This window comes from Bos taurus, chromosome 2, assembly GCF_002263795.3.
Source record: "Bos taurus isolate L1 Dominette 01449 registration number 42190680 breed Hereford chromosome 2, ARS-UCD2.0, whole genome shotgun sequence".
Classification (NCBI taxonomy): domain Eukaryota; kingdom Metazoa; phylum Chordata; class Mammalia; order Artiodactyla; family Bovidae; genus Bos; species Bos taurus.
This window is the reverse complement of record NC_037329.1, coordinates 29,903,950-30,162,917: the sequence shown is the minus strand read 5'-3', so window position 1 is coordinate 30,162,917 and position 258,968 is coordinate 29,903,950. Positions and strand designations below refer to the sequence as shown.

General features: G+C 37.6%; 3 protein-coding genes and 1 long non-coding RNA gene across 8 annotated transcripts; 2 read left to right on the top strand and 2 right to left on the bottom strand.

Moving 5' to 3' along the window:
• The first annotated feature begins 26,435 nt into the window (after positions 1-26,435).
• LOC112442560 (uncharacterized) lies at positions 26,436-150,007 on the top strand. Its single transcript, XR_003030693.2, has 4 exons — positions 26,436-26,818; positions 76,008-76,187; positions 149,158-149,244; positions 149,697-150,007. It is a non-coding gene; the product is annotated as an uncharacterized lncRNA (long non-coding RNA).
• SCN9A (sodium voltage-gated channel alpha subunit 9) lies at positions 73,248-238,287 on the bottom strand. 4 transcript variants are annotated; one of them, XM_024975630.2, is made up of 27 exons: positions 238,200-238,287; positions 165,985-166,292; positions 159,727-159,845; positions 159,026-159,115; positions 158,337-158,465; positions 156,622-156,713; positions 155,658-155,867; positions 149,731-149,794; positions 148,348-148,489; positions 143,961-144,167; positions 142,085-142,372; positions 139,504-139,875; positions 136,577-136,706; positions 134,861-135,099; positions 132,163-132,336; positions 131,043-131,399; positions 127,958-128,434; positions 109,596-109,716; positions 101,095-101,249; positions 98,614-98,787; positions 95,846-95,968; positions 91,446-91,727; positions 90,473-90,526; positions 89,464-89,601; positions 80,808-80,912; positions 79,116-79,386; positions 73,248-76,233 (listed from the first exon to the last, which is right to left on the bottom strand). In XM_024975630.2, the coding sequence occupies exons 2-27, from the start codon at positions 166,240-166,242 to the stop codon at positions 75,041-75,043; spliced, it is 5,964 nt and encodes a 1,987-aa protein (XP_024831398.1). In that variant the 5' UTR covers positions 166,243-166,292; positions 238,200-238,287; the 3' UTR covers positions 73,248-75,040. The 4 variants fall into 4 exon arrangements, with proteins under 4 accessions (XP_024831398.1, XP_005202510.3, XP_024831395.2 ...); NM_001110787.3 differs by lacking the exons at positions 156,622-156,713; positions 238,200-238,287 and adding an exon at positions 156,841-156,932 and having other exon boundaries at positions 74,751-76,233; positions 89,464-89,597; positions 90,469-90,526; positions 165,985-166,242; XM_005202453.5 differs by lacking the exons at positions 156,622-156,713; positions 159,727-159,845; positions 165,985-166,292; positions 238,200-238,287 and adding an exon at positions 156,841-156,932 and having other exon boundaries at positions 159,026-159,222.
• Positions 167,153-171,799, bottom strand: LOC780963 (regulator of microtubule dynamics protein 1). The gene is made up of 2 exons (XM_010802034.3): positions 171,724-171,799; positions 167,153-167,949 (listed from the first exon to the last, which is right to left on the bottom strand). The coding sequence occupies exons 1-2, from the start codon at positions 171,797-171,799 to the stop codon at positions 167,243-167,245; spliced, it is 783 nt and encodes a 260-aa protein (XP_010800336.2). The 3' UTR covers positions 167,153-167,242.
• LOC104971177 (uncharacterized) lies at positions 237,690-239,298 on the top strand. Of its 2 annotated transcripts, none has more exons than XM_059878177.1 (2): positions 237,690-238,893; positions 239,067-239,298. In XM_059878177.1, the coding sequence occupies exon 1, from the start codon at positions 237,823-237,825 to the stop codon at positions 238,720-238,722; it is 900 nt and encodes a 299-aa protein (XP_059734160.1). In that variant the 5' UTR covers positions 237,690-237,822; the 3' UTR covers positions 238,723-238,893; positions 239,067-239,298. The 2 variants fall into 2 exon arrangements, with proteins under 2 accessions (XP_059734160.1, XP_059734162.1); XM_059878179.1 differs by having other exon boundaries at positions 237,690-238,945.
• The last annotated feature ends 19,670 nt before the right edge of the window (positions 239,299-258,968 follow it).

The following is a 258,968-nucleotide window of genomic DNA, read 5'->3' as shown; positions in this document are numbered from 1 at the left end:
GATTAGTCGTCTGGCTAATTTGCAGTAAATATTTCATCCTGGTTATCTGTTATCTAATCCACTTATTATCGATAACTATCTTGCCTTATTATTGATAATTATCTTGCAAAGAGTCAGACATGACTTAGAGAATGAACAACAACAATCTTGCCTGTGCTTTATCATTTATTAAATGACATCACCTTCAATATTTAATTATTCTATTCCTTACTATAAGACAATGTGGTAGATACTATTACTATTATTAAAATTATTCCCATTATACATTTGGGAATACTGAGGGCTTTCTGAGCCTCACTAAGATTTATTCAAGGCTGCATCTAGCTTGCAAAGTAATAAAACTAAAGCTTTTGGTCCCAAAGTCCATTTGTTCTATACAACATACTCAAAAGTCCTCTCTTCTTTCCCTATTCTAGAATCACAGGAATGTAATCTGCATTTCTGTGTTCACAAGACATCTACTAACCCTTATGTATAAATTACTCAAGGGCCTATCTTCTCATCTATAAAAGAAAGAAATCAAGATTATTTCCTGCTCAGCTCAAAAATCCTAAACTTCCATGAAGGCCAGTCAAGGTCGGATGAACACTGCAAATGTATTCAGGCAATTCCTTGGTGATCCAGTGGTTAGGAGGCAGTGCTTCCACTGCTGGGGCCTGGTTCCACCCCTGGTCAGAGAACTAGGATTCCGCAAGCTATATGGTGTAGGTAGATAATGTTCTTCAGTCTCTGGTAGAGTCTGGGCAATCTTGAAAGGAGCTGGAGAGACAGGTGACTGAATGGACCAAGGTTTGGTAAATAATTACTGGGATGTTAAGAGATGAAGAGAAAATGGGAAACGTGTGAACTAACAGGCAGACTTTTAAAATCTTTAGATTAACTTGTTACATGAGAATGGTCCTTATGATTTAGACAAAATAAGGACACCCCTGACCACATGCATTCATGTTTTATAATTGCTTATTATAGCGGTCAATATTTTGAGTGTCTGCTCATCACAGTCTTCTCAACAGCTCTCCCTACCTGATCCCTAGAGATGAACCTGTGCTCCTAGAGGCCCAGGAAAGGGGAAGTTGCAACATGTGATTCTGATAGCTGTGGGGGCCAGTCCTCGCTCACAATGCAGACTCAGGAAAAGTAGACCAGGGCACTGAGAGAGAGGAGTTACGTAGGCATGGAAGGGGAAATAGTGAAAAAGGACAGTCGGAATCATCAGAAAGTCTACAAATAAATGTTGGCAAGGATGCAGAGAAAAGGGAGCCCTTGTACTCTATTGGTGACAATGTAAATTGGTACAGCCATATGGCAAACAGTATGAAGGTTTTTTTTAAAACAAAACAAAACAAAAACAGAACTACCACATGACCCAGTAATACCGCTCCTGGGTATATATTAAACTAAAACTCAAAACACTAATCTGAAAAGATTCATGCAAAGAAGATGTGATCATATAAACATGCATACACAATGGTATAGATACACATACATACTCAGCCATAAAAAGAACAAAATTTTTCCATTTACAGTGACAAAGATGGAATTGGAGAGCGTTATGTGAAGTGAATGGAGAAGGGAATGGCAACTCACTCCAGTATTCTTGCCTGGAGAATCTCATGGACAGAGGAGCCTGGTGGGCTACATTCCATGGGGTTGCAAAGAGTCAGACACGACTGAACAACTAACACGTTAAGTGAAATAAGTCAGACGGAGAAAGATAAATGTGTATGATATCACTTACATGTGGAATCTAAAAACTACTACAAACTAGTGAATATAACATAAAAGAAGCAGATTCACAGATACAGAAATCAAACTAGTGGTTACCAGTGGGAAGTGGGAGGTACAATCTGTTGAATGTAAGACAGGCTCAAGGACATATTGCAACCCCATAGACGATAGCCTGCCAGGCTTCTTTGTCCATAGGATTCTCCAGGCAAGAATACTGGAGCGGTGCGCCATTCCCTTCTTCAGGGGATCTTCCTGATCCAGAGATTGAACCTAGGTCTCCCACATGACAGGCAGATTTTTATTGTCTGAGACACCATGGAAGCCCAGCACTAACAGGGTCAAGGATATTTTGTACAACATGGGAAATAAGCCAGTATTTTGTAACAACCATAAATGGAAAGTAACCTTTAAAAATTGTATAAATTTTTTAAAAAATAAACAAATTTTTAAAAGACAGCCAGAAAACACCTGATGACTTTCTGTTTCTGACTCTAGTTTTTTCCCAAATTGAGATACTTTCCTGATTTGGGGTTCCATGATAGTCACAAATAAACTCCACTGTTGCTTAGTTGAGCTTGGTTTCTGTTCCTCTGTGGAGTTCTAGCCAGTTTCCTCACTGCAGGAATCCAAATGCCCAAGCCCTTGAGAGCTCTCAAGTACCGCTCATAGCCTGGACATCTGACACGCCACTTATTCACTTCAAGCACCAGCTAGAAGTCAGGCACTTTTTCAGACACAGGAGTTACATCAGTGAACAAACTAGATCAAAATCCCTCTACCAGTGGAGTTCATTAGATAAATGGAAAGGTGTACCGTTTTCAATGCACACATCACCCTTCCACCTCCGTATCTTTGTTCATAATCTTCACTTGACAGAGCCTCCTTCCATCTGTCCGTGGAAAATTCTACCAAGGTTCTAGGTCACATATTCTTTTTACTCTAATGTCTTTCTTGTTTTCTCAATAGGGAAGATCTCTTTTCTTTTGTTAATTACAGAACAACTTTGTATTTTACATTGCAGAATATGGTTATTTGTTAAGCTGAACACACTGGGCATATGAAGTTAAATACATTTTCTGACAGACTCTGGAAAAATAAGGCCAACATCCTATCCACTGAACAATGAGTACATTTAATGAATAGCTTGTCATTCTGTACACAAGATTTATAGTTCATCAGAGATGAACCAGTTGAACAACATTGGTAACTTTAAATATTCCTTATTTTAGGCCTGCCATAAAGACAAGATGTGAGATGGTTATTAAATCATCTTAGTATACACTTAAATGCACATATTCCTAAAAGTTGGCTAAAGATAAATTAAAATGTATATATATACCTATGGCTGATTCATTTTGAGGTTTAAACAACAAAATTCTGTAAGGCAATTATCCTTCAATTAAAAAATAAATAATTTTTTTAAAAAGATGAATTAAAATGAATCTTTATCTGTATTCTTTTATAACACTTCAGCTCTTTTTCCCTTTGGCTTTCTGCTGACAGTTTTATGTACATATCTTATTTGTCTTCCAGACTCTAAACTCCTTGTACAACCAGTTTTACATTGCTTTTACATTGGTTTACATTATCTGTGATTGGAAGTTAGTTTATTGAGAGATAATTTTCTTTCCCACTGTTACATTTCCAGTTTCAAAGAATGACAGGGTCATTTCCCTCCTTCCCACCCTGAAAGCTAGCCATTACAAGAGGTCCTCTGTAATCTCATCTTAGAAGGTGGAAAGAACATACAGGCCATCTCCCATGTGACAACACTTCTTCAACCTGTGAATACATGGACTTACTAAACCAGTTAAGAGGTCTGGGCTGTGTGCCTTTCCTATGAGAGAGTTCCTAGCAAGGTAAAGAGAATGAAACCATGAGATGCCCTTTACTCCTTGAAGCATTAGCTCTGCCATGAGAATTGGATTGTTCCTTTGGAAGAGCTTTGTTGGGGGCCAGTGGCAGCAATTCACTGCTCAGTGCCCAATACAGAAAGGGAATATTGTAATGGGACATCACCACTGTCAATAAATCTTAGATGTGAAAGAAAAAGAGGAGTCACTGAGGTAGAAAAAGTCATGCTGTTTCTTTTTGCCTGTCAGTACTGAGACAACCTGGAAAATCTTCTGCTGTGATGAGAACTCTGCAAGAGTTCAAGGAGAGAACTTAAATTGGAAGGCTGAAGAGTAACTAATATCTCAATGTAACTAATTGTAACTAATAACTCAGTGTAACTAATATCTCAATATTATTTGATGTTTTCTTGCATAAAAAATAAAGGGAGACGTTCCCTGGTGCCTCAGTGGTAAAGAATCCTCCTGCCAACGCAGGAGACATGGATTCAATCCTGGAAGATCCCACATGCCATGGAGCAGCCAAGCCCAGGCCCCACAGCTGTCGAGCCACTGCTCTAGAGTCCAGCTACTGAGGCCACACTCCGCAGCTACTGAAGCTTGTGTGCCCTGGAGCCCATGTTCCGTGACAAGAGAAGCCACGCAATGAGAAGCCCGCACACTGCACCCAGAGACCAGCCCCCTCTTCCTGCAACGAGAGAAAAAAGCCCTCGCAGCAATGAAGAACAAGCACAGCCCAAAGTAAATAAATATATACAATTATTTTTTTAAAAAAAGAAAATAAAGGGAATTTGTTGCCAAAACATGCTGCCTGACGCCCAGCTCTTGGAATTCTGAACCTTTTTCGTTAGCTGCCTTACAAAGAGAATAAATTCACTCAATTAACTTGGGGCCTCACAGGAAGAAGGGGATAACTCTGAATCACTGGCCGAAAATTTCCCTAAATAATGGTCAAATCATTATGTTTTGAATATTGGATTCCATTGCTCAGAGTTATAAATGGCATTCGGGTTTTAAGGCAGAAGTGTTTCTAGATTCTCCTATAATTTGTATGGGAATCTAGGCTCAAGGAGCTGGGTTCCTTTTTGAAAGAAAGGAATCCGGATGCTGGTGTCTGGAGTTGAACCTGGGCAGTGGTCTGACCTTGGGATGGTATCCCCAAAGATACAGTGGTAATGCCATACAGACTGTGGGTGGTAACAGGACTTCTGATGAAGTGAGTGAGTGATTCCAGCATGGATAGAAAATAGCAGAGTCAGAATATGAACCCAGACTTTATGATTCTAAATCCAAAGGACCACTGTGTTATTACCTGGCTTCAAATCCTGGCTTTGCCCTTGAGAATGAAACATGGAACTCAGCTAAGCTCAGTACTGATGTGATCCCGTGGTTAACATCATTTTCCACTCCAGGGCTTTGCTTCTATAGATAGGAGTTTCCCAGTCCTTTTTTTGAACATGCAGCATTCTGCAAAGATTTACTACCCATTCCTTGCTCTCTCTCCCAAATGTTCACTAACACAGTGCCTTTAGCAGCCACTCTTTTAGAAATAGAAATCACTTCCTAGCAGAAAATAATTAACTCTTATCTTTACTTTTCAGGTTAAATTATCCCTTTGAAAATGAGCCAGAAATAAATGCAGGGTTTACTGACTGTTAGATAAATGAAGAAGGAAACTGCAATTAGGAACCCTCTTTTAGGAGGACTAGAGTTAGTTTTTCAGCAAGTTTCAAGTTACAATTTCTTAATAGCACAAAATTGGTCTTTTGGTTTCAGAGCATTTTGTAGGTACCAGAAGGTAAGCATTTAAAACCATAGTAAAGTCCATACATCCCACTGAAACAAAAAACAGCTGTTTTTAAAATATGATACCAAACTATTTGTGGGCCCCCACTTGAATTTACTTAATCAAAGTTGTAGGGGCTTGTGTTTTCCCACTTATAGATGTCGTTTTAAAAAATCACCTACAATATATTGAGCTTATGTAATTAGAATTACTTTTCTTACTAATTTCTAAGATGTTTCTTAAACACCTATAGAATCAATGCATTTGTGGGTACACGGAATTTTGTTAAAAATTTCTAAAACATCATTAAAATTACTCCTGACTCTCCCTCTGGTAGTGGAGAAGAATGACCAGTTAGGGGTTTTCTTACCTCACCACAGTTCTGTGTTTCACAGTGAGAAAGAAGGGGAGAGAATCACCATGGAGATCATCAGATTTCCCCTAGATTCCCCCAAATCGCTACACCTCTCCCCACCCCACCCCACCACCAGATTCTCCACGCCTTCCCTGCTCTTCCATCCAAAGCAACGAAAGCCAGAATTTAATCACAAATCCACAGAGGATCATTCCCAGGGTTGCAGTTACTTCTTCTTGGAATATTCACTGCAATTTCCTTTCAGTTACATAGGAGGCCATTGGTGTTGGAGAAGGAAATAGTGGTATTTCCTTGCCAAATAAACAGGTTTTGTGGACGAGACATGGTAATGCAGAAACCTGACTTCTCAAAGGAGAATTACAAACATAAATGTAAAACATCTGAAGAAATCAACATTGCAATATTGCTTCAAGGTGGGTATTAAATTACAAAACTATTTTTTATCATTTTACATAATATTATCCTTCCTGTTATATAACCACCCAAGCAACACTTTTAAAAAATAACTCTATCATTACACAGTATATACATTAATCAAATAATCATATTATTAAAACAAATACATTGGTATATGTCAATTATACCTCAGTTTTTAAAAATTACTCTATTGTTCCATATAAATTTCAATTTAGAATCCATTATTACCTTGAGGCCTGGTTTATTTTTGTTCTTATTTTCCTTCAGTTAAAGTGTAAGAGCATGCTAACAATATTTACTGAGGACAACCTCAATGTCATTTTTTTCCTAACAAGCTTTCCCTAAATAAACCAGGAGCCATCACATTTGGATATTCTGCTTCCTCCCTTTTCTGCTTGGATTCCTCCTCCTCTTTGCCCACATCCCCATCTTCTGTTATCTGCGCACTTCTCCATTGTCCAGTCCAACATAATCTCTTTGACAGCAAGACCTATGTCTCATGCATTATTTCGTCCCCCCAACATACCACAGTGTCTGTGGTTGAATGAAAGTACTTTCTGAAGATGAACTGACAGCATCTGCTGACTACTGATGAATCAAAATTCCAGAATGAAACTCCACTACCATTTACAGGTAGGATAAAATAACATTTTCAAACCTCATAAAGCAGAATGTCAACTGGCATAAATGTTCACCACTGCTCTAAAGAGTCTATAATTTTGAGGAAGTGTGGAGCTGGAAAGTCCTTAGAGATTACTCAGACAAGGGATTTTACTTCAGATATGAGGGATGATGTCAAGAGAAATGATGTGACTTGACCAAGATCACCAAGCTAGTTTTATCCCCCCAAAGTCCATTCAATTTTTTCCACAGCCTAACTATGAAGGAAATTAATATTGAGCAGGTGCATCAGCACATAAGAAGCAAAATGGAAGTGAGTGGAGTATTTCTAGGTAGGCCACAATTGATTTTCACTCATGTTTTGACAGAGATGGATATGATGGAGTATATCATCGCAGTTACTGTTTAAGAAGGTGATGGACTAACCAACATTGGTTTTAGTAAAGGGTAAAGAAAGTGACTGCCCTTCAGTCTAGCTCTGTGTACTGATCTTAAATATTAACGTAAGTATTCAAGGACGTGAGAATCAGGTACTCAGAGTAAAACACTAACAGTTTTCAAAAATGCGGACCCAAAAAGAGCCCCAGGAAATATCCATGAAGCAAATGGCCATGAAGCTGTATAATTTCCTCAAAAAGCTAAAATATAATCTAACAATACATTGTCTGTTTTTTTAGGCTGATAAACCATTTATGTACAGCACTTCTCTTTCACATATGAAAACACAATTTAATGTTTCACATGCCTAAGCTTTATGCCTCTTTCTCTAAATATACAAAGGCTTCATAAAGCTTTGGCTTTTGAAATTAGATCAAAGATCACAATATTTAAAGCATTATGTCTAGATCTACTGCCATAAGAGATTAAAGAGAAAAAAGTAATATCAGTATAAATTAAGAAAATGTATGAAGTTATGAAAAGTTAAATTACTGTGCTGGGTTCTCTTCTGTGCTTACATGTGCTCTTTCCCATTTTCTTAAGTAAATTAAATGTTATGCTTGTTTTTTTGCCTGATCAGTTTCTTGCAGCAGTTTCCCCCTCTGCAAAGATGAGTCAAGTTAAAGCTAGTGTTATGAAAAATATACTTAATTACTTATTGGAACCAAGCACCAGCTTGCTATTTTAATATATTTTTGAGTCAACCACATCACTTGTCTATTTACTGAAGAAGTTTAATCATATTTGTTTTATAAAGAGGACTTTCTTTAAATTGAAGGAAATAGCTGATATCTATGAAGACAGCTCTATTTAGAGAATAAAATTGAATTTTGCCATGACAGCATAAGCAAGCATGTAGTTTCTGTTCCCCTAAAGGATTCCTACTAACATCTTCTTCCTCTCATGTTTAAGGCAAAAAGCCACTGACTTTGCTAAGAGCACAGCAAAGCTATCCATATGCACAAAGTCATTTGGATTAGGTGCTGCCATGTTTCTCTGTGAGACTGGTATCTTTCACACATCCCTAAGCAGTTCTCACCTTTAGAAATCCATGAACAAACTCACACCATCACCTACAATTATGGCTCTTTTTTCTCTTGAAAGCGGGAGTAATGCTTCCCAGGATTTCCCATTGCTAGGCCAAGTAATGGATAGAGTGAGTGAGTGAAGTCTCTCAGTCGTGTCCGACTCTTTGCGATCCCATGGACTGTAGTCTACCAAGCTTCTCTGTCCATGGGATTTTCCAGGCAAGAGTACTGGAGTGGGTTGCCATGGACAAATCAGCATATTTATCCAGCAAATTCCAGATCATGAGGCATGTTACTAATGATGCATTGTAGGATAAATGATTCAAACAGCAATATTGAGTCCACTTATTTTTCTTTAATTATCAATGGGTATATGAAACGGGTCTATTAAATCTAATCATCTTGGATTTGGCTGATATTTATATGACCATATTCTAGAGTTCAACTCATGTATACAAAATATCAGAATTAGAAAAAAACAATCAGAAAAAGATCAGCCTAAATTACGTCATTTAGGCTCTCAGTTGTCAAAGAAATTAACTTGGTAGAAATTTATTTGGCTTCATCTTTGGTCCCAACTGCTTCTCAAAATAAATTAATCAGTATACTTTTAAATTTCTTTCCCAGTCAGAGGTATTTTCTGCCAATAGTTAGTTATTCTGTCTACCCTGGAAAAAAATTTCTATAGTTGCTAAGCCTTTCAAATCTCTCAAAGGATTATAATCCTGATAACATAATTATACAAATTATATAGTTATTATAATTAAATCACATGCAATTACATGTAAATTAATGATATTATGTTATTATATATGATTATATGTAATATAATAATTATTACCCTGATATAATTTTTAAAGAACAGGGGCTGACATATTAGGGGAAAAAAAAGTGAAAATATTATACTAGTTATTTTGGAATACTGCATTTTTAAAACTATCTCTAGGGGCAGGGTGAGAGCTCAGATAACCAACCATCCTTATTTAGCTTTCAGTTCAGTTCAGTCACTCAGTCGTGTCCGACTCTGCGACCCCATGAATCGCAGCACGCCAGGCCTCCCTGTCCATCACCAACTCCCGGAGTTCACCCAGATTCATGTCCATTGAGTCAGTGATGCCATCCAGCCATCTCATCCTCTGTCGTCCCCTTCTCCTCTTGCCCACAATCCCTCCCAGCATCAGAGTCTTTTCCAATGAGTCAACTCTTCGCACGAGGTGGCCAAAGTACTGGAGTTTCAGCTTTAGCATCATTCCTTCCTAATTTCCAGTTCCTGATAACCCTGGTTCTTTGAATATTGGTCCTTGAATCTAGAATCTTGAGTCTCAGATCCTGATATTGATACAAATGTCCTCACTGGTCAGAGGATATTAGGAGGACTCCCTGAGATATGTTTGAGAGTGTCTGATGCCAAATATTATCATAAATAATTATTTTCTAAACACATTTAATATGTGAAACACACTGAAATAAACAACTTGACATACATTATCTCTTTTGAATTCTGTCAAGGGGATAGTATCATTCTCACCTGGCACCTAAAGGGGTTTTCACAAAGGTTAAATAAATTGGCTGTGGTCACAGAGCTAACTGGAGATGAGGAAGGGGATTGTCTGACAAGACATTTACACCCCTAACTCTATCAGGGTTAGGTGTAGGTTGAGAACTTTCACTCTCAATAGAGGACTAGTTCAGTTCCATTCAGTCACTCAGTCGTGTCTGACTTTTTGTGATCCCATGGACTGCAGCAGGCCAGGTTTCCCTGTCCATCACCAACTCCTGGAGCCTGCTCAAACTCATGTCCATTGACCCAGTGATGCCATCCAACCATCTCATCCTCTGTCGTCCCCTTCTCCTCCTGCCTCCAATCTTTCCCAGCATCGGGGTCTTTTCCAAGGAGTCAGTCCTTCACATCAGGTGGCCAAAGTATTGGAGTTTCAGCTTCAGCATCAGTCCTTCCAATGAATATTCAGGACTGATTTCCTTTAGGATGGACTGGTTTGATCTATCCAAGGGACTCTATTAGTCTCTACTAGTCCTCTAATAGAGGACTAATATTGAGCTAATTCACCACTTCAGAAAAAATAGACATACTACCAGTTCATTTGAAATGTATTGTATTTCAGTTCAGTTCAGTTGCTCAGTCATGTCTGACTCTTTGCTATCCCATGAATCACAGCATGCCAGGCCTCCCTGTCTATCACCAAGTCCCGGAGTTCACTCAGACTCATGTCCATCGAGTCAGTGATGCCATCCACCCATCTCAACCTCTGTTGTCCCCTTCTCCTCCTGCCCCCAATCCCTCCCAGCATCAGAGTCTTTTCCAATGAGTCAACCCTTCACATGAGGTGGCCAAAGTACTGGAGTTTCAGCTTTAGTATCATTCCTTCCAAAGAAATCCCAGGGCTGATCTCCTTCAGAATGGACTGGTTGGATCTCCTTGCAGTCCAAGGGACTCTCAAGAGTCTTCTCCAACACCACAGTTCAAAAGCATCAATTCTTTGGCACTCAGCTTTCTTCACAGTCCAACTCTCACATCCATACATGACCACAGGAAAAACCATAGCCTTGACTAAACAGATCTTTGTTGGCAAAGTAATGTCATATTGTATTTAGTATGTGTTTAAATTATTTTTATTATTGAATACTTTTCTCCTGAATTAATATTCTATAATTGAATAAAAGATCTTTTAAGTTATTCTTGGGTATTTACTTTAAGATCAAATGAAGCTGGATGTGACTGTGTGATCCTGGTGTTTAGAAACTCATCATTTAAAAGAAGAATTTATATTTGATGTTGGGAGTAACTTTTTATGTTGTAAGTCTGAGAAACTCTGTGTATCAAACTGAAAAGATTCTTTCTCAAGGTAAATTAAGAAAGTAGCATGAATGATTGAGAGCTGCAAAGAGTTCCAAATGTATTACAGCGATAAGTGAACCACTTCTTCCTTGTGGAATTTGATTTTTCCTCCTAGTTCTCATTTGTTAGTTGCTATTTAATGGACCTGAGTGAACAGAGTTATGTAAAATCCAAAATATAAATGAACTAGGTAGCAGTGATAATTATTCAGCATTCATTCAACAAATATTTACTGAGACTCAGTATAAACTCTGTGCCATGCCCTGGGACATAAGAGTGAATAGAGGTGATCTGTTGGTAGGGCTCCACTTTATTTTGTGAAAACAGAGCAGATAATAGGATTCACAAGGTAACTCTGTTAAAGCTCAAGTTTAGGTTAAGTTGTTTGTGCCCTCCAATAGTCTGTTTCCCCAGTCCTGTGGAAGTTCCGTAGTCAGATCTCATTAACCTTCAAAGTCACATTCCCTCTGGGTTCTCAGTCGCTTTGCTGGATCCCCAGGTTGGGAAATCTGTTGTGGGCCGTAGAACTTTTGCAACAGTGTGAGAACTACTTTTATAATTGTTCTCCAGTTTGTGGGTTGTCTCCTCGGTGGCTCTATGGTGGGACTAAGGTGGCCAGTGGCTCTATGGTGGGGCATAAACAAAACCTTGTGCACACCAGGACCCAGGAGAAAGGAGCAGACAGACTGTGCCAGACTTGCCTGTGAGTGCCAGGAGTCTCCAGCGGAGGCACAGGTTGACAGTGGCCTGCTGAATGTAGGGGAACTGAACATAACAGTCCTGGAGACCCAGCATGCTGGCATAAGTCTTTTGGAAGGAGGTTGCCATTACAGCCATTACCCCTACCATAGTTTGGCCTCAAGCTAAACTACAGGGAGGGAATGCAGCCCCACCCATTAATAGAAAATTGGTATAAAGATTTATTGAGTATGGCCCTACCCATCAGAGCAAGATCCAGATTGCCCCATAGCTGGTCTCTCCCAACAGGAAGATTCAACAAACCTCTTACCTGTATCCATCAAAGAGCAGACAGAATGCAAACCACAATCACAGAAAATTAACCAAACTGATTACATGGATCACAGCCTTGTCTCCCTCAATGAAGCTATGAGCCATGCCAGGTAGGACAACCCAAGACAGATGGGTTATGGTGGAGAGTTCTGACAAAACATGGTCCATGGGAGAATGGAATGGCAAACCACTTCAGTATTCTTGCTGTGAGAACCCCATGAACAGTATCAAAAGGCAAAAAGATATAACACTGAATGAGGAACTCCCCAAGTTGGTAGATGCCCAATATGCTCCTGGAGAAGAGTGGAAAAATAGATCCAGAAAGAATGAAGAGGCTGAGTCAAAGTGAAAACATCACCCAGTTGTGGATGTGACTAGTGATGGAAGTAAAACCCAGTGCTGTAAACAATACTGCATAGGAACCTGGAATGTCTGGTCCCTGAATCAAGGTAAATTGGAAGTGGTCAAACAGGAGACGGCAAGAGAGAAAACTGACATTTTAGGAATCAGTGAACTACAATGGACTAGAATGGGTGAACTTAATTCAGCTGACCATTATATCTACTACTGTGGGCAAGGATCCCTTAGAAGAAATGGAGTAGCCCTCATAGTTAACAAAAGAGTCTGAAATGCAGTACTCGGGTGCAATCTATAAAACAACAGAATGATTTCTGTCCATTTCCAAGGCAAACCATTCAATATCACAGTAATCCAAGTCTATGCCCCAACCACTATGCCAAAGAAGCTGAAGCTGAATGGTTCTATGAAGACCTACCAGACCTTCTAGAACTAATACCCAAAAAAGATGTCCTTTTCATCATAGGGGACTGGAGGGCAAAAGTAGGAAGTAAAGAGATACGTAAAATAACAGGCAAGTTTGGCCTTAGAGTACAGAATGAAGCAGGACAAAGGCCAACAGAATTTTGCCAAGAGAAGGCACTGATCATAGCAGACACCCTCTTCCAACAACACAAGAGACGACTCTACATATGGACATCACCAGATGGCCAACACTGAAATCAGATTGATTATATTCTTTGCAGACAAAGGTGGAGAATATCTATACAGTCAGCAAAAATAAGACTGGGAGGACTGGCTCAGATCACGAACTCCTTATTGCCAAATTCAGACTTAAATTGAAGAAAGTAGGGGACACCACTAAACCATTCAGATACGACCTAAATCAAATCCCTTATGATTATACAGTGGAAGTGACAAATAGATTCAAGGGATTAGATCTCTTAGACAGAGTGTCTGAAGAACTATGGATGGAGGTTTGTGACATTGTACAGGAGGCAGGGATCAAGACCATTCCCATGAAAGAGAAATGCAAAAAGCCAAAATACTTGTCAGAGGAGGCCTTACAAATAGCTGTGAAAAGAAGGGATGTGAAAGGCAAAGGAGAAAAGGAAAGATGTACCCATTTGAATGCAGTGTTCCAAAGAATAGCAAGGAGAGATAAGAAAGCCTTCCTCAGCAATCAATGCAAAGAAATAGAGGAAAACAATAGAATGGGAAAGATTAGAGGTCTCTTCAAGAAAATTAGAGATACCAAGGGAAAATTTCATGCAAAGATGAGTACAATAAAGGACAGAAATGGCATGGACCTAACAGAAGTAGAAGATATTGAGAAGAAGTGGCAAGAATACACAGAACTATACAAAAAAGATCCTCATGACCCAGATAACCAAGATGGTGTGATCACTCACATAGAGCCAGACACCCTGGAATGCGAAGTCTGGTGGGTCTTAGGAAGCATCACTACGAACAAAGCTAGTGGAACTAATGAAATTCTAGTTGAACTATTTCAAATCCTAAAAGACGAAGCTGTGAAAGTGCTGCATTCAATATGCCAGAAAATTTGGAAAACTCAGCAGCAGCCACAGGACTGGAAAAGGTCAGTTTTCATTCCAATCCCAAAGAAAGGCAATGCCAAAGAATGCTCAAACTACCACACAGTTGCACTCATCTCACACACAAGTAAAGTAATGCTCAAAATTCTCCAAACCAGGCTCCAACAGTACATGAACTGTGAACTTCCAGATATTCAAACTGGATTTAGAAAAGGCAGAGGAACCAGCAATCAAATGGCCAACATCTGTTGGATCATTGAAAAAACAAGAGAGTTCCAGAAAAACATCTACTTCTGCTTTATTGACCATGCCAAAGCCTTTGACTATGTGGATCACAACAAAGTGTGGAAAATTCTTAAAGAGATGGGAATACCAGACCAGTTACCTGCCTCTTGAGAAATCTGTATGCAGGTCAGGAAGCAAGTTAGAACTGGACATGGAGCAATAGACTGGTTCCTAATTGGGAAAGCAGTATGTCAAGGCAGTATATTGTTACCCTGCTTATTTAACTTATATGCAAAGTACATCATGAGAAACGCTGGGCACAATCTGGAATCAAGATTGCCCAGAGAAATATCAATAACCTCAGATATGCAGATGACACTACCCTTATGGCAGAAAGTGAAGAAGAACTAAAGAGCCTCTTGATGAAAATGAAAGAGGAGAGTGAAAAAGTTGGCTTAAAGCTCAACATTCAGAAAACTAAGATCATGTCATCTGTTCCCATCACTTCATGGCAAATAGACAGGGAAACAATGGAAACAGTGACAGACTTTATCTCTTGGGGCTCCAAAATCACTGCAGATAGTGACTGCAGTCATGAAATTCAGAGACTCCTTGGAAGAAAAGTTATAAGCAACCTAGATATAAGCAGTTATGAGTATATTAAAAGTTATGAACATATTAAAAAGCAGAGACATTACTTTGCCAACAAAGGTCCATCTAGTGAAAGCTAGGGTTTTTCCAGTGGTCATATATGGATATGAGAGTTGGACTATAAAGAAAGCTGAGTGCAGAAGAATTGGTACTTTTGAACTGTGGTGTTGGAGAAGACTCTTGAGAGTCCCTTGGACTGCAAGGAGATCCGACCAGTTCATCCTAAAGAAAATTAGTCCTGACTATCCATTGGACGGACTGATGCTGAAGCTCCAATACTTTGGCCACCTGATGTGAAGAACTGACTCGTTAGAGAAGACCCTGATGCTGGGAAGGATTGAAGGGAGGAGCACAAGTGTATGACAGAGGATGAGATGGTTGGATGGCATCACCGAGTCAATGGACATGAGTTTGAGCAAGCTCCAGGAGTTGGTGATGAACAGGAAAGCCTGGAGTGCTGCATTCCATGGGGTCACAAATAGTTGGACATGCATGAGCAACTGAACTGAACTGATTGAGGTTAAGTTGAATTCAATCTCATCTATTAAAAAAGGGAGAAATCCCATCTTAGAGATTTTGAGAGCATAAATGAAGTGTTGAAATCCTTTCCTAAGCACTTTAGTAATATGCATGAAGAGCAATTAACTAAGTATTTCATACAAATATATGTATGATAAGTTGGAGAAATGTATTAATCCTAGAATTCGAAGCAAAGAATTAGCAACACGTCTCAGTCCTTATGCATTTATGGAACAACTTATTGGTTCATTATTGAGAAAGGGGTACAACATGGCTGTCAGTTGTCACCCTATTTGTTTAATCTGTACTCTGAGCACATCATGAGAAATGCTGGGCAGGATGAGTTACAAGATGGAATCAAGATAGGCAGGAGAAACATCAACAACCTCAGACTGTGGATGATCACATTCTAATGACAATAAGTGGATAGGAACCAAAGAGCCTCTTGATGAGTGTGAAGGAGGAGAGTGAAAGAGCTGGCTTAAAATTAAGTATTAGGGGAGAACAAGATGACAGAGGAGTAGGTAGACCAGGAGTACATCTCTCTCTATGTGTACATCAGGAATACACTTTCAGATACAGAAGTGCATGCAGAACACCAGCTGAGAATAGACAGGAGTACCTGACCAATGGCAAAGAATATATAGAACCAGGCAAAACTCAGTAGGGTGAAGGAACAAGGGGAAAAAACAGGAGTGTTAGTAGGACTGGACCTGCTCTCAGCGAGTGGGAAAACTGAAGTAGGAGTCTGATCCCCACATCAGTGCAATTGTCTGAGTCAGAGGAGAAACATTTAAGGCTGAGAGTGAAACAGCTGACCTGTGGTAGCCTAAGTGGAATGAGAATCAGTCTTTGCAGCAGCCATACATACCCTGGACAGGAACACAGGTCCCCCGGAAGGTACAGCCGCTGGGAGCTGGAGTTTAGGAACTGTGGAGCAATCCCAGGGTAAGCGCTGCTGTTGACTGTGGAGAGAGGATTGAGGGGAATGTGAGGGAGGAGACTGTGGTGGGAAATGCCTGTGGAGGAAAGCCGGGCAGCCATGGAAACAAGGCAATACTGCTGAGTCATGCGTAAGGGGTGGAGACATCACCATAGCCTCTCTCTCCCCACACGCCAGCATCGGCAGCTGAACAATAGAGAGGCTGGCCCATCAAATGCCTGACACACTGAACTACAGAGTAGGACCCCACCCAGGGTGCTCCTTTAAGTGCCTGATGCGCCAAACTACAGAGTAGGACCCCAGCCAGGGGGACCCTCTATGTGCCTGGATGGGTGGAGCTATGGAGAAAGAGTGGCCAAAGAGACCTTCTGATCACCAGCTACAAAAGGCATGAAGAACGACTCTGATAGGGCCATAACTCCTGGGGCAGAGGCAGTCCGTGTTCCTACACACTTTGTGGTGCCAGGGTCCCCACAAGCCAAGCAGCTGTGCCACCTTCACACTCAACTCTCACTGGGACAGAACTGCCACAGGCAAAAAAAGTCTTGCATCTATATGCGTAGGGTCGCTTCGTTCATGTCCAACCCTTTGCGACCCTGAAGACTGTGGCCTGCCAGGCTTCTCTGTCAGGGGGATTCTCCAGGCAAGAATACTGGAGCGTATTGGCCGATTCTGGTTGCCATACCCTTTTAGAGCACTATATTTCCTTCTGCCCCAGCCACCAACTCCCCTGAGTACTTGGTGCTGCCAGAATCCCTGTGACCCAAGCAGCTATACCACCTCAACACCTGGCCCTCACAGGGGCAAACCCAAGTCCTCCAGGGCAGCCTCAGGAGCAAACTCCAGTGGACGAATCACATGTAGAGGTGGAAATACAACCACAATTGAAACCCAGGGGCAGTGTAGGTAGGAAAGAAGAGCGAAAACTTTCCCACCAGCTGTACAAGCTGCAGATTAAATCTACATGATCAACTAGGCAGACTCTGTGTCTATGGAATATATAAAAGGACATTGAGAGCTCCCACAATAGAAGACACACTAGCTCTGATGGCTGTGGACATTGGAGGCAAGAACACACAGGAGCAGGACCAGATTAGAATCTGAGCTGCCCCTACAATAGGTCCAGAGATCAACACAGTGTTGGAGGGCATCCTAGGGAGGTGAGGTAGACTGTGACTCCCACCAAGGGAAAGGACTCTGACAGCAGTGACTCAAGAAAAACATTTATTATTCTTATGTTTTGACTTACTCTGTAGATTCTTTTGGATTTTCTTTCTTTTAATTTCCTCCCCTCCCCCCTCCCCCATTGTAGTTGTCAATTTTATTGGCACTATGAAATCTAATAAAGTTTTTGAGCTTTTTTTTTTTCCCCTCAGTCACATTTTTTACTGTTGTTCTGAACCTCTGTCTCTACATTGAGCTTTTGCAGTTCTGTGTAGTTTGCCTTTTTTGTTTTTTTTTTTTAATTTTTCTAAGCCTATTATTATTTTATCTCCATTTATTCCTTTGTTTGCTTTTCCTACTATTCTTTTCCCCTTGCAGTTAATCTTTAATGTATATAAATCTTCTTTATCTACGTCTATGTAACTTTGCACATCTGTTCTTTCCTTTCCTTTCAACATATTTGTTAGTTTTGTTTTCATTGCTTTACTCTAGAATTGGCACCTTGCTTTAGCTTTGTTTTCCAGTTTGTGTTTTACTTAGTTTTCTTCTTAACTGGTAGATATAATTTTTGGTTTCCTTTGTTCATCAGGTCAATCTACTGTACTTTATTTTTGTTGGACTGTTTTGATTTTGCTTATGGGTGTATATGTATATGTGTATAATCAGTCACACTTTTTATTTTTGTTATAAACCTCTGCCTATATGTTGGGCTTCTGCAGTTCTGTGGGGTTTACTTTTTTTTTCTTTTCTCTTTTTTTAATTTTAATTTTGTAAACCTATTATAATTTTTCTACATTTATTCTTTTGTTTGCTTTTCCTACTGTACTTTTTCCCTTGCAGTTAACCTTTAATGTATATAAATCTTCTTTATCTACCTCTATTTAACTTTGCACATCTATTCTTTCTTTCTTTTCTTTTTTTCCTTTCCTCTCAACATATGTATTAGTTTTATTGCTTTATTACCCAATTAGCACCTTGCTTTAGTTTTGTTTTGCAGTTTGTTCTTTAGTTTTGTTCTTAACTGGTAGATATAATTTTTGGTTTCCTTTGTTCACCAGGTCAATCTACTGTACTTTGTTTTTGTTGGACTGTTTTGACTTTGCTCATGGGTGTATATGCATATGCATTATTTTAATTATTATTTGTCTGCCATTTGTAACTGCCATTTGTCAGAGGTTCATCTTTGTTTTCTCATTTTTGTGTATTTGTTTTAATCTCACTTAATGCCATAACAAACCACTTGTGGAATCTTTGTTCCTGACCAGAGATCAAGCCCTGAGCCTTTGGAGTGGGAGTACTAACTCCAAGACCCTAGATTACCAGAGAACTAGCCTTAGGAAGTATCAAATAGTGAGAACTCACACAAAGAAAACCACTTGAATACAAGACCTGGCACCATCCAACCACAAGTAGCACCCTGTGCAGGATGCCTTATCTAAACAACAAACAAAGCAAAAATACAAACCCAACCATCAGCAAACAGGATTACCACCTCATTCAGCCTTGTCCATCAGGGGAAAAACAAACAAAAACTCAGCACAAATTTCACCCTATTCTAAGCTTACACAAACCACTGAACCAACCCTAGGAGGTCAGAAACCAAAAGGAAGAAATAATTCAACCTTGAAACCTTGGAAAAGGAGACCTCAAACACAATAAGTTAAAAAAAAAATAATGAAAAGGCAGAGAAATACTACACAAATGAAGGAGCAAGCTAGAAACACAGAAGTCCAAATAAAAGAAGAGGAAATAGGCAAACTACCTGAAAAAGTATTCAGAATAATGATAGTAAAGATGATCAAAAACCTTGAAAACAAAATGGAGAAAATGCAAAAATCAATTAACAAAGACCTAGAAAAATTAAAGAATAAACACACAGAGACAAACAACACAATTACTGAAATTAAAAATACTCTGGAAGGAATCAATAGCAGAATATCTGAGGCAGAAGAACGAATCAGTGAGCTGAAAGATAAAATGGTGGAAATAACTTCTGAAGAGAAGAATAAAGTAAAAAGAATGAAAAGAACTGAGGATAATCTCAGAGACCTCTTGGACAATATCAAATGCACCAACATTCTAATTATAGGGGTCCCAGAACCATTGCAACCCACTTCAGTCCTCTTGCCTGGAAAATCCCATGGATGGAGGAGCCTGGTAGGCTGCAGTCCATGGGGTCGTGAAGAGTCGGACACAACTGAGCAAATTCACTTTCACTTTTCACTTTCATGCATTGGAGAAGGAAATGGCAACCCACTCTAGTACTCTTGCCTGGAGAATCCCAGGGACAGAGGAGCCTAGTGGATTGCCATCTATGGGGTCGCACAGAGTCAGACACAACTGAAGTGACTTAGCAGCAGCAGCAGAAAAAGAAGAGAAAAAGAAAGGGTATGAGAAAATTTTTGAAGAGATTATAGTTGAAAATTTCCCCAAGACAGAAAAGGAAATAGTCAATCAAGTCTGAGAGGCACAAAGAGTCCCATACAGGATAAACCAAAGAAGAAACACACCAAGACACATGTTAATCAAACTACCAAAGACTAAAGACAAAGAATAGTAAAAGCAGCAAGGGAAAAACAACAAGTAACATTCAAGGGAAACCCCATACGTTTAACAGCTGATCTTTCAGCAGAAACTCTGCAGGCCAGAAGGGATTGGCAGGATATAAAGTACTGAAAGAGAATAATCTACAACCAAGATTACTTTACTAAGCAAGGATCTCATTCAAAATTGATGGAGAAATCAAAAGCTTTTCAGACAAGCAAAAGTTAAGAGAATTCAGTACCACCAAATCAGCTTTAACAACAAATGTTAAAGGGACATATATAGTCAAGAAATACAAGAGAAGAAAAAGATCTACAAAATCAATCCCAAACAATTAAGAAAATGGCAATAGGAATGTATATATCAATAATTACTTTAAATGTAAATGGATTAAATGCTCCAACCAAAAACAGAGACTGGCTGAATGGATAGAAAACAAGACCCATATGTATGCTGTCTACAAGAAACCCAATTCAGACCTAAAGACACATATAGACAGAAAGTGAGAGGATGGAAAAATATATTCCATGCAAATGGGATGCAAAATAAAACTGGAGTAGCAATCCTCATATCAGACAAAACAGACCTTAAAATAAAGATTACAAGAGATAAGGAAGGACACTACATAATGATCAAGGGATCAATCCAAGAGGAAGACATAACAATTGTAAATATCTATGCACCCAACATAGGAGCACCTCAATAAATAAGACAAACACTAACAAACATAAAAGGAGAAACTGACACTAACACAATAATAGCAGGAGACTTTAACACCCCACTCACACCAACGGACAGATCATCAAAACAGAAAATTAATAAGGAAACAAGTCTTAAATGATACATTAGATGAGATGGATCTCATTGACATCTTCAGGACATTCCATCCAAATGCAGGATACACCTTCTTCTCAAGTGCACATGGAACATTCTCCAGGATAGACTATATCTTGGGTCACAAATCAAACCTCAGTAAATTTAAGAAAATTGAAATTGTATCAAGCATCTTCTCCAACCACAATGCTATGAGACTAGATATCAATTACAAGAAAAAAATTGTAAGAAACACAAACACATGGGTATTAAGCAATGCATTTCTAAATAACCCACAGGTTACTGAAGAAATCAAAAGGGAAAAAAATTTCTAGAAACTAATGACCATGAAAACACAACAACTCAAAACCTATGGGATGCAGCAAAAGCAGTTCTAAGAGGGAAGTTTATAGCCATACAATCCTATCTCAAGAAACAAGAAAAACATCAAATAGACAACCTCGTTTTACACCTAAAACAACTGGAAAAAGAACAGAAAAACCCTCAAAATTAGTGGAAGGAAAGAAATCTTAAAGATCCAAGCAGAAATAAATTTAAAAGAAATGAACAAAACAATAGGAAAGATTAATAAAGCTAAAAGCTGTTTCTTTGAGAAGATAAACAAAATTGATAAACCTTTGGCCAGACTCATCAAGAAAAAAAGAGAGAAGAATCAAATCAACAAAATTAGAAATAAAAAAGGAGAGGTTACAATAGACAATGCAGAAATACAAAGGATTATAAGAGACTTAAGAACAACTATATGGCAATTAAATGGATAACCTGGAAGAAATGGACAGATTCTTAGAAAAGTTCAATCTCCCAAGACTGAACCAGGAAGAAATAGAAATTATGAATAGACCAATTATAAGCACTGAACTTGAAGCTGTGATCAAAAATCTCCCAAAAAACAAAAGCCCAGGACCAGATGGTTTCACAGGAGAATTCTATCAGACATTTAGAGAAGAGCTAATGCCTATCCTTCTAAAACTCTTTCAAAAAATTGCAAAGGAACACTACGAAACTCATTCTACAAGGCCACCATCAATCAAACCAAATAAAGACAACACAAAAAAAGAAAACTCCAGGTCAATATCACTGATGAACATAGATGAAAAAATTCTCAACAAAATTTTAGCAAACAGAATTCAGCAACACATCAAAAAGCTCATACAACATGATCAGTTTAGTTTAGTTCAGTCGCTCAGTCATGTCTGACTCTTTGCGACCCCACGAATTGCAGCATGCCAGGCCTCCCTGTCCATCACCAACTCCCTGAGTTCACCCAAACTCATGTCCATCAAGTCAGTGATGCCATCCAGCCACCTCATCCTCTGTTGTTCCCTTCTCCTCCTGCCCCGGATCCCTCCCAGCATCAGAGTCTTTTCCAATGAGTCAACTCTTCACATGAGGTGGCCAAAGTATTGGAGTTCCAGCTTTAGCCATGATCAAGTTGGGTTTATTCCAGGGATGCAAGAATTCTTCAATATATGCCAATCAATCAATGTGATACATCATATTAACAATTAAAATATAAAAACCGTATGATAATGTCAATAGATGCAGAAAAAGCCTTTGACAAATTCAGCATGGTTAAATGGTAGAATTTGGCATCTGGAGATAAGAATTTTATTTTATTTCAATTATAAAATGATGGGACCTATATATAGGGTTGCTGTGGGTCTTAGAAAAGGATCATGTCTATAGAATTACTTGGAAATGATATAATTATTACAATTACTTTTGTATTATAATTACTCTGGAAATAATAATCCAAATAAAATTACTTGGATATAATTATTCTATCATAATCTATTATTATGATGATTAATCAAAATATAGCTATCTGGTATATTATTTATATTTATATCAAATTAAATCCATTAATTCACAGTTATCTTAAAATACCACAATTTTAATTTTTGTATGTTTTACTGAAAAGAATTCTTTACTCTTAGGGAAAAGCATGTGTATGTGGAGGGGTGACGCTTATCTATTTCCACCATGCATATCAACCCTAGAAAATGTCTAGACTAAATTGCTGAACTGTTTGCAGTAACTCCTCATGGGCAGATACAATTTAATATTCTGAAACGCTGGCATGCAAATGTATAGTTTTATGGGCCAAGAACTATCATTCAGTATGAATTCTAAAGACATACAAATTAAATTAAGTTCAATATCTGTTCCAGCCCCATGACTTTATGATTTTGCGATTATAGTACATGAACTCAACTATCTTCCATGAAAGGGAGATAGTCCTAAACTGAAGATCCTTGATCTTCTAAACTCTTTGATAAGTTTGGGCATTTACATTTGGATGTAAGAGCTGTGGAAAACTGGATTATCATGCACGATAGAAAAAGAAGAATTTGAAGGTCTCAGAGCATCTTGCACAGATAGAGTAAGGAGCAGAGATGGTCAAGGAAGGAAAGAGAATGAGGGGAAGAACCAAAATCCTTAGTGAAATCTATTAAACTCCAAAGATGATTTGTATGCATAAATCCCTGGTAGAAACTAGTGATGAATGGAGTCTGGGTCACTTTTTTAGAGTGATGAGTATATATGGAGTTAGGACTCTGGAACATGGGAGAGGATATAAGATTTTAAGTCCCTAAAAAGTTGCAGAAGGGCTGTGGTCTTCCACAGACTCTGGAATTGGTAGATATTTGAGCAAATTATGCCTAGATCTTAAAAAGGACAAAGAACCTATGTAAGTAAGACATATACCTATTTATTCATTTGGGAATTTTAACCTACCTACTTCCAAAAGAAGAAATTATGCATTGTTTTATCATTTTAATAGAACTTTATGCAGAGGCGTCAACAAAAGTTATCAAACATAGGGATGGGATGACTAGGACATGAGAAGATGGGAGGGGTGATTTTGCCCCCAGGAGATAAACTGTTCATGTCTGAAAATAGTTTTGATTGTCATAACTGGGGGTTTTTACCAGTACCTTTTGGGTTGAGGCCAGGGTCGCTGCTCCACATTAAATGATGTGCAGGACACACCCCACAACAAGAATATCCAACTCAAAATGTCAGCTGTACTGAGCTGAGAAGCCCTTAGACCAGCCTATTATTTTACAAAGAAAAAACTGAGCAGAGAGGGTCAGTGACAGAGGCCAAGTCACACAGCGCACCAACAGAAGAGATAGGCCCCTCAGCGCTGTTCCCATCACACTATGTAACTTCTGAAAGCTCAAAATGAAGCTGTTGGGAAATAAAACTTCTTAGGAACAAATTTAGGCTTAATATGTACTAAATAAGTGCATAAATCTTTAAATCTGGGTACTGCTTACACTGGAAAAATGGGCCACCAGAAAACAGAAAACTTACTTATGTAACATACCTTTGAAATATACTTGATAATATAAAAAGGATCTATTTGAAATACAATATAGTAATAATAATTTTTTAAATTATATTTAACCAAAGACCTGCCCAGCACAGCTGTTCTCAACCTTTAGCAGCTTCACAGGCACCTGGAGCGCTTGTTAAAAGACAAATGACCCCGCCCCCATCCCAGAGGTTCTGACTCAGGAAGTCTGGAACAGGCCTGAGAATCTGCATTCCTAACACATTCCCAGGTGATGCTGCCCTTGCTATCGCTCAAGAGGTAACATGTTGAAATAACACTGGCCTAGCACTTGGTCAATAAACGTTGACTTAATATTGTCGGTATTTAGAAAACAATTTCACCAGAAGATGTTGTCTCACTTTAGCATAGATTAATTAATACGGCTAATTCACACTTAATAGAATATATTCTACAGACGACAGAACCAAAACTAACTTTGGACCTTGCTTAACTCAAATGTTTCACTTTAGAAATGAAAAAAAGTAATGTAACTTTAAAGCTATATTACAAGAATTCCTTTGAACAATAGCCAAAAGAAACAGTATTAAATGAAAATCATTTATAGACAATTTGAGTACTGATAGTGTTATCCTAAGATACATAAACTCAAAGATTATAAGTACAACTAAATATGTATGCATTATTTTTAGCATTATGTTTATGAGGGATATTCGAAATGTCAAAGTGAGTAAAACCTAGTCTGATGGGGCTCTTACTCCAAACAAAGTCTATGGGGAATGTGACTATTGAACATCAATAATATACAATCAGGCCCTGAGGGACCATAACTGTCTCTTTAAATTATTTGGGAAAAATTGTACATGTTTAATCACTTAAACATAGAATAAGATGATAAGCAGTATATTCTCATCATAAATAATCAATGTGCCACTGTGAATCTTGATTAATAAAAAGTACTCTCAAAGAAATTCATTCCAGTAGCACTCATTTTCATTCTGATCATTTAATGCAAAAGAATTTCAGATACTTGAAAACTACCTGTGTACCTAGTGTGCTCCGATTAACCTGCCTCATGCTGGTCCTCCCAGTGACTGAATAGTCAACCTTTATCTCTTTAACGTCACAGAGACAGTGTACACAGCCTTTATTTTCCTAATCATGACATTCTGCTGCAAGGCACTGAACTTCTCTTGCCAGGGGCATGCAGGAAGCCAGCTCCTCTCAACTGTGCTGCATCTATCTTCAACTTTTAAAATACCCACCTGTCCTTTAACTTAGGTGCCATTTGTTGTCTCATCATCTTGGTTAAATCTTATCAATTTATTTTTTTTTCCTTAACATCACACTGCTGCCGCAGTCTTAGCAGGCTTTTCTGCAGCATTTCAGTAAGAGCCTCCTGTTTCAGCTAATCCCTGTACTAGGACACAATGTGAGAATCTGAAACAGAATAAGCACTATATTGTTTCTACTTTTGCTCATAGAGCGAATAAGTGTTGATGCTAAACCTGGGATGATGTCTCCAAGCCCCCCAAGCATAGTACACTGTGAGCCAATGCAGTTAACCCAACACCATTCAGGCTTGTACCGAATGGCGCTCCCACTGCAGCATTCACCTTGGAATAAATAGACAGGATTTATGATTCGTTGAAGTCACCTAACTGCCAGGTTATGCAGGCTCCATTCTCATATTATAACAAACTATCACAACAAAAGACAAATATAGGAAAACATACAGCTCATTTACAAGTGAAACAAATTTGCAATCAGACAAGGGCAAAATAATAGCCAAGAACTGCAGTAAATCTCTTTCAGCTAATAGCCCCATCCAATAATGCTCTCCTACAACACCTCTGAGCAAATGGATTGCAGTCAGTTTAAACAGTCAAATCAACATGCATTCCTCGATGGTTAGAGATGATGCTTGACAAGCAAACTCTGATTTATGATTCATTTACTCTTTAAAGGTTTTAAAGCTAGGATGGCTAGAAGACTTCCTATGTTTATTCAAGCATGCTGACAGAACTGAAATCTCTTAATAATTTCTCTCTGCACCTCTCAGCATGGCTGACAGGCATCTGCCAAGACTATAGCACATAAACCACTGATTCATGCAAAAAAAAAAAACAAAAAAAAAAACAATATTTACCCCCAAAAGATGTAGTGAAAGCTCAGCTTCCTTCAGCTTCCATAGTCCCTGAAGTGTTAATCTGAAGGAACAGTTCCATGAGTTTTCACAGGCCAGCAGTGTGTCTCCTACACTTGACCTAGACAGCCTTACATAACGAAGCATCGGGGCTGGGGAGCTTGCTGAGTGTCATCACCAGCAAGAGTGAGAAGTATTGGCAGCAGCAGGCAGGCGGGCAGGCTGGGAGTTTGCATGGAAATCAAGAAGTCTTGTCTTTCTCTTTTCAAATGTTTTGGAAGGAGAGTTAAGAATAGCTCAGAAACTGGTCTTGTTCTTTTTGTGGGGAGAGTGACCAGAAGCAGAAAAGCCAAATCTTCCAGCAAGTACCAGACACCTCTTTCAGTGTTTGCAGTAAACCTAGCAGAATGAATGGTTCTCTGTAAAGGACTGTGCTATGACACCTTAAAATGAAAGGAATGGTAGAGCAAAGTAATGACTCAAAGGCTGCCACGGAGCTTTTGTCTACCTTTAACTCATTGTGGTGAGTAGAAGGGAACGCATGTATTTGTGAGAGAGGAATACTTGCAGGTGTGAGTTGCTTTGCAGGGTGATAACTAAAGGCTTTATAAAGAGTGTTCATGTCCCTTGAACATCTTGTTGCAAGCAAGATGATAGCATTTATAATCTTGTGTATCAAATTCAGAATGTGGGGGGTTAAACTGGTTGCACTTAATATATTTCAGTTTCAGATATTTTCATGAAAGTAGGAAGAGAAGCAGGTACCTCTCTGTGGTGATTTGCAGATAACTTTCAGATGTGTTAATTACTTCTGTTTTCTATACAAAAAAGATCTGAATTTCAGCATCCAGATTTTGCATATAATGAATCTTTTTTTTAGACTTTGAAAGCAATTTATCTGAATGAGGCAAGAAGATCACTGCGCTTTTAAATAAGCTTTGTTAGACTCACTCCTGAATATCTCGGATATACTTTTGAACAATAAATTTAAAACAATGTACTCTCCATCTAATTTTCATTGAATTATCTCAAACGGGTGCAATATAAGTTAAGTCCTTAAAAGCTGGAAATAATAAAACCAGTCCTATATTCTGAGCCTGAGTAGAGTGATATGGTATTATTAATTCAAGAAGACATATTGTTTAATTATATATAAAATTGTGGTTTTACATGGGATATGGCCTAAGATATATAATTCCCGAGGCAACGGAAACAGAGAAGCCACCATGCATCATTTAAAAATAATCTTAATGTGCTGCTCTTAGCTGGGAAACTTGTCTACTAATGCATCATGCAGAGAATAGAGCAGGGAAATAAGAGAATTTTAGTTCAATGAAACACATTAATTTAATTCCTCACCATTATTTAACCCCTAAGTAAACAGAGGTGGAAAGAAGTTAAGTGATGTGCTGATGGTGACACAGAGGAAGAGGTGACCGGCAAGTGGTTTTCCTGATACTCACTGGTGTTAATACTTTGCTGACTATACCACTGTGGATAATTGTCCTTTGGTACTGGTGTAAAGGTCTGAGGTACAATAATTGTTTACTCATAGAAATAACAAAACAAAGTGGAATAGCACTCAATATCTGCTTTTAGCAGTTCTCTAATTTTGGAAAAAGTAAGTTTTGTCATGGACAGAATGAGACATTTTCTCCAATTATTTCTCACGGCTGTAATGAACACACTGGTATGACATTTAATTAAAATTTCAAATTATGAGACAGTGCTCTGAACATTTAGCACCGGATACCATGTTGGTGGTTCAGATTCTTTTATTTTGTTAATGTTGATTGTGGTGCTTATCCATCTCTTGGAGAGCTAATGTACCTGCAATAACCCATAGGAAGCAGAGAACTGGAAAACAGAATGTTTCAAAAAAAGACTTCGTCTTATTGCTTTTATTATTTCATCCATTACTTTCAAGCAAATGCAGGTTCTTGCAGTCAGGCACTTGTTTTTCATTTTTGCATCCCTGTCCACAGCACAATGATTACTGTGCCCTCAGTAGATGTTCACTGAATTAATGAATGGAGGGATAAAATGTGTTCATACTGACCCTTCTGTTGTTGCCAAGTAGAGTTCCTTGGAGGACTCATTTTAAAGAACATATAAAAATGATTTATACATGTTAATAATTGCCAAAATAAATGAATGCCTCTGAAATACTTGCTTAGAAACTGTTGTTATAAATTTATTTTAGTGTTTTCCTTGCAACCTAATTCGATCAACACGGTTTAGGTTTGACAGCCCATAAGATATAATCTAACTTTCCCTGGGTTAACCAAATAGAGGTTTTGTTTTACCCATGTGACATTAAGTTGAGACAAATGACATAAGTTAGGATTTCACAATCCTGGCAGACCCACAGTCCTCAGGAATCTAAGCCCATTTTTCCTACCTCTTGGCAGTCCTTAATATGTGGCTTTTATCCTGACTTGTTGCCTTGTGATCTCAAAATGACTGCCCTGCCTCTTTTATTCTGACTACATTCCAGGCAGGAGGACAGAGAGTGCAAAAGCCAAGTGCCAGCTGAGTGAGCTTTCTCTAAGAGCTTTCCCAGAAGATCATCAAGAGACTTTGATTCGTGTCTTATGTGCTATAACTGAAAAATGCCACCCCTTGCTGGGAACACATGTGGAATAACTTTTTAGCTGAACCCATTGCCACTCTCAATGAAGCTAGGGTTCTGTTTTTAAGGTAAAGTGGGCTGCTTCTCCAACATACATTATCCCTTAGCATATTGTTTTGGGTTTATGGTAAAATCCTAAAGAATGATCACTTATTCTAAGTGGATTTATCTTCCCACAAAATGAGAACTTTTCTCATTTTATGTCTGGCTTTTCTATGGGAAAAATTATCCTATTTTTGCGGCAGAATGTTACCTGGGAAACAATGGGTTTATAACTACACTGTTGTCAAATAGATGCAAAGAGAAAGCTGTAGATAACCTTTTCAGAATGAAGAAGGAAAAATAATCCCATCTGCCATTTCACCTCATACTCAGCCTATACTCACAATCCAAGGTTGTCTAAAGCTGTATCTTTCTAGAAAGATTCTACAAAAGAATAAATGGACATTGAATTAAAGCTCTAACCCTTGAAACATATGCAACTCCTAAGTAAAATGGTGTCTCACTAATTTAGAAAAGAGGTTTTTCTTTTTTTTTTTTTCTTCCCAGTTTGGTCTGTTATCTTGCTGAAATCAACTAAACTGAAGAGCTCATGGTGCCTCCCACTGGGCATGGAAGAACTTCATCAGATATTTCAACTAGGTCACAAGAACACCTCTCTAAACCAGAAGCTGTTCTTTATATTGTCAGGAATAATAATACTGACATCTTTTTAAAAACCTGGAACAAGATTACCCTGCAAATCAAAAGTTTTGCTCTAAGTTTGTAGAGGGTTCCTGGGTACAGTGGAATAGAAGCTCTCTAATTTTAGAGGAAAAAATGATAGCATTCATAGTTTTTACCAAACTTAACTTTTAAAGAAACATAGTTGACTTTTGGGAGAAGGCAATGGCAACCCACTCCAGTACTCTTGCTTGGAAAATCCCATGGATGGAGGAGCCTGGTAGGCTGCAGTCCATGGGGTCGCTAAGAATCAGACACGACTGAGCGACTTCACTTTCACTTTTCACTTTCATATATTGGAGAAGGAAATGGCAACCCACTCCAGTGTTCTTGCCTGGAGAGTCCCAGGGATGGCGGAGCCTGGTGGGCTGCCATCTATGGGGTCACACAGTGTCAGACATGACTGAAGCGACTTTGCAGCAGTTGACTTTTGAACCCAAATCACAATCACCTTGAAATAATCTAGTCAGAAAAAAATGAAATATTGCAGTAGCGTCTACTTCCCTAAATAGCAATGAAGTGAAGTGAAGTGAAATTGCTCAGTCGTGTCTGACTCTTTGCTACCCCATGGACTGTAGCCTACTGGGCTCCTCCATCTATAGCAATGAGGAGCATATTATTTATTTCACTTCCTTACAGAAATCAGTGAGGAAATTCTTTGCAGAACAGCAAGACTATACCCAAACCAAATAGACACATCAAAATTAAAATATGTTTACTACCTGGCAGGTATAGGTTTTATAGATTGTAAACTCAATGGAGAACAAAATTGCAATTTTCTTCATTTCCCTATAAATTAATTTAATTTCTATTTTAATGTCCCATTTTTGCCTAATGGCAGAAAATGTAATTATTTCTATGTTAGCTCAATCACTTTAATGCTTTCTCGGTTATCTCAGGCTTAGCTCAGTAAAGTTTGAGATTTCAATTTTTTGCCCTTAATATTAATCAGAGTAACACTAGTTTCAGCATCAAATACTCCCAAAAGTCTTGGTAGCTTAGTACAATGAAATTGTCTTACTCATGCAAAGATCTCTGTGGTTGTTCCTAATTGGCAAGTGACCTTCCACATGATCATTCATGAGTCCTTCTGTGGCTCCTCTTGCCTCGAGGTACCCAAAATCAGCTAACAGACCAAAAAAAAAAAAAACCAGACATAATGAAGAGTTACACCTACCTCTTCAGCCCAGAAGCACACATGACTGGTTTATTTTTATATTTATTTATATTTAGATGGTGAGGAAGAGTCACATAACTCCACCTAGATGCAATGAAAGGCTGAGAAATGTTGTTCCTGGCTCAGCGGCCATTTCTCAGATGGGAGCATAAGTTATTGTGGTCATGACGCTCTCTCGGCCTCCTTTTCATCTTTGCAGTTTAAGCGTCTTTTGAAAATATATCATCTTCTGCCAGTTATTATTTATTGAGATTAGAGAATGGAGAGGATTTAATGGCGGGGTGGGGGACCTCTCCTGGTGTTGGTGGCATGATTGATGATCTTTTGCACTTGCAGATGTGATAGTGTCCTTTCTCTTCTACCTTCAGAGATCAGAGGTATTTTGGTATAAATTTTCGAATGTTTGCATGGTAGTACCTGGAATTCAGGCCTATAATTTTACATTTTAAGTAAAAGTTCCCCAAACTGGAATAGTTCCCCATGCTCTAAGAAACATTGCTTGTATATATGAATTTTGAAAGAACAGTTTCTAATCCATTCTGATCATAGCATTTAGTTAAGCATATCACTTTGGCATTTCAGGCAGGATGTAAGAAAATACAAGGAGGAAGGTTTAGAGCCCATGTCAGGAAAGCGAATTTCTCAGAAATCCTCAGCTGACTTCTTCACGGGCCAGAATTGTTATATGGCCACTTATGGGTTGTGAGAGAGGAAGCTGGGAAAGATAGCTTTCAAGTTGTATTATTAGATGTTTCAAACTAAATTAGGATTCTCTTAATAACAAAGGAGGAGGAAAAGAATAACTGTCTTATAGCATACTAATAGCACAGATAATCAGCCTGAGGTGATTATAAACTTCTTTTATACTTCCCAGGGAGCTAAGTATCAGTGGTCCTAAGTGGGTGGGCATGGTAGGGGGAGGGGGATGGGGGAGAGCAACAGGGGTGAGGAGAGAGAAAAGAGAAAGGGACACAGAGACAGAGAAACATGTAACTGAATGAAAGCAACCTAATTTCTATTATAAGAAAATTGGGCTAATGAAGACAAAAATTCAGCTCTAGAAAAAAAATTCTAGAGAGCTCTGAGATGACCCCTAAATAGTTAAAATATGAAGGCTATTCTATAAAAATGAAGAAGTAGATTAATATCAGTAGAAACAGAGAAGTGGCCTGAAAAATATATTACCTACCTGGTGCAGGTATGATTAAATTTAGTGCCCTTGAGCCTGTGCTGGACTCGACTAGGATGAGGCTCACGCAATTCACGTGATAAGGGCCTGAGGAATCTGGTTATTTCAAGTGATCTCTTTCCTTAAGGAGCTGGGGAAAAGCAACTGTACTTAAGTGATGCTGCAATCCAAAGTTCATGGACAATAAGTAAAATGATCAAAGCAGATGTTTTATTAGATTGGCCAGTTACTGTGTTGCCTAATGTGAATGGTGGCCAGCGCTGACAAGGTTTTCTTAGGCTCACTGTTGGGGTTTTGTGTCTATTGCTATTCTGCAGTGCACCTCTTGCTCTGAATCAGACTTCCAGCAGGAGAAAAGGAGAGGAAGGAGACAGAGACAAAGAAAGGTTGGAAGAGAGAGAGAGAGGAAGGAAATGATTGTTGCTAACGATGAATCCCTAGGCAGTCCAGAGACTTCTTTCACTTAAATCTGTTCTGTAATCTGTGGCTAATGAACCAGGTTGTTTGTGGATTTGTAATTTTGCCTTTCCATATTTTTCAGTATTGGATTCTCCTCTTAACATGCTAGAATATATTCAAAGCAAGTGTCCTACTTCAACTAGAAAGAGGCATTCTTCAAAAAAAAAAAAAAAGCTTTCTTGCCTCCTTCAGAGCTGCCATTCTTCATTAAACACACACAGATACACACATCAGAATATCTAAGCTTTTAGACAAAAAGGAGAATCATCCAGATTGGAGTATATGTGGGTGGGAGGATGTTGAGATGGGTCCCTGGGAAGAAGAAAGAGATGTGTTCAATTTTTTAAGAAAAACAAACATACACAAATACAGATTTTATTAAATATAAAAACTTGGGAATAATGATATATCCTTTAAAAAGATGTTTTACTTTGTAAAAGGACACCAAATTTTCATTGAAAATGTCATTTAATAGCTGCTGTTACATTTATTTTTTCCAGAACAGGCAGTGGCTTGATTAAAAAACATTTTTTTAAACCTAGTTTTAAGAGGAGCTTTACTTTGTTCTCTACATGCTTATTAAATTCAAATGTAAAGATTAAGAGAAGCTGGACATTGGTAGTCTATTTGAAAATACTCTAGAAGTTATAAAAATGATATATGTTATTAATAGAGTTTAATATTTTGACCTGGTATTATATGTTTTAGTTTCCCCAGACTCTCACATTTGATTTACTACTTTATTCTTATAATAACCCTATGATAGGTGTTAAACAGATTTCAGGACTCTACCCTACCTCTCCTTGTATTAAAGAAAAAAGATGGAGAAAGTGCACACGGCTCTTCCAAGATTCCCTTAGTATTAATTTACTTTCAGAATTTATGTTTTCTCAGGATGGGCCTCTGGAGAAGGAAATGGGAAAACTCTGCAGTATTCTGCCTAGAGAATCCCATGGACAGAAGAGTCTGGCGGGCCACAGTCCGTGGGGTCGCAAAGAGTCAGACACGACTGAATGACCTAACACAGCACACAGGATGGACCTCAGTTCAATAAAAAAATTTTAGTGTATCAGCAAATCAAACAGTCAACATACATTTTTTGTGTGCCATCCTTTATTACTTCTACAAAGTCCTCAAAGTCACTTTTAGACAGAATTCCAAATTAAGCTATTGTATTTGGAACACAGTTGTAGAAGTGCTGTCTTCAAATTGCCAGTCTTGACTCTCTCATTTTGATGCGAACATCTGTGAGTACATAGAACTCTAAATTGGCAGAGCTCCCTTTGTTTAAGGCCAGTGTTCCTTTGGGGGTAGAAAATTAAGGCTGTAAATGTCGACCTGGGTAACCCAGACCCATTTGTTCCTTTTGTCCCGTTTCTTTCCTACTTTGCAACTTTTCAGTTAGAAAAAGATGTGAAAAAAGTAGATAACTTGCCTGAGGCCACATAGATATTTGTCCCTAATGAATGAAAGTTGCTCAGCTATGTCTGACTCTTTGGGATCCCATGGACTGTAGATCACCAAGCTCTGCTGTCCATGGAATTCTCCAGGCAAGAATACTGGAATGGGTTGCCATGCCCTCCAGGGGATCTTCTCAACCCAGGGATCAAAGCAGGATTTCTGGCGTTGTGGGCAGATTCTTTACTGTCTGAATCACCTAGGGCTTGGCCAACACACAGGATTTCTTGACTAGGGTAAATAAATGAAAAAATAAATTATTGAAATGAAAAATAAACAACCTAGAATTTTTTGGTAGATATAGCTGGATTATAAAAAGTTTGCAATGTATTCCATTCCATTTAGTAAAACCTCTAAACATGTTCTTCATAGTGACCTCATATACATTGAGTCACCCTCCTCTTGCCACCCACCCCCCCGCCACACTTTTTTGGTAACTGAAGAAGTTGATGAGAATGTTGTGCTCAGTTCAGTTCAGTTCAGTCACTCAGTCATGTCTGACTCTTTGCGACCCCATGAATTGCAGCACGCCAGGCCTCCCTGTCCATCACCAACTCCCGGGGTTCACTCAAACTCACGTCCATGGAGTCGGTGATGCCATCCAGCCCATCTCATCCTCTGTCGTCCCCTTTTCCTCCTGCCCCCAATCCCTCCCAGCATGAGAGTCTTTTCTGATGAGTCAACTCTTTGCATGAAGTGGCCAAAGTACTGGAGTTTCAACTTTAGCATCATTCCTTCCAAAGAAACACCCAGGGCTGATCTCCTTTAGAATGGACTGGTTGGATCTCCTTGCAGTGGTTAGTGTAAACATGACTGACACTTTACAAGGCATGTACATAACTTTATTCCCTAGAGACCTAGATGCTTACCAGATCTGCATGAGGTCTTTAAGGCAGTCACTTATCTGATTCTTTGCTTCTATTAAAATGGAGCCCAGATGCATCAAGACAGTAGAACTCTGCATGTAGGGCTCTTTGCATCTTATTACACCGCAGGATACTACTAAGCAAGTATGGGGCCTCCTTGATGTAAGGTGGAAAGTACGAACAAGGAATGTTCAATCCTAACCCCACACCTGCCACGGAGAATCTCTGTTATTCAGGTCTCTACTTGGATTTTGGAAGAGAAGCTCAGGATTTCAGAGGTTGGCTCAGAACACTTGTAAAATCCAGTGATGAACAGATGTTCAGAAATGCCAAGCTCTTATTATTCTGAGTAACAAATAGTCCCCAGATGATTTTTATTTTGGGGAAAAAAAACCTCAAAATTGATTAGTCAACTAGTCCAACAGCTGCAAATGTCTTCAGATTAGAAAACATTTCCCTCTTAGCAGGGGATAGGCAAGAGGGCTCCAAATGCAGGCAAATTCCACATATATATAGAACTACTCTGTCAGCAAGCTTAATTGGGTGGAAAAATTTACTCTAATTCCAGTATTAAAGAACATTATAAATCAACCAGTCATAGGATTTGGAGGTTAGAGGAAACCCCAATTTTGCAATTGCTCCACATGGCTAGCTTGATAAATTCATAATCAGATGAAACTTGACTTTGATTTGTGCTATTTAAAGAAAAGATATTTCTAGAGCACATTCCAACTCACAATCTTTCTTCACTAATGTAAGATAATTTTTAAATGTAATATGTCAATAGTTTGATATTTAATTGTTAAGCCCTCATTGTTAACCTTTAATAAGCAATAACATTTGATATATACTAATGAGTGTTAAAAACACACTATTTCATTTAACATAAATTTATTTTATAAAACAGAGCAGAGGAAATATTACATACATGAAATGCCACATCTTGACCATATTCTTTCCGAATTCCTGGTTCCAGAGCAGCTAGGGCAAATATTGTAGGGTAGAAAATGGGAATAATAATGCCTCTCTCATAGGACTGTCATAAATTATAGTAGGAAACTTTGTCACTGGGCATGTGACGACCTGTCAATAGTTTTCACTTCTACCCCTCTTGCTTCCATTGGGTAAAGATGGGCATTTTGGTCCCTGGTCAGCCAGAGGAAGACTGTTTTTAGTCAACTAAACCTTCGGATTACATTAAATTGAAAATCTTCTATTTGACCTTTTTTTTTAACTAATTCCTTTTTCTTCTCACTTTCCTCTAATAGGAAAGGTGATCAGACTAGAAGTATCCATGTTTCCTAGGGAAAGCTTACTTTTAGCTTGTGTGGTAACCAATGACCCACTGATTGAATGTTTAAAGTACCTTAGTTTCTGATGTGTTTAGTCATTTGTTGTGTACTCACTATATTGGCAAGGAATATCTATTGACTCCTTACCCACACACCTATCTTCTGGAACATAAAACTCAATCCTTTTGGAATGTTTAAGGTCTAGAGAATACATGCTGATATTATACTGTATGATCAGTGTTGGGTGCTGGAAGTCTGAAGTACATTGGGATTCAAAGGAGAACAAGATCCTTTCCTCCTCTGGTTATCTGAGATATCTTCTTGGGGAAAGTGGGATTTGGAAGGAGGAGTGGAGGTAGGGCTATCACAGGGAAGACTATGGAGAGGGTGGAGCACTTAATCATCTTTGAAGAAAAAAGAGAAGAATATTCCAGAAAGAAGGAATAGGCTGTTTATGTGGAGCCGAGCTTTGGTGTATTGTCATGATTAATCACAGGAACATATGCCAAGCTTTCATCATAAAAATATTCTCCAGGAGAATTCATCAAGTTCCATTGCCTATTAATTCCTGTCCATGCATTTTGTTTCACATCTTCAATGACAGGGGAAACTTTTTTTTTTTTTTAAAGAAATGAAGGCAATAAAATGAAATTCATTAAAGGACTGATTTATGTGTGATATTTTAAAACTGAGCAATGCCATTACCCCAGGCAAATTGAGTCTTTAGTTTTAGCACATTTTTAGTGTCCTTGAAATTTCTAAATGTATGACTTGACATTTTTACCTAGTGCATATCAATTGATAGTATTTTATCATCCTATACTTATCAAGAAATTATGAAGCAAAGCACTACAGTGCTGTGACATATATTTTCAATTGGAATAAAATACTTGGAGTCTGACTTTTACCATTAAATATTCTTTTCTTGTATGACCTTGAATATATTTCCCATCTGTGAATCTGTATAACTTGTATAACAATGTACAAAATAAATGAGACTAAATGTAAGTGCATCTTAATCTCTTCAAGTTTTAAAATTATGTATTTTTTTTAAAAAAATCACAATACTCTTCTATTTTCATCCTTTAAAAAAAAGCCACATTCATGATGAATGGGACCTGTACATTTCAAATGTTTTTCTTCTTAGGTAGCAAGATAATTTTTCATGGGCTACATGGCAGCTTTTAGCCCAGTTAAATCTTAATGTCAAAACCAGCATCCCAAAGAAATTTAAAAAGATAAAGGATGATTTTAAAACAATGTCTTTCTGCTCCTGGTTGGGGCTTGCAGGGAATTCTGAAATATGTATAACTTAACATTAATTTCAAGACTTTATGAGGTTTTCCAGTTTTAAACGGCATCCACTCATATAATTGCACTTGACCTAAGTGACCTTTCATTAAAGGTAATGTATTCAAGCCTCACCACTGGGGTGGTGATAAGTGGATGCTAATTCTATGTGGAGGGTGTATCCACAGGAAGCCTAGAGCTGATGGATGGTGTCCCACTTATGACTACAGCACCCAATTCCTGGTGGTACCATTACTCTCTCTCTCAGTCCCCCATCTTGAAGATTAAGCTCCCATTCTCTGTGTTAGAGAAGATGTTTGCAGGTTATCAACCAAGACAGAGCATTGATTAAGCATTGCGGATGCATCTCTATCAACAGAAACCATGGGGTGGCTGGCAGTTTTCAGAACCTTTGCAAGAAAGCTTAGAATTGGCCTCTGCATAGTCATAGTTTCTCCAGCCCTGAGAAACTCTTTCATTTTCATAAGCCTGGGTCCTAGATGTGCATGTAATTCTAGCTTACACATAAATAAATAACATCAGTGCTAACAATACATACACTTTTGTTGTGAGGTAAATTTGTCCTAAATGCTTATAGTTATACATTTTTAATTCCCTTTAGAATAAATAGAAGCAGTTCTTTACAAAGTGGTTAATGAAAGGTAAAGCCCTTTTCTTTTATTCTTCTATTTGATGAGAATAAATGTCTACATCTTCTTTAAGATTTAAGAATGTAGGAGACCCTATCTTTATTCCCTGAAGCAGATTTGAATTCTCTAGTTTTACTTTTTAATGTTTAAATGTTACTATATCAACCAAAGTAAGATCATGACTGTAAAAACTATAATTCACAATAAACCTGAAGTATATGATCATTTGAAGTTAGCTTCAGTATAGTGTAAAAACCATAGTACAACACAGTTAGGCAGACTGAAATTGAGCTTCTGGCTTCACTAATTGATATCATTATGCCTTCTGGAAGTTGCTTAAGTTTTTTGAGGCTTTGTTCTTGTCTGTTTAATGGTGATGATAATCCAAAATCATAGGGTTGTAAAATAAGATACTGAGATACGTTTGCTATAACAAAGATGTCCAAAAAAATACTATTCTTTTCCCCCCTCTCCTCCTTATGTTGAAAGTACAGGGTAGGAACTTAATGAAAGCTTCACTGAAAAAGAAAATCAAATCTTCATGATTCCTTCCTAGGTCTCCTGTTTTCCTTACTTTATACACTATCTTGAGCCATCTCGATCTCTTTTTGGGCCACAATTACCACCTCTATACTGATAGTGTTAGTTGCTCATTCATGTCCAACTCTTTGCCACCCCATGGACTATAGCCTGCAAGGGTCCTCTTCCCATGGAATTCTCCAGGCAAGAATGCTGGAAAGGGTAGCCACTCCCTTCTCCAGGGGATCTTCCTTGACCCAGGGATTGAACCCAGGTCTCCTGCATTGCAGCCGGGATTTTTATAGTCTGAGCCACCAGGGAAGCCCTATACCGATGGCCCCCATATGTTTGTTTCTGGTCCATAGCACCTTCCTATATTCCAGACTCTTTTATTTATATACTTTTTAGTAATCTCACATGCATGCTCCTGTTAAACTTTGTGTTTTCAAAACTGAATTTATCATCATCCTATCATTAAAAAATGTAATTAACAATTTTAAAGATTGCATTCTCTTACTTTGTTTCCTTTCACAGTTACCCAAGCTAAAAATTTGGGTCATAGACTGATTCCTCTCTCTTTTTCACAACAAATTGCCAAATCTTGCCCTTCTACTTCTAAAGTATCTTTGAGACCTATCAATAACTTTTCATTCTTACTGCCACTACCCTGCTTCAAGCCACCATCTGTTCCCAGATGGTGCCAGTGGTAAAGAACCCTGCCAGTGCAGGAGACATAAGAGACATGAGTTCAATCCCTGGGTTGGGAAGATCCCCAGGAGGGCATGGCAACCCACTCCAGTATTCTTGCCTGGAGAATCCCATGGACAGAGGAGCCTGGCAAGTTACAGTCCATAGGGTCACAAAAGGTCAGACATAGGGCCACAAAGGGTCAGCACATCATATTGTGTCTCTTCTTTTATTGTGCTTAAACCCCCATTTCCCATTCTAATGGTTTATACAGTGCATCTTTAATATACTTTATTACAATGGGATGCACTTCCTAGATCTCTTTGAAAATTCAAGTGTTCATTGTAGTGCTGCAGCTAACAGCTCTAAATTCTGTCCTTCCCTGGGACTTTCCCTCAGCTGAAGAGAACCTACATGCACAAGTTTATACCCTCCCCAGGACAGCCGTCATCCAATGACACCTCCATTCAGAAGCATAAAATTCTAGTTTCCTGAATACAATCATAGACTACTCTGAAGGTCCATCCCTATTTCAGAGCTTCTTGTGGGATTGGCTGAAGACTTTGTTGTGGTCATATTACAGCCCAACTTCCCAGCCCAGGGAGAGAGAGGTTGGGTAGTAGAATGACTTCATTGCCTCACAGGTGTTGATATTGAAAGCTCTCCCCAATAAACCTCCTATATCAAGACCTCAGCCTCTGAGCCTATTTTCAAGATGTTGGGGGAGTGTGTGATTTCCTTGGCTCTGTCTCGTCTCAAGAAAAATTTGAAGCGATGGACCAGCATTACAGCTCTCAGATGGGCCACCGTTACAGCTCTCTGACAGACCAGTGTCACAGCTCCGTGTTACAGCTCATTTTTATTTAGAAAATAAAGGAAAATACATCCTCGAGGCATGAGGGCATGATAACCCAAAAGACTCAAAGAGGAGAGAGACCGAGCAAGAGAGCGAAAGGGAGTGAGGGAGACACCGGGTCCTTTGGCTCCTCTTTTTACATATTTTTCTTTTCCCCCTGGGCCTGCCCTATGTAAATTGGGATTAGCCAGGAGTGCTGTTTGTTCTACCTGAAGTCCTCACTCCAGTCTTCAGACCTTCCTTTGTTCTATTTTCACAGGCTTTCCCCTTCCTTGTCTTTTAGCCACCAGCATTCTGGGTTCCTTTTTCCTATGCTAACTACATAACAAAGAGAACACAATATTTGAATGAGACTCTCCGATGATGGACTGTTTAGCATTTCAGCCTCATACTGTATGACCTCTTCCCTTTGTACTCTCTCTCTCTCTCTATATATATATATATTTCAATCTGGCCTGACCTAACTTCAGTTCTTCAAATATACAGTGCTCTACCTTTGAGCCTTGGCACTTGTCCTTTCCTCTGAGCTCTCTCCTCCCTCATTCTTTTGGTCTTTGCTAAAGTGTCACTCCTTTCAGGAAGCTATTCTGATCCTTATTCTAATTAAGTGCATTTCCATTGTGTTCTGCTGTGCTTCCTTCCTTACAGCATTCACCACTTTCGTGTTGTATTGTTATAGCCCATGGCCATGTCTAGTCTGTATTGTTGACTGGCTGTAGGCTTTGTGCGGAAAGGGAATTATCCACTGTTGTATCTCAGCTCATTTTAAGGTGTTTGGTTTATGTTAGTCTCTCAAAAAATACTTGCTAAGTGACTGAAGGAATTAATCAATGAATAAACTGTTATTTAAGACTGGATTTAGAGTGGTTAGAATTATGACATTCATGGAAGAGGAATTATCTTAAGAATGATCATATGCATTTTGAATGCTTTAGTTTTTACTGTACATACTCATATGTGTATGTTAATTCTCACACAAATAATCATGACCTCATCTATCATTCAAATGCAAGAATTTAAAAAATTCTGTAAGGCATAGCTCTCCATGAGAGTTATTCAAAAAATGTCAGTTCAGTACCTGCTAAGAATTTATGTCTAACTATATTAAAATCTTTCGTGAAAACCTGATTTGACAAACTATCAGAACTTATATTAGGTTTCTCCTCCCCACAACCTACTTCTGTTCTGCTCTTTCCAACAGTCTGGGAAATGAAGAATCAAAATCGATCAAATACTTATGGTTTTATTAAGTGACCTAAGAAATCAAATGGCCTGACAAAGGTGTTTGAATTAGTAAATTCTCAGCCTTATGCCATAAAATGGAAAATTAGGAGGAAACTTGATGTGACTGTCAACCATTCCCCAGATTGACCACCACAAGTTGGGTTCCCTTGAAGCAGGGTGCATTGTCATTCTACTCAGCAGATAGATTTTGAGGCATCAGATCCTCCCCTCTGGAAAAGGGTGGAATTTTCTATGTGTTTCCTAGTGACGGGGTCACTCTTACTGGTCTAGGGGAATTCTTCAGAAAAGAGGGAAGCTCTGGGTATGAAAACTGACAACAACTGAGGGACCTGCATGCTATCCTAGTAAAGGGAATTTGAGTGAGGACCACGCCTATTACTCAACATTCAAAAAGCTAAGATCATGGCATCAAGTCCCATCACTTCATGGCAAATATACGGGGCAAAAATGGAAACAGTGACAGACTTTATTTTCTTGGGCTTCAAAATCACTGCAGATGGTGACTGCAGCCATGAAATTCAAAGACTCTTGCTCCTTGGAAGAAAAGTTATGACCAAGCTAGACAGCATATTAAAAAGCAAAGACATTACTTTGCTAACAAAGGTCCATCTAGTCAAAGTTACGGTTTCTTCAGTCGTCATGTATGGATGTGAGAGTTGGACCATAAAGAAAACTGAGCACTGAAGAATTGATGCTTTTGAACTGTGATGTTGGAGAAGACTCTTGAGAGTCCCTTGGACTGCAAGGAGATCCAACCAGTCAATCCTAAAGGAAATTAGTCCTAAATATTCATTGGAAGGACTGATGTTGAAGCTGAAATTCCAATACTTTGGCCACCTGATGCAAAGAACTGACTCATTGGAAAAGACGCTGATGCTGACAAAGATTGAAAGCACGAGGAGAAAGGGACAACAGAGGATGAGGTTGGATGGCATCACCGACTAGATGGACATGAATTTGAGCAAACTCCAGGAGTTGGTGATGGACAGGGAAGCCAAGGGGTCAAAAAGAGTCAGACACAACTGAGTGACTAAACTGACTGACACCTATTACACTGTTCCCACACTTCTATGGCTATGTCTTTAGATAGCTACAAGCCCATTCCATGCTGCTTGCTGTCTTTATCTAGACCTCAAGCCCTTCTTTCAGAATGGAGGCAAACCTGTGCCAGAATCCCCTCCATTGTCAGTGGTGATCACTAATTTTTTCTTAGAATTTACAAGTTGTCTATTGCTGACAGTCTCTTATATCTAAATTAAAAATAATTCTAGCTTAGAATTTAGCAATAATATCCAATTTACTATAAAGTCTCTCAGATATGAGGAAAGAATATGGAAGTCTAACCATTTCTTACAAAGTGTGTTAGTAAAAACAGAAATTATTTTCTAAAGCCACAATATTATCCTTGCTTTTTAAATACTTGGGGACATTTTTGATGTTGGTGGGAAATCTGCACCTAATTACATATTCATTCCCCAAAAAACAAGCCAGAAAAGAGAATTAGTAGGAAGACTATTAGGAGGCTCCAGCATGAGGGAAGCCATAGCATAGGTCCCCGCCTCATGTAAGAGCTTTGCTTAAGACATTGTATGCTTGTTCACAAAAAGATGACAGCCTGCCATCTACACATCTTACACTGAAAGCATAGGATGACTTGTGGACATGGCAGGGGAAGCTAAGGGTGGGATGAATTGAGAAAGTAGCACTGGCATATATACACTATCATGTGTAAAACTGATAGTGAGAAGTAGCTGTATAACATAGGGAGTCCAGCCTGGAGCTCTGTGAGGACTCAGAGGAGTGGGATGAGAGGAGGAGAGGGAGGCTCAAGAGGGAAAGGAGCTAAGTGTAGATATGCGTGTGTGCGTACCTGTGTGTGTGTGTGTGTGGTGTGTGTGTGTGTGTGACTGATTCGCACTGTTGGCATAAACCAACACAACATTATAAAGCAATTTTCCATCAATTAAAAAAAAATTTTTTTTAATTACAGTTTAAAAAAAGAATTTGCCCTTATCAATATCCCAGGAATACTAGTACTTAAGGCCCTTGTCAGAAACTATAACATCAAACTGTTTTTGACTCATCAAAAGTCAGAGAAGTAGAGTTGGCAAAGGATACTTTGCAGTTCAGTCTTTTTTGTAGTTTTTACACACTCCATTATTGGATAAGCAGAGAGCCTTATTTGGGACCACATGGAAACTCAATAGAAACACACAATGGTCAAATTCTAGAGAGACCCACTGCAGGTTTGATTTGATCATAATCATGTTGTCTTCAACAATGTTCTATAGAATCATAAGATGCTGCAGCTTAAAAAACTACCAGTGTTTGTTAACAGGCTGACTGAACAGTTGTAGTTTAAAACCAAACATCATCTAAATATGTATCTTTGGGACAGTAAAGAAGGAAAAATACCTTAAGTGAAAATTGGCTTTAAATAAATTGAGAAAGGGTTTTAAATGAGATCATGTTTTTCAGATGAAAAATACATGGGAATTGCTACCTAAATACTGACTATGAAACTTGGCACATATTATAAATTGCTAAACTAGAAAGTAGTTGGACAAATACTGTATGCTATCACTTATGTGTGTAATCCTAAAAATACAACAAACTAGTGAATATAACACAAAAGAAGTAAACTTACAGATATAGAAAACTGGTGGTTACCACTGGGGAGAGGGAAGAGGTACACTATGGGTGTAGGAGTAAAATGTACAGACTTATGACAACAATAATATATTGAACGACACGGAAGATAAAGCCAGTATTTTATATTAACTATAAATGGAGCATAACCTTTAAAAATTGGGAATCACTATACTGTATACCTGTAACTTATATAACATTATACAGCATCTATATTAGTTTAAAAATAATTAAAATAATATAACAGGGTTATTAAGTGGCAGATAATTAAATTATACCTAGACTTTGCTTCCAGAGTCCATGGTCAATAAATAAATATTTGTTGAACTGAGGAATAAATAAAAGAATCACAAATTTTTAAAAAAGTTCTTTCATCTTAGAAATGTCTGAAACCTCAGGCAGCTTTAACTTGCACCCCGTGAAGGAAGAACAAGCAAATGAGCTCTGTCTTTGATCAAAGTGCTCCACAACAAACTCAGTATTCAGCTACTAATTTTGAAAAATTGAGTAAAGGGTAGCAAAGTCCTTAGAAAGAACTAACTGTTCACTGTTTACAACTCTCAAATTATGTTACCACCTGCTGTCCCTTTTAAAACGTGTATTATAATCTTTCTGGAATTTTTGAATGTATTAGTGTTTCCACATTTTTGTAGTTGATATTTTCTATGTCTAACAGAAGTACCTAAGTCTTCAAGTTGAGATGATTCTACTTTTGCTTTCATTGCAGGCAAATACTTGAGGCATTTCCCTGTAGAATTTAAGACCGAGCTTCCCCAAAGCAACCTCTAGTTAACTGCTCCACTGTGATCTAAAAGATCTTTCTCTCCCACTGCTGTTACCAGGATTTTGACATCAGTTAGTGAAGCAAGAGGTACTAACTACTGAGGCTGAGTGACGGTCTCAGTCTCATCTTGGCACCTTTGTATGAAACAGGCTCTAACCACCAGCTGACAAAGAAGTCAGAGAGGCTGCTGCTACCAGAAAGCCCTTCCTGGAGTTAAAATCTCAGGTCAGTAATTCCCAAGAGCTTTGGAAGCTATGTGGAGATATCAATTTCTTCTACACTTACTTGCTCATCCCTCAAAGACACACTTTTATGCACTTTTTTCAAAATAAGTAATGTGAAAAAGTATGTGTGTGTATATATATTATGTGTGTCGTTTAGTCATGTACAACTCGGCAACTCCATGGATTGTAATCTGCCAGGCTCCTCTGTTCATGGAATTCTCCAGGCAAGAATACTGGAATGGATTGCCATCCCCTTCTCCAGGGGGTCTTCCCAACCCAGGGATTGAACTCAGGTCTCCTTCATTACAGGCAGATTCTTTTAACATTTGAGCCTCCAGTCAAGTATGTGTGTATACACACACACACAATATGTATGTTATAGAACATACAACCGCATACATCCTAGTTCATTGTCCTGGGGATATGGTATAAGAACGTTTTTCTTAGAAAAAAGGACTATATATTGTTAAGGACATCCCCACAGAACTTTATTTTTATAACATGCTTTCTTTATTTTCCTGTGGTAGAAAGGGCTCTATAGAGAGCCAATAAAATTGCTAGCTTCCACATTGGTTTAATGTCTGCAGATGGAATTAAAAACATTTTAGTGTGCCCTTCAGTACAATATTACCACTTCCTGGCCATTTTAAAATTGGGTTTAAGTGCTTCGATGTCTGCCAGTAGCAATATTCATGTTAAACAGTGATTGTGAGGCACGTAAAATATTTCACCAGGGCTTTTGTCTGAAGTCTCCCACACTGTCTTTACAGATGGGAACTAAACACGAGATACTGGATATTTTCTATGCACACTGGATGAAATACTTAAATATAATTGTTGGGAAGGTGTAACACTGGGATGTCTTCATTGCTCTGTATTTTTCTCTTTTAGTTGTATACAACTGTGGGGAGCTTCACTTTGCCATAAAACACATCTCTTAATTTTCTTTTATTCCAGGACTAATTGATAGAAAGGAAAGGGTGGATATGAATCCATCTCCCTACCTAATCCTTAAGCGCCATAAAAATGAAAACTTTTTACTTTGTAGTTCCTTTGATCCAACAAGTAAAATATTGTATACATTTAATCACAGATTAGTTAGTGATTAAAAGATGAGTATCATTTTTTAGAAATCAAGCTCTAAATATTTAATGACAGATTCAAAGTTATCTCATCAGTTTAGTAATGTCTATTCGCTAAGTGATGTTCCATGTTTGCTATGAAAATGCAATTTATTTATTGTCTTCTTGCTTCCTGTGCTTTTTATAAAAAATATCAAGCAACTATTCACTGGTTCATCTCTGTTACAGAAATGAAATGTTGATTTTTTGTCATCTTTACTTGTTTATGTTCTAATCGCCCTTTTTTTTTATGTCTAAACTCACTAATAAAATATCTTGCTCAGTTTTGATGAGAATGTGCAACCAGAATCATTCTGTAAAGCATTTTCATACTAACATTAGCCCTTTTCATTCTAAATGAATCTTATTTTCTCATGAACATTTTTCTGTTTCCAAGAAGATACAAGAGCTTTGGGACCCTCTGCTTAGAGTAGAATAACTAGAATCTTCTTACATAGTAAGCTTTGTGCTCACTATTCTTTAACTGAAGCAGTTAAAACTAATACAAGTATGAGAAACACAGACAGTAGAAAAACTGTCCTTTTGAAAAAATTCATAATTTGTGATTTATTCTCAGGTTTAAGGTATTATTTTTTTTCAAGATAAAATTACTTGATAAATGTTTTGAAAATTTATGAGTATATCCAAACACTAAATGAAAAAGAAAATAGCAGTTTTAATATCTTTGTATTTGGAGATGCTTGATGAGTAACTGGAGGGCTTATCTCACTCACTGCCTGTGTCCTTAAATACAATTCTGTGCAACCTAAATACCAGTTGGACAATAGAAATCCATCTCAGGTACAGCATTGCTATATTTTTGTTAATTTTTCTCTTTTCCCCTTTAATGTAAAACAGTTACCTTTTACACATAAAGTTCCAATTAAATACAAAACAGAATGATTGCCAACATGACCTTAAAGGAATATACAAGCAAACAGTGAGGCCCAAATCCTGAAAGCATCCTCACATGGCAACTTGCCCACTCTCTGCCCTCTCTGCATTGACCTGATTGTGCTTCCTGTCCAAAAGCCTGGACTCATACTATGGTTCCAAGTCTACCTCAAGGTTAAAGCCTCAGTCTAGTATTCCAATTTTAAATAACCTCTTTGCCCTATGCTCATTAAGCTTGCTTTATGTCTAAATGGATTATAAAATTCATGCAACAGAAGAACCTTGTTCTATAAAACCTCACCATTATATTCACCGGACTATAATGTACATCAATTCCACCAGCTATTCTTTTTTTTAATTTTATTTTATTTTTAAACTTTACAATATTGTATTAGTTTTGCCAAATATTGAAATGAATCTGCTACAGGTATACATGTGTTCCCCATCCTGAACCCTCCTCCCTCCTCCCTCCCCATACCATCCCTCTGGGTCATCCCAGTGCACCAGCCCCAAGCATCCAGTATCGTGCATCGAACCTGGACTGGCGACTCATTTCATACATGATATTATACATGTTTCAATGCCATTCTCCCAAATCTTCCCACCCTCTCCCTCTCCAACAGAGTCCATAAGACTGTTCTATACATCATTGTCTCTTTTGCTGTCTCGTACACAGGGTTATTGTTACCATCTTTCTAAATTCCATATATATGCATTAGTATACTGTATTGGTGTTTTCCTTTCTGGCTTACTTCACTCTGTATAATAGGCTCCAGTTTCATCCACCTCATTAGAACTGATTCAAATGTATTCTTTTTAATGGCTGAGTAATACTCCATTGTGTATATGTACCACAGCTTTCTTATCCATTCATCTGCTGATGGACATCTAGGTTGCTTCCATGTCCTGGCTATTATAAACAGTGCTGTGATGAACATTGGGGTACACGTGTCTCTTTCCCTTCTGGTTTCCTCAGTGTGTATGCCCAGCAGTGGGATTGCTGGATCATAAGGCAGTTCTATTTCCAGTCTTTTAAGGAATCTCCACACTGTTCTCCATAGTGGCTGTACTAGTTTGCATTCCCACCAACAGTTTAAGAGGGTTCCCTTTTCTCCACACCCTCTCCAGCATTTATTGCTTGTAGACTTTTGGATCGCAGCCATTCTGACTGGCATGAAATGGTACCTCATAGTGGTTTTGATTTGCATTTCTCTGATAATGAGTGATGTTGAGCATCTTTTCGTGTGTTTGTTAGCCTTCTGTATGTCTTCTTTGGAGAAATGTCTATTTAGTTCTTTGGCCCATTTTTTGATTGGGTCATTTATTTTTCTGGAGTTGAGCTGCAGGAGTTGCTTGTATATTTTTGAGATTAGTTGTTTGTCAGTTGCTTCATTTGCTATTATTTTCTCCCATTCTGAAGGCTGCCTTTTCACCTTGCTAATAGTTTCCTTTGATGTGCAGAAGCTTTTAAGTTTAACTAGGTCCCATTTGTTTATTTTTGCTTTTATTTCCAATATTCTGGGAGGTGGGTCATAGAGGATCCTGCTGTGATGTATGTCAGAGAGTGTTTTGCCTATGTTCTCCTCTAGGAGTTTTATAGTTTCTGGTCTTACATTTAGATCTTTAATCCATTGTGAGTTTATTTTTGTGTATGGTGTTAGAAAGTGTTCTAGTTTCATTCTTTTGCAAGTGGTTGACCAGATTTCCCAGCACCACTTGTTAAAGAGATTGTCTTTAATCCATTGTATATTCTTGCCTCCTTTGTCAAAGATAAGGTGTCCATATGTGCGTGGATTTATCTCTGGGCTTTCTATTTTGTTCCATTGATCTATATTTCTGTCTTTGTGCCAGTACCATACTGTCTTGATAACTGTGGCTTTGTAGTAGAGCCTGAAGTCAGGCAGGTTGATTCCTCCAGTTCCATTCTTCTTTCTCAAGATAGCTTTGGCTATTCGAGGTTTTTTGTATTTCCATACAAATTGTGAAATTATTTGTTCTAGCTCTGTGAAGAATACCGTTGGTAGCTTGATAGGGATTGCGTTGAATCTGTAAATTGCTTTGGGTAGTATACTCATTTTCACTATATTGATTCTTCCAGCTAACACCTATCCTGCTCAAACTCTTCCAGAAAATTGCAGAGGAAGGTAAACTTCCAAACTCATTCTATGAGGCCACCATCACCCTAATACCAAAACCTGACAAAGATCCCACAAAAAAAGAAAACTACAGGCCAATATCACTGATGAACATAGATGCAAAAATCCTTAACAAAATTCTAGCAATCAGAATCCAACAACACATTAAAAAGATCATACACCATGACCAAGTGGGCTTTATCCCAGGGATGCAAGGATTCTTCAATATCTGCAAATCAATCAATGTAATACACCACATTAACAAATTGAAAAATAAAAACCATATGATTATCTCAATAGATGCAGAGAAAGCCTTTTACAAAATTCAACATCCATTTATGATAAGAACTCTCCAGAAAGCAGGAATAGAAGGAACATACCTCAACATAATAAAAGCTATATATGATAAACCCACAGCAAACATTATCCTCAATGGTGAAAAATTGAAAGCATTCCCTCTAAAGTCAGGAACAAGACAAGGATGCCCACTTTCACCATTACTATTCAACATAGTTTTGGGAGTTTTGGCCACAGCAATCAGAGCAGAAAAAGAAATAAAAGGAATCCAAATTGGAAAAGAAGAAGTAAAACTCTCACTATTTGCAGATGACATGATCCTCTACACAGAAAACCCTAAAGACTCCACCAGAAAATTACTAGAACTAATCAATGACTATAGTAAAGTTGCAGGATATAAAATCAACACACAGAAATCCCTTGCATTCCTATACACTAATAATGAGAAAACAGAAAGAGAAATTAAGGAAACAATTCCATTCACCATTGCAACAGAAAGAATAAAATACTTAGGAATATATCTATCTAAAGAAACTAAAGACCTATATATAGAAAACTATAAAACACTGGTGAAAGAAATCAAAGAGGACACTAATAGATGGAGAAATATACCAGCTATTCTTTATTTGGATGGCTAGTTTCCATTCTTCTTCTTTTGGTAAGAATACCAGGATTCACTTTGGGCAAATAACCTCTCCTCATATTTTTGTGCAGTCAAGATGTTTGCTCTCTGTCAGTCAAGAGGACAGGTTGGGTCAACTGGGTTCTTTCTGTAGACTCGGAAACATTTTCAAACTGAACACAAGGATAAAAAAAGTGGTCAGAGTTTGTTCTTTTTGGAAGGGATACTCTGATGGGTTTGTTACATTGGGCCTTAGAGTCTTGGTCACAGTTTTTCCCCTGAGTCCCCTTCTTTAGCCTTCTTGTAAACTTTGAACTACAAAGTATCTTCATAATACATTATTTTCTCCTTAAGTTACCCAGAGTTGATTTTGTTGCTTGTAACAAAAAAATTTTAGCTGAAATATGTTTCTCTCTTGAGCATAGGTCTGAACTGCATCTATATTCCTTACAGAATAATCAACATAATTATTTCTGAATGTATACTTTTGGGAAAATTTTGAGTTTTAGAAATGGTTTCAGGGAGGGTTAGGATATCAGCTTGCATTTTAGGCCAGGTTAAAGAGAAGAGTGCTTTAAAATATAAGATTCCTGGTCATGTAATAAGTATTTGTTTAGGTGCCTATAAAGAGCATATTTCTATGTTAGATTAAGAGGAAGATATAAAATAAAAGATTCACATCTCCATACTGAAGGAAGATTTAACAATCTAATGAGATTATGTTAGACATAACCACAGAAAGTTTTTTCTAACAGGTAAAATGTTTTAAATAAAAATTAAATCATAATACAAAAAGTGTCATAAGGCAAGCACAGGCTTACTGCCAAGTGAGAGACAGAGTAACAAGTGCTATGATGTCAGAGGAAGGTGAGACACCTATGCTTGAATGATCTAAGAAGGCTTCATAGAGATCTGGAGGAGACTGGGTTGAACTGGGCCAAAAAGCATGGGGTGTACAGTTGAGCAGTGTTTTTAATTTAAGCATTTCCCTCAACTCTGCAAAGCATACCAAACCAAAACAGAGGACAGCAGTAGAAGATACACAGTAATTCCCAAACTGGCCTCTGGCACACTGATACCTCACTCCTTTTACATCCTTCAACTCAACTCTCACGTTCACTTTCTTTCGGTTTGTTCAGATCATCTGACTCGGTAACTCCTTTGATCAAATCTCAGGGCTATTGGTCCCCCCATTTACTCACAGGTTGAAAACTGCCTCCTTTCTCCAATATTGATTGTAAAGTGTCTTCTTGGTAATGGCCTTATAACTGGTTCCTCCCCTGATAGAAGACTGGCCTTTTGAGTAGCACCTCCTGGGTATGTGCCAAGCTTCTCTCCTTCACAGTCCCCGTAAGCTGTACTCAAAAACTGAGAGGAGTTGGAGAGATTTAAGGAAAGAGACTCAAGAGTGATAAAGTACAGGGAAAATAGCATGAAGCCAAGGGCAGAAGTAGAAAGTACATGATGGATTCAGGACAGCAGCTTTGATTGAGTTGACAGGAGTGAAAGGAGGAATTGTGAAAAATTAAAATAATATAACAGGTTGGAGTTGATAAGAGTGTTGGCACCAGAATAATCAGTATAGATTTTATCTCTAGGTAATGGAATAAAATCCAATGGTTTTTAAGCAGCACTATCTGTATAAACCTTGACTGGATTTTAGAAAGATTAATTTGGGAAGGTTCTAACCAATAGATTGAAAACAAGAAACTCTTGCAGTAACCTAGATACGAAGGTTGGCTAGATGGTAACAGCAAATAAGTGACTGAGATGACAGGCATAATAATGCTCCTAAGACCCCAGGTGGTTTTTATTGTGCTAAGCTTATGCAGAATAAATTACCAGTGATTATATATTTCAGAGTAAGCCATGATAATAAGAAAAATTATTCTTAATATTTTATCCAGGTTGGTTTTCAAAAATAGACTGATTCTTCAAAATTCTTCTGTTTGAGACACACAGGCATAGAGTTACAAGTACTGTTACCAAAATGGTGACACCAACCTCCATCCTCCCACGAAGATCAACCACGAGGCAATTATGAACAAAAACAGCTTTGGGAGAGCTCAGGAGCCCATTTAAGAAACTTCAGCAAAACAGTGGAAGAAAAAACCTGAGAATACAAAATTGGAATGAAGAACCACTTTATTTTGCCTGCATCACCCCAGCATCTAGGTTGGCACTGCTCATCACCAAAAGGGAACTCCCCAGCTGGAAAGATTTTCCTTTCCTGGGAAAGGGAAAATGGGTGAGTGACCAGCTTACCCAGAGTTTGGGGGCACTCCAATTGGGCCTGAACAACCCAATTCAGTTTCACAGAAGAGAGTGGTAAAGCTAAGACAGATGGAAAAGGCTGGACACAAAGGAGGAGAGCAGACTGGACTAACATCAGCCCTGAAATGGGAACAACTGTGGATCCCAGTGATCTGCCCTGGACAGAACCCTTGGAACTTTTGCCACCGAAGAAACCAGTGGGTACCATGGACACTGAGGACCTCCTGCAGATTTCACTAGTTTTTGTCTCCCAGGTAGTAGCATCTGCAGGCACCTATCCTGAGTCCTTTTCTGTTTCCTCTTCCCTGCCCCTGCCAGGTCCCAGGATTCTCACACACAGCAGCTATCCCAGCCTTCTATCTGTGTGAGAGGCCAGCCTAGACCCCCACAGCTGACCCCCACCACCATGACCACACTTGACGCCAGCCTCTCCAGCAGGGCTCCTGCACACTCCTGGCCTGATGCTTGTCACAGCCCCCACTGCTGTATTTTCCTCTGTGGTGAGACCCTGTAGCCATGGAAGTGCACACCAATAGCCAAGGCCACCAGAGCTGTGCATTGGCCCAGTTTCCATCTTATCTCCTATTCTTAGTGGTCTCCTGTTCTCCTATCTCCTGCATCACTGGGCTCAGCTCCAGCTGCCTGTTTACCCATGCACCTGCATGACCCCTGCTCAACTCCTGCTGTTGGACTCTACGACTGTACATGTGCCTGTGGTGAAATCCTGTGGTCATAGGAGTGCACACAGATAGTCAGGACTCCCACAGCTGCCAGTAATTATATAGTTGACCCTGGCTCTTGCAGCTGGCCCTGGCATTAAGTGGGAGTCTTCCACTGGCCCTACTCTAGCCAGGACTTGCAGCTAGGGCCCACGGCTGAGTGTGTACACACTGCCTACTCCAGCCACCACCACCGTTTGTCCTAGTCCCCAGCTTTTGGGGACTATTAGTGCTTCTGAGAATCCAAACAGTCCTAGAAAACACTGTGGACTCCCCTCAGGGTTTGTCAAGGATTACACAATGAACCCAGCAGCTCAAGATGAGACATCACATTCCCCTATACTTGAAGCAGACACATGCTCCAGCTCTCAATGCCCTGTACCTCTAGTCCTGGGGTCACAGCATGTTCCAGAATGCCTCTACTTGCAGGCAGAGATCTTTTCTTACTGAAGTTAAATCCATAAAATCTGGAAGAACTGTACTTCTTCAAATACAGACACCTACACAAAGCTACAGGGATTACAAAGAATCAAGCGAATAAGACAGCAACCAAAGAAGTAAGCTTCCAGGATTTGACACAGAAGAAGTGGAGATATATGAAATGCCTGACAAAAACTTCAAAATAAAAACTTAAAAGTTAGCAGAAGGAGGGATATAGCAAAGATCAGAGTAGAAGTAAATGAAATCTAGAACAAACAATAGAAAAGATCAACAAAACTAAGTTGTTTTTTGGAAAGAAACAAAAATGGACAAAGCTTCAGCTGAAAAAAGGAGAGAAGAACTCAATTATGAGTTAAAGGATAGACATTACAACTCATACTACACACATATATGAAAAGCACAAAGAATATTATATGCCAACAAACTGAACAACTTGTAAAACATGGATAAATACGTAGAAACAGACAACCAACTCTGAATTATGAAGAAATAGAAAATCTGAACAGACCAATATCAAATAAGAAATTGAATCAATCAGTGCTCTGTGATGACCTAGGTAGGTGAGGGTTGGGAGCAGATATATGTATACACATAGCTGATTCACTTTGCTGTACAACAAAAACTAACACAACATTGTAAAGCAATTATACACCAATAAAAAAAGAAATTGAATCAGTAATCAAATGAACAAATGGCCATGTTCATGGATCAAAAGAGTTTTTATTGAAATGTCCTTACTTCCCAAAGCCATCTATAGATTCAATGCATTCCCATCAAAATTCCAATGGCATTTTTCAGAAATAGGAAAAAAATCCTAAAATTCATATGGAACCACAGAAAATCCCAAATAGACAAAACAACTACAAAAGATCCCAGACAGACAAAACAATCTTGAGAAATAGCAAAGCTGGAAGCCTCACTATATTATGAAATTATGGTAATGAAAAGAGAATTATATTGGCATAAAAAAGATACATAGATCCATGGAACAGAATCAAAAGCCCAGAGATAAACCCATGCACATATGATCAACTAATATTTGACAGTGGAGCCAAGGATACTGAAAGGAGAAAGGATATTTTATTCAATGAATGGTACTGAGAAAACTGGATATTCACTAGCAAAAGAATGAAACTGAGCCCCCAGCTTACATGACTTACATAATTATCTTGAAATGGATTAAGAACTTAAATGTAAGGTCTATAAGCATAAAACTCCTAGAAGAAATTGTAGAAGGTAAGCCCCTTGACATTGGTTTTGGCAATGATTTTCTGGATGTGACACCCAAAGCACAAGCAACAAAAGCATAAATCAGAAAGTAGGAGTCATCAAACTAAAAAACCTTCTGCACAGCAAAAGAAACAATCAACAAAATGCAAAGCCAAGCTACAGAATGAGAGAACATATTTGCAAATCATGTATCTGATATAGTTAGTATCTAAAATATGTAAGGAACTCATAATTCAATTCCCAAAAAACTCCAAAACAGTCCAATTTTAAAATGGGCAGAAATCTTAAACATTTTTCAAAAATAAATACAGGAAAGCTAAGCAAGTATGCGAAAAGTTTCTTAACATCACTAGCAATTAGGAAAATGCAAATATAAACCACAATAAGACATCATTCCCTAACAGTTAGAATGGGTATTTTCAAAAAGAAAAGGTAAATAAATTATGATGATAATGTGATGTAAAGGGAATATTGTTACCCTGCCGGTGAGAATGCAAATTGGTGCGTTCCCTCTTGAAAATCGTATTGAGGTTCCTCAAAAAATTAAAAATAAAACTCTCATGTGACCCAGCAAATCCACCCATGGATATATCTCCAAAGAAAATAAAGTCCCTATCTCACAAAGAGATATTTGTACTCCCATGTTAATTGCAGTACCATCTACAATGGCCAAGACATAGAAACAACCTGAGTGTCCACTGATGGATGCATGCGTAAAGAAAACATGGCAAATATACCTAAAATGGACTATTAGGCAGTCAGAAAAGGACAAAATCCTGGCATTTGCAACAACATGGGTGAACTTTGAAAATGCAAGAGAGAGAAAGACTAATACTGTATGATTTCATATGTGAAAGCTGAAAACAATACATAGAAATACAAATTAGAATGGTGATTGCCAACGGCTAAGGGGTGGGGGAAATAAAATGTTGGTCAAATGTTAAAACTTTTAGTTAAAAGATGAGTAAATTCTGGGATCTAATGTTCAGTATGGCAACTATAGCTAATGATACTGTATTCTATACTTAAAAGTTGCTATGAGAGTGGAGTTTTAATGTTCTCACCATAAAAACAACTACAAAATGTAATTATGTGAGGTATAGGATGTGTTTATTTATCTGGTAAGCATTTCTTTCTCTTGCTCTGTGTGTGTGTGTGTGTGTGTGTGTGTGTATCAAATCATCACATTGAATACCTAAATTTTTACATTGTTATATGTCAACTATATTTTAATATACTTTAAAAAAGGAGTAATCAGTACTGTAATTTTACAGTAACTCACATTCTAAAGCCTATTTGAAGGTTTCTTCTAGACAGAAATATCTTCTCCAATTTTAATATAGTTTTAAGCATTACCTATATGCCTTGGCCTCTGTAGAGGGCAGATTAGTATATTTTTTTAATGATTAAGAATAATAGTCTTCAAGTATCTTCAGTAATGTGATATAAATTGCATAGGATGATATTTACTTGTCACATTATAGATTTGATTAAAGGTTTTCAAAATCCATCGATGGAGGCAAGGAAAGCATATAAAATTCTGAAGTAATCCTTGAAAATTAACATTCATGCTGCTGCCATATTCAGAAAGACAAATGCTATATCATTTTTCTAGGAATCATTTCAACCATTTCTGAGCAGGGGACACACAGCAAATAAGCCTTGCTCCATAAGGGAGGCCTGCATTTGCTCCTTTCTGTGATGGTTTCACCATCCTGAACTTCCCCCTTACATAAACACAGATACAACCAGGGCAAGTGCTGAATTAATCACTTAAAACTTTTTTATTTTTTAAACAAACTAGAAGATATCTCATTTCTGTTAGTAAAATTCATACTTCATTTTCAAAAAATTCAGGCTAGAGATGAAATTCATAAAACAACAACAATTCTTAAAACACATCCAAATATCACCACCAAGATATTTAGTGCTTAATGTATAGGCCTCTACACATTTTCACAAACTTAGGTTTGTAAGAATTTTAAAGAGTTGGAAAATGTTAAAATAAGTAGAAATATTTCAAACACACTCCCCTCTTTGACAAGTATTTTCAAATGCATATACATATACCCATTCTAGTTGTGACTATAGGAGCAATACATGAACACATTTCTGAGGCTGCTTATGATGAAACCTTGAATCTCATGGGAGCCTGCCCCAGAACCAGAGGCTAAGTTAGTAAGCCTTTGCAGCTAAGGGTTTCTATACACATTTTATTTAAAAGTGTTCCCCTAGGAGGATTAATACTTGGAAGCAAGGCTGGTTGATGATTTCGTCTTTGCTATCACAAAGAAACAGCACACAAAACCCAGCTTCATTTCCCTGTTCACTGGAGTCAATTCAGTTAAATAGTATATCCTCCAGATGTGAGAGTTGGAACCTTTTACCAGCAACAGTGCCTTCACTGCTGAGAGAGAGGGGGGCACGCAGAGAGAGAAAGAGAGCTCTGTAAGATGAACCAAATATAGCACTCAGCTGCCAGCTGACAGTTTTAAGAAACAGATGACCTTAGGTTACTCTAACCATGACTCTATCTAAAATACATCAAAAACATAAAAATCAATTTTACTAACATAGAAATAATGGGAAGAAATGCATCAAAATTCAATAATTGTTTATCTCAAGACTGTGACCTTATTTTTTTCTTCTTCCTGTATTTTTCCAGTTCCTACAAAGAACATGTTACTTTTGCAATCCAAGGAATAAGTACTAGATTTTAAGAAAATAAATATTCTATAGTGCAATGTGTTCCCCCAATACATCAGGAGACACAGACCCCTTTGAATTGTACAGCCTGATGAAATGTGGTTAAGCAGCTTACCTTCATCTGCCGACTGCACAGAGCTGGTCTGTGATTATTGACTAGTGAGTGTGTACTGAGATCTGGTTCATGGTTGCTATTTCTTTATACCAAACCAGCAATGACTGGTGCAAAGATTTAAAAACCAGATACAGACACAAATGGGTAAAGTGGATGCAGCTCCCTAGAGCCCTCCTCCCCTTTGGAGGGACACCCAAAGAGAGCTAGCCACAAGCAGAGTGAGCAAGCTGTGAGCTCTAGATCTTTGGAGCTTCCATATCTTTGGAGGCCACGTCACAATATCAGACTTACTTACTACCAAATAGGGCAAACTTTGCGGTCTACAAGTTCACTTTCTAGGTCCATTTCTTACCATTAATCCCACAGGGGCACCTTTTACAGTAATAGCAACCTGTAGTGGTCTGAGGTATTCCTGACCCGTTATTCCTCACTGTTCTAGCTTGCTTAGTCCATGCCTTACTTTGCTTAGTTCTCTTGACTCTTTAGGCCATTTAAGTGAGATTGTGATTAAGAGGCCTGTTTTAAGTATAGATCCCAGTACTGTGTAAGTACTGCATAAAGTCCCCAGAAAACCGAGTATTGCTCAGGACTGTCCAAACAACTTGCAGTGAGGAGGAGCATCCAGGCACATGAAATTTACAACAGAATCACACTAATCCTTAGCACCCCTCCCTACCCACAAAGTTCCTTTTCTGCCACACTGCACAGAATGAAGTCAGCTTGTTGTGTTTTTTTTTTTTAAACTACAAATGAAGGAAGTGAAGGATAATGAAGAAAAGAAGGGTGCTAGAAGAAATTTGTCACAAATATGATTGATGGATTGATTAGATGAAGAGATCCTGCAGGATCTGATGTAATCACACCCAACTACAATTAGCTATTGTTACTATTAGGTGATTAGCTATTGTTAATCATTAGCCAATGATTAGCTATTGTTACTTCTAAAGACAAACTGTTGTCTGCTTTGTTCCTTCCCTTTCCCCCCTAGTTCCTATAATACTATGTTACAAAGAAGGCATCAACTGAGTTGATTATTCTACCAAAACATCATTGGTTATTTTTTTCCTTGTACATTTCATATTAGAGAATATAAGACCTTGTTAGTGAGTTAGTGAAAATATTGTGTCCATTGAAAGTTCGCTAGAGACTTGATTAATTTGATATTAGAACACAACAACAATATTTTATTCTTTAGTTTTTTTACTTTTGAGGTACTTTTCATGTACCTTCATTTTAATAAAACCATTTAAAATATCTCAACACTGAAGTATTAGAAGATAATAATAATTAATGATATAATTCTTATAGAGCACTTATAGTACAAAAATTATGGTATTTCTCCCTAAAATTTCTTTTATTATTCAATTATTATTATTATTGTACTTGTTTTATTCTGAGACATACTAATAGATCCAATATGCATTAGTATAAATAATATATTAGACTCAACCTGTCTTGATATAATATTTCAATGCATATAATAATAAATCACAATTTCCATAAATATAAAATGTAAAAATACAATTTAAATTTAAGTACGTCACTATCTCCCTAGTATAAGAAAAGATTGTGTTCTTCTTAATAAGAAGTAAATCAACAGCTATAACCTGTGTATATTAATACTCAGCTACATTGAACCAGTAAGTCATATTTGCTAAGCCCCAGATAGACACTGATACAGTTTAAAATGGTCTGCCATTTTACTATGTTGTATGAACTAAAAAATATATGGGTAACTTGTATTGTATCTGCTACTGGATATACTAATAAAGAATAAAACGTTTCCATGAGATTTATATCCAGGCAGTACGTGGGCTCATAGCTGTTTTTTTTTTTCCATTCAACTACACATTTTTTCTTTGCATTGATCTCTGAGGAAGGCTTTCTTATGTCTCCTTGCTATTCTTTAGAACTCTGCATTCAAATGGATATATCTTTCCTTTTCTCCTTTGCATTTAGCATCTCTTCTCTTCTCAACTATTTGTAAGGCCTCCTCAGATAACCATTTGCCTTTTTGCATATATTTTTCTTGGGGATAGTCTTGATCACTGCCTCCTGTGCAATGTCACGAACCTCTGTCCATAGTTCTTTAGGCACTCTGTCAGATCTAATCTGAGAGATCTAATATAATAGAATGGGAAAGACTAGAGATCTCCTCAAGAAAATTACAGATATCAGGGGAACATTTCATGAGAAGATGGGCAAAATAAAGGACAGAAATGGTATGGACCTAACAGAAGCAGAAGATATTAAGAAGGGGTGGTAAGAACTACACAAAAAAGATCTTCATGACCCAGATAACCATGATGGTATGATCACTCACCTAGAGCCAGACATCCTGGAGTGTGAAGTCAATTGGGCCTTAGAAAGCATCACTATGAACAAAGCTAGTGGAGGTGATGGAATTCCAGTTAAGCTATTTCAAATCCTAAAAGACGATGCTGTTAAAGAGCTTCACTCAATATGCCAGCAAACTTGGAAAACTCAGCAGTGGCCACAGGACTGGAAAAGGTCAGTTTTCATTCCAATCCTGAAGAAAGGCAACACCAAAGAATGTTCAAAACTACTGCACAATTGCACTCATCTCATATGCTAGCAAAGTAAAGCTGAAAATTCTCCAAGCGAGGCTTCAACAGTATATCAACAGAGAACTTCCAGATGTTCAAGCTGGATTTAGAATAGGCAGAGGAACCAGAGGTCAAATTGCCAACATCCGTTGGATCATCAAAAAAGCAAGGGAATTCCAGAAAATCATCTACTTCTGCTTTATTAACTACACCAAAGCCTTTGACTGTGTGGATCACAACAAAAACTGTGGAAAAATTTGAAGAGATGGGAAAACCAGACCACTTACTTGCCTCCTGAGAAATCTGTATGCAAGTCAAGAAGCAACAGTTAGAACAAGACATGGAACAGCAGACTAGTTTCAAACTGAGAAAGGAGTATGTCAAGGCTATATGTTGTCACCCTGCTTATTTAACTTATATGCAGAGTACATCATGAGAAGTGTCAGGCTAGATGAAGTACAAGGGGAATCAAGATCACCGGGAGAAATATCAATAACCTCAGATATGCAGATGATGCCACCAGTATGGCAGAAAGTGAAGAGGAACTAAAGAGCCTCTTGATGCAAGTGAAAGAGGAGAGTGAAAAATCTGGCTTAAAACTCAACATTCAAAAAACTAAAATTATGGCATCCAGTCCCATCACTTCATGGTGAATAGATGGGGAAACAATGGAGACAGTGACAGACTTTATTTTCTTGGACTCTAAAATCACTGCAGATGGTGACTGCAACCATGAAATTAAAAGATGCTTGGTGCTTGGAAGAAAAGTTGTGACCAACATAGATAGCATATTAAAAAGCAGAGACATTACTTTGCAACAAAAGTCTGTCTAGTCAAAGCTATGGTTTTTCCAGTAGTCACGTACAGATGTGAGAGTTGGACCATAAAGATAGCTGAGCACTGAAGAATTGATGCTTTTGAACTGTGGTGTTGGAGAAGACTTGAGAGTCCCTTGGACTGCAAGGAGATCAAACTAGTCAATCCTAAAGGAAATCTGTCCTGAATATTCATTGGAAGGACTGATGCTGAAGCTGAGGTTCCAATACTTTGGCTACTGATGTGAAGGACTAACTTAATAGAAAAGACCCTGATTCTGGGAAAGATTGAAGGCAGGAGGAGAAGGGGAGGACAGAGGACGAGATGATTGGATGGCATCACTGACTCAGTGGGCATGAATTTGAGCAAGCTACAGGAGTTGGTGATGGACAGTGAAGCCTGGCATGCAGCAGTCCATGGGGTTGCAAAAAGTCAGACAGACTGAGTGACTGAACTAACTGAACACATCTTTTCTACTTATTGATACTTATAATTAACTTCCGTTTTCAACAGGTCTTCATTCCTACTAAGCTAAACCCATTAGCCCCCAAAGATCTCATATACTTACTGGGTTCAGATCTACTATTGAGAGTCTTTGTTCCTGTTAGAGCGTTCCATCTCTAGGAAGCAAAGCTTGTTTGTGAGTTAGTATCCATACTTCCTCATTGTTATTTTAGCATAAGTATCATAAAATTTCTTCCAAATCAGAATGAAAAATTCAATGAAGAGGGTGAAGTATCAGCATTCTTGAAATCTCAGGGTAGCAGCAGAAGGGGAAGAAACAGAAGAAGGGGAAGAAACAGCAAGAAGGAGGATAGGGAATAATGAAGAAGGAAATCAGAGAGAACAAAGCAAATATGGCACCGTTTGCTTTCACATGACAATGCTACAGAGATTGAGCTTGATTCAAACAATAAAGTAAGATTCTCAAGGAAGAAATTCAGTCAAATTCATGGAATCTTTCTGAATTCACCTTATTCTAAGAAGTCACCTTATTCTTTTCCTGACTCAGACTGGTTAACTTGTGGAGCATGACACATAACTGCATTTTCAAGCTTGAAAACGCTTTTATTTCATTCACCAGAAGATGGAGCCATTATATAAAGAATTTTTAAAATTTGCAGGCCAAAATTGATCTGCAGTTTCTCTCTTTAATATTTTCAACCATTTTATGCAATTTGAGTAAACTGAATGCCATTTTTCTTTAACAATGGACAGGAGGTAACATGTTTTAACCTCACATATACAGAGAAATAATATATTATTTTCCAAGTTTTTTTTTTTAAATACTACTCACTAATATGTATACAAAAGAAAAAGACAAAACAGAAATTAAATGTCATATTTAACTAAGTAAGGCAAACACTCAGTAAGCAGCAGAGACTGAGACCCTAAGGAGAACTTCCTAACTCATAGCTGAGGCAGTCTGCTGGGTCCTAAATCAGCACTGCAGCTAATGTCATTCAATACACACTTGAAACAAACCAGGACACTGTGGGAATGAGTGCTTTTCTCATGGGTCAGTTATAGGGGGAACACTGAGAGCTGTTTGCAAAGAATATGGCCTCTATGGATTAAAGCCAGAGCAACTTCTCTTGATTTTCAAACTTAGCCGCACATTAGAATCACCTGTGGAGTTCTTCCTATTTCTACAACACTCAGGCTGCACAGCAGACTAATTAAATCAGAATCTCTGAGTTTCAATCCAGGCATTGGTTTTAAAGTCCCCTTGTAATTCAATGTTGAAAGGTTGTTGTTGAATCACGCAAATACACCAGGATTCTTGGCCCCCGGAGGAGAAGAATTCAATCCGGGGCCAGAGACGAGGCTTGATCGCTCAGAGCTTTTGTGTAATAAAGTTTTATTAAAGTATAAAGGAGATAGAGAAAGCTTCTGACATAGGCATCAGAAGGGGGCAGAAAGAGTACCCCCTGCTAGTCTTTAGCTGGATGTTATATAGTCACTAGCAGTCTGTTAATGAAAGAAAGGAATGTCTTAAAATTCAGAATGGCACCAGGCCCCTCACCCATAAGATGCATTTTGGGATAATCTTGGCACCAAATGGTTTATCCTGGGCCATAAAATGATTAACTTGAATCTTGAAGAAGGGCAGACCACCATACAAATAGTTTCATTTACATAGATTAGGGGAACAATATCCATACTGGTTTGTCAAGTAGGTTCTGGCCCAAGAGGCGGAACCGACTTGGAGACAGAGTTTGGGGTAAAGGCATAATACATTAGCATAGCTTAAGACGAACATTTCCATAAGAAAAAGGCATTGGTTATCTCTAGGCTCGAGAATAGCTAACTTCAGGCAAAACCAGGTGTCATTATGGCAACACAATATTTTAAGAGAAACCTCCCTTTAAATTTGTATAGAGAAGGAAAAAATATCGCTAGTTTGTTTAAGAGAGATAAAAATGTCTGACACTTGCAGGCTATTTCCTCTATTTGGAGACCCCTGGCCTTCCTGCCTGTTACCCTCTCAATGTGAAGTTTGAGAAACATGGTCTTGACCAGTGCTTTCCAATCTGTAATATGTATGCAAATTATTGGGTTATTGTGTGGTTACTATATGCAGGTCAGGAAGCAACAGTTCGAACTGGATATGGAACAACAGACTGGTTTCAAATAGGAAAAGGAATACGTCAAGGCTGTATATTGTCACCCTGCTTATTTAACTTCTATGCAGAGTACATCATGAGAAACCCTGGGCTGGAGGAAGCACAAGGTGGAATCAAGATTGCTGGGAGAAATATCAATAACTTCAGATATGCAGATGACACTACCCTTATGGCAGAAAGTGAAGAAGAACTAAAGAGCCTCTTGATGAAAGCAAAAGGAGAGAGTGAAAAAGTTGGCTTCAAGCTCAACATTCAGAAAACTAAGATCATGGCATGCAGTCCCATCACTTCATGGCAAATAGATGGGGAAACAGTGGCTGACTTTATTTTTCTGGGCTCCAAAATCACTGCAGATGGCGACTGCAGCCATGAAATTAAAAGACGCTTGCTCCTTGGAAGAAAAGCTATGTCCAACCTGGATAGCATATTCAAAAGCAGAGACATTACTTTGCCAACAAAGGTCCATCTAGTCAATGGTTTTTCCAGTGGTCATGTATGGATGTGAGAGTTGGACTATAAAGAAGACTGAGCACCGAAGAATTGATGCTTTTGAACTGTGGTGTTGGAAAAGACTCTTGAGAGTCCCTTGGACTGCAGGAGATCCAACCAGTCCATCCTAAAGGAAATCAGTCTTGGGTGTTCATTGGAAGGGCTGATGTTGAAGCTGAAACTCCAATTCTTTGACCACCTGATGAGAAGAGCTGACTCATTTGGAAAGATTTAGGGCAGGAGGAGAAGGGAACGACAGAGGATGAGATGGTTGGATGGCATCACCACCTCCATGGACATGGGTTTGGGTGGACTCCAGGAGTTGGTGATGGACAGGGAGGCCTGGTGTGCTGTGGTTCATGGGGTCTCAAAGAGTCGGACACGACTGAGCGACTGAACTGAACTGAATAAAAAGCCTCAGCATCACCTGAGAACTTGTTAGAAATGCAAATTAGGGCCACACCCTGCATCTGCTTCCCCTCCACTCCTCCGTGGCTCAACTCAGCAATAAAAAATCTGCCTGGAAATGTAGGAGACAGCTCGATACAAGAGTCAGGAAGAACCCCTGAAGGAGGCAATGGCAACCCACTCCAGTATTCTTGCCTGGAGAATCCCACCGACAGAAAAGCCTGGGCTACAGTCCATGGAGTCACGAAGAGTTGGGCAGACTGATCGACTAACACTGACTGACTGACACGATCTTAAGCAGCAGCTTGACATTAAACCAAAATCCTGTTTGTTGTTGAGGTTAGGATTGCCTTCTTTGACTGCCTCTCTGTGAAACAAATGAGAAATGTGGTTTCTGAAGTTAAGCCTGGAATTGAGCTCTGGTTTTACCCCTTTCCAGATGTGTATTCATGAGCAAGTTACTTAAGTTTAAGTCCTTATCTCTGACATATGCCTATCCATTCACAGGCTGCTTTAAGAAAGGAGAGACTGAATTTGAAATCTCCACCCTGCTCTTGGCACATGCTAGCCAGCAGTGGTCTGCCAGAGCCAGCTTGGACCGGCTGGGGGGGCCTGTGGCGCCCATCTCCTCCAACGCTACATCCTGAGACTTCAGGTTGTTTGCTTGAACTTTGTTGTTGTAGGAGTATTTATACTATAGGAATTGACAACAGGTACATACAAATAAGAGCTTTTTAGTCCTGAAGAAGAGCCAGTTAGTAAACATTTACCAGGACACTACTGGTAGGCATTCATTTTGTGGTTATTTACTCCTGAGGAGAGGTGATTTGCTTTTCTTTTGTGAAACAGAGTAACCAAACATAACCCAAATACGAGACAGGTGTGGGAGGATTTCAGGAAAGCCCTTCCCTGCTAGGCATTCCCCACCATATATTCCCAGGATTTCTGTGTTAAATTCACAGACTTGTGGAAAAGGTAACACTATAAGTGGACACTGACCTTTGCGTAATAGGAGTCCATTGGAGCTTTTCCTTTTCAAGCCAAACTGATGGAGTTCAGGCCTCAGAATAACCCATTGAACTAATCCTCACTGAGCCTCTGTTGGAGGTCAGACCTTCTAGGGTTAGAGAAGGCAAAAATAAAGAGTGTGTCTACCTCACATAGGTCTGTTTATCAGCTGAGAGGAGACAAGTCAACCAATGGATAAAAATCATAAGAATTTTAGGTAATAGTAAATGGTGAGATGAAGACGGAACTTCAACTTGGTAAAGAGTGGCTGGGGCAGTGGGGTTACCTTATATAGAGTGTAAGGCAAGGCCTCTCTAAAGAGGAAACACCTGAGCTGAAATCTAAGTGGCTGCAGCTGGGTTCTGAATCAGAGGCACAAAGAAAAGGGGAGAAGAGCAAACACAAAGGAGCTGAGGCAAGAGTAGATTTAATGAGTCAAAGAACAGAAGGAAAGTCAGTGGAGCTAAGGCTCTGTGAGTTTCAGAAGTGGATAGTATGGCAGGGGGACGTGCAGTTAAGCAGGGCCCAGGTCATATCAGGCCCGTTATGCTAAGAAGTCTGCCCCTCATGTTAAGTGGAAGAGGAAGCTCTGAAGAACCTTAAGAGGAAGTAGGGCAATGGGGGGAGAATTTGTGTGTGTGTGTTCGTAACCCAGTAATGTTTTGCTCGTTGCAACTCCCAGGTACTATAGCCAGGCTCCTCTGTCCATGGAATTCTCCAGGCAAGAATACTGGAGTGGGTTGCCATTCCCTTCCCGACCCAGGGTTCAAACTCAGGTCTCTTGCATTGCAGGAAGATTCTTTGCTGTCTGAGACACCAAGGAAGAATGGTTTGTTTAAATGAGGGTTTCAAAGGATCATTCTGTTTGTTCTATGGAGAAAAGATTGTAGGGAATCAAAAGTGGAGCCAAAAGACCAGTAAAGTGGCTATCAGAACAGATCAAGCCAAAAACAATAGTGGTTTAGACCTATGGGTAAAGGTGATAGAGATAAGGAGAAATGAACAGCTTTGGGGTATATTTTATAGCTTGAACCAACAGTACTTGTTGATGAGTTGGATGCCTATATAAGGGAAGCATAAAAGTATGCTCTGAGGTTTGTTTTTTTAATTTGAAGAACAGGGTAGATATTATTATCTATCAGCTAATTTCTAGTCTGAGGTCAATTTAAAAGAATGACCAGTCTAAATAATGAAGAAAAGAAAAACTTTAAGACACTGCAAGCTGGAGAAAAAAGGCTGTTCATATTGCATTCTTTATTTCAAGCCATTCCTCAAAAGATAAATAATGAATGTGTTTATCGTACATCCAAGTTCTCAGATAGCTTTGTGTTGTTAGTGAAATGCAATTACAATGCAGTAGGAAAATGATGTTTCAGTGAGACCACCAAATAATTACTCTCCTCTAAAATAATTAAGACATTATCTAAATTTACAAACTTAAATCTCAGGCTTAATGAGTCTCTTTGAATAAATTATTTTCCCCCATTTTCCTACTGCTTTATAAAAGCTATTTCTAGGTTTGCTCTGGGAGGCTTTAGAAATGGAGAAAAAAATTCTCTTGGGAGCCAAAGTTTCATTAGGATGACCTTAGCTTTTATGACTTTCAGACAACATCACAAGAGATTCTTAAGTAGGATATCATTTCATGTCCATTTGAAAGTGAAAGTGAATGTCACTCAGTCGTGTCGGACTCTTTGGGACCCCAGGGACTATAAAGTCCATGGAATTTTCCAGGCCAGAATACTGGAGTGGGTAGCCTTTCAGGAAAGATCTCCAGGTGATCTTCCTGACCTAGGAATGGAACCCAGGTCTCCTCCATTGCAGGCAGATTCTTTACCAACTGAACTATCAGGGATGCCCATAAGCTTTATATAAGAGCATAAATATGTATTCAGTATTACTATCAGAAAGGATAGGAACTGAGCTATCATGGAAGCCCATGTCCATTTAATGCTCAACAATGAGATGAACAGATATCCTGAAAAAATTCTAATATAAGATGCGTGTTGAGTAGAATTTAATAGGTATATTTTTGAATGCAAGACGAAGCTTGCAAGAAATTAAAGGAAATTTCTAAGAACCAAAAGAAAAGAAGCAGCGGGACACAGAGGAGAAAACACTGCAGCTGAGCTGCCTTGGAGGTTTGGTGGCTGATCTCTAACTCAGAATACTTTCTAATTGTTGATTATTACTTTATTGAGGTATAATAAATATGCAGTAAGCGAAAAATCATGCAGTTCTAATATACATATTTATGCTCTTATGTAAATGCCACCCAGATTAAGATATAAAACATATCCTGTATTCTACAATTCTCCCTAATGCCCAAGTCAGTAAGCCTCCAAAAGGTTATTACTCTTTTGACTTCTATTATCAGAAATGAGTTTTGCCTGTTATTAAACTTTATAAATTAATTTATACAATGTATAATATTTTGTCTAGCTTCTTTAGCTCGTTATTTTGTTGGTGAGATTCTCTATGATACTGCATGTATCAGCTAGCTGTCCTTTCCTGCAGTGGATAGCATTTTGTTGTATACTCTACCACAGTATCCTTTCTGATAGAAATACTGAATCTGCATTTCTGAATTTTCATAAAAATTTCTTTTGATGATTATAAACACTCATTTTTGTGCATCACAAAATTTCCAGTAATAGAATACATATATGTTTAAACAGATATTGACAAACATATTTTCAAAGTAATTGTTCAAATTTATATGTTTACTAGCAACGTATGCGGAGAAGGCAATGGCACCCCACTCCAGTACTCTTGCCTGGAAAATCCCATGGACGGAGGAGCCTGGTAGGCTGCAGTCCGTGAGGTCGCTAAGAGTCAGACACGACTGAGCTACTTCACTTTCACTTTTCACTTTAATGCATTGGAGAAGAAAATGGCAACCGACTCCAGTGTTCTTGCCTGGAGAATCCCAGGGACAGAGGAGCCTGATAGGAGGCCGTCTATGGGGTCACACAGAGTCAGACACGACTGAAGTGACTTAGCAGCAGCAATGTATGAGAATTTCTTTTGCTTCACATTTTAAAAAATTTATTGGGATACGGTTGATTTACTGTGTTGTGTTAGCTTCTGCTGTACAGCAAAGCAAATCAGTTATACATATACATATACCCACTCTTTTCTCTCCTTTATTTTTTTTTAATTTTGCTTTAAATGCCTTACCTGCTTCAAATTTTTAACAAGACTTGTTATTGTCTGTCTTTTATAAGTAGTCATTTTGGTGATAGTCTAATAATATCTCATGGCTGTTTTAATTTTCATTTGTCTAGTGAATAACAAAACAAAAATTAAAAAAAGAAAAATACTGATATTTCAATGCATTAATAAGGTAATATTTATGTTTGACATTTTGAAGTTTATTTTTTATACCTCTTACATGTTTTTTTCCTCCTTATATCCTTTTCTTATTGACTTCTTCTGTCTGAATAGGTATTTTCTGGTGTTTTCATCGAACTACAGGCCTTTATATATTCAGTATATTCAGTTACCTTCAGTACATTTTTTACTTTGACCCATCGTAACTCAAATTCAACACACTCAAAACTAACTCTTATTCACTTTTCAATATTTGACTCTAGTCCACCCTTACTAGATTTAACTCATCTTCCTCGTGCTCCCATGGTACATTAGCACTGAACAACCATCACTGACTGATTCTTCTACGATACAGCAGATGCTGAATATTATCTGATAGAATTTATTACTGAATCCTAAGAGTGAGCAGTACTTCAGAAAATGCATAATAAAGTGTTTGCCTTTAAAACTCCTACCACGTATGTATGTATTTTGGATCTAATAAGTGCTGGTCTCTTATAGATGAAGAAACAGGCTTAGAGAATAGAGTACATTGTTTAAGCTTATAGTCACATTGTTAGTAAGTGCAAGAAAGATTTAAACTCATGATACTATGTAATATGCTGCTGTTGTGTATATGGGTGGATATTTGTATTTTTTGGCAAATCTTAAAGGCATAAGATGGCATCAGACTCTGAAAAGCAGAGCTTAGATTTCTTTAAGTGCTTTCAATGATCTTGTAAAGAGGGAGAGGTTTGTTTTGTTAGTTTTAGCTCTGAAGATGACAGATACTGGGGGGTAAACACGAGTTCTCTTACTCTTGGAGGAGATAACTGAACAGGAGGAAATGCTGATAGGGAAAAATGCTAATGGCATTTTCAGTCATTTTAAGCTGCCAGAATGATTCATTTTCCTGGATGTTCTTCTCAATCCTGGAAATTAAGAATTAATTTTATAGTAAAATGCTATGAATAAGAATTAGGTATCAAAATTCCACAGAAAACATTGGTTTTCTTAAACATCCTGTGAAACCCACAACTATCATACTTCTAAATATCTTCTTTTGACTCGCTTGAAGAGATTAGTAAAGACGTAAGTTTCTTGTAATCTCCCTAACAACTCAGCCTGTCCTGATATAGTGGTTCTAGTTGATGAATTTAATAAAATCAACTGTGTTAAAAGAATAGAGGAAACAGAGGTGGGAAACGAATTCCTTCATGCTTCATTTTCCTGCCTAATTTATTTTATTTTATATATTCATCTTACTCTAACCACTGGTTTGGAGTCACCTAATTTGGTTCTGATACTTGTAAGTAAAGGAAAAGATGTTTCTCTCTAAGGAATCACACATTGTCCATTTATTTGAGAGGTAATGGGTCTGCCTCCTACAAACCACAGCCAGAGTACCACTTAAGAGCCAGGTTATAGGCAGAAAGGGATCTGGGAGGTAGCCAGGGAGAAGAAAAGAAATAAACGATCTACTTTAGCTTCATGATACTAAACCACAGCCTACATGAGAAATCTGAAGAATAACTGCAGGTAAGAAGTGAATGTGAGCAAGCATAATTTAATCGTTTTCATTGAAATAAAGTTAAAACTTCACTTAACTCTCATGCCAAGAGCTACAAGAGACATGATGAGCTTGGTCTAAGGAGGTCAGTGCTTCCATAGGAAAACAAAGCCCTTTGACTTGAACTAAGCTAGAAAACAGGGACTGGCAGACGTGCAGTAAAAGAATCTGTACAACCTCCAGTCACTATTTTTAAGTTATGCCCAGAATTATGAAGCTTTTGAGAGTGGAGCATCCAGATACTGTCTTTCAAAGTATCATGAAAGAAAATAGTCTATAACATAGGTTATAGAAGAAATAGTAAAATAGAATTTAACAAATAGATGATTTATAATGAATGATAAATCAATATAATATTACACTCTGATATTTACATTCAGATGTCATCATCATGTTTGTCTTTCACGAAAGTGAGTGTTGGCAGTTCTAAAACTCTGCAGAAAGACCAAAAGTAGATGGGGTTTGGGTGGCTTTGCCAGAAGGTTGGAAAATGTCTCTTTTCTGTAGTCTCAATTTATTAACAGTCTTTCTCAGACTTTGAGTTGCATTCTTTCCCTTCAATAAATTATAGAAAATTTCTCCAGTAGTTCTCTTTTCAATTTTCCCTGGGGTTTATGCAGTGAAAATCAATTCTATTTAAATTTCTCTAAGGTCTCTAAGGTTCTCTAAGTACATTCTGCCTGGGTTGAAATATTCCCATTGGTGCCACCTGCTAGTTTGTACAATACATAGCTTTTTCAGAATGGTTTCTTTCACTTAGCAACATGGTTTGTTTTTGCTTTTCTTATTCTTGTAGGCCCATAGAGATATCCCAAGGTGTTTCTAGTCACTGAGTGGAAATTGACAAAATACAAGTCATATTGTCTTGCACAAAATACAATGGAAACTAGCACATGCTAGCAAATATCACATCTGGAAGAGGAATAATTTTTCCTCAATGCTACTAGGTTTTCAAAACTGTTAATAAGCTCTGAATCTTTTCTATATACTTACTACCTATAGTTTCATCCATGGCTTTTTTGCATTTAAATTGCTTATGAAAAATAAATTTGAGGGTCAAGCTAAAGCACGTGATACAGACATGACACAAGCTTCCTAAATCTCTTAAAATTGGCTTTTTCTTCTGGGACAGATTGTCAATATGGGTATCCAATTACACAACTTTCAGAATAATAGACAGAAAGTACAGCATGTTTCCCCTGTTGCTTGTTTACAGCTCTCAACTAGTCATGTGTTTCACCCCACGTGCAGCAAATCCTGTTGCAGCAAAGGCCCCCTCCACTCTAATCAGTACACAACCTTTCCCTCCCTTGAAAGAGATTTTAACTATGTACTCTGCAGCTCCTTTTGCCTGGGTCATGGTGTAATGTTAAAGGTTATTCTCACAAAAACAGAAAATACATGCAAACATGATTTTATTTTTTGATGACTTTTATTTTTAGATTCTATTACAATGTGCAGGTCTCAAGTATAACTACAATATAATTTATGACAAACTCAAACATTTTGAGCATTCATATATGTATGAAATTTATAAAGAATTCTATGTAAACAGCATTATTATATTCATGGCTATTCCTTTATTTTTATGAAGCAACTCAATTATTTTCCTCAAGAATATAACATAACAAACCACAGTTATTAAAAGAAATTGGTGGCCTCTATACATAGGTCCTAAACCCAAGCCAGTTACTTGGCCATTCTAATTTAGCTGGCCCACTTTCATCATTCCCATTAACATTTCTCTGAAATTGCTATTTAGAACTGCTTTATTTACATATGCATTTCCTCTTAACTTTTGAATAAAGCTATCAAAATTCTATAAAATCATGCTGAACAAATATTTAGAGTTGAAGTTTTCATCAGTTAGCATTTAGAAACAGCCAACAAGTTACTTACATCTTTTGCAAACTACGTAACAGTCAAAAAGATAAAATGAGATTCTCCCATGTTTATCTCCATTGGATGAATGGATTTGTGTTCAAATCTGTTCCCTGCCACTTTATTCCAATTTAAATTGTACAGTGTAACTATCATTTTATATCATTAGATTAAATGTGTTCAATGATAGTGCGACTTAAATATTAGCATGACAGTGCTGAGAATGGTATCTTATTATTAGTACCAAACAGTAATCTGTATGAAAAGAGAAGTCTAACTTCCCTTCAAGCTTGTAATATATTAAATGAGCACTTGGTTCCAAAATATTGTTATTAATTGATAAAAAGTTACAATTAGACATTCCTGGGAAAACATATATATAAAAAAAACTTAACCATGTTACATTAAAAAATTATAGTTCAGCATGAAATGGAAGTGCAACTTTGTAATTCTTTTTTTGAAATGTTTAGAATAAATTGTGTTGAGGAACAAGTTGCTAATATTTTTTTTCACATAAAAATCAGGCAATGTAAAAACATGAATAGTAAATCACACATAAACCTTCCCACATCTTTTCCCACTATATTTTATAAATATGCAAAGTACAGTTATATGGATTTAAAATGATGAGGATAAACTTCACATTTAAGGTAATATTAATTTCTTAATTTTGTGTATTAAAAAATCTTACAAAGGTAATATATTTTGCATGGTTCTCTAAATTGGTCAAAACCTATTTTCAACAGACTTAGCAGGGAGGTGATACAATGCTCTATATAGTCTAGGAAAACACTGCATGGTATCTTATATAGTAAATAAAAAAGAGGCCCAAATAATGTAAGATGAATGATTGGTAAAGAATCTTTGGCCCTAGGTTTAATTTCATTCATGCTTTAGGACAAATGTCTAGATGTGATAATCTCCTTCACTAATGCTGTAAAACACATCATACTTTAGAAATATTCTAGGTAGGAAGTTCTGTGGAGATGTCGCTTTTTTTGTTTTTGTCTGTCTTTCTCATTTCTGTGGTTTTTTTTTTTTTGCCCTTTGCCTTTCATCCTCTATCTGTACTTCTTCATCTCTATGGGTATGCTTAAATCTCCTTTATTTTTAACTAGCCAAAAGAACAACAACAAAAATGTTTTAAGCACTTAATATAGAAATACAGTTTATGTTCTTTTTTCATTGAGGAAAGCAAATGAATGAAATATTGTTGTATATATTTGTTTTGAAACCTCCCACAAAATCTTCTAAATAAAATTACTTTCCACTTTTGTAACTCAGTTTTTGCCTGTGCATGAATAACTTGATAGAAGAATGATCTCACGTTCCTGGAATAAACTCATAAAAAATGCTTTATGGCTATTTCTTTTCAAGCCAGTATTAACAAGTTTTTTTTCTAAACTAGAGATATAATCCTTGATAGAAGAACAACAGCAGAAGCAAAATGAATGTGTGCTTGGTAAACTTTAAGCTCAGGGTACATTATTGATGGATACATAATATATCTCATAGTCATAGAATTTTAAGGAGAAAGTGACATCCTCCTCATTTTGTAGATGAAAGAACAAAGGTTCAAGTGGATTACTAGAACCAATCAGGCAAGCAAGTTGGCAAGAATCTTGGTTGAATGCTATTTCATTCTTACTACACACAAGTTGGTGTTGAAAGCCTGCCATGTAGTACGACTTGAAAGCTTGCCATACACATTCAGGATATTATGCAGGTGAAATACTAAATACTGTGCCCAAGTCATTATCTGCTCAAACATGTATCATGATATCAAATATCTTTCTGCATATCTGGAAGCACTCCACTGAAGACAGTATCAGCTTTGCTCAGTGCTGAAGAATGATTCAACAATACTGCATGAGAAAGCAGAAAACTGTGACAGAAATGACACGAATTGGGTCATTGTTGGTATTTTTGGAGCAGCACAGTCCGGCATTACAGTATATAAATTAAAATGGATAAAGCTTTCTTTAGTTGCTTATTTTCTCAATCATGTTCATTTTTTTCTTTCAAGGAATGTGATATGTACTTAAAATAATTTTTCATGTTTCACGATTACTGAATGAACAAACAAAGATATAGAAAAAGGCAGCCCATGAAGCACAATATTCTAAAGGTAACTCTTATCCTAATCGGTATATGCATCATGATAAACAAAAAGCATTGGTAGAACTGACCAGCCTACATGTCACATGGCATTTAGTGGGCACATATAAATTGGTTTTCATGTAACATGGATAAATTTAAGCACCTCAAAATATAGAATGACCTTTGGACATGGATAAAAGAGTCTTGACCCCTAATAACAAGATAACAAGATGTTTTAACTGAACATTCATTACTGGTGCCTTCTATCAGAGCACTACATTGAAAAGTCAAGGCAAAATACTTTTGTAGATATCCAAATGTTAGGTATTGGTGTGTGTGTGCACGCACACATGCCTACATGCATGGGAAACATGAATGTTTACAATCCTGTGAAAAGATGACAAGGCAGATGTGAATATTTTCTACAAGTTTTTCTGATTTATTAAAAGTAAATAAAATTAAATCACCTCTGTTTGCTGTAATCAATAATTCCTGTACACTCACTCTTAACAATTCTTAGAGATACATTTACCAATGTAAAAATAGCCATCTGCTAATGCTGCCCACCTATGTCAGAGAATCAGAGCTAGCAAATGCACTGACTTTGAGAATAAATTGATAAAAAGAGATTTGGCATAGACCTCCTCAAAAGAGTCTTATTAACACAAATATATCACCTTCACAGGCTGTAAACAATATATCAAAAATGAGCTCTATTTTTTGCCTTCCTTGCCATCTTTCCCTTTGTCTTCCTTTTCTGTTTTGTCTTTTTCATATTTCTCTCTGTCTGGTTTTGTTACACTATCATAAGAAGGTGGAGAGACAGTGGATGGAGTTGCACCTGTTTTTTCTGGACTTGAGTTCTCATTAACATTATCAAAAACCATATCTTCTTTATTGGGCAAATCATCATCTCTGTCACCATCTTTGATGTATATACTTGATATATTTTTGACATTTTGCCGTAGGCGGTAACGTCTGTAAGCACGCTGAATGACTGTAGCAGACACATCCTCTTGCTTTCTTTTTAGTGTAGTTGTGATGGGCTCATAAGACACCTTAGAGGGATTTGCAGACATGAACCTTTCTTCCATCTGTGAACGAAGAGAGTCCATCTCTCCACCTTCCCCCAAAACACGCTTTGTAAAAGCAAATAAGATGTCGAGGCAGTGGATCCTGTCCCCACTGACCATGGGCAGGTCCATGGCAATGAGCTGGACTTTGTTCGGTTTTGCTATGAGAAGAGGAGGATCCAGGGCAGCTGCAAAATCAGAGAGTTTGCTATATTCTATAAATTGGGTCGCGTCTGGATCAAACTTCTCCCAAACCTCATAGAACATCTCAAAATCGTCCTCACTCAGGGGCTCAGTACTTTCTTCAGTAGCAACACTGAAGTTCTCCAGGATGACAGCAATGTACATGTTCACCACGACCAGAAATGATATGATGATGTAACTGACAAAATAGAATATCCCGACAGATGGGTTCCCACAGTCTCCTTCAACTGAGCTTCCAGGATGAACTTTTTTGGGGTCACAGTCCGGTGGTTTACTATTGAGGATAGGTGCCAGCAATCCATCCCAGCCAGCAGAGGTGGTAATCTGGAACAGGCAGATCATGCTGTTGGCGAAGGTCTCAAAGTTGAACATGTCATTAATTCCAGCTTCCTTTTTAACATAGGCAAAATTGGACATTCCAAAGATGGCATAGATGAACATGACCAGGAAGAGCAGGAGGCCGATGTTAAACAGCGCAGGAAGGGACATCATCAAAGCAAAGAGCAGCGTGCGGATCCCCTTGGCCCCTTTGATCAGACGCAGGATTCGGCCAATCCTGGCAAGACGGATCACTCGGAATAGGGTAGGGGACACAAAATACCTTTCTATCAAATCTGCCAGAAACATACCTGGTGAAGAGTGGAGGAGTAAATGGTAAATATTTAAATATCTATGCTACAGAAAATTATGACTCTAAATAGTTTTATGTGCCATTTTATCTCTTGTGATTTCAGGATTTTCATTTTATATTGAAGACAATATTATAACAATCCAAGGACTGAGCAATCCCACAGTAAAATGGCTAGCCTTAACCACTATGACTTTTTTTTCTACTTTAGTAGGTTTGTGAACCTTATATTTTTTCATGCACAGTTTTTTAATTTGTAAGGGTAGAAAAATTAAAGTCACATAGTAAAATGCTAAAAAGAAAATATAAATCACCTGAAATATCAACCAACCATTAACTGCTGTTAGTATTTTGTTTAGGATCACTCCATTTTTCTATGCAAGCACACAAACATATACAAATGTAAGCGTGATAATAGAAGGGTTTTTTGGTCATCTGTTTTAGTTATTTCATCATATGTTATGGAGGTATTTCCATATAAATGACAACAGAACAATTCCCTATAGTTGTATAATGTTCTGTCAAAGTCACCATATATTGAAGAATTTTATGCTGTTTCCAATTGTTTTGACTGAAATGAATATCTAAGCAGGTGTATTTTTTGCATGAGCATTTTTTGATAATAATAGAAGGTAGGTGAAACAGTGATTTAAATCTTTGTTATATATTGCAAATCTACCTCCAAAAAGTTTGTGGAAACTAACTTTCCTAATGATAGTCTATGAAAGTGCTCCCACTTCACATGCTCACCGGTGCTGTTTTCTTCTTCATAATTTTACCAAAAATATCCCTGTGATGTTTGAAACATCTCAGTATTGTGGCATTTTTGGGGGGAAAAATAATCCACATTTTCTTAATTTATTGGACATTTTGTATGCTTGTTGACTATTTTCAACTTTCTCCTTTTGGCCTAGTCTAGTTCTTTGAATATTTTTCTGTTGGGAGATTTACTTCTTATTGATTTATGAGGAGTATTTTTTGTGTGTGTGGTTTTTTTTTTTTTTAATTTAAATTTATTTATTTTAAATGGAGGCTAATTACTTTACAATATTGTATTGGTTTTGCCATACATCAACATGAATCTGCCACGGGTATACACGTGTTCACAAGTACTAATCCTTTGTTAGCCATAAATGTTACATTAACAATTTCCTTGTTTTTAACATGTTTTTCAACTATTTTTTCTTTTAATTTGGTGGCGGTAGTGATTTTTCCTCCATAGAATAAATATTTTGATTTTTATGTGGTCATATCTATTATTTTGTCTCAAGGGAGTTGTTTGTCATGAATAGAAAGGGCTATTTAAGCTCATGGTTATAAATCTATTTCTACTAGAATACAATTTTACACATCCATTAATCTTGATCCATGAGATCTTTTAACTGAGTAACTTAGTAATTCTCCATATATTGAAGCTTAAATTAGGATTATTTATTTGAATCTATTACTTCATCAACGTAAAATATCTTTAATATCTGGCAATGTAAGTCACCCCTCATTACTCTAATTTTTCTTCCAGATGAATTTTAGAATCATTTAGATTTATGTTGCCAATTTATTATCCCACTCATATTCTCATTGGGGTAACACTGGATTTAGTATTTAAACTTTCTTTTGTTTCTGTTAGTTTTCCTCATAGAAGTCTTATACATTTCTTATTACAGTTATTTCTAGGTATTTTCCTTTATTTTTATTGGAATCATGAATCAGATTTCCTTAGATATATTTTCTAATCTTTTGGTCCACATAAACAATTATTAACATTGGTTCATGGTTCATGCAATTTAAAATCTGTACCTTCTGAACTTTAATTGAATCCATTTTATTGGTTGATTCTCTTGCATTTTTAGAGTACCACAGTAAGATGTGAAACTGATCATTTGCTCCATTGTTTAAATATATGTACCTCTCCGTTTTCTGATCTAATTGGATCAGCCAACACTGTTACAAAGCGAAGTGATAGAGGGATATTCCTTTCTTCTTCCTAAGTTAAGTGGAATGCTTCCTCTCTTCTGCTTGCTGTTAATGTGTGATTCCTACCTAAATTTTAATTTTTCTTTTATTTTTTTCAAAAATTGATTTTGAATGCCTATTCTAAGTTGCAGTACTCAATATGGCAGTTTTAGATTATAGTACTTTCAACCTTTCTGAGTCTCCTTGTTTCAGCATCTCTAAGTGAGTTTGTATTAAATAATCTCCACAATCTCTTCTGTCTAAAATTTATAATTATACAAATAAATTCAAACCTAAACTACTGGGAAAGGCATGTACAAATAATGAAAAACAAGATGACAGGAAAACAGCTATGGGAATGAAACAAGAGGAAGTATAAAATCAAATATTGTGATTCACAGACATGACTGTGGTTGGCTGAAAATGATTACAGACTTGACAAGTATGAAGCTGTAAGAAATGAAGCTGGCATTTCTTCATACCTTAACTTCACTTTGATTTCAGGGAGAATTTTCAATCACCAATATTCTGGCTAGTTATATTATCACTAATCAAGGGATAGTTCTCATATATGCAAAAACTAGAAATGATTTCAGATTCTACATTTAGATTTACATTGCCAGTTTACATTGGTCTAAGACACATCTATCTACTGGCACACTTGCTACGTTTGTGAAGGGTATCCTGGAAGTCAAACATCAAGGGGTATTATGTGCTTCCAACAAATAGAAAATGTATCCTTCAGGTTCATAACGTGAACCTAGGAATTCTGACGCAGATGTTTTTGTTTAGTTTTGCTTTAAAGGTTACTTCATTTTTTTTCAGTGTTACTCAAAAGTAGGTTTATAGTCATGAATTCAGAAACTTCTCTGAATACGTGTGATGTTTAGTTTGACTCAGAATTAAAATCTGATTAATAAATGGTCTTACCTACAATGGAGAGAATTACAACCACAAAATCAAAGATGTTCCAGCCTACAGTGAAGTAGTAGCATCTGAGGGAGATCAGTTTCAGCACGCATTCTCCAGAGAACAGGATAATAAAAACCACATTGATCCAATTTAAAACTTCAGTCACGTAGTCACTTTGTCCCTCTTTTTCCACCATCATGGTTACCATGTTGAGGCAGATCAGAACCATGATGGCTATATCAAAAGCTTGGTTTGTTACTAGGTCAAAGATACATCCTTGGAATTTGTTCTGCAAAGAAACAAAAATGATAGGAAATTGTACAGTAAATTTTCCAAGTAGTATCCATAAATGATTACATTAACAAAACAAATTTTAAAGGTACCTGTCTTCAAAACTTGCATAAATTATCCTTGGTTATAAGCTCTTGCTTTGTTTAAGGAATATGATTAATGGGCTAGATCTAAGTCAGAGTACATGACAACTTGCTGTTGACTTTCAGTGTACCAATTCTTCAATTAACCTTGTAAACTAACATTTGCTTTTAAGTATATCCACCCTAGTATGTCATACAGGAATTGCCAGGATCACAAGGTAATTTTTTTACTAAGAAACTCTCAGAGAAAAAAAAAGAAAAGAAAATCTCAGTTCCATTACCTAGAGTGTTTCAAGGTAATAAAATGACATCTCTAAATTTCTACTTTGTCACCTTATTTTGACTAATGTGTTGGCATCATTGTCTTACACTGGTATTACTGCTATAATATCAGAGATCTATACTTTCCTGTCTCTTCCATGTATAGAATATATACTTCCAAACATATCCATATTTAACATATCACTTTTCTTATCAAGCTCACTGAACAGTACTGTGCTTTTCATGAAACTCAATTTCAAAATCACTTTATTGGTTACATAAGCAAGTTTTAAGACACTCTATCAAGATCAAGTAGGGTACTGAGAAAATTAAATACTAGAGCTTTAAATTCATAGATTATGGTTCTGTAGGTCTGGATGAAACCTGGCCATGTGTCCATTTAAAAAGTGCTGGATAATCCTCATGTAGGCAGCTGGTACTAAACATATTCCGATTTTTAGGATGCTCTGTCTTCAGCCACAACTTTGGTCTACAGTGTTATACAAAACAGAAATTGAGATACATAAAATGCATTTAAATTTATTTTAACTATTAGAGGAATACAAACTATTTAACTGCTAAGACTCACTATTTACACCTGAGCCTATTCTGGTCTTTGATCTTATGGCAGGATAAAGTTTAGATTCATGACCAGTCTGACTGCTTCCCTGGTGTTCTGTCTGTTGTAATATCAAAGGTCTACAAGGTTGGTTTCACCTGACTGAAGACACCTATCACTACATGCTGTGACTACATCATACAGTCATCAAGATAATCAAATTTCAGTCAAAAGTACATTTTATTTTGATTCTCTATAGAACATTTGTACTAATAGTAAGATGTACAGCTAATGTAGAGTAAAAGCATATATAATTATTTTTTCATTTTTATAGAAAAGGAAAATATATGAAAGACTATTAAGAGCTGTGATAGTGTTCAAAATACATATATTCAGTTTTATAAGGACTTTTCTTTAAAATGTTAAAATTATACATTCATGTTTAAGAAATAATTATACATTAAAGATGAATTAAAATAATTTTAAAATTTACATGCTAAATATAATATTTTTTACCCCTGGCCGAGGTATTGGCTTTTGTGGTTTCTTGGATCCCAGCTTTTTCATTGCATTATAATATTTCTTCTGTTCTTCTGTCATAAAGATATCTTGACCTCCAAGGTAAAGAAATAAAAATAAATCTAGTTAAAACCAGAATCATTTTCCAGATATTCCTTCAGGTGATTATTCAGGTTAAAAATGTATTCATACAGAAATGAAATGTGTTTTCACTTCAGTAGCACATATATTGGAGAAGGCAATGGCACCCCACTCCAGCACTCTTGCCTGGAAAATCCCATGGACGGAGGAGCCTGGTGGGCCGCAGTCCATGGGGTCGCTAAGAGTCAGACACGACTGAGCGACTTCACTTTCACTTTTCACTTTCATGCATTGGAGAAGGAAATGGCAACCCACTCCAGTGTTCTTGCCTGGAGAATCCCAGGGACAGGGGAGCCTTGTGGGCTGCTGTCCATGGGGTTGCACAGAGTCGGACATGACTGAAGCGACTTAGCAGCACATATATTAAAATTGGAACCATATAGAGATTAGTATGGCTCTTGAAAAGTATTGCATACTTCTGGTGACAGATGGTGACAGATGTAACTAAAGTCTTATGGTAATAATTTCACAATGTATGCAAGTACTGAATGATTCTATTGTACGTGCTGTGTGCTGAGTCATTTAGTTGTGTCTGACTCTGTGCAACCCTATGGACTGCAGCCTGCCAGGCTTCTCTGTCTGTGGGATTTTCCATGCAAGAAAACTGGAGTTGGTTGCCATTTCCTCTTTCAGGGAACCTTCCCAACCCAGGCTCTAACCAGCATCTGTTGTCTCCTGCATTAACAGGCAGGTCCTTTACCACTAGTACCACCTGGGAAGCTAATATATTGTTATATGTTAATTACACTTCAATAAAATGAAATGTATCTTATTATGTGCAAGGTAGCTATAAATCAAATCTATCTTAAAGGATTACCTACACATAGGGACATGACTCTCTGTATGTAATGTAATATGCATAATATATAACATATATGGATTACGTGAAATAATAATTGGCTCACTTATTTTTTAGTAGCCTAACTTGTTTTGTTTTAAATGATATGCTGGTATCTCATTTTATCTGCTACTTGTCTCATCAGGCATTTCATTGTTAAATAACAAATATATCAGGAAGAGTGATAAGAAACAAAAGTAAGTAATAATAAGTTGGCTAATGTTTACTTATTAGCCATACTGACTCATAAATAGTAGGGGCAAAAAGTAATAATATTTTTGTATTCACTTGTATTCATTTTATCATACCATATTCCTTTAGCATACAAATGAATATACTATATATGTTATGATAACACATTGATAAATAGTGTACACACACAAATATATTTGGTATACACATAGTACATTTATTTACTTATTTACTAAAAAAAACTTTCATTACCTCTTTAATTCCAAATAAAGGAATTTCAACATAAACACTTTATTGGGTATAAACAATATACATAATAGAGTTTTAGATGTTGAGAAAATTATCAATACTCTAGGGTTTCTGACTTGAAGGACTTTCTAATTGAATATACAACATTTAAGATTCAACAGTAAATAAAGTAACATCTAAATAAAGTTTTTGATCCTTTCTTCACTGTAGAAGTCTAAATCTCACACAGGAGACCTAGAAGCTTTACCTATTCTTTTAAACTCTGTTGATTTCTTAAAATTATCTACAATTTATACAGATTCATGCACATTCCTCATTGACCTGAAATATAAACTTTAAGTTATGGCATAAATTAGCACAATCCATGTAATTAGGAATTGGGGGGGAAATTTATAGTTCTGACATCTTTCCTTTACTTGTAGGGTCCTGGAGTTAAAGGTGATTTGGATATGGTTTCCCTTTGGTTTTCCTGGATTGCATTTTCTTATCTATCAAATACCTAATGAAAACCAGTCTTCCCTTTCTGTCTTATGTGTTTTAATTTACATGTCCTCTAATTGATACGCAGTCTTTGTGTAACTTTGGTATTCATTTGATCTACTGATGTACAAGAAAGAATTTTCAAGATAATGTCAAGAGAAATCTAAACCCTTCACTGTCTGGTGACGAGGGTTGAAAGTGAGTACATGCTAAGTCACTTCAGTCATGTCGAACTCTTTGTGACCCTGTGTGCTGTAGCCCACCAGGCTCCTCTCTTCATGGGATTCTCCAGGCAAGAATACTGGAGTGGATTGCCATGCCCTCTTCTCCAGGGGATCTTCCTGACCAAGGGATCAAACCCATGCATCTTATGTCTCCTACACTGGCAGGCGAGCTCTTTACCATTAGTGCCACCTGGGAAGCCCAAGGGTTGAATGTCGTAGCCTATTAATAACTTATAATTACATGTCTTGTCTTCCGTTGACGATACCCTGGTTGTCAGTATAATGAAGAGCGGGATGAAGCTAAGAGATTACAAAACACTCCAGTAGAGAAACTCGTGTTGTAATTTTAATTAACCATAGCTTATAAAGACCCTGTGAAATGCATCCCTTTAAAACCTAGGTGGCAGACATTCTGTAAGTCAGGCTGGTCTTTACATCTTATGTCAAAGATGTATTACATAGCAGTTAAAATCAAATCCCTTATGATTATACAGTGGAAGTGACAAATAGATTTAAGGGACTAGATCTGATAGAGTGCCTGATGAACTATGGACAGAGGTTTGTGACATTGTACAGGAGAGAGGGATCAAGACCATCCCCAGGAAAAAGAAATGCAAAAAAGCAAAATGGCTGTCTGAAGAGGCCTTACAAATAGCTGAGAAAAGAAGAGAAGCAAAAAGCAAAGGAGAAAAGGAAAGATATACCCATTTGAACGAAGAGTTACAAAGAATGGCAAGGAGAGATAAGAAAGCCGTTCTCAGCAATCAATGCAAAGAAACAGAGGAAAACAATACAATGGGAAAGACTAGAGATCTCTTCAAGAAAATTAGAGATACCAAGAGAACATTTCATGCACAGATGGGCTTGATAAAGGACAGAAATGGTATGGACCTAACAGAAACAGAAGATATTAAGAAGAAGTGGCAAGAGTACACAGAAGAACTGTACAAAAAAGATCTTCACAACCAAGATAATCACGATGGTGTGATCACTCACCTAGAGTCAGACATCCTGGAATGTGAAGTCAAGTGGGCCTTAGGAAGCATCACTACGAACAAAGCTAGTGGAGGTGATGGAATTCCAGTTGAGCTATTTCAAATCCTAAAAGATGATGCTGTGAAAGTACTGCACTCAATATGTCTTCAAATTTGGAAAACTCAGCAGTGGCCACAGGACTGGAAAAGGTCAGTTTTCATTCCAATCCCAAAGAAAGGCAATGCCAAAGAATGCTCAAACTACCGCACAATTGCACTCATCTCACATGCTAGTAAAGTAATGCTCAAAATTCTCCAAGCCAGGCTTCAGCAATACATGAACTGTGAAATTCCAGATGTTCAAGCTGGTTTTAGAAAAGGCAGAGGAACCAGAGATCAAATTGCCAACATCTGCTGGATCATCGAAAAAGCAAGAGAGTTCCAGAAAAACATCTATTTCTGCTTTGACTATGCCAAAGCCTTTGACTGTGTGGATCACAATAAACTGTGGAAAATTCTGAAAGAGATGGGAATACCAGACCACCTGACCTGCCTCTTGAGAAACCTGTATGCAGGTCAGGAAGCAACAGTTAGAATTGGACATGGAACAACAGACTGGTTCCAAATAGGGAAAGGAGTGTGTCAAGGCTGTATATTGTCACCCTGCTTATTTAACTTATATGCAGAGTACATCATGAGAAACGCTGGGCTGGAAGAAGCACAAGCTGGAATCAAGATTGCCGGGAGAAATATCAATAACCTCAGATATGCAAATGATACCACCACCACTTTCGCAGAAAGTGAAGGAGAACTAAAAAGCCTCTTGATGAAAGTGAAAGTGGAGAGTGAAAAAGTTGGCTTAAAGCTCAACATTCAGAAAACGAAGATCATGGCATCTGGTCCCATCACTTCATGGGAAATAGATGGGGAAACAGTGGAAACAGTGGCAGACTTTATTTTTGGGGGCTCCAAAAACACTGCAGATGGTGACTGCAGCCATGAAATTAAGACGCTTACTCCTTGGAAGGAAAGTTGTGACCAACCTAGATCACATATTAAGAAGCAGAGACATTACTTTGCCAACAAAGGTCTGTCTAGTCAAGGCTATGGTTTTTCCAGTAGTCATATACGGATGTGAGAGTTAGAATATAAAGAAAGCTGAGCACAGAATTGATGCTTTTGAACTGTGGTGTTGGAAAAGACTCTTGAGAGTCCCTTGGACTGCAAAGAGATCCAACCAGTCCATCCTAAAGGAGACCAGCCCTGGGTGTTCATTGGAAGGACTGATATTGAAGCTGAAACTTCAGTACTTTGGCCACCTGATGTGAAGAGCTGACTCATTTGAAAAGACCCTAATGCTGGGACAGATTGAGGGCAGGAGGAGAAGGGGACGACAGAGGCTGAGATGGTGAATGGCATCAGTGACTCAATGGACATGAGTTTGGGTGGGCTCCGTGGGTTGGTGTTGGACAGGCAGGCCTGGCATGCTGTGTTTCATGGGGTCGCAAAGAGTCGGACACAACTGAGTGATTGAACTGAACTGAACTGAACTGAAGGTTGAATAATCTCACACTGCAAGAGTAATTACCTCATTGGTTTGTTGTGAGGATCAATTAAGATACTGCATTCCAAACATTCAATAATTATTTATAATTCCCATGGTTGTTATTAACGTTCCAAATAAGGTTACTGTTACTGAAAAGGGTTGATGTTACTTAGAATTTACTTACATGTACCAAGGTCTGTACTAGTCATTTGTGTAAATACATTGCATACATTTCCCTTTTATAACCTGAACTCATTAATAACGTTAAGTTCAAATTTTAGAAGTATATTTTCTGATGAACTATTAAAACCCAATTATCACATAGATTTGTTAAAGATAAAAACAGTATTTATAAGACTTAAGGACTAGTTTCAAAGACTAGTTTGAAAAACTAGTAAAGTGGGGTTGGCTATTAGAAAGAGGTATGGGTAATGGTGGGCGTCCCAGGTGGCTCAGCAGTAAAGAATCTGCCTGCCAAGTGGGAGAAGCAGGTTCGATCCCTGAGTTGGGAAGATCCCCTGGAGAAGGAAATAGCAACGCACTCCAGTATTCTTGCCTGGAAAATTCCATAGACAGAAGAACCTGGTGGGCTACAGTCCATGGGGTTGCAAAGAGTTGGACATGACTGATCAACTAACACTTTCATACCAAACCGAGATCAAAGTGTTGAAGTTAAAAAGCACTAAGAGGCCACATTTCATTTTGGATGGGCTTTACACTCAAACAGAACTTTGGACCCTGACTGCCAATGACCTAGTTCTTGATTTGAAACAAGCTGTTTACTCTTTATAGGCCTCGGTTTATACGCACGTATAAAGGTACCACTTTCATTTGCTTGTTCTATGGATTAGATGAATTCATACACACTTTGTATAGCACAGGAGGCCTCCTACGTAGTAGGTTATTAACTGAAGACAGGTTGTTCCTGTCTTCTTTCATTCTCCAAGTAGGTTGGAAAGAAACTGTAAACTTACTCAGAAAGGGGCAGAAGATAAAAAGCATGTTTCAAATGCAAATGAAACACAGGAAGAATGGTAGGGGATAACAGGAGCTGACAGGGTTTTGAAATTAGTAATTTTGCCTGATGCTACTGGGAATGGTGTCTATTCATCCCATCTTCCTGCAGTGGCAATTCTTGTTGTAAGAATAATATTTAAAAGCAAGGGGACTAAAGCAGTGAGGGCTGTAGCTGTCCTGTCATGGTCATACTGCTCTTTCTAGATACATGTATAATTCATCCTCTATAGCAAATGCTGCAGAACTATATATGTGTGCTTATATATCACAGGTACACATATATAATGACCAAAGTAGGAAAAATAACTACATTGGAAATGAAGGTATAATTTATATTTTTTTCAAGATTATTATTTATTTAAGATTCTCTGCCTAAAGGCATGAATATATGATGATACTAACTTTGACCGTCAGATATAAAATGTTAGAATGGAACAAGGAATTTGAAAAATTCTTTGAAAAATAAACACCTGTATTCAGAATGTAAGCATAAACAACACAATATTTACTACATTTTCTTTCACCCATGAACAGTCAATCATATCATGAATGACATTTCATTGCAAGTACATCTGTCTTTTCTTAGATACTAAGCCAGTATCTGAAATCACTTCCTCTTGTTATTCTATACCTCATCCTTCTAAAGTCTCTTTTCCTGTGGGTGGTGCTACAGCCACAGTAACCCAGTTTACTTTGAGAAAACTGAGACTTCATAGACAATTTTTTCTCCTGCAAACCACAAACAATACTGTAGATCCTACCCTCTAAAATCTCTTAATTGAATGTATCCCCTATTCTCTAGTGGGTTTCCCAAGGTGGCGCTAGTGGTAAAGAACCCTTCTGTCAATGCAGGAGACATGACATGGGATTCCACCCCTGGGTTGGGAAGATACCCTGGAGAAGGGTACGGCGACTCACTCCAGTACTCTTGCCTGGAGAATCACATGGACAGCGCAGCCTGGTGGCTATGGTCCACAGGGATGCAAAGAGTCGGACATGACTGAAGCGACTTAGCACTCACACACAAACATTCTCTAGTGCTGCAAATGACTAATTTGGAGAATGAAGTGTGGTCTGCTGCTGCTGCTGCTAAGTCACTTCAGTCGTGTCCGACTCTGAGGCTCTCCCATCCCTGGGATTCTCCAGGCAAGAACACTGGAGTGGGTTGCCATTTCCTTCTCCAATGCATGAAAGTGAAAAGTGAAAGTGAAGTCGCTCAGTCTTGTCCGACTCTGTGCGACCCCATGGACTGTAGCCCACCAGGCTCCTCCATCCATAGGGTTTTCCAGGCAAGAGTACTGGAGTGGGGTGCCATTGCCTTCTCCGAAGTGTGGTCTAGGCAGCAGGTAAAGGAGAGCCTAACCTAGTCTTTGGGCTCCTACAGTCATTCTCTGCATCACTGATGGATTAATTTTTTAAATTAAAGCTGGATTTCCATAAATTCTGGGAAAAAAGACCTCAGAGTTGGATCTACGATGCAGCTACTTCTGAGCTATCCAATCATGTGCAAGGCACATAACCCCTCTGAGAGGTGAAATGCGGATACTATGCCCTCTACACTTACAGAATGTGATGAAGATTACTGTGTAAAGTACTTTACACAGGATCAGACATGTCATCAAATCTTAATAAATGTGTATGTCCTGCTTGTATGTTCTTCCTTAATACTTCAATGACATCAGCTCCTATTGAAAAATATCTAATATGGCTTTTCAGATCTGTGCTCAAGCAAATCAAGACCTCTTGCTATTTCTTTTCTCAAAACTACATCCCAACTGAATGGACTGGTATTTTGCCTGGATTGCTGCCTCCTTTATCATCACTGTGCGTGTTCTCAGACATATCTCTGACCCGCTGTGGACTACTTATCCTTTTGCCTCCCCGTTGCTATGTGTTTCTTCATCCATCTTCCAAGGCCTGCTCAATTGTCACATACATCATAAAAATGTTTTAGCTGTATCTAGCTTTCTTCTAACTGCCTATTTACATTTCTTGTTAACTTCTTATTGCATTTATAACTATATCATGTTAAAGTATTTGGGGGGGTAGAAAGGGGCCTAAATAATATACAAAGTATATAAGATCAACTGCTGCTGCTGCTGCTGCTAAGTCACTTCAGTTGTGTCCGACTCTGTGTGACCCCATAGACAGCAGCCCACCAGGCCCCCGTCCCTGGGATTCCCAGGCAAGAACACTGGAGTGGGTTGCCATTTCCTTCTCCAATGCATGAAAGTGAAAAGTGAAGGTGAAGTCGCTCAGTCGGGTCCGACCCTCAGCGACCTCATGGACTGCAGCCTACCAGGCTCCTCTGTCCATGAGATTTTCCAGGCAGAAGTACTGGAGTAGGGTGCCATTGCCTTCTCTGATAAGATCAACTACTGACTATTAAAACCCTATCACTTACCAGGTGCATAATTTTGGTAAATTACACAAAATCTCTGTGCCTTTTCTCGTTTATAAGACAAAGTCTATAACAATAATCCCTCTTACGGCTCAGAACAGAATATAGGAACTATTTATGAAAAGCATTTTGAATAAATAATTAGTGCACTGAGTTTTCTTAATCAAGTCTCTACAGGGAACACTGGGGGGAAAAAACCTGAATAGTTGATGTATTGCTTAAAAATAATTAGGACTTTGTGGTCATTTAGTTACTAAGTTGTGTCTAGCTCTTGTGACCCCATGGAGTATAGCCTGTCAGGGTCCTCTGTCCATGGGATTCTCCAGGCAAGAATATTGGAGTCGGTTGCCATTTCCATCTCCAGGGGATCTTCTTGACTTAGGAATTGAACCCAGGTCTCATGTATCGCAGGGTGATTATTTTCTGTGCAGAGATGAATGAGATTAAACATATCCATCACTGGATACTAAAAACTACTTGGAAAATTAATGAAATTCTAATGAAGTAATTGACATTAAATTTCACATTATATTTTTTGGAAAAATAATGTTCATGTCTTTCAGGGCAATGACAAAAACTTGAAATACTTATCTTCTTTTTCTGTTGGTTGAAATTATCTATGATGACACCAATGAACAAGTTCAAAGTGAAGAATGACCCAAAGATGATGAAGATGACAAAATAAATATACATGTAGAGGCTGTATTCATAAATGGGCTGCTTGTCTACCTACGGAATTAACAAAAGTTAACGTATGTTGACAATAAATTCATCATTTTCTTTCTCACATGCTCTGACAAGGAAATTCAAATAGTGCAATCCTAGGTAAATGTGGTTTTACAGAAGCCATAGTGTTGTCAAAGTTCAACATAATCATTCTTAAACATTTACTCAATACTAAATATAATTTTCAAATAACTACAAAGGGCTTATCCACTTTCTTGGATTATAGGACAATGTAGTAAGTAAATTACAATCCATGTTATTTATTTCCAGAAAAAACAGTAAAAGAGATGACATCATATTTATATAAATTTTTCCTTTTTAAATTTGATTATAGAAATATCTTCACTAATATTATCACTTTTGTGATAATATAATCTAGTCAGTAGTTTTCAAAATTCCTTAGTGTGAGACTTATTTCACATTAACTCTTCCAAGGCACTTTAAAATATAAAAGCAGTAAGACTGATAAATAAAACATGTTATTTCATTTTTATTTTGATAAATATTTACTGAACACATTACTGCCAGGATGAACTAAGTTCTCTATTTACATTTTCTAGCTGGATCCAGAGAATAGCCCCATGAGGTAGTGGTGAATTATTTTCTTTTTATCGATCAATAAACAGGCTCAGAGAGATAAAGTGGCTCGCTGCAAGTCAGATGCAAGCTTGTCTGATACAGTAGAGTCACAGAATTTAAGTCAAGCTCTGTTTCCAAATGCCACACAGGTAACCGAGGCAACTACCAGGTGGATTTTCTTCAGTGAGCATGCCCGTAGCAAGAGCTTCTTGGAGCTGCTGTTTGGAAACAGCCTAACTCAACAAAGAAGCTTTTCAAAACTGCAGAGTTCGGTGTTATGTTTACCAATACTTACGTTAACAGAATCAACTGCTGCATACATAATATCCATCCATCCCTTAAATGTTGCCTGTAAATATAACATTGATAGACTCTGAATGTAAAGCTCATAGTCTAAAATAGCCATAAATGAGTAAGTGTATTTAATATTACAACTTTTAAGTAATATTAAGTGAGTGAACTATACAGTCATCCCTTGGTACATGCAGGGGGGACTGGTTCCAGGGCAGTCCCTGAAAATACCAAAATCTGCCCATGCTCAAGCCCTTGCATCATGCAGATGCAAAGCCATGGATAAAGAGAGCCCATTATATTTCAAGATATCAACTTAACATAAAGATGCTGTGTCAAGAAGAAAAAGAGGGGGGGCACATTGCCAAGTCACGTTCTAAATCTCAGTCCTAGTGGAGGAGGAAACGGCAACCCACTCCAGTGTTCTTGCCTGGAGAATCCCAGGGATGGGGGAGCCTAGTAGGCTGCTGTCTATGGGGTTGCACAGAGTTGGACATGACTGAAGCAACTTAGCAGCAGCAGTGAATTTCCAGGTTGTTAGAACTGCTTGTGAGTTTTGTACCTGAACTTTTATTTTTCCAGAGGGGGTAGAGAGTTTTACAACTAAGGAAAGAAGCAATTTTTCTCCATATCTTAAGGACTTTCTGTACCAGTGGCAAGTCCTTCTGATTTCCTTGTAGTGTGAAAGCAGTAGTCCAAAAAATGACTATTCATTTTTGGAGCAATTCAGAAGGCACAATGGCAGGGGGTCAGGTGACTCTGAAAAGGTGATTATGGATTAATCACCTGTACAGCAGTGCAATAGAGCCCATGCTTCTTAACTCATGTTTATAGGCACATGTTCTACGAAAGACCACTTCTGTTTTTTGTCACACAGTACTTTATCTTTAATTTTTAGTTAATAGCTACATGATAACGACAGCTCCTCCATCCAACGTGCACTAAAATATCAAGCATTCATAAAACGAGTCACTTACCACTTGAAGTAGAGACAGGTAACCAAGTCCAACATTATCAAAGTTCACTTTTAGGTTTTTCCATCGCACATTTTGACTGACATTCATAAGCGCAAGACAGGCAGAACGGTTTTCCACTTCACTTGTAGGAAAACGTAATCCATTTGTGGTGTTAATACACTCATAAAACTTGCCAGCAAACAAATTTACTCCCATGATGCTAAATATCAGCCAGAATATGAGACACACAAGTAGCACATTCATGATAGAAGGAATTGCACCGATGAGTGCATTCACAACCACCTAGCATTCAAAAGAAAGAAAAGAAGGGTTAGGACCAGTAAGAATGTTAAGTAGGCAACATTAATGAAACATTATGCAGAATTTAAAAAGTTAGAAGAGCTACCCTTACATGTTTAAGACATAAGACTTACTGAATGCCTACTATACGCTCAGCAGTGTGCTAAGCAGGACAAAATGAGACAGGAGCCCCGTGCTCAATGAGTTTACAAAAATACATGAGGATCACACAGTGAAACTATTAGCAACAATACGAAACAATTTACTAAGATTAAATGACAGTTCAAATAAATTAAATAAATAAAAGAATAAACCAAAAACCTGATGTATGTAAGGTGAAGTCATAAAATCTGCATGCTCTAGAAAAGAAAGAAATTTATAAATATAAATGATTAAATAAACAAAATGTACATTTAAAGGTTCATAGTCCTAGAATTACCAGTGCTAAAATTCTTCCATGTAAACCATTACTATGTATAAACTGGAATTAAGACTAGGAATCTTTTTGTGGTTTGAACTCCTTAGATTTAATTGGTTCTGCTAGTTATGTGATGGGGCTTCCCAGGTGGTACTAGTGGTAAAGAACCTGTCTGCCAATGCAGGAGACATAAGAAACTCAGGTTCGATCCCTGAGTTGGGAAGATCCCCTGGAGGAGGGCATGGCACCCCACTCCTGTATTCTTGCCTGGAGAATTCCATGGATAGAGGAACCTGGTGGGCTACAGTCCATAGGGTCGCAGAGAGTTGGACACGACTGAAATGACTTAGCATGCATGGACACTAGTTATGTGATGCATAAATATCTTTAAGACTTTAGGATCCCTGTTTCCTCTTCTGCAGAATGAGAGCAATCTTTTCAAATTTATTATTCTAACTTTGAAAAGAACTTTACACATAAGCCTTGGCTAAATAGATAGAGCTAGTCTCAGCTAACACAAAAATGCAATACAGTTTATCTTTCATGCTCCCTTTATTTCTGCTTTTCAGCCATTTCTACTACTACCTTTCACCAATGCCTCTTCCTACTGCATGGCAACTACTGTAACATTTATCACTCTCCAGATTTTCTTAATTACCTCATCTTTCCAAACTTACTATCTTCTTAAACTTTACCCTGAATTTGGGGATAAATGCATTAAAGACTAACTTGATAAGTAAAAAGCATATGTTCCCTCTTTTTTTATAATATGTTGAGCAGGCTCTCAAGACATTTCCAAAAGGGAAGACATTAAGGATCCCTGATTACTTTTGAGATTGTCTAGAGCAGGAGTTGGCAAATATTGTCTTCAATGTTTTTAGGCTTTGCAGGTTATATGATCTCTGTTGTCACTATTCCATTCTGCCATTGTAGCAACAGACCATACATAAACCAATGGGTGTGGCTATGATCCAGTGGGGCTTCCCAGGTGGCTCAGTGGTAACGAATCTGCCTGCCAATGCAGGAGTCACAGTGTTGATCCCTGGGTTCAGAAGATCCCTTGGGGAAGGAAATGGCAACCCACTCCAATATTGTTGCCTGGAAAAACCCCATAGACAGAGGAGCCTGGTGGGCTACAGTCCATGGGGTCATACAAAGAGTCAGACACAACTTAGTGACTGAAGAACGCAATGTGATCCAAAGAAACTTCCTTTATAAAACAGGCATCCAGCTTGTGGGCTTTGGTTGTTGACTCTTGACCCAGAACTACAGTTACTACCCTGCGATTTCTGGACCTGTAGAGGTTCCATGGGGGCATGAGATTATATGAAAATATTATGGGCATGCTTTGTTTATGGAGATGATTTATACTTTCACAAGAGTTTTATAGTGTACATCACCCTCAAAAGGGTTAGGAAGAACAGGATTAGAGAGTTCAAAGTGGTCAGCTATGATTCAAACCTGCATTTTCACCCTCATTTCCTTTATCCTCCCACTATGCTTATCACCTAGGCGTGCTGATCCTTCTAGTCGCTGCTCAAACACACCTTGCCTATGCAACTCTGTCCTTCTCTACCGAGTTGCACCTCTGCCTGAAATGCCCACCTGCCTGTGAGCTAGGGTCCATTCTTTCAGTCATGGCTCCAAGGTCACCTCCTTATGAAGCCCCTCCAAGGTCCCCCCAGGCAGCCACTTTCATCTTCACTCCCGTAGCACTGGGTGCCTACTGTTTACAGCAGAAGCCACAGAATAACTAATATTCCCTTGTCTAGCTCTCCATGGACACTGTCCTGACTCACTCCTGGAGGGCTGGGGTCTATTTACCATTGTACTTCTTTTATAGAACAAAATTTGACTCATAGTTGGTGTTGAAAATGTTTGCTGAAAGAATGCGCGTTACGATGGGTCTCTGAGGGAGATGGATATATGTTGTTCTGATGAGAAGCCATTTGGAGAAGTCAGTAAGTTCAAGAACCTCAAGTCTTTTCAAAGGAAGCTAACTATAAAATGTCTCCAATCATATTCTTAAAAATGACCCTGCATTGTGAAGAAAAGTCCCTTTTTTTGCCTGGCTAATAAACATAACTAAATAGATACATTTGTCACTCCAAATGCATTAAAACATTCTCCTTCATCCTATTCAGCTGTATTACAGATAAAGAACAAAGAACAGGGTAAAATAATGGAGTGACTTAATCACTGAGGGAAGTAGTCTTGTTGGTCAAAGTATATTCCTTGATCATGAAAATGTCATAAGTGCTCCGCTTGAGTCCAAGGATCAGTGAGAAGTTCTGATGGCAACATTCTATATACTAATGTTCAAAGAGCAAAATTAATGTCAATTCCAATATTACCTTTGTGTATAAAATGAAACGTAATTTTTCAGTTCTTACATGACAAACAGGAATTGACTTTTACTTATGAAATTTTTTTTGTATAATCATGATCTCTCATATACATTGGAACAATATGCAGTGGATACACTAACTGGTTGAGGTAATAGTCTTAATTAGGTTAGTAAGAATAACAATGAAGATCTGCTGGACTAAAAGACGTCTACCATTCCCCAGACGCTTCAGATTTCTGAGCCCCACTCCAGAGTTTATCATTCAGCAGATCTAGGGTGCAATCAGGAATTTGCATTTCTACTAAGTTTTCAAATGATGCTGACTACATTTAGAGAAGCAGCAAGCTAGATTAATCTGCATGTTAAATTGTTCAGAGACTACAGAGAGGCAGTCAGATAAATATGTATGATGCAATATAATAAGGATTTTATGTGTTTGAACACATAGGAAGGATGCCCAGTTATACCTGGACAGATAAGGTACATTTAAATTTAGGTCTAAAGGATAAGTAGGAATTTGCTATATTGATGAGTTAGAGTTGAGACAGGGGAGGGAGAAGCATTCCCAGCCAAGAGAATGGAGGCATGAGAAAGCAGGAACCTATCTGGAAAAGAAGAAATTTGAGGGGAGTAGCAACAAATGAGGACATGGACTCATTAGAGAAAATAAAGTCACTGTCCTCTTATCCTCTATGTATTTTATGAAGAAGTTGCTGGTTTAATATAGCCCTAAAGCTAGGTTTCTGGTAGTCATTATTTATCTCACCTGGTTTGTTTCTGAAAAATGAATCAGTTGTCAGGCACTATACAGACTAGTGCAAATTAACTCAGAGCTTCCATTTTCTCAAATATAATTTGGAGATATTTCCATTTTTATTGAACCATATATTTCAAGAATGAAATTTAAAGTGATGCCTGATGCTATTTCTCTGTCTTTTCTTATGCTTCCTACCCAGAGTGACTCCTTAAAAAAATATTATTTAAGCACTTGATACAGGCAAGTTCTTCATGACTTGTATTTGAGAGATGCTGTCAGGACTAATAGTGTCCCCTTCATTTGCATTTCCTACCATAGGAAAGATTTTCATTTAGGAAGGGAAAAGTAACTTATTTGAATCACTGCCTAACAATATAATATGAAGGAGGCATTACTATATTTCACGTACTTTTTGTTAAACAATATGCACTGAAATGTGTGTATATGCACATGTATACACACTTATTTACATAAACAGATCATACATATGTATATATATGCACGTGTATAAACAGTCCATAATTCCTAATTACCCATTTTTCATATTTCATACTCTATTAAGAAATATGAATATATTAGAAAGTTTAGTATTTTCTTACCCTCATTCCTTCAAATCTAGATAAAGCTCGCAGAGGTCTTAAAGCTCTAAGTGTCCGAAGGGATTTAATGGGACCAAGATCTGAGTAGCCAAGAGTGTTTGCAACTAATGTAACCAAAGAAACCTACAAAAAAGAAAATTTTCATTAATCAAAAATTTCATCTAATCATTTCAATTAAATAATAAAGCATGATGAGAACAAGTCAATTTTAAAGATCACTAAGAGCAACCAACAAAGGTCCATCTAGTCAAGGCTATGGTTTTTCCAGTGGTCATGTATGGATGTGAGAGCTGGACTCTAAAGAAAGCTGAGTGCCAAAGAATTGATGCTTTTGAACTGTGGTGTTGAAGAAGACTCTTGGGAGTCCCTTGGACTGCAAGGAGATCCAAAGAGTCCATCCTAAAGGAGATCAGTCCTGAATGTTCATTGGAAGGACTGATGCTGAAGCTGAAACTCCCATACTTTGGCCACCTGATACGAAGCACTAACTCATCGGAAAAGACCCTGATGCTTGGAAAGATTGAGGGCAGGAGGAGAAGGGGACAACAGAGGATGAGATGGTTGGATGGCATCACCAACTCAATGGACATGAGTTTGAGTAAATTCCGGGAGTTGGTGATGGATAGGGAGGCCTGGCATGCTGCAGTCCATGGGGTCTCAAAGAATCAGACATGACTGAGCAATTGAACTGAACTGAAGAGCAACTCGACAAGAACAACATGATTTATATATAAAGTTATCTACTAATTGTCTAAAAATTGGTTAAAATAGATGCCTTTTTAAGGAAATAGATTTAAAGGAAAGTTAACCAGAAAAAAAGAAATAGTAGAAGGAAAGTAAGTTATTTCTTATATCTGAATAATAAAATCACATATGCTTTTCATACTTTTGTAGGTTTTTTACTTGCTTATTAATTCTGAACATTTAATTAAAGCAACTATCAAAATTTCAATTGGAATAAAGTCCAGGGTATTTTCTTGGGCTCTAAAATCACTGCAGACGATGACTGCAGCCATGAAATTAAAAGATGCTTGCTCCTTGGAAGAAAAGCTATGACCAACCTAGACAGCATATTAAAAAGCAGAGACATCACTTTGCAGACAAAGGTCTGTATAGTCAAAGCTATGGTTTTTCCAGTAGTTTTGTACGGTTGTAAGAGTTGGACCATAAAGAGGACTGAGTGCAGAAGAACTAATGCTTTCAAATTGTGGTGCTTAAGAATACTCTTGAGAGTCACTTGGACAGCAAGGAGATGAAACTAGTCAATCCTAAAGAAAATCAACCCTGAATATTCATTGAAAGTGCTGTTGCTGAAACTGAAGCTCCAATACTTTGGTCACCTGATGTGAAGAGCCAACTAACTGGAAAAGACCCTAATGCTGGGAAAGACTGACGGCAAAAGCAGAAGGGGGTGACAGAGGATGAGATGCTTAGATAGCATCACCAACTCAAGGGACATGAGTTTGAGCAAACTCTGGGAAATAATGGAGGACAGAGGAGCTTGACATGCTACAGTCTATGGGGTCACAAAGAGACACGACTTAGTGACTGAACAACAATAATGAACTGTGTGATTCTAAAGCTAAGTCCAAAGAGTGTGGCATTCACTCAGCCAAATTTATGTCCTAGTATAGACCTTGTTCAGAGAAGGCAATGGCAACCCGCTCTAGTACTCTTGCCTGAAAAATCCCACGGATCGAGGAGCCTGGTAGGCTTCAGTCCATGGGGTCAATAAGAGTAGGACATGACTGAGCGACTTCACTTTCACTTTTCCCTTTCATGCATTGGAGAAGGAAATGGCAACCCACTCCAGTGTTCTTGCCTGGAGAATCCCAGGGATGGGGGAGCCTGGTGGACTGCCGTCTATGGGGTCGCACAGAGTCGGACATGACTGAAGAGACTTAGCAGTAGCAGTAGTAGTGCTAGATAGACAAATTTCTGTTTTTGAGATAATAAAAAAAAAAATCTCAACTCCTCCCCTAAATCCACATGCCTAGATGTGTATGAATATTGTGAATATTGGGTAAAGTTTTGCTCTGTTGCATTATTAAGACATTTTGTAAACATACACATATATATTATATATATGTGTATATAATTTATTTAGCTTTTTGCAAAATATTTTAAAAATTCAAATTGAAGCTATATAACTTTTCTGAATTCTGCATATTACATACTCCAAAATATTGAGAATCACACTTCATATTTTCAAAATACAAACAAATTCCATTATTAAATAGCCATATCCCTTTATTAACTAAAAATAAATTCAACTCTGCTTGTAAACTTTTTTTCTTAAACTGAGAGATGAAAAGAGTAAAGTTTGGGATAATATTTTAAGAAGTTTGTGAAGATTTTAAATATTTTATAATAATTTTTAGAAGACTCAATCATAATTACAGGTTAAGAGAAAAGATCTAAATTCTTTCTGTTCTTATTTTGGCTAGCCTTTCTTTAAAACTATTATATTGCAAAAGTATTCATCTTACCATTCATTTTTCTAGGCAGTAACTATGTAACATATATATTAAAAGGGTGAATGAAAAAAATCAAATATGAAATTATTAGTATAAGTATCAAAAATCAAATTTCTCATAGAGGAAGTCTGAGAGAACACAGGAGATTATAAGGTATAGCTATGCCTTGGGAAAAACTGTTTCTTGCATATCACGTATCTAAATATGATTAATACACAACATTAGTGAGATTTTTCAGAGCTCTTATTATTAAGAATAAACCCTCTTTAAAATTTACTCAAAAGTACCTACATCGACAATTAAGAAATCCAGCCAACACCAGGCATTGGTGAAATAGGTTTTGTAACCATATGCTACCCATTTTAGAAGCATTTCTAGAATGAAGATATACGTGAATATCTTGTCAGCATACTCCAGGATAATCTTAATGTTCTTTTTCTTTTCAATATATATATCTTCAAAAGCCTGTGAAAATAACATTTGAATTTAAATTCGGTACAACTTAAAGCTTATGATTCAAGACCAAAACAGGAACTGAAATTCTGATAAAGAGATCACTGACGTATTATGCTATTACGGGGCTGCTGGCTTTCTTCTGGTTTACAGTTACAGTGGAGCACATGTGCTTCGCAGGTGGCGCTAGTGGCAAAGGGAGAAAAAGAAAGAAAGTCTGTTGCTAAGTTTCCTACTATGCAATCCCAAGGTCTGCAGCCCTCTGTCCATAGGATTCTCCAGTCAAGAATACTGGAGTGGGTTGCCATTTTCTCCTCCAGATCTTCCAATCCAGGGAATCAAACCTGGGTTCCTGCATCTCCTGTATTGCAGGCGGATTTTTTTTTTTTTTTTTTACCACTAAGTCACCAATCTGCCTGCCAATGCAGGTAGACGTAAGAGACACCAGTTTGACCCCTGGGTTGGGAAGATCCTGCATCCTGCAGGATTGAGAGACCTATCCCATTCTCATCCACTCCAGTATTTTTGCCTGGAGAATCTCATGGACAGAGGAGCCTTGCCACAGGCCACAGGGTTGTTAAGAGTCAGTCATAACTGAAGTGACTTAGCACACAAGCACACACGCAGGTGTAACACTCAGTTCTCATCAATACAGGTGGCTGGTCACCAGAGGTCAAGAGAAATAGGGTGCAAAAAAATGCAATTACTATAGTCCTATAAAAGAACCATGATCTCTGACTCTTTCAGTGATTTCCACTATCTGACACCCCTAAACGCTCCTGCAAACTAGTAAGTCCTAATAATTTAAGACATGATTCCAGGGTCAGCCCCTCCTATAAATCTCTCTCACCCTGCACTCTTCTTCAAGCCAGCAGTAGGATTTAGAGCCTCTCCTTCAGCTCTTATGTGCTTATGAATTCTCAGTACCTAGCTCTATGTCAAGAACACAGCAGGAAAGGTTTGTAAAATCAAGTGCTGTAGCTTAACAGGGCTATAGAGCACAGAAGATGGTTTCTTTCTTTGAATTTTTCACCAACCCTTTATCATTCATTAAAAGCTTCAGCTCTACTAATATCTGTTATATTCATTCCATCAATGTGACACCTTTTGATCCTTCCCAAGAACTTTCAGTGAGTGGTAGATGATGATACTGTGGTTACAGCCACAAAGTCCTTGAGAAATAGTTTGAAAGGACTTAAGAACTGAGTTAACTGAAGCCACTGAAAATGACTGCTGACCTAGACAGGTCTAAAGGATTAGAATTTTCTCTTTCAAGTTTAAACAATATTCACCTTGTTAGAGAAAATTAAAGCAAAAGGACCTTTATCTTTAGTGGTTAACAGTGGTCTACTTGTCCACAGTTATGGACTTGTGCCATTCTTATTCTTCTTATTCCAAGTTTTTCTATTGATACTTTAAAAATAATCCTTAGCACTTTTTACAAAAGTTTATTGTCAATATTGAGGAAAACACAGACGTTGGGATATAGAGAATGGACAGACCTACTAAGATGTTGAGAGAAGGTTCCAGCAGTTGGCAGAGTTTCTGAATGACAGTGGAACTGAAATGCAAGAATTAAAGTCAAGCCCTCAGGACTTTCTTGCTTCCCTTCTCTAAGTCAAGAAAAAGCTCAGGGAGCCTCTAACTCTCCCAGATCCTTTTCAAATCTCATAGAAAGTGTTAGCACATGTATAAGAATGAGAGACCTATCCCATTCTCGTCCTAAAACTACAGTATTTTCTTTTATGCAAGATGCTTCCTAAATTGACACTGTCTATCTTTTTCACAGTATCTCTGGTCACCACCCACCTCTCTGGATTTGCTCTTCCTCCCACAACACTTTCTACAGTTTGACAACTTTCAATTTCCTAAATGTCTCATGCTATTTCATGCTTCATTCCCCTCAGGCCACCTTCCTGGCTGGAAAATTCCTATTCATCTTTCTGGATTTTGCAAAACATCATCTACCTTTCTGAATTCCCAAGCAGATGACTCTTCTTGCTCCAGAGCTTAAACGTGCATGTACTTCACTTACAAACATATCCCAGTTCTGTACCACTCGTGCTTCTTACTTCCCTAAAGCTCTCTGATCTCCTTGAGAAAAGTCTGTGGGTCTTAAACATCATTGCATTCCAGGAGGAAGAATAATGCCTGGCATGTAGTAAGTATTTACTAAGGTAACTAACATGTTGTCCTTTACTGATCAGAGGGATTAATTTTTAAGTAAAAAAAAAAAAAATGCCACAATATTTTTAACTTCCAACACATTTATTAAAAATAATGACCATCCATTTAAGCATTAGGTGTCAGATCACTTACCAGAGCACCACTGCTGAGCAAGATCATGAGAACAATGAAGCTTTCAAACCAACTGTGCTCAACTATCCTGAAGCACGTTTTCCTGATGTTCCACCAGATTTTTCCTTTCCCTGATTCTATGTTAACTTGGCAGCATGGGAACCTCTGTACGCAACCTGGCAAGAAAGACATGCATGTAAAATCTGGATATTCAGAATAAATAAAATACTTAAGAAATATTATTTAATGCAAAGTGCTCCCTATGACAATTCCTCAACCAAATAATTTCAAGCACATCTGAAGCTTCAAATAATTTTAACTTGGGTGTTGCTTTTTCTTATCTCCTAAATCTCCATGGCGTTTTCTTAATATTTGTCAGTAATTTCTAACTTGGATATATTTGTGTTTTCTATATTTCTCTAGTTCCTCATCAACGTCTTCTACAGTATTTAAACCACATACTGTTATTTATTATTGCAGCCCTAATACAATCCTAATCCTGATACACAATGAGCAGTAAATAATGATTGGTGAATCAATATAAATCTCAAGATAATATTGCATTTCATGACCTTCTTGATGTGAATTTAGTCTATAATCTGGTGCTGCTTCAACTCCTCTGTAAAAAAGCACTTTTGAGAAACAGCATTCTAAGTAATATTTTAAAAATTAGTGGAAGGACCTATACATTCAGTTCAAAAGAAAGAGATCTTGATTATAAGATGCAGATAAAACTTTCGAATAATGTAGGTTAAAAACCAATTTGACTTTGGAATTACAGATGTAAAACATACTTCTATTAAAAAAAAACAGGAATTTTTAAAGTTGTTTAAGGTTTATTCATTCACATCCTTATCAAACATTTATTGAGCAAGCATTTTACTCAGCTGTGTACATAGTTTCTTCTTCTTATGGAATCTACTTTTGGCTTTTAGCTAGGCAGCTAGATATAGAAATAAATGGCCACAATAGGATAAAGCAACTAAAAGGACAGATATGCCGGGGTTATTTTTGGTAGCATGGAAGACATTCACCTAAGCTGGCTTAATTTGTTAAAAAAGTAAGGTCAGAGGAGGTTTTCTGGAAGAGGTGTATTAAATCAAATTGTTAGTCAAGAAGAGTTTGGGTGGAATTCCAGCCAAGAGACAGCAAAATGTGTACAGAGATTATTTCAGAACTGTGATGTATTTCAGAACTGTGATGAAAGCAAAGTGTACACAAGAGGCACAGATGAGAGATGAGGCAGAGAAATTGGTCAGATTATAGAAATCTTTTCCCCCACCTTAAGCAGTTTGGTCTATATCCTATATTCTGATGACGGGTAAGTGAAGGGTTGTAGGTAGAGAACTACATAGGAAGATCATAATTTAAATAGACATCTCCAACAACTGTGGAGGATAAGTTGGAAGAGAAGAAAAAAGAGGGATGGGAAGGTACAAAGAAAAACCCAGACTAGAAAGCCATTTAGGGTGCTGGTTCAGTATCCTCAACAAGAAAAATAGATTAGGGTAGCTTTTGTTCGGAACTAGAGCAGTAACAGAGTCAAGACATATTTGGTATAATCAGTGGATTTGCTGACTGACTGGATATGGGATGTAAGAAGAAGGGAGAAGCCCAGACAATTGTGAGGATGTCAGCAATGAATGAAGACCACAGAAGCAGGAGCTGCTTGGGGTGGTAATGAGTCTGAGATGCCGGTGAAATCTCTAAGCACAGAGGTCCTGTAGATATTTGAAGGTGTGAATCTGTGAAGTTTAAAGGAAAAGTCTGGGCTGGAAAAGAATGTGAAGGAATAATTAGCATGTATGTGTCAGCTGAGATCAGGATAGTTGTTAAGGCCACACAAAAAAAGTATTTAGGGTAAGAGAGAAAAGGGGCAAGTCTGGAACATTCTGGAACAGCTATATTAAGAGAATTCAAAGGTATGCTGGAACTAACTCACATTGGTCTTGACAACTTATTGTTAAATTGTCAGGAAAATTTTGCTAGCCTGTTGTTAAATGCAGCTGTTATCAAAAATTAAAGTGTATAAACCTAAAAGTATAACTTTAGAAAAGGTAATAAATACTAAAAACATACTACTCTAATAATTTTACTACAATTTACAATTGGTGAAAAGCAGAGACATTACTTTGCCAACAAAGGTCCATCTAGTCAAGGCTATGATTTTTCCAGTGGTCATGTATGGATGTGAACGTTGAACTGTGAAGAAAGCTGAGCACTGAAGAATTGATGCTTTTGAACTGTGGTGTTGGAGAAGACTCTTGAGTCCCTTGGACTGCAATGAGATCCAACCAGTCCATTCTGAAGGAGATCAGCCCTGGGATTTCTTTGGAAGGAATGATGCTGAAGCTGAAACTCCAGTACTTTGGCCACCTCATGCGAAGAGTTGACTCATTGGAAAAGACCCTGATGCTGGGAGGGATTGGGGGCAGGAGGAGAAGGGGACAACAGAGGATGAGATGGCTGGATGGCATCACTGACTTGATGGATGTGAGTCTGAGTGAACTCCGGGAGTTGGTGATGGACAGGGAGGCCTGGCATGCTGCGATTCATGGGGTTGCAAAGAGTCGGACACAACTGAGCGACTGAACTGAACTGAATGCTCTTGAGTATCTTTATGTATTCTACCTGGTTGGTAGAAATATGTTACACTGTTGGGCTACTGTGTGTCTCTTTTCAACTCCACATGCAGCAAAGTGACACCAGTAGTTTGAAATGAGTCATGGTGGGAATCTTTACAAAAGTTATCAAGTGCTATAAATCAAGGCTTGCTGATTTTCTAGAGTAGACTAAGACAGTGATGGATAAAATGTTAATAAAACAGTAATAGTTATGTATGTTTGCAGCCCTTACACTGTGAATAGCATGAAAAACTTGAGGAAATATTCCTTCATTGCTCAAATCCTATTATCTGATTCAGCAAAAATTTGTTCACATCACTGATGAATGAGTCAAGTTCTGACAGGAAGTCTGTTTCATGTTACTGATTAATGTAAATGAAAATACCAAGCAACCTTCAGATTAAAACTATTATTGTTTATCAATTGCAATCATTGTTATAAATTTTAAAAATTGGCAAAATTCACACTCTGTGAGAATAGCTATATGGAATAGTCAATGAAGGATGTTGATTATATTATTATTTGTAAATTGTGTACCACATATCCTTTACATCAACAGAATATGGTCAACTGATGGCAGTACGTATACCATTTTTTTTTTCTTGGAGAACTGGTTGTTAAACATTTAGCTGTGCATCACTGGGATAGGCGGAAGAAAAGAAAACCCTGAAGGAAATGACAAGTCGGTAGTGGGGGAAATGTACAAGAGGCTGAAGTAAAAGAAAAGTTAGAAAGGAAGAAGTTTCCTGAAGGACTGTGAACAGAGCTATGACCAAGAGAGGCTTAGAGAAATAACAATTGAAAATTTTAAAAATTAAAATTGATTTAAGAATAAACAATCAAAATTACTTTAAAAAAAAAAGAAAGAATTTAAAAAGAGGTACTATAGTTAATTCTTCTCTTAAAAATCTTAGACATAAAACCTCATTTGCAAAGAAAGTAGAATTGGGAGAGCAAAAATGAACAGTGCTTTCAGAAACTTGTTTCAGAAGTTTCAGTTCAGTTCAGTTGCTCAGTTGTGTCCGATTCTTTGTGACCCCATGAACTTCAGCACGCCAGGCCTCCCTGTCCATTATCAACTCCCGGAGTTCACCCAAAGTCATGTCCTTCGAGTTGGTGATGTCATCCAGCCATCTCATCCTCTGTTGTCCCCTTTCCCTCCTGCCCCCAATCCCTCCCAGCATCAGGGTCTTTCCAATGAGTCAACTCTTCGCATGAGGTGGCCAAAGTATTGGAGTTTCAGCTTTAGCATCATTCCTTCCAAAGAAATCCCAGGGCTGATCTCCTTCAGAATGGACTGGTTGGATCTCCTTGCAGTCCAAGGGACTCTCAAGAGTCTTCTCCAACACCACAGTTCAAAAGCATCAATTCTTCAGTGCTCAGCTTTCTTCACAGTCCAACTCTCACATCCATACATGACCACTGGAAAAACCATAGCCTTGACTAGATGGACCTTTGTTGGCAAAGCAATGTCTCTGCTTTTGAATATGCTATCTAGGTTGGTCATAACTTTCCTTCCAAGGAGTAAGTGCCTTTTAATTTCATGGGTGCTTTAAAAATAATTTCCTTGTCTATCAAGCAATATATTTCATTAAAATATTGAGCCTATCAAGTAATAACTTCATATAATCATAAACTGTATGTCCTGAAACAACATAGCTAGAATTTTAATGAAATACATTTTTTGGACAATGTACTGTACTTCTTTTATGATTCTGTAGTGAAATTAGTTCATTGATTCTTAATAGGAGGTAAGTCTTAGTAAATAATTTTCAGCTTTATAGAAATGCAGCAAGCGATGTTTCCCCCCAAGTCTCTGACATTTTCCCTGGCATGTATATTTTATGTGTTCTTGTCCTTTCTGGGAACTTCTAAGTTCTGGCATCTCCTGCATTGACAGGCGGATTCTTTACCACTGAGCCATCAAGGAAGCCCCAAGAAGATTTTACCATTTGGGATTTATTTTTGTCAGTATTTAGATTGAAGAGAATATTATTCTTATGATTCAGGTAGGAAAAGGCAGTATATATTATAATTAGAAAAGTAGATAAACCTTTTATCTGAGATGAAGGTGCATAAATATTTTCCTCAGGATTTATCATACCTCACAGAGTTTCTCTCTTATTTTGAGACAGGAGTGTAAGACCACTGCCTGTCTGACCATCATAGAAAGGTATATCCCAAGATGTTTCCAACCTAGCTGGTTAGCAATGGAATCACACTTTCTTTTTTAAAAGGACTATTAATTAAATGTAAACATAACAGAGAACCTCTCAAACATTTTAATGGGTCCCCACGGGTAAATGCTATTCCTTTTGGGTGGTTTCATTTATTTGCTCTTATGAGCCATTACATCAAATCTCCACTTGGTTTCATCATGTTAAACTAACGCTTTCAAATAAAAAAAAACCACAGACTTCTTCTAAGACAGTTTATCCATTAATAAAAATGTAACAGCATGATCAGTATAATTAATGTAAAAACTGATTAGAAAATGTCTTTTTTTAAACACTTAAAAATTATAAATCCTTTAAAACAAATGTTTTGTCCATATATTCCTTCAAAAAAAAAAAGACAAAATAGGCACAAAAGAGTTCGTTATTGTGTTATCAAAGTTAGGATTAGTTATTAGCTATTTTTTAGGAAGTTGAACTCAGAACACTTGAGGGCAGAGCTGAGTTAGTGCCTCCTATCAAATTAATAGAAAACACATCCTTTTAAGGAAGAGTGTATCCTTCTCACACCCTAATCCTAATTTTTTGATTTACTAATTGTTTAATCCAACAGGAGTACAATATAAAACCAAGCAGAACCAGAGTCATGTCATGCTCATAATTATACAGATTGCAAAGACATTTAGAATTAAGGATAGTAAAGAATGGTACTAGAACTGGGGCAGGAACCTGAAGCCTTGAATTATAACACTAATGACAAAGAACTAAAGAAAGACACACAAGAAGAGGGAGGAGAAAAAGGTGAAGAGGAATAAGGTGCAAACTGATAAAGTGGTAGTTATGAAGCTGAAAAAATGCATGCGAGACTATAAACAACAAAATCCTGTTAGTGTTCGTCTTCACCAAAACACAATTATTCTGACTTAACTCACACATTTGCCTTGATTTTTCTGCTGCCATTCAGGTAACAAAAACCTGTGAAGGCCAAATACTGCTCTAAATTGGCATTGATTCTAGCTCAACGCCTGTCAGCCAATCACAGCTTGGTCATGGTCATTTCTACTATAAATAAACAAACTGTGGATTTCCCATGGAGACCAAGCCTGCTCATTTTTAACCCTTCGTGTGGAGACTATGTATTTCTCAGAGGCCCCAAGCTTGGAGTCATCTTTGACTCTTCTAAAGAAAAGAAAGCTTTAACACCCAACATCTAATCCATCAGCAAATCCCTTCAGCTTTAACTTCAAAATATATTCAGACACTTATACTCCCACAGTAGTTTTTAATTTCCCATCACTTCTCACCTGGATTACTGCAGGAACATTCAGAGGTTTTCCAACTTCTGCCCTTGCTACCCACCCATCTGCTTATAAGATGGCATGTTGTGAGACTTCTAAATAAGATTCTTATGTTTTTTCAATACTCTTATGATCTGGCCTCTGTTGCACCTCTAACCTCATCTTTTTTTTTTTTTTTCCTAACCTCATCTTTTACCAATCTTCCCACCTCTCAATCTGTTCGACTCATACTGGCCCCTTGATTTTGTTTTCAAATGTGCATATCCCCACTTCAGGGCATATGCCTTCCTTATTCTGCTTGGAACAGTCTTCCTTCATATATCTGCTTCAATTTCCTTTAGGTCTCTGATCAAGTGTTATCTTTTTAGAAAGTCCTTCTCTGATCACTCTACTTATATTGTAGTAGGCTTCTACCCCTTGACCTTGGTACTCCTATTTTCATTTTACTTCTCTAGAGCACATATTGCTTATCTGATCTACTACATACTTACATATTTCATTTGGGTAAGAAACTTTTTTCTATTTTTCAACTGCTCTGTCTAGTGCTCAGGCCTAGGCCTGGCAGAAAGTACTTAATGATTATTTGGTGACTGGATAAAATAAGTAGATAAGCTGAAGGTTGCCATTGTTCATTGGTTGCCCTGTTTAATTCATCAGGCTGAACCTCTTACCCCAGCAGGTCCAATGAGTATAAAGTCTCTAGTGGAACACAGCTGCTCAAAATGATATAACTAAGAGATGTGTGTTTGCTCATAGATTTTCTTTGGTGTTCTGGTCATTAAAAAATATATTTATCTATTTATTTAAATTCTTGAGGAGAACGTACATACAGTATAGTATATATATTTTAACTATATAGATTAATGTTCTCATGGAATAGCCATGTTGGTCATGATATAACATTTTCAAGCACCCAGAAATCACCATCATGCCCTTTCCCAATCTGTACCTCCTAAAGGTGAGTATGAGTCTGACTTCTACCTTTGTAGACTGATTTTGCCTATTCTTCTTTTGGGCTTGCCAGGTGGTGCTAGTGGTAAACAACTTGCCTGCCAAGGCAGGAAACACCAGAGACATGGGTTTGACCCCTGGGTCGGAAAGATCCCCTAGAGGAGGGCATGGCATCCCACTTCAGTATTCTTGCCTGGAGAATCCCATGGACAGAGGAGCCTGGTGGGCTACGGCCCATAGGGTTGCAAAGAGTCAGACATGATTAAAGTGACTTTGTATGCAAACATTCTTCTCTTATTCTGTCCATTTTTTTCAGCTTTATTGAGATAATTGACAATTAAAAATTTAAGTTATACAGCTTGTAAATATGTTATGTTTACACTGTGAAATAATCACCACAATCAAGCTAATTAAATTGCCATCTCTTCATATAGTTACCAATTTCTTCTTTTTTGGGGGGTGGGTAATTAAAAACATATAAGATCTACCCTTTTGTGTATTTAAGTATACCATAAAGTATTGCTAACTATAATCATATTGTTGCCTGTTATATTTTCAGAATGCATTCATCTTACACAACTGAAACTTTGGTTTACAGCATGTTTTCAGTGTTGAAGGCTATAATTCATTGAAAATGTGTTTCTGTAATATCTCTTATATACTAGACTCAAATTAGAGTTGTGAATTTGAAAAGTTATGAATATCTCTAAGTTATTATATAAGTATTCTCATTGGTATTTTATAGGATTAAAATAGCCTTTGTAAAGTTTGATCTCAGTAAAATAGCACCTACAGTCTGAAATAGTTTAGCATTAATACTTTCCACAGAGGGTTTGCTGCTGCTGCTGCTGCTGCTGCTGCTAAGTCACTTCAGTCGTGTCTGACTCTGTGCGACTCCATAAACGGTAGCCCACCAGGCTCCACCGTCCCTGGGATTCTCCAGGCAAGAACACTGGAGTGGGTTGCCATTTCCGTCTCCAATGCATGAAAGTCAAAAGTGAAAGTGAAGTCGCTCAGTCGTGTCCAACTCTTAGCAACCCTATGGACTGCAGCCCACCAGGCTCCTCGGTCCATGGGATTTTCCAGGCAAGAGTATTGGAGTAGGGTGCCATTGCCTTCTCCAGATGAGACCCTTAAATGCCTTTAATAGGGATACTTCTAAAGGAAACTCCATGTGTTTTGCTTATAGTACTAATTTGAGCAAACACAAATTTCCATTAATCGGGTATCACACTTATTTGCTTCTCTCAAAAAATGGCAGTGCTTTACAGCATAACACACACATAAACATTCTAAATTACTATTAGTAGCATAAGTATGGAAACAGAAGCCTAGTCAAAGAGCCATGACTAAATCAGCATGGAATGGAGTCTTCTGACAGTTTATTCATCAATCCCAAGTAAGCATTAGGCTTTAAGACCGAGGCCAAAACATTAACAAATGGATGTTAAGTGAGGTCTCAATTTTTCTCTTACCATCGGTAAAACAGGCCTCTGGCTCATCTGAATTTACAGGCTCAGCCTCTGCCTCTTCTCCTTCTCCAGGCACAGGGTTATCAACTGTGCTGCACTCTGAGGAACTTGATTGGTTCAGCCTCTAAAAAGAAATCACCACCCCACCAGAGAGTTCATTTAGGGTTCAATTCAAATCTCTTGTTAAAAACCATATTTGATCATCAGAGTCATGCAAAGTGTTATGAAAAAAAAGATTAACAATACGATGGCCATAAAAACATATAAACATACACTGAGGTCAGGTCACCTTACAATGCATCTATGCTTGATCTTTCTATCTACACATCCTGTGCAAAATACATTTCATTATTTTTAGTATGTCAACAATTATTAGGACAGAATTAGCCTGAAGGTACAATTTTTATGTAAACTATAACATTTGCAAAGTATTGACCACACCTTTGTTTTATGTTTAATATAAGTTTATATATACAACTAATTACTATTTTAGAACAACTAAGACCCTAACAGCAATAATATACAAATGCCAAATTGCCAACACCTGATAACGGAAAGGTCTGATCTGACAATTGGCAGAAAAAGCTTGTTGATACTTAAAATTTAAAAAAATAATAAAATTAGTGTAAAATGAAATCCAAACATATTTTTTCTATCATTGCTTGGGTTTAAGAATATGTATCAGGATGATATAGATAGAAGGCCTTTCATCAAAACAAACAAAAAAGTCAAATACTGTATCAGAATCAGAATGTCAACGTCTATAGCAATTATTCATCATCACCTATCTTAGTGATGGAATTTCAGGATAGAGTAGAAGAGATCATAACTAGTATTTATAATGTCGAGAGATACTGGCTACTAAAGCGCGCACCACATGCAAAGTCTGAAACAAAGATTCCATGAACTTGAACACGGCAGACCAACACATGAGAGGAATGAACTCATTGTCATTATGATCATGAAACTGATCATAACACAAACAGGCTTTTTCCCACCCAGGACTTTGTGATCAAACAGGATGTTTACCCACACACAGATACACAGAAAGTTTTTCGAAAAAATACATACAGCAACTGTAGCAAAACTCTGTCAGACTTTCCTAAAATTATTTTATAATGGAGCAGCACATCAATGGAAGAGTTCAATTTTCATTCTCATTTGCTAAATGACATGTGATTATTGGAAACCTCTAGTTATTACAGCATGTAGTCTCTTATTAAGATTACAGCTTTACTTGTTTTTTTTAAAAGAATAATTCCCCAAAAAAATGCAAGTTTTAAAAAGGAGAAAATTCTTATTTCATTTAGATTTATTCTTCAGTCTCCTGAATTGCATTAAGATCACAGGCCCAGCCTAGACTATTAACTTTTAGTGAATGACTTGGAAGCTAAAAGTGTGCTTTATGGGTACCACATTATGTTCTCAACACTATTATTACCACACAGTATTCAACATCAGTAAAAAAAAGGCATTGATAAAGTAATGAGCATAAGCAATGAAGTAAGGAAAGCTATTTGTATAACTGAAGTAAAGAACTATGAATACTCTATTAAAATTAATACTTCTAATCTATATTAGCATAGAAGTATTTTTCCCACAATGTCAAAGATTTTAAAAATATTATGAATTAACAATATCAATATAAAATTTCATTTAAGAAGTAGGTTATTTAAACTGATTGTATTCATCTAAAATTACTTTAAAGCAAATACAAATTAATTATAAGACTGGATATTCCGTAAGACTTAAGGTTTTAAAATATTTATTACTCCTGGAAACAATGGGGAAATTTGTAATTACTAATATGTCCTATTGTGCCAACTACCACAAAAACCAATTTTAAGTACCATATCCAAAGACTACAATTATTTGATACCCTCAATTTTGACCTTTAGGGACATGAAAGATAAGACACTTTGATTCTGTGGAGCTAAAATCAAATACTGCCATCCTGAAAAAAAGTTACTGGCTTGGATTTGAGGCAAAGCAGTGGGTGAAACAGTTGATAGAATAAAAAACTCCTTACTGTCCTTAGCCAAAACATTGACCACTTGGATATAATTATAATGATTTTCTCTCACCTGGTAATAACTTCTAAATAAAATGACTAAAATTCGCAGAGCTGTAACATGGGTTAAATTAATGAAAGCATCCCACTCTTCAAAAGAGCATTAACAAAGCAGATTAATGCCAAGTTAATTTATAAGTAAAAACTAAGATGATTTTACGAAGCATATCTTGCCATTGAAATGTACCCCCCATAAGTTTTATGGCAATTTTTTTTGTCAATGAAATTCAGAGTTTGACTTAGATTTTATATCATAAATGACAGTTATTCAAAATTATTCCTCACTGGAACATAAATTATCAAAATATTCAATATGTACTATAATTTGTATCACAAGTCAAATTCTTGTGGCTTTCAAATTCAATCTTTAGAATGTTTTTAGGAAATCAATGCTTTCCTGGGAATGTACTAAGTATTCACACAGTAGTAATTTCAGTACTGTATATACTTTCAAATATTTATGTGCATGTCCTAGCAATATAGATAGTTTAGTTTTAATCTATTCAGCTTTTAAATTTAGTACTTACTAAAGCAGAAGTTTCTTTAACAGGGTAAATAAAGGCTTACATTTGTAACAAAGTTTTTCTCTTGAAGATAAATTTTTCAAATCTCATAGTAGGTGTTCTGATTTTAACTACTGACTGTTTTTTATTCTTATTTAGTATACAGAGAAGATCAAGTCAATTATTTGTGTTATTTTAAATAATTATATGGTTATTTTCATTTCTATAAATTCAGTTATTTGCTATTTATTTAGCTTTCTTTCTTGTGATTTTGGAAATGGAAGAATAACTATACTATACTAAAAGCAGTAAAATAAATACTTCAGAATGAAAAATTTCTCCTTTGGTTTTATAAATAGGTCATTTTATAATTTCATGTTGATTTTATTTTTAGTAAAATATGAAATAAACTTTTTGCCTATTCTTTGCTTGTCAACAGAGAATCTTTCGTCTTTGGTGTTCTACACAGAAGTGGAAACAAGTGTAAAAATAGGATAATTTTTAGTAGAATCACTAGTATAGTATGACTGTAGGTACTTTCTAATTTTTTCCTTCTTTCCTAAATAAAGTCTATATACTTGCCTCAAAAATTTCAAATGTACAGTAGTATATGATGAAAAATACAAGTCTCCTTCACTCTCTCCCTGATTATGTCTCCTTTAGGTAATTATTATATTATACATGTGTTTTGGACATAGTTTTCTATATTCAGTGTGTATCCATAAAATAATAAAGTAGTTTTGTAACATTCTAATCTTGACTACAAACTTCTGTAGCTATTTCACTATTGAAAATATGATCAAAGTAAAGCTCAACTATTCTTTATGCATTTCCTTTTGATTGCCTTGAAGGTGTGCTTTTTACAAAACTGCATTTAAGAAGAGATTCTGTTAAATATAGGTGTCATATGAAAAACTGCCCTAGGTTGGTCATTTACAAATTTCTTACTGACATTTCCTGAAATAGGCATTCACACTGTAAGCCTACTTCATGCTAGTATGGATGCTCATTAATGTTGGTCATATTTTATCTTGAGAAGTTTGAAGTAGGATTGTCTAATAACTTGATAGTCTAGCACTCAAAATCAAAAAACACTATCAACATAGAGCACTGAGGAAACACAGAAGTCAACAAAAGCCTTATTCAAAGAGGACGGCTGGTGTTGAAAATATCCCAAAGATGTCACATTTAAAGTACGTATTATAAGGCTGTTTGCTTCACACAACAAAAGAAAGATATTCTTTGAACAGCACAGTCTAGAATAGTTATCTCACCTGAGCATCAAATCAGAGAAACACGAGGGACAGGAAGAAGGTTGAAAGAAGCAAATCAAAAGGAAGGGCTGGCCATAAAAGGACAAAAAACTATGGGAAGCATTAGTGATTAAAAAGCTCCACTGTACGTCAGTAAGCAAGGAAGACTTTATTAGATTCAAAGACTTGATTAGATCCAATATCACGCATCTTTTAACTTTACAGCCTCGTTTTACAATTTATACATATAGTGAAGTTTCTGAATCTACAGTGAGTAAAATGGTAAACTTTATAACAAAGGATCAAAGCACCTTTAGAGAAGAATTCTATAGATAGAATTCTATACTATGCTCTGTGTGACTAGAAGTCCAGTTTTCCAAGTTTACCATTCTATTACCGGATAACCTGAATTTAAAGCCAAAATATGCTTTCCTCTCTCTTGCAATTGAAAGGCCCCCCTTTTTCCCCCCACCTTCTACAGAAATGCAAACACTACTCTCTTCAGCACTTTTAAAACTAGAGATTACCTATGATATTACCATTTGTATGTTTGTTTTTATCTTGAGAGTAATGGTATTTATTTTCTTTACATGATTTAGCTTCTGGGCCCCATAAAGTCCCTCAAATCCTCTTCTGGTCTATCTGGAATTCTGCTTTCTCTCAAGATTATATTTAAAACATAATGCTCCAAGGTAAAAAATGTACCAGATCAGTTAAGTTCAGTTTCCTAGCTCAGTTGTGTCTTTGCAACCAGACATCATTCATCAATGATACCAGATATCATTCATCAGTGGAATATTAAATATTTTTTCCTCTCTGTGGTCTAAATTTTCATTTTGCTTCCATTTAGGTTAGTACAAAATAGTTTATTTACTAGTTAAATTCTTTTCTCACATAGTTAAGTGTGGAGCCCTATATCAAGTTCACAGGCGTGGAGCCCTGTACCGAGGCCACAGGATAAAAATCTCTGGAACTGACCAAGCCCCAGAGCAATATTGGTCGGCCTATTCCTCAGTTGGAAAGGAGTCAGAGAGACTATCACCCATTTGGGCGGAAGCTACTGGGGCCCAGTGAGCAGTGGCGCTCACTGTGGAGAGTTACACTGGAGAGTAACCCTGGCCAGAATTCCTCAGCTGCTTCCACAGCCACTTGCCTGTTTGCAGAGGGTCCTTATGAGAAAGGAGAAGTGAGGAGGTAGGGGAAGAGACCCCAAGTCCAAGTACGGGCCACCAAAAATGTTGTGATCTGTGTGTGGGTTGGAAAAGAATTTCCAGACATGAGACAGAATGAGCAGAGAATAAAGTTTATTAGAGTGAGAGACACCATTAGAACAGTGGGCTGGCTCAAGGGAGAGCCGAACCCTTTTGCAGGCTAGCAGCCACTTTTTATAGTCTCAAGACAGAGAAAATTCCTACTGGAATGGTGGCACTGGGTGATTGGTTAGGATACTATGGAGTGGATAATAGGGTGGGTATTTTACTTAATATGGGGTCAGGGAACTGGCCAGTTTAGATCCAGAGGCTCATGGAAACAGTTGCTATGGGGCTTGGTAGTTCCAGAGATTTTTATCCTGTGACCCTGGTACAGGGCTCCATACCTGTGACCTTGCATGGGGCTCCACATTAAGGGCAACTAAAACACCAGCACTGTCTAAAATAAAGGACAAGAAAACAGAGTTTTTCCTTTCCTAGTGTTTTGTTTATTGATATTAGAGAAGCTGCATAGGCTTTGGGGGAACAGCTGTTGTTCATTCAGCAGGAAACCCACTTAACAGTTCCATCTTATGATCAATTGGTTTATAGTTTTAGATAATGGAGAAATAATGAAGTAAAATCTCAGTCACCACCAGGAAACTCAAAGCAAACACTTTACTAAAAGTTCTTTGTTTTCTTAAAGTCTTGTACCTAGGGTAATTTCTGTCCAATACATGACAATTTATGCGACTGAAAGATACGATCTTGCATATAAAAGCAAACAAAAAAATGCAAGCAAGTTTGGTCATATAAGAAGATTGGACTGGTTTTAGACTTCCCAGCCAGATCCTACAGTTTCATCCACTTCTTTCTAATGGAAAATGGCATTCACCCTGGCATTCAAGGTCTTGAAAGGTAAAACAACAATTGGTATTCAGGGGCTTTGTGCTATTTGCAGAGAAGAGTATATAAATAGCTGGAATGCAGTGGGTCAAATCAGAAAGAATACCTTAAAAGTTTTGGGAACAAATATTTAAACAGTTCTACTTTTAAGGCCTGCTAGAATACTGCAAGTTGGTAAATAAGGATCGGGACATAGGCAAACATGACAGCAAAATGTGAGGTAAAAGCACGTACTCTGTGACTTAAGATTGCTACAAATTATCAATAATAAAAAAAGAAATGACGAAGAACAAACTGCCTGTACCTCTGAATGATGAATACTATTTCCTAAAACTATCCACTTGTAAGGAGGAAGGACAAGGAATGACAATTCCAATAATACAACAATTACCATTTTTTAAAAATATATCCAGGCTTCTAATATTGCAAACACAGTGTAAAAATAGAATTTGGCACAGATAAAAATATATTTTTTCTGCCAAAGAAAATATTTCAAGTCATTCTTTGCAACTGAGCCTTTATCTAGAGAATGACCATTCCTTAATATGCACCTCATGTTCTCTAATATAGTTTGATAACAAGAAAAAAGTAATAATAATTTAGTAATTAAGCACACATACACACATACATGCATATATATGTGTGTATCTATATGTATTTCTAAAAATAGTTTTCTCAAAAATAGTGTTTTACCTATACATATATAGATGCTATTGCATATGTATGTATCTTTACTTAGGTTCTAGAAGGAGGACTGACTACACTTTGGAGCAAAATAGTTTTCTAAGACAATATTGCCTCTAAATCATCATCAATCTCAAATACAAAAATATGTCTTTTACTCAGGAATTCCTTTAAAATTAACTGCAAGTAAACTAGAACAAACTATATGCTTCTTTTTAAATTTGAAACTGAGCATTATTATTCCTAGAGTGTATGAACTTCAGGATAAAGTTTTGCTTTCATTATTGAAAACAGTAATAGAAACATTCTAACAATGACAAATAAATTAAAAATATGAACTCTATTAAGTATAAAAAAAAGCATGATTCCTATTAACATGGGTTTTTCCTTCCAGTTCAGTCATTCAACAAGCTATACTAAAATTAAAACAAGATATTATATCTGAGTAGCATATTTTTATATGTTAGACTTTAGTTATAGCAATTCATATTAATCTGTTTCTAATTTTAAGAAAGTGTTTCATGTCTTATTGACAGATTTAGTGTCCACTTCATAATATGTTCCACTTAAACTTTTTATCTTCTTGAGGCTACTCTGTGTATCTATCTCCTTATGAGATAATCACAGATATACACAGAAGATATCAAAATCTGCATAAGTTCAAGTCCCTTATATAAAAAGGTATAGTATTTACATATAGCCTATGTACATCCTTTATACTTTATATATCCCTTATAGTTTAAATCATATCTAAATTACTTATGATAGCTAATACAATGTGAATGCTATGTAAACAGTTGTAAATACAATGCAAATGCATGTAAATACTTGCTGGCATGCAGGTAAATCATGTTTTGCTATTTGGACTTTTCTGGAATATTTTTGATCCCTAGTTGATTGAATCTGCACATGCAGAAGCCATAGGTACAGAGCGCCAAATGTACATAATCAGAAACTTACTCTCATCAGTGTATAAAATTGATTCTGGAATCAAATTAATCATTTCAGACATTTATAACTCATTCATTCATAGGCCCAGTAAATTATTAATGATACACTTTACATATGATCAAATAAAAATCAAATGTTAATTACTGAATCAATAAGGGAATAAAGCCCTAGTTATCATTTTGCTTAAAACTATTTCAAAATATATGCAAAGTTTGGCCTAGAAGCTGGGTAACCCTGTCTCTGTCTTCAGGGTTCTACATGCGTCCTCAGAAACTGCACGAGCCTCAATTTCCTTAACCTGTGAATAAAAGACCAGCACTAGAATGGTCTTTTCTTGTTACAAGATTTTTATGTTTATACCTGAAATAATACTCCCACAAAATATTTCTTAATAAAATTTTAATTTACTGACTTTAATGTGACAATCTTAATTTTTCCCCCGAGATGTAATTGACATATGGCACTGTGTAAATTTAAGGTAAACAAGGTGATTAGATTACATGAATATACGGTGAAATGTTTACCACAATAAGGTTAGTTAACACATCCTTCACCTCACATAATCACCGTTTTTGTTGTTGTTGTTATGGTGAGAATATTAAAACTCTACTCTTATCTCAGTAAGCCTGACAAGTTAATATGATATATATCTATACATATACAGTTGACCCTTGAACATCATGGGGGTCAGGGCACAATCCTCCATGCAGTCTAACATCTGATTAAAACTTACAGTCAGCCCTCCACACTCACGGTTCCTCAGATCCTCTGTTCTGCAACTGTGGATTCAACCAACCATGGATCATGTAGTACTGTATTATTTACTATTGAAAAAAATCACTTTATAAGTCGAACCATGCAGTTCAAACCCCTGTTGTTCAAGGGTCAACTGTAAAGCTTAAATTAGGAGGGGAAGTTGATAGAGGTTTTTAAATTAAATGCTGCTTCAGTGGTTTCTGTTACATGCTATACCTTATTTTAATAATCTATCCAATAAAAATCTATAGCTCATGCACTTGAAATCACCTAAGGACATGAGAGATATATCTAGGGAGTCATCGAGAGAATAACAAAAATAGATAGAACTGCCCGTGACATGCTGTGATGTCAATTTATCTATGGCACAATTGTATGTTTCTACTTTCTTGCAATGGGTCAGGCAGAGAGATTTTGTAGCTGAACAACATGCATGACACTGAAAAAAAATATCATATACATATGTATGAATTTTTTTTTAGGTAACCTGTGTAAAAGTGGTCACATATGTCTCTGCCTGGTTAAAAGCACAGAGCTGCATCCTTGATGGATCCAGTTTGTTTTTACCCCTGTGAGAAGTAAGAAAGTTAGGTACTGAGGTGTGGAAGTAGAGCATGATGGAACAGCTTAATCAACTGATTTAAGTGTTTAAAGTCACATACCTGTAAGTAGAAATTAGTTACATTTGACAATGCATGCTATATGCTAAACACATAGAAATATATTTGCTACAGAGTAATAGCACAGACTGTAAACAATGAACTAAACAGTTACATCATTCTGTTTTTTATGAGATGAATTAAATACTGTAATTTCTGAGGGCAACCTTTTGCATTCTGTTTGCTGTTCATAACAGACATTTTAAAGGAAGTCATCCTCAATTTTGGAGTGGGGTGAGAGTGCCAGTATATGGTTTTTGAAGCATACTGTAAAATTAGCATTGATGATTTAATTTTGACATTTCAAACGATATTACATGAAAGGAATGTTTTCAAATTTATCAAAATATAACAATTAAGAAACATTGATTTAAAAACATCAGACCAAAATTTCATCATTTTTAGACACATGAACAAATGCAATAAAGGGGAAAAAATTTTAAACAGTTTAGAACCAATCTGCAAAAAGATGATCTAAGTGAAATCCTATAGGGGTATTCTGTTTTGTCTTTGTAAGAATCTATGCATAAAAGATAGGGATGTCAGCTCCCCCCAGAAGCATAATTGAATATTGCCAAATCAAATGAATTTCTGGAAAAATTAATATATTTTCTAAAATGGAATAATGAGAAGAAATCTAAACTGCCTGCAACTGCCTCTTAGCAGAAAAAAACTTTACAAAAATCTTAGGAGAGACAGACCTGACAAGAGTGTAATAAAACCACCACATAGTAAAAACACATAAAATATTCAACATAAACCACCATATAGTAAAAAACATAAAATATTCAACCTCGATGACTGCAAATATTTAAAATTTGTATCAAATCAATAAAAGGAAGCAATAACAAGTAAGCACACAAAGTTTCTCAAAACATGATGGCTTGCAGAAACTGAATACTGAATAGATGAATGGGTGGATGGATAAGTGATTAAGTGAATCAGATGAATAGCACGACTGTTTGTTCCTCTGCCTGGGGTTTCCACCCCTACCACATTCACACAAAAATATGATCTCCATTCTTTAATGTCTAGCTTAGGTGCCACTTCCTTTCATGTGCCTTCAATCTAATAGAATCCGTTACTCAACGCATCCTCATTGGACTGGCTTCTCATTTTCTCATGGAATGTGCTTTGTTCTGCTTTGTGTTATATTTTGAAAGTAGACTATAAGCTAATAAATTAGCACTAAGGAGGACTAGAAACTGAACATGAATCAGCAAATGCACAATACCATTGTAACAGAAAATCTGACCATGAATTGCAGCATTACAGGGATATAACAGAGAATACATTCCTACTCATGCTTTTGCCTTTCCATGATATGTATTAGAGGTGGTTAAAGCCTGGAGTTCAAATTTAAAATGACTCTCAGAAACATCAGCAACTAACCTGCACTATTTCTTAATCCTTTAGCATTTTAGTTATCTGTGAATATAGATTAACATCACCCTCTTTCCCAGGTTGCTGTAAGGAGGAAAGTTATATAGCGTATATGAAAGTGGCTAATATATACATTCTCTCCTTGGTCTCTTTGGTGCTTGCTTTCATGTCCACTTGTCAAGTTATTCACTTGTCCTCTTCCTCCTGTGGTCCCTGTATTGCAGTGGATACTGTGGTTGCACTGCCCAGATCTGCCTTTCAAACAAGCTACTCATTCCTCCACCTTCTAGGAGTATTGGCAGCTGAAGGCTCACAGCTGAGTCCCTCTCTGGGAAATGAAATACAGAAGGGAGCTGCCTTACCCAAGGTCATACTCCCTTCCCTGGAAGAGTGGAGGGAGAACCTGTATCCAATGACTGATGGGTTCAGGGCACACAGGTCCTGAGCCTTGCTTTGATCTGGGATTACTCCAAAGGCTCATACATACCAGCGATGTCTATAGAACCAGCTGAACCCTCTGCTACAACTGCAGAGCATGTCAACTCCTCCCTCGGCCCAATCAACTAGCTTCCATCATTTCATACAGGCGTTAGGTGTTTAACCTGAAAACACTACTCACAGTTGGTTTCCCAGGGAACCTGACCTAAAATTTACATACAAAATTCCAAGCTGTCTACAACTCTGAGTTATCTTCTTAAAACCTCCAAATATCTACTGTTCACTATCACTTAGCTATCCTGTGAGTAGAATACAATTAAGATGTCCCCAAATTAAACTCTCTCTCCCCTACCCCCTTAATATTTCCCTCCTGCATATTTTTAACAGCATCAATATCCATCCAGTCGTCTAAGCCAAAACTCTTTTATTATGAATTACTTTGTATCTTCCAAAATATATGTTGAAGTTCTAATGCCTGTTACCTTTGAATATGAACTTACATGGAAAGAGGGTCTCTGCAGATGTAGCCAAGTTAAGATGAGGTCACTGAGGTGGGCCCTAATCCAATATAATTAGTGTCCTTATAAAAAGAAAAGACAGGAAGAATCCCATGTGACAAAAGAAGCAGAGATCAGAGTGATGCAGCTGCTAATCATGAAGGCTAAGGATGAAAGACCACCACCAGAAGCTAGGAAAAAGCAAGGGAGAATCCTTTTTAGAGCCCACTGAGAGAGCATAGCCCTGCTGACACACAAGTTTCAGACTTACAGCCTCTAGAACTATCAGAGAATACAGTTCTTGTTGTACAAAGCCCCGGGTCTCTGATACGCTGTTATGGCAGCCACAGAAAATGAATACGCCCTTGGAAACAGCTCATAATTCACATATCCAGACCTTGAGCCCTTATAGTTTAGCTTGGAAGTGTCTTTCACTTATCCCAAGTGTCACCATCACTCCCTGACCTTGAGCCTCCATCAAGTGTCCTTAGGACGGTTGCAACAACTTTCCATCCTCTCTGCTTCCTCACCTTTATTACACCCCCAAACTTCCTTTAAAAGTAGAAGTCTGCTAACAACAAAGAATAACACAACAAGACAAAGTTTTCCCTTTCTGTTAAATAAAAAGAAACCTACTTCAATCTCCAAATCACAGTAAGTCGTCACTCACTATCTGGCTCCAATCAACCTCAGTCACCTACTGCATCCTATGTGGCCATCCTCTCATGTATTTAATGCGTGTTTTTGTATCTGGATGCTTCCACACAGGCTGGGCCTTTTACATCTACCAGAAAGGTGTTTCTTTGTCCTTCTTCGTCTATGTCTCCCTCCATTCCTCCCCTTCTCTCCCTACTCTTTCTCTCACCTGATGAATTCTTTTTATCATAAAACATACTTCAACTGGCATCCCCATTGTGAAGTACTCCAATTTATTGTCAAGGTTAGTCACCCTATCCTTATCCTGCCTCAATATGTTTTCTAAAAAATCTGTTTTAATTATTTTTATATATATATTTATAATTCCTGATTTTTGTGGGTGTTTTAACTCAAAGGTAGGAACCTAGCTTTACTCTTTACCACTTACAACACTTTACAACACCATAGACCAAGAAGACTCTGAACCACATCTCCTGAGGAAATGAGTACACTGCTGACGTCTTTCTAGAATCCAGCAGGCATACGGCAACAAGCAGGTGCTTAGGAAATGGAAGTTGAAAAAATGAATAGCCACAGTTAATGGAATATTTACTCATGGATTCCTTTGCAATTTTTTCTCCCACAATAATCAAAGTGAATGAGGGCTTTAGGTGGCTTTCACTTCCTTTAAGAACATAAATTTTGCATAACTGTTTTTGCAATGTTTTAAATGACACTCCCTTGAAGGTGAGAAGTTTGATTAGGTAAATTTGAAAGTTTCATTGCTCTCTCTCCTTTCTCTCAGGACCTCTGCTAGCTCCATCACAACTTGGAGACAATGTTTCAAAACACTGAAAAACCACTGAGGAAAGCTAAGTATTTGCATTTGGATAGAGGAAGAACGAATGGGGAGATCTTTCTGTGAGGATGTTTTCCTCTCTGCTGAGTACACAAGATGAACAAATTCACTTTAGCAAGCATTGATAATACATTCGTCAAAAGAGCATTAAAGAAGATTTAGGGTTTTAGATTCATAGCTACCAGCGTCTCTGAAACCTGTCAGAATTTATTCCAAAAACCACATGACTGTTATGTTTTAAAATATTTGGAGAAATAAAATGGATAAATTTAACGTTTTCCCCTGAAATTTACACACACATTCAAAATTAACATCACAAGTCTATAATTAACATCACAAGTCTATAAACTGGTTATTTTTCTTTCATCTTGAAAGCAAAAAAGGAAGTAATCTGTAATAACGGAAAACAAAAGGATGTCCCTTTAACCCTCTAAGAAAGAGCTCTCCATTAAAAAAAGCTTAGTAATTTAGTTTTTTACAACTTTCAATTTTGAGATTTGGCACGATTTAAAAACAGAAAAAAAAATTAAGCCAGATGCCAATCACATTGAATTATTGCACCTGGCTGAAAAAAAATTTTTTTTTTTCTCTAAGCAACTATTAGCATAATGCCTGGAGCATAGTAGATCTCAATAAATATTTATTGAATGAATGGATGCATTTCATGCTTCATTTGAGGCTCATAATAGTGAAGCACTTCAATGCTAATGGTGAAAATCTGCAGTGTGTTAATGTTTGCCGAGGGCTGCACTGCACCCCAGGAGGAGATTGATTCTGAGGGTGGCCATCAGTTCAGCGTGTATTCCGAGAAGCAGTGACAGGAGCCTTATTCTCATGGGTCCCTAGAGATGACAGCATGTCTTTCTTGATTCTGAGACAGACTCATCCTCAGAGAAATGCTGGCGTTCTAATGCCAATTATTGCCTCAAAACTCTTAAGATATTTTACTCAACACCTTACTTGAACTCATCTCTGGTCATTTTCTGATAAGGTATTTGATGACAAAGTATTTTGCCTTCATTCTGGAGTGTATATATCTAACTGTCTATCAGAAGAAGAAAACTTGCCTGAGAGCTAATGCTAGAAGAGGGCAGAAAAAAGAAAAAAAGGATGTTAGGTCATAACAGACAGGGTGGATTTATTTTCCAGATGGGGAAGGGGAAAGTAGGAAAGGTCAGAGATTTTATTTCCCCCTGTTCAAAATGCAGATTCTTAAACAGACAAATGTAGAATATATCCCCAGCCCTTGAATAAAGAAAATGAATTTTCAGAAACCTGGATCAAGACAAGCCAGAGATGAATTAGGTTCATTTATGCCCACCAATCCATCACAGTGGTCACTGGGAGCACCGCGGCAAGGATTCTGAGTGCATCCAGACTTAGACAGAGAGCATTTGCAGGATGCAGCCCAGAACGGGCATTTGCAGCAAGCTCCTACATTTGTTTTTACACATAAAAATTTAACCTGTAGCAAATAGCTGCTTACAGTATGTACATGACTACTCAATTTCATACCTATGGCAATTGTTAATTGGGCACTTATTTTTCAGCAAGCACTTGTTTGTTTACCCAAATAATGTAATCTTGATTATAATTCTATTTTGCATGTAAGTAAACTAGAAAAAAATAACCAGAGGATTTTGTAAATTGCTCAAACCATGGAGACAGTAAATATTAAGGCTAAGATCTAAGGCAAGAATTCTCTCTCCAGAGGCTGCCTTCTTCACCATACTCCAGGTAGTGCTTAAGACTTAAATAACCGACATTCAGTTGGGCAATATTTTCTATCGGATAATCATGATTTGCCTTTTTGGGAAAAGTTCATCAAGAATTATTTCAAAGATGAAAATATAGGAAAGATACAAAGGAGAGAATAAGCAATTAAAAAACTGGGAACTCAATGGGAGCTGAAGATTAGGGGAATTAGAGCAGAGAGCTTAGCCTGAAATGATGTAGAAACACTTCAGGTAAATAAGGAAATGTGAATTCCTTTTAGTGTTCTGAATTGAAAAATAAAACCAAGTCATAACTAGAAACATTTAAATCACAAGGCACTGGAGAGGAAGACTAGATGCAGGTTGTTACAGTTGGCAACTGCTTAATACTACATAACAAATTTCTTATAGATCTTGAAATTTCATTACTTCTCAAGTCCAGTATATAGTCAAGCAGGTTTGAATACACTCAGGGTGACACACTTTTGAGATATGTCATGGAAAATGTCTTAAGGACAAAATTTCAAAGCCCATAATTTAAAATCTGAATTTCTAGAGGCTAATAATGATGATGAATACAATAATAAACATGATACCTAACATTTGTTTGCTGCTGCTGCTGCAAAGTTGCATCAGTCATGTCTGACTCTGTGCGACCCCGTAAACGGAAGCCCATCAGGCTCCTCTGTCCCTGGGATTCTCCAGGCAAGAATACTGGAGTGGGTTGCCATTTCCTTCTCCAATTTGTTTAGGGCTTACCAACTCAAATACTGTGCAAATGACTTAAAGAAACTAGTTTATGTATTTTAAATTATGACCTACAAGGTAGCCTCAAGCTCCCGAAAATGATGCCACGTATTTCCATTTCTATGAAGTAGAAAAAATGTACTTTTTCTCAAGTAGTTATGACTACAATGTCATAAAAAACTCAATGATAATTAAAAATATTAAGTTACCATCAAATGGTCTTTGGATAACACAGTTTAAGTGCACTAAATTTCATGCTTTTTAGGTTTAGGAAAGGTTTATGGGACAGGTGGCAGAGTAATTTTATGAATGGTTAAAATAGTCTATTTCAGTACCAAATAACTTACAGATGAAATCATTAATTATAGACAGTTGGATACGGCTGCTGCTGCTAAGTCACTTCAGTCGTGTCCGACTCTGTGCGACCCCATAGACAGCAGCCCGCCAGGCTCCCCTGTCCCTGGGATTCTCCAGGCAAGAACACTGGAGTGGGTTGCCATTTCCTTCTCCAATGCATGAAAGTGAAAAGTGAAAGTGAAGTCGATCAGTTGTGTCCAACTCTTAGCGACCCCATGGACTGCAGCCTACCAGGCTCCTCGTCCATGGGATTTTCCAGGCAAGAGTACTGGAGTGGGGTGCCATTGCCTTCTCCGAGTTGGATACTATGTCATCACAAACCTTCTCTGGATACCACAGGATATGTAAGTTCTTCAGAAGCATGGCTCAGTATCCCAGGGGAGACAAACTGGGTATGAACCCCATTAGGAATGTGAGTTTTATCCCTGAAAGGGACAAAGACAGGAGAATAAAGGCAGACTTATGCACATCAAGACTGGGACTTGATTTTGCTCTGCCCTGAACGAGTTTCATAACTGTAGATAAAGTTGCTTTCTCTTACTGGCTTTCTGAATTAGAAAATGAGGTGCTATATGGGACAGGTCTATTAGATTCCCTTTAAAATGTTATAATTCAACATACTAAGAATATGATATTTGCCAGCGACTTAAGGAGATCCATGTAAGGATAGCCACAAGCTTTGAGCAAAGAAAAAATGACCAGGTAAGAAATTATTCCTCTCAAATGTGAAAGTTGCTCAGTCATGTTCGACTCTTTGCGACCCCAAGGACTGTATAGTCCATGGAATTCTCTAGGCCAGAATACTGGAGTGGGTAGCCTTTCCCTTCTCTAGGGGATCTTCCCAACTGAGGGATCGAACCCAGGTCTCCCGCACTACAGGCAGATTCTTTACCAGCTGAGCCACAAGGGAAGCCCAAGCTACCACAGTGCTTTAACACCCAGAATCTAAGCTTATTCAGAAAGTCTGCTAGGCAGTTAGGGTTTTACAACTCTAAACTTTGTAGGCAGAAAAATGGGTAATTGAATTTGTTTTTCTTTTCACATGAGTCTAGACCCAGATTACTGCTTCTGCACAGGGTATGAGGAATCGAATTTTCTACTTTCAAACCAAAACAACTATACCTTCTGAATCTTTGGAGTTATTAACCTCTTCCACGCAAAGATTTTTAAAATAAAAAATAAAATATTTTATTCCTTACTTTGTGATCTTGGAGATAATTTCTTTGGCTACTTAAAACATATATTCATAATTTATTAATCATATATTTATTTAGTGAATAAGTATTGAGCATTTACTATGTACCTAGTATTGGTTACATGGCCAATGCACATGTGCACACATACACACAGAGCTGTGTATCTTTTTCCAAAATCCACTCTAAATTTAAGAAGGATAGGTCTTAATATGTGTGTGTGTGTGTGCTCCTTCACTCAGTCATGTCTGACTCTTTGTGACCCCAAGGACTGTAGCCTGCCAGGTTCCTCTGTCCATGGAATACTCCAGGCAAGAATACTGGAGTGGATTGTCATTTCCTACTCCAGCGGTTCTTCCCAATGCAGGGACTGAACCCACATCTCTTGGGTCTCCTGCACTGGCAGGTGGATTCTTCACTTTCCCACTGTGCCACCTGGGAAACCCAGATCTTAATATAGGGCCAAGCAGATAGAAGATGTTTGGGAAATACGTGTCAAATATTTTCAGATGTGACCTAAAGAGAGGAAAAATATTGTAAAATGGTATCTTAAAACTTTAGAGAGATGCCATAAAAATCCTGTCATAAAACTCACTTATGATTATATTCTATATTAATAAAAATGCAGCTCAATAATACTTTGAATATATGCCCCTGGAGGTGGGGAAGGAGGATACAAAAAAGTTGTAATGAAGCTTCCTGTTCTCAATGAGTTTATAGTACCATTTGATGCATATAATAATTTTTTAAGAATATAAAATATAATGCTAAATAATCAGTACAACTTCTGAGCACTGTGAATACTGTTCTAAGCATTTTACATGTGCAATTCATTTAACCGTCACCTAGCTCCTAATAAGGGCTAATAATTTTATATACAAGGAAACTGAGGGCTGTGTCTTAAAGGGCGTACTCAGGATTTTGACTGAAGAAGGAGACCCCAAGCAAAATCCCGCAGGTTGTGAGTTGTATGTGGCCCAGAAGAAAACTGGCTTGGTTCAGGGGTAGGAGCCCCAGGGTGACACAGCCAGTCAGTTGGTTGTGAGGGCATGATATGAAGGCTTTTACCTACAGTGTACAATTCAAATCTATCTTGGGGATCAAGGATACTTCAAAGGAGTGATGTGATTAGGATTGGACCTGAGTAAAATTAATCAAACAGATGGATTAGAGTAGATGGAAAATGCAGGCAGAGATATCGGTGGGGACACCATGTGGAAATGGCTTAGCCAAGCAGAGGGCAAAGGCAAAGGTGATGGAGAAGAGCTGTGGGTTCAACAGACACGATTAAAGCAGACCGCGTATGACTTTACCGTTGATGACAAACGGAATAAAGGAAAGGAAGACTTACATATTCCCAAACTTTCAAATCTAGCTAAATAAGATCGTATCAGTTATTAAGAACCAGTAGGTAAAACCTTACCACGTGCACCTTCAGGAAGTTACTGTACAAATTCACAAAGTACCTATTAGTATGCATATTAGAAAAGAATTCATGACAGCAAAAATCTGAAATTTTAACTCATAATAAATAACATTAAACAATATATGTAAAAAACAATCTTACCCCTTTGCTGTATTCGCTATCTGAATCACTGCTAAGTTCCTCAGTGTTCATAATTTCCAAATCAGATTCCCCAGGTGCAATTGGTACTGTCACTGTGAGGCTGGGATTATGAATAAATGACTGACCATCACTTTCTTCCATTAAGTATTTGTCCATGCTGTTTCCAAAACCACTGGTTTTATCTTTTTCTTTGTGGAATTTGTGATCCTTGCTCATTTCAGCAAGTGTGCGGTTAGAGATGTAGTTTTCCTTTTTACAATTTAGATCTTCTGTTTGTCTAATCTCTTTGGAAATCTTTGGCTTTTTGGAAAATGCTTTTAGAACAAACTCCCGTAAGGTTTGTTTCACGTACTTTATTCCCTTCTTAATTCTGGCCACTGCAATCTGGAGGTTGTTTGCATCAGTGTCTTCTTCAATGGCTGTAAGATTGTCTGAACTAAATGAGCTCAGTAATAAAGCAAGAAATAGGTTGAGGACCTATGTCAGGAGGAGAATAGGGTTGGAGAAACAGGGAGATGGGAAATAAAAAAGAACATAAATACAGTTTTCTGAAATATAGGCCAAAATCCAAACCAGCAATGAAGAGCTCTATACATCTTCATCCATAGATAAGAACACAGGATGGGGCAGCAGAGGAGAAGCTAGAGTTCTCATCAATCTCCCATGTGTGAGCCTCTGTGAACGCTGGAGCAGAGGTCAGCCCGACCCTTAAAGGGCCAGCATGAGGAGCAAAGAGAATGCTCCCTCACCATTACCGTGATGTCATTCCTAAACTCATTTCTACAGCAGAAAACCTGTGTCCAAATTCTCTTTTATGCACCTAAAATGCCCTCTTGACATTTGCCTTTACTTAATATTTGTTACCTGTGAGAAACAAGTAGAACAAGAAAATTGTGACTAGTGTCTGTTGTGCTGAAGGTAACTTAAGCCAAGATCTGCGTTTACTTTTCCCAGAAGATAAACTTCACTTATTGAAATAAGTGGAACATATAATGCTTTCAGAGTTCCTGTAATAAAATATTCTGTCCAAGAATTGTGCCAACTTGCAACTTAATGAGACTTTTAAAGCAAAGAAAAAGATCTGCCCATTGAACCCAATTCAAATGAGATAATGGCATTATGATTGGGTGGCTTTACTGTCAATCATTTTGGCCCTGGAAAATATTATAAAACAGGTCAGGATAACTCCTGTCCTTGAAGCAAAATTTTGTGTGCAAAACCATTTCTGTTTTCCTCCTAGAGGTAAGGGTACAAGTAAACTGAATATTATTTTTAAAAAAATTCTCACAGAGGGCTCAAAATATGTAAATTATATTTTAAAAATATTTTATATAAAAAAAAGATAACTGAAAAACCCTTTCGTGTAAGTCTTTTCATGGCCAGAAACATCTACTTCACATTTAAACAATCAAAATTATACCAAACTGAGGAAAAAGGACTCACCACTAATTTTGGTCACATCTAGAATAATTTCTCAGAAATGTAAGTAGAAAAGCATAAGTAAAAAAATGTCAAAAAAAAATGTCTGTGTTAATATATCAGGCTTAAGAGAAGAATCTGAGATGGAGGGGAGAGAAAATCACAGAAATCAATTTGATGAATCATTAAGAAATTTTGAGACTATTTTCCTGTTGGTCTTCATTGTCAATAAAAAAGTATTTTTTGCTATAAAATATATGTTGGTTGATGTGTGTGTGTTCTAATAAGAATGGTGATGACAAACCAAGGGCTCATTTTCCCTTTAGTTTTCTTAATCATTGCAAATATTAATAGTTTTTTTCCCTTCAAATTTGTAATTAGATTTAGCTTTTCCAGCTTTATTGAGATATAATTATCATATTACATTGTATAAGTTTAAAGTGTACAACATGGTTTGATGAGCATATAGACAGCAAAATGATTACCACCATAGTGTCAAGGAACACCTCCATCATGTCTCATAATTACCACTATTTTTTTGCAGTGAGAACATTTACGTCTACTCTCTTACCAACTATCAAGCTGTCATGGGGGCTACAAGGATAAAAAAAAAAAAATCTAGCAACTTGTTTTCAAGTCAATGGGAAGTGAAGGTCCTAATCATATGGCTGTTACCATATACAACCATACTTGATGACTGGCTGACCAACTACATCAAATGAACATGATGGCTTTGAAAACTGAAGTGAGCCACTGAAAAGCATTTTATTGCAATTTTCTCCTGCCTCTAAGCTTGAATATTCCCACCAACAGGTAGGTATAAGATAGAAGGAAACAGAAGGCATACAAGCTAAGAAAACAGTAATGGAGAAGCAGATCACTTGTAAAAGAGATGCTATAGAGTAGTGGTGGGCAAACTTTTTCTGTAAAAGGGCCAGGTGGTAAATTATTTAGGCTTTGTAGGACAGAGGATCTCTGTCTATGTAGAGTAAAACAGCTACAGACAACATGAAAATGAATAACCATATCTGTTTTCAATAAATTTTGCTTATAGAAACTATAATTTGAATTTCATTTAATTTCCCTGTGCCAAAAAAATATTTTTCTTTATATTTTTAAACTACTTTAAAATGTAGAAAACATTTTAGCTTTGCAGGAATCATACAAAAACGGGCAGTGCGCAGGATTTGGCCCTTGGGCCATATAGTTTGCCGATACTTGTTATAGATGCTAGTCTTATATATGACTAACACAGCAGGACTAGGCCTTCCATTTGCCTTGTTCCATTATAAATTCATTTTGTTATTATTAATTTAATCATATTCTGTTTACCAGCATAGCTTCATGTTTGAATCAACATTTAAAAGATATGAAAACCATGGATTAATTCATATGACATTACTATCAAAATGAAAGAAGTAGAAAAATGAAAACTTTCCATTAAAATAAATATTGTGAAAGCTATAAATAAGCATTATCTGGCAGAGAAATTAAGACAATAACTCATTATCTTTTCTGTTCTTCACTGGATTAAAATAGTCAATATTCTATTACAATTAATGACTTTAGACCTAATTAACCCTATAATTATAAAAATAAATGATCATATCATCATATAATAATTTTCTATGGAGAATTTTAAATGTATGAACAGGCGATTACATACCACCAGGTTTCCAATGACCATGACCATCATGTAAACAATAAGGCACATGGCTTGACCGGCGACCTCCATGCAGTCCCACATGGTCTCTATCCACTCTCCACACAGCACCCGGAACACAATCAGGAAGGAGTGGAAGAAGTCATTCATGTGCCAGCGTGGGAGTGTGCAGTCTTCATTGATCTTGCAAACACATTCTTTGTAGCTCTTACCAAAGAGCTGCATGCCAACCACAGCAAAAATGAAGACGATGATGGCCAACACCAAGGTTAGGTTTCCCAGAGCCCCCACTGAATTGCCAATGATCTTGATCAGCATGTTCAGTGTTGGCCAAGATTTTGCTAACTTGAAAACTCGGAGCTAAGAGTAAACACAAAACTTATTATCAGTTTTTATGAAAAAGTTCTCAATGTTTCCAGTCTTGAACTTTGTTTCAAAATTTAATTCTAAAATCTTATCATTATCTAGTTAAAATCAATTATTTTTACTATTAATTTTTAATCTACTGTCAATATTCCTATTATTTTGTTATATTTGCCACTATACAATTACTACACATATTTTGAAGAAACTGTAATTTTAGTTCAGGATAGTTATGGAAATCTCTTATCACAGTATCAGATATTATATCCTTTAGAATTGATCATTTATCCTTAATTCTATTTTCTGATACTTTCACAATTTTTTTTCATGCTGACATAAGGAGAAAGTTCAATATATTAGAGGGAAAACGATTAAAAAGTCATTTTTTTTTTAATATTTTTGACATCAGACAGCAATTTTGAGGGGATAAACTTTATGAAATCCACAAAGTTATGAACATATTATAATGATTGAAATTCTATAAACCATAAGCTTCTTATTGTGATATAAATTACTGCCCTATCATTATACTAGCATGTAGAACTGAATACGTCTTCAAGATCCCAAAATTAAAACATTCAAATATTGTTGAGCTTTTAAGTGCATTTGCTACTGAAGGAACTTCATTTTACTAGCTACTGAGATCTAATCTTATATTTTGAATCACATCTCCAAAAGTTAAAAAAAAAATAGTAATGTGAAACCAAAGAATCACCCCTTTATACATAGAATATAAAGGCAAGGTTGGGTCTATATTTACCAGTCTGAATGATCGTAGAACTGACAATCCTTCCACATCTGATAGAAAAAGTTCCACTAAGCTTAAGGTCACAATAAGACTATCAAAAATATTCCATCCTATTTGGAAATACTCATATGGATCCATGGCAATTAGTTTTAAAACCATTTCAGCTGCAAAGATGCCAGTAAAGACCTACACGAGAAATAAAATATATATCTAGTATTAAAAGGTATGAAAACAACCTAATGATGATAATGACTATTTGTGCAGCATTTACTGTGTTTCAGACAATGTGCTTTATAAAGATACTTTATAAACATATATTATTATTTCATTTAATCCTATAAACCAACTATCACTATTCCTATAGCTATAAGCATTGAAGAGTTAAGAAGCTCTGACTCTATCAGTTTTCATCACCTTTAGAGAGCATTTTAGAAGAGCACACTAAAATCTGATACATAAAACCTTTGAAAATTAAGATAGGCACTCTTTGTAAAACACTTATTAAATAACTTATGTCAACAAGTTATTCTGGAAGATAGTAAAAAGGAAACATATTGATACTGAAACTTTGAGCCAGTCTTTTTTTTGGTCTGACTGCTCTTAGAGTAATAAGGAATAAGTTGACTCACTCCAAAGATGTATCAGTAGAAGAGGAAAAAGTATTTAATCGATACAGTGGCAGCTAAAGTAAGATTTTCTACTTAGTGATGTCTGATTCTTTATGACCTGATGGACTGTAGCCTGCCAGGCTCTTCTGTCCATGGAATTCTCCAGGCAAGAATACTGGGGTGGGTAGCCATTCCCTTTTCCAGGGGATCTTCCCAACCCAGGGGTTGAACTCAGGGCTCCTGCATTGCAGGCAAATTCTTTATCCTCTGAGCCACCAGTGAAGCCCCAAAGATTTCCAAAGCTTTGACACAATAGTACATCACAAAACATCATTAATTTATGACATGGCATCAAAAGGACTCATTTAAAAAGGCAACAGCAGAAGTCTTATAAATCACTTGGGTACAATTTGATTCAAAGAAACAGCAAAGAAGGTTCAAAGGGAAATGGTTAGCTCTATAACTGTGAGTCATTTGTAAAATAATACATCATCAAGAAGACTGGCAGGGAGCACCCAAACTTGGGACTGTATAGACAAGAAACATGATGAATCATTTGTGGATTCACAGTGATACAGACAACTCAGTGAGAAGGTACTGGTATTCATGATCTGACCTCTACCAACAATTAGAAACTAGACGGTCCTGCCCTTTTGCAATTAGGAATAGAAAGAAGAATGCTAACTCAGGGCACATGAGTTTAAACATCCTGCCTTGGAATATGTGTAAGAAATTTTGGATAGAAGACCAACTCAGAAACACTCTTTGACTTCAAATAGCAATTGATTTGGGACCATGGCAAAAGCAAAATTATCTTATACAGACATTTTGCAAAGACATCCAGAGTTATTCATGATTGATTAAGAGTTACACACTGGGACCTTTTGGCTGTGAAATAGAACTTCTGCCTGGTTATGCAGATTGCTGGAAACTAGCACTTTCTGTTTGCCATAAGGCATTAATTGAGTGTGATCACCACTGCCCATTTAACAGGTCACTCTGGCATCAACTTTCCTAACAGAATCCTATATCTTCCTGAAGCTTACAGATCCCTTCTAGGCTGCCGTTATTTCTTCTGTGTCCAGTTTAATCATTTTGACTTCTAAATATTTTTGTTCTTAAGGCTTGTTTCTGCTGATTCATTGAAAGCATGATGATTATAAAAAACAGATAGTTAATAAGGAGCTACTGTGTAGCACAGGGAGCTCTGCCTAATACTCTATTACAACCCATATGGGAGAAGATTCTAACAAAGAGTAGATATACGTCATGTGTATAACTGATTCACTTTGCTGTAAAGCAGAAACTAACACAACATTGTAAATCAACTATGCTCCAACAAAAATTTAAAAAAAAAGAAAGCATGATGATTACGATGATGATGGTGATGACTGATGAAAACAGGTTTAAGTACTTACTATATGCCTGGCTAATAAGTAGAAAGTCTTCATTCCTCTCAATAAATATTAATAAATAAGCATTAATTTTATTTATATATGTAATATAAATAAAGCATTATTGTTATATTAAAAATAAAATATTATTTTATAAAGAAAATACTATTATTACATAAATGAGAAAATGAAAGAGTATAGATATTAAAAATTTTTTCCCAAGGTCATATAACAAGTAGGAGGCAAAACCAGGACTCAAACTAAGGACTTTGGGATTCCAAAGGCCTGAATCCTTTGCCTATATGTCAAAACAAAGTGTCTGTAGTTTTTCTGAAAACTTGTAGGGTATGTACTCACAAGTAAGCTGCAAAATAATTATAAAATGGCTTAGAAAGTATCAAGTTTTCAAAGTGTTGCTGCTAACAGACATGCCTGTCAGAAAACACACATATTTACTCCCAAGATGGTGACCAATTATGGAGATAATGCTGTTATTCATAGACCTCAATATGCCTGCAGAATTACTTTAACATAGTGTTTATTACCAGAAACTTCTCTCTGTACAATGATTCACATTATGAATCCTGAACATGCATAACTAACTAGCTAAATATCCATCTGACTTAAGAAAAAAAAAAAAACAGGAATGATAATCATGACAACCAAAGAGAGACGTTCTGGGTACATAATACACATTAACAGACTTACCAAATTTCCCACAACGAGCACATTTTTGAATTCCTCAGTCATTGGGTGATGTTCCATAGCCATGAACAATGTGTTTAAAACTATGCAAATGGTAATAGCAAGATCTACAAAAGGATCCATTACAATAAAATAGATAAATTTTTTGAATTTTATCCAATATGGAGAGCAATTCCAGATCAAGAATGTGTGTGCAAATCTGTACCACCAAGGTGGACATTTCTGTCTGGACTCCTCAAGTTCTGGAAGAAAAAACCACAGAGATCACCAAGTTAATCATTAGCATATTATATATTTTATTGCTAACCAGATACACATCAGCAGTACACTTTAACATTGAAACAAGTCTTCTGCTTTATACTTTGTAAGTTTAACAATATCCTTTCTATGAAAGCATAGCATATAACATAAAAATCTTATATCATGCATTCATTTATTAGATCAATCATAAGAAGGCAGTGAAATTAATGAATAAGAGCATTTATGGGTATCTCTGAGAGAAACAAGCACTTAACATATGATGTTAAAAGAATTGATGTTTTCTTAATTCAGATAATGTATATATTTAAGATAAATGTATATAAACCAATATATATACATACAAACACAAACACACACCCCAATATATACATTCCCCTATGCCCTGAATCCATTACAATAATAACACATTTCTATTCTCTCCAGGAAAAGCTTTTGCCAGCTCACAGGTGAAAATAATCCCAGGACCAAGAGACTAGAAATAATTTATAGAGCTATTCATGCAATAGGTAGCACACACCATTAGCCCATTTTGTTCTCATCATAAATTTAGGAGGTGGGTGAAAACTTTGTCTGGGCCCATCATGGGTGTGTTGGGGGATGAGGTGGTAGCCCATGGATAAGGTGGAACCAGAGGCTTGTTGAGGGGAGAGAAGGTGGGCGCCAATACGTTATTGAAATTGCCGCCCTTTGGCTGATCACTACTGTTCACATCATATTCTCTAAACTGCTTTCTCTAGCGCTTTTGCATCACTATCTTGAAAGATGTTGTGTCACATATTACCATTTTACAATTTTATAGAATGTTCTCAGAAGCAGAAACTTACAGAACCTGGAAGTTGGTATTGTTTTCTTGCCTGTTAGAAAAATGATCAATTTCGAGAGACTAGGTAAGATTTCTAAGAGTATATATAGTAAAAGAGTCACATAGCCCTGGGCCACCCTCACTGTCTTCATTTAGTACCATAAAGCTATTTATCTTTGAAAGGTCATTATCGTCCAAAGAAAGAAAGAAAGAAAGAAAGAAAGAAAGAAAGTGAAGTCGCTCAGTCGTGTCCGACTCTTTGTGACCCCATGGACGGTAGCCTATCAGGCTCCTCCGTCCATGGGATTTTCCAGGCAAGAGTGCTGGAGTGGATTGCCATTTCCTACTCCAGGGGATCTTCCCGACCCAGGAATCAAACCCAGGTCTCCTGCATTGCAGGTAGATGCTTTACCGTCTGAGCCACCAGGGAAGCCCTTATCACCCAAAGCCTGTCTTTAATCACAAAGAACTTTATCCCCTTTTTAAGCACTAAAGACAATTCCATTAGTACCTATTGGTTAGTCTTACCATTGCTCATAACCATTTTACATTCTTTGAATTCTTCCTAAGTACTTGCTGTATCTATTCGAGGCTGACCAGGACTTACCTGAATTTTGCTTAAAAATCTGTATGGTTAAGAGAATGTTATTCCATACCTTCTACAGTGTTTGTTAATATGCTTGCCCTACTCATTGCCCTTTGTCTGAGATTGGGGTCATTCAACATATCCTCAGAAAGGAGGTAAGAACTGTGACGTCTTTTCTTGTGTATTTGATTGGTTGTACCCTGAAAAAAAAAAAGATGATTAATTACAGTTTAAGAATGGAATTTCAATAAATTATAGGTAGAAAATAAAATCTTGCCACAAAGTTGTAGTGAGTAATTAGAGCCTAGACTGTTGATTTGAGTCATGGCTCTGCCATTTACTGGCTGTGTACCATAGGAGAGTTACTTAACCTGTCTCCATTTCATCACTGGTGAAATGGAAATAATCATAGTACTTGCCTCATAATCTTGTTATGAGGATTAAATGGCTTAACACTAAGGAAATAAAAACTAAAATGAGCTGCTTTCATTGTTATAATCACTATCATTATCTATCTTTCTGGGTCTCCAATTTATTCAGATAGCTTTACTATGTAAGAGTCCTAACATGAAAACAGCTAAATAAGTTTTGCAATGGTGTATGTGTGTGTGTGTAAAGGAAGAACTTCAGTGTTCTCTGGTAAACTTCTGTAATTATTCTTTGTTGGGGCAATAACAGGGCAATGGTCATGACTGTTTCTCTTGCCAAAGCAGATCTCATGAACTGCTCTATCAAGATGAATGACTCAGTAGAAAAACAATGATTAAGACTGATGGACACTGTATCAAAATAGAGAATGTAAGCTCCATCTAAAAGAGGCTTCAAAGGATTGCTGCCATGCAGGAATATGAGCTCAATTTTACCAGGTATACCATATTTATGTAAAGATGTCTTATTTCTAAATCTCGGCAGCTAATTCAGAGTTAAAACACTGTGCCAGTTCAGTGCAGGCCAACAATACACACACACATACACATATATACATATAGACTTCAGACAACTTTATGGAGAAGGCAATGGCACCCCACTCCAGTATTCTTGCCTGGAAAATCCCATGGATGGAGGAGCCTGGTAGGCTACAGTTCATGGGGTCACAATATGTGGTATGTATATATATATATATGTATACACACACACACCATTCTACAAACATATACATAGATATACAGATTTAGAGTTGTAAAGTATAGTTGTTTAGATACAGTTATATATGCTTGTATATTAAAACGTAGACAAACAGGCATAAATAGATGTACGTGTGTTTATATGCATGCATGTCCATATATGTGTGAGGATACACACACACATATTTGCAGGTGGCTTCTTACGGAGATCTGTCTATAACCATGTTTTAGCTGAAATACTCTCTAATTTACTGACTTTCTGGAAGCAGTGATTTCTTTTTTCCCCAAGTCAAACAAATAGCTGTGTTGATAAAGCATTTTTTTCTCCATGTAGACATGTCTCAGGTCTCAAAGTTATATTATTTCTCATGCAATTTTTTCATCTAAACTGTACATTATTTCACGCTATTATGTTTTGCATTTATTTCTATTGAATTATAAAGTATCCACTAATTACTCCAGCTCTGTAGTTTTAGTCTTAGAATTTAGAGTGATAATGATTTTTCTGTGGTAAAACAAAGTATTAAGTGAAACATTTCATTTAAAAATAGGAAATAATCTCTAAATCTGATATACATTATATAATCTTTTATAGGTAATACACATTATTGAAAAGCAAAACACAGCAAAGATATGATTCCATGGAAATTTAACATGCTTGTTTGATAAGAAAAACACCTTGACAGAGGGCTGAAGCTGTATCATGCAAGCACAGAGGTCACATATGACCTAAAAGCATATGCATGCATTCAAACGAAAATGCATGCGTGGCCATGGCTTTGATGGAACTTCATTCTCACTTAAAATACTTCATTGTCTGCAAATATGATTTATGAATAGGTGGCACAAGTTCAGAGCTTGTTAAGTTAGTCAAAGCCTTTCCAATATCAAGCAACACAATGTAACATGGTGAGTGACCTTAACACATAACCAAGAAACTCTAAAACCAGAAAGATCTCACTTTCAGGCTTCATCACACCCTTTTCTCATACCACTCAATGACTCCCGAACTCTTGAAATTGTTGTTTTGGAAAGGTGTTTTATTTTTATCTTATATGTATATGTTTGCATTTACGTATGTATTTTGGATATTATGTTTTTATTCACAGATTTCAGATGAAAGAATTTTGGTATTTCTTTTAATGATAACAGTGTGTTTCATTTATGTGTGGGGGAAAATCACAGTTACTCTAAACTATTCCTAAGAAGTTTACCACATCCTGGAGAGAAAGTGTGGTGGTTAAAACCACAAGCTCAGAAACAGAGGGCCTCTTTATGAATTTCAGGACTACCATTTATTGGCTGAGTGACTTTGAACAAATTGTTTCATTTCCCCGTGACTCAGTTTCCCCAGGTGTATAAAAGGGATAGTAATATATCACCTCCTAGGGCTGCTATAAATACTAACGTGTCTGCTATTATTATTACTATTATTAATTATTAAGAACTCAAATAAGATCCCTTGGAGCAAGGTATATATAAAGTAGTGACTTGAAAAAATAGCAGTAGGTGGCAAATAACCCAAATCTCCTTACAGACATGGAACCTATTATCAACTAATAATGTTAGCATTATCAATGCATTTTATGCTGATATATATATTGTTTTCTAAGGGGGTGAGTCATAATCAAGTATAATATCAGTAGATAAGTACTATTTTTTCAAAAATGGGATTTTAAATATGTTGGCATTGGATACCTACAACAATAGTATAAGGATTACATTAATCAGTTAAAGGTGTGTTTCTAGCATAAAAAGTATTGCAAGATGCAGAGCCATTCAGAGGACCAGAGAGAAGGCCCCTCCAGCAGAGAGAGTGATGGATGCAAGAATAAGAGCCAAACCATGCCTGAGCTATTTAAAACGTCCTTACGCTGTCATCAGAAGTTGCCTTATCTATTATCACCTCTGGCAGGAGCTGTCCATTGGGTAGCATGAGGGCGGAGGGTCCATCCACCAAGGAGACCACGCCATTGCAGTCGACAGCGCTGTGCATCTTCCCGTTCACTGGCAGCACTGGGGGAGACCTACTGGCTTGGCTGATGTTACTGCTGCGCCGCTCCCGAGGTCTGTGGGGCACAAACAGGGAGCCCCTTCTGCTCTCGTTGTCACCAAAGATGCTGTGCTCGTCGTCGGCAAATTCAGTCTCAGATCCAATATCTCTTCCTCGACCTTTGAAGCTGAAAAGACTTGTTCTGCTGCTCCGCCTTGCAGAAAACAAGGAGCCACGGATGCTCAGTGGTGACTGCAGGAAAAATAAAAGGTGATGTGTATCTGCTGAAGCAGACGTGCATTTCCTAGAACTCCTATGAAGACCACGGACCTGAGGGCAGAGGGCTCTGTACTGGGTTTAAAAGAAACATATTTAAAAACAAAGAAATTCAGCAAAACAACAAATTCTTTCAAATAAGGAATAAGGAGACTGGAAAAGTTCATCTTTTCAGGACCAAGTGCGTTATCTGCTACTGTATCATTCTCTATACTTCTGGCATCAAGTTATCTCTCCACTCATTCTGTACCATTCATGTTGCTATAAATAAATTATTACTTAAAAAAGAATTTGATACTAATAGCTGTTACCGAGCTGTTCATACATCAACCCCTACATTGCTTAAGTACTGAAACTTTCTTGAGGCTAAGACCACACTGTACGCATCTTTGCATTCCGTTGCTTGCAACTCTACCCTGCACACTGAGGGCTCAGTTACGGTCTGTTAAGAAAGACATTCTAATTACCAATGGATTTACAAAGTCTTAAAAATATTTTTTGTCGTTGTTGTTTAGTCACTCGGTTATGTTTGACTCTTTTGGGAAACTGTGGACTGTAGCCCGTCAGGCTCCTCTGTCTGTGGGATTTCCCAGGCAAGAACAGTGGAGTGGGTTGTCATTTCCTTCTCCAAGGGATCTTTCCCACCCAGAGATTGAACCCTGTCTCCTGCATTGGCAGGTGGATTCTTTACCGCTGAACCACCAGGGAAGCCCCCATAATAATATTAGAACATGGAGAAGAAGCTGTCCAATACTAAAGAGGTGAAAACAAGTCACATTTATATGACTTGTGTCCAAGATAAACTATGTGTATAAATCAAACTGCATATTCCTTGGGTGTATCTAATTCAATAAACATTAGTGCTTACTATGTTAAGGACAATGTGATAGGCATTGAGAATAATGGGAAATGCATATAGTAACGTCTTTACCTTAAAACTAGCTTGAACTGCTCCACTCATAGTTTTGTTTTGCTTTTTTTTTTAACCAATATTACATTCAAGTTCTATCTCCCCAACTAGATTATGAAATCTTTGAAGGAAGGGATTCTTTCACTTTTGTGTATATCTGGTAGGGTCCTACAGACTTAAGCAGCAGAAGCTAGAAATTTTAATGACATAAATGAAAATGAGAGTAATTCTAAGTGGGTAACTGAAGAGCAGATTGGGAGGAGCAGAGAGAACAGAGGACTCTGTGGATGGATGGCCCCTGAGCTAAGGGGCAACGAATGGGTGGCCCCATGCCAGGAGGAAAACAAGGAAGAAGAGGAAACCATGTGCACCAAGTCAAAAGCCATGAGAACATAGGGCATGGAGGGGAGAGTCACCGTGGTGGTGGACCGAGGCTACATGCAGGCTGACAAGAGTGGGACTAGATCAAAGCCAAGGCATTGACAAGACGTGGGGCTTGTTCTGTAGTCAGTGGCTATTCAACATAGTTTTTGTCTGCTTTTTATGTTTTAAGTTGAGCAGAAAAACTACTTGGTTTTAGAAAACTTATTTGAAGGGACTCTGCAGTGGAAACCAGGGACGTGTAAAGAAGAATAGGAATTCTTGCTCCTGGAGGTTTGTAGGCAGGAAGGTCTGAAATACAGAGGTGTCAGTGGGGAAAAAAAAAAAAAAGGAAAGAGAAATTCCACACAAGGAGAAATAAGAGACCATGGGAGGGACTAGATGGTAGAGACTGGTGCCTTTTGGGGTAGAGGCAGTAAGGTTTGGGTGACTGATATTCTGGTGGTCCCTAAAGTGGTGACTCCTTGCAGTCATGTGGTGACTACCTACAGTAGTCTGGTGTACCTACACTGGTGAAAAAAGAAAAAAACTAATCTAAGGTTAGTTTTTAACCAACGAGGCACTGCAAAATGAAGACTAAATAAAAACAAGAAAAGGTAACTGATACTGTAAATGTTTTCTTCATTTCTATGCTGGTTCTCATGAACATGTGTTTTGGATATTTATATTGGAGAAGATATGACAATTCTAAAACTATAAGCTCCTTCAAAATGGTCAAACTTAAATGGAAGACTATACATCTCTATGTTCTTTCCATAAATGCCCAGTCATCAATAGGTTTTTACCTAAAAACATACTAATGAAGTCACTCACTCTTCTCCTGAGCGCCCTTCCCTCAGATAGAACTCCGTGATCCCACCTCTGGCAATACACATGTGAGGGTGTCAGTGGTACCTGGTTAGGGGTAGACAATCTTTTTTCACGTGCTCGCCTATGACCTTCAACACCAAGGTGGAAACTTTTTCTCCTGATGCTCTCCTCGGATTCCGATTTGGACAGTTTCTCATCATCTCCCTTTTCTTCCCCACTGGAGAGTTTCTTTTGGTTCTTTTTCCTTCTCCTGTTTCTTCTTTCTTTAGCACTTTTAGAGCTCAGTTTGGATGTTTCAGAAGAACTCTCAGACAGACCCATTATTCTGCTTCTCCCAATGCTGGTATATTCAGCTGCTGCTAATGCTATTGCCTGTTGAACCAAGAGAACACACATACAGTGAGTCAATTCCAAGAACTGCAAAATGCACCTCTTTACCACAAATTTAATTATACTGTGCATATAATCATGTCCCTCATACGGGAAGTAATGTTTCCTTTGCATCATGACTGAGAGCTTATAAAATATATGTTTATCACTTCTCCTGCATTGTTAATAAAGCCCTACGGTATTTCATAATTAAACAATTATATACTATTACTATACTTATAATAAAGCAATTTTAAATAGTGTATGTAAAAGTTTTAACTGTAGATAATTCTGGGACATAAAACATATCAACCATGTGATAAGATAATTCATTTGTATACGTTGTTCAGGTATACAGTATACTTCAATATTATCAATAGATTCACGCACTTATATAGTTAAATGAAGAAAGAATTATTTTAAAATAATATTAATTATTACAGAATAATATATCAAGAAAATAAAAGACACTTTTAGGGATTACCCAGGAAATTCCTGTAATAGCCTAGTGCTAACCCTTTTATAAAAATTAAGGTTTTATTATTAAAAACCCTTGTAAAACCTTCCAACCCTTACAAAATTTGGAATTAAAGATATTGTGAATAAAAAGCAAGAATTACTCACAATCCTACATCCCAGGAATAACTGGCGTTAACACGTCTTTCAGTCTTCATATATTTTTAATGTATATCTTACATTCAATTTTGTATTCTATGACTTAATATATTATTATATTAACACCTTTTCCTGTCATAATATTCTTAAAACACATATCTTATGGCTGAGTAATATTTCAAGACACAAAAATATTATAATCCTCTTAGCTACTTTCTAATTTTTGGAAATCTAAATGCTTTCTGATTTTAAATATTAAAATATTACACTGAACATCTTTCTGCCTAAAAGCTTCTCTGCATTACAGATTACTACCTTCCTCCCAATAGGTTAGATTTCTTGAAGAGATTTTACTAGGTCAAACCATCACTTATGTAAAATACTTGAAATTTTGGTTCTCTTAGTACAAACTTCCTCAAACTTTTCCACTGACGTACCCCTTTGGAGGGAGGAGTAAGGAAAAATCCACAAAAATTTGCGACTTAACCTAAAGTGGCCACAATCATAAGTATGATTTTTTCAACATCTCACATTACCTTAAAATTTTTGCAACTTTAACCAAAACTGATGCCCATTTGCTTTCTACTCCACAGTGTATTTGTTAACTCTAATAGCAACATAATTTTCCCTAAGGACATGTGTACAATTGTTAATGTGGGGAAATAACATCATAAATGTTTCGGGACTTTGCTTAATACCATACACACTGAGGAATCATGGGGAACAGGCTTAGGAAAAAGAGCTTAGAACATTCTCCATGCTGAAGTGAGCTGATTAAGGGGGAAGGTAGAATGAAGCAGATGTCAACTCTAACTCAATACAGAATTGCTTCCTTTGACCACACCAGAATGAAAATTCAGTTTATTTGAAAGAATCCAGGAGAGAAAATCTCCCTGGGAAAGGTCGGACAGAGATCACAGGGGTTCTGTTGTTCCCTTTGCCTTTCTAGGAAGAATTTTAAATCAAATAAAAATACCTCCGCTTCCTCTTGCTCTTTTTTAAGTCGATCCAGCATCTGCTGAAATTCTAACTCTTTCTGCCTCGCTTCTTCAATGTTTGCCTGGTTCTGTTCTTCATAGGCCATGGCAACAACAGCCAGGATCAAGTTTATTAGATAAAAGGATCCCAGGAAAATCACCACAACAAAGAAGATCATGTAGGTTTTCCCAGCAGCACGCAGGGTCTAGGCAAAAAAGGAGATCATTATTTTAATAACACAAAGGGTTTTTTTTTGGTAAATCATTTCAACTTGAGTGGCATATTAAGGCATGGTAAATCGAGCAGTTCTGTATAGTCTCATGTTATCAAAAAATAAAGGAATAAAACTGTATCTTCATGGAAAACAATCAGTATTAAAACACACACTTTTCCAAGACAAAAGATATAGCAATGTATTAAGCCTGTACCAAAATTAAATATGATTCTAGACTATGATAAGCTTAATAAGAACTCTAAATTTTTTTCTCCCCTAGTCTGAAAATTACTCAAAAACTAGATGTTTTTACTCATTTTCAAATTATAGGACTAGATAATTTCTATAGTATCACATTCTGATATATTAAATATTAATGTTTATGTTACCACAAGGTAAATAGCCTTATTAAATGAACTTATGTATTCAACTTTTACATATTTTTAATTAACACTAAACATTTTTAAATGTAATACATGTTAAAAAATTAAACTGTACCAACAGATATTAACTGAAAAATAAGTCTCTTTATCCTTTCTCTAAAAACTCAGTTCCTTTTTCTATCAGTATCAGTTGTTACTGAATTCTTCTTTTGGATAAATTCTTAGTAGTGGAATTCTTAAGTCAACAGGCATATTCATTTTAATTTTCATAGAAACTCCCATGTTAGCCTCTCCAGTGGTTCACAGAAATGTGTGAGAAAATCTGCCTCCCCATAGCTTAATCAGACAGTATCTTCTTTTGATCAACTTTTTGATCATTGTCATTCCAAGAGATGAAAAGTTATATGTCACATTAGTCTTAATTTGCAGTAAAGGTGAGTATCTTTTTGCGTCCTTAAACAGTCATTTGTATATTTCCTATTTTTTCCTGTAAAGTTAGATTTCCATATAAGTTCTATATTCATTTATAATATTCTCAGAAATGAAACAGACAAAACAAGCCAAAAGAACCTGTGGCAATCTGAGAAAGATCAGATCAGATCAGTCGCTCAGTCGTGTCCGACTCTTTGCGACCCCATGAATCGCAGCACGCCAGGCCTCCCTGTCCATCACCAACTCCTGGAGTTCACTCAGACTCATGTCCATCGAATCAGTGATGCCATCCAGCCATCTCATCCTCTGTCGTCCCCTTCTCTTCTTGCCCCCAATCCCTCCCAGCATCAGAAGCTTTTCCAATGAGTCAACTCTTCTCATGAGGTGGCCAAAGTACTGGAGTTTCAGCTTTAGCATCATTCCTTCCAAAGAAATCCCAGGGCTGATCTCCTTCAGAATGGACTGGTTGGATCTCCTTGCAGTCAAGGGACTCTCAAGAGTCTTCTCCAACACCACAGTTCAAAAGCATCAATTCTTTGGCACTCAGCCTTCTTTACAGTCCAAATCTCACATCCATACATGACCACAGGAAAAACCATAGCCTTGACTAGATGAACCTTTGTTGGCAAAGTAATGTCTCTGCTTTTGAATATGCTATCTAGGTTGGTCATAACTTTCCTTCCAAGGAGTAAGCGTCTTTTAATTTCATGGCTGCAGTCACCATCTGTAGTGATTTTGGAGCCCAGAAAAATAAAGTCTGACACTGTTTCCACTGTTTCCCCATCTATTTCCCATGACGTGATGGGACCGGATGCCATGATCTTCATTTTCTGAATGTTGAGCTTTAAGCCTACTTTCTCACTCTCCACTTTCACTTTCATCAAGAGGCTTTTTAGTTCCTCTTCACTTTCTGCCATAAGGGTGGTGTCATCTGCATATCTGAGGTTATTGATATTTCTCCCAGCAATCTTGATTCAAGCTTGTGTTGCTTCCAGCCCAGGGTTTCTCATGATGTACTCTGCATATAAGTTAAATAAACAGGGTGACAATATACAGCCTTGATGAACTCCTTTTCCTATTTGGAACCAGTCTGTTGTTCCATGTCCAGTTCTAACTGTTGCTTCCTGACCTGCATATACATTTCTCAAGAGGCAGATCAGGTGGTCTGGTATTCCCATCTCTTTCAGAATTTTCCACAGTTTATTGTGATCCACACAGTCAAAGGCTTTGGCATAGTCAATAAAGCAGAAATAGATGCTTTTCTGGAATCTCTTACTTTTTCGATGATCCAGCGGATATTGGCAATTTGATCTCTGGTTCCTCTGCCTTTTCTAAAACCAGCTTGAACATCAGGAAGTTCACAGTTCACATATTGCTGAAGCCTGGCTTGGAGAATTTTGAACATTTTTACTAGCGTGTGAGATGAGTGCAATTGTGCGGTAGTTTGAGCATTCTTTGGCATTGCCTTTCTTTGGGATTGGAATGAAAACTGACCTTTTCCAGTCCTGTGGCCACTGCTGAGTTTTCCAAATGTGCTGGCATATTGAGTGTAGCACTTTCACAGCATCCTCTTTCAGGATTTGGAATAGCTCATCTGGAATTCCATCACCTCCACTAGCTTTGTTCGTAGTAATGCTTTCTAAGGCCCACTTGACTTCACATTCCAGGATATCTGGCTCTAGGTCAGTGATCACACCATCGTGATTATCTGGGTTGTGAAGATCTTTTTTGTACAGTTCTTCTGTGTATTCTTGCCATCTCTCCTTAATATCTCTGCTTCTGTTAGGTCCATACCATTTCTGTCCTTTATCGAGCCCATCTTTGCATGAAATGTTCCTTTGGTATCTCTGATTTTCTTGAAGAGATCTCTAGTCTTTCCCATTCTGTTGTTTTCCTCTATTTCTTTGCATTGATTGCTGAAGAAGGTTTTCTTATCTCTTGCTATTCTTTGGAACTCTGCATTCAGATGTTTATATCTTTCCTTTTCTCCTTTGCTTTTCACTTCTCTTCTTTTCACAGCTATTTGTAAGGCCTCCCCAGACAGCCATTTTGCTTTTTTGCATTTCTTTTCCATGGGGATGGTCTTGATCCCTGTCTCCTGTACAATGTCATGAACCTATTTTTTATAATACAAAATAATCATTTTTGGTCTCCTTTCTCTTGAGGTTGGGTGCTGATAACATACAGGTGAAAAGATAGAGCCCACAGTCCCCAGAAGACCACATGTAAGTTGGAGGAGATGGCCACATGAATGAAGAATTCCACTATAAGAGATGGATGATGAAACCTGCAGTTGAGTTAGGAGAGGAAAACTTAGAGTCATGAATTGAGTCTTCCATTCCTATTCTAGTTTGCTCAGGCTGCCATAACAAAATCCTATAAATTGGGTAGCTTACACAACAGAAGTGTATTTTCTCATAGTCCTAGATGATGAAAATTCAAGATCAAAGTGTTGGCAGGTTTGGTTTTTTCTGAGGCCACCTTCTAAGTCCTCACTTGGCATTTTCTGTATGTGTGTGTGTGTGTGTGTGTGTGTGTGTGTGGTGTCTCTCACTCATGTCCTAATGTTTCCTTCTTATAAGAACATGAGATTGGTTTAGAACCTACCCAAATGGCCTCATTTTAACTTGTGCTCAGTTGCTTAGTCGTGTCTGACTCTTTGCATCCCCATGGACTGCAGCCTGCCAGGCTCCTCTATCCATGGGATTCTCCAGACAAGCATACTAGAGTGAGTTACCATTTCCTTCTCCAGGGGTTCTTCCTGACCCAGGGATTGAACCCACATCTCCTACATTGGCAGGTAGATTCTTTACCAATGAGCTACCTGGAAAGCCCTTCATTTTAACTTAGTTACCTCTTTAAGGGCCATAACTCTAAACATAGCCATTCTAAGGTACTGGGAGTTAGGACTTCAACATATGAATTTGGGGGAGATACTACTGAGTCCAGAACAAGTGTCCAAGGTAGTTAAAAGATAAAGTATGGTGAGCACAGGAGAGCCTAGTATTTAGAGCACTGTAAGCAGGGAGGCATGTGTGGAAAGCATAGAGTATATAGCAGTGCTATGAGAAAATGTTATAGGATATTTCTTGCTATTTACCTAGGACCCCATGGGATGCTACATTCACAAAGAGGGAAAGAGATCTGGAGACCAAAAAGCCCAGAAAAGATAAGAAAATAATTTATGATTTAAGAATGATCCATTCTAATAATACTAGAAGTAGAACACACAGGACTAATACAATAGAGTTTTCTCCATTCTAAATCGAATAAAATATCTCATACATAAAGCTGGTTAGCACATACATCAGTTTTTTTGTGGAGTGAATACAATGAATGCTTCTCTTGGCACGCACCTGTTGGTAAAGGTTTTCCCAGTAATCCTGGGTCATTAGCCGAAACAAGGCTAAGAAGGCCCAGCTGAAAGTATCGAAGCTCGTGTAGCCATAGTCAGGATTTCTGCCAATCTTCTTACAGGTGTACCCTTCTGGACACTGACTACATGTGAGAAAGAATATCACAAGTCAGAGGATGCAAGCTGAAGAGTCTTACAGAGAAGTCAAAAACTCAAGATTTCCTTTTCAGGGGGACAATATCGAATAATTTTTAAGAACACACTTTTTGAAGTCAGAAAGAAGTGGGTTTCAACCCCATCCCTACTTTTTACTAGTTGCTGACTTTGTCAAATTACTTAAATTCTGCAAGGCCCAGTTTCTTCTTTCCATGAGACAAGATAATAATACATACTTCCAAAGGTTAAGATTGTTTTAAAGTTTAAAAAAGATAATGTATGCAAATTACCTAACCTACTTCCTGTACATAAAAACATTTGATAAATGGTAGCTGCTATTAGTATCATCATCAACAACCATCAAAACTTGAAAACTTTCACTTGATATCATATAAAAATTCTTATATTCACAAAGATTGATATTAATATACAGGTCTCTAATAAAACTGTTTCCTCAAATTATTCTTGAGGTGAACTAGAATCAACAACAGTCAACAGATAGCAATTGTGTAAGTTCATGGAGATTTATAATTAGACTTTTTGTCTTTTTAAAGTTGGTAGATTGGTATCCACAATGACAGATAAAAGGTGTTTTGATGTGTCTTTGGGAGCAGCAACTTTATCTTGTTTATTTTTATGTTCCCTGTGTACACAGAGTCTGCTCAAGGGATCTCTGGGCAGGGAGAGTGCAAGAACAAAGGCCGTACAGCAGAAATAAAGTTGTGTATGGGAGAAACAGCAGGTACTTACATAAATATGATATCTTAAAATAGCTTTACCCAAGTCCGTGGGACCCTTTTGTTTAGAGTGGCCAAAGTGTCACTGCATTCTGTCACCCATGAACTGTACTCGATGGGAGAATGAGTAGAATTTAGGGATGGAAAGAAAAGCTGATTTTATCACTCTTCTTTCTGGAAACAAGAAAGGCTAGAAACTATCCAAACAACTCTTGGTTGGGTTTTTTGGAAGTCACTTTCTTTCTACTTCCTTAAGATATATATGACTGGTATCTTGTTTTAATCCAAGCATACCTACGTCTTGCTTTCAAAAGTACGCATTAACCATGATCGTTTTAAAGTCTGGACTCACTGTGGGACAGAATGCGTCAAGTAATGTCATGAAATATAAGAAAATAACATAGAATCAAAGGTCCTTCTTAGCAAACTGATTGAACTTGCTTTTTCTATTTTTCAGTCTTTAGACTAAAATTGAAACAAATATTACATACCCTGAATCACTGCTGAAACCACAAAGGAGAGCATCTTTGGATCCCTCCAAGTAATAAAAATATTCTGTTTAGGAAGAAATTGGACAACATCACGTTATGGAGTGTAAGCTTTCAGAGTGGCTGAGTAGGTAAGTTAACTAAAACAGATATATTTACAAATACATTCAGGCCCGGTGATAGGCATTCATTTATTTATTGCATTCTTATAAATTCTCACTCAAAAAATGTTGATAACCTATTATGGGCCAGGCAGTGAATACAATGACAAACAAGATAAATAAGATCATCAGTTTTATGAAGCTTTATGCTCAGGTAAGGGTGGAGGCTAGGGATGGCGAAGAACGCTTAACAAGTATATAAATAAATATACAAGGGATTTTCACATAGGGGAAGATGCCCTATAAAAATATATTAAGAAAGTGTGACAAAATGTGGCCTGGGAAGTCTTTTCTAAAGAGATGACATTTAAACTGGGACCTAAATGCTACAGAGAAGCCAGCTACTCAAAGATCCTGATGAAGAGACATCTTGACAGGGTGAAGAGCAGAATAAAACCCTAAGGTGAAAATGAAATTGGTATATGGGACAAAACAGCAAAATGGTCAGCCCAGTTACAGTGTAGTGAGTTGGGGGTATTGTGGTGGCAGAGATAGGCAGGGGCCATGTGGCAAGTCTTTGCATGACATGGAAAGGAGTTTGGATTTTAAGTATGATAGAAAGCAATAGAAGTAGGAAGTAGAGATACAAGACAATGTTGCTGTGGCTGCTTTGTGGACTCTGGACAATAGGAGGACAAGTGTGGAGGCAGGGATACAAGCTAAGAGACTACAGTGAGAGGTGACAGGTCTCCAGAGAGTAGCCATGGATATGGAGAGAAGGGGGTAGAATAAAGGTATCTATTCTTCCTTTAGGAATGTGTGTGGGATGTGTGGAAGAGAGGGGACACGGGGATGTGTCAACTGGTCAGAGCGGTGCCAGTTACCTGGGATAAGGAAGATTGAGGCAAAGAAATGGCCTGAAGGAAAACCAGGATCTCTGTTTTAGCTGTTCTTTGTTTGAAATGATTACTAGGTATTTAATTATATTTGTCAAGTAAGTAAGTGGATGGATACGTCTTAAGGTCAGTGAAAGTATCAACTACAGTCAGGCCAAGGGGATCTGATGAGTGAACCCAGAGAGGAAGTGGAGTAAGGGAGGGGAGTGGAGGGAGGCAGAAGAGAAGGGAAAGAGCTCCAAGGATTCCAGAAGAGGAAGAACCGGCAAGGCAAAACCACAAGCAAAGGAAATGTATTTTCTGAAATTCTCTCATTGTTTACTCACTAATCAATATCTACTTACGACTTACTAAGTTCTGGAATGTTGAGGACATTGAACTGAAATAAATGCACATTTTCCCCTCTCATGGTACCCTTGGTGCCCATTTTCAGGTGTAAAGGAACTCATAACTCTTCCTTTATTCACTGCAACAACTTATTCTTAATACAGAGGGTTGATCCAAAAGTACATAGTAAAGGTATAAAGGACAAAAAAAACATTTTAATAGGGGCTCAGCTTCCTATTTGGCTCAAGTCAAAAAAAAAAAAAAATAAAGATATCATTTTTAGCAGCCTCTGGAGCAACAGTAGAACAAAAACTCTGAAGTCAGATGTACTTAAATTTGAATATTGCTTCCACCCTTTCATATGTAAGTGAATTGCTTTACCACTTTATGATTTGGCTATTGCAGTTGTAAAATGTGGATAGGAACACCTACTTCAAAGAGCTGTTGAATAGTACTAATATGATATTGCGTGTAAAACACTTAACACAGTACCCCACACTTTCTATATAAATACTCAAAGAGCAGCAGCTCTTATTAAATAACTTCAGGTAAGACTGACCAACTTACACATCACCGTTTGGCATTATGCAGAAGACACAAATCTTAGAAGACACAAAGCAATAAAGCCTCTTAGTTTGGGGAGAAAATTCTCACACTGTGCTTTAAAAAAAAAACAACCCTGTGCCTCAGGGAGGGTAGGCATGGCAGAATGAGGATGGAGGAGGTTATCATGTAACTTTTTATCCATAAATCTCTGAGATTTTTTTTATTATGGAAAGATTACTTTAGAGTCATCCTTTAAGGTAATGCTGATTCATATTGGCCAATCACTGAGGAGTTGCTTTATAAAAGTGGGCTCTACAGCTGCCTGCATAGGCATGCTGCAGGGCTAACTATTCAATTCAGCGCATGAATGATGAAAGGGAAAGCAATGGGAAAGCTCACGCTGGTCTGGTGGAACACTTGAAAATAATTCCTAAACAAGTAAACAGTAAAGTATTAAGGTAATTAGCCTCGAGAGAATTTAAGGTTAACATGTAATGGGAGAATGTAATACGAAGAGAAGAATTCTGTTACTCCTAGCCAATGATACATCTCACACTTTTCTATGGAAATAAAAACTCCTGGGCTTGACTTAATCCTCTTCTGATGAACACTGCAGCCTGCTCCTCCATCTTTCCTCCTGCTTCAATGGTGGAGATGTCTCTCCCCTTCGCTCTTCCATTTTCTCAAGGACTTGCCTCTCCCTACTCTCCTGAATTATTAATCCATATTTTACTACTCATTCCTCTTTAGCGCTAGAAAAATATCTCTATCAAAATCCACCTTAAAAAAAAAAAAACGCCAGCCACTGTCCCTGTTATTCTGATTCCCTTATAGACAAATGTCTTGGAAGAACTGTCTACACACACAGTCTTCTCTTCTTTCTGCTGTCTTATTCACCCCTGTCACCGCCTTAGTCCACCCTGTACTCCTACCACTTCACTGAAATTTCTGCATGAAAGTGACTAATGATTCCCATGTTGTTTAAGCTAATGTACATTTCTCCATCCTCATCATCCTTGACCTTAACCTTAATCCTTGATCTTGCAGCATCATTCAACACAAGCTTTCCCTTTTTCTCAATCTACTGTCTTCTCTGGGCATCCTTACTTATATCTTTGCTTCTTGCTTTGCTGGCCACTCTTTCTCTATGTCTTCTTTGGGGTACTCCTCTCTACCTGCTTTCAGACATTAGGGTTGTGGAGATTAGCAGCTTCTAACCACCAAATTTGTTTTAAAAACCAGATTGCCCATTCTCTACCTACTTATAAACATCAGGGTTTTTCAGAAGAATGTGGGTAGGTGTGTACATATCTTTTCCTTTTGATGAATACTTCAAAGTATGTATCTCCAAACTAGGCAGTTCCTCTGGTCTCTATTACTTAAATCTCCAACTGTCTACTTTCTATCTCCATTTGGATGTCCCAGTGACTTCTCAATTTTAACTGGGTAATAGTGACTTTCTCCTATAAACCTGCCCACTCTTCCCTCATTTCCCATTGCCACCTATCCAGTTACTATGGCCAGAAACCTAGATGAGATCCCCAAGCCCTCCTCTCCTCTTTAATCCATCCATGAGTTATATAGGTCATCTTGAACACACCCTTTTCATTTTCTGACTTCTCTCAAGATGAAGTCACAATGTTTTCCTGTTTGGATGACAGAAACAATATCCTATGGCCTTCAATATTTCAGTCTACTATCCATTCTTGCGCAGTGAACTCTCCATATGGCAAAAGTGATTAAAACCACTGCATTTAAAATAAAATCAAAACTCCTTTCCTTGGGCTAAAATATCCTTCATGAAATGACCCCTGCCTTTTCCCTTTACTTTCTCTGTTGCCATTCTGCCTCTCTTTTGCTAAAGTCTAACCATACTGCTGTTTTCCCATTCTTTTTTCTTTCCCATTCTTTAAATACATACTCTTTCAGTCTTAGGGCTTTCCCATAAGCTCTTCCTTCTAACTCAAGGAACAGCCTCCATATACACTTACACTGTGTTATGACTTCTTCTTATCCTTCATATCTCTGCTTAAATGCCACCTCCTCAGAGAAGGCTTCTCATTTAGTTGGTATCTCAGGCCCTGAGATTTACTTTCTTTGCATAGCATTTATTATAACTTATAATATTGTTATTTGTCTGTTCCCCTCCTTTTATTCTTTTATTCCCCCAAGATGATAAGCTCTGTGGATGCTGGGTCTGAGGTTACCATACTCATTGCTGCAGCTCCAGAAACTTGCACAATGCTTAGCTCGAGGAAGCATTCAATAAAAAGACATGATAAATGAATGCTTGAAGAAATATTGCAGTGAGACCAGGCTTCCATGACACAACAAACAGGTGGGACATCAAACTCAGATTTAACACAGTAATCTCTGCTGTGAAAGTATATTTCAGACTAAAATCAAGAATAATATACAGAATTGAGGGAGAAGATGATGGTATAAAATTTCACTCTTAGCTAAGCTGTAATGTAAATGCAACAAGAGGACACACTGCAAAATCTAAGAGCTTTTACTACTCCTTTCAAAAAAAAATTGCTTATAGCAATTCTAAAATGTTTTTAAAAATCACTCAAATCATCAACCCAGGAATGAGACGAAGATTCTGAAAAAAGGACATAGTGATCATAGTATAAAAAGTCAAGTTTAAGTAAGTGCTGTAAACCAATTCATAAAACAGAATATAAACGTCAGCAATTACCTGTAAGATATATAAATTTTTATGGCATAAAATTAGAAATAAAGTCTTTGGGAAATATATAAAATTTAGGATCATATTAATAATATCAGAACCTAAAAAAATAAATTAAAAAAGGAAAGGAAAATCTGCTAAATTCCTTATCCTTCAGTTAGTAAAAAAAAAATACATTAAATTTTACTTTGAAAATCTTCAGTTTTCTTGTTTTAGGTTCCTTTTTTTTAGTTTTCTTTATTTACAGTTTTTTCCTATATTATCTAGATTTTATTTGCCTTTATATTTCTCAGTGAGTAGGAAAAACACACTGAGTTTAAAAAAAAAAAAAAGATGCATATGATTATTTATTATTTAAGGAGAATTAACCCCTGACCTTTACTCCCTGATCCCCTTCTTCTTCTTCTTTTTTTTTTTTCCTGATCCCCTTCTATCTAAGGCACTTGTATATCCATTTACCTCTGGATTCAATTATCTATTAACTTTCATGGGTTCTGTGGGTAACATCATACAGACACACTGCAGGTGTGAGACAGAAAGTACAATCTTGTCAGACCTCATTCTCACTCAAACTAATCAGCTTTGGTGAAAGAAACTGTGGTAGGGGATAACTGTTAGGAAACATACAATTTATGCTTTCTGTAAGATACTCAAAGATATATTCGTGAATTAAGTAGACTTCTGGGACTGTGTATACATATCATCTGAAATGATACCTACAGAACAAGTTCTGAGGAATTAAACTTCAATGGTCTATTAGCTAGATTGAGGGGAGCCATTAGAAAGCTCTGTGAAACACATCATTGGTTATAATAGGAGGATAGAGCTTAATATAATAAGATGAAGCTGAATAAATTTCTCTGTTTATACAAATCTTTAGAAATATATTGAGACAAATATTTTAATATGTGATAATTGACATTGTACCATGATTAATGTTATAAAAATAATACCAGTATAAAAATGTAATTGTATTATTATATAATAAATCATACTATAAAAAATGTAAGCCTAAACTGTACAATAAAACTACAGTATATAAACATATAGTTCATGATGAAATCTAATGGTCAATACCATTAATTTATAGCTAGATTTATTTCTCTACAGCCGAATTTATTCTTTTTTATTTTATAGAAATTGAGAATTATGGAACTATCCCAAGTTCTCAATATTAGAGCTGCTAGAAAGCTCAGATCCAAGGGAAATTTATGAAAATACAACATAATAAAAATTCACACTGTTGCAACTTTCTGTATATTTGAGTGGTTTTGAAATAACTAAAATGAAAGCAACATTTCATTGCCAAAAAAGAACAATGCTCTTAGCCTTATTTCAACCTATTAGCAACTACAGAGGTATTCTTACTTGCATATTCTTCTTCATCGAGGGTGTTCAATATGTTTTCCATTGTTTCATTATTTGCAAGCGAACTCTGCACGCATTTATGCTTCAGGTTGCCCATAAAGAGCTGCAGCCCAATCAGGGCAAACACGCTCAGACAGAACACAGTCAGGATCATGACATCTGAGAGCTTTTTCACAGACTGGATCAGGGCCCCCACGATGGTCTTCAGGCCTGAATACAGCGAAGAAATGGTGTTCAAAATGAAATAAAGTTTCTAAATGAAAAACAAAAGCAAAATACAAGCTTTCCTAGAAGTGCATGCACTTTATCAAATCAATGATCTTAAATAACCTAGTTCAAAAAAAGTCTACCAGCTCAAAAGGGGGATCTGCTGTTTTATATATTTGTTTCTGTATATTGCAGCAAGTGACTAAAAACTTTAAAGTATTTCCAGAGAATAACCAGTCAAAATGAATAATTTGGTTGCTCAAATCATAGCCACACTCACTTGAAAAAATAACTTGTGTCAGTTCAGTACATGTCTGTCAGACAAACCATCTCTTTGTAATGACCAAAACAGAGGCTGAATTACAGGATACAGTGACAACTGTTTTCAGTAAAGAAATGGTTTGTTGAGGAAAGAAAAAAGCATTGTGTCATGCAATCCTCCCCATGCTAATATTTTTATATCTCTTTTCTTCACTCTAAGAAAAGCAGTAAAACAAATTGAAATTTTTATTCCTGGATAAGCAAAATGGAAAATAAACTGTTAAACAGGAGGAAAAATTTCAAGTTGAGATGTGAACCAAATGGCCATCTTCATCCTCTAAGACTCATGCAATTGATTAAACTCAAAGGCTGACTTTTCATAACAATTATGAAAGACATGAGATCAAATTTAATTAAAATTATGTTAAGATTAAGTTTTTATTGTTTTTTCCTTCAAAAGATCAAAGTCAGCCCTGGTGTTTAACCCCACTCTCACCTGGAATGACTGAAATTGTTTTCAAAGCTCGGAGAACTCTGAAGGTTCTCAACGCTGAGACATTGCCCAGGTCCACAAACTCTGTCACATATCTGAAATAGGGGAGTTTATACACAAACACGGTGACAACACACACCCACACACACACACACACAAAGAACAACTCCCATATAGTTGGAGTTATGAGTGACCTAATGCTTCGCAAGAGTTACTTCTTACCTGGGATTACAGAAATAGTTTTCAAAGCTCTCAACACTCTGAAAGTTCGAAGAGCTGAAACATTGCCTAGGTTTACAAATTCTGTTAAATACCTGCAGAATTAAATCAGAGTTATTCAGAATTTAGATAGAGTCTATGATACTTACCTGTGCCTTTAGTCAAGGTGTTTCCTATGCTTGGAACTTCTTATTTAAATTTATAGTTGTGCAAATCTTTTGCTTCTATCATTACTAATTTAATTTGATTTGAGTCATTTGATGTGAGCAAAATGCAAATATTAAAATGGCTTCATACACTTAAATGCCTAAATAAACGATGAAATGCTTCAATGACTAGACTTCAATATTATGGTAATATTGATAATGTTCTACAAAACACCATCAGCAAATCTTAACAACTGTATGCTAATTAAAAGAAACCAGCCACAAAAGGCCACATATTTTAAGGTTCCACTCATGTGAAATGTCTACATTAGGCAAATCCAGATACAGAAGATAGATGAGTATTTTCCAGGGACTTGGGGGAAGAAGGGAAGGAAAGTGACTGCTCTCTGGGATAATGAAAAATTTCTGGAGTTAGAGGGCGGTGATTGTTGCATAACTTTATGAACATACTATAAAACACTGAATTTTATACTTTAAAAAAAGATAAAGTTTATGGCATGTAATTTATACTCAATAAAAAAGGAGACCCCTGAGAAGATGCAGCCTTCTTTGACACAGTGTTATCTTAGCAGGTGGTGGGTGGACCTACAGTAGTCATGGATGAAGGACAAAGAGGTGGGGCAGGTGTACAGAATTGGAGACTAAAAATCTCAAGACCCTTTCTATTGTCTAAATCCCTCCAATGAACATATATTACTTTTACAATTCAAAATGACAGAGGGAAAATATTGCATTTAGGTTTGAGATGTTAAAACTAAAGAAATGTTCTGACAAATATAGTTAGGAAAAGAGCAGCAATATACATAAGCTAAAATTATATCTTAATGTGATATTTTTCCCATGAAAATAAACTGTAGATGCCTATGTAATATATACACAATGCATTAATGTTAGGTTCAGTATGCAGTGACAGTCCTTATGAAAAGATTTGCTTCTATATTTTATTAGTTCTTGAATAATATACATTAATAGAAAGAGCACCATGCTAATAATAAATGCCTGAGTTTTCTCTGTTTCTCTTATCAGTTTTACCAGATATTAAATAGGAACTTGGGAAAAGTGTGACTCTAACTGGCACCACATATGCTATCCATCCACATGCTGAGCACAGAGAAAGATCCTCTATTATAACAATATCATATATACATGTTTGAGTGGGAAATGCTCTTTCTGAAAAATTATTACCATTTTTTGATGACTAGTTTCCATGCAGTATCTTTTAAATCAAACTATTATATGCAGGAAAGGTCTGATCCCAAAGTTCTTTCTCACTGGGACACTGTGCTCTCTGAGATTTTCATGAGTTTGGAGTTTCAAAAAATAAATACTTACGCAAAGACAATGACTATGAAATCAAGCCAGTTCCATGGGTCACGAAGAAAAGTGAATTCTCCTACACAGAATCCTCTTGCAAGGATTTTTACAAGTGACTCAAAAGTATATATTCCAGTAAAAGTGTACCTAGGTAAAAGAGTCCATTGTGATATTAATCCATTGTGAAAAGAACATGGTACCAGGTAAGCCTTTATAATTATTTTTCTCAGATCAACCAAAGGAAGACACTGATTAGAGTATGGCTGATGATTAAGGGGCCCATTCTAACTATTAGAATAAATTACAATTAAGATCTTTCCAGAAAATCTTGAAATGTATATGTCAGAAACACTCCCAGGAAGTAGAGGTATTTTAAAGTAAAGGTATTTACTAAGAACACAGGTATGAGATCTGCCTAGAAAATTCCTGTATTGTTCCTATCTGAAATACATCCAAGGACGTGACATGTCTAAGAACAGGCAGGGTATCTGGTAAGATCTTTTTTTCTAGAAAAGACTGTAACATGTATTATTCTTTTCTAATGTTAGCAGGTTAATAAAGGAGAAAAACTAATTGAAAGTACAGTAACTATAGAACATGGGAAGATAATCACCACAATTTTTATACATGCAATAACTTCCTGGTATGAAAAAGGAAGGATAACAACCATAGTAAGACTATATTAAAATGTACTTATACCCACTTACTCTACATTCTTGGTCCAGTCTGGAGGATTACTCATGGTCATAAATATGCAGTTCGTCAGAATAGTGCACATGATAAGCATGCTGAATGCGGTAGCTTAGAGTCAAGGAATATGATCAAAGAACACATGGTAACTTTGAATATCTGATAACGACATTTGTTGAAATGCTGACAATTTTCCTTAGAAAATAATTCTAAAAGAGCCTATAGACTTAAAAAAAAAAAAAAAAACCTCTCCGAACAAAAGAGTAATGGATAAAAGCAATTTATCCTAAAATACTAAAATTGCCATGATGATGATGATATAATGAACGCATGCATGCATGCTAAGTCACTTCCGTCATGTCCAACTCTTTACAAACCTATGGACTGTAGCTCACCAGGCTCCTCTGTCCGTGGGGTTCTACAGGCAAGAATATTGGAGTGGATTGCCATGCCCTCCTCCAGGAGATCCTCCTGACCCAGGGATCAAACCTGCATCTCTTACGTCTCTTGCATTAGCTGGTGGGTTCTTTACCACTGGTACCACCTGGGAAGCCCCAAATTGCCAAACTCCCAATCTATGCAGAGATCTGCACCAAATTATACTGAGATTGATAGACCTGAGTCTTCTCAGGTAGGAAAGAAAACTCTATGTTTAAATAAAATAGCCAAAAACTACATTTTAAAGAACCACTGTAAGTAAGCATTTTAAAAAGGATATGCATGTACTAAAATCTTAATAGATATTCTTCTGAGAGGACTGAAAGGAGAGAGCATGTACAAAGCAGGTGTGGCATTGAAACGGAAGATTGCTTTCCCTTTGTTCAACACTATGAAAGTCTGCAGGAGCAAAAAGAAAACAGTATGAGTTGAAATTCCAAAATTTCAATCTAGTACATTAATAGCTACAGTTTACCTCTGCATGTGGTAGAGTCATATTAAAGAAACACTGCCATCAGACTCAAGCAATATGGTTCCAAAGCCATTGATGGAGATATTCACGTCATGTTAGCCAATGAACTCCAAGTCCATTGTCCATTTCTTCAATAAAATAAGAAGTGAGCCATTTATGGGTATGTATTATTTACAGCTTTCAAAATGCAGTGTTCTCTTTTTCATATCCCTTAACATTCAAATCAGTAACAATAACTTGTGGCCACTGGAATTATTTTAAGTACAACTTCCTTGTATCACTACATTGCATTTTATGCAAACCCAATAGCAACCAGCTATCCCTGATTTTTATCATGTTGCTTTGAGAATTGTAATACTTCCTGGCTATTGTCAGGGTTAGTAGCAAATGTTCTAAAATATGAGTTTTCAAAATATTTTCATGAATTTAAGGAACATTAGAGTTGAAAGAATCCTATTACTCAATTTGATTTTCCTATTTTACATATAATACTAATAACAGCTAAAATAAAAGAACACAAATTAAAGAACTTGCTTGCTACTATTCATGGTAATTTTTTGAAATGTGAATCAGATCAGATCAGATCAGTCACTCAGTCATGTCCGACTCTTTGCGACCCCATGAATCGCAGCACGCCAGGCCTCCCTGTCCATCACCAACTCCCGGAGTTCACTCAGACTCACATCCATCGAGTCAGTGATGCCATCCAGCCATCTCATCCTCTGTCGTCCCCTTCTCCTCCTGCCCCCAGTCCCTCCCAGCATCAGAGTCTTTTCCAATAAGTCAACTCTTTGCATGAGGTGGGCAAAGTACTGGAATTTCAGCTTTAGCATCATTCCTTCCAAAGAAATCCCAGGGCTGATCTCCTTTAGGATGGACTGGTTGGATCTCCTTGCAGTCCAAGGGACTCTCAAAAGTCTTCTCCAATGTGAATAGAACCATTTAAAAAATATGTAACCACTGAATAATGAGTTACATTCTCCATGGCTTGGTATTTAGTTGAAAAATTTTAAAGCCAAATAAATAAACAGCAATAACAACAAAACATTAAAACAACCTAAGGAATTGGCTTGGAAACCAGAAACACTTAAGCTCAAAGCCTGCTCTTACTTATCTGTGGCTGGCAAGCAAATTCCTCGTGCTATCTATTAACAGAAGACACTTATTTTTGGTCTTTTTGATGTTGACTCTGAATTTTACATATGTTTATGAGTGGTAAACATATGTAATAAATATTTTCCACCAAATTTTAGAGATATAACTGGGTAATCTTGCTTTTGTATGTGGTAGTGTTCCTGAGAAAACAAACGAGAACTATCTTAGGTCAACTTTTTATACTCCTGGTCTCTTTTACTATACCAGTTATGTTAAAACATAATTGAACATAAAGTTCACTTTTATATTGAAAATTAGTTTTTAAATTAATACCTCATGTTTGAGTACAATTATTGCTTTCTTAAATCTCAATGCACTGTGCTTTTTAAAATTCATTCATCCAATATTTTCTACAATTGTCTAGTGAACGTGAGTGTGTGCTAAGTCGCTTCACTTTTGTCAACTCTTTGCGGCCCTTTAGATTGTAGCCTGCCAGGTTTCTCTGTCCATGGGATTTTCCAAGCAAGAATACTCAAGTGGGTTGCCATGCCCTCCTCCAGGGGATCTTCCTGACCCAGGGATCAAACCAGTGTCTCTTAAGTCTCTTCTGCATTGATAGACAAGCCTTTTTTTAACCACTAGTGCCACCTGGGAGCAACTATGGCATAAGAGATACTGAAATGAATTTGAACATAAGTGAGGCATGAATTTTGCATTCAAGAGGTTTCAGAGAAAAGTGACTAAGAGCACAGTAACTAATACAGGGCTTCCTTGGTGGCTCAGAAAGTAAAGAATCAACACGGGAGACCTGGGTTCGATCCCTAGGTTGGGAAGATTCCCTGGAGGAGGGTATGGCAGCCCCTCCTGTATTCTTGTCTAGAGAATCCCCATGGACAGAGAAGCCTGGCAGGCTACAGTCCATGGGGTCATAAAGAGTCAGACACGACTGAGTGACTAAGCAGACAGCACAACTCTAATAGAAGGCATGACATGACAGGTATCATACAGAGAAATTCAAATGGCAGAGCATGAGAGTGAAGAGGGAGCAGGGTCTTATGTCTATTGGAATAATCAGGGAGGCTTCATGAAACAGAAGTCACCTGAGCTAACATGAAAATATTACTGCCTCAACTTGGCAAGATCAAGTTAACTTGTACTTGAAATTAAAAAAAAAAACAAAACTTGGCTTACTATTTTTAAATTCAAATTCCCAATTTTCATTTACATTAAAAACTTCTTTAGGATTATCTGGATTTATACATAGCCACTAGTTAATTACAGACGGGAAAACAGATATGAAATTTTGAGTAGCAGAATGAATATCTCTAGAAAATTCTAAATTCCTGCTAGCAAATGCACAGATGTCAATGTCTGAATAAATTATTTTAATATGGCTCACTTATTTAATAATTTATTGAACATAAAATTCGAGAATTATGAAATTACGAGTATAAGCTTTGGAGTTGGACAGATAGTATTCTAAATACTTGATCTACCATTTCACAACTTGAGAGCCAGCACTCAGTGTCTGTGAAGCTTTTAAGTTCTGGTACATTGTAACTTCTTGGTAAATGCTGGGAACATGTATGCATGCTAAGTCACTTCAGTCCTGTCTGACTCTGTGTGACCCTAGAGACTGCAGCTCACCAGGCTTCTCTGTCCGTGGGACTCTCCAGGCAAGTATACGGGAGTGGGTTGCCGTGCCCTCCTCCAGGGAATCTTCCCACTCCAGGAATCAAACCCGCATCTCTTATGTCTCCTGTATTGGCAGGTGAGTTCTTTACCACTAGGGCCACCTGGGAAGCCACTTAATATATTCATCATATATGAAAATGAAGCCCTAACCTCTGCATACCTCTACATTAATTTATTAAATGTTCTTTTTTTTTTTAACAAAGTATTGACCATTACACTCAAGCATAAGTTAAAATCTGAACCTAAGTCAAATTAGGAGTCATTAAGATTTTTAATCCAAGCAATGATTATAGTGTAGCAGAAACAAAGTTCTCATCTATTAGTGCGAATAACCTGAAACATTAAAGACTCAATCCACATGAAAGTTAACCCTGAAGTTGCAAGGGGAAGTCCAAACTGTTTTAACCAAGAATGATTGAGGAGCTAGGACACAGCACCAAAAGTTGATCACTTAAAGCTCCAAACCAAAAAATAAAAATAAGAAGACTCAATAATCCCTTTGGGTATTTATTTATCTGTTAAGAAAGGGCCATGAAAAATAGATTACTTAGTCTGACTTAGCTCTACCTAAGTATTATATTCTGATGCAGATGTGCGTTGTGCTTTTAACATGGTTGGTGTCACATCTGAAAGGAGCTGGTGCCAAAGCGAGCGATTGGAGTCCCACCCAAATATTCTCTGTTGCATTAGTCTATGCCAGAGTTAAATGATTCCATTTTTCATCCTCCAAATGCAAACATTTTCTTCTTACCTCCCAAGTCACTTTAAGCCAATATTAGTTTATATCTCTGAACTGGGATTTACTCCAGAAAGATTTTTTCCTCCTTAAGGTGGCTGGTTAAATTACATCCAGGCCCTCTCTGGAAATGGGAAATGCAGGAGCCAGACATTTTTCAGGATGAAGTAATATCAATAAGTAAAATGAGAAAGCATTTTTAATTTTGCCTATTTCATTATTTATCCACTCATTGTCTCATTCATTTTTGTAAAGTTGTGAGCACAGTAGTTGCTATACAACAGAAACAAAACCAAACTAAGAGATGCCGGACAACATCTCAGTAGGGAGTCAAATCAACTTGAACTAAAAAATCTAGGACGGAATTTACGAGTGTTTATGTAACATTTTGTGAGTTAATTAATTTCCTTGAATCCTTTATTAATTCCTATCTCTCCCAGTTGTGGTGAATATGTTGCTAATTTGTATGAAAAATCCAGTGTCTATCACAGAGACCCTAAAAACATGTTAGCTTTCTTTTCTTCTGTGTTGGAGTACTGATGGGTGAATAAGAATGCTGGGTATTATCTCAAAGGCTTCTCAGGTATTCTGCTTATTTGACATGCTGTCAGTTTGTTGACATGCTGATTTTAATATGAGGCAAAAAATTATGCATTGTTATTCATAGTAGATGTGTTTATACCATCAAAATTAAATTAATCACATTTTCTATTTCACAAGACATTTTACTATTCCTTATTTTGTCTGCTAGTTATCTTATCAAGAAATGTGCCTTTTTATTTATATCTTAAATCAAAATAACTTTTAAACAGACTTTATCCTGCCTCTCTTGACCTCTTGACGGTAAGTCTGCAGGTGCTGTGCAGCAAACCGTTATTGGGAGAAAGTTAGGGAACCTGCTGATTTTATCCTGTACTGTCTCTTCTTTGTCAAGTTAGATCTGGTTGTATCTGCTACTGTCTCAAAAATGACGGTAACCTCCTTCTCATTTTGTTGGTAGAATTATCTTTACAGCAATTGTTTCAAACTCTCCCATTTCCTTGTTCCCAAGACTGACTCTCAAAGGACAGCTTCCACTCCTGTAGCATGGAAAATATTGACAGTATTTAACGTGCATTTCCTCAGATGTCCCTACATTTACTTCAACATATCTTAAATCATCGTATTTGCCCTACAAGGCTCACACAGTAAGGCTTCTCTCCACTTTTCTGAAGTTTTCTAATGCAAATTCAAATCGACTTGTGGTTTATCCCTTGTCTGTTAACATCAGCAACTAACTACTTTACTCAACCTTCTGTATTTTCCTCTCTGGGAATAATTTTTCTCCACTTTTAAACATGCTATTTATACCCTATGTAAAAAAGGTTTTCAAGGGACTTCCCTGGTGATCCAGTGGTTGAGAATATGCCTACCAATGCAAGGCGACATGCGTCTGATACCTGGTCTGGAAGATTCCACATGCCATGGGACAACTAAGCCTGTGTGCCACAACTACTGAAGCCCGTGTTCTACAGCAAGAGAAGCCACTGCAATGAGAAGCCCACACACTACAGCTACAGACTAGCCCTTGCTCGCCACAACGAGAGAAAGCCTGCACACAGCAAGGAAGGCCTAGCACAGCCAAAAATAAATACTAAAAAAACTGTAACTGCAACGTTTCATTATTTTTAAAAAAAATGTTTTCAATTTTTCTGTTGCCTTAAGTGACCATCTTTCTGATGGAAATTTCTCAAACTTCCTCTTTTCACTTGCTGTCCAACACTATCTTGCTTTTTTAAAAAAATGAACAGAGTATGGTTAATTACAATGTTGTATTAGTTTCAGGCATACAGCAAAGGGAATCAGTTATACATATATCCTCTCTTTTTTTTTAAGATTCTTTTCCCATATAGGCCATTACAGAGTTTTGAGCAGAGTTGCTACTCTCTTGCTTTGATTTCCATCAACATAAACTGCTTGCAAAAAAGTTACCAACTCATCCTCCTTGTTCATTCCAATAGTCTTTATCCAGCCTCAGCTTCCTGAGTAATTTTATGAGATATTCTCTTTCCTTTTTTTCTTAAATAGTGGAAAATTTTCTTATTTATGTCTTACCTTTCTGACCATCTCAGATTCTCCATTCTCTCCAACCCCCTAAATGAGTGGCTCTCAAAACCCTATAATTAGTTAAGTGATTTTATATATTCCCACGGATTCAACTGACACCTCCATGCAAATGCATTCTGGACGTTTACCCAGGTCTTACTTCTCACATTGACAGTTATTTTGTTTCTATGAGGATGCACTTATGTCATGTCTAAAGGGCAGAACATGATACTGAACACTATTTTCAAAAAAAAAATCAAAATAGTATGCCAGTGACAGAATCAGTTTTGATGAAAAATTAGAAAAAGTACATATTCTGAAATATCCTACATATGCATTTTTAACTAAACATGTTTTCATGATGTAATTTTTCGCTAAATTCCTCTTAATCTCAGTATCTGTTTGTACAAAAGAGGTAAAGAGAAACTACACCATTGCAGGTACAATAAACTCACTTTTTTGTCTGCATAGTAAGGGTCCAAGTCCTCCAGGGGCTCTGACACCATGCCCGGAGGAATGTCCCCATAGATGAAGGGCAGCTGCTTGCCGGCTTCCAAGTCACTGCTTGGCTTCGGCCCTTCATCGTCATCGTCTTTCTTTTCTTCTTTGGGTTCCTTTGCTTTTCCTTCAGCAATACGTTGTTCAATGAGGGCAAGAGACTGTTTTGTGAAGAAGACAAAGCTCTGAGGTCCCGGGGGAGGCAACATTGCCATCTTTTCATCCTGTATGTTTTATTTCCCCTTCAACTCCTTACATAAGAGGCCTAAGGAGAAATAAAGAAAGCTTTAACTGTTTGCCAGTCAAGAATGACACTTAACAAATAATAATAATAATTATAGTAATAATAAAAAACAGATTCTGGTTTCAATTGCAAGAAGTAATGTGTTCACATAATTACCATCATGTTGAATGGGCACTTACTAAGTGACTACCATGTACATGACTTACTTCCCATGCCCTCTAATGAACTTTACTTAAGAACTTGAACTTAGTACTTCGTGGATCTTAGTGACAACTTAATTAAAAATGCTTAATTCAGTTTTCTTTTCATCTGTGCTTACTCTTAGTGCAATTCAACTTCCCTTGTTTAAAAATCTCTGTGATAGGACTTCTGACAGCACCATGTCCCAGTTCTGCTCTTTCTGCATCACCTGATCCTATTCTGACATACTCACAGTCTCTGCTTCTCTCTCTTAAAGAAACTCATTTCTATAAAGTGAAGTGGTAGAAGATTGTTTTACTCTATTTTACACATTTAGATTTTCTTACAATAAATACATAGGCTTCCCTGGTAGCTCAGATGGTAAAGAATCTGCCTACCATGTAGGAGACTGGGTTTGATCCCTAGTTCAGGAAGATTCCCTGGAGAAGGGAATGGCAACCCACTCCACTGTTCTTGCCTGAAGAATTTCATGGACAGAGGAGCCTGGCGGGCTACAGTCCATGGGGTTCCAAAGAGTCAGACACGACTGAGCGACTAACACACACACACACACACACAATAAATACATGCCATTTTACAAATCAGAAAACATTTTTACATTTTGAATTAAAAATGATTTAGGGAAATGTTTTAGAAGAACAAAGAAGATAAAAGGAATTTTGGAAATGTTTGGGGAAAGATTCAATTTTCTTTTTTTATAGTTAATGTATTTATTATCTTTAAAATCTGATGAAAAGGCAATGCTCCTTAGGTACTTCATTGAAAAATTCTCAGTTCTTGTCACTGAAACCTGTAAGTAGCTGAGCAGCTTCTGTCTGTATCTGTTTATCCTCCTCTGTGTGCACTGGGTAGTCCTTGGCCTTTGTTAGCCAGAAGGCAGCGAACTTTTTGTTGTGCAGCTTCAAATATGTCTTTCCTAGAAGGAGCAAGTTTTTGCTGTAGAAGTTTGGATCCACTTGCTCTGCCCTGTGAAAGTAGCCTAGGGCCTCCTCATAGGTGGAGCTAGGCGGAGTTGCAAACAGCACTTTAGCAATCCTTCTTTGATACCAAGGCATTTCAGCAACTGTGTAACACCAAATACCCATAAGGTGAATTGAAGTAGCGTCTTTAGGGTTCAGTTCAATTGCTTTCTCAAAATGCTCCTTGATAATGTAGGCATTTGCAATTTTAGCCTTGGTTCCTTCATAATCTCCAACATCACCAATACAGATTGCATACCACTTATGGGCCGCACGACTGGATTCGTTTTTCTCTAGTGCCCTTTTCGCATACTCTAGGGCTTCATATACCAAGAACTTTTTCTCCTCTTCCGAGGTTCCACTAAGCTGAGCTACATCACGTGATGCCCGTGCCAAACGCCACAGTAACTCTGCATCTTCACTTTCCTTGTACTGGGTTAGCAACTGGTAAAGTTTTTCTGTTTCTCCACTTTCATATAAGTAGTCTGCTTGTTCAAGGACTTCTTCAATTTTGAAGACTTCCACACAGAGCCTTTGTTATTGCTGCTGCTGTGGTTCGCTCAGTCATGTCCGACTCTGAGACCGCAGGGACTGCAGCCCGTCAGGCTCTGCTGTCCATGGGATTCTCCAGGCAAGCATACTGGAGTGGGTTGCCATTTCCTACTCCATCAATTTTTAAAGTTAAAAAAAAACTATGATCAGATCAGATCAGTTGCTCAGTCACGTCCGACTCTTTGTGACCCCATGATCACAGCACGCCAGGCCTCCCTGTCCATCACCAACTCCCGGAGTTCACTCAGACTCACGTCCATCGAGTCAGTGATGCCATCCAGCCATCTCATCCTTTGTCGTCCCCTTCTCCTCCTGCCCCCAATCCCTCCCAGCATCAGAGTCTTTTCCAATGAGTCAACTCTTCGCATGAGGTGGCCAAAGTATTAGAGTTTCAGCTTTAGCATCATTCCTTCCAAAGAAATCCCAGGGCTGATTTCCTTCAGAATGGACTGGTTGGATCTCCTTGCAGTCAAGGGACTCTCAAGAGTCTTCTCCAACACCACAGTTCAAAAGCATCAGTTCTTCGGTGCTCAGCCTTCTTCACAGTCCAACTCTCACATCCATACATGACCACAGGAAAAACCATAGCCTTGACTAGACGAACCTTTGTTGGCAAAGTAATGTCTCTGCTTTTGAATATGTTATCTAGGTTGGTCATAACTTTCCTTCCAAGGAGTAAGCATCTTTTAATTTCATGGCTGCAGTCACCATCTGCAGTGATTTTAGAGCCCAGAAAAATAAAGTCTTACACTGTTTCCACTGTTTCCCCATCTATTTCCCATGAAGTGGTGGGAAACTATGATAGGCACTCAAATTATGACTTCCTTAATTGACTTGCATATATATACAAAACAACACAAAAAGTGCAGGAAAGAAAAATTTAAAAATTATATATTATTATTTTGGAATGTTCTAAATAAAAGCATAAAAATCACAGTTCTTATTTTTAAAATGATAGGCGCATTATTTCATTGAGTCAAGGTAACTTCATAACGCCTCCACTGGGAAATAAAAATGCGTCCTTCTGCATCAGGATTGCCTGAGTGTTGGGATACACCAACTTCTAGTATGTCAACCCGCTGTGAAAAGCTTGAAAGACTGTGCATTAAGTGATATCTTGATACACAAAGGGAGGATGAGCTAAGAGAAGCCATGGTCTGCTCTTTTATTTTCCATTGTGAAACGTAAAAATCAAGCAAATCACAATAGTGACAACACAGGTTATATAGATTCAGAAAAAGAAGTGAAAGGAAGCTGAAACTAATTATTCTTTCTTTTACAGATTTCTCCGCTTTGTTAAAATCAACTCTAGTTATGTTTAGAGCAAAATGGATGACTCTTCCCCTTAGCTACTTGAGCACAGTATAAGAATAACAACCCTTAGTAAGTAGTAGTGTTAGTCGCTCAGTCGTGTCCAATTGTTTGCAACACCACGGACTGTAGCCCACCTGTGTCTGCTGTCCATGGAATTCTCCAGGCAAGAATACTGGAGTGGATTGCCATTCCTTCTATAGGGATCTTCCTGACCTAGGGATCGAGCCTGGGTCTCCTGCATTGCAGGGAGATTCTTTATTCTCTGAGCCACCAAGGAAGCCCTTATCAGAAATCTATGTATTTTTTAAAGGTGGAAAGCCAGTTTAAAAACAACATAAAAACAATCATTTTGCAATGTAAATTTATGTAAAAACTTATAAAGCAAATTTAGCTTTTCTGAAAAATAACCTTTTTATGTTTTATCACACAGCTCAGTCAGTAAAGAATATGCCTGCAATGCATGAGACCCAGGCTCGATCCCTGGGTCAGGAAGATTCCCTGGCAGGCTACAGTCCATTAGGTCACAAGAGTTGGACACAACTTAGCGACTAAACCACCACACACTTGAATCTGGGTTTTGCCATGGCAGTGTCTTATCACATTTCTTTTTAACTTTGCTAACTCATATTCATTTAAAATAATTTTACCAAATAGTTAATCTGGGCATGTTTCTATATCGGATATATAGAGCTGTGAGAGTAAGGAGAAAACACAGCTTCTGTGTTTATGAAACTTCTAAAAAGGAATACCAGTTGAACCGAATCATACAGACAAACCTGGTCTGACCATAGTAAAGGACAATACAATTAGTTTAACTCACATTCTTTTTTTATATATTGAATGTAGAAACAAAGATAGAGAGATTAGGCATGGATCAGGAGAGAGGGTACCATATGTAAGAGGAAGTAGTGAATTCTCTGATTTAAGAACAAAATTTCAAACATTTCTGACAAATTCCAGGACTCTTTTAGTATCCTCTCCAAATATGCAGAACTAAAACCCTTTTATAAATAGTAGACATATAGCAATCATTCACGGGAAAGAACATGTTGAAAGCCATGCAATGGCATAATTAGAAATAAGAACATATCTCTACCTGGATTCAGAATTATAGAATTTTATAATTATAGAGAAGAACAAAGTCTATGCTGCTGGCCACAAGCAGCTAATAATATTGCTTTTGAACAGTTAATGACTACATGTTTGCTGGCTTTCCTGGGTTTTAAAGTATTTGACTAAGATTATTTACTTCATTGGACTTCTCAGGGGTGCTGGTGGTAAAGAACCCACCTGCCAATGCAGGAATTGTAAGAGATGTGGATTCAGTCCCTGAGTTGAGAATATACCCTGATGGGCTACAGTCCAAAGGATTGCAAAGAGCTGGACATGACTGAAACAACTTAGCATGCATGCATTCATTTACTCCATTGTTTCTATAAATTCAAACCAATAAGAAGAAACATTTATTATTTATTTATTTTGATGGAAACTAAAGCTGAAATGACTTTTTTTTTAAGAAAGTAGTGAAAGATAAGGAATATCTCAATGTGCACATTCAAAAGCAGGCCAGGGTGACTCATGAGAGAATGAATCATGACTCATCATTTCACTACTACGTAAGTACTCAAAAGAATTTAAAACACGTCCCCATAAAACTTGTACATGAATGTGCATAGCAGCATTATTCTTAATAGCCAAATAGTGGAAACAATCCAAATGTCTGTCAACTGACAAAATGCATTGTGTCCACATAATGGAATATTACATGAAAATAAAAATTAGCAAAATATGGACTCATGTTACAATACAGATGAACCCTGAAAACCCCATGAATGTAGCCAGATCCAAATGGCAAAAGGCTGGATGGTTCCATCCATGTGAAATGTCCAGAATAGATACATCCTCAGACAAAAAGAACATTACTGTTGCCAGAGGCCAGCAGGTGGGGATAGTGAGAAATGACCATTAATGGTGATGGGGTTAATGGTTAATAGGAATGAAGCTTCTCAGAGAGATGAGAAAAAGTTCTAAAATTAGATAACGCAATGATTGTGCAACTCTGTAACTATGCTATAAATCACTGAATTTACACTTTAAAGGATGATTTTTATGATATGTAAGCTACACCTTCATAAAACTATTAAAAACAATTTCTAAGAAAACAGAATCATGAAATCCATGAAAACTGTCCTACGTCAAGAAAAGAGGTTTAGAAAATGGAAACAAATGCACACGTTCAACACCAATCTCTGCATAAGTCTCTATGGTCTCAGTATAAACACAGAATATCTTTTGATGTAAGACTAATTTAGGAGAAGCTATGATTTAGTTTTAGCACGTGCAGGCCAAGCCTGGTACAATTTATAAAACTATGGTCACAAATCACTTGATTCCAGAAGTTAGTAGCCTTTTGGAAATGGTACTACCTCTCTCTGAGAAACAAGGTGGTGAGTGTAGTTGCCGTTTGGGCTTAGGAGATTCCTCAACTCTTCTAGAAATCATAGAGGTAAGGAGGGGTTACTTGTCCTGATTGACTTTAAGTGTACACATACTTGGTCTCCTGGGGGAAGAGATGGCTGAAGAGCTGGTATTTCTGTACATCTTATATTCAAATGGAGGCGTCACATCTTTCAAGAATTATTTGACAGAAATTCTGGTAAGTAGATGTCATGACCTCAGATATCCAATACTCTTCCAATATTGTTATTTTCTTTTTCCCTGTTTTTTCTTGTCCTCACTCTCTATTCATGCACATTCTCAACATACAGTTTAAAAGTCACTAAAGTATATGCCAACAGTGAGGGTGGTGGGTGATTCAAGTCAGTGGTACCACAATTTTAGATACTTTCCTCAAGCTAAATTGAAGGAAGACGTTAAGCCCTTGCTTAACATGAGGGTCTTGAAAAAAGTAAGTTAAAGAGCTTTGGGTCAGATTCCATAATCATCCTCTAGTTTGGTGGGTAGAGGGGAAATCACAGCCTCCTATCTGGATGATGGGAAAAAATAATGTGTACAAATTTTTGAGGGTAATTTTGCAATATCTATCAACAAATATGTTGATTCATTTTTATTGCCAAATAACTTCCCTTCTAAGAAAGTAACCAAAAGCAATAATCTCAGATGTCTTTAAACATTTATGAAGATATAACTGCAATATTTTTATAGTATTGAAAAAGTGTAATCAATCCAAAAGTCTAACTGTCAGGGTTTCATTAAATGAAAAATGAACATATAATAGGAAACTGAGTGGCGTCTAAGGAGTGCTTTAAAGACTATTTAATATATTTTACAAATCTTATATAAATAACAGAATATAGGGTACACAAACAAAAACATATACTTACTTTCATCTCAATTTTTAATTTTTTTTAATTTTTTAAAAATTTTATTTTATTTTTAAACTTTATATAATTGTATTAGTTTTTTTAAAATGTATTGAAAGTATGAAATTAAATGTACTGTATATTTAATGAATGCTATTCCTAGCTGAAGGATTAGGAGTTATTTACTAATTTATTTATATTTTTTCAAATTTTAACATTAAAAATGTCATACTTTTTTATCAAAAAAATGTACTTAAAACAGAAGCACTGAAATTTATTTGACCTCTGGTGGCTCAGCGGTACAGATTCCACCTGCCAATGCAAGAGACATGGGTTCAATCCTTGGGTCAGGAAGAGCCTCTGGAGAAGGAAATGGCAACCCAAGTCTAGTACTCTTGCCTGGGAAATCCCAAGGACAGAGGAGCCTGGCAGGCTACAGTCCATAGGGTCACAAAAGAGTCGAACATGACTTAGTGACTAAACAGCAACAAGACAGTTAATAAAATTAGCCAATATTTATTCTTTCCTTTTTAGTTTATAATTTGAAAATACCATATTTCCATGCATTAATATCTATGAAAGTATTCTGAACTCTCTTATTTTCTAGCTATTACCTATGTACGTATGCATCTACCATCTACCTATTTTATCTTATACATCTTTCCAGTCAAAGCAATGTCTGCTTCCAGTTCATGACAATGGTCTTATTCCATGTGTTTATCACTCTTTGGCTTCTAAATCCCCACTACATTGAAAACAAAGATGCACAGAAGGGAACCAAGGGTTTTATGACATCACTGAAAACCAAAAAAAAGATACTAAAGAGTTTTCACAAAACTAGAGATGGCGATAGACAGTGATAGAGATCGGAGAAGGCAATGGCATCCCACTCCAGTACTCTTGCTTGGAAAACCCCATGGACAGAGGAGCCTGGTAGGCTGCAGTCCATGAGGTCGCTAAGAGTCGGACACGACTGAGCAACTTCACTTTCACTTTTCACTTTCATGCGTTGGAGAAGGAAATGGCAACCCACTCCAGTGTTCTTGCCTGGAGAATCCCAGGGACGGGGGAGCCTGGTGGGCTGCCGTCCATAGGATTGCACAGAGTTGGACACGACTGAAGTGACTTAGCAGCAGCAGCAGCAGCGATAGAGATACAGACAGACTTCCCTGGTACCTCAGATAGTAAAGCATCTGCCTACAATGCGGGAGAACCAAGTTCAATCCCTGGGTCGGGAAGATCTCCTGGAGAAGGAAATGGCAACCCACTCCAGTATTCTTGCCTGGAAAATCCCATGGACAGAGGAGCCTGGCTGGCTACAGTCCATGGGGTTGCAGAATCAGACACTGAGGGACTTCACTTTCACTTTCAAAGAGATAGCAGATGGGATTACCCTAGAGAGGAGATAAAAGGAGAAGGCAAGGCCTAAAACAATCATCTGAGAATGTTCAAGAAAGAAATACTTCTTTCTAGCACAGAAGTCATAGAGTTGGCACACGAGCAAGTATGTCAGAAACCAAGTTGACTAACCAAGGATTATCAGCTTAACAACTTGCAGGTCGCTATCCCACAATTCCCTCTATACTTCTGTATAAGGCAGCAGAATTCATCCTGAGGCTAAAACCAAAGAGTTAATCTCTGAATTAACTGAGATAAGACCTCTAGAATGTCCATATTCATTTTAGGTGAAAGCGGAGTAGAGTCTGGGGAAAGATGGATTCTTCTTCTTGCTCACCTATCCTAAAATGAAGCCAGTCTATCAACTCATCAGATACATATAGAGAACTTGAAATCATCCTGCCCTTTCAAGGGAGTACTTATTTGGAAAACAGGCCTACATAAAGGCAGAAGAAACCCTGACCAACAACATCACAACCTTTTATTTATAACTACTAATAGATAACTAAGGGTAAACTGGTAATCAAAACTACCAAACATGAAACTGAAGGACTAAGATGTACAGATCAAACTCTTAACTCCAGAAGAAAGGAAAAAGCAAACATAGGGGAATATTAAGAGTTTAAAATTAGCATTCCCAGAGAAATTTGAGAGGATAGAGAACAATATCAAGAATCCATAATATGAAATTAATGAGTCTTATTCCCTGTCATTTTCTTAAATACTACTATTTCAAAATAGTAAGTACTTTCCCTATAGCTACCAAAAAATATTTATGTCAGAATGAAGGTATACTCCATTCTCAACGTAGGTATATAAAGGAATCATGCGTATAACTTAAAAAAATACAACTGTCAGGGTTTATCCAAGTAATGCTGAAATAAAATTTTTCAGGGAGGGTTTACGCTTATCTACTTTTAAAAAAATCATAAAATATTGATGTGACTTCTTTTAAGAACCATTTTTTTAAAGGAACAAATGCACCAAATCAAAACATCAGACTGGGGCTTCCCCGGTGGCGCAGTGGTAAAGAATCCACCTGCCAACACAGGAAACATTGGTTCAGTCCCTGGTCCAGGAAGATCCCACATGTTGCAGAGCAACTAAGCCTGTGCGCTGCAACTACTGGGCCTGTGCTCCAGTGCCCAGGAGCCACAGCTACTGAGCCCTACTGAGGCAACTAGCGAAGCCCGTGCACCCCAGAGCCTGTGCTCTGCAACAAGAAGACACCACAGTGAGAAGCTGGCACACCGCAACTGGAGAGTAGGCCCTGCTCATCACAACCAGAAAAAACCCACACAGCAACAGATATCCAGCACAGCCAAAATCACATAAACTGTTACAAAAAATCAGATGAACATTGTAAATTAATTACCAGGTTTCATTATTTAATAGAGAAAACAAATGCAATTAAAACCATACAAAATTTTTTGGGTTATGCTTTATTTGAACAGTAGGTAGTAGGAAGTAAAATATGAAAATTTAAAGTCTCCATGTTAAAACTGAAAGGATAAACATAAATTCCATTCAATAAAAACAACACATTTTTGAACTCCGAATCTCTATCATGCTCAGTTAAAGAAAGAAGATTTTGGGATGAGGTGGGGAAAGGAGGAAATGAAAGAGGTTGAGCAAGAGAAGGAAGATAATAAACAAACCAAACACAAAAGGAGAGTGTAATAGGGGAAAGGGGGGAAAGACTAACAAAAATACCCTGAATCCCTTAGCTCCCTTCTAGCTACAAAGTCCAAGATAATAAAAGAGCAAAGCAAGTTCTTTGCCATATTAATTTTTATTTTTAATTCTCAACATTTTAAGCATCACTCATGCTGTATTCCCTGTAGCTCAGTTGGTAAAGAATTTCGCCAGCAATGCAGGAGATGTGGGTTCAATCCCTGGGTCAGGAAGAGCCCCTGGAGAAGGAAACGGCAACCCACTCCAGTATTCTTGCCTGGGAAATCCCATGGCCAGAGAAGCCTGGCAAGTTGCAGCCCAAGGGATCACAAAGAGTCAGACATGACTTGGCAATTCAACCACACGTTGTATCACTCATATCGCTTCATCACTATTAAGCCTGGAAATTTCAGTTTTGTATCCTTTATGCTCTCCATTTTCATTTGAGGTAAGCAATGTTCCTCCTGGGAGTGTCCCCCACACTCACTCATCCTTCAAATCTGTGGTCTCTCACGCGAGCCCAGATAATGTTTGCTAAGCAATAAGTATGGAGAGGACTAGCTAATACTGCTTAAAAAAAAAAAAAAATACCAAGAGTTACCTTTAGCCTTTCCAAGTATGTCTTTTTAAAAGCTGTTCTTCCATGGTGACTATAGTTAATAATACTGTATTACATATTTGAAAGTTACTGAGAAAATAAACTTTAAAAACCTTCATCACAAGAAAAACAAATTAACTATGTATGACAGATGGTATCTAGACTTCCTGTGGCAATCATTTCACAGTGTATACAAATATCAAATTATTATGCTGTATATCTGAAACTAATTACAATGTTATATGCCAATTATTCTTCAGTTTAAAAAAAGCTGATCTTCAACTTTCAGGAATAAATGACAACACTGCAAAAAAATATATATTAAAAGATGCATGTTTATCAGCTTAAGAATTAAAGTGCTAGTTGCTCAGTCATGTCTGACTCTTTGAGACTCCATGGAACTTTAGTCTGCCAGGCTCCTCTGTCCGTGGAATTCTCCAGGCAAGAATTCTGGAGTGGGTAGTCACTCCCTTTTCCAGGGGATTTTCCCGACCCAAGGATCAAACCCAGGTCTCCTGCACTGCAGGCAGATTCTCTACCATCTGAGCCACCACGGAAGCCCTGAAAACTAAAGGTACGTGGTAATTTATGAATGCTATTTAGGAATGTGCACACTTTTAAAAAAATAATTTTTCACTTTATATAAGTTTCTCCAGTTTCTTTTCAAATTTGAGTTTCTATAAGATATTGAAAGTATGGCATGTTGATGTATGGCAAAACCAATACAATATTGTAAAGTAAAAAAAAATAATAATAAATTTAAAAAAAAAAGAAAGTACGACTCAATTTCCAAAATGTAAAATATAAAATGGACAAAAGTTTTCATGAGGTATACTTGCATTCAATACAGGAAAATCTGAACTGGTTTCAGTAGCTCACAGATCATTTCATCATCTTGACCTTTCCTATCACAATCCACATTCTATGTTCTACAGCTATTAACTCCGTACATATGACTTAACTTCTCTGAGCCTCAGGTTCCTAGTTTGAAAATGGGGTTAATAATCACTGCCTCAAAGAGTGGTTAGGATTGGGATGATTAAGTGTATATAAAGAGGATAGGAGAGAGTTTTTCATATAGTAACCATAAATGGGGCCATTAATATTATTAACTTGTCTCATTCTTTCATTTAAATTTCTTGCTGGGGTCAATTTCATCATAAATTTGTAATTAAGATCTATTAATTATGATCAACTTGAGGATATTTCAGCTTATAGATATATATTAGCCTGTAATACTTTGGCCACCTGATACGAAGAACTGACTCATTAGAAAAGACCCTGATGCTGGGAAAGATTGAAGGTGGGAGGAGAAGGGGATGACAGAGGATGAGATGGTTGGATGGCATCACCAACTCGATGGACCTGAGTTTGAGTAAGCTCCAAGAGTTGGTGATGGACAGGGAAGCCTGGTGTGCTACAATCTATGGGGTTGCAAAGAGTCAGACACAACTGAACTGAAATGATTAGCCTTTTAAACATGAAACATAGCTCAATATATGTGTATAACATGAGCAGAGATTTGATTTAGAGAAATGATTCAAGTGCAAGTTCAGGAGCTAAAAGTCCTAGAGTTTGAATCCTAGGTTTTCCAGTAACTAGGTACGTGATCTTGTATATCAAAGTTATGCAACCTCTCTGAGCCCAAAGATGGCAAAGCATTTATAAAAGAACCGGTTACTTCATAAACATAATGTTAAACAGTACAAATATCCCTAGGAGGCATTTTGATTACTCAGAGATTTAGACTGCTACTGAGTTTCGTTTAAGTAAATCCCCATTATTTTGCTGAACTTTATATGAAGATTTGCAAGATATTTTTTTATTTAGACAAAGTTAGGTGGTTCAAGAACTATCATTAAGATTTTTTCTTTTTTTTTTTTAAACTTAAATTTGTATTTGTGAACAGACTCAAAAGGAAATGAATTCAACCACTTTGTTCACCTTCTAAGAAGCATTTAAGTATCATTAATAGAGTCTCTGAACAGAGAACAAGAATGATCCCTTCCTTCAAGCAAAGAAATATGACAGTCTCTAGAGAGTTTTAGGGACTATAGGTACTTTCTATGGCTCTGAACATACTGTTTCAAAAACTGGATTTTTGTCATCATATATTAGCTGCAGCCATCAGGAAGCTGTTTGGGGGGATTCCTTTAATCTTCAGAGTCCTATGAAGCCCTTGCCATAGAAATAACCTCTGAGAGTAAGAAGGGCATGGGGTCCCATAGATATTTACAATCCAAATTGGGACTCTCACAGAAATCACTGAAGTAAACCCCAAACCAGTTCTTACTTAAGTGACTGAAAGGGGAAAATGTCTGTGCCCATTATCTTATGCTGACAAAGGTCTCAGTGGCCTGTTTCCAAGTGCCACGGCAGGTGCCTAATGCTGACTCTAATAAACCCAACGGGTTTATTAATGACAGTATCTAGTCTATCGTGGTTCAGGTAGCATATGTATATATTTTTGTCCATATAATTTTCTAATGAGAGTCAGGCTTTTGTAATGATATCAGCATATTTTGTCTTACACATGTAATACAGATTTAAAAATACAATTATTCTCTTATTTCCTATGGAAATCCTTTAGCAGTTAGTTTCATTTGACAGCTTTCAATATTTCTTGTAGAAAGAAACCACCATTTGAACTTCCTGTTTCTTTCATTGAGATTAGACAATTAAAGATATACTTACTCATTTCAAGGAGCAGGAGAATAATTATATGCTCAAAATTCTTTCATAATCTCAGATTCTGTTTTATATTTCCTCATTGGGTTCTTACCTATGGCTAATTTAAATTTATATAAAAGTAAAATAGGTTCAATAAACCATTTTGAAGATCTGTCAAAATCTGAATCAGCTTCAGTCAAATCTAAACTATTTAAGACAGTGGACAAATGTAAAAGGAAGTAAAATAGAATGTTGTATTGATACATACGGTTGTCAAGCGAAAACCTGCTTTGAAACTGCCACTTGTCCAGAAACAAATGGTGATATTTTCCCATAGGTAAGATTTTAGCTAGAGTACCAATTATTTTTAAAGCTTTCTGAAGGCACCATGGAATCCACACACAAGCACTTTAAAGAGCAATTTAAGACAAATCATTCCTCACATCAACAGTGATAACATATTGATAACATGCTCACTTGATATATGATGATCATGGTACTTTACTTGTATAGTCTTCCTCCCCAAAACTTTGATCTAAATCATGAGAAAAACATCAGAAACTCTCAAGTCAGGGACATTTTACAAAATGCCTGACCAGTACTTCTTCAAATCATCAAAGTCATCAAAAACAAAGGAAGTCTGAAGAACTGCCATGGCTTGAAGACGCTTAAGGAGACATGATGGTTAAATGTAATATTGGTAATGTGGGAAAGATCTTGGATGAGAAAAAAGACAGTGGGGAAAAGCTAGGGAAATCTAAGTATAGTAATAGCATTCTTTAATAATAATAATGTATCATTATGGTTTCATTAATGCAACAAATATACCATAACAATGTAAATTGTCATTAATATAGTAAACTGAGTATGGTTTACATGGGAACTCTGTACTACCTGTAAAATTGTTCCATAAATCTAAAGCAATTCCAAGATCAGTAGTTCATTTAAAACAAGAAGAAATCACAGGTGTAAAATTATACTAATATTATGTAACATTACCAATGTCTCAGTAATTTGATTTTATCAAGTAAATACACTGCTATTATTTAGAATGTACCTGCGATAATAGATCTACAAAACTGAACTACTTTAATTAAAATGGGCTATACTTAATACATAAAAATAATGTTTTACACAGTAAAGATAGCATAGATTTAATAAATATGAGATCCATTAGAAATGCTGATCAATTTTTAAGTTATTATGCTTGGGAGGTAATTTTTATAAATGTGCCCTCTTGGGTAAGGAATAAGCTTACAATTTATAAACACAGAACTTGACTGGATTCACAATGTCTGAGCCCTATACTTGAGATCATTATGACTAAGTGGGCTAAAAAATTCATCTATAAGGGATTCATGTGTGTTTTCTTTTAGAATAGGTCTGGGTTGGGAAGATCCACTGGAGAAGGAAACGGCAAACCCACTACCGTATTTTTGCCTGGAAAGCCCCATGAAGAGAGGAGCCTGGCAGACTACAGTCCATAGGGTAGCAAAGAGTCAGACATGATGGAAGCAACTTTGCACAAACCTGCAAGGGCAATTTCACTCACTCTGTAGTGTTAAGATGCCAAATATCTTCTAAGTTGTTAAATTAAAGCTTTATTATATATCTGCATGATGATACAGTTAAGTTACAAAAGGCTCTGTTCCAATTTCTGTATTACTTTAGGAACTGTAGGATAATACTGTGATGAAAGAAATCTGACTGCAAAATTCTCATTTTACTGACATCTAAACACCTGAGATGTTTAGATACTTCCCAGGTATCTCAGTGGTAAAGACCCTGCATGCCACTGCAGGAGATGTGGGTTCAATTCCTCTGTCAGGAAGATCCCCTAGAGAAGGAAATGGCAACCCACTCCAGTATTTCTTTCTGGAAAATCGCATGGACAGAGGAGCCTGGTGGCCTAGAGTCCATGGAGTCTCAAAAGAGTGAGACACGACTTAGCAACTAAATAACAACAAACACCTGATAACAACAAACAAGACAACAGACAACTCTGGCTAGCAGGGATACACTTGATTAACCATTTCTTACAACCAAAGTGCTCTTTTGCTAGCACAGTATTAAAAAAAAATTTGTTTGGCTGACTTGCATCTCAGTTGTGGCATGTGGGATCTCCGCTGCATCATGCAGAATCTTTTATTGCAGTGCAGATGCTCTAGTTATGGCAGGTGGGCTTACCTGCTCTGCAGTATGTGGCATCTTAGTTCTCCAACCAGGAATTGAACCAGTGTCCCCTGCACTGCAAGGTGGAATCCTTAACCACTGGACACCTGGGAAGTCCCACCACCAAAACATTTTAAAATCCTCACCTATGTTCAATGACATCCCCTTTACAAATTTTCTATTCATAAAATCCAAAGTCTCTTGATAAAAGAGAAAGTCATCATCAGGGGAGACGAGAGAGGCAACCTTCTAGTATGACTGTCGTGATACAAGCTCTCTTTCATGAGAACTGAGAAACTTCGGATGAGTTTGGAAGTTCTGCTCTACCTCTTGGCTCTAAAGGAAACATGTGGATCCTTCCTACACCCAGCTTCAGCACAGGAGAGGAATACCTAGGTCAATTAGATCCTAACTGTCAACAACAAGGAAGACGAAGGTGAAACAATTCGAGATAAGAGGACTTGCACATTCGTCAACCACTAGCTCTCCTACTTAGATAAGAAAGGGAAAGCTGCTGGAGAACTAAATCTGGAGAATACAGAGGAAAAACAGTAACTGAACCAGGTTTGGGTAAGTACTGGCTGCTTTCTGAATCATAATTAGAAGGCCTCTCCATAGTTGTTCATTTTACTCACACATGAATACCTGATAGGGGCTTCCTAGGTGGCGCTAGTGGTAAAGAATCTGCCAGATAACATCACTGGAGGAAGGCAATAGACAGATATGCCCTGGGTGTACAAATCTGGTTCCATCCTTGGCAGGATAACTGTGGCATTTACACAGCAAAGCAAAATATTTTGTCAAGACTAAATGCTGTATCACATCAGACACCAAGACATAAATCGAAAGACATAAATCTTAAGAGACATATATGCCTATCTTCCTCTTGAGACATCATAGAAGTTACCAAAAAGAACCTGAGAGCCTTATAAAGGCACTCGCTTGTAATAAAATTTTCCTCTTTCAGGAAGCATGTGAGACTAATTGTCTTGATGACTGTCAAGGTATGCAATCTTGGTATTATGTGCTTTGCTCAAAGATACATGTTATAGCTGCACTGCAGTACTAAAATAAACATAAGCAGAACTTAAAACTTACATTCTTAAGGTTTAATCATTTTAACTGCTTCTTTGTACTATAATCTACTTTTAGTGCATTATCTTTCATACTTGTGTTACCTTTTCATATTATATTATTTCATAGTTCACTTATCAAATTAGACAGTAGGCATAGTTGGGTTCTAAATCACTTGGGAATTCTCTGAACAACAGTATTACAACTACATAGATAGAAAAGCACCACAAATTATCTATTACTTTGGGGTGGTGGTGGTTTAGTAACTAAGTCGTGTCCAATGCTTGCAACGCCATGGACGGTAGCCAGCCAGGCTCCTCTGTCCATGGGATTCTCCAGGCAAGAACACTGGAGTGGGTTGCCGTTTCCTTCTCCAGGGGATCTTCCTGACCCAGGGATCAAACCTGAGTCTCCTGCATTTCAGGCAGATTCTTTACTGACTGAGTTACAAAGGAACCCCTACTTTGGAGAGAAGGGGTTACCAATTGCTACCATAAGACAAATTCAAATATAAAATGATACTTTATTGAAAAGTCATACTACTTGAGGTAAAATGCCTTCCTTTGCTTCAAGCAAAGGAAGATATAAAAGGTATATCTATTCCAACTCACTGCACACACAGATCAGTCTTACATCAGTTCAATTCAGTTCAGTCGCTCAGTCGTGTCTGACTCTTTGCAACCCCATGAATCGCAGCACGCCAGGCCTCCCTGTCCCTCACCAACTCCCGGAGTTCACTCAGACTCATGTCCATCAAGTCAGTGATGCCATCCAGCCATCTCAGCCTCTGTCGTCCCCTTCTCCTCCTGCCCCCAATCCTTCCCAGCATCACAGTCTTTTCCAATGAGTCAACTCTTCGCATGAGGTGGCCCAAGTACTGGAGTTTCAGCTTTAGCATCATTCCTTCCAAAGAAATCCCAGGGCTGATCTCCTTCACAATGGATTGGTTGGATCTCCTTGCAGTCCAAGGGACTCTCAAGAGTCTTCTCCAACACCACAGTTCAAAAGCATCAATTCTTCGGTGCTCAGCCTTCTTCACAGTCCAACTCTTACATCCGTACATGACCACAGGAAAAACCATAGCCTTGACTAGACATAGTCAGATATTAATTTGCTTCATTTTTTAACCTCAAAGGAAATTACAGATATGTCTATGCAGAGAAGTATGTGTGTATGTGTATATGTATATACATTTATATCCAACAACCAATCTTCCTTCTTAACTGGGGTGAACAGGGATGTCCCTTTGAGAGTAGTGGTGATGGAACTTGAGCCTTTACCTCTTACTATAAAAATCTAAGGTGAAATATCCTTCCTTTCTACTCTTGTTAGAATAGTGAGGCCTCATCTCCTAAGTTGATCCAAATGGACTAACTTTCCCTTTACTTTTACTCTGGATTGAGTGAAGCCAAGATGGAGGAAGGTCAAATTGGAATTCCTAGGTGCTTGAGTCTTTGTGCAACTACAGTAAAGTCCAGTTGTGGTAGAACTGTCCAGCAGTTCTGTCCTGGCCAGATGAGTCTGCAAATAGTCTCTGGCCCTCCCGTTGGGTCTGTTCATTTCCCCATCCAGCTTGTCCACATTCCCAAAGCTGTCCAGTGACCGTGTGAGAACCCAGAATCTTCCAATAAAACTCCTTTTGGTGTGAGAGAGCCAATGTTTATTTCTCTTGCTTTCAACTAATATTCTTGCTTAATAAGGGAAAATTACTTCTGACTCACTGTGTGGAAACTAGGTTATGAAAAGAACAGGCTAATTTTAGACAGGGCAGTTTTGCTAAGTGATTAAAATACTTCAAAATTAAATTTTCTTTTAATGTTACATTTTTAATAGAATATTTATAGTTTTTTATCCTCAGGAAAGTCTGGGATAAACAGGAATATTGTGATTATGAGAAATATAAAGATGATAATAAAGTAATTTAAATAATCATAAGAATGCTGTATTATTTGATCTTGGCCTAAACTAGTGGTTCTCTCAACAGGGCAATACTCCCCTACTCACTACTCAGGTAGAGTTACCAGAGTTAGCAAATAAAAAATCACAACATTCAGTCAAATTTAAATCATTTCTAATTTTTTATGCAATTATGGAAAAGGTCAGTTTTCATTCCAATTCCAAAGAAGGGCAATGTCAAAGAATGTTCAAACTACCGCACAATTGCACTTATCTCACATGCTAGCAAAGATATGTTCAAAATTCTCCAAGCCATGCTTCAACAGTACATGTACCATGAACTTCGGGACGTTCAAGCTGGATTTAGAAAAGGCAAAGGAACCAGAGATCAAATTGCCAACACCCTTTGGATCATAGAAAAATCAAGAGAGTTCCAGAAAAACATCTACTTCTGTTTTATTGATTATGCCAAAGCCTTTGACTGTGTAGATTACAACAAACTGTGGAAAATTATTCAAGAGATGGGAATACCAGACCACCTGACCTGCCTCCTGAGAAACCTGTATGCAGGTCAGGAAGCAACAGTTAGAACAGGATGTAGAACAATAGACTGGTTCCAAATTCGGAAAGGAGTACATCTGTATACTGTCACCCTGCTTATTTAACGTATATGCAGAGTACATCATGCGAAATGCTGGGCTGGATTAAGCACAAGCTGGAATCAAGATTGCCAGGAGAAACATAAATAGCCTCAGATTACATAGATGACACCACCTTTATGGCAGAAAGTGAAGAGGAACTGAAGAGCCTCTTGATAAAAGTGAAAGAGGAGAGTAAAAGAGCTGGATTAAAACTCAACATTCAAAAACCAAAGTCATGGCATCCGGTCTCATCACTTCATGGCACATAGATGCAGAAACAATGGAAATAGCGAGAGACTTTATTTTGGGGGGCTACAAAATCACTGCAGATGGTGACTGCAATTATGAAATTAAAATATGCTTGCTCCTTGGAAGAAAAGCTATGATCAACCTAGACAGCATATTAAAAAGCAGGCACATTACTTTGCCAACCATGGTCCATCTGTATGGATGTGAAAGTTGGACTAAAAAGAAAGCTGAATGCTGAAGAATTGATGCTTTTGAACTGTGGTGTTGGAGTAGACTCTTGAGAGTCCCTTAGACTGCAAGGAGATCCAACCAGTCCATCCTAAAGGAAATCAGTCCTGAATGTTCAATGGAAGGACTGATGCTGAAGCTGAAACTCCAATACTGTGGCCACCTGATGCAAAGAACTGACTCAGTGGAAAAGACCCTGATGCTGGAAAAGACTGAAGGAGGTAAGAGAAGGGGATGACAGAGGATGAGTTGGTTGGATGGCATCACCAACTCAATGGACCTTAGTTTGAACAAGCTCTGGGAGTTGGTGATGGACAGGGAAGCCTGGTGTGCTACAGTCCATGGGGTCAAAGAGTCGGACACGACTGAGTGACTGAACTGAACTGAATTGCTTATGCCCATTTTGAGATAAATAAAACACACACATAGAGCATACTTACTTTAAAATTTCATTCATTGTGTATCTAAAATTATCAGTATCTAAATTATCTATACCTTTCTTAAATATTTCCTTGGTGTTTCGGCTTTCATTAACAGCTCCTTGTTTTGCTGAATTTTCTTATATAAAATTTCTTGCAATTAGAGTCTATGTTCCATTTACATTGTAACATATCTGGTATAGTGTTCACATCCACTTATTTCATTCTCTTGTCTACTGAACATTCATTAAGGAGAAAACATGGTCAACATCAGCCTTTCAAGCTGAAATACTGAGCACATATGTACAATGACTCTGAAGTCACATGACTGATTTCTTTGAAGTGTATAATATTACCTTTCATGATATAACTTGCTTTTGTATTTTTTAGGACTAAGTCATCTCTCTTGATCTATGACTTTTTAAAATGTTGTCTACTGACAAACAAACACTGTCTTAAATTTTTAACCTCTTTTTCTTTGACTACAGATGGTTCCAGTAACCCCATTCTGGAAGAGAATTTAGCAACATTCATAAGCAAGAATCAAATTCTTCAAGAGATGAGTCATTTCAAAATACAGTCATCACGCCTGCCATAATAATCATTCATTAGAAGATGGATTTTCCCCCACTTGTTCTTAAGTAAAGTTGTCCCTTTTAAAAACAGCCTTGGTATTTAAGGAATAACATTTTCCTTAATTTTTTTCATTCAACAAGTTCTTTTAAGCAGTGGAGTACTTCAATAATACTTTCTTCTCTGCTTTCAAACAGCATAGTCATACTGTAAAGAGATACTGAAAACTATAAACAGGAAATAAGTAGGCATCACTCAGTGAGTTATTTAAAAAGTCAACAAGAATTTCAGAATGAATATATGATTTCAATGCTTCAAATAGTCAAGGACTGTCTCCACTGCATTTTTAGAAAGCCACTAGCTTTTAGAATGCAAGAGAACTGAAAAGTAATGAACGCAAACAAACTATAAAAATCCTCCAATCATTCTGTTTGAGCAGAATCTTAAAATAAGAAAATAATTTCACAATGATTACATTACTGTCAATATGGTGCTTAGTCGCTAAGTCATGTCTGATTCTTGTGACCCTGTGGACTATAGCCCACCAGGCTCCTCTATCCACATGGTTTTCCAGGCAAGAATACTGGAGTGGGTTGCCATTTCCTTCTCCAGGGGATCTTTCTGACCCAGGAAATGAACCTGGGTCTCCTACACTGCAGGCAGATTCCTTACCGACTGAGCTACCAGGGAAGCCCTTACTGTCAATATAAAGGACACCAGATGTTGCTCATTATGTAAAACATAGCAGAACCGTCAACACTCAGAGACTCATTTATACTTTGCTTCAACTTTGAATAAACAGCACACCTTTAGGTAAACATCCACCAAAATATGAATGTCCCAGAATCTGCCTGCTAATGACACAAGAGATATGGGTTCGATCCCTGGGTCGGGAAGATCTCCTGGAGTAGGAAGCGGCAACCCATTCCAATATCCTTGCCTGGAAAATTCCATGGACAAAGGAGCCTGGCAGGCTACAGTCCATGGAGTCACAAAGGGTCAGATATGACTGAGCGACCGAGCACACACACATCACCAAATTATACTTGTATTATCTCCACCAAAAAAGTACAATTCTTATAATTAATGCCTAACTCAGTAAGAGGAGGAGTGCTTGTAATGAACATCAAGCAGGAAGAGTCTAGGGAGCTTGCTAACCATACTACAGGAACACCTCCAACAACAAAGAATTACGTGGCCCAAAATGTCAATCTTGCTGAGTTGAGAAACCTGTGGTTAGACCACAGTTTCATCCACGGGCCCCTCTGATTTAGCACTGGCCAAGGTTCTTAGGAACTTACTTGCTAATTTGACTCTCATTGATTTTTACATTGTCTACTTGCTGTTTACACTGTAAACTCCCTGAGCAAATGGCTCAGTTTTTGGTTCTCCTTCTCCTGATGGGTATTGTAGGCTGTCAATAAATCCACAATGGCTCCACTCTTCTCAGTTATAATCACTACATTATCATTAGCTTTGGTCCAACCTTTGGTACTTCTACTATAGTACTCATTATAAAGAATATCTGTGCAGAGCTAGAGACCTAGATATTGACACTAATTCACTTGGGAAATATTCACTCTTCCCATTCCTTTTAAAGGAACTATGTCCTTGAAAAAATAATGAAAAGAAAGGAGGGTTGGAGAATAAGGAAGATGCAATGACTGTGAATTAATTTAAGCAGGAAAATGATCAAATCTGTATTTAGTAAAACTCATGTCTTCCACAGTGCAGAGGGTGAATTTACAGTATAGAGATCAGCTAGCAAATGAGTACAAAAATGTAGCATATCAAGGTGCAGAAGCATGATCATATTTGAGAGCACATGAAAAGTTAAAACTGACACTTAAATGTGGTACCCTAGGAATGAGATGAGAATCAAAAATTGCTTTCAGGTATCCAACTTGGACAACCAAGTAAATGCTTCCATAATTTCTGATGGTAAGAAAACTAGGAGGATGAGACTTAAACAAGAGAGAAAAATGACGGGTCCAGTTTTGAACATAATGTGTTTGAGATGTCTGCAGACATAAAGTATACAGGTGAATAAGTAGTGAGCCATGTTCAGTGACCCACTCAGTATGAGTGGGGATGAAAATAGTAACTCTGGACTCATCAGCATAAAGAACCATTTGACACAGACCAGAAAAAATTCTATTTTTAAAGGGTAATAGTCTTTAAGAAAGACTTATGTACAAATTAGCATAATACAAGGGAGGCTGAATGGAAAAAGTACTTTAGAAACATGAGGATGTAGAAGTGTGTTTGAGCTAGGGTAGGAAAGATAAGCCAGAATTCCGTAGAAGTTCATGGTTGAATAGATATTTCTAATTATCCTGACTATATAACCCAGGCAGGAGAACTTCTTTTTAATCCTGACTTCAAGACTTAGAAGCTATGTTACCTAGGTCAAATAACTTAATTGGGCATTTCAATTTATTCACATGTAAGATGAGTATGGAAGGGATGATGGAGAATTAAATGAATCAACAAATATAAACTCCTCAGAACTGCATCTAAAACAGTAAGACTTTAATAAACACCTATGATGATTGCTATTATTATCATTATTGATCTGGCAGTGGGAACAAAATGAACCAAGGCACTGATGCATCAAAACACACAGAGCAAACTAAAGAAATGATGAGAGGTCTATGGAGTACTTGGTAGCATTAAACCCAGGAACAGATGATTATGAACCAGAACTTCCTAGCAGAGTAGTGCTTTCACTGGCATTCCTCTTCTGGTGGCTCAGATGGTAAAGAACTTACTGCATTGTAAGAGAGGGTTTAATCCCCGGGTCGAGAAGATTTCCTGGAGAAGGGAATGGCTACCCACTCCAGCAGCCCTGTCTGGGGAATGCCATGGACAGAGGAGCTTAGCAGGCTACAGTCCAAGGGGCAGCAAAGAGTCGGAGACGACTGAGTGACTAACCACTTCTATAGGAATCTGTGCAGCAATTTTTATGCCATTACGTTGTGGGAAGAATATTAGTAGGAACCTTAGGAAACCATATTTATGTTCTGGCTCTTACTCTTGTCACCCATGAAACCCGGAGCAGGTTTTACTCAGCTTACCCTAGCACCAGTTATTCCACTGGGAAAATGAAAAATTTTGATGATTATCTTTAAGTTCTTTTCCAGTCTAAAGAGTTCATAAGTTTCCTGAACTTGTAATTTGTTCTGACTAAAAGTTCTGAATAAAAAGTTTTTGTAAACTTGTAACTTTTTCTGAATAAAAAGCACAATGTCTATAAATGATTATTTAATAAACCCTTCAGTATTACTTGATAATGAGACTGCTTCTTGAAAAATTTTAAAAACCTCAAATGGTCCCATCATTTGGAACAAAAGAGGAAATGTATGTGTTCTAATATTCATTCTCACTCTCTTTTTTTACACAAGAATCCTGGGTTATCAGCTCTACTGAAAAACTACATTACTCAGTTTTCCTCACAGGTAGGGGTATGACTAGTTCTGACTAAATAAATGTAATAAGTATTGATGGAACTTCCTTGTAGATGCCTGAAAAAGGAGAAGCTGAGTCCTCCCTCCTTTCTGTTGCCTTGAATTTGGGCATTAGCACTCCAACAACCATCTTGTACTATAATGGACCTTCTGGCTGGAAGTCAGGAGTAACAGAAGGAGAAGGACCGTGTAGGTACCTACTGATATTTGCAGGCACTAGACAAATCCTGGATGTCTATCTTGGCCTTGCATTCAGTTCAGTTCAGTCAGTCAGTCGTGTCCGACTCTTTGCGACCCCATAGACCACAGCACATCAGGCCTTCCTGTCCATCACCAAATCCCACAGTTTACCCAAACCCATGTCCATCGAGTCGGTGATGCCATCCAACCATCTCATCCTCTTTCATCCCCTTCTCCTCCTGCCCTCAATCTTTCCCAGCATGAGGGTCTTTTCAAATGAGTCAGCTCTTCACATCAGGTGGCCAAAGTAATGGAATATCAGCTTCAATATCAGTCTTTCCAATGAACACTCAGGATTGATCTCCTTTAGGATGGACTGGTTGGATCTCCTTGCAGTCCAAGGGACTCAAGAGTTTTCTCCAACACCACAGTTCAAAAGCATCAATTCTTCGGTGCTCAGCTTTCTTTATGGTCCAACTCTCACATCCATATACGACTACTGGAAAAACCAGTCTAGCTTTGACTAGACAGACCTTTGTTGGCAAACTAACGTCTCTGCTTATGAATATGCTGTCTAGGTTGGTCATAGCTTTTCTTCCAAAGAGTACGCGTCTTTTAATTTCATGGCTGCAGTCACCAACTATAGTGATTTTGGAGCCCCCCCAAATAAAGTCAGCTACTGTTTCCATTATTTCCCCATCTATTTGCCATGAAGTGATGGGACCAGATGCCATGATCTTAGTTTTCTGAATGCTGAGCTTTAAGCTAACTTTATCACTCTCCTCTTTCACTTTCATCAAGAGGCTCTTTAGTTCTTTTTCACTTTCTGCCATAAGAGTGGTGTCATCTGCATATCTGAGGTTATTTTTTATTTCTCCCAGCAATCTTGATTCCAGCTTGTGCTTCATCCAGCCCAGCATTTCTCATGATGTACTCTGCATATGGGAGTTTAAGCTACTGTGTTCAGGTCACTATTATTAGCACCGGAATGTAATTCCAAATAATCCTGAAGCAATATTGAATAACTATCAAATTAAGTGATATTAATTTGATTCATATTAAATTAAACTGATTAACTGAATTAAATCACTCTTAATAACATCATATACCACATGGAAACACATTTCATGTGCTTCTGCTTTTTACATTTATGAAACATTATATCATTTTTCACAATTATTTCTAATTTTAAAAAATTATCTTATTCAGTGTTTGACATGTTACCACACAGGTTGGTTTCAAGAAGCAAGTTGTTCTTCAAGATGTACAGTCCTTATGAATTGCAGACAGCTATAAAAACAACCCTATAATTGAACAACTTTAATATCATAATTAGTATTATTTTTCCAAAGAGAAGAGAACAGAGTGACTACATCGTAGGTGCCATTTAAGAGGAAGTTCAAAGCACAGCAAAATAACAGTTTCACTTATAAGAAAATTCCAAGGACTATTCTCATGAATCCAGAGGTAATATTTTAATAGGACTTCAACAACTATAGTACATTCAGACCTTGGTCCAAATGGTCTGCATATAAATGGCTATATTAAAATAATTTTTCCTAATTGGAGTTTTCCAAAACCAAGATTTTCCAAGATAGTACTAAAATCTGTTTTATAGCCTAGAAATAAAAAGACAATTTGAATACTTTAAGTAGACTACATTAATTACTATCTACTAAGGCTCAACAATTATTTATCATCTTGATTTAATATGCAAATCTTGGACGGCAGGATCAGACTCATTGTTCTGAGAGGAATAGGGTGCAGCAAAGTCAACATTAAAATTTAACCACCAAATGGACTTTTAGGATGCAGAAAATACTTGAAATACTTGCCCTCACCTTAACAGGGCAAAATAGTATTCAGTGCCTTGAGCACATTCTGCTTTTCCATGACCACTTTTTTTTTAATTGGTGGAATTGCTTTACAAATTTGTGTTGGTTTCTTCTGTACAACATGAATCAGTCATAATTTTATGTATATATATTCCTTCTCTCCTTTGCCTCCCTCCCCTCGTGACTACTTTTAATATAATCAAAAAATTATATCATACATATTCAAGGCATGAATTATTCTGGTTTGTGTTTACTTTATTCTGAGGTTTACTGTTTGGGGACATGGTGTTTTTAAGGCTATTAAGACAATTAAAATTCTGTAGTGGGAACAGGTGTTATTTAAGTTTGTATTTGCAAACCAACCATTATAAACAGAGTGGGAAAGATCCGTAAGATTCTAGAGAAGTCCTCACAGTTTATGACCATGACCCACAGTGTAACTTTACACTGAGGCTGAGTATACATGTTCACTTATATCTGAAACAAACTTCACAAACAATATTTATTCTTACTATAAATAATACGGATGTTCTCTCTTCTAGTCTACCCTCATTTCCTTGAGTATGTGTGCCTGTGTGTTAAAACTACATGCTACAACTCACTAATCCAGTATAAAAACACTAGTCTAGAGTCACTGGAACTTAGAGGAAATCTAAGTCAGACCTCTCAATTTACAAATATGTTAACTGAAATGTCATCTAGAGTGTGACTTTGTCCAAGATGACAGAGCTGTGTGAAGCAGAGTCAAAACTAAGCAACTAAGGTTGCTGATTCTCAATGTAGGAAAAAATAATACTAGAAAAGGGATATTCATGATTTTAAAAGTTCAAAATGCAGAAGTATATGGCTGAGAGGATGTACCCGTCACAAAGGCTTGGTATGTGAATCACTGGAGTTCTTAATTGATGATTCATTTGGCTTTGTTTAGCAGGCTTGAGTTTAGAAATTCAATCAGCAAGTAGTTTATCTAGTAAACTGACTTCATAATTAAATAAAACAATCCCCAGAAACTTAATTGAGGAATGTCTACACATCAGTAACACTGAGAAGGTACATATACTCTGTTGGTGTGATTATGTCACATTTCTGTCACACTGCTCTTTGAAAATCAAATTTAAAATGACACTGTTTGCTCTTAACTTCCTTAAAGGCATAAACAAGTAACTGCAAACTCTGAAATTTAATCTGTCAAGGAAAAGGATTTCATAGGCAGCAACTTTTATTGATAGGCACACAATTTGGGAATTTCTGAGTCTGTAACTTAGACATTGTAATTAAAAATTAGTAAATATGCAAAAATAGGTGAGGCCAAGAGGACATGAAAGATATGCCTTGGGGAGGAAACACATTTTCTCATATTTTGTAGAAGTACAACAAACCTATTGGTCTTTGTATTTTTATAGGCCCCCATCCCTAAACATAATGAATTTATGAAGATGGAAGAGAAGCTTTTTAAATCTATTGCCTTTTGTTCTAATATTTGATATCAAGTCTCTCCAACATGAGAAACGCTAGACTGAAAGAAACACAAGTTGGAATCAAGATTGCCGGGAGAAATATCAATAACCTCAGATATGCAGATGACACCACCCTTATGGCAAAAAGTAAAGAGGAACTAAAAAGCCTCTTGATGAAAGTGAAAGTGGAGAGTGAAAAAGTTGGCTTAAAGCTCAACATTCAGAAAACGAAGATCATGGCATCTGGTCCCATCACTTCATGGGAAATAGATGGGGAGACAGTGGAAACAGTGTCAGACTTTATTTTTGGGGGCTCCAAAATCACTGCAGATGGTGACTGCAGCCATGAAATTAAAAGACGCTTACTCCTTGGAAGGAAAGTTATGACCAACCTAGATAGCATATTCAAAAGCAAAGACATTACTTTGCCAACAAAGGTCCGTCTAGTCAAGGCTATGGTTTTTCCAGTGGTAACGTATGGATGTGAGAGTTGGACTGTGAAGACGGCTGAGCGCCGAAGAATTGATGCTTTTGAACTGTGGTGTTGAAGAAGACTCTTGAGAGTCCCTTGGACTGCAAGGAGATCCAACCAGTCCATTTTACAGGAGATCAGCCCTGGGATTACTTTGGAAGGAATGATGCTAAAGCTGAAAGTCCAGTACTTTGGCCACCTCATGCGAAGAGTTGACTCATTGGAAAAGACCCTGATGCTGGGAGGGATTGGGGGCAGGATAAGGGGACGACAGAGGATGAGATGGCTGGATGGCATCACTGACTCGATGGATGTGAGTCTGAGTGAACTCCGGGAGTTGGTGAAGGACAGGGAGGCCTGGCGTGCTGCAATTCATGGGGTCACAAAGAGTCGGACATGACTGAGCAACTGAACTGAACTGAACTCTATATTTAAATAAAGAAATATATTAACAAAACTGAGTCCCTTATATCTAAGTGTCTGCAAATAAGTATTGGTTAATTAATTATAAATTCACCACTGCAAAGGAGAAACTTGGTATTAGTACAAAGATCATCTTAGTAAGATGAACCGACTTTCATTTAAATAATCTCTGTATAATATGGCAAAAATATAAAATAAAGAGCACCTTAGTGCAGAATATAAATACATAAAACATTTCTTATGAGATTTCTCTTTGAAACTAATGGCTACTGTCCAGAGAGGCAGCAAATTATAGCTGGCAAATCATAAGCTCTCTTATCACAAAAGCAAATGCTGTGACAACACTTTTGTTGTCAACATAAACAACAAGAAATTTACTCTCCCCAATACTCTAGAATTCTACATCCCATTTCAGTGGTAAGAAACCTAACTGGCTAATCTGCTGAGAAGAAACCATGAGATATATGTGTCTACAAACTGTTTAGTTTTAGTCTACTGCATTACAGCTAAAAGAAAGCAAGCAAGCAAGCAAGAAAGAGGGATAAAGGAAGGAAAGAAAGGAGGGAGGAAGGAAGCAAATAGGAAACCCATCTCTTAATGAAAATGAGTGAAAACAAAATTCCCAAATAACTCAAACTAAAAAGAAAATATTTTAGAAATTTTATAATTTATATTGACTGCACTTGACCTGGGTTTTCTCTCAAACTATACAATTTTAATATTGATATATACAATCTAAAGGCAAAGACACATATGTTCAGGCGTGCCAAGTCACTTCAGTTGTGTCTGACTCTTTGCAATCCCATGGACTGCAGCCCACCAGGCTGCTCAGTCCATGGGATTCTCCAGGCAAGGACACTGGAGTGGGCTGCCATTTCTTCTTGCAGGGGATCTTCTCAAATCAGGGACTGAACCTAAATCTCTCAAGTCTCCTGCATTGGCAAGAAGGTTCTTTATCACTAGCACTGCCTGGGAAGCCCAAAGACACATGTGTATTTTACCAAACACAGCTTCCACATCAGTTCCACTATGGACTTCGGATTCATTTTATTTCAACTCATCCTACTGATTCTAGGTTTCTAATTTTTATTTTATCAGGTTTCCAATGTTTTAGTCCTCTCATCACATTATAAAGTTTACTTCCTGATGTACAAATTTATGCTAAGAACATGGCTTTGTGTACTTGCTCTATATTTTATTATTATATCTACATTTCTTTGTACTTTTGACAGACATTAACATGCCAGGGCTTCCGTGATAGCTCGTTGTTAAAGAATCCACCTACAATACAGGAAACCCCAGTTGGTTTCTTGGGGTGGGAAGATCCCCTGGAGAAGGGGTAGGCTAACCACTGCAGTATTCTTGGGTTTCCCTTGTGGCTCAGCTGGTAAAGAATCTCCTGCAATGTGGGAGTGAAAGTGAAAGTCACTCAGTTGTGTCTGAGTCTTTGTGACCCCATGGACTATACAGTCCATGGAATTCTCTAGGCCAGAACACTGGAGTGGGTAGCCTTTCTCTTCTCCAGGGGATCTTCCCAACCAAGGGATTGAACCTAGGTCTCCCTCATTGCAGGCAGATTCTTTACCAGCTGAGCCACAAGGGAAGCCCAAGAATACTGGAGTGCATAGCCTATCCCTTCTCCAAGGGATCTTCCCAATCCAGGAATCGAACCAGGGTCTCCTGCATTGCAGGCGGACTCTTTACTACTGAGCTATGAGCTGTGTTCAATCCCTGGGTTGGGAAGATGCTCTGGAGAAGGGAAAGGCTAGAAAATATGCCAACATATTTTCTAAAGAATTAATTTGTTTTGTCAATACCCCTTGATAGCACCCTTTTAGGCAAAAAAATTAAAAATACATTTCCAATTCAAGGATAATTTAGACCAAATCAGTCACTCAGTCATGTCTGACTCTTTGCAACCCCATGGACTGCAGCACACTCTGTCCATCACCAACTCCTGGAGCTAACTCAAACTCACACTCGTCGAGTTAGTGATGTTATCCAACCATCTCATCCTCTGTTGTCCCCTTCTCCTACCACCTTCAATCTTTCCCAGCATCAGGGTCTTTTCCAATGAGTCAGTTCTTCACAACATGGCCAAAGTATTGCAATTTCAGCTTTAGCATCAGCCCTTCCAATGAATATTCAGGACTGATTTCCTTTAGGCTTGACTGGTTGGATTTCCATGCAGTCCAAGGGACTCTCAAGAGTCTGCTCCAACACCACAGTTCAAAAGCATCAATTCTTCAGCGCTCAGCTTTCTTTATAGTCCAACTATTATACCCATACATGACTACTGGAAAAACCATAGCTTTGACTAGACGGGCCTTTGTAGGCAAAGTAACCTCTCTGCTTTTTAATATGCTGTCTAGGTTGGTCATAGCTTTTCTTCCAAGGACAAGGGTCTTTTAGTTTCATGGCTGCACTACCATCTGCAATGATTTTGGAGCCCCCCAAAATAAAGTCTGTCACTGTTTCCATTGTTTCCCCATCTATTTGCCATGAAGTGATGGGACCAGATGCCATGATCTTAGTTCTGAACGTTGAGTTTTAAGCCAACTTTTTCACTCTCCTCTTTCACTTCATCAAGAGGCTCTTTAGTTCTTCCTTGCTTTCTGCCAAATGGTGGTGTCATCTCCGTATGTGAGGTTACTGATATTTCTCCCAGTAATCTTGATTCCAGTTTGTGCTTCATCCAGCCCAGCATTTCACATGATGTACTCTGCATATAAGTTAAATAAGCAGGGTGACAATATACAGCCTTGACGTTTCCCAATTTGGAACCAGTCTGTTGTTCCCTGTCCAGTTCTAACTGTTACTTCTTGACCTGCATACAGATTTCTCAGGAGGCAGGTCAGATGGTCTGGTATTCCCATCTCTTGAAGGATTTTCCACAGTTTCTTGTAATTCATACAGTCAAAGGCTTTGGCGTAGTCAATAAAGCAGAAGTAGATGTTTTTCTGGAACTCTCTTGCTTTTTTGATGATCCAACAGATGTTGGCAATTTGATCTCTGGTTCCTCTGCCTTCTCTAAACCTAACTTGAACATCTGGAAGTTCAGGGTACATGTACTGTTGAAGCCTAGCTTGGAGAATTTTCAGCATTACTTTGCTAACGTATGAGATGAGTGCAATTGTGTAGTAGTTTGAACATTCTTTGGCATTGCCTTTCTTTGGGATTGGTATGAAAACTGACCTTTTCCAGTCCTGTGGCCACTGCTGAGTTTTCCAAATTCACTGTCATGTTGAGTGCAGCAATTTAACAGTGTCTTCTTTTAGCATTTGAAATAGTTCAACTGGAATTCTTTCACCTCCACTAGCTTTGTTCTTAGTGATGCTTCGTAAGGCCTACTTGACTTCACATTCCAGGACGTCTGGTTCTAGGTGAGTGATCATACCATTGTGGTTATCCGGGTCATGAAGATCTTTTTTGTATAGTTCTTCTGTGTATTGCTGCCACCTCTTCTTATTATCTTCTGCTTCTGTTAGGTCCATACTATTTCTGTCCTTTATTGTTCCCATCTTTGCATGAAATGTTCCCTTGGTATCTCAAATTTTCTTGAAGAAATCTCTAGTCTTTCCCATTTTATTGTTTTCCTCTATTTCTTTGCGCTGATCACTGAGGAAGGCTTTCTTATCTCTCCTTGCTATTCTATGGAACTCTTTGTTCAAATGGGTATATCTTTCTTTTCTCCTTTGCTTTTCTCTTCTCTTCTTTTCTCAGCTATTTGTAAGGCCTCCTCAGACAACCATTTTGCCTTTTTTGCATTTTTTTTCTTGGGGTTGGTCTTGACCACTGACTCCTGTATAAGTTTACGAACCTCCGTCCATAGGTCTTCAGGCACTCTGTCTATCAAATCTAATCCCTTGAATCTATTTGTCACTTCCACTGTATAATCATAAGGGATTTGATTTAGGTCATACCTGAATGGTCTAGTAGTTTTCCCTACTTCCTTCAATTTCAGACTGAATTTGGCAATAAGGAGTTCATGATCTGAGCCACAGTCAGCTCCCAGTCTTGATTTTGCTGACTATATAGAGCTTCTCCATCTTTGGCTGCAAAGAATATAATCAATCCGATTTCAGTGTTGACCATCTGGTGATGGCCACATGTATTCTTCCTTTGTGTTGTTGGAAGAGGGTGTTTGCTATGACCAGTGTGTTCTCTTCACAAAACTCTGCTAGCCTTTCACTGCCCTGCTTCTTTTTGTACTCCAAGGCCAAATTTGCCTGTTACTCCAGGTATTTCTTGACTTCCTACTTCTGCATTCCCGTCCCTTCTAATGAAAAGGACATCTGTTTTGGGTGTTAGTTCTAGAAGGTCTTGCAGGTCTTCATAGAAACTTTCAACTTCAGCTTCTTCAGCATTACTGGTTGCTGAAACATTACATTCAAGAATAACATAGACTTACATAAAGATACACTGACTTATAATGGTTTTATAATTTTTATACCTGTTTCTCATATGGGAATGCTCTGAAATGTAAAATGTAGATATTCTATCTGTTTTAAAAATAAATGGTGACATCGAGGTTTACAGTTTAGTATTTGCAAAGTTATATTGAAGGAAATATTGGAATCATGACTAGAGGTCAAGTTCTGAGCTTTAGTACAGTGCCTTCCACCACTTCATTATGCTTAAGATGAGTTACTTTGATAGTAGATGGAAGAATTGAGCATAATAAGCCTACATATATTTGCTCTTTTTTGAAAAAGGAACCAGCTTAGCCAATAAGTCTAAATGTGTCTCTGTTTTTTTATGGTTCTCATAAAGACACACTGATAAGAGTTCAAGAGAATGAACCAGGCCTTTGCGTGAAGAAATTTTTAGTTCATAGTTTGTGTGGGGAAAATGGGAAATTAAATTACAAAGTCTGAGAGGTTTCCTATAATTAGTGGCTATTGTATTACTTTTGCTTATGACAATATGAGGAAAGGGAAAAATGGAAGAGGAATTGCTATTTCATTTCTTTATTATTTTCCTAATTGCTTTTTTTAAAAACTAAAACAGCTTATTCTTCAAAGAAGCCAAGCCATAATCATTTCATCAATAATATTAACCTGTCATTTCATTCAGGAAATATGAGGCAAGTTTTGATCTTAATTTTAAGAAAACTAGGAGATTCTCATCTCTCTTTTATTGTCTTGTAAGCATACTTGCAGAATAATGAGGTCAATACACAGGAAATGTCTCAGACTTATTTCTGTGGATGTTATATAAATATCTACAAAATAATAATCAATTGAGTGATGACTGCATATACTTTCCAAAAATCTTGTCATGAAGATTCTGTTCTTGACATCTGAGAAATTATGATATCTTACAAACAGAAAAAAGAGCAAATAAATATATATCAATATATATTAGATATATTATAATAATACATTATATTTACTTTAAAATAATGTAGAATTATTGTGTTATTTCAAGGTTGACTAGGAAACATAAATGCTTTCAATCAGTGGTGAGGCCAATCAATGCCAGTCAATGGCACATAGAGGTTTGTGACTAGGCCAATCATGAGCCCTACAATTAATTCCTACAGTTAGTTTTCCTGCCTTTCCTTAAGACTGTGATACTTACAGGATCATGTTTGCAATCCTTATCATTAAGAAAACCTCCCAGACTCATTTTTACTAGCAAAGTAATAATAACAATAGTAATAAATTGAGCATCTCCGAGTACATGAATTTATACCACTGCTAAATTTTAAAGCAGTGGTAAAGTTAGTGTAAACTACTAACATGTAGTTTACATGTACAACTACAAAATAGCATATACATTAAAATGTGGACATAAAAGATTGAAAATTTAAAGGCAATAATTTTTCAAAAAATCTTCAAACATCCTTCTTAGATGTGCATAATCCACTTGGAGACAGCAGAATATGCCCTTCCCATGTTCAAATCACAATTTATTTGACTTGCTCAGGCCTCAAAACCACCACCAAAACTTCCCTGGAGAACTCTGGAAAGCATGTCCCTATCTATTCCTGCCTTCATACTGCAAAAATACTTTTAGAACACAGAATACTTTAGGTTTTGAAACTAGCAATTTTTTTCAACATCAAAATTAATTGTAATATCTGTATTACATCTTTCTAGGTGTCATGAAATTAACTATTGGGTTGGCAAAAAAATTCCTTCAGATTTTCCTGGCTGTAAATGATTATTATAGTAAGCATTTATAGGTATATGGAAAAGACCCAAATGAACTTTTTGGCCAACCCAACACAAAATTTAGTGCAGGTGAAATATGTACTAAATTTATATTTATATAAAATAATTAGAAGACTGATTTTTTTCTCAGTGTGGTGAAAAAGAAAACACATAAAATTTTTGTCATATCCTTCACCAGTTTTACAGAAAATTACATATTTGAGATAACCCATTTAGAATTATAACTGGTGTTTTATTTTGAAACAAAAACAAGAAGTCTTTACATATGGAAGCCCCAAGCTTTTAGGAGACATTACATATGCCGATATTTTACAGAACTGGGAATGTTTGTGTTTCAAAAAAGAAGTTATAGTTGATGCAAAATACCTGCCGATACCTTTTTTGGGAAAGGGAAAAAATGGAAATAAAACTTTGGTTTTTTTTGCCCAAAGAATTACTCTATATATTTCAAAATCAGTCAAAAGACAGCCTTCGACTTGAGGAACATAGGACTGTATTAGGAACAAGTCAGACAAATGAGCTTTTGAAATCCAGTCCTATCATTTTCTGATTGTGTGTAATGAATTAGTGTCTTATCTAAGATCAAGTTTGCTCATCTAAGAAGTGATGACAACAACAGTGCTTTTCCTCATAATGTTATTGTGTGCATTACAATAGACAGTGCATGTAAAGCCATCTATTTATATAGATGGTGCTGAAAGGAGTACTGAACATAAGAACGACTCAATAAAATAGTAAAACTCAAAATGCTAAGGTTCAATTCTGTGCTTATGTGGATAACTGGCTAGGGTCATGGAAGACTGTCTGAGAGTATAATATATCTTTCCATGGAGAAATAAATGCTAAGTGTTCCTATATGGATCCAATCCACTGCATTAGCTTTAGAAGGATCACATTTCAACCAACCAACCTAAACTAGCACAGACACATACTTAATTGAAAAATGATCAACCATATCATATTATTTAGAATCAATGAATCATCATTAAAAGCATATTTTGATATGCTTTATAAGGCTTTTAAAGCTTTATAAAGCTTTTTCAGTTTATTTCCGTTTAGTTGGTCAATCGTGTCTGACTCTTTGCAAACCCATTGACTGCAGCATGCCAGGCTTCCCGATCTAACACCAACTCCCGGAGCTTACTCAAACTAATGTCCATTGAGTCAGTGATGCCATCCGACCATCTCATCCTCTGTTGTCCCCTTCTCCTCTTACTTTGAATCTTTCCCAGCAACAGGGTCTTTTCCAGTGAGTCAGTTCTGTGCAACAGGTAGCCAAAGTATTGAAGTTTCAGCTTCAACATCAGTTCTTCCAATGAATATTCAGGACTGATTTCCTTTAGGATGGACTGGTTTGATCTCCTTGCAGTCCAAGGGACTCTCAAGAGTCTTCTCCAACAGTTTGAAAGCATCAATTCTTCAGTGCTCAGCTTTCTTTATAGTCCAACTCTCACATTCATACATGACTACTGGAAAAACCAGTCTAGCTTTAACTAGAGGAACCTTCGTTGGCAAAGTAATGTCTCTGCTTTTTAATATGCTGTCTAGGTTGGTCATACCTTTTCTTCCAAGGACCAAACCTCTTTTAATTTCATGGCTGCAGTCACCATCTGCAGTGCTTTTCAGTTCAGTTCAGTTCAGTTCAGTCGCTCAGTCGTGTCTGACTCTTTGGGACCCCATGAATTGCAGCATGCCAGGTCTCCCTGTCCATCATCAACTCCTGGAGTTCACTCAAACTCATGTCCATCGAGTCAGTGATGCCATCCAGCCATCTCATCCTCTGTTGTTTCCTTCTCCTCTTGCCCCCAATCCCTCCCAGCATCAGGGTCTTTTCCAATGAGTCAACTCTTCACATGAGGTGCCGAAGTATTGGAGTTTCAGCTTTAGCATCAGTCCTTCCAAAGAACACCCAGGACTGATTTCCTTTAGGATGGACTGGTTGGACCTCCTTGCAGTCCAAGGGACTCTCAAGAGTCTTCTCCAACACCACAGTTCAAAAGCATCAATTCTTCGGCGCTCAGCTTTCTTCACAGTCCAACTCTCGCATCCATACATGACCACTGGAAAAACCATAGCCTTGACTAGACGGACCTTTGTTGGCAAAGTAATGTCTCTGCTTTTTAATATGCTATCTAGGTTGGTCATAACTTTCCTCCCAAGGAGTAAGCATCTTTTAATTTCATGGCTGTAGTCACCATCTGCAGTGATTTTGGAGCCCCCAAAAATAAACTCAGCCACTGTTTCCACTATTTCCCCATCTATTTGCCATGAAGTGATGGGATTGGATGCCATGATCTTCGTTTTTTGAATGTTGAGCTTTAATCCAACTTTTCACTCCCCTCTTTCACTTTTATCGAGAGGTTCTTTAGTTCTTCTTTGCTTTCTTACATAAGTAAGTAAGTAAAGTCACTCAGTCATGTCCGACTCTTTGCAACCCCGTGGATGGTAACCTACCAGGCTCCTCCATCCATGTAAGGGTGGTGTCATCTCCGTTATCTGAGGTTACTGATATTTCTCCTGACAATCTTGATTCCAGGTTGTGCATCATCCAGCCTGGCATTTCGCATGATATACTCTGCATATAAGTTAAATAAGCATGGTGACAATACACAGCCTTGAATTACTCCTTTCCCGATTTGGAACCAGTCTGTTGTTCCATGTCCGGTTCTAACTGTTGCTTCTTGACAACACTTAGAGGCTTTTTAGTATATATTATTTCATTGGAACCTAACAACACTGAACTATTAACCATCACCTAGGAATTATCAGAAGTGTGAACCATGAGAAACCACAAAGTAAAGCCCTTTGGTGAGAAGTTATCTTATGAAACTAAGGATGTGTAATCATATACTTTGGCTTAAAAAGACATCCTCCTACTCATGCGTCATCAGAATCTTTCAACCTTGTAGAGTATTGGGCTTGGTCAAAACAGACTAGAGGACAAACCTTAAGAAGATGTATCTGACCTGTATAAATAATCTTCATCCTAGCAATACACAAGTATGTGGAAGCCCTTCTGTCAAACACAAAACAAAGTTCCCTGTTGCTTGGACTGTTTTCTTCACTGCCAATAATGTCTAATTTATTTTGAAATTCCTTTTAGTGATCCCTTTCACGTGTGTTTTACGGAAAGCCACCTAAAATCCTTTGTCCAAGCAGGAAAAACTCCTCAAGATAATAAACCCAGAGATGGAAATTCCCACCGCTGACATCACTGACATCACAGCTGTGCCTTTAGATGAAAAATCCAAAACACATGGGAGGAGAAGGTCGCTAAATATAAAAGTTTATGGGTCTGATGTGAAGCAGGATTGCAAGTCAGAAAAGCCTGAGTCATGCCCTCTGTTATCTTGGCAAAGCAGCTTTTCCTCAAGGCTCTGAAAGGGAGCTCTGACCATGTTTCAGACCTCATAAAATTGATAAATTAGATTTGAGCTGATTGTATTGCAAATACAACCCCAATTACTGCATGAGTTAAAATATCACAGCTGCCATGTAAGATGGGCATCAAATGGCCTAAATAGAGGCCCTGGCTCTCATCTGTATAGAAGAATAGCCAGCAAATTGCAGCTTGATGATACATATCTCAATTTAGGAGTTCCCAAAGTTCTTTCATAGAATCTCTACTCTTAGGCTATCTTTAGGTAATTTCATGACAAAGTTGGTACTGAGTTGTGGTGTGCATAGCTTAGAAAATTGGCTAGTGATAAGAGAGCTTTTACAAAACTATAAATGCCATCAGGAGAGAACATGATTTTTGAGCGAAGGTGGGGTTTGGTTGTCCTATAGAAGAAAACTAATATATAGATAATGCAGCATTAAGTACTGTGTTAGAATTATAATCTTTTCAGAAACAGTTATTATTCTCATCTCAATTTACAGAGACTTAGAGACATTACTTTGATACTATTATACCAGAAAGGGGCGGAGGCAAGCCAAACTCAATTCTCCCTGCTTTGAAAGTTTTCATCATGTGCAGGTCAGTAGACCCTTTAAAAGGTGATAGGGGAAAAAACCTATGGAAAGGGGGATACTGACTGAGATAAAAGTGCAAGTTATAAGATAACACACAGCATAAACAGGTATTTCAAGTCAATACAGAAATTTAAAAACCAATAAAATAAAAACCAAATGAACAGAACAAGTATATTTACCAGAAGGTTCTGCTGAAGGTGAGAACATTTGTTGCTTACCTTCTTCCTGAGCTCCCAAAGTTCCATGTTGTTAGTATTAGGAACAAGGATGATATCCTTGGCTATGTTTTCCCTACTATCAACTTCACCCAAAATAAAACTAACGGTGCCTATCCTGTATTTTTCTCATTCCCAAGAAAATTTCTTTTCTAAAGTTATAATCTGTTAGAAACCAAAGACTGTTTGAACAAAGGTATTATAGATTAGACTTTCCAGTCTAGTTGAAAAACAGCGACCTAGCATCCTTGCTAAAACATGGGAGTATTCTACACTTAAAATTGCCTTCCTGGAACACATGATGAAGTTCTATGTCAATAGGTCTGCTTGTTGGGATGTATAGGCTGAGGAGCTATTGTCATCTGCCTTGAAACCACCAAAACGGAGAATTCTTACTGAAATATCAATAAGGAGTGTCTCATCTGCGGCTCCTCTGAGTCTCTTGATTAACCTGTGCTGCTGTGGGAGGTCATTTGTCTCACCACTTGTAAACAAACAAGGGAAGAAGGACCAGTGATGCCCTAACACTTGCCCCCTCTTTCCTGCCTTAGTCAATTTCTCAAAAAGAAAATGGGCTTGCTCAGGGGATATAAAAATGGAAAAGATCATCAGAAAATCTCATTATTTAGGTCTATTCTTAATTCCAAAATTACAATACCAAAGATCATGAATCTTTTGCACAAAACTTTTCTGTTTTTCCCAAATGAATCTACCATGACTTGGCATTTCTCATAGACCTTTTCAGTCTTGACTTGAGAAACCGAACCCCTTTTATTAATCTCAATGCAGAGGATTTACTAGGATACTTAAATGTTTTAAAACAAGTCAACACTCTACATGTTAGACATTTTAAAGTATACAATGCTTGAGACATGTAGGCAACACAGAAATGGGTCTCTAGGGGCATTTCTGCTAATGAATGGGAGGTGCTCTGCTCAAGCTGGAAAAAAATTTACCATCTGTTTGTGAAAGATATAGTTCAGCTGCTACCTTGACAACAAACCAAGCACAGTAGTGACCTGAGGGACTGCACAGATACCTGCTATTGTTTGACACCAAAAGGAACTGGAAACTTACTAAACATGGAACAGGTGCAGAGAAACTTATCATTGTTCTCGCTACAGCATGGGTTCAGGTGGGAATGTCATGCTCAATGAAAAAGGCATATAATATACAAATGTACATGATACAGTATATGACTTCTCATAGTAGGTGGGAAAGCCAGGAGAGGAAAAACGCAGACAACAAAAATATAGAAAACAAGACACCTGCACAATAGTTTTGAGATAACTATTCAAATCATTTGAGCCTCAGACTGGACAGAACTCAGTGTGCTTGAAAGGTTGACTATTTCACATGAAGATTAGGACGGGGAATTGGGACTGGGGCTGAGTCATCTACATGTCTCCTCCTCTTCCACATCAATTTGCTGATAACCGATTGGTCTTTTTTAATAAATATTTTTATGTATTACAGTGATCCTGAACTAATAAGAATGGAATCTAGAGAACATAAACTAGAAGCATTAGTATTGCAAGTTTGTCTAAAATCTCTAGGCACTGACCCACCCATCACTCTCTCCATCTTCCTAACTCATTTCCCTCTCTCCTCTAGGATTTTTTTTTTTTTTTTTCTGGAGTAGTCTGTCATTTCCACTTACACCTGTAACTTCTGGATCAAAGCATAAAATATTTTAATCAAGTCAAGTAACTGTTTAAGAGTACAGATGAAAATATTTTAATAATACCATCCTAAAAATCCAAGAGGCTCATGAATCATTGCTCTTAGAAAGCCTTTGACACCCAGGGGATATATTTTCATGCAAGTGGCCACACTAGGAGATCAGCCTTCCTAGTGGGTTGTGTACCTCATGGGCAAGTTGTATTTGTTTTCCCTGGCTTAGTAAAGTGCTCTTTAAGTGGACCCCCAATTGAAGTGAAAAGCCTTGAATTCTGTGCTATTTAGTATGCCTCTCAACTGTTCCATAATTAACTAATTAATGCTCAAAACACACCTGGGGCCCTGTTATTACTATTCCATCATTCTGCCTGAGTTATAAACACATTAAGGTTTTATGTGAAGTCATCGATAAATGAAAACACTGAAAATAAATCCAGGAATTAGTGTCAGAAGTACCTGGAACTGACTGGTAGACGACCTCCCCCTGACCCCACCCTTCATATGCACTTAAAGTTCATGTCCCAGAATTTACGGAGTACATTCTAATCTAGAGCTTATATAATGAGGTCATGAGGAGACAGAAAAGGTTGAACATTTTAGAAAAATATAGGACAGGGTTGCCAGATAAAATATGTGATGCCCAGTTGAATTTGAATTTCAATAGATGCAGGACCTACATAAGGAACTGGCAACTTTTCATGACCATGTTCCAGAGGGACTAAGCCTTTTTCCTAAGTAAGATGGCAGGTACTCAAAACAGGTGCACACTCAGGAAGAAGAGATGTGGGAGAGAGATGGCCCACTTCCTAGCTGTCATGTGGTGCCTCTCAGAGAGGACTTCGGGCAGCAGTCAACTCATGAGCCAATGGAAATCAGCTAAAATAGCACCACTGCACATACGCAGTTGTTGTTGATTATCATATGGATTGCCTTTTTACAAACTAAGGATACAAACTAAGAATGGAAAGGCTTTCCATTGTAAAAACATGAAAAAAACAATTATTTTCCAACCTAGATATGTCCTTTGAATGGCAACCCACTCCAGTGTTCTTGCCTGGAGAATCCCAGGGACAGGGGATCCTGGTGGGCTGCCATCTATGGGGTCGCACAGAGTCGGAAACGAATGAAGTGACTTAGCAGCAGTAGCAGCAGATACGTCCTTCAGATTTGACAAACTCTTATCTATTTTTCCTATACTTTTATATTACTCTCATCATTAAATAACTCAACTAATCAGTAGCCAGTACTAGAAGTAACAAATATCACCCACTATCTGGGGATTCAGAATAGACTCTTAATATCCAGTCAACAAGTCCTACTAATTATTCTTTTTAAATCACCCCTAAATTAATTTCCTTTTACACCCCCACAGTTTGTCTCTTTATTCTTTACATCTTATCTACATTATCACAATAGTTTCTTATGTCTAGGTTTTCACTCTTTACCTCTAATCTATAGACTACAAATTAATAGCAAAGTGGTAAATAAAAACTGACAACATCACTTCTCTACTTGTAATAAAAAATCATCAATGTTTGTTTATGAGATTAACTACAAAAGCCTTTCTTAAGTGATCCTAGCCTTAGTGGATCACTAAGTGATCCACTTAGTGGGCAGAAAAGCCTGCCCACTGATGAAGACCCAGCATAAATAAATAAAATTAATAATAAAAAAAGAATACGAAGAGAAATCTTGATTTGGTGGAGAGGAATTAGTGTGTATATAAGTGTGCTCCGGAATCCACTAAGGAAATTCAGGCCCACACACCTATCCAGAAATCTAGCTAAGTGACCGTGGTCCAATGGAGCATTCCCATTCATCCTTCAGAAGCCAGCCCAAGGATTATTTCCCCCAGGACAACTTTAATTAAATCTCCAAAGTAGTTCCTCTCATCATAATGTGGCATCTTATTCATCTTTCATGTCCCAATGGTTAGCCTAACAAGGCACATAGTAGGCAGACAACAAGCATTGATTCAATGGTTGTATACTTTTTTCTCTATTTCTTAATCAAGAAGAGGTTCAAAGAAGCTCAAACCTCAAGACCCCAATAAAAGAGAAATGTCAAAATTACATAAGAGTTCTCCAGTTTTCTCTCATAGTTATTATTTTCTATACAATTTTCTATATAATCCATTTTATTTATTTCAATTTCTGCACTGAACCACATATTTTGCTTATCTATTGAATACTTTTTCCTCAACTCCCAATTTTGGAATATTAAATGGAACATTTTCAATGGCCAGAGAGAATTAAAATATTGTCAATTCTGTAAATTATAATATCTGCACTACATTGTAAGTTACAGCATAATTTTACTAAACACTGAGGGTAGTACATATAGGAATCTAGAATCATCGTGTACATAAAAATGTTTCATAGAAACATATCAGGTCTGTTATATTTTTAGTTCAAAGCCTTTCTACCAATAAATGACTTCACAGACTTGACTTTAACTTGTTACATTATAGCTAAACTATCTCTGGCACCAAGAACATTTATACAATGGGAGGTTTTAACTATACATCTGTAAGGTACTTTTCTGTATTACAATTCTGGTTCCATTTTTCCTTTGTATATAATTTACAGGTAATTAAAGAAGGACTTGTTTTTTTTTTTTTTTTACTGCTGTAAGATAGTAAAAACTGCTGACTGAGGACTTGGAGATTTACGAATATAAAGAGAGGGCTTCCCTAGTGGCTCAGTAGTAAAGAATCTGCCTGCCGTGTGGGAGACGTTCGTTTGATCCTTGATCTCGGAAGAGCCTATAAGCCGTGGAGCAACTAAGCAGAGGTGCCACGACTTTTGAACCTGTGCTCTACAGCCCACACTCCACAACCAGAGACACCACACAATGAGAAGCCCACATACTGCAACTGGAGAGCAGCGCCCTGCTCGCTGCAACTAGAGAAAAGCCTGACACTGATGAAGACCCAGCATAAATAAATAAATAAATTATAAAAAAAGAATACGAAGAGAAATCTTGGTTTGGCAGAGAGGAATTAGTGTATATATAAGTGTGCTCAGGAATCCACTAAGAAAACTTCAAAAATGATGATTACTTTTGCTCATGTCTTTAATTGTGCTTTCTATTATGCTAGACACAGGTTGAGCACTCAGGGATTTATCTATAAAGTGAGGAAGTTGACTCTTTTGGAGGGTATTTTCAACTTAGTTATCTATGAGTCCATAACTGTAAACACATTTTCTGTCAGTCATCTTGCAGTTATCTGCTGCTGCTGCTGCTGCTGCTAAGTCTCTTCAGTCATGTCTGACTCTGTGCGACCCCATAGACAGCAGCCCACCAGGCTCCCCCGTCCCTGGGATTCTCCAGGCAAGAACACTGGAGTGAGTTGCCATTTCCTTCTCCAATGCATGAAAGTGAAAAGTGAAAGTGAAGTTGCTCAGTTGTGTCCGACTCTTAGCGACCCCATGGACTGCAGCCTACCAGGCTCCTCCGTCCATGGGATTTTCCAGGCAAGAGTACTGGAGTGGGGTGCCATTGCCTTCTCCGATCTGCTGATGGTCACCAGGGAAAAAGTGAAAGATTATTCATCACTTAAAAAGAACATTTTAAATGCATGGATTCAAGTAGGTTAGTAGAAAGTATATTAATATATGATGGGCAGCATATTATTAATCAAAAGGTAGTTATAACTAAGAGTAAGAAACAGGACTCTCTAGAACTATAAATACATTCAAGGTCAATGCTATTTTATAGTGATATTTCTTTTTAAAGCTAAATTTTCTTTTAACATGATTTTAACATAAACTATTTAGAATGCTAAGAGAAATCTGCATGAACATTGGCACAACAAAATTTTTTCTAAGTATATATTTAAGATGTGTATATCTAAGTGAAAAAAGTCTAATGTGGGGACACAAATGGTTTCTACTGGAAGAATTAAAAAAATTCTTGAAGTATGAAATGCCTAAAACATGAAGAAAAACAATATAAAACAAAAACAGTGTGGAGGAATGAGCAATTCTGAAATATTTTGTAATGTTTTGTATGTTTTCTAGTTCACAGAAAATCAGAACTGTATAAATCCTGTTATAAAAAATGTCTCCCTGAAACTGAGCTGAGGAATTTAGAGATAATACATGTCAAAGGTAAAAACATGTTTCTTTTTCCCAGCAGGAGAGACAGGTCACATGATGATGTTCTATTGCAATATCTTCATGGCTCCCTTGCCAAAGGACTGATGTATATTTAATCACTTTATCTAATGGATGTAATTTCTCAAGTCACAGTTACCCATTAGGAAAGCTCTTGCTCTGGTTCAGCTGAGCACTCTGATTACATTTCCTGACTTTGTGGTTTCAGAGAGGCAGAGCTAGTGGAGAATTCCCTGGCTGAGCCATCTGTCTTTGCTATGGACAAGCGAATACAACAGGATCATCTAAGTCATTAAGCTTGGGGGATGGGTAGAAAAACCATGTGGAATCACAGAGTCCAAATCTTTTCATATAGTTAATTTTAATTACCAGAGAATAAGTCCTTTCTTTTTTTTTTTCAAAATGCCTTATCCTGCTTGATTATAATGGGAACAAATCTCATTCTGGAGTTTTAAACAATTATTATGAAGCATATCAGCATACCTGATGCCACCTACAAACATGTATATGTAAAATAATACAGTGACCGTTAAAATGTCTTTTATTCCATTATATATATTATATACATATAATATATATAGTATATATACTTATTTTTACTATCTTACAGTAATAGAAAACATTATAACACACTGCACTAGAATATATATATATACATATATTATATATATATCAAACATACATAGTCTAGCCTCCATTATAATATAATCTTTTATTATATGGCTAAATTATATATGATATCTACTATATCACAAATACTCTTTTCTACTGTCATTTCTTCTGCATATTGTTAAGCAACACATTATGCAATGTTGAAACTATACTGACATGACTAGAAAATAAACTTCATCCCTGTAAAATGGGAAAAAACTGCTAATTTGGAATATTGGTACATTTCCTATTATAATTTAAATGAGTTTCAGTTTTACACACTTCTCCTTCAGATAGCTTAATAGAAATTTTAGAATAGATAAATCCATAGTGATTTAATGATGTACTTTTAAAGCCTGTTCAACTCAACAAACATTTACACGGTTGACGTGTGCACTCTTTTGCCCTGAGACAAGAAGTAAAACATACAAAATATTATCCAAACAATTGAAATTCAAAAAATGAAACACAACGACAAATTAATGATGGTGATGTGAAGTGTGAAAGTCACTCAGTCATGTCCGACTTTTTGTGACCCCATGGACTATACAGTCCATGGAATTCTCCAGGCCAGAATACTGGAGTGGGTAGCCTTTCCCTTCCCCAGGGGATCTTCCCAACCCAGGGATTGAACCCAGGTCTCCCATATTGCAGGCTGATTTTTCACCAGCTAAGCCACAAGGGAAGCCCTTGTAGTGATAATGTAATGATGTGATGATAGTGTAATGATGATGATAACTTTCTAAAAAAATCCTACTGTAAGAGCAAAGTACAGAAAGGCTGAAACTAAGAAACCAAATAATGTCCTAGAAAGGACCTGTGGAAGTAAATAAGTACTTAGGAAAGCAATTCTCAATCACAAACTCTTAATCATTAGCTAAAATACATGTGCTGCTGTAATTGAAGGTATCTTTTTCAGAATTTTAATGAATTCATTAAAAATATTCTGCTTCAAATTTGTTAATTTTCCCTTTAGTTACAATGATATTGTAAGATATTCTGATATATCTTATCAAAATACTTTTGCCCCCACAATTATAAGAATATAGTCAGACTTTCAAACTTTACAAAAGGGGATGAAATTCCTAACAGAGCCTTTATTAGGAATCTAAGCCTTCACCTGAAAAGGGGCTTTGGGTTTCCATACTTCTCTGTTTTGGTACCTCTATCAATTGAAAATCGGGTGTCATTTCTGTACATGTGACATGGGCCACATTAGTGGATTTCAATTTAGGAGTATCAGGGGTTGCTGAAACAATGAATTAGTCTAGACCAAGATTTAAAATTGTTAAGGACCCTATATTTCCTTTGTATCTGTTTTTCTTATTGAAGCACCAAAATAATTCCTTTAGGGGGAAAAAAGAGTTGTGCTACAGAAAATGCTGGAAAGCATGTAGTTCGGTAGTACCAAGGAAATTTAGTCAGTTCTAGTATTCATTCAATGTACAAGAAACCCTGCCTTTATAATGGGAAATTCAGTAATCTTCCCCTGCTAAAAATAATCCTCTGTAGCTGACAGCTGCCTACAGGATAATCTGCCATGGCTAGGAAAAACACAGAAAACTTTTCCTAGCCAGGTGCTGATAGCCTCTTTTCCTTCCCCTGTTTGTGTCTACTACATTCCAGCTACATCTCTCTACATTTCATTTCCCCAAAGGGCAGCCAGATTATTCTACGATCCCTGCTTTCTTATGCTGCTCCTTCTATCCAGTTTCAACTATTCTGATCATCTCATTACTTTAAAAATTCAGTTCAAAAAAAATAAATTAATTAAAAAAATAAAATAAAATAAAAATTCAGTTCAGCACTTCCTATATGAAGAGATCTGATCTCATCTCCTACCTTTCTTCCCTCAAATATAAATTCAACTCATCAGCTTCTCCTTCTCTCACCTCTCCTAATTTGTGTTTCTACCTACCCCCCAGTGCAGATTTTTATCATATTTCCTATAATGCCTCATTTCTTTCATTAGTCTCCATGCCTGTCTTCTTCAACCAGACTCTAAGCTCCTTAGACAGGAAACTTGTCTTGGGTATCTTTTATCACTAGCGTATTGCATGGCATCTAGATGTCATAGGAACTTGTTGAAGATTTGAAGAATGACAACTTCTGCTAACCCAAATACGGGAAGAATTGAGCACCCTGTCTTTAAGGCAATGTAAATGCCACACTGATTTGTAAGTGAATTACAATTATTATTTAGTAAAATCATGAATACTTGAGAGTTTAATATTTTAAGATTATCTTCAAATACAGTAATCAATAACTGTCATGTCATTGACTTTACATCAGAAAATTTTTAAAAAGTTATGATGTTCTTACTTTTTATCTTCTAAAAAGTTAAAACACATTCAGAAACAATTCCTTACTTTATGTGTAGCCTCATGTATGCAAGAAATATAAAACTGGGGCTACCCAGGTGGTGCTAGTGGTAAAGAATAAATCTGCCAATGCGGGTTCAATCCCTGGGCCAGGAAGAACCCCTAGAGTTGGAAACGGCAACCCACTCCAGTATTCTTGCCTGGAAAATTCCATGGACAGAGGAGCTTGGTAGGCCACAAAGAGTCGGACATGATTGAGCAACTGAAAGTGAAAACCTTGCTGCTTTTATTGTCTTTTCTCATTTTAATGATACCAAAATAAAAGCTACTGTCTATCTACCTTAGTGAAAGCAGTATTCTAATAACAACCAAAAACACTCAAGTTAAAAGCTTGATCTGATAGATAGGAAGAGAGAATAGTATGGTAAACATCACCTAATCAAATGTTGTTGTTGTTCAGTCACTCAGTCATGTCCAACTCTGCGACCCCATGGACTGCAGCACACCAAGCTTCCCTGTCCATCACCATCTCCTAGAGTTTGTTCAAATCCATGTCCACTGAGTCAGTGATGCCATCTAACCATCTCATCCTCTGTGGCCCCCTTCTCCTCCCGCCCTCAATTTTTCCCAGCATCAGGGTCTTTTTCCAATGAGTCGGTTTTTTGTTATCAGGTGGCCAAAGTATTGGAGTTTCAGCTTCAGCATCAGTCCTTCCAATGAATACTCAGGACTGATTAAGATTGACTGGTTGTATCTCCATGCAGTCCAAGAGAATTTCAAGAGTCTTCCCCAACACCACAGTTCTAAAGCATCAATTCTCTGATGCCCAGCCTTCTTTATGGTCCAACTATCACATCCATACATGACTACTGGAAAATCCATGCTAAAATTCTTCAATTCTGAATTATACTAGTCATGTATACTCACAATTATATTCAGTTCAGTTCAGTTCAGTTCAGTCGCTCAGTCGTGTCCAACTCTTTGCGGCCCCATGAATTGCAGCACGCCAGGCCTCCCTGTCCATCAACAACTCCCGGAGTTTACTCAAACTCATGTCCATCAAGTCAGTGATGCCATCTAGCCATACCATACTCTGTTGTCCCCTTCTCCTCCTGCCCCCAATCCCTCCCAGCATCAGGGTCTTTTCCAATGAGTCAACTCTTCGCATGAGGTGGCCAAAGTATTGGAGTTTCAGCTTTAGCGTCAGTCTTTCCAATGAACACCCAGGACTGACCTCCTTTAGGATGGACTGGTTGGATCTCCTTGCAGTCCAAGGGACTCTCAAGAGTCTTCTCCAGCACCACAGTTCAAAAGCATCGATTCTTCGGCGCTCAGCTTTCTTCACAGTCCAACTCTCACTTCCATACATGACCACTGGAAAAACCATAGCCTTGACTAGACGGACCTTTGTTGGCACACACAATTATATTAGTCACTCCTAAAAATTCATTAGGAATGTTTTTCCATGTCATCAGTGGTTGAGCATCCCCAAATTGCAGATACTTTATTTGAAACATATACTTGATTAAGGACAAATATCTAAATGTCTGGATCTCTAGCAAAGTGGTAACTTACTCAACTGTGACAGAAACTTAGGCACAGATACAATACTAGATTGTTGATTAATTCCAGCTTAAATGTTGCCATTAACAATAGTTTATTTAAAATCTGTAGGTAAATAACAAGGCCAAGTTATATAGAAAATACTTTTGTTCTTGCTGCTGCTATTCAGTCACTAAATTGTGTCCGACTCTTTGCGACCCCATAACTGCAGCACACCAACCTTCCCTGTCTTTCACCATCTCCCGGAGTTTGCTCAAACCCATGTCTATTGAGTCAGTGATGTTATTCAACTACCTCATCCTCTGTCACCCCCTTCTCTTCCTGCCTTCAATCTTTTCCAGCATCAGGGTCTTTTGCAATGAGTCGACCCTTCACATGAGTCCTGGAGCTTCAGCTTTAGCATCAGTCCTCCCAATGAATATTCAAAGTTGATTTCCTTTAGGATTGACTGGTTTGATCTCCGTGCTGTCCAAGGGACTCTCAACAATTTTCTTCAAAACCACAATTCAAAGGCATTAATTCTTCAGTGCTCAGCCTTCTTTATAGTCCAACTCTTATATACGTAGATGACTACTGGACAACCATAGCTTTGACTATACAGACATTTATCAGCAAAGGTCTGTAGAGTCAAAGCTATGGCTTTACTGTTAAATCCAACATATGATACCTTGAAGAAAGTTGTACACACAACTAATTTAAAGTTATTAATATAGCTGAATATAAGTATAGTAAATTTTCATTGGTATTTTTAGAAAACATTGAAAAGCATAAAGATTAAAATAAAAGTAATCTATTCAAAGCAAATTATTGATGATATTTTGATGTATTTCCTTTGTCTTTTTAAAGCACATGCTGCTGCTGCTGCTAAGTTGCTTCAGTTGTGTCCAACTCTGTGCCACCCCATAGATGGCAGCCCACCCAGCTCCCTCTTCCCTGGGATTCTCCAGGCAAGAACACTGGAGTGGGTTGCCATTTCCTTCTCCAATGCATGAAAGTGAAAAGTGAAAGTGAAGTTGCTGCCAAAACGTTTTCCAGATAGGCTGTAAAAATGTATATTCCCTCTAGCAATATAAAAGTATATATTTTTCCATACCCAAACAATATTAAATATAGTAACTTGAAAAATGCTTGCCAATCTGATAGGAAAAAAAAAAAAAAAACATTTAAAAATGTGCATTCCATGGAACATTTGTTTCTTCTTTAATCTATTCTCTCTTAGTCCTTTTTCTATTGGGGTTTTCATCTTTTCTTTCTTTGATAAGGGGTCTTTTATGCTAAGGACATTGGTCCCTTTTTACAAAAGTTCTATCATTTTTTGCCAGTTTGTCATCTTAACCTTTGTCTTTGGTAAACCTTATTTTTGAAAATAAATAGAATTGCTATTTTACAAAACTATATAGTTAGTTTATAATAAGAATGTTCACACTTTTTTATGCATATGTATTTTTTCATTGTGTGAAAGCAGAGTTTTATTTTCAAGATATGTTTCTGGAATCACAGACCTAGGAATGAGTTAATCACACAGTCCCTAGAGTCAGGTCTGAGGCTAAGAGAGGTTGCTCATTTTACCTTAACTGGACTCATCCAACTCAACTTTTGCCTCTCTGCTTTTCTTAGTGTTTGGGTCAAGCACATTCTCAGATCTTCTGTATAAAATTTACTGCATTTCAAATTTTTGTATACTGAAATTTATTTAATTGAGATGAATATTCTAAATAAGGCTAATAATATCATATATTCTTATATACATTATGGTATACTAAACACTCACCTGCATCATTCATTCATTCAAATTCAGTTTAGACATATTTTTGAGGATATGTTATTTGATTACAGCCCAAAGTTTCAGAGCAATCAGCAACTCCAAGAACAGAATACTTTTAAGTTGAAATGTTGGGCCCAAACTACAGGTTTACGACTCACTTTTCCCCTAAACAGCATCCTTACATTTGTTTTTGAAGAATAAATACAGCCACAAAACACAAAGGTACATATAACAAAAAGTGATTCTCCCTCTCTCCCTTTTTTCCCAGCCACCCAGACTCCTATCCTGAGATAATAATTGGTCCAATCCCTTATGTATCCATCTATGTGTTTTAATAAACACATACATACCTATTAATTTTTCTTTTCACATTAATAATATTCTATATACACACCACTTCATATTTTGCATTTATCACTTAAAAATATGAATCTTATTTCTATTGCTTGTAAGCTTGTGTTTGGGGGCAAGTCAATCTCTCTAAAGCTTGGTTTCTGCATTGGAAAACAGGACTGAAAATGATTATCCAATAAGTTCATTTTAGAGGAAAAAATGAGACAATGCATTTTAAACATAAGCACATTTCTTTAGTACATTTTAAGTGTACAGTACATTCTAACCATTCATTTAGCATATTTCCTGATAACGTTTTAAGTACACAAAAATCCTACCGATTATTATGAATGATTTTTATCAACTTTCTTACCAATTTATTTTGCACACCTAACATTCTTGAAAAAGGATAATAAATTTGATTACTTCATAATAGATAAACTTTGCATTTATCTACACACAGAAACTTTTCCTCTCTAGGGTATTTTATTTATTTATTTATTTATTTAAGGTAAAAGATATGCATGTTTGTGATTTTGTAGAAGGTTCCTAACTTGCTTTTCTTAGGAGCTGTACTTATTTTTTTTAACTTTTCATTTTATATTGAAGTATAGTTGATTAATAATGTTGGGCTAGTTTCATGTGTACAACAAAGTAATTCAGTTATACATATACCTGTATCTCTTTTCTTTCAAATTATTTTCCCATTTAGCTTGTTACATAACATTGAGCAGAGTTCTCTGTGCTATACAGTGGGTCCTTGTTGGTTATCCATTTTAAATTTAGCAGTGTGTACATGTCAGTCCCAAAGTCCCTAAATACCCCTCCTCTCCTCTTTCCCCCTGGTAACCATAAATTTGTTCTCTATGTCTGTGAGTCTCTACTTTCAGGATATTTTAAAGATTAAAACTGAACTATGATCATTGTAAAACCAAAATGACACCGCTTTCTATCAACAGATGACAATATCTATCACACAGTCGTCATCTGGTCCCCACCCAACCTAAGGCTCAGTTTATGGAGTGTATGTAGAATATGTGCATTGCTTTTCAGACGTGATAAAAACTAGTAAATCAATCAGGCTTGTTAAATGAAAATATACTGAGAATTTAAAATATCTGACAACCCAAAATTGGAATTTGATGAAATCCAAATGGAAATAATAAAATAATTTAAAGTATATGAAAATAAGGAATGTGGCGACTTCATAGAAGATTAATCAATAGACAGTAGAAATGCTTCTTTAGGACTGAGCAGGATCATGCAATGGGTTAAAAATGCTGAGGGTAGGCAACAGTCTGCATGATACAGAGACACATTATTTACAAAAAAACAAAAAGGGAAAAATTTCTCATACGGGGTCAGAGGATTATTCTTTATTAGTAGTGGATGCTCCAGAACTTAAAGCTAAAGCATGAGAAGACTAGACACTCATTCAAGGTAAAATCTAAGTAGTGACAGCTGCTGATGAAATATTCCTTGCAGACCAGGAATGGTCAATAGACTCAAAGCCCTTCAGTTCAATATCAGAACAAGTGAATTAAGCAGTACACACGCCAAGAGATTCTTTGGAATATTTGCAGGCATTATCAAGAAAAGTTGTCGTCGACTTATAAGGCTTTTGGTGTATTTTATTTTAGGATGCATAATGCAGGAAGAGAAGGTTTTAAGATTCTAAACAAACAACTTATTTACTGGAAGTTCATTAGGGATGGTAAAGAACCACTGAATAAATAACATGGATTTACAAATCCTTTGCAAACTAAATGTCCATCAAACTACTATGCTCATCACAGAGAAACTTCCTATACTCCCTACTTCTCTACTCCCTCTTGGAACTAGAGGCTATCATTATGGCAAGGCATTCAGTAGCCCTGACCTTAATCTGGGAATAGGATGGAATCCACATAACAGCACTTAAAATGTACTCTTTTTTGAGACAGTTGTTTAAAAGATAGTCAGAAGATGAATAGTATGACTGTTTCCAAAGAGGAGTGAATTAAAATATGATGGTATTTCTTATATTCTACCATTTTTAGACAGAATTTTAGAGTCTTATAAATGCAAACAGGCTTAGAATAGTGGAGAAAATTCCAGATTGCATACTGGCCACAGAGTAACCTGGTGGCTCAGACAGTAAAGAATCCACCTGCAATGCAGAACACCTAGGTTCGATCCCTGGTTTGGGAAGATCCCCTGGAGGAGAGCATGGCAACCAACTCCAGTATTCTTGCCTGGAAAATCCCTATGGATAGAGGAGTCTGGTGGCAGAGGAAGATGTTGGAGTAGAAGGACGGGCACTCATCTTCTCCTGCAAGAACTCCAAAATTACAACTTGCTGCTAAACAACAGTCGATGGGAGAATGTTGGATCCCACCAAAAAAGATACCCTACGTCCCAGGGCAAAAGAGAAGCCCAGTAAGACAGTAGGGGGGTGAAATCATGTTTAGAATCAAAACCCAAACCAGGCTGAGACACTCAGATGGTGCAAACAATCTTTGTGTGCACCAGAACCCAGAGAACCCACGGAGACTGAGCCAGATCTGTGTTTGATGTCTCCTGCAGAAGTACGGGTCAGCAGTGGCCTGCCCAGAAGGAAGGGCTCTGGGTACAGCAGACCTGGGTATGGCATAAGCCCTCTTGGAGGAGATCACCATTAATCCCACCATAGAGCCACCAGAACTTACACAGGACTGGGGAAACTGACCCTTGGAGGGCACAAACAAAACCATGTACACACTAGCACCCAGAAGAAAGGAGCAATGACCCCAAAAAAGACTGACCCAGACTTGCCTGTGAGTGTCCAGGAGTCTCTGGCAGAGGCGTGGGTTGGTGGTGGCCTGCTGCAGGGTCAGGGGCACTCAGTGCAGCAGTGAATGCATGGGACCTTTTGAAGGAGGTCACCATTATCTTCATTGCCTCCACCATAGTTTGGCCTGAGGTCAAACAACAGGGAGGGAACACGGGCCTGCCCATCAACAGAAAATTGCATTAAAGATTTACTGAGCATGCACTCAATATGTAATCAAATTTGGAAAACTCAGCAGTGGCCAAAGGACTAAAAAAAGCCAGTTTTCATTCCAATCCCAAAGAAAGGCAATGCCAAGCCATGTTCAAACTACTGCACAATTGCACTCATCTCACACGCTAGCAAAGTTATGCTCAAAATTCTCCAAGCCAGCCTTCAACAATACTTATAAACTGTGAACTTCCAGATGTTCAAGTTGGATTTAGAAAAGTCAGAGGAATCAGAGATAAGATTGCCAACATCAGTTGGATCATCAGAAAAACATCTACTTCTGCTGACTATGCCAAAAGCCTTTGACTGTGTGGATCACAACAAATTGTGCAAAATTCTTAAAGAGATGGGAATACCAGACCACCTGACCTGCCTCCTGAGAAATCTGTATGCAGGTCAAGAAGCAACAGTTAGAACTAGACATGGAACAACAGACTGGTTCCAAATCTGGAAAGGAGTACGTCAAGGCTGTATATTGTCACCCTGCTTACTTAACCTATATGCAGAGTATCATGCAAAATGCTGGGCGGAATGAAGCTCAAGCAGGAATCAAGATTGCCAGGAGAAATATAAGTAACCTCAGATATGCAGATGACACCACCCTTATGGCAGAAAGTGAAGAAGAACTAAAGAGTCTTGTGATGAAAGTGGAAGAGGAGAGTGAAAAAGTTGGTTTAAAATGCAACATTCAGAAATCCATGGCATCCAGTCCTATCACTTCATGGCAAACAATGGAAACAGTGACAGACTTAATTTTCTCGGGCTCCAAAATTGCTGCAGATGGTGAGTGCAGCCATGAAATTAAAAGATGCTTGCTCCTTGGAAGAAAAGCTATGATCAACCTAGACAGCATATTAAAAAGCAGAGACATTACTTGCCAACAAAGGTCTGTCTAGTCAAGGCTATGGTTTTTCCAGTGGTCATGTATGGATGTGAGAGTTGGACTCTACAGAAAACTGAGTGCCAAGGAATTGATGCTTTTGAACTGTGGTGTTGGAGAAGACTCTTGAGAGTCCCTTGGACTGCACAGAGATACAACCAGTCAATCCTGAGGGAAATTAGTCTTGAATATTCATTGGAAGGACTAATGCTGAAGCTGAAACTCCAATACTTTGGCCACCTGATGCGAAGAGCTGACTCATTAGAAAAGACCCTGATGCTGGGAAAGATTGAAGGTGGGAGAAGAAAGGGGACAACAGAGGATGAAATGGTTGGATTACATCACTGATGTGATATACGTTTCATTTGAGTAAGCTCTGGGAGTTGGTGATGGACAGGGAAGCTTGGCATGCTGCAGTCCATGGGTCCGCAAAGAGTCAGACATGACTGAATGACTGAAGTGAAGTGAGCATAGCCCTGCCCATCAGAACAAGACTCAGTTTCCCCCTCAGTTAGCCTCTCCCATCAGGAAGCTTCCATAAGCCTCTTACCCTTATCCATAACAGGGCCAACAGAATGAAAACCACAATCACAGAAAACTAATCAAAATGATCCCATGAACCACAGCCTTGTCTAACTCAATGAAACTATGAGCCATGCCGTGTAGGGCCACCCAAGACCGATGGGTCATGGAGAAGTATTCCGACAAAATGTGGTCCACTGGAGAACAAAGGGCAAACCACTTCAGTATTCTTGCCTTGAGAACCCCATGAACAGTATGAAAAGGAAAAAAGATAGGACACTTAAAGATGAACTCCCCAGGTAGGTAGGTGCCCAATATACTACTAGAGAAGAGTGGAGAAATAACTCCAGAAAGACTGAGGAGACTGAGCCAAAGTAAAAACAACACCCAGTTGTGGATGTGACTGCTGATGGAAGTAAATTCCGATGTTGTAAAGAACAATATTGCATAGGAACCTGGAATGTTAGGTGTGTGAATCAAGGCAAATTGGAAGTGGTCAAACAGGAAGAGTGAACATCGAGATTTTAGGAATGAGTGAACTAAAATGGAATGGAATGGGTGAATTTAACTCAGATGAGCATTATATCTACGACTGTGGGCAAGAATCCCTTAGAAGAAATGGAGTAGCCCTCATAGTCAACAAAAGAGTCCAAAATGCAGTACTTGGATGCAACCTCAAAAATGACAGAATGATTGCTGTTCATTTCCAAGTCAAACCGTTCAATAATACAGTGATCCAAGTCTATGTCCTGAACAGTAATGCTGAACAAGCTGAAGTTGAACGTTTCTGTGAAGACCTACAAGACCTTTTAGAACTAACACCCAAAAAATATGTCCTTTTCATTATAGGGGACTGGAAAGAAAAAGTAGGAAGTCAAGAGATACCTGGAATAACTCCAAGACAAATTTGGCCTTGGAGTACAAAAAGAAGCAGGGCAAAGGCTAACAGACTTTTGCCAAGAGAACACACTGGTCACAGCAAATATCCTCTTCCAACAACACAAACGAAGACTCGACATATGGCCAATAACGAGATGGTCAACACTGCAATCAGACTGATTATATTCTTTGCAGCCAAAGATGGAGAAGCTCTAAAGAGTCAGCAAAAACAAGATTGGGAGCTGACTGTAGCTCAGATCATGAACTCCTTATTGCCAAAATCAGACTGAAATTGAAGAAAGTAGGCAAAACCACTAGACCATTCAGGTATGACCTAAGTCAAATCCCTTATGATTATACAGTGGAAGTGTGAAATAGATTCAAGGGATTAGATCTGATAGAGTGCCTGAAGAACTATGGACGGAGGCTCGTGAACTTGTACATGAGGCAGGGATCAAGACCATCCCCAATAAAAAGAAATGCAAAAAGGCAAAATGGTTGTCTGAGGAGGCGTTACAAATAGCTGAGAAAAGAAGAGAAACGAAAGGCAAAGGAGAAAAGGAAAAGTATACCCATTTGAATGCAGAGTTCCAAAGAATAGCAAGGAGAGATAAGAAAGCCTTCCTCAGCAATCAGTGCAAAGAAATAGAGGAAAACAACAGAATGGGAAAGACTACAGATCTCTTCAAAAATTTGAGATACCAAGGGAACATTTCATGGAAAGATGGGCACAATAAAGGACAGAAATGGTATGGACCTAACAGAAGCAGAAGATACTAAGAAGAGGAGGCAACAATACACAGAAGAACTATACAAAAAAGATCTTCATGACCCAGATAACCATGATGGTATGATCTCTCACCTAGAACCAGACATCCTGGAATGTGAAGTCAAGTGGGCCTTAGGAAGCACCACTAAGAACAAAGCTAGTGGAGGTGATGGAATTCAAGTTGAGCTATTTCAAATTCAAAAAAAGATATTGTTAAAGTGCTGCACTCAATATGCCAGCATATTTGGAAAATTCAGCAGTGACCACAGGACTGGAAAAGGTCAGTTTTCATTCCAATGCCAAAGAATGTTCAAACTACTATACAATTGCATTCATCTCACATGTTAGCAAGGTAATGCTGAAAATTCTCCAAGCCAGACTTCAACAGTACATGAACCATGAACTTCCAGATGTTCAAGCTGGGTTTAGAAAAGGCATAGGAACCAGAGATCAAATTGCCAATATCCGCTGGATCATCAAAAAGCAAGAGAGTTCCAGAAAAACATCTATTTCTGCTTTATTGACTATGCCAAAGCCTTTGACTGTGTGGATCACAAGAAACTGTGGAAAATCTTCAAAGAGATGGAAATACTAGACCATCTGACGTGCCTCCTGAGAAATCTGTATGCAGGTCAAGAAGCAACAGTTAGAACTGGATATGGAACAACAGACTGGTTCCAAATTGGAAAATGTCAAGGCTGTATACTGTCACCCTGCTTATTTAACTTATATGCAGAGTACATCATGTGAAATGCTGGGCTGGATGAAGCTCAAGCAGGAATCAAGATTACTGGGAGAAATATCAGTAACCTCACATATACAGATGACACCACCCTTATGACAGAAAGTGAAGAAGAACTAAAGAGCCTCTTGATGAATGTGAAAGAGGAGAGTGAAAAAGTTGGCTTGAAACTCAACACTCAGAAGACTAAGATCCTGGTATCCAGTCCCATCACTTGATGGCAAACAGATGGGGAAACAATGGAAACAGTGACAGACTTAATTTTCTTGGGCTCCCAAATCACTGCAGATGGTGACTGCAGCCATGAAATTAAAGATGCTTGCTCCTTGGAAGAAAAGCTATGACCAACCTAGACAGCATATTAAAAAGCAAATGCATTACTTTGGCAACAAAATTCCATGTAGTCAAAGTTATGGTTTTTCCAGTAGTCAGGTATGGATGTAAGAGTTGGACTCTACATAAAACTGAGTGCCAAGGAATTGATGCTTTTGAACTGTGAACTGTGGTATTGGAGAAGACTCTTCAGAGTCCCTTGAATTGCCAGGAGATACAATCAATCCATCCTAAAGGAAATCAGTCCTGAATGTTCATTGGAAGGACTGATGCTGAAGCTGAAACTCCAATACTTTGGCCACCTGATGTGAAGAACTGATTCATTGGAAAAGACTCTGATGCTGGGAAAGACTGAGGGCAGGAGAAGGGAATAACAGAGGATGAAGTGGTTGGATGGCATCACTGACTCAATGGACATGAATTTGAGTAGGCTCTGGGATTTGGTGGTGAACAGGGAAGCATGGCATGCTGCAGTCCATAGGGTCCCAAAGAGTTGGACATGACTGAGCAGCTGAACTGAACTGAACTGATATCTACAATGAGAATAGAAAGAGTTCTTGAATCTATTAATTAGTTAGAAAGGAATCATAATTCTTAAACTACAAAATAATTTTAATAATATTTGTCTAAAGGATGAAAGAACCCAATTAGAGACTAGGAGAATGTGAATATGTAATATTCTTTCTGTACCAGGCATCCCTCTATATCACTACTATACTTTTTCAATAATTTAAGCATTTTAATCTTGCCATACAAGAAAAAATGCAATGGACATTATTGAAAGGAAAATGTTCAGAGTAAGGAATACTGCACTAAAGAACAAACCACTGGGAATGATGGGTAAAGGGAAGTGGGAGACTCTAAAACTCTGTAACATCTACAGGAATGGAAAAAAAAATCAACAATGGATCACAGACCTAAACATAAGAGCTAATATTATAAAAATAAGAAAACACGGTAAATCTTTAAGACATTGGATTTGGCAATGATTTCTTGTATGTAGTACCTAAAGTACAGGTAGCAGAAGAAAAAGATAAATTTGATTTCATAAAAATTAAAACTTGTGTGTCAGGAGACATTATTGGAGAGTAAAATGACAACCCGGGAACAGACAAAACATTTGCAAATCATGTGTGTGATAAGGGAGCAATATCCACAACATATAAATAACTCTTAAACTCAACAACAAAAACAAACAGCTCTATTCTAAAATGACCAAAGGACTTGAATAGACATTTTTTCAAAGAAAATGTATAAATGGTCAATATACATATGAAAAAACAAATTTCACTAATCATTAGGAAATGCAAATCAAAACCATTGGGAAACCCAACCTCACACCCAGTAGGATGACCATTATTTACAAAGAGAGAAAGTAAATGTTAATGAGGATGTAGAGAAATTGGAACCATTGTACATTGCTGGTGGCAATATAAAATAGTACAGTCATGGTGGAAAGGGGTATGGCAGTTCTTCAAAAATTAATTATAGAATTATCCTATGATCCAGCAGAGTTGGACACGACTGAAGTGACTTAGCAGCAGCAGCAATTCCACTTCTTTTATACATCCAAAAGAATTAAAAGCAGGAACTCAATGAGCTATTTGTACAACAATGTTCATCAGAGCATTATGTATAATAGCCAAAACACAGATGCAACCTAAACATCCATCAGTGGAGGAATGGATAAAGTGTGGTATATACATACAAGGGGCTACTGTGCTGTGCTTAGTAGCTCGGTCATGTCCATCTCTTTGCAACCCCATGGACTGTAGCGTGCCAGTTTCCTCTGACCATGGGGATTCTCCAGTCAATGAACTACTACGTATCCTTAAAAAGAAAGGAATTCTGATACATGTTGTAACATTAATGAGCCTTAAGAATATTATGTGAAGTGAAATAAGCCAGACAAAAAAAGGCAAATGTATATCTTCACTTACATAAGGTATCTAGAATAGGCAAATTCATAAAGAAAGACAGTAGAATGGTCGTTACCAGGGTCTGGGGGGAGCAGAAAGCATGAGGAATTATTGTTTAATGGGTACAGAGTTTCAGTATGGAACGATGAAAAAGTTCTGGAAATGGATGGTGGTGATGGTTGCAAACAGTGTGAATGTACTTAATGCTCCTGAATTAAACACTTAACAATGGTTAAAATGGTAAATTTTATGCTATGTATATTTTACCACAAAAATTTTTTTATTTTTTAATTCGCAAAAATTTGCTGACAACTGTAAAGAAGAGAGTCAGGAGATACCAAAGGCACAGCAGTTAGCATTGGGTCTAAGTTGATGGGATTCAGATGTGCTTTCCTGCTATCTATTTTGCCAGGCAGGACTCCTTTATAAACTTGATCTTAGCAAAAAGGCCAAGAAGTTACAGGACTCAATTACATATATGCAATATCATTATTTCATGAGAAATAATTTGCATGATATAAAAAGTAATCAAAATATACAAACTCTTACTGTACTTTCACCACATATTAATTTTCAGAATTTAAATATTTAGATACTCTCAACTGTAAACTCTATGTTACCTCTTTCTTCAAATGGCTACCAAGAATCTAATCTATTGCAGTTGGTAAAATAATATGACCTTTTCATATAAATCATCAAAAAAATGACTAAAAGATAAATTTGTAAGGAAATTAAGAGTTTCTCAATCATTAATTTGGGTTGTGTGGTACTCACGTTAAGAATGGGATCCAGTTTTTAAAACATGCACACTTCACCCCTCCCAAAGTTTGTCCCTTGCTATGACGTTGGTCCCACTGTAATGTTGGTTTATCACAGAGGCCTCCAGGCAGACTTAGTAATCTTTTCCAAATTAAGAAAAGGCCTTTCTACCACTTTCAACTCTGCTCTCTGTACTTCAGTCACACTGATTTCCTTGCTGTTCAGTAAACACATCAGATAAACCTTAGGGCTATGGAGATCACTGCTTCTTGTGACTGGAATAAATTTCCTGTCACTTAGCTGGCTTCCACACTTCCTTATCTCTTTCAGGTCTCTGCTCAAATAGCACCCACCCCTAAAAGACGAAAGCCACCCTTAATAAACAATGCCTACTTTCCTATATGGGTTCTGTCCTGCTTTTTTTATTTTCTTCTCACAGTATACAGTGTAAGGTCAGGAAGTGATAACCATTTGTTTACTTATTCATTATCAGTCTCAAAACTAGCAGGAAACTGCCATGTTTTGTTCAATGCTGCGTGTACAGTGTCTATGGTAGTACCCTGAATACCTACTCAACAGATAGTTGCTGAAGCGAGTGAACAAAGGAAGAGGGAAGGAAAGAAGGAAATACCATTAAATTTAAGAAAATGTACAAATGCTGAGAATAGTGAGGCTGAGAGTTCCAGGAATGGACCTGGGGCAACTCTGCATCCCTTTACCACTGCCCTTGGGACCTCTGCCAGGTCTTCCCTCCCCACAAACCTCAAGGGCACTGATACCACCTTGGATACGAACACCTAACCTACACATTCTGGAGGCCAGCCAGATAGGGCTGAATGATTGATCATCACCTCCACACAAGTCAGTTGAAAATTTTACTTTGAACTTTTTATTTTTACTATCTGGTTACTGATTCATCTCTTATGTGAATCCTTCAACAGAAATCCTTCACTTTTAGAAAAGGATTTGGGCTTCAGCCTTTTTAAAGCATCAACTTGCATACATGTCAAAATATTTCAGCTCTTCAAGGCAAAGAAGGCTAAATATTGTCATCTACAACTGATGAACCCATACTGGAGCAGAAAATAAGAAAAAAAGCAGGAATGCTGTCCCTTCCCTAAGTAAGAAATAAAAAACGTGAATTTACCTTGTGATGGTAAAAAGCTACATGAGAGAAGTATAAATTATTAAATTCTTAACTTCCTCCTATATTCTTAGAAATTGTTCCATTTCAATGAAAAAGCTATTTTTAATTAAAGTCAAGGACATGGTTGTGTAATAAGTATTGATGAAATCTGTTTTTATTGATGAGATATGTATTAAGAATGACTGTGTATATGGCACCATGCAGAAATGCCAATATGAACAAGTTATGGTCTCTGCTATTAAAACTTTAACAGTCTAGTGGATAAGCTGACAAGGCACAATCACTAGAACAGACTGAGATATATCATAGAACTCAGGGGTCCATTTTCTCGTTTTTTTTATATACCACCCAAAGGACAGTATCTAAGTAGATAACAGATACTGATAGAAAATCATCTGTCTTAGAAAATTATGTGTCACATAAAATAAATTATTTTTCCCCAAATGTTTTAAAACCCTTATTTAACCCTGAATTACTGATGTGTTCTTGCCTGGAGAATCCCAGGGATGGTGGAGCCTGATGGACTGCCATCTATGGGGCCGCACAGAGTCAGACATGACTGAAGCGACTTAGCAGCAGCAGCAGCAGCAGCACTGATGTTAAAGAATCACTGTAATTGACATAAATAATTGATTGTGTGACAATAAATACTAAGCTTTAGAACATAAAAACACTTTAGATGAATACTGGCTTCTTCTTTTCTTACCCTGCACAAGATCACTTGGCAATCTCTCCTCCACCCTCTAACACCCAGGATCTCATAGATATACTCCACTCCCCATTTCTACTCCATTTCATAGCTCATAGCTGACTAAATCTGCCCCAGACATTTCACACACATACCCTTTTCAATGACACTATCATCCTTCTTTCAACTTTTGCCCACCTTGGAAAAGTCTCCTTTCCTTGAGTATGAGTACGAGAAACTCATAATATGCAAAATATTCTAATTATGGCCAAGTCAAGTCAGAATCGGAGAAGGCAATGGCACCCCACTCCAGTACTCTTGCCTGGAAAATTCTATGGACGGAGGAGCCTGATGGGCTGCAGTCCATGGGGTCGCTAAGAGTCGGACACGACTGAGCGACTTTACTTTCACTTTTCACTTTCATGCATTGGAGAAGGAAATGGCAACCCACTCCAGTGTTCTTGCCTGGAGAATCCCAGGGACGGGGGAGCCTGGTGGGCTGCCGTCTATGGGGTCGCACAGAGTCGGACACGACTGATGTGACTTAGCAGCAGCAAGTCAGAATAATATAGTGATACCCCTAGATCAAGAAAGCAAAGCTACTCAATGTCTAAAACAACCTCAGAAACACTTCAAATGTATAGATGCATTTCATAATAATATAATGTCTTCAAACTCCTACCTACATCTCAATTTCAGTTTAATACAAATGCACTCCCCAAGATCAATATTCAAGATGAACATTTAAATAAGCTTCAACCTTTCTTCTTCTTATTCTCTAATATTATAATTACACTGTTTGGTATGTTTAATTGCAAATGTAGATTATTTCAGCTCCCTTATAAAAAAGCGTTTGTAGAATACACAGTAATCAGGTATATCTCTGTGGGATATTTGTAAGCTTAATCTTGGGATAAATAAGATTTTGCTTTCATTAAAAGGAATATATATGTTACTCAAGTTTCATAATCATAGTGAGTCTCTGGGAAGGTTAGCTAACTTCTGAGCCTTAGTGTTTTCTCACCTCAGAGGGTGATCGTGGGGATTTAAAAAGAGCATTAGCAAATCCCTTAATGTACTGCTCAGTGTAAAAGGATACCCTCACACATAAAGCTGTTAAATTAATGTTATTATCAGTAATATTGATGTTGTTCAGCCACTAAGTCCTGTCCAATTCTTTGCAGCCCTATGAACTGCAGCACACCAGGCTTCCCTGTCCTTCACTATCTCCCGGAGTTTGCTGAAATCATGTCTATTGAGCCAGTGATGTTATCTAATCATCTCATTCTCTGCCATCCCCATCTCCTCTTGCCCTCAATCTTTCCCAGCATCGGGGTCTTTTCCAGTGAGTTGGCTCTTTCCATTAGGTGGCCAAAGTATTGGAGCTTCAGCTTCAGCATCAGTCTTTCCAATGAATATGCAGGGTGGATTTTCTTTCAGACTGACTGATCTCCTCGTTGTCCAAGGGACTCTCAAGAGTCTTCAGCACCACAGTTTGAAAGCATCAGTTCTTCAGCGCTCAGCCTTCTTTATGGTCCAACTCTCACATCTGTACATGACTACTGTAAAAACCATCACTTTGACTATACTGACTTTTGTCTGCAAAGTGATTTCTCTACTTTTTAATATGCTGTCTAGGTTTGTCTTAGCTTTTCTTCCAAGGAGCAATCAGTAATTTTAACAAGATGTAAATTGTGCTATCTATATTTTCCCTTATGGTAATGTATCCATTATATGCTTATTTTATGTCTTCATGATACTGCTCTAGCCCATCTCTTATTATTCTATGTATCTGAGCAAAATTTATGATTGCCTAAAGAAAATAACTAAAAAACTAATTATCGTTCTTAATTTGATGATTTGCTTTACAAGATGTGGATTTTTGTTCATGTATCACTAGCGGAATAAAGTAAGAGAACGGATGTAACTGGCAAGTATTTCCCTCAAGTCCACACATTTTATTCACTGATTTATAAATGCAAAGTTATACTCCTGATGATTGAATTAGTAGAGTAAGTCTGAATTCATACGTAAGTGAGAAATTTCATGTATGCTTTTTTTAAAATTCCTATCAAAGTAGATAGTATTTGTTGTAAGGTCACTAATAGGACATCTGACAGGTCACCTCCACAGACGTGCTCTCTATTAATGCAGAATTCTGATGGATCAGGTTGAAAGTCATAAATAAAGTGTAACTGGATGGTTAAATTCTTGATCTTTGAATGCCTCTCATGTATTCCTACTGAGAAGTTCTTACATACTTCATATAAACTATGTGAAATAGCTTATAGCTGAAAACTTTACTGGCAAGTGTTATAAATGCAGTGGTCCTGTGTTTGAGATGTATAACTATACTATCATGAAAAAGTCAGGATAAAGTGTATTGTTAGTATTCACTGAAACAGGATTAAACTTTAGATGTTGCACCATTTGTATTCAAAATATAATGGGTAAATTTTGACTATAATATACTGTTACCAAATGTCTAGCCAACATTACTGAACACCTCCCTAAAATGTGAGACACTAAAATGCCTGTTGATAATATATATAGTTTAACCTAATTTGTACAGCCACCCTGAGAAATAGACACTACCAATTTTATAACAAATTTGATCTGAGAAGCGAAAACATTTGACTAGGGCTTACCTGGTGGCTCAGACAGTGAAGAATCTGCCTGCAATGCTGGAGACCTGGGTTTGAACCCTGGGTCAAGAAGATCCCCAGGAGAAGGGAATGGCTACCCACTCCAGTATTCTTGACAGGAGAATCCCATGGACAGAGGAGCTTGGTGGGCTATAGTCCATGGGGTTGCAAAGAGTTGGACATGACTGAGAGACTAACACTTTCACTTTTCAGCATTTGACTAAGATCATATGTTCCGCAAAGGAAATATCTAGAAAACAATTCTTTCACTACACTAATGTAAATACAAATTTATTCCTCTGTGTTTTCAACTCATTATAGAGTATTTTACAAAGATTCTGAATTACAGGAGAGACAATATGAATTTTCAAAAGAAATTCTTTGCATAGCCATTATTCCACAAGCATTCATTCCTGAAAGTCTGTCAGATGATCTCACAGGATTGTAAGAAGCTGAATATTCATTGGAAGGACTGATGCTGAAGCTGAAACTCCAATACTTTGGCCACCTGATGTGAAGAACTGACTCACTGGAAAAGACTCTGATGCTGGGAAAGACTGAAGGCAGGAGGAGAAGGGGACTACAGAGGATGAGATGGTTGGATGGCATCACTGACTCAATGGACATGAATTTGAGTAAACTCCGGGAGTTGGTGATGGACAAGGAGGCCTGGCATGCTGCAGTCCATGGGATCGCAAAGAGTAGGACATGACTGAGTAACTGAACTGAACTGAAATGTTTCCAGTTGACCCCTGATGATGACATTTCTTTTCTCCCTACTTGAATTACCCTAATTTTTCCAGGATAACAAGAATATATGTATTACATTGGAGGAGGGAGGTCATTTCAACTTTGTAAAATTTGTTCCATGAAAGGATTACCTATAAATATTGGGCCCATAAAATTTACCTATAAGCAATATTAACTCTATACCATCACCCAGAGAAAGCAAAATCATAATTTACCAATAAAATATTTTACTTATTCCATTTAAAACATATGTATAGTTAGCAAATTATCCTTACTCAAAGAACAGTCTTATGGACTCTATGGGAGAGGGAGAGGGTGGGAAGATTTGGGAGAATGGCATTGAAACATGTAAAATATCATGTATGAAATGAGATGCCAGTCCAGGTTCGATGCACGATACTGGATGCTTGGGGCTAGTGCACTGGGACGACCCAGTGGGATGGTATGGGGAGGGAGGATGGAGGAGGGTTCAGGATGGGGAACACATGTATACCTGTGGTGGATTCATTTTGATATTTGGCAAAACTAATACAATTATGTAAAGTTTAAAAATAAAATTTAAAAAAAAATTTTAAAAAATTAAAAAAAAAAAAGCCCTAAAGGAAGCAGTTCCATTGGACTTGAAAGAATGAACATTCAGTGGAATTTAAGTCATACATAAGGAGATATTTTATTATCAAACAACATTTCTCTTATTTTCCCACGTTATATTTTTATGTATCAATATGAATATGTACTATTTACTTCTACTGTTGCTACTGCTAAGTCGCTTCAATTGTGTCCAACTCTGTGCGACCCCATAGACGGCAGCCCACCAGGCTTCCCTGTCCCTGGGATTCTCCAGGCAAGAACACTGGAGTGGGTTGCCATTTCCTTCTCCAATGCATGAAAGTGAAAAGTGAAAGTGAAGTCGCTCAGTCATATCCGACTTTTAGCGACCCCATGGACTGCAACCTACCAGGCTCCTCCATCCATGGGATTCTCCAGGCAAGAGTACTGGAGTGGGGTGCCATTGCCTTCTCCGATTTACTTCTATTTGCTTCTTTTTTGAACTTGTAAATCACAGGCCCTGAAGAAGTTAACATTTTTAATTACATTGAATGACTGATACAGTTGGCAGACACTACATATCGTGAAATTGCCCCAATTTAAAAAAAAAATCAGGTGACACAAGAAGTTTGGTTTGGCATATAACACAAAGAAGATTTCATTAACCACCTGTATAGAAATGTCTTTGTATTTTAATACATCTATCTAATCTTATTAATTCTTCTTTAGAGGCTCAATTTTCCAATTATTTGTATAAATACTTTGACCGAACAGTGGAGCGAAATTTGTATTACTGTTTAGAAGATGAGATGTAAGAGAGAAAGGGAAAGAAAAAGACATTCATTTCAGGGGAGGGATGGTAAGTTAATGATAATGTAAATGTACTCACTCTCTTTAAGAGTGAACAATTTCTAAGTGAACAATCGTAGGTGCAATTAAAATTTTATCAGATGTTGATAAATGATTCAGACAGCTTTGTAAAAAATCCAAAGAGACATTTTAAAGAAAGTTGTGATCAATAATGGCAGTCTCTCAAACACCTGACACAACAAAAGGAAATTATAAAACGAATAGCCATGAAATTACAATTAAAGTAATGGTATAATTTAACAGTAATATATGGCTTTTAGCTCCAGGTTATATTATTCTAAAAATCCAAAGCTATTTCCTATATTAAAAAGCCACAACGACAGAATGTCTTTTCACTTAAAACACAGTTATTTTAAAGAGAAATGAAAAGAGAATGACTTTCTCAGTGAGACTAAAAAGTTAGAGAATAATTCAGTTCTCCATATAATATTTACTCAAATTTGTTTGTGGCAGATGATGTTTATTGGCACTCCTTGAGACATTCCCTCCTCCTTCCCCTCTTTCATGGTCTGGCATTTTCCCTCACCACTCAAGGGTTTCATTCCTCCAAACTTCATTCTACTTTTAGGTGCCCAAGGCTTATGTTTTCCCTGTTGCCTAAAGCCACTGGCTGCTAGCTACACAGAGAAGGAAAAGCAAATTAAACCTTTGATGAAGAAATTTCATTCTGCAGGATGGCAAGGCATCAACTGTTCTCTCATATTCCACAAAAGTAATCTACCCACCTTTTTTGAATGTGCTCTTATAAATTCTCGTAAGCAAATCATTTTCATACAGTCTTAGGATATCCATTTCATTATGACCTTGCCATACTAAATAGTAACCTAATCCTACACAGTTCCAAAGAAGGAAGCCTAATAACTATATGTGGGAATGAATTAGTTAATGGAGGATATGTAAAATGGAAGCCTAACTTCAATGAGTACACAGATGCACTCCAATACATTACAACAACCCCACTGTACCACTATAAGGGCAAATTTAACAAAATCCCTAGTGACAATTCATGAAGTAGTGCAGTCCTTCAAGAAGAAACACGACTGCCCAATTCTTTACCAAAAACAAACAAACAAATGTTTGGTCACTTGCAAGACAAAAAAATATCACTAATTAAAGCCAAGTGCTTAATTGAAAGCTACATTTTCAACCAAATGTTACTATAAAAACTTATTTTTCATTTAATATCATTAAGTATAGGCTCAAAAAAAGAGGGGGCTTATTGCCACACAAAGTGTGGGCATACACAAGCGTGTGTGTGTGTGTGTGCATAAACTGCAGTATAAATACAATGCTATCATTAACCAACAAGCATTTTTGAAGCCCTGTCTCCTATCCCCAAAATAGTGATGGGTCTTCCTGGGTTAGCCCACAGTGTCTCTCTGAGTTTTCCTACTGAATATTTTGGATTTGTGAGATAATTTGCCCCTTGAGTCTGGAGTAAACACAAATTTGGATCATGTGGGCACCAATCCATGACCTCCACTTCATTTGATTATACTTCCATCCACTGAGCCCAATGTTCTCATTTATTATGAAACAAGATTTTAAATTTAGTGATTACAAAGCGACCCTCAAATCCTGGTGAAAGATGTAGGTTTAAACCTAATAAGGTCATCATTGTATATTATGAGTCACTTGCACTAAAGTCATAAAGTCATTGGATTATGCACTCCAATGTTTCTTTAAAATACATTTTAATCCAGTTGTGGTTACTGCCTTTTTAGAGTGTGTTATAATCTACTTCCCTTTGAATACCTTAAAGCCTATACTGCTGAGAGATCTCAAGATATTTAAATTTTACCTCTTCAGAATCATAGTTCTGCATTGTAAACTTACCAGATGCTCAACAAAGAAAGAATTGGAATCCTCAAATGCTTAAGTTTACAGGGTTAGTGCACTCTATGGTGAAATAAGTCTTATCTTTGTTCATAAATATCTAGGAACCCCCTACTTCCCCACTGCAGGTACGACTCTGGAAGCAGGGTCAGCAAGAAAGACATGGTGTCTGTTTGTTTGGAGCATCCAGTACACAAAACCACAAAATATACAGATCTACAAAATACCTGCATGCTGTAATAATCATTATGGGGGAAACAGACAAGGTACCAAGACAGAAACAAATGTGTAACAGTCTACTTTTGACAAGGAGATCAAGAATGATCTCTGTGAAGGAGAGACCTTTGAGCTGAGGTTTTAAGTCTGCAAACAAGAGAGGCATTTAAATAGAGGAAGGAACAGTCCAGGCACTGGGAACATTTGAAAAGGCCTTAGGGAGTGAAACTGCTTCTTGTGTTTCAGGTACTAAAAGACCAGGGTGGCTGGAGCATATAAATGAGTGGGCGATGCGCTCAGAGAGGCTGTAGCGGAGGGCCAGATTAGACAGTGAGCTGGATGCTAACAGAAGGAATGTGTTGATAATCCGTTTTTGTGTTTCTGCACTTATTCCTTTTTTCTATGTAGTTATGACCCACTGAATGTTCTTAAGGGGAGACACAATGGTGTTGCTTTCTTGGAGAGGTAATTACAAGGGAGCAAACTATGGAAGTAGAGAGGCTGCATCAAGGCTGCAGCATGAATCCATTAAAATTATAATGATGCCACGAATCTGGGGGCAGGGTAGATAAAGAAAACAGGGTGGAAGAGGTACAGCAGAGAAGTATAATTGAATAGAGATGCATTTGGGAGACAGGATTGAGAGATCGAAATATGGACTGGTTAGGGATGAAATGCTATGAGGAGGGAGAGAAGGCAGTAAATACTTGGTGAAAGGTGGAACCATTAATTCAGATGACAAAGACTGGGGAAAAGGACCTGAGAGAGTTTTAGGGAAAATCATAAATTGTTACCATTATGACATTCAGAATGACTCATTCATAGCTCTAAACTTTAAGTTCCTTTACAAGGTTAGAAAAAATAGCATATAATTCTTCCCAGTACTTCACACTCTTTCACATATCTAATAGGCCTAGATATTAGATAAATATTTTTATTATTCATGAAACACACAAGATTCTATTTTTTTCCTTGCCACAGAGAAAGTTGGTCCGTCACATTAAATAGGGTGAATAGGATCCCACAGATTCCACCTCTGAATTTCTTACTTTTTCTTTGCTGCCAAAAGTCTCCTCAGCAACAGGTAGCAAAAACACAGAAGCACTGCCACAGGAGGGCTCCCATGATTAGCTCCTGGTCCTAGGAGACACAGAGGCAGGAGGATGCTCTTGGCAGAGAGACAAACCTGACTCATCTTTCTTCCATAGAAGCATCAGGTGCCCTGGAAGCCCTAATCTGTACCACAGGAATCATGGCACACCATACCCCTGGCTTCTATAAGAATATGTCACCATGTCCCTCCATTTCACAATGGTTCACCTTCAAAAGGGGACCTCTAAATAGACAGGTACTTAAAACATCTACAAAATACAAAACTTATCTTAAGCTATTGTCAGTTGCTTAATACAGGGCACATCCTTCATTATATCATATGCCATATTTTGTCAAGCATTTTATTGTGAATAAGCTGTTCTAGCAATCATGATTATCCCATATATAGAGCTCAAATAAGACAAGCTTTCAAATAATTAACAACATTTGTTAAAATGTTAAACAAAGATTAAATAAATAAAGATTAACAACTTAGTTTCTTAAAAAAGTGAATTCTAGTTTATATTTTTTAAATGATGGAAAATACTTTGAAGACTTCAATAAAATGGGCTATTGAATAATTTGACTTGGTTTGCAGATTATATAGAGATAAGTCTTATTGATATTAAAGCAAAAATCATGAACATATATTTTAAATCACCAAGAGAAAGAAAGAAAGGACAGTACCTTTCTCCTGCCCATGTAGAATCAGGAGAAATAGACAAGAACATTAATTGTGTCTCTGAAAAAACTTGAACCTTTTAACACTGACTTCACAACAACAGATGAAAATCCATCATCCTTTTAAAAGCCTATGTTGATCTGGTATTTATCTTATTGAAGTGAGCTGTTTAAAACTTTCCCTTAAGCTTCTCTCACATAAAAATTGCTCTTACCTTCAGAGCAGATATAAATTACTTCGAACGCTGCTACTGTAATAATAAAAAAAAACACTAAAATAAATTATTTCAAACGCTGCTGATATAAACACTACAATAATGAGAAATCTTTGCTATAATCACCAAAGTTGGCACTGAAGTTTCTAGTTTGTTAATCTCGTTTTAAGCTTTTGTATTTAAAAGAAGTAACGAAAACAACTATTTTCTTCTAAAAACTAAATGATAGTTTCAGCTGAAGTCAATAAAAAGTTAAAATGATTCTGAAATCCATCTGAATTTCACTAACAAAATGCACATTCGTTTGAAAAGAAAATAAACTGGGCCGAGAAATAAGGCTAAGCCTCCCGTCAATCATCTCTGTTTGTGTGCTCAGAAGGGGTGCGGCGCATCCTTGCCACCCTACAGGTAGTGTCAGCTCTGCGGGTTCTGCACGCTCACCTTTGCAAATGGGATACAGAACACATGTTTTTTGCTCCTAAAGAATACGACCTAACCCTGAAACCGAAACCCATCCGACGACTCAGCTACCGTAGACAGAAAAGAAATAACAGTAGCCATTCGGTACAGCCACATTTTCAGGATCTGGCAGCATACCCACACCGTCAAAACTGGCAAAACACCGACCTTGCAAGGGAAACAGCTGCCTTTCCAGCTCCCCTTTGTCCAGTCGCTGGCACCTCCTCGCCTAACTTCTCCCCGCTCTACTTCCAGGTGGCCAAAACCCGAGAGACGCGAAAACGGACACAGGTGGGTGTGGCGGTTGAGCAGAGCACTGGCGAGAGACTGACTGGCGGCCTCCGTCCCCGCCACACCAGAGGAGCAAGAGAAAAGGCACTTACTTGCCACCGTGTTCGCCGATCATGCCCACCCAGTGTGCCCGCAGAGTCTGGCCCCGGGGAGGGCGCGGGCTTCAGGGACCCTTCCTCTCCTCCGGCGTCCTGTCCACTGCTGCCGCTGCCTCTTTCTCTGAGCTCCTGTTGCTCGGCCGGCGCCTGCCACTACCCGCCGCTGGCACCCAAGCTAGCCCAACCCCAATTCCGGAGCCCGCGGAATTGGAAACCAGACACTCGCCTGGTGAACGCGGGCGAGGGCCAGCCGGGCCACTGCGCCCCTCCTTCCCGGGCGCGCCCAGAAAGGCGGCGGCCCCGCCCCGGCTCTCCGGCCCCTCCTCGCTCCCCGCCCTTGCCCCACCCTAGCTCCGCGCAGCCCTCCACTCCTGCTGGGGGCGCTGGGCGGGGACCTGGCCCCGACCTCCGGGTTGGAGATGCCACAGGCTCTCCATTGTGCTCCAGAAGAGAGCAGAGGAGGGGATCGCACGACTGCGCACCCTCACCTACCCCATTGGATGGGGCGTTAGTGTGAGAATGTGCGTGTGTGTGTGTGTGTGTGTGTTCCTCCAGCTGCCAGAAGAGTCCTCCCCTTATTTCACTCCGCCCCCATCACCCTTTCCACTCTTCCTGCTTTGCTGAATCGGCTAACGTTTCCGAGAAGCCACTTGACGCGGAGCGAGAGAAAGAACCACGGGCAGAGGAGGTGGGGACCGATGGCAGTGACCCCGCCAGTCCCTCCTGGGCCCTGAGCTCCGGTGATTCAATACTGGGAATCCGTTCCCTGCCTGGGAGTTTCCCCACGGTGTCTGTTGGGGGGGATGGTGGCGCGCAAGACCTGTTTCGAGGCTGCGATTTTTCTTTCCTTTTTTATGATAGATCGATCAGGCTACCGAGACTTCCAGGCAAGCAAAGAATGCATTTCCTTTCAAAGGTGGAGTGAGGAGCCCAGGTCTCCCTGGGTCGAGAGGGAGACTTGACGCAGAGGTTGCCTTTCCCCCACCTGGGACCCGCTCATCTGGATAGGCCATCAGTCATATAGGTTCTGACTTTCGGAGCTGGATAGGAGCGATTGTGAAAAGAAATCTTTATAAATCATTGTGTGCGGTTGCATGTGTGTGCGCGCGCGTTTTCTACAACAGCCTGTTGGGAGGAAGAATGATGCAAACAAAATCGAATTATCTTTCTCAAAGAGAAACGGGAAATTTCCACCAAGGAGGAAAATGGAAAGATTTATGACGTTGTGGCAAAGTGGATCCCGGCCTTAAAAAAGAGATAGATCACCTTGCTATATAAATATGAATGATGGGCGTTTGCAGCTTTAGTGTAATTTACTTCCATACCTTCTAATATGGAGATGATAACCTAGTGGTAAACACACAGAATTTCAAGCCCCAGGATTAACTTTTCTGGGCGGCTTACTGAGCATCTGAGATTTGCCCTTTGGACCTTAGCTGTCAAGTTTCTGAGGCTCTCAGCTGAAGAGTACACTCGGTCACTTGGGGCTAATTCTCAATGCCACTTCGTGACCAAGTCACTTTCTCTTCCTTCATTATTTGCAGATAGAGGAAAAAGAATTAACTGTAGTAGGAGTGACAGCCTTTTTGACTAGATGCGGTAAAGTCACTGTCTTTTCTTACCACCTTGAAGTCCCCCTTCAACTAAATTGTCTGATGCACTGATATGTAAAATTAGCTCAACCAACCATTTCTCTATAGTTCCCTGACACCTAATCTGGGTTTCATTAGGGAATAATCCATATGATATTCAGAATAATTAGAACCCAGAGACTTTCAACCTCATGTTATTTTTTTCCTCAAGAAGATGTAAATTACAACATAAAGACTCTAGCTGATTAAGACAAAGAAATAATGATCAATGCCTATGAGATGATTAAATTTATTAATATGATTAAGAGGAATTTTGATCAAATTCTGTAACACTCAAAGCCTTAAAGAAGCAATCAAGAACAAATCAAAGTACCATGCTATAAAGTATAGAATGTGTTTATTAGATTTGTATTTCCTAGAGATGATGTAAAATCAAGACAGGGACAAGATGAACTGATAAATGATGGCACCATATAGGAAATTAGAGTCACTTTTGGTGGTTAATGTCAGATAACACTGTCCAGAAAACATCTCTTGGGATAGTGATGAGGTACTAGGCTGGGTGATCCACTGGTTTGATGAAGTGTAGCTGTTTTTCTTCATGGCAAAAAAACGTTCTCCCCACCTGTGTGGTAGGAAAGGGATTTAGTATCTCCCTCCCCCTGCCACTAAGAAAATAATATACACCATGCTTTGATAATGAGTGTATACCACGCTTTGCCACTGTAGGAGTCCCTTCACTATACCTGTGTTCTCATTGGGAGTCTTAAAAAATAAAACTTCCTTGATTTGTATGAGGGGTCCCTGGTGAGATTTTGCCTGTGAATTTATTTGCAAAGTATGGTGTGTATTATTCATTCTTTTTCTAATTCTGTTTCATCTCCCAACTATTTAGTTACCATCCATCTATTTAGTTCATGTACCATTTTCAGTCTCACAAGCTTTTTGTAATCTCTGCCTTTAGTCCATGCTGCTTGTGTTTTTATTGCTCTTCTGGCAGTGCTGGGATTATTTATTATATTTTTGTCTCTGTCTAAATTCAGAAAAAAGATCATCTGAGTCTCCTATTCAGTATTACATTAAATGCCCCTAAGAATTCACCAAGTACCCAGTGATGGTGTTATATATAGATATAACTAGATAATGCCATTGAAAAGTTTAAAAGGTAGTCTTGAATTACAGGAGGCAGAGAAGAACCTGGTTGAACCAGCCAACAACCAATTAATTCTTGAACTATTCACAATTGATCTTCTATAATTTGGGTAGAAAAAAGTAGAGATGTTTGTATTTTGAAATTACTAATATTATTATTCAAAACCAAAGCAAAAGAAAAGAATTGTTTTACTTTGGGCTGCCTGGGTGGTTCAGCGATAAAGGATCTGCCACAGGAGAAATGGGTTCAGTCACTGGGTTGGGAAGATCCCCTGGAGGAGGGCATGGCAACCCACTCCAGTATTCTTGCCTGGGGAATCCCCATGGACAGAGGAGCCTGGCAGGCTACAGTCCATAGGGTTGCAAAGAGTCGGACATGACTGAAGCAAATTACCACACACACACAACGTGGAAATCTACACATTTGTTTTTTTCACAATTGCCACTCCAATTTTCAAAACTATAGAAGTTTCTGGAGAAGAAATAGGCAGCAATGTGAGACAATAAACTAAGCAATGTAGTACTGGCAGACTTTGCTTTTTCTCATTAAATAGGATTAGAAATATATTTCTTTACTAGTATTTGCTAATGACAATGGAGAAGGCGATGGCACCCCACTCCAGTACTCTTGCCCGGCAAATCCTGTGGACGGAGGAGCCTGGTAGGCTGCAGTCCATGGGGTTGCTAGGAGTCGGACACGACTGAGCGACTTCACTTTCACTTTTCACTTTCATGCATTGGAGAAGGAAATGGCAATCCACTCCAGTGTTCTTGCCTGGAGAATCCCAGGGACGGGGGAGCCTGGTGGGCTGCCATCTATGGGGTCGCACAGAGTCGGACACGACTGAAGCAACTTAGCAGCAGCAGCAGCTAATGACAATACTCTAATTTGAGATAAGACAATTACAATGTTGTGAAAATGGGAGCCTACAGCTACAAGTCTTTCTGTATACATAGCTAAAAAGTAGCATTCAAAAGTAGTTTCAAAGTAAAATTACAAAGGTCTAGAAACATGATGCAATATGCAAGGGCTTCCCAGGTGGCTCAGTGATAAAAAATACATTTGTCAAGCAGGAGTGCGTGCATGCATGCTTATTCACTTCAGTGGTGTCTGACTTTGCGACACTATGGACTGTAGCCTACCAGGTTCTCTCTGTCCATGGGATTCTCCAGGCAAGAATACTGGAGTGGATTGCCAGGCCCTTGGCCAGGGGATCTTTCTGGCTCAGGAATCCAACCAGCGTTTCCTGCATTGCATGCAGATTCTTTACCACTGGGGAAACCTGCCAACCAGGAGATGTATGTTCAATTCCTGGGTAGGGAATATACCCTGGAGGAGGAAATGGCAACTCACTCCAGTATTCTTGCTTGGAAAATCCTACAGACAAAGGAGCCTGGCAGGCTACAGTCCACGAGGTGGCAAAGAGTCTGACACAGCTTAGCAACTGAGCACAGACCTACACAATATGCAAAGAAGATTTTAGACATAATCTGGAGTAATAAAGATTATTTATGCATATGCATATAAAATTATGCATAATGAAACAGCAGGAGAAAAGTAGTTTCCTAAAATGTATCAGCTTCAGAATGTTTGCTGATCTAATTTGATATGGTCTTGGCCTTTGTACCAGGGCTAGAAATAATTTGCATTCCTGCAGTGAACATGTAAAGACCTTGTAACATGTGAGATACTGGTAGAATTCTTAGAAGAGTATTCATTGTCTTAGTAGTGGGGCTAAATTAGTTTTAAAGTTGCTCCAGATTTACACCAACAAAGCTTAAAAGCAAGATTTGAAAGAATCCAACTGGTTTCAACTTGCTAAAATGCTAACCAGAATAAAATTCAACACTTTCTGAAGGACCTAACAACGTAAAATTATCACTGATTGGCATCCATTTTAAAAAAATTACCACACTTGCAAAGAAGAAGGAAAATATGAACCATAACTGGCAGAAAAGTAAATTAACAGGAACAGACTCAGAAATGATATAGATGATGGAATTAACAGATTAGTACATTATATTCCACATTTATGTGTGCTTTGTATGCCCTGCTGCTGCTGCTGCTGCTGCTAAGTCGCTTCAGTCGTGTCCTACTCCGTGCAACCCCATAGACTGCAGCCCACCAGGCTCCCCCGTCCCTGGGATTCTCCAGCAAGAACACTGGAGTGGGTTGCCATTTCCTTCTCCAATGCATGAAAGTGAAAAGTGAAGGTGAAGTCATTCAGTCGTGTCCGACTCCCAGCAACCCCATGGACTACAGCCCACCAGGCTCCTCCGTCCATGGGATTCTCCAGGCAAGAGCACTGGAGTGGGGTGCCATTGCCCTCTCCGTTGTATGCCCTGCTGCTGCTGCTACTGCTGCTAAGTCACTTCAGTCGTGTCCAACTCTGTGTGACCCCATAGACGGGAGCTCACCAGGTTATCCCGTCCCTGGGATTCTCCAGGCAAGAACACTGGAGTGGGTTGCCATTTCCTTCTCCAATGCATGAAAGTGAAAAGTGAAAGTGAAGATGCTCAGTTGTGTCCGACTCTTCGGGACCCCATGGACTGCAGCCTACCAGGCTCCTCCGTCCATGGAATTTTCCAGGCAAGAGTACTGGAGTGGGGTGCCATTGCCTTCTCCCTAGATAGTAGAAAAAAATTTGAGCATACACAAAATACAAACTGTGCTCTCCTTAAGCATTCATTTTAGATAAAGGTTATATCTACTGCCACCTGGTGTTCAAAATAAGTCAAATGTTCAGTTCAGTTCAGTCACTCAGTCGTGTCCACCTCTCTGCGACCCCATGAACTGCAGCACGCCAGGCCTCCCTGTACATCACCATCTCCCAGAGTTCACTCAAACTCACGTCCATCGAGTTGGTAATACCATCCAGCCATCTCATCCTCTGTTGTCCCCTTTTCCTCCTGCCCCCAATCCCTCCCAGCATCAGAGTCTTTTCCAATGAGTCAACTCTTCGAGTAAGGTGGCCAAAGTACTGGAGTTTCAGCTTTAGCATCATTCCTTCCAAAGAACACCCAGGGCTGATTTCCTTTAGAATGGACTGGTTGGATCTCTTTGCAGTCCATGGGACTCTCAAGAGTCTTCTCCATACGGAAACGTAATCTTTTCTTTTTCTTCTTCTATTTTTGTTTAACTTAGTTTTCTAAGAGAAGCTTTAAGTTTACAACAAAACTGAAAGGGAGACACAGAGCTTTCTCATAGGCACCTCGCCTCCATACATGTCCAGCATGTTTGTTCTATCTAAGCAAAGGAGAAAAGAAGCAGCAGAGAGCAGACTTCTTTCCAGGAGATGTTTCTTTCCTTCTTTTTTCTTTCTTTTCCTTCCTTCCTTTACTTCTTTTGTGGGGGAGAGTATTCATACCAGATTCTCTCAAATTTATTTATTTCCATTACTATTCCCATTCTCTTTGCTTGAGTGGCATGAACTTTTATCTGGGTTATATAAACAGTACACACGTTGCTTTTTCAGCTTAAGCACTACCAATTCTAATTCTCTACAGTTCCTATTTAACAAGTGGCATTCAGGATGAAGGTCAAATTTCTTAACTTAGGTTTTACCTCTAATAGGAACACTTTTGCTCTTGCACTTTCCTCTAATGAAGCGGTCTGCCCCAATACCTATGCTTGACTCACTCCTGTCATTGTCCGGGTCTTAGATGTGACATTCTCTAAGCCCTGCTTGCAGTGTTAAGTTTGAACTAAATTCCCCTCCTCCCTACTTCCATTATACCCTGTTTTATCAAAACATTTATCATGTTTTATTGTAACTGTTTGTCTGGGTGCCAGCAAAACCTTCCCAATGAAGTGATGCTTTAGCTGGACTTGGGAGGCTGTTCATGAATTAGTCAGGTGGATGGCGTTGAGGATAAAGGCCTTCCAGGAAGAAGCAATATTCCTGTGCAGCTGCAGATGACTTCACTTTCAGTTTGAAGGAAATTTAGGAAGCATTTGGGCCAATGAGAGAACATAAACCAAGAGGGAAGGAGGCATGTGGTCATAAAAGGTCTTGAATGTACACTGATAAATTGTCTGGACTTAATCCAGAAGGATGACATTCTCAATGTTTTGAAAATATGAATTATCATCAGCATATTTGATTTGTAGAAATGCAACTTATATTAAAAAAGAAAAATACACATTACTCTGGCAACACTGGAAAGATTGGTCTGAATAATCACACAGAGGAGAAAAAATAAAGACCTAAAGAAACTAACGAAGTACAAATGGAGCAGTATAGTCAGAACTTGTTTGCTTTTTTTTTTCCTTTAAGTAGAATTTTTTTTAAAAATACATATTTATTGAATTCAGACAGGAGAAAAGATTGAGATATTTAGGATAGATCAAAAGTTTTTGAAATGAGTGGCAATAGATGACAATGTTGATTTTATTAATAACCCTCGGCTACTCTCCAAAAGAGGAATAAAAGGAATAGACTTAATGTGAGAATTAGATGACTAAGAGATGCTGGGGGACATCCAGGCGGAAGTGTTCAGGAAGAAAACTGAATGTGTGGACTCAACATAGTATTGTCATTTTTAAAAATCCCAAATATGATATTTAAAACCTATATTTAACACCAAAGGAGTACACAGAACATAATCTTAAAAAAAGTGTTTTTGATAGGAGTCACACACAACTCAATTTTATTTGGCAATCTCACTTCGCTCATAATTATTTTCTTGACTTATGCTTGTCACTTTGCTGCTGAGGCTGCTGCTGCTGCTAAGTCGCTTCAGTCGTGTCCGACTCTGTGCGACCCCAAAGACGGCAGCCCACCAGGCTCCTCTGTCCCTGGGATTCTCCAGGCAAGAATACTGGAGTGGGTTGCCATTTCCTTCTCCAATGTATGCATGCATGTTAAGTCACTTCAGTCGTGTTCAACTTTGTGCGACCCCATGGACAGCAGCCCACCGGGCTCCTCTGTCCACAAGATTCTCTAGGCAAGAATACTGGAGGGGGTTGCCATTTCCTTCTCTATGCTTGTCACTTTAGGGATCCACATTTGGCAACAAAACACAGAGAAGAGAACCAAACAAATACCCAGTATACCCCATCCAGTGTATCACAATGTCTCCACATGGTGGATGTTGTGGCATGTTTCCCATCCCCCAGGAAAAATAAACTAATCCCTGAAATCAGAAGATGTATGGGTTCCTCATGGCTTATAGCTATGGTCCTATATGGGAGTTATCCTTGAATGAAGGAAGAAGCCTAACTCAAGGTGTGGCCCCTCTCCAGAGGCAGCCCATATTCCAATGACTGGTTAATGGAAGGGTACATAGACCCAGCCACTTTGCCTGGATATAGGGTAGTAAGTGCCCTATGTTGACTGAGGCTGCTGCTGCAACTGCACTAAAATTCAATTTCTTTTGCCCAACTAGTCTTCCTTTATTTCTGCTCAGCTATAATTCCTGACATGACTTCCCAGTGAACCTCCACACTGCTCTTTATGTCTGATTCCTCTGTCTCAAAAGAGTCAGTATTGCACAGAAATGTTAAGGAAAGTGGAGCCAACTTCCCTGTTATATTGTTATGGGGAAACTGAGAGTTTAAAGAAAATATTTTCCAGTCTCTGTCATCTGGCAGTATTTCTGACTTTTCCTTGAAAGTCAGAGATTCAAAGCATTGGAGACTAGGGAGTGAATTGGAGGTAAAAGAGCTTTGGAGACTGCAGATCCCTTCAAGCCAGATATATATCTGCCTACAATGAGAGTGTAGACTGGAGGTTTTGATCCCCATTATAGAGAAGTCAGAAGTTGAGGACAGGTGAAAACGCCTAATGAATTTGTATCAATCATGGGCCAACAGTGACAACCTCTTGTTTGGAGAGTCTGTTACTATTTATATTATTCCTTACCATAGACTTTGTTCAGTTCAGTTCAGTTACTCAGTCATGTCCGACTCTTTGCGACCCCATGAATCACAGCACGCCATGCCTCCCTGTCCATCACCAACTCCCTGAGTTCACTCAAACTCACGTCCATCGAGTCAGTGATGCCATCCAGCCATCTCATCCTCTGTCGTCCCCTTCTCCTCCTGCCCTCAATCTTTCCCAGCATCAGGGTCTTTTCAAATGAGTCAGTTCTTCGTATCAGGTCACCAAAGTATTGGAGTTTCAGCTTTAGCATCAGTCCTTCCAATGAATATTCAGGACTGATCTCCTTTAGGATTGACTGGTTTGATCTTCTTGCAGGCCAAGGGACTCTCAAGAGTCGTCTCCAAAACCACAGTTCAAAAGCATCAATTCTTCGGCACTCAGCTTTCTTTATAGTCCAACTTTCACATCCATACCTGACTATTGGAAAAACCATAGCCTTGACTAGACAGACCTTTGTTGGCAAAGTAATGTCTCTGCTTTTTAATATGCTGTCTAGGTTGGTCATAACTTTTCTCCCAAGGAGTAAGCATCTTTTAATTTCATGGCTGCATAGACTTTGTGGTATGATTAAAAACATGGAGTGTCTTCCCCAACTCAAATGATGCCCAAAAGATCTGGACTTCATAAGTACAGATGATTTTCACTTCAGGTTCTTACCAGAGAATGTATTACATTCTGTAATTCAAAAGCATTGTTGAAAGAAAGGGGATACTGTCCTAATATTCAGCCATTGTATGTGCTTCTGATTTATGGACACCCCTAAAATATATATTTGAACCGGACCATCAGAGAACTGTAAACTGAGATCCAATTGATATAAACGTTTTTTCTGATCTCTTAGGCCACTAGCCCACATTGAGGGTTGTTATCATAAAGCATCAGCCTCATGGGAACTGGGGAAGGAAGAGGATGGTAACAGAAGGCTGAAATGATGGCCACTGGCTAATTGTAGCTTTTAATGATCTACCCTACAGTTTTTTGGAAATCTCCCAAATTATACATATTTGGAAAATGATCTGTATCATTAATCTGGGTTGGCAAGGACATTATAGTGCTCAGGAATGAGCAACATAATGGCTGCACTTTGACTTATTTTCTTTTACATTCTTGTAACAATCCCTTCGCTCTCTATCCTTTTGTCTATATAAAGCGCTTATGGCTAGGTTTGTCACATAAAACTAATAGTTAATGCTCAAGGACAAATAGATGAATAAATAGAGCAATAGCTCAGTTTTTGAGGCAATTGGCACACAATCACATTCAATCCTCAATACAATCCAAGTGTTAAGGATTTTTACTGTTCCTATTGAACAGATAAGGAGACTAGGGGCATATCTTAAATAATTTTCTACACAAATAATAAATGATGCTATACCACCTCTTTCGAGTGGAAATAAAAATCAACAACCAAAGAGGTAGGGAGGAGAAGAAGAGGGACAAAGAAGAAGGGGAGGAGGAAGAAACAGGAGTGGGGAGGTACAAAGAAAGAAAGAGAGATAGAAAGGAGAAGCAGTTTATTTCAGATAGTTGGAACATGAAATACTTCTTTTCATTTCTATGGCCTTTGACCATGCAGCTTTCTCTGACTGGACAGGCGCCCTCATTCTTTGTGTTGATAATTCTTTTCAACCATTATTTCTCAATTTGAAGCCAATTCTCAACTTCTAAGCCTGGGTCAGGTTCTCCCTGCCTTATGCTTTGTACTTTTCTTTCATTACATTTGACACAATTTTAATTGATCTATTTTTCAGCCTAGCCTGCTAGACCGTAGCTCTATGGGAAAAAAAGGAATATATATATATATCCTATTTATTGTTGTTATTTGTTGTTTTGTCTCAAAGTTGTGCCCAACTCTTTGCAACTCCAGAAAGTGAAGCCCAGCAGGCTTCTCTATCCATTAGATTTCCCAGACAAGAATACTGGAGCGGTTGTCATTTCCTTCTCCAAGGGATCTTCCTGACCCAGAAATCGAACCTGTGTCTCCTGCATTGGCAGGTGGATTCTTTATCCCTGAATCACCAGGGAAACACTCTATTTATTACTATACCTTAATACTAAAGATGCCTGGTACAGAGAAGAAGTTCAAATGTTAAACGAATGAATGTAATGATGAAGAAACTGGTAAGTGAATGTGGGGCTGATGGTGATAAAATATTTTACCAAATAGCATGTGCAAACATGGAAGGCAGAAATAATGGTGCATTGAAATTATGACAATCTGATTACTTTCATATATGATACTGAAGCTGAAACTCCAATACTTTGGCCAACTGAAGCAAAGAGCCAACTCATTGGAAAAGACTCTGGTCCTGGGAAAGGCTGAGGGCAGGACAGGCGGGGTGACAGAGGATGAGATGGTTGGATGGCATCCCCAACTCAATGGACATGAGTATGAGCAGACTCCCAGAAACAGTGAAGGACAGGGAAGCCTGTCCTACCCTGTGCTGCAGTTCATGGGGTCACAAAGAGTCAGACATGACTTAGCAACTGAACAAACAACAGTGAGGAAGGGAATGAATGAAAGTCAAATGGAAAAGATAAGCAGAAATCACAAATAAAAAGTCCCATGACATGCCAAGGAACTTAGACTTTATCTTGTTTGTGATTGGCAACCAGATTGGTGTTATCTTAAGAGAACTTTGATTTATGAGTTTCTCTCTGCACAGGATGATAGAAAATTTAAGACAATATTCATAATGCATTTCTAACAAGTACAGGGAACCCATGAAATGAATACTTGCCTACTTAAATTTATTGCTGGTTTCATTATATCTTTCCTTCCCTTGTTTTCTTTTAGTTTCATTCCCTTCTTTCCTTGCTTTTGAAAACTAAAAAATAACTCATTTCCCTAAATATTGGAATCCTTGAGTCTCTCCCAATTCAAATTCTACACTTAACATCCTCATCCACCATACTGTAGCTCCTGAGTCTTCTTTCAGGTCTTATAATCCACTGAATTTGTTCTGAGCTGTATTCCTTTCCTAGAGCTACTGTGATAAAGTACTGCAAACAGCAGATTGCCTTAAAAAAAAAAAATTTTTTTTTCTCGCATAGTTCTGGAGACCAGATATCTAAAAGTAAGGTGTAGGCAGTGTTGATTCCTTCTAGAAGATCTTAAGGAAGAATCTAGTTTTCCATGCCTTTCTCTTGGTTTTTGGTCATTGTTGACAGTTCGTGGTGGGGGTTTTTTTTTTTGGTCTCTAAATGCTTGAATTGGTCTCTGTTTTCACAAAGCACTCTCCTTGAGTGTGTCTGTCTCTGTCCAAATTTCCAAATTTCCCTCTTCTTATAAAAGTACCAGACATCTCAACTTGATGGCATCTGCAAAGGACCCTTTTTACATAAAGCCACATTCATAGGTACTGGGGGTTAGGACTTGAACATGTCTTTATGCAGGACAAAATTCAACTCTCAACACGATCCTGGAGTTTGACTTAGCACTGGTTGTTTCCTCTGCCTAAAATGATCTGCCTTCAGATCTTAGCATGGCTGACTCCTTGTTACCAGCCCAAATGTCCCTTCTGAAACCAATAGTGATGTCACTCCAAAATGTTTCCTTCCCTGATCACATTCTATGCCTCACATCTTCTGTTTCCCAGTCAGTCTCTGTTATACCATCTGGTTTGATTTTCTTCATGTACCTTTCACTATCTGAAAGTATCTTGTACACATTTTAAAAAATCTGTGTCCTTGTATGAATGTAATCTCTGCAAAGAGCAAGGACCTTGGCTGTTTAAATAATTACTGTAGCTCTAGCATCTAGAATAAGGTGAGCACTCACAATCTCTGCTCATTGAAATTTATATTCTGGCAGTTATTTATGTCCATAATAATAATGCATAATCTGCAGTCACAAAAATCTCAATGACATACAATAATTAGCATTTATTGCCACAGGGATTGGATCAGTTCAGTTTAGTTCAGTTGCTCAGTTGTGTCCAACTCTTTGTGACCCCATAGACTGGAGCATGTCAGGCCTCCCTGTCCATCACCAACTCCCAGAGCTTGCTCAAACTCCTGTCCATCGAGTCTGTGATGTCATGCAACCATCTCATCCTCTGTCATCCCCTTCTCCTCCCACCTTTAATCATTGCCAGCATCAGGGTCTTTTCAAATGAGTCAATTCTTTGCATCAGATGGCCAAAGTATTGGAGTTTCAGCTTCAGCATCAGTCATTCCAATGAATATTCAGGACTGATTTCCTTTAGGATGGACTGGTTGGATCTCCTTGCTGTCGAAGGGACTTTCAAGAGTCTTCTCCAATAGCATAGTTCAAAAGCATCAATTCTTCAGTGGTTGATTCAGTGATTGGATGGGTGGCCCTAATTGTCTGGACTGGGCTTACACATCTGGAGGTTGACTAGAAGTAACTAACCTAGACCGACATAGATTGGCTTCAGCTGGGACACTTTGGACAGCTCAGTTTTACAGTATAGATCTTTCATCATCTGCAGGCTCGCTGAGGCAGGTTTCCATGTTTTCAGGCACACGACACAGAAGCAGAAACATGTAAGATCTCTTGCAGCCTGTGCTCAGAACTGGTGTGCAAAGGCCAAAGCAAATGACATGATAAAGCTCAGATTCAAGGATGGAGAAATGACATATCTCACTCTTTCATGAGATAAACTGTAACACCACATAGTAAAGGGCATAGATATAGGGAAGAGTGAAAAATTGGGACCAGAAATACAATCTACTATATAAGTAATTTTGAAAGTTACCTTAACTCCCATTCTAGAACAGTATGGGTTACAAATCAACATCTATACAAATACAAGTTTTTCCTGATTTAAGAAAACCAAATAGACATTTCACTGTTTTTACTTAGAAGTGGTTAAGTGTAGTAGAGTCTGATTACATAGATTTGAATCATATCTCTAGCATATACCAGCCTAAGAGTCATCTGTAAAATGAGGACAAGAATAATTTCCATCCGCTGAAACTTTGTAAGAAGGTAATATGTATAAAATGCTCAGGATTGAGAGCTTGGCTTATTGTCACCATTCAACAAATGATTGCCACTATTATTAGTATTGTTATTCATCACCTTTGAGGGAAGGAGTGAAATTTATGGCATTATGCATAAAATGGGTTTTATGAATGCTATATTATTGTAAGCACTAAAATGTTCAGTACAAATGTAGTTGAAACATTTTTTCTTATAATTTTTCTGTGGCTATTTTGGTTGGTAAAATTACACTAAAAAATCTGCTGTCTCTAGTATATCTCTCTTTTATATTATCTATATATCTATAGACTGAATAAAAGAAAGTCATAATCAGAATTAAGAGTAAGATCAGTATTTAATAAAGTGAGATATCCTGTGATTTATTAAAATTATACAAAAATTTACATTGATTTATAATGTTAATTATAAATGCTAATTTATAATATATAAAGCACTAATATTATGATAATCCCCTGATTTGTACTATTTCACTAAATATTATTTCATTTATTTTACTAGAATTCAATTTGGAATCCATCTCACTATCTGAGAAGAATTATTTCAAAGATATTCCTTCATTAGGATATATCTGATGGCTCAGCCAAAGAATATTGACTACTTATGAGGATAAGGTATTCCTGAAATTATAATGTAAGCCAGAAGTGTGTGAGAAGTCACTAGACAGAACATTGTTTTCCAATATCTTGGCTGAAGCTTCTCTTTCCATTATGGGATTAAGTTACATAAATAAGTAAGAAAGAAAGAAGGGAGGAAGGAAGGAAGAAACAGGGAGAGCAGGAGAAACTGAGGAAGGCTAGAATGTGAAAAATAAAGTGGTGAGGGCAGAAGAACAAGGAGGGAGAAAGGAAAGAAGAAAAGTGTTGTTGTTTTTTATATCTGAAAAGATGATGGCACTACTTATTCATTCTTTTTTTTTTTCATAACTGTCTTCACCATGCTTGGACAACTTCTCTTCCACATTAATTTTGTAATCAGCTTGCCAAATTCCAACAAGAATAGTAATATGAAGAAAAAACATTAATTTGAATTATATTAGCTTTAGGAGAGTTTGCATTTTTTTTTAATATTGAGGCTTTCCATCAATATACTTATTCATTTATTCTTTTTTGAAAAATGACTTAATAGTTCTTAGAAATTTCTCTAATATGTTCTTGTTCATTATTTGTTACCAATTTCAATTTTGTAAATGATCATGTTTTTGAAAAGATTGTATATTTTTTATTTTTTATGTGCAGGTTAGATCAATTCATTAATAGTGATCTTCAAGTCTTCTAAATTATTACTAGTTTTTTGCATAATATATTTCTCGAAGAAGTGCTAAAGTATGTCCTTGTATGAATATATAACTCTTTTTTATAATTCTATTACTTTTTGCACCTCTAATTTGAATCCCACTTTATTAGGTTTATGCTTTTTTATTTTAAATTTATTTATTTTTTAATTGAAGGATAATTGCTTTACAGAATTTTGTTGCTTTCTGTCAAACCTCAACCTGAATCAGTCATAGGTATACATATATCCCCTCCCTTTTGAACCTCCCTCCCATCTCCCTCCCCATTCCACCCCTCTAGGTTGATAGAGAGCCCCTATTTGAGTTTCCTGAGCCATACAGCAAATTCCCATTGGCTATCTATTTTACATACGGTAATGTAAGTTTCCACGTTACTCTTTCCATACATCTCACCTTCTCCTCCCCTCTCCCCATGTCCATAAGTCTATTCTCTGTGTCTGTTTCTCCAATCAGATCAGATCAGATCAGATCAGTCGCTCAGTCGTGTCCGACTCTATGCGACCCCATGAATCACAGCACGCCAGGCCTCCCTGTCCATCACCAACTCCTGGAGTTCACTCAGACTCACATCCATCGAGTCAGTGATGCCATCCAGCCATCTCATCCTCTGGTGTCCCCTTCTCCTCCTGCCCCCAATCCCTCCCAGCATCAGAGTCTTTTCCAATGAGTCAACTCTTCACATGAGGTGGCCAAAGTACTGGAGTTTCAGCTTTAGCATCATTCCTTCCAAAGAAATCCCAGGGTTGATCTCCTTCAGAATGGATCTTCAGTCCCTTGGATCTCTTTGCAGTCCAAGGGACTCTCAAGATTCTTCTCCAACACCACAGTTCAAAAGCATCAATTCTTTGGCGCTCAGCCTTCTTCACAGTCCAACTCTCACATCCATACATGACCACAGGAAAAACCATAGCCTTGACTAGACGAACCTTTGTTGGCAAAGTAATGTCTCTGCTTTTGAATATGCTATCTAGGTTGGTCATAACTTTCCTTCCAAGGAGTAAGTGTCTTTTAATTTCATGGCTGCAGTCACCATCTGCAGTAATTTTGGAACCCAGAAAAATAAAGTCTGACACTGTTTCCACTGTTTCCCCATCTATTTCCCATGAAGTGATGGGACTGGATGCCATGCTCTTCATTTTCTGAATGTTTCTCCTGCAAATAAATTCTTCACTACCATTTTTCTAGATTCTATATATATGCGTTAGTATACAAATTTATCTTTCTCTTTGACTTACTTTACTCAGTATAATAGGCTCTAGGTTCATCTACCTCGTAGAACTGACTCAAATGCTTTCCTTTTTATGGCTGAGTAATATTCCATGGTGTGTATGTACCACAACTTCTTTATCAATTTATTTGTCAGTGAACATCTAGGTTGCTTTCATATTCTAGCTATTGTAAATAGTGCTGCAATGAATATTGGGATACATGTGCCTTTTTCAGTTTTGGTTTCCTCAGGGTATGGGAATCCTAGGAGTGGGATTGCTCAGTCATATGGTGGTTTTATTCCTAGATTTTTGCATGTCTGGTTTTTTTTTTTTTTTTATCATTTAAGTAGCATCCTTGTTCATCTCTATTAAAGCTTTTTATCATATATTTTTTATTGTCTAATGTTAATATTGCTAACCTTCCTTTTTATTAGCATTTGTTTGTGTGTATGTTTTGCTGTTTCAACCTAGCTCTAATATTTTCTTTATCTGTACATCTCTGAGGATATACATTGGAGAAGGCAATGGCAACCCACTCCAGTACTCTTGCCTTGAAAATCCCATGGACGGAGGAGCCTAGTAGGCTCTAGTCCATGGGGTCCCTACGAGCCAGGCATGACTGAGCGACTTCACTTTCACTTTTCACTTTCATGCATTGGAGAAGGCAATGGCAACCCACTCCAATACTCTTGCCTGCAGAATCCCAGAGAGAGAGGAGCCTAGTGGGCTGCTGTCTATGGGGTTGTTCAGAGTCGGATACGACTGAAGCAACTTAGCAGCAGCAGAGGATATATATCTAGTATTTGTTTCTTTTTTATATATAGTCTTAAAATTATTTTTAAGAGCAAATTTTATGGAGTTATTTTTGTTCTTATATATGTTTTGTGGTTTTTATTTACTTTAAAATGAGATTTGTTTTTACTCTGTTCTTTTACTTTTATCTTTAGAGCTAAATACTTAATACAGTAATTTGTCTTAGATTCATATATACATAAATTTATAATATATTTTAAATTAAAAAATATATTTTTATATTTTAAAATCTTCTGAACAATTTTAGATTTATAGGAAAAAAATGAGAAGTTTCCATATATCTCACCCTGTCCCTCCAATTATTAGTTTCTTAATTTAACATGGTATTTGTTATAATTATTGAACTAATATTGAGAGATAATCATTAACTAAAGTCCATATTTTATTCAGACTTCCTTAGTTTTTACCTGATGTTCATTTTCAGTTCCAAAATCCCATCTAGGATAACACACTGCATATACCTGTCATGTCTTCTGTGATAGTCTCCCAGACTTCCACTGTTTTTGATGACCTGGACAATTTTGAATAGTACTAGCCAGCAATTCTGCCAGATGCCCCTCAGTTGGAATTTGTTTTTGTTTCTCCAATGATTAGACAAGGATTATAGGATTTGAACAAGGGTTATAGGATTTGAAGAGGAAGATCACAGAGGTAATGTACATTTTTTGCTGCATCATATCAAGTGTATGTGTTTCCCTGGTGGCTCAGTGGTTAAGAATCCACCTGCCAATGTAGGAGATGCTGTTTGATCCCTGGGTTGGGAAGATCCCCTGGAGTAGGAAATGGCAACGTACTCCAGTATTCTTTCCTGGAAAATCCCTATCCGTAGGGTTGCAAAAGAGTCAGACATGACTGGACGACTAAACAGCAGTTATTGATATTTACATCAATCATCTTGCTATCCACTATTTGCTTTCTATTTATTTCATCCGTTATTTTTTGGTTCATTTCCAAGTGTTCCTTCTTTTAAAAATTATTTTAGTACTTTAAAGTTTCCATTATATTCCTCTCTTTGGCTTATTAACTTTCTGGGTTTTTTTTAATATTTTTAAATGGTTATTCTACAATTTTGAATGTGTTTCTTGAACTTATTATGGTCTAATTTCAAATAACATACCATTTCATGTATACGGTATAAAACCTATTCCAGTGTACAACTGTGTTGTTATGCATTTTTATACATGTATTACAAACAAATTATAAACAATATACATTACCTTTGCTTTATACAGCCAACTTAAAAACTATTAAAGATGAGAAATATGTCTTCCATATTTATCCACGTTTACAATTTCTAGTGCTCTTCACGACATTGTTTAAATCCACGTTTCAATCTAATATTTGCTTTCCACCTGAAGAACTTCCTTTGACCTTGTAGTACAGCACTACTGGTGTTTGTCTTAAGAGGGGGCTTAAATGGTGGGCTTGGACTTGGTGGGCTTCTTGGGCTTCCCTGCTGTCTCAATGGTGATGAGTCAGCCTGCCAATGCAGGGACATGAGTTCTATCCTTGGTCTGGGAAGACCCTGCATGCCATGGAGCAACTAAGCCCATGCACCACAACTATTGAGCCTGTGCTCTAGGGCCTGGGAACTGCAACTACTGAGCCACATGCCACAACTACTGAAGCCCTTGCATCCACAGCCTGTGCCCCACACAAGAGAAGCCACCTTAATGAGAATCCTGCACACTCCAGCAAAGAGAGGCCCCTGCTTGCTGCAACTAGAGAAAAGTCTGCACAGTAACGAAGACTCAGCACAGGAAAAAAGTAAAATGATTAAAAAAGTGTTCATCTTTATTTTGGCAAGATTATACACATATAAGATTGCTAGTTATTGGCCCATAGGTCACTAAATCTCTGTAATTTTTTTTCTTTCTGTTAAATTTGCATAGTTTTTATTCCACATTTTCAAGTTCACTGATCTCTTGCAATTTCTAATCTGCAGTTGAACCCATCTGGTTTATTTTTCATTTCAGATGATTTTTATTTATCCCTAGGACTTTACTTGTATAATTTTTACACTTTCAATTTCTCTCCTTATTAATTCATGTGTTCCTTTATAACCTTGTCCATAGCTATGATATTCAGAATACCTATTTTAGCATCCTGGTCTCTTATTTCATAATTAATATCAAAACTGAACCTGCTTCTCTTTACTTCTGCTTAAGGGCCACATTTTCCTGCTTCTTCCATTATCTGAAAGTTTTGGATATTGGACATTGTGAATTATACATTACTGAGTGCCATATTTTATTGTATTGCTTAAGTATGGCAATACTTAAATTCCTTTCGGACTTGTTTAGTCTTTTTTGAGGCTTGCATTGAAGTGTATTTAAGTCAGGTCTAGACCAGCCTTTAATAAAGGTTGGAGATCCTGAAACTTAATTGTCCCAGGACCCATTCTCTCAGATTTCATAATATTGTGCTCACTATGATTGATGTCTACAAATATTTGTTTCACACATTTTCTCATGTTTTCTAGTTATTTACAGTGAGATGGCAATTCCCACATCAATCTTTTGTAAATGTAAACAGAAGATCCTGACTTTAATTTTAAATAATCTTAAATAAATTCCTCTCCCCCACCCCCAATGATTGCATCTCACATTAGTAACAGCTTAGAATTTGATTTTTTTCTCTTCCACATTAGCATATTCAATTTTCATGCATTAAACCAACACAGATAAGTAGAAGTAACTAAGATATGGAGAACATAACCATGACGGAATAATGATATAACCAAAGCTCTACCACAGCCAACAATATAGAATCTCCAGATCACCTAGCTGAATTACTCTATAATTTCAGAGGAAATTAGTCAGATGCAAGTAATATTCTATAGGACTTATTGATAACATAAGAACCACTGAGATAAAGCAATATAAAACAAATAAAAACATATGGAGATTATTTTAGTTCTGTCTTACAAATACCTATAAAGGCTTACTATAATAATCATTTACAGTCTAGTTAGGATAGTGTATCACATTTCCATCTTCTTGTTAAAGAAGATTTGTGTACAGAGTTGAGAGGTTTATGCCTGTAATATATGACTTGGCCTTGAGGGTCATCCTTCTAGAGCAGCAATCAATTGTGTTAATAATTCTGGCAGATTGAGGTGAATGTACAAAGGCTGTTATATTGTAGGTTTAGCATAAGTCTGTTATCAGGCAAAAATAAAAAGTGCTCACTATTTTTTTTCATCTAAAATAAAAAAAAGGTAATGTGATCGTACTGGAGATTAATGATGGCTGTTCCAGGAAGGTGCTTAGAGCCTCCTGACATTTCTTGTCATTGGTGTTAAGAAAATGGAATAGAGTGGACTCATATCCTACAAGTTGTTCCATTGGCGCTCCATCAGCACTCAACACCGCCTCATGAGCACTTGTCTAATTATAAGGTGGCCTCGTGATAAGCTGTCTTTGCTTCTGAACATACTCTACAGTGAATGAATTGTTCTGGATTTACATACTCACTGTTTTAAAACATTTTATATTTCTGTTTAGCACTACAATTCTGATTATTGCTATGATTTGTGTGGAGTTTCAGTAGATAATAATGCAGGCCAATTCAAGCTAATGCACATGCAATCGATGTCTTACAAGCTTTTAATCATACTTTCTTCCTGTACAGATCAATCGCGAATGAAGGTATCCAATTACTTTCTTTGGAGTGTGTTTGGGAATAGCATTAAGTGAAGAGATCTTGATATGGCCACCTGTTTATAACTGTGTATTATTCATGAGACCTTTCCTGTGTATATCAAATGCTGCAGCAGCAGAGATCCCCAGCAGACCTTGGCTGGTTTTGCTTGCATTGCACTGCAGTAGAATCTTTGTGCTCACTGGAAGGA

Bases quoted from the DNA above. Each gene is read 5' to 3' on its own strand.
- SCN9A (XM_024975630.2), bottom strand. From the start codon at position 166,242: ATGGCAATGTTGCCTCCCCCGGGACCTCAGAGCTTTGTCTTCTTCACA. The intron at 128,435-131,042 runs GTATGTAATCGC...CTCCTGACATAG, and splicing joins TGGTCATTGGAAACCTGGTG to GTCCTCAACCTATTTCTTGC. The intron at 90,527-91,445 runs GTAAGTGACTCG...TTATATTTACAG, and splicing joins ACCTGTCTCTACTTCAAGTG to GCAACATTTAAGGGATGGAT.
- LOC780963 (XM_010802034.3), bottom strand. From the start codon at position 171,799: ATGATTTCTAGAAGAGTTGAGGAATCTCCTAAGCCCAAACGGCAACTA. The intron at 167,950-171,723 runs GTAGTACCATTT...TCTGTGTGGAAG, and splicing joins ACCTTGTTTCTCAGAGAGAG to TCTTCAAAATTGAAGAAGTC.
- LOC104971177 (XM_059878177.1), top strand. From the start codon at position 237,823: ATGTTTTTTGCTCCTAAAGAATACGACCTAACCCTGAAACCGAAACCC.